Consider the following 233,218-nt stretch of genomic DNA (forward strand, 5'->3'; position numbering starts at 1 on the left):
GCGAGGGGCCCCGGGGCGGTGGGGGCAGCGGCTCTCCCCTGCCCTCTCCTTCCTCGATTAAAGCACACACGTCTGGGGTGGGTCCTGACACCAGAGCAAACCAGATAGTTGCTTAAAATGCAGCTTTTCCAGAGTCGGGGCCAGTGCCGTGGGAGAGTAGGCTTGGGGCCCCATCGCATCCTCGAGCCCTCCAAAGAGGTGGTCACACCACCCTCAGGAGGGGCTGCCTGGGCGGGACCCACAGCCTTGATGTTGGTGCAGAGAAGTGTTTACTGTGCACTCGGGTCAGAGAAAAGACCAGCACTGAGTAATTTGTGCAACTGTTCCAAATGACATCTTTTAAAGAAATTGTAATAAGAAACCATAACCCTAACCCTATTTAATAGGAAACCCTAACCCTAACCCTAACCGGATGTCCTGAACATTTAAACGTCAGGTTTTATGCTTAAAATGGCTGTAAGGAATTTGTGATCAAGAATTTGGAGAGAGAACACCTTAAGTCCACAAGAAAGCTTTGCACAAGTAGATGATAAATTTTAGGCCGTTTATTTACAAACATTCAAAAATCTGTAATAATGGAAATTTAATGAAGTTTGCCTAACTTCCTTGAGAAATGGAATGTTGACATTTTGGGTAAACATGAGTGGATCTCATGTCCCATCTGAGTTTTTCACGTTAAGGTTTCAAACAACGGTGAAGCTCTGCCGTGGGGGCAAACCTGCTGTTAGCGCGGAGGCCCTGCTGTGGTGCCCATGTGCACGGCCAGCCAGGTCCTACCCAGTCTGCACCGATCCACCATGGGAACCTGGAGTCGGGGCCAGAGGGCTGCTGAGGGGTCCGGCGGGGACCCCAACACGCCCAATCCCCTGTGCTCTCTGGACGACCCGAAAAGCCAGGGTAGGCTCTGGCCTGGAGAGCCTAGGGGACATTTTCACTGAATGCACCAAAAATCACCCAGTTGTATGCCAGAAGGGCCAGCGTCACGGTATGTGAATTGTATCTCAATAAAGCTGTTTTTTTTTTTTTTTTTCCCCAAAGCCCCAGCAGATAGTTGCATGCCACAGCTGCACATCCTTCTAGCTGCTGCATGTGGGATGCGGCCCCAGCATGGCTGGAGAAGCAGCGCATCGGTGCGCGCCCAGGACCCGAACCCGGGCCGCCAGCAGCGGAGCGCGCGCACTCAACCGCTAAGCCACGGGGCGGCCCCAAAAGCTGTTATTTTTTAAATGAGATTTAATCCAGCAGTCCAGCGCTTGACTGCTGTGTGCCGCCCTGTGCGTGCGTGTGGGCACACGTGCACGCTCATGTTCAGGGGTACAGCCTGGGTTTTAAATAAAGCTTTTCCACTTTGAAAGGGCCACCCGGGTAGAAACCTTCCAAGTTCAGAAAAGGAGACAGAAGAAGACAGCTCGTCCCCACCCAGAGCTGACCATCACGTCCGGCATCCGCTGTACTGTCCTGCAATCATTTGTCATTTAAAAATTGATCTAGGGGGCCGGCCCCATGGCATAGCGGTTAAGTGCGCACTCTCCACTGCTGGCAGTCTGGGTTCGGATCCCGGGCGCACATCGATGCACCGCTTGTCAGGCCATGCTATGGCGGCGTCCCACATAAAGTGGAGGAAGTCTGGCGCGAATGTTAACTCCGGGCCAATGTTCCTCAGCAAAAAGAGGAGGATTGGCATGGATGTTAGCTCAGGGCTGATCTTCCTCACAAAAAAAAAAAAAAAAAAATTAACGACATTTTGACATGTCAAATGTCAAAGACGAAGGAGAAAAGTGCTGTAATCCTGCCACCAAATGGAACCATGGTAACGTCTCAGTGTGTCGTTTGGGTCTTTTATGTGTATTGTGTTTGTAGACTATTTTCTAGAGCAGTCTTAGGTTCACAGCCAAACTAAGTGGAAGGTACAGAGAGTTCCCACTTACTCCCTGCCCCCCACACACAGCCTCCCTGTTGTCAACATCCCTACCAGATGGGGCATCTGGTGGACCAGCGCGGACACAGCATCATCACCCACAGTCCGTGGTTCACAGCAGGGCTCTGGGGGCCGTACATCCTGGGTTTGGACAGATGTGTAAGGACACGTCTCCATCATTCTAGTGTCACACGGAGTCTTTCCAACACCCTGGAGATCCTCTGTGCTCCCCCAGCCTCCCTCCCTCCCCACCCCCGGCCACCGCCAGTCTTTTCACTGTCTCTGTAGTTTTGCCTTTCCAGAACGTAACAGAGCTGGGATCACACACGTGTGGCCCATTCAGTATGTGGCTTCTTGCATTTAGTAACGTGCATTTAAGGTTCCTCCGTGTCTTTTCATCATCAATATCCAACATGCAAAATCCAGACTGTTGGAAACTCCTACAGGTGAACAACCTAGTTTCTTCAAAAGATGATTTGCAAGAAGAAGAAAAGATGGGGAGAACCTATTGACTAAAGAAGCTTGTTAGCCAATCCTGGCGCGTGGTCTTGTTTGAATCCTGACTCAAACAAACTGGAAGTACACAGACACAGCATGACACCATTGGAATTTTAAATGGACAGTAGATATTTGACATTAATGGATTATTCTTCACTTAGGTGAAGTTGTGCTTTTTTAAGATTCCCAATTTTTTAGAGAACGTACTGAAATATTTGTGGACAAGATGATATGGTGTCTGGGATTTGCATCAAAATAATTCAAGGTGAGTGGAGTGGGTTGAGGTGTTGGTGAGAACAGTCAGCCGCGATTTTTCACTAATCAAGCTGGAGTTCTGCCTACTTGTGTGTGTTTGAAATTTTCCATAATAAAAGATGAGGACAATGAATACAGTCGCTCAGTGTGCGTTGTGAAGATGCACAGAACAGCCTGGTTCTTTGTAATAAAAGGACGGTCATGTTGGTCCCTGCGACCCCGCAGGAGGTGAGAGGGACACCCTCAGGCACGAGGCATGGCGTCACAGCCTCTCTTTTGAAAGTATCTGGGATCCTTTGTAGCAAACATGAGAGAGAAATAACACCAGTTTTAGGAGGTTATTTGGAAAGAAAAAGCTCTACACAAATTTGGGGGAGAATCCCTTTCCCACTCGGGAACAGACGGGAGTGAGCATGGTGGCCGCCCCACCTGGTAGAATTCACCCCGGTTGGCACCAGACTAAGACCCTCTGGTATTTTAACCACAGCTTCACGATTCCTGAGATGCCAGTCTGGTTTGACTATTGCTTGTCTTAGGAAGGTAAGTTGATATGGCTTCTGAGCCCCTGGTGGTCTTGTCCCACGAAGGACCACTTAGGTGGAGTACTTCCCCGTCCGTCCCGGAGACCATGCCCCACCGTCTGGCAGCACAAATGCCACAAGAAGAGTGGAGCCCTGCTGCTTTTGTGTTCCAGCTCTTCCCTCCAGAACACTTTCAGGATTTTATCTTCATAATTTTGTTTCATTTCAGGATTTCCTTGGATAGTGTGTCTTTTTGGAGATTTTTGTTTAGGAACTGGTCTGCATGCATGAATATTTTTACCTTAAATTATCTTTGATTGTTGCTTTCGTCCTAGTTATTCTGGGTTTTCTGGGAGAAACTCTTTGTTCTCCATTATCTGTCACTTCTCATCACTTATCCCTTTGTCCTCCGTCCTGGATTCTGGCGGAACTTTCCTGGGGTGCCAGCCCCCTCGTCTCCACGCTGGTCCTCTTGCTCCCTTCATGGTGGAACTCGGTCATGGGCTGCAGAGGGGCTTCCCTGCGCATTCCCTCTGGTCGCCTCTCCCCTCCTCGCGTCCACCTGGCAGTCTAGTCCTGGGCTGCAGATGCTTCTGCATGTTCTGTTGCATCCTGTTGGGAGCACGCAACTCTTCTAAAGTTTCCTTCAGGTTCTCGAACTTTATAACTTTAAAGGATGGTTTCTCTTATTCCATGTTTTTTAAAGGCTTCCACATTGAGATTTTTAAAACTTATTCGTCCTGGGCCAGCCCGGTGGTGTAGCGGTTACGTTCGTGTGCTCCACTTTGGCGGCCCGGGGTTCGCAAGTTCGGATCCCTGGCGAAGACTTATGCGCACTGCTTATCAAGCCGTGCTGTGGAGGCGTCCCACATATAAAGTAGAGGAAGACGGGCACGGATGTTAGCCCAGGGCCAGTCTTCCTCAGCAAAAAGAGGAGGATTGGCAACAGATGTTAGCTCAGGGCTCATCTTCCTCACACACACACACACACAAAAAACTTAACTCATCCTCAAAGGAAGAGAGGTCTGCTGGTGCTCAGAGTGGAGTGGACTGGAGCAGTGCAGTCTCCCAATGAGCACCAGGGCCCTTCTCGATTATGCGTCACTACTCACTGCCTCTAAGACAAGACCATGCTCCTGGCCGACCAGCACGCAGGGCCTCTGACCCTCCGCGGCCTCCTGGCCAGCTCCTCTTCTCAGTGCTTGGAGCAGGCCCGCTGCTTCCCTGCTCGGGGGCTTCGCACGTGCCCTGAGGCACCCCCCTGCTCTCCCGTCGGGCTCAGCATAAGCCTCGCCCTGGAGAGGGCTCCCTGGCCACCCTGTCTGCGCAGGATCCCACGTCCTCTCCCACCTTGTCTCGGCCTTGCGAACTCTTGCCTCGTTGTTGGTTGTTTTCGCGGCTGACCCCTCACTACCCTCCGTGTCGCCAGGAGTGCTGTTTGGTTGACTGTCACGGCTTCTACTCCACACAGAACCTGGCTCAGAACACATGTGTCCAAGAGAGATGCTCAACTCCCAGCGTCTTGCAGGCATCGTCCAGCATGGCTCGAATACCCTCCAGGATTACACGTCTTCCTTCAGTTCGCTTCCCACACCACGCGGCCCACTGTTCTCTTTCTCCACCTCCAGGGGCAACTTTTATTCACCAGGATCACACCTGCCCAGACGGGGTTGTCGATGCCAAGGGGAGAGGGCAGGTTTCAGGTGCTGGCAGCAAGGTGGCCTTTGGTCCGGTGTTGCTCTGACCTTCCTCCTGTGCCTGCGTCTCCAGAACCACTGTGGGGATGGGAGACTGGAGAGGCTGCAGTGGGACTGTTAGCCAGAAACCTTTCAAAAAATGCTTACCTTCCTTTTAACTTCTTTTAAGGTAAAATATAATAATACATGCAAAAGAGTGTATATGTGAAGTGTGTGTGCTCTTTAAAGAATAAAATTAAATAAAATAGGGCAGTTAGTCAAGAAAAAGAAATAAAAGGCATCCAGAATGGAAGGAAGAAGAAAAGCCACCTTCACAGATGCCGTGGTCTCGTACATAAAAAATCCTGACAGTCCACTGACGACTATTAGAGCTGATAGACATGTTCAGTAAGGCTACAGGATACAAGATCAATATGCAAAAGCTATTTTGTTTCTATAACTAGCAATGAGCAACCCCAAAATGAAATTAAGAAAGTAATTCCTCCTCCAATGACATCAAAGGAATAGAGCACAGAGGAGGGCAGTGAACTGAAAGCCACGTCGCTGGCAGAAAGGAGACCCGAACAAGCAGGAGGACGGCTGTGGCCCTGGGTCAGAACACCTGGTGGTGTCAGTGGTTAGCATTGCTGTTGCTCCCCAAACTGACCTAAGAGTCAAGGCGACCCCGTCAGAATCCCAGCTGCCTTGTTTGCAGAAATTGACTAGCTGATCCTAAAATTCATATGAAAATGCAAGGGACCCAGATTAGCCACACATTCTTGAAAATTATTTCAATAATCTTGAAAACAAGAACTAATTTGGAGGACTCACACTTCTGATTTTAAAACACATTACCAAGCTGTCGTGACAAGACAGCGTGCTACGGCGTGAGGATAGACAAACAGATGAATGGAGAGGAATCCAGAGCCCAGAAATGAACCCTTACATTATGGCCAACTGATTTTTGGCAAGGGCACCAGGATGGTTCAGAGGAGAAGGGTCTCCACGTAGTGGTGCCAGGACAGCTGGGATCTACAAGCAAGAGGTGAAGCTGACCCTGCCTCACACAATGCTCAAAAATTAACTCAGAATGAATCAGAGAACTAAATGAAGAGGGAAACATCGATGTGAGTCTTGTGCCTCCGATCGTGCAAGGTTTCTTAGCTCTGACAACTGAAGCACAGGGACCAAAGAAAAGCAGTACTTGGACTTCATCAAAATGAAAAGTGTTTGTGTCTCAAAGGACACGACCAAGAAAATGAAAAGACCACCCACAGAATGGGAGAAAACATTTGCAAATTATATATCTGGTCAAGGTCTAGTGTCTGGAATATGTAAAGAACTCTTACAACTTGACAGTAAAAAGACAACTGAGTTTTTAAATAGGCGAGAGGTCTGAATCGACATTTCTCCAAAGTGATACGCACATGTCCAGTAAACACATGAAAAGAGCTCATCATCTTTAGTCGTCGGGGAAATGCAAATTAAAACCACGCCCACTATAATGAAATAGGTTTATTATAACATGATCATGACTATTATAATTGCATTTATTTAAAGTACTTGAATTATGTTTTTAAAAATTATATAATTATATTTATTATAAATATAATAAGATAATAATAAGTGTTGGTGGCATGAGCCAATTCCTCATAGTAAATATATACATATATATTTCCTATTGGTTCCGTTTCTCTGGAGAACCCAGACTAACACAATATCTTAAGTGACGTATTTTTCAGTTTTGCCTGGTTTTGAACTTTAAGAGAGAATCTTTTTTTTCCATTTAATGTTATATTTTTGAAATTCGTCCACGTCAAGGCACATAGCTATAGTTCATTGATGTCCTCTGCTCTCCAATGTTCCATTGTAGGAATATTCCAGATCGTGTTTTTTTATTCTTCTTTTGCTAGATGTTCAGGTTGCCTCCAGCTCTTGCTGTACAAATGGGGCTGCTCAGAACATGGTGTATTTCTCTCCAGGGTTATTAACCACGGGTGGAATCACTGGGGTTTGGGTGTACACCAGTTCGTTTCCAAAACAAAGCTGAGTTACTTTCCTAACTAGTTACACCAGCTCCTGCTCCCTCCAGTACTGCCTGATGGTTCCCACCACCTGCAGCCTCCTAGGGGCGAAGCGGAGCCAGAAGTCCCCACTGCGCCCTCACCTGTCAGCCGGCTCTAAGGAACGCAGAGGGTAACTCATGGTGAGCAGTGGGGGCAGAATTCTCTCTGGTGGAGAGAACATTCTACACACCCTGAAGGTCTGCTACCAAAAAGTCTTTGTTGGGCATGGTCACCAGCCTTCCCTAACGGGCTGGGGACTGATTTCTGCAGTTGATGATGGACATTTCAATTCCTCTCTCCCTGTGAAAGTGCCCGGCTCGCATGGAGCCATCCTCGTGCACAAGGAGACTGGGTCATGTTCACAGACGGGCTCTGATGGCCAGGACGACTCTGGGTGGGTGAGCAATGCCACCTCCCCTCCTCCTGTGGACGGAGCCCATTCGGCTTTGTCACACTCCAGGTCATCACTGTTCCCAGAGCACTGGCGGATGTGTCGGCTGGGCCTTCTGCCTCCCTAGAGAGCTCTTTCACCTGGGGATCATTTGCCTGTTTTCCAAAGACAAACCCTTTTGGCAACATGGATGGTCATCAAGTGACCAGAGACGCCAGCACTTAGAGGTGCCTCATCCCCAGAGGGACACACTGGCAGTGTAGCCCCTAATGTCCACCCCGTTTGAGGGTGTGGTTACTGTCCTGGACCCAAGACGCCCATCCCCACGCACATGTTGGGGAGGAATGGACCCTGGAGTCTCTGAATGGGAGCTGCCCCAATGGCCGCAGACCCTGCTTCTGATGAACCGCAGTCATAAATCAGAGGGCTGAGCGAGCAGAGGACACATCCACCTTCATCCAGAGCATCGGTGGCACTCCCACATCTGGGCTTCTGAAGGTCGGGGACAGGAAAACCAGGCACTGGATTATTTTTGTTGATGTTGTTATAACTAGTTTCTAAAAATTGATTTTTTAAATGTGGCAGTGAAGAAAGCAAGGTTGTCCGTGAACAGTCATCTGGTGACATTTGCAGCATGATAACAAAGACAGCGTCAGAAGCCTTTTGCCTTGAAATGTCACCACAGAGCTCCAAGTCAGAGGCTGGAAGGCTGAGCGCAGAGCAGCAAAGGCTTTTACTGGAGTCAGGGAGGGTTAGGTCTGAAAGTGAGAAAGACACTCAGCCAAGCAGATGTCATGGCTGAAGGATAGACAGCCGTGGGGCTGGGACGTGAATTTGTCAAGGGCATTAACAGGCACTTTCTTTAAAAAGCACACTTCTCCAAAAATATTTGCAAAACATATATCTGACAAGGGGTTAATCTCCATAATATACAAAGAACTCACACAACTGAACAACAAAAAAACAAACAACCCGATCAAAAAATGGACAGAGGAAATGAACAGACACTTCTCCAAAGAAGATATACAGATGGCCAATAGGCACATGAAAAGATGCTCAACATCACTAATCATCAGGGAAATGCAAATCAAAACAACACTAAGATATCACCTCACGCCGATTAGAATGGCTATAATCACCAAGACAAAAAACAACAAATGATGGAGAGGATGTGGAGAAACAGGAACCCTCATACACAGCTGGTGGGAATGCAAATTGGTGCAGCCTCTATGGAAAACGGTATGGCGATTCCTCAAAGAATTAAAAATAGAAATACCCTATAGTCCAGCTATCCCATTACTGGGAATCTATCCAACGAACCTGAAATCAACAATCCAAAGAGGCTTATGCACCCCTATGTTCATTGCAGCATTATTCACTATAGCCAAGAAGTGGAAGCAACCTCAGTGTCCCTTGACTGATGATTGGATTAAGAAAATGTGGTATATATACACAATGGAATACTACTCAGCCATAAAAAAAAACAAAATCATCCCATTTGCAACAACATGGATGGGCCTGGAGGGTATTATGTTAAGCGAAATAAGCCAGAAGGAGAAAGACAAACACTGTATGATCTCACTCATGTGTGGAATATAAACCAACACATGGACAGAGAAAACTGTATTGTGGTTACCAGGGGCAATGGGGGTAGGGAGTGGGCACAAGGGGTAAAGGGAGACATGTATATGGTGATGGACAAACAAAAATGTACAACCAAAATTTCACAATGTTATAAACTATTAAAACATCAATAAAAAATAAAAAAAAAAAAAAGCACACTTCTCCAGAAAACTTCAGATCTTTTGAAAGAGTCAGGAAAGAAGGGAAAGAAAGTGGTAACTCCCACCTTGCGCCCTGAGATGGAAGAAGACATGACAGAGAGAAATGCTCTGAGGTTGCTCGGATGTTGTTTCAAACCTCCCTTCATTCCACGCGCTTCCTGGGAAGGTGCATTTTGATCATCCGAAAGTACCGATCCATGTACAAGACACTTCAACACTCACACACCACCACACGTTGTTCTTTGCTGGTGTGTGCCCAATTAGGCTGAAATGCCGTGCCAACCTGCTCTGCATCTCCTAGACCTAGAACAACACATGCATGCAGTAGGGGCTCAATAGTTGAAGGAGATCGGGTTCAGGAAATGAGCGACATCCTGTCCAGACTCCTGGGTGCCCCTCCCAGGGCCAGGACAAGTGGCTGCCAGAGGGGGCGCATGTTTATCACAAGCCCCGGTGCTCACTCTTTGGGGATAAACGCAGTGCGTGCAGCCTCTGGTTCCGTCTCTAAGTCAGCAGGGAAATAGGATTTGTCTCCTATCCCAGCACAGTGTGGGGCTAAAAACAGCTTCCTCACCCTCATCCCTCTCAATGCTGTTACTATTTGTCCCTTGCCGTCAGGGCAGATTCAGCTTAGAGAGGACACGTCCTTCAACTTCTCTTCTCTTTTCTGCTTCCATCGTGCCCCATGCCCAGAAAGAGCTCACACAAGCCTTTCTTCTCCCTCAGTGCCTCCTTCTATGCACACCTCCTTCCACAAAGCCCCTTCCTCTGGTTGAGTCACCTTCTCACCCCAGCTGGAAAGCTCTGCTCGTGACACAGGACCGATGCCTGGAACACTTCTCCCAAAGTCCCTAACTTTCAACCTGAATTCCATCTCACTTTTTCCATTTGTTTAAAAAATGCTGATGGACATCGGAATGGCTTACTAGACACTCCCAGGCACCCTCTGGCATAAAACAGCCAGCCTCATGGAATAATACTTTTAACTGAAGGGTTTGCTCCCAGGGTGCCTGTCCAGGCCCTGGCTACCTGGGGCTTTCATTCTGACAGATTTGTGGGGCAAGAGATAAGCCTAGGAAACCCACATAGATTTGGAACCCCAGAGGGCTCCACTCAGTGCAAGACAATGAGAAATGTGTTCTCCGTGCTGAGGACAAAAATGAGGAAAATCACCTGATTTGACCTCAGCTTGAATGAAGGGAGGAAAAATAACTCCCCTGAGAATTAGTAAGCACCGGCTGGTCCTTAAGCAAGTCGCAGCCAGAATGTATGCTCCTTGTGGAACCTGACGAACCTCAGGTGGACAGCACAAAGTACAGTGGTCCCAGATTGACAGGTCCCCAGACAGCTTGCAGAAATGAGCACAGATCCTTGCAGGAGAACACCACTTCAACTTAGATCTCAAACAATCCCCACGGACAAAATTATAGACAGCATGGAACAATAATCATAAATCATCTGGCACACCAACAACTGGACAGCCAGCAAAGCAGCAGACAGCAGTCAGACTTCCAATACTGAATCCTCGTAGAGCCTGAAATGAGCATGTTAACATCTCTAACAAAATAAAGGAAAGCTGTGTGTGTGTAAAAAAGACTATCAAAATATCAAGCAGATAGATTTTAAAAGATAATTTTTTACTTTAAAAATCATATTTAGGGTTTCATTGAAATGTAAACTTAGTGGACAGATTGAACACCACATTAGACACAGCTGAAGAGAAAACTAGTGAAGTGGAAGGCAAACCCAAAGAAATTATTCAGTAATCAATGCAAGAGGAGATGAAAATATTAAAGAGAAGTTGAGACACATGGCAGTCAGAATGAGAAGGTGCAGGGTGCATCTAATCCAGATTTCAAGAGGAAAGTCTACAGAAAATGATGGAGAGGCAATTTTTGCAGAGATAAAGGCTTAGAATTTTCCAGAATTGTTTAAAGACTTCAAGGCTTATATTCTAGAATCTCAAGAATTCAAAGAAACATAATTAAAATGAAATCCACACCTAACTTTCTATAGTGAAATACAGAACAAAATCTAAGAGAAATCCTAAAAGCAGCCAGAGATAAAATAGATATTACCTAAAATTAGCCTGACAGCTAAATTTTCAACTGAAACAATGAAACACAGAGGCCAGTGGAATAATATCTTCAAAGTACTCAGAGAAAATAACTATCAAACTAGAACTGCGTAATCATCTTTCAAGATCAAAGGTAAAGTAAAAATACTTTCAGACAAAACCAGTGCGTTTGCCGCCAACAGCCCCTCACTGAAGGAGATTCTAAAGGAGGTTGCATTAGCCAGCCTCCCTGTCTTCCACAACCCTCACCTCCTAGTACTCATGGCCGTTCATAGTCCCCTCTCCAGGTGTTGGTGATACACACATACACATATATTTAACAAAAGTAAGATCTAATAACATAGCTCTAAAAATAAAAAATATACATGTTTTAGAGCTAGGCTATTATAAGCAAAATCTGACAAAATTATAAGGTGAAATTGACAAATTCAGCATCATTTTTGGATATTTCAACACCTCTTTCAATAATTGGTATGACACACATAAATCAATAAGAATACAGAAAAATGAACAGGATGATTAGCAAGTTTGATGTAAGGAACATATACAGAGTGTTGCAACCGTTCTCCAACTACAACACAATAATTTAGAAATCAACAACAAAATGATAACTAGAAAAACCTCAGGTATTTGGAAATTTTAAAACACAGTATTAAACAACTCATGGGCCAACAATGAATGATAATGAAAATTAAAACATATTTAGATCTGAATGAACCACATATCAAACCTTGTGCAATACAGCATAAATGATAGTAAACTATTTATTTTTCTATTTGATAAAATTTAACATCCATTCCTGATTTTAAAAGAAGTCTCTGAACTTACCGGGAATAGAAACTTCTTTAACCTAATAAAGGGCAGCCTCATAAAAATCTACTCCAAACTTTGTAATTAACCCTAAAATATTACAATGTCTCCTGTTATGTTCAAGAAAATTTAACTTTGTTTTAGATTATATGATTGCCTCTTTAGAAAATTCCAAAAAAATTATAAGTTATCAGAATTAAAAAGAGGGTTTATTTGGTAGCTGGATATAAAATCAGTTTACATATGTCAGTTCCATTTCTAGTAACTAACTAAAACAAAGTATAATTTTTTAAAATATTATTTATAATAGCAACAAAAAATAGAAAGTTCTTTTTTTGAGAGAATTATTCAACTTTATTGAAAATATTAAACAAAATCTTAATAATTGGTGAGTTATACCATGGTTATGGATAGAAAGACTCCATATCTGAAAGATGTCAGTTCTCTTTAATCTATAGTGTCAATACAAACATCAACAGAGTGTTTAATGAAAATTGACCAAATAACTCCAAAATTTGCATGGGACAGCAAAGAGCCTAGGAGAGCTGAGATACTCATGAGGAAGATGAGGTGGGGGGATGTTCCCATCAGTCAGAGTAATATTGGCACAGGGATGTACAAATGGAGTGATGAGACAGAATGCGGAGTCCAGGGAAGACCAGGCACATGTGGGAATGATGCATGAAGGAGCTGGCATGCAGACCTGCAGGAAAGTGAGGGACTACTCAGTAAGTGGTGTGGGGACAATTAGCTCTCTATAGCAGAAAATATAAAATTGGATTCTAAGTGAACTCTAGTTAATGATATGCAAATAGAAGTATTTGGGAAGAAGTATATCGATATCTGCAACTTCCTCTGAAATGCATAAAAAATAAGATGAATGGATAGACAGGTGGAGGGAGAGACGGATGGAGGGAGGGAGGGACAGATATGTGATAAAGAAAGTGTAGTAAAATCTTAATTATAAAGTGTAGGTTGTGGGTATATGTTGTTTACTATAAAATTCACTCAGTTTTCCTGTGTGCTTGAAAATTGCCATCATAAGATGTTGGGAAAACTGAATCTCTACCTCGCCTTGTATGAGTCAGCTTTTGCTAAGCTAAGCTGCAGTAACAAATGACCCCAAAGTCTCAATGGCTTAAACAAAGTTTCTTTTCCTGCTAAAGACACATCGTTTGAAGGCCAGCTACAACTTTGCTCCCTCTTCTCTGTCCTAAACAAACAGCCCCCACTTGGGGAGTGTTGGCTCCCATGCACAGCAGAACCCTGGTTGATCTCAAAGCTCCTACCAGAAGGTGACAGGTCACGTTCACTCACATTTGCTCAAAGCAAGTCACTGACCCAACCTGACATCAGTCAGTGGGCAAGTACCCCGCACCCCAGGGAGGCACTCCTGGCCCAGGAAAACCGGCAGGAACCCTCTAACCAAGACGGTGGCTGAAATGCTGGGAATAACAACACAGTGTACTGATCCTTTGTTCAGATTTCTGCCTGCTCAGTCTGAAGCGTGTGAGGAAACTGAGTACTACAGGGAGGAACTTCCCACAGAACTTTGGGAATCATAGCGGCACCGTTTCCTGAGAATCCCTGAGAATTGGGCGCTCTCCCGCTATTCCAACCACCGACGAAGGGCTCTTTCCATTTCACGGGTGAGGAAGTGAGGTTCTGTGAGGTGACTGACTTGCCCAACCACACACGGGGGACAGAGCCAGGATCACAGCTGGCGCCACGCCTGGGTCCCCCCACGCCAGCTCGGTGGATGCGCAGAGCTGGGGCAGAGGGCGCATCCTCTGGAGAGGAGAGCGAGGAGGATCCAGGGTCCATGGCGAGAAGCCTGCAGTTATGGGTCGGAGGAGGAAGAAGGTACAGCTGGGGATGGGCGACTGGGAAGAATCAAGCTAGAGTGCAGGATGGAGGGGTGCCAGAGCCGCCCCCAATCCGGAGGGTCCTCAGGCAGGCCTGTGGGTGTAGAGCCGCCCCCCAATATAGAGGGTCCCCAGGCAGGCCTGTGGGTTTGGTCCTGGGACACAGGCCCTGTGGGAGGGGAGAGAGTGAGGGGCGTGCTGGGAGGAGCCTCGAGGAGGTGGAGAAGAGTGGGGAGCGTGTTGTGGGGTGACACCAGGGCAGGTCACCATCCTTCCAGCCTGTGTCCCTGCCCACTGCCCAGCATGTCTCTGCGCACCCTCGACTGTGAGGTTTTCTCCTTGGCCGGCACTTCTCCCTCAGTGACCTGCAGGATGCTGTCAGTCCCTCAAGGGCTTCCTCCTGTGTGTCATGAGCCCCAGGGCGGACGCTCCCCCCTTGGGGCCTCCCTTGGGGCCTCTCCACAGCCGGTGCCCTGTCAGTATTTACCAGATGGATGAACAACAAATGAGCCGCTCGGGGCTGAGCAAATGCACACAAAGCTAGCAACCCAAGAACACCTCTTATCTCCGCCGTTTCTCCATTAGGAGACATCAACTCTTCACTGGCAGGGATCTTGAGTAAAGGAACGGGAATCCTTTCCCAGGAGAGAGGAGTGGGTGTCGCCTCCGCATGCTTTCCCGTGGTGGCATCCATACCCACGGAGCACGGCCCCTGGCCGTCATCCCAGCCCTCCTGGGGACCGGCCACCCCGCCGGCCTTGCACCCTACAGGATGCCTGCCACTTTCAAACAGAGGAGACGACCTGGTTCCCCCAGGGCCGTTTGTGCCACAAACATCCCCCAAGAACACTGAGGTGCGCTCACGTTTAATCAGCGCATCGCAGAGCTGACAGGCACTGTCTGTGAGGTCGTCAGCAGCCGTGTGACAGGGCAAGGCAACCGGTAGGTGTGGGGTCCCAGAGATGCATGCAGAATAATTACCAAGAGTCGCACTTCTGATGTAAAAGCCCTGGGGGGCCCCTTCCTGGGAACGGGTGTGGGCCTCTCTCCTTCCCCAGCTGCATTTGTCTCTACACGGCTGCTCCATGGCACCCGGAGACTAAGGAGGAGGAGAGCATCTCCTTTTGATCATTGAGACCATAAAGGCTTCCAGAACGTTGTGTTAAGACGAATTCCTCTGACCTTGGCACAATAGTCATTTCTTCCCTTAAACGCAGGGGAGGGAGCGGTGGCTACCCTCGTGGTGACTTTGAACACATCTCTGTATGAGAGTTCCTGCACCTTCCCGCGGGGCTGCAAGCTCCAGGTCCTCGTGGACCTCAAAGTGTGGGTCTCATTGTGACACAGTTTCCAGGCACCTTGTCCCAGCCCCTTCTGGGGGGTTTCCGGAGAAGGCCCCCTTCCTAAGAGGGGCTCAGGCAAACCCACCGGCATGCGAGAGTGGTCCACAATGAACACAGTGTGGTCACTTTGAGATGCTTTTAAGAAATGTTCTGTGTTTAATTAAACCAACTCCCTTTAGAGCCTCAAATAGGAGTGGGAATCTGCAGCAGGCCTCGTGGAAGTTCATGCTCTTCTGAGAGTAATTTCTAATATGCACATTTTGCATTACTGATGCCTCTCCCCAACCTGCTGGGAAGGCTGTTTCATTTTTAGTTTGTGTTTGGGAAGGTAAACCCCAAGGTCACCAGTGAGGTGACGGCAGAGTCCCGCATCCCGGACTGAGTGACACTCATGGTGTGGATGCCTGTGCCCGAGTGAGGGGGGCTGCTGGGCCCGTCTTCCCTCGTCTGCTGTTCTGTCGCTCACCACAGGCTGCGAGGATTGCTCTGTGGGGTAGAGTTTTCAGTCACTGGAGGAGAGGGCACAGGTGTGGGCGCTCTGCGTGGAGGGCGTTGGCCCACGTGAGCACGAGCAGAGGTGAAGCCGTGGAGAGGACGAAGGTGGAAGTCCCCACAGACACACAGGCCCCTGAGACCTAGCCCACCAGCCCCTCAACCCTCGGTTTCCCGAGCTCCCATCCAATCTCACATTTTCACGCTGTTGCCTGTGCTGCTGCCCGTGTTTGAAACGCGCTGACCTCCTTCTCTGCTTGGGAAAGTCGTCGCCCTTCTTTTAAGATCCGACTTAACCGCACCTCCTCTCTGAAGCCCTGTGCTGAGGATGCTGTGCCAATTCACTTACTTGTCATCTCATAATTATGTGCCTTTCTTCCCCAGATTATGAAGTCGTCGATGTGCTCAGCACAGTGCCTTAGAGGGTTTCGTTTTGATGAAGGAAGGAAGGAGGCCTCAAATGGTTTCCCTCAAACACAGGGAACGCAGTGTTAAGCACAGACCAGGTGTGAAAAGTGCCTGGCATGCGAGCTGCCGCCCCCTACCCCATGCTCCTGACAGGCATCACTAATCAATCAGGCACTGATCATGCTGCCGGGAGCAAGCTCAGGCAGGCACTGTCATCTGGAGGAGAGCCGTGAAGTCAGCCTGCCCCCATGGAGGGTAGACAGCCCAGGGCGCCCACCTGTCTGTGAGTGCTCGCAGCCACAGAGCGGGGAGGGTCAGAGGCCCAGGAGAGAGTCAAGCCTGCGTGGCCTGGTGGACACAGCTGGCTCACTTCCTGGTGTTGGCTGGACATTCTCTCTGCACCAGGCTCCTGCTGGTGAATGTGCTGCTATCCCCACAGCATGTACCACTTGGCTTCAGCCTGGGCAGGGCGGCTGAGAGACAGGCTGAGTGAGATGGGCTGGCAGGACTGGGGGCTCCACAGACAGCCCCCCGTTTGGTGGGGGTGTGGGCCCAGCTGTGGTGTTACAGCAGCGTCCCCAGGCCCTGCGAGGACCCGATGTGTCACAGCAGCACAGAGTCAACGTCGAGCTCCTCCGCAAGGTCACCTTCCCCTTCAGTCTGCCGAGTCTCACAATGCGAAGGAATGGATCCCACAGCTCGCCTCTCCAGCTTCAGTGTCCACACACCTCAGGGGACTGGCTCAGTGGGCCTGGGGTGGGCCCTGGAGTGGCATTTCCCTCAAGCTCCCAGGTGACCAGCTCAAGCTCCTGGCCACGGATGTGCACAGAGGAGCAAGGAAGGAAACCCGGAGGAGCAGAGCAGTTCTCAAGGCACTCCAGGATGGGCGCATCCAGTCCTTCCCTGAACGTCTGCTCTTGTTTTCAGTCGTGGTGACCAGTTCACGTGAGCAGGCCGAGCTGTTCTTCCACTCCCTGCGCAGGACGCTGTCTCTGCTGGCCGAGCTGCCTCAGCAGAAGAGACACGAACACCCCCCTGGACTGCGTGCCAGGCCCCCTGGGACACAGGCCTCGGAGAGGAGGTGGGAGGGAGCCTTTCCCGTTGCACACACACGCACACACACGTACGCACGTGCACCTGCACACATTCATTATACAACACACACATGCATGCACATGCCCAGGTCCACACACACAAATGCACAAACACGCACACATGCGCACCTGCACACATGCATTACACAATGCACACATACATGCACGTATGTGCACGTGCCCAGGTCCACCCACACACATGCACCCACACATACACACATGCACCTGCACACATGCATTACACAACGCACACATGCATGCACATGTATGCACATGCCCAGGTCCACACACACGCAAATGCACAAAAACGCACACATGCGCACCTGCACACATGCACTACACAATGCACACATACATGCACATGTGTGCACGTGCCCAGGTCCACCCACACATACACGCATGCACCTGCACACATGCATTACACAGTGCACACACACATGCACATGTGTGCACATGTGCAGGTCCACACACACGCGCACCCACGCATGCACCCACAGGGCAGCATGAGGTGCAGGCCATTTCTGCAGCTACCCTGCCCGTGAGCCTCCACGGGAACCTGGAAACTCCACTAGCCATCACAGGCAAGCAGGAAATGCTTGTCCGAGGGGAGCCATGCTCTCTACGGGTAAGTGCTGCTCTGGTACTTCCAGCAGACAGAGAGCTAAGGCCACGGGATGGCACACGGCATGGGTGGGAGGCAGACGATGGCTCACGCTGGGAAGTCCAGCAGGCGTGGTGACCAGGACCAGAAGACACCAGGCCCGCCGTCGCCTCACCCAAGCTGCATCGTCCTGGCATGTTGGGTGACAACATGCCATCTTTAGGTTGCCCCTGGCTGCTTCCCAAATCCTCGTCCCCAAGGTTGCTCTTCAGATACAAATGTCTCTATGCTGGTTGGTTGGAAGACGTCCAAGAGGACACTTTCCTAGAATCCAGCAGCACGTAACTCGTACTTTTCATGTCGTCTTCCCCGTCTTAGAGCAAGACTCCAAGGAGTAGCTGTCGAAATACATAAAATAAAGTAAAAGGTAGGTGTACTCAGAACAAAGTAATCGAGCTCCGTGTCTCATCTCTGTCGGGGAGACCAGTTTACCTTCTCTTATTTCGCAGTCTGCTGCCAGCACGTGGCCCTCTGGCACGTGGCCCTCTGGCACGTGGCGGATTCGAGCCTGCATCATCTGCTGCTCGCCAGGCGAGTCTGTCAGCGCCCGCCGCCCACACCTGCCCAGCACGGCCCCAGCCGTGTGCTGGGAAGCTGCTGCAAACCTGCCTAAGTGTTTTCTCCAAACGCCTGCTCCTCCATCGTGGGGCCGTGACGAAGGCCTGCAGACCACTCGTGGGGCCGCCTTGGCTCAGCCAAACTGGGCCCCTCCGCTCTCTGCACCCAGGCTGTGGTGCTAGCCACCGTCACACGTTCAGTTCACCCATTGTCTCCTGCCCTTGCTCTGCCTTCCCACTGTGCCTGCACTGCTGAGTGCAGAAACGTCTGTGACCCGTGCTGCACAGGATGCAGATACTTGCTTGTAGGAATAACCCCCTGGACACACACACTCGCACACACACACAGGCACGTGCACACACATGCACACCCGCGTCCATCCACACACGTGTGAGCATGAACACAGCACACACGCTGCTACCCTGGAGCTGACTGGTTTTTATTCACACGAGAGCTGGTTCCCGCGTGCACTGACCTCCAACCCTGAGCTCCCGTGGTGCCCTGGGGCCAAGCCAGCAGAGCAACCCGTGGGAACCACAGCCCTCTCAGGACCAGCCTCTGGGTCTCAGCGACACCCGGCAGTGTGGGTTGACAAGGCTCATTCTCCCAAGTCGGACAAGGTTACAGTGAGACATACCACTTTAGAGGTTGAACGTGTTCCAGAACATTTTCGGGACAGCTGCTTCCTGACTCTCCTGTCTCCCCAGAGATGACGGTGTTCCAGAAAAGTCATTCTGGATGAGACTGAGGGCTCGGAAGGGAACGTCCTGGCTTCCTGTTTGCGCTGCGCGGAAGGTAGCACAGGGCTCAAGGTCAGGACTGCCCGAGGCTCAGGACTCACCCCGCCAAGCCACATGGGACAGAGGGCCTTGCGAAGCCCGTCCTGGGGGTCACCCCAATGGGCCCAGTCAGCTCTGCAGAGAGGGCTTGCTGCCACGGAAGTCTGAGCGCCCACCGGGTGCAGACCCTGCGCGAGGTGGGTGGGGGCGTCTGCAACTCCGAGCCCATGAGGACTCTCTTTGGCCTCTTCCTTTCTTCTCTGCAGGTGGTCTTGAGTCCAGACAAGGCGGCCCGCCTGGTAGGACGAATCCACCATGGTTCAATTCACCGCATGTTCACCAAGCACTAGGCCAGGCGTGGGGTCACCAGGGGTGGGGGTGGGGTGGGGTGGTGGGACACACTCCTACACAGCCTGGGGGGAGACACAGCCCCACCCAGGTACACAGCCAGGGGGCAGACTCTGGCAGGCAGGTCCCCTCCCCTTGCATTTCTGTGGGGGGAGCGGAGCAGAGGCCTGCGACAGCTGCTGCCCGGCTCCCTGCCCACGAGCATCATCTTTGCTGAGAAGGCAAATGGAGAATCGAGGTCAACCGGTGCCGTCCTCCTGGGCAGGGGGGGCAGTAAGTGGCCTCCTGGTGGCAGATGACGTGCAGCTGGCCTGAGACCAGGAGGCTGTGCTGCCTGAGCTGCCCACCGACCAGCTTCCCAGGGCTCTGCACAGCTGGGCCTGGCCCTGCGGAAAGTCACGGGATGGGGAGTGTCCCCAGCAGGTCCCATGGGAAGCAAGGCAGTGGGGTTGGGGGGGCAGGAAGCCCTGCTGCCACAGGTTTGCAGAGCTGGAGAGGTCGTCACAGCCTCTGCACATGAGAAGCAATGCTTCCTTCTGTGCTTCTCCAAAGCCGTCCGTCCCAGGCGACTCCACCAGGGCAGCTCAGCCTTATTGTTGTGACGGTGACCACAACCTCTGACCCTCTGGAGGGTCCCCCAGGTAAAAAGCTGCGGGCTGCGCTGCCGGGAAGTCCCTCCTCCAAACTCACAAGGGTTTCCCCCGTGGAGTCCACTCGGTGCTGAGTGAGACTGGTGGCTGCAAAGTCAGGGGCAGTCATTATCTTGGGGTCAGGCTGGTTCCCTCACCCAGGGCTGAGGATTACTGAGTGTCCTTGTTACTCACTCTGTCCCCACCACCACGACAATGGGAGCAACCCAGCCGCTGCCTCGAGGTATCGTAACAAAGCTGCGTTGTCGAACTGCAGCCTAAACAAAGGAAACGCGGAATGAGACAGCCATAAACTGCACGGTTTCTGCTGCCAGTGTTGTTTTTCCTACTCCAAACGATCCTAAATGCACTTCCAAAACCCTCTTGTTTCCTTACCGGGGGTTAGAACCGTGGACAGTAACCCCAGAACACACGCTGGAACCTGAGACCTCCTCCCTGTTGCTCCTGCCCACACGGCACCAACACAACTCAGCCAAAACACCTCGAAGCAAAGCCACCCTGCGTGGCCATTCAGCATCACAAAAACCAAATACACGTAAACAATGGCTTAACTGCATTTTTCACAAATTTCTGTTTTCTCCCCCGGGGTCACCATGAAGCAACTGCCTAACTTCTTTAAGTCATATTTTTCTTAGGCATTTGTGACAATGCAAATGAGCGTGCCGAGGGAGTGGTTTTAATCGGCTCATCCTGGTGTCGTGATGACCGAATTCCACCACGTGCCGATTCTGCTCAGAGAGTGAGAGTCATGACTCGTGGTCCTTTCGGTGGACTGCAAAAACAGGCAGGGCACCAGCCCAGAAGCTGTCTTATTTGTTATAAATCATTCTCCCCAGTGGAGAGAGGTGATGGTTCTCATGTGTCAGTGTACATAGCCCAGAAACTCGTATCTCCTGGAACAAACAGAGCGTGACCCCGTCTGTGTGCAGGTCACTCACCACACTGTCTCCTGTTTAGAAATTGGGACCCTGATTGTTTCGACCAGTTCTGATCTGCTGCTTTCGACTGTGTCAGGAGGGGGAAGAGCCATGAACCATGTGCTCCAGCCACAAGCATCTGCCAGTGCCACTCAGAGAAGGGACCTCAGCCCGAGTTTGCCACTTCCATCCTGCTTCCCAGTCCTGATGACAACAACCCTCCACTGAAGCCCATGGCGCCCCATCTATCCTCATTTATTCCTAACAAAACCTGAGTGTAGAATCCTACTGCTACATGTTAGAAAGCAGGGGCACAGAGAAAGCAACCTTTACCCCAAGGCTGCACAGCCCGGCGGCCAAGCAGAGTTCATGCTCCCCCCAGCCCCGCCCGCCTGCGTGCCCTACAGGGCTACCTCAGCGGCTGTCACGCTGGAGACATCAGGGGAACCCATGACTGTAATGGAGAGACGCTTGGGACTTGGTCGGGTCCTCCTCCAAAATTGGTGATAATTGTGTCTAATCTTGGGGAACAGGTGGGGAAAACATCCACACCCCACAAAATGGAGCCCAGCCGAAGTAAGCATTGCAAGCCGTGGGACCTCAGGGATAAAATGGACCCTTCAGCTTTTGGAAGCAACTCCATCGCATGCTCCCTCGATGGAGACGTAACGTGGGAGCCTCTGTTCCGAGCCCTGCAGTGTGTGTGGTGCCAGCTGTGCAGGCAGGCACCTGGCCCCGGCGCCCCCAGGGAGAGCTCAGCGACTGCTCCTGCTCCAGATCCAGTGGGTCTACTGGAAGGAAAGTTTTGTCTCTTTTGCAGCCACTGTCCTAAAACAGCGTCGGTTGTTCCCCCTTGGAAGTTCCCACGCCCACCTCCTCCAGCTCCTCAGGAGCTGTCCCGACCACCTTCCTCGAGCTCCAGTCCGGCCAGCACTTTGTCCGATCCCTGCACCTCCATCGCACAGGACCCGGCGTAAGGAGGCACTCAGTATGTAGTTGTTGGATGTGTGAACAACAGCAATGACAACAAGAATGGATGCGTCTGGCTTCAGGAGAGAACGGTGGGATTATCAGATGAAGATGTCGCCGGATTGATGCTGTTGGAGCTGCAGTCCTGGGTCCTGGAGATCCTGGTGGGGGTGAGGAGGAGTCAGGGCCGGTGGTGGCCCCATTGGTGCCCGTCCTCAAGCTCCACTGCCCCTTCCCAGAAGGACGCACTCCACTTCTGTCTGTCACAGCTGGATCTCCACACAGGACCCAGTTTGAAGAAGTGGTTTCCTGCTAAATAAACTAAGCAATACCAGCAATAATAGTAATAATAATGTCTGAAACATCACTGGCCGAGGTAACCTTGTCAGATCCTTCAGGCCCCACACCCCCACTCGAAAAAAAAACGTGATGACATCTTTTCCTTTGCTGAAAAAGTTACTTGATCTGAAAATGCGAGCCCGGGCAGCCCAGGGCTCCCACAACAGGTGCTCGCCCTGATGCGATGCCTTGGCAACGTTTGGAAGTGTTCCTGGTAAACAGTGTTGCTAAGTTAACTCATCCATTCAGGATGTCACAACAGGCACTTAATGAATGGGAAAGAAAACAGCCCCTCAGCACAGTCAGCACCCACGTCCCAGCGGCTTCTAAAAGGAGCGTCTCGGGAAGCAGACAAAACCTCCCACCTGGGCCAGTACGGAGCCGCTCTGGCCCGAGCAATCCCAGAGTTTAAACCAGGAGCTGGGTTTGTGCTTGATGAGCCTCCCAGGAGCCACCCTGAAGAGCCAGGCTCTCGGGGCCTTCATCTCCCAGGCAGCGGGGCCCATGGGCTGGGTCCCCCTTGCTGGCGTCCTGCCCCAGATGATGACCGCCTGCTCCCGTGTCTCTGCTCTGGAGCAGGGCCCATGTTTCCACGCTCCACACTGACCCGTGAGCGTTTGTCACCAGGAAGCAGTAAGAGGAGGAGCCTGTGCCAGGACAGGAGCCACTGCTTCTCCTCGGGAAGGCCTGGCTGAAATAAAAAGGCCACCGACGGGCACCGTGAGCTTGGAGACCTGTCCTTGTTAGTCGTCCCAGTGATGTCCCTTCCTGCTCCAGAATCCCGCCAGGCCCTTGTGTTGCATTCGGTTGTCATGACTCCCCCAGCTCCTAAATCTGCGACGGTTCCTCAGTCTTTCTTGTCATGACCGGGACTAAAACTAAAATGGACAGAAGATATTTAGGGAGATAAGATGAGATTAAAATTGGGGCCTTAGAGACCAGGGCATGTGAGAGACTGAAAACCAGTAGGCCATGGTGGAGGCCCGTCATTGGGGATGAAGCCCCGTGGTGGAGGCCGTCATGGGGGATGAAATCCCGTGGTGGAGGCCCGTCATGGGGGATGAAATCCCGTGGTGGAGGCCCGTCATGGGGGATGAAGCCCCGTGGTGGAGGCCCGTCATGGGGGATGAAGCCCCGTGGTGGAGGCCCGTCATGGGGGATGAAACCCCGTGGTGGAGGCCCGTCATGGGGGATGAAATCCCGTGGTGGAGGCCCGTCATGGGGGATGAAGATGGCTGTGGTGAGGCCCGTCATGGTGGATGAAGATGGCTGTGGTGGAGGCCCGTCATGGGGGATGAAGCCCCGTGGTGGAGGCCCGTCATGGGGGATGAAGCCCCGTGGTGGAGGCCCGTCATGGGGGATGAAGATGGCTGTGGTGAGGCCCGTCATGGGGGATGAAGATGGCTGTGGTGGAGGCCCGTCATGGGGGATGAAGCCCCGTGGTGGAGGCCCGTCATGGGGGATGAAGCCCCGTGGTGGAGGCCCGTCATGGGGGATGAAGATGGCTGTGGTGGAGGCCCATCATGGGGGATGAAATCCCGTGGTGGAGGCCTGTCATGGGGGATGAAGATGGCTGTGGTGAGGCCCGTCATGGGGGATGAAATCCCGTGGTGAGGCCCATCATGGGGGATGAAATTCCGTGGTGAGGCCCGTCATGGGGGATGAAGCCCTGTGGTGGAGGCCCGTCATGGGGAAGGAATACAACAACCTTAATGTCTGGCCCCTACACAGCAGACAGTAGGCACAGGAAATAAGATCATCACAGGAGATACAACAGGGACCCAGAAACTTCCAGAAGGAGAGGAGCGTAGATGAGTGTCAGGGTTGGAATCAGTGCCCTGTGTTGAGCACCAAACTACGTAACACTTTATACTTGAGCTCAAATGCGTTTAGGGCTGTGTGGCCTGAGGAAACAAAAATGTTTAGTATTAAGACCAGAAAAAGACAAGCAAGCCCGCACCCCAGAGGTCAGCTCTCACCTGACTGCGCCTCTGTCCTGACCCTTCCTGCCAGTTCCTGCTCCTCCTCCTACCTGGGTCCCACCCCCGGCCTGACCTCTACTCTGACTGCCTTTTCATCTCCTCCCTCCTCCACGGCCTCCACTAACCTCCCTGATTTATGGCTCCCGCCGCCCAGCCTCCGTCAGGGTTGCGGTCCAGGCGGCGTTTCCCAGAGGGACGCAGGAGGCACGACGTGTGGAGCCCGCTGGGCCCAGACGGGCCGGTGGACAGTGAGCCCGACTTCTTCAGAAGGACGTGGAGGCTGTGCAGCCACTGGGACCACGGGGGCCTGCGCCCAGAGCCTGGCGCGCTCTGGACGGAGCTGTTTGGAATCACCTCTCCTCCGCCACCCTGGGCCCTCCTCTGCGCACCCTCCCTCTGAGCTCGCTGAGAAGTGACCATCCCAGGCTTCTAGGACGCCCTGTTTCATTGATTTCATGAACCTGAAATTAATTTCATTATTTTCCCCTGACAATTGCCCTGCTGCCCTGTGGGCCCAGTGAACTTGCTCCTCATCACCTTGACGCGGAGTCTGAGTTTTCCTATTTAAGAGGCTTTTGTAGGGACAGTGGCTTTTATTAATCTCAGCCTTCTCCGCGGCTTCAGTCGGACAGACGCCTCCGCTCTGTGCCCTGCAGACTGGGGAGGAGCAGCCCCGAGGCCCCCGTGGGGACTCTGCCCAGCCCGGAGCAGCCTGGTGTCTGGAAGCAGGGACCGGCCGGCGGCGATGCTTAGGAGCCGTCTTTCTTTACACAGAGCATACGGGAGAAAAGAAACTCTGACGACTGTTGCTGGAAGAGCGTGCACCAAGAAGAGCAGGAAGGGACTCTTGTCCAGTTTGTCACGTTTTAAAATCATTGTTACTTGAAGTATATTAAAGAGATAAACCATAAATAAATACATGAAAGACAATAGAAATCAAATATACGATTTATATATGTGTATGTCTAACTATTTAGCAGTGGTTTTCCATTTCAGCAACAGAAAAAAGTATAAATACAAAACCCCACACATATGAACTTAAGTTCTGTTTGCACATATTGCACTATAAACACGTCTGTGCACCTGAAGAGACGCGGTGCCTGGACACAACCACGTAGGGCAGAGGCGAGTGGGCTCCCGCTAACTGATGCTGTTTGTTAGTCCCCACCGCGGGCTTGAAGGAGATCTCAATCAGACGTTCTCAGCTGCTCTCGCCAGTCCATGGGCCGCCTGAGCCGGGGAGAGGGAGGGCCTGAAACCGGGCCTGAGGCACTATGTTCTCCCCTGAAATTCCCCCAATGCTGCAGGTTGAGCTAGCCCACGGAGCCCTCCGGGAACGCAGAGCAGCTCACGTCGCAGTAAGCTCTCTACCAAGACCGCGTTAGAAAGTCCCGAGTGAGCAAGTGGTGCTGAGCCATGGTGATGTGACAGGACACCCCCTCCCGCCAGACAGAAGGGCCCTCGCCCTGTCTGAACGTCTCCCCTCCCTCTGGCAGGCAGTGATCTTGCTGCAGCTAACAGGCCCCTGAGGAACACAGGCACTAACCTCCGGGCCAGGACACCCCACTTCCAGGACACAGTCAGGACACACGGGGCGCGTGTCCTCCGGGCCGAGGCTCACTCTGTCCACGAGGCAGGAACACCGTGAACGTCGGAGAACACATGGGTTACAGAGGGAGGTTCTAGAGGATCAGAACCGGGCTGGCAGGGACCAGCCTAAGCACACGTGGGGCCCGACGGGCCAGTTTGTCCTGAAGAGTGTAGCAGATAGGGGTCTTTTCCGTGCGTTGGACTTGAACTCCAGCTGCCTGGGTGTCTGTAACCCGAAGCTGACACCCCGCAAAGACGCGGCTTCCTGGGGCTTTAATACCCCGATGCCTCCACCCTCTCCAGGAAAGGCCCCAGGACCTCACCCAGCCAAACTGACCCCTAGGCCCCCTGGAGAGGGGGGAGCCCCGTTGATTGGGCTTCAGCGGAGAGAGCCAGAGTGGGAGACGCCAAGAGACAGGCCCACCGCTCAGGTGCCCTCCTCCCTGGCCCAGGGTGCTGGTGCTAGAGGAGCCTACTGTGGGAAAGTGGGCCGTGAGCCCTGGGGCAGCACGGCAGCACCAGCGATTTGGAACCAAGGCAGCAAAAATGGAGAGGCAGCTGCCTTGGGAAGAGGGGATGGGTTGGCTCTTCTACTATTTAAGTGGGGCAGAAACTGAGGGCCCCATGGTGACTCAGCAGTCACACTCCTCTTCCCATTTGGGACGTGGATCCACGGTCTATTTATAGGGAGATGTGTGTCTACACGAAGCTCACTCAGGCAGGAATCGCCTGCCAAGAATTTTATACATTCAGCTCCCCTCAGCAAATATTTATCAAATATCTTTTCTCAATCAGTCTCTACTAGGAGCTACAGAAACAAAGACAAGTCAGCCCCTGCCTTTAAAGATATTACCCAGATACAGGAAGGGATTGTTTGAATACAACGTATTAAATGCTAATACTACAAATGTGCTCAGGGGGCTGTCAGGCCCAGAGGAAGGATGCCAAACTATTCACTGAAACCCAATTTTAACTAGTTTAGGCAAAGGGGGTTTAGTTAGCTCATAGCATCAAGGAAGTGCTGGAAGTCCAAACTACAGAGATTGAAGGTGAGGGTGAGCTTCATGAACAGCTGAATCCAGGTGCCCAAGTGCTGCCAGTGTTCTGTATGCCTCTACACAGGACCTGCTTCTCTCCTCGCTATCCCAGCTCCCTCCAGTCGTGGAATCAGAGCCCTAAGCCCACATGTCACACTCCCACCTGCCGGAGAAACCAGTCTGCTTCCTGGGCCGTGGTTAAAGAGCCTGTTGTCTGGGCTTTTGCCTGAAGCCCACTCATCCCTGAACTGATCTGAGTTCTCTGCCAGGTAGGACGTGGCGGCAGCTCCCACCGAACACGTGGAGTCTAATGGGAGGAGAAGCGATTCCCAAAGGCAGGTGCCAGCCCGACAAGAAGGGGTGTTTGAGGAAGAAAGACAATTGATGTCTCCTCTAGGATGCAGGGGCCCAGATTTGGAGGTCAGAGGCACCCCAGGGGAGAAGAGACCTAAAGTTCTAGGTCTTTACCCAAGAACAGGAGTCACATGGAGAAGATGCAGCCTCATCACCTGCTCTGGGCACCCCATCCTGAACTCCGTGGTCACCTGGATGCCCAGGCACAGACACTGCTGCAGCATGGGTGGGGGCAGTCTGCAGCTCAGGTCGAAGTTGGAGGGCTGGAAGGGGGTGACTGCGTCCAGCCCAGGATGACAAATATGCAGCAACACTGCGTGCTACAAACAACCACTATTACAAGCTTCTAGCTTCGACTTTCAATTAGTTACTAAATTGAACACCACTGTGGACAACCTTGAGCCCTCTAGCCAGGTGTGGCTGGGGAGCTGTCCACTCTGGTCTGGCCACGACTTTGCTTCCTGCGGCATTGGGTTCTGCTGACCCTCTCCTGCGAGCTCCTGCCATTTAACTCAGGCGGGGGGTGCTTCCTGTATCAGGACCCTCATTAGTCACTTAAAAATTCTAAGTCTCAGGGGTCAGCCCGGTGGTGCAAGCGGTTAAGTGTTTGAGATCCGCTGTGGAGGCCTGGGGTTCACTGGTTTGGATCCCAGGTGTGCACTGACGCACTGCTTGTCGAGCCATGCTGTGGCGGCATCCCATATAAAGTGGAGGAAGTTGGGCATGGATGTTAGCTCAGGGCCAATCTTCCTCAGCAAAAAGAGGAGGATTGGCATCAGATGTTAGCTCCTGGCTGATCTTCCTCACAAAAAAAAAAAAAAAATTCTAAGTCTCTGAAACTTCTGTAAATTCAGACTTTATATGGTGTGCTTTCAGCAATTAAAGGAGGTTCCTGTCTTATTCATTCATACATTTAACAAATACGTATTTGGTGCTGGTCCGTGTGCTCAGCACTGGACATACAGTCACGAGCCAGGCAGACCCGTCTCTCAAAAGTTGGTTCCACGGGAGAAACAGGCAGATAATTGGATGCGGAGGTGAGGAACAGCCGCTGGCGGAGGCAGCCAGCCTCACCACGCATGTTCTGTCTGCGTGGTGCCCTGGAGTGACCCTGCCTCGTGGCCCGTCTCCCTGCGCCTGTGGCCAGGGTCCTGCACCTGCTGCGGGGCAGGTCTAACCCTCTCTGGCTCCTCCAATCGCATCCAGTGAAGAGGCACCCCACGCACACAGAGCCGCTGGCTTCCTCCCGAGTAATGTTGATAAACGCCGTCTTTGGCTGTGACTCTGCCAGGGGTCACAGGCAGGCTGGGAGCCGGACGGGCAGTGACATTCGAGGATGGACCCGCATCATGGGCTTCATTTTGAGTCTGGTTTTTTTTTTTTTTAAAGATTTTATTTATTTATTTTTTCCCCCAAAGCCCCAGTAGATAGTTGTATGTCATAGCTGCACATCCTTCTAGTTGCTGTATGTGGGACTCGGCCTCAGGATGGACGGAGAAGTGGTGCCTCGGTGCGCGCCCGGGATCCGAACCCGGGCCACCAGCATCGGAGCGCGCGCACTTAACCACCAAGCCACGGGGCCGGCCCTTGAGTCTGGTTTTAAATTGAGTGCCAGGTGGAAGTGCTCGGAACAGAGACAGAAGCCCACAGGAGGGGCGTGGGGCGGGGCTGTCGTGGGCGGGGCTGTCGTGGGGCGGGGCTGTCGTGGGCGGGGCTGTCGTGGGGCGGGGCTGTCGTGGGCGGGGCTGTCGTGGGCGGGGCTGTCCACTGTCTGCTGGACTCGGTACCGGAGGGCGCCCTCCCTCGAGCATCAGGTGTGGAGACAGAGGAACGCGCACCAGCACGTCCAGCGCACAGCGCGTGAGGAAAGGCCTGTTCAGGGCGTGGGGAGCACACGGCCCAGGACCAGACGCCTTCTCATCGGGGGCCCCATTAGGCCTGCGGGAGGAGGGCCCCACCCACTCTGTGGCAGCCCAGGGGCCGCGCTGTCACCTGGGACCTTGGCGGGGCCAGCTGGCGTGGAGCTCTGGCCAGGCCCTCTCCGTGGCCTGGGAGCTGCCCTGGTTTCCGCCCCTGCTGCACCTCCCGGTGAACCTGTGAACTCTGGACGTCTTTCCAGAAAGTTCCATCTCGTCTAAAGTTTCCAACTTTCCAACCTGGAGACGAGGTGGCGCTCGAGGGAGCTGGGAAAGGCTGTGCTGCGTGCTGCCTGGCGAGGCAGCTGAGCCCGCGGCACCCAGGCCGGCTCAGCTTCTTCCAGCCACCGCTCACCACACTCGCTCGAAGCAGGAACCTCTTCCACAGCCCATTCTCCAGCGAGACGTGTTTACAGGAGAGATTTGTGCTGGAAAATGTTTAACAGTCCCCAGGGGGGCTGGTTTGTAGCATCTGCTGATTTCTGTGGTGTAAATACTCCCGCCTGGGGGTGGTTCCAGATACGAAGTGAATAACAGAAAATGCATGACAACAATCCGGAATTGACGAGGTTGTTCCTTCATGCATTTATTTCACGGTAAGTTTATGAAGTTCACTGTTAATAAGAGCTGCCCTGCACTCGCCGCTGGTACAGCAGCCCCGGGACACGGCCCCATCCACCTGTGCATGCCCTGGACAGACATTCAATAAGCGAGGTTCTCCGTCAGCGAGGTGCTCTGTTGCCTGTTTCGAGAGACTGGATTGCTCTGCTGGTCCCTTTACAGCCTCTGCAGAGCCTCCTTCTTTTCACAGAATCCAATAAATGTGGAGCTGGACAGGCTTCAGGCACGGGGGAGGCAAAGCTTCTGGAGCTTCGACTGCACACAAATGAATCTCCTGGGGACCTGGTAAAATGGAGATTTGGCATTCCACAGGCTCCGGGTGCCAGCACTGCCCACGCGCAGACCACACCGTGGGCAGCAGCAGTCCCGTCCAACTCCCATCATTTGGTATAAGGGACTGGGGTCCCAGGACTTCCCCCAAATCATGCTGCTAGTTAGTTAGACTAGACTAACTAACCGTCCCTCCTCTTTTCTCATCTGCTTCTATCAGTCTGCCTTTCCTGCCTTTCTTCTTACTAAACTTATTACAGATTTTCAGCTATTTTCAGTACCCACACCTACTCACAGACACATTAAGCAAACCACAGGGACAATAAGGAACCCCTCTGTAAACAGAATCCCCCAGGAATATTCAGCCCTGTAATCACATGGTACGAAATATGAAAAACCAGTCATGACGGGGCAGCCTCGGAGCTCTGAGCTTGCAGGTTCTGTTGTTTCTCCAGGTTTCATCTTCGGTGCAAGGATCCTAGGACACACGTAAGTGCCACTGTGCTGCTGGGCACAGTTCAGCACGGCTGTAATGTGGCCTGAATCTGCTGGCCTGTCTGGAATGGTTTCTCATGACCACCACAGGGCAGGCACCCGGCCTGCAGTTTGTCAATTAGCAAATGTCCCTGGCTCCAGAACTGAGCTAACAACCGCCTTGGTGAACACAACATATCACAACGCTGCAAAGTTGAGCTGCTTCAAGGCTCCATTTGCAAACGAAGCGCTGTCCTCCATGTCCCGGACCCCGAGCATGGGCCGTGCAGGCACGTCACCTGGTGAATCTTCTCCTCGATGGGTTTCCCCAGCATGCGGTCCTCCTGGGTCCAAGCAAACCACCCTTCCTGGGCACTGCTGTAGCTCATGACTGGTGGCCTTTCGGCCGAGGGGAGACCAGAGCAGGTCTCCGTCAGCTGAGACCCCGCATCTTCCCTCCTTCTCCTGTGGGGAGACCAGAGCAAACTGGCCAGTGCAATCTCTGCTTCGGAAACTTTATCTCAGGATAAGTGAACGTCTTATCCTCGAGGAGAAACCTGCAGAACTCTCTGGGCGCACCGAGGCCGACCCCTACCAAGTTCTGTGTCTCTTTGGAGGTGTGGACTCCTAGGCATGTCTGCTGTTGTAATGAAGATAAAACACTGGGAGGTCTTAAAATTATGCTCTGGCTCTGTCTGGAGAGAGTGCAGGGTCCCAGTTCTTACTGAGAATTCTCCTCCCTCTGTGTGTGTTTCACAACATCCATCTTCTGTAGGGCCCAGTATTACTCTTGAACCAGTGGGCTGTTGCGTTTCCTTCTAAAATCCAAATTTTCTATTCTATAACTTGGCCAGAGTCTAATTTGACAAAAAAGAAAAATTTAAAGCTAGCAGCATTTGGTATTTCTTTCTCTCAACAGCAATGGTTTCTCTAATTGCCTGGCCGTCTCGGAGTTCCTGTGAGTGGCACTGAGAAAGTCTCGTAGGGCGCCTTCAATCATGTACTGTACCTGTTTGAAAAGCTGTGGGGTATCTTTTTATTTTTGATTCTGGTAATCTCTGGTTCATAGGTGTTGAGGGACGGGGAATTTTCCAGTCATTCTATAGCAAATATAGAAAAATAAGTGAGCAGGTTAACCACTGACATACCAGGCCTCTGCCTTTCCAGCCTCTGCAACGCCATGATTGTTCCCTAAACAATGTTTCAAGAACTGCGTTTAACCAAGGGATGGAATGGCCCGGGACCTGTTCCCCGGAAGCCGTGAGGTGTCTGGCACCCTTGACCCCTGACGTCCTTGAAAACTGCTGGGGAATCAACGAGCAGGCAGTGACAAGTTCACTGTCAATCTGAACAAAACGACACTTTCCTAGACGTCTCCCTTTTCAAAGGACTGTCGGATGTTGGATGACTTGGTTTCAGGGTCACCCTGGGGGAGTGCTGGCTGCTGGTGATGGGGAGGCCCGCCCGTCTTAGCTCGCCTCTGCTCGCCTCAAGCCTCAGTCTCTGTCCTGTGACGTTGACCTGAGTTCCCACCCCAGAGGTCGCCGTGGGAACAGGCGCCGTCGGGTGTGAAGTGCCCTGCACAGCGCTGGGGACGGCGGGGGCAGTTTTTACACGTGGTGGCTGGAGCCGGCGAGGCTCACGGCTCCGTCTGATGGCACCTGGGAGCTGGGCGCAGGAGCTAGGAAGCTCACGGCTCAGAGCCGATGGAGACACTTGGAAAGCTTAGTTTTCTTCCAACCAGGGTGGTCTTTTCAAGAAGCTGCTCCTGTCGACACTTGTTATCTTAGTACCAAACAAGGAAAACTTTATACCCGAAGCAAACTGGGAACCAGCGTTCCTGTTAGTTACCAAGGAAGATTTTTACTTATGATTCCTCACCTGGTAATTATATTTCCCACTTCTGATAATGAGTGGAAAAATGCAGCCCACTGGGGGAGGGAGGGGGAAGAGAGATTTCAGGTGCCGTGGAAACAGCCTGCGATCAGTCTGATGGATGATCTGACCCCTCTCAGGCAGGATCGCCCGTCCGTGGGCAGCCACGTTCCATATGGATGCCACGTTGGTGATGTCACACCGATAACATCACACGATGATGGCACACAGGATGGGGCCCAGCATCCTCAGTGAGCTGCAGGAGGAGATGTGACCTCGGCATCTGAGTCACCAGGTCCATCCTTTCCACGAGGGTCCCAGAGCATTCCTAGAAAGACCACCACCCCACTGCTCTGTCCTGCAAACACAGCCTCCCACTGTGGACATGGCACTCCAGACGCCCAGGGCCCATCAGGATCTGTCCTGTCATGTCGTGAAATGACCCTTCTCATGCTCCATCTGAATATAGAGCCCACCCTGGGTGTGCCCTACAGGTGTCCCCATGGAAGGACCGGGGCAAGATGAACAGAGAAGACAAAATATGCAGGGACCAGCGGCCAGCAGACCAGCGCAGCAGTACCTGTCTGGTCCCCGACAGACTCCACGGCTCTCTGTGTCCCCGCTGAGAACTTGGAGGGCACCGTCCATCTAAGACCAGCCTCACTTCTGACACCACTCCCAAGGCCACCCTCAAACTGGACGTGAGCCCACAGAGAGCCATCCGCTCAGGGCTCCGCCTTCTCCTAGGGAAAGGATGGGGACTGACAGCAGCAGGAGAGAGCACATGCGCAGAACCTGGAGAGACCCAGCTCCGGCCTCCGTGGTCCTCTCCCACGGTTTTGCGTGTGGCTCCGTTGCGGAGGCGTGGTTGGTTGACTGGTTGAGGACTGACTGACTGGCTGGTTGGGGTCCCGAGCCGTGTGTCTGGGTTCCTCCCTGTGGTTGCACCACCTGCTCGCCACGAGGAAGCCCAGCTCAGAGAGGGGAAGGGACCTGCTCACTGCACCCCAGCGCGTGACCCGTGAGCATCTTGCCTCCCGTCTGCAGCCCAGCACCGTGGGTATGGGGCTGAGTCTGTGTCTGCTCCTGGCCAAGAACTTTCTAGCAGCTCTGCTTTCTGGAGCTGGCGTAATGAAGACAATAGTTTTTGGTGTGTTTTCTGTGGACTGTGCTTTTTCAGACCACGTGCTCCCCCACACACATGCCCTGGAGGCCAGGCTGGGAGGGCCCCGAGGCCCCAGAAGGCCCCTGAGTTTCTGTGCAGGCCAGCAGGGACTCTGAGCCGGGGAAGACAAGACCAGAGGTGTCCTAAACAGCCATGGTAGTAAATGCTGTCTTCACACTGTCAACTGTGTGTGAACAGTTGACGGTGCAGAGCAGGTCGCATTTGCGAAGGGCCTCTCCCCACAGCTGTCTGTCAGTATTTGAGAAAGACGAGCTGGCAGCATGTGGAGGAGGCCCCAGGGCCCTCAGGGAAAAGGGTGTTTCAGTTCTGGGCCCACATCAACCCCTGAGGGACCTAGGGGGACCCTCCGTCAGGGCGGCCATGGGGACTCGATGGGTGGCCACTAGGCATGAGGTGGCTGGTACCTAGAGGTCTCATGTTCTCTCGAGGCCTGTGCAAATGCACCGGTGCAGGGGAGCAAGGCCAGGTCACCAGCCCCTGCGTCGGCAGGAGAACAGCACCGCCTTGGTCTAGGCACAGCGTCTTCAGGATGTTAAGACCGTGAACCATCTGACGCCGAGTCGTCTGTCCTCCTTCCAGTTGCTATGACACCAGGAGGGAAAGGAGGCAGAAAGGGCTTCCTACTCACAGAGTGTACTTGCCCAGTGAGTTGTCGCCTTGTAAATCGGGGCATAGAATGGGAGAAGGGACACATGCTCGATGTCACGCTGTACTTCCTGAGCGTGTGAAGCAAAGGGCAACAGGGCCATTAGAAATCATCAGGGATGTCAGAAGGATGTGGAGGCGGAGAGCAAGGTTCGTCCGGAAAATAGGCCAGAGCAGAGTCAGCAAAGGGGGCAGAGCAGGCTAGTGCTGGAGATGGCGGGTGGGACAGAAAGGCGGGGGCCTGGCCTGTCCACAGGAGAACAGTGACCTTCTTGATAGAACAATGAAGGAGAGACGGCCATGTTTCCAGCTAATTTTCCTCCCTTCCGTCCCATTGCTTCACCAAATAAAAGAATTCAGAAATGAAGCCATCGCTGCATGACGACTTACGGAATTCAAATGCCACCCGTTTATTCCTTTAAAGAACTCTGTGCCCTCGTCATGTGCCAGCTCTCGGCAGGATTGGGGGTGACAGATGCAGTCCCCACTGTACAGGAGAGAGACACTGAACCAATATCTGCATGTGACAAAGGGGATTGCACCACGATGGCCTGAACGGTCACACCTGTCTACCTGCACTGTCACACCTGTCTGCCTGCAAGATTACACCTGTCTACCTGCACCATCACAGACACCTGTCTACAGAGCTGTCTACAGGTCTGTCTCCCCCATAAGAGTAGAAGCTGCTCCACGACAGGAACACTTGGCATTACAAGCATCTGGCACAGACCCATCCCTGAGAGGGTAATTAAGGAAAGTTCTTGAATGCATGAGGAGAAATTATTTTACAATAATGGGAAATTTAATTGACGACACTGTGTCCATGTGTACCAATGGGTGATTCTATTGTGGATCTGACTGGTTGATTCCACATGAAATGCAAACGTCCCTGGTAAGCTGGTGAATATATTCTGAGTGAAACGATTCAGCTGTTGATAAAAGGCATGTGGATTTGGGATGCACGAGGACAAGCAAAAACAAGCAGACAGGGCCAAATTCTCTCCTGTCCTCAGGTTTCCTCTGAGATACTGTGGCTGGAATCTATTCCAATGTGTGCACATTCCTTATGAGAGATGCCTGCTTCCTCCCAGGGTCTCTGTGCTAATTCTATACTAATTTTAAAAGCTGGCTCAGCCCTGGACCCCACAACCTGAGAGCGAGAGGGAGGAACGGGGAGGACAGCATGCAGATGAGTCAAGTGCTGGCAGATGTGTTTATGTCAAAGTGCTAGTGGGGCTGGAATTATTCAACTCGGAGAAGGGAGAAAGGCTGCATTCATTACCGACAACGTCTCTATTTTTAGCTCCTGCAACTCCCGTTTTGGAGGTTTAGGGCTTCAGAGCACTATTAGGGGCTGTCCTTTGCCCGGAGCGGGGGACTGCCTTGTCGGTGGGGGAGTTCCCGACTCGGGCGCATGTTCTGTCATTATTTTCTCCTGTGTTCACCGCCAGGATCACGTTTTCTTTCACGACAATGAAGAGTCAGCACTGAAAAGATGAAAATAGACCAGAGTTATGCCTTTTCCATTCCTCTAAATTGTATTTGAGACACTATTAAACTTTCCTCACCTGTGAGATGAGAGCAGGACCAGATGACCTCTAAGATTAAAACCTCATTTCAGCTCTGAACCACAGCGGCCATCTCGACTTCTTCTAGCAGAGAATTCGGGGTGCGGGCATTGTATTGTGCAATGATTCTCAGCTGGGGTGGCTTTGCCCCCACCCCGGGACATTTGGCGATGTCTGGAGAGTTCTGGTTACACAATGCGGGGAGGGGCACTGGCGTCTCATGGGTGGGGGACTGGGATGCTGCTGAACATCCTACCAGGTGCATGACCCCCAGTAACGATCCACCCAAACGCTGAGGGAGCCGAGGCTGAGACTCTGGTGCACGCGCTGTGCTGGGGTGACTGAGACGCAGGCGTCTGCGCACCACGTCCCCTGCCCCAGGCTCCTATCAGAGCCGCCCTTCCTGGGGCCCTCGGCCCTGTTCCCCAGCAGCCCCACCACCCCAGCCTGATCTGTCCGGAGTTCACGCCTCCAGACACAGGGCCAGAGCTAAACCAGTCGCATCCCTCTTGGGAGTGTTGCCAGCACTTTCTCTCCACTGGAAGCTCTCAGGTGAAGCCTCGAGCCGCCAGGGCCTCTGCCTCGTGTGCAGCGCCTGCTGAGAACAGACAGAGAGGACAGAGCGCCAAGACATGTGGGCGAACAAAAATGGGCCCAATGACACCGTTTGAACTCTCAATTCCACCTGAAGCCGGGCTCTTTGCCTTGAGCGAGTGGGCCACGGGGCTAGAGTCCCCTGAGAGCCGAGCCAGCTCGAGAAGCATTCTCATGTCCAAGCAAGAGTGCTGGCCATACACTGGCTTATGGAATCAGTGTTTTCAGTAAAGAGCAATCTGCACAAACAAAGTATGAAACCATTCACCATCTAAGAGCACAGGAGGGGAACGGGAGTGTTTTGCAAAGCCTGTATTCTTTCGTCTGATTTGAAGCTGGAAATACTATTTGCCTCCAGAATTAGTCTTCTCTTCTTCTTTTTTAATGTGAGGCAGTCTGACAAACTACAATTTTTTCCCAGTTTAACTTTTATTCACTCAATTGTTCCATGGTTAGGAATAGCACTTTAAATTCTCAGTATTTTACCAAATTGTAAAAGAACCTGGGGGGCCGGCCTCGTGGCTTAGTGGTTAAGTGCGGGCGCCGGGTTCGGATCCCGGGTGCGCACCGACGCACCACTTGTCCGGCCATGCTGAGGCCACGTCCCACACACAGTAACTAGAGGGATGTGCAGCTATGACATACAACTATCCACTGGGGCTTTGGGGAGAAAAAGGGAAGAAAAGGGGAGGATTGGCAACAGATGTTGGCTCAGGGCCGGTCTTCCTCAGCAAAAAGAGGAGGATTGGCACGGATGTTAGCTCAGGGCTGATCTTCCTCACAAGGAAAAAAAATAAAAGAACCTGTTTGCACGCCAATGCCAGCATTACACTGTCCTCGGTAAATTGGTCGGTTTTCTGGGTTAAAGCATCAAAGTCAGACGTGCCGTGACTCCCTCCTGCTGGGTCTCCAGCGGCCGTGGCCTCCGAGACACAGAGAAGACCAGCCAACGGGAAGGGCCCCTCAGTACTGGGCATGTCCCACCTTTCACGGCTATGAACGTCACATGGGTCCTGTGCAGAAAATACAGCAAAGTCACAATCACTCAAATCTGCACATGAGAGACTGCTGCTGGCACTGGCGCCTGGCCTGTACTCTCTTCTGCGAGCAGGTTGCAGCCACTGGACAGACGGACGGAACATCTGCTCCAGCCTGACTGCCGAGTCCGGTCCGCATGCGTTCGTGCCAGATTCTAAGTCGACACCACATGATCTGCATGGTTTACGGCCTGCCCGTCACCTGAACCACAGCACAACAGTGTCCAGTGTTATGAAATGTTTGTGATGGCTGCATACTATTCCACGGGCCGTGTCAATGTGGCCCGTGAAGCCAGTCTAAAGCTGGACATTTAGGCCATTTCCCATGTTTCAATATTAGGAATGCAGCGCCTGTAAACATCCTCAGGGGGAGTTTTTCCATCTCCAATTTATTTCCTTCAGAGGGACTTTCAGAACAGGAGGATGGAGACACTCTGGTTTTGTAGGGAAAGTGGCATCATTTTAATTTGCCTTCTAATTATAAGCGAGCTTGAACAGGTTTTTCAAATGTTTGTTGATATTTGTACTTTTCATCACTTTCATTTTAGTCCCTTGGGAAGGAGCTTCCCTTCACTAGTCACAGACAAACAAAATTAAAACATCTCCAGAGCCGACAGGCGGCCCCAGTAGGGGAGGGACAGCTGAGACGCCCTGAAGCTCAAAGTGGGGCAGCGGGTGAGGCCACCGTGGCCTCGGTTACGGTCTCTGTGGGATGAGACTGAAGGCTGCACTCCGGTAGCCGAGGTGAGGACGGGAGACAGGTAAAAGCCTCCTGCTGCTAAGTGGTCGCTCTTCCCTGAACCACACGTGACTCGTGGTCACCATCACGGCAGTCACGGGACATTAGGGTCAGGACGTGCTACCGAGGGGACAGTCAGGGAAACTTCTAGAAATTTGCACTAAAGAACTGTTTGCTTTGAGAGGTAAACAATGCAGCCATTCTGATGAACAGACGGTTTACTAATTTTCAGTGGAAAACGATGGTAAAGAGAGCCCACCTCCACTCCCAGAGAAGCCTGTGACCCTGGGGCTGTGTTCCCACACAGCCTCGGCCATGGCGCTCAGAGCCCAGGTCAACAGAGAGACCGGCGTGGTCACGGCAATTCCTTCCAAGGACGGCAGTGGAACTTGTTATTGAGATGGGGCCCTCCTGGCTCACAGCCCCATGGCTGTCCCTGTGGCGCAGCTGTCCTCAACGGGGCTCGGGGACATCCTCGTCACACGAGGGAAACACTGTTCTTCCTCAGAATGAATTCGCCCCTAAAGGCTGTACCTTGGCCGAGCAGTTTCCACAGCCAGAAGCCCACAGTCGTCCCACCTGACGCTTCTCCACCAGCAAACCCGCCGAGGCCCTGGGCCCCTCCCGGATAGCCAGCATCTTCACCGCCACCCCACCCCACCCCGGTCCTTCATGTGAAGCTCTTTCTCCTCGACAAGTGGAAACCTCCGGGAGCCGGTCCTGTGCTCCCCCTGGGTGTCTGAAGCCACCTCATCGTGGTTTTAAATTTTCATCAGTCCCATGGCTGCCACCAAAGACCACGCTTAGGCCGCACGCCACTGGAAAAACATGACAGCGCAGAGACTCCGGGCACCGTCGGGGGAAGAGGGAGAATTCCTGTTTTTCCATCCACCAGACCCGTACACACACACACCCCTCACACATGCTGTTTTGTCCAAGGGCCTTATCTTGTCCTTGACATTCCAAATAGGGCGTGACCAGACTCCTTCTAGTCCCACAGGAAGTATGAAGAAGCCTAAATTACTCAGATGTGTTTTGTATACGGAAAGGAGCTCCCCCTGCTCCAAGTCACATTCAGCCTGACTTGCAGGGAAGCCAGTGTGGGGAGTTAGGTTCTCTTCGTGGCAGATGCTAGCAGGATGGCCACAGACCAAAGCATTGTCAGAACTATGGGAACTCCTTGTAATTAATGTCAGGCCTTGGGGGATGGTTAACGTTATCCCTCAGCAAAGAAAAACTACCCCAAAAGCCAGCATGCAGAGCACGAAGCTCACACCCACGCCAGGGCCTTCGTGAAAGCCCTGGGCTAATGCAATAATGGAAGACCAGGCAGAGCTAAGGTGCACCACCCCCAGACACTGTGGGGATGAGTTTGTGCCAGAGAACTGTTACCAAGGGTGTGAGGCTGAAAGTTTATCCAGGGAAACAGTCTAACCAAAGGGCAGTATTCCAACTGAAATACTACACATTCTTATGAGCGATGGCCCTGCCATTTACCTGGGGAGACAGAGCACACTTTTTAAAAGAGAAGTACAGGAAGCACTGTGTACCGTGCAGAACGAATGGCTCAGCCAGACCACAGTCCATCGTCTGCAGGAGGGAGCGAGCCCTGAGAGCAAGGACCCCAGGCGGGAGTCTGTGGGAGGAGACCCAGCAGGTCTGACCTGAGCCAAGAGGGCGTCTGGGCACCCGGGCTGGACTTGAGGAGACCAGACATGCACTACAGCGGCATTTATCAGGAGGCAAGAGTAAGTCTGGATTTTACTTATTTTTCAGTTGGGAAGCACTAACAGCGATCCCAGGGAGAAGAGGTGGCCGGGACCAGGAGTGGCGGATGCAACTCTGCTGCCTGCACGGGCACCAACAGTCCCTTCGCCCCATCCCTCCAAAGGACTCAGGAAAGCCACGGTCAAGGGCCACTGGGGCTGTCACTGCTCTGGCCGTCGATTTATTTTTGCCTTATCTCTTCCTGAACCATTCTTCTTATTACTTGCATGAATTCTTGGTCCTTCCATACAATTACTCGGATCCATTCACTGTTTTGAGGGGAAGGCGGCTACCTCCAATACAGGCTAAGAAGTGCCTGCTGTTTGTTACTTATTAATCTGCGAATGCCTCTTTGTTCTATTTGGGTTTGTTGTGTGTGTGGGAGAAGACTGCAGCTTTCTCTGTGTCTCTCTTTCTCACAACCATCTCCAGCCTCTAGGATCTGAGCCACCAGTTTTCTGTGGAGATTGAAGATGGGGGCAGGTGGGGGGCGTGGGGTGGTTCATGTTTGGGAGGAAGAATTCAAAGCTCCTTTACAGGCTGAGCCGAGAAGGAGAAGCCACCAGCCTTCCTGTGCACAGCATCCAGCCTCCTCCATCTCAGGTTTGCCATTTAATCATCCTCAAGTTTGACCATCAGTGTAGCCAACCGCACAGGGTGTCGTCTCCTCAACGTGGTTTCCAGCCTCCCGAGGGTGGCAGCTGGGGTTGCCGCATCTTTTAGGCTGCCATGCCCAGCACATCCGGCACCAGGTAGGTGCTTGATGGACGTGTGAACAAACATTTCCTGAACTGAGGAGAGGTAAGTGATCTGTCCCCCGACACTTGAATGGCCCAGGACTCCGCTGCATTCACAAAGAGAAGAGAAAATCCTCTCCTCAGAATGTTGCTGATGCCACATAATTCAGGAAGAACAGCAAGTCCCAGTCACCCAGAACCTTTTTCCAGTACACTACACAGGACTAGGCAATTCAAATAGTTTAACACGTTATTACATCAAATTTGAGACTGTTTCCGAGAAGCATGACACAAGCAACACTGAATGTTAAATTCATAAGCACAAAATTGATAGAGGTAGCAAAAGATTCCTGTGTGCCACTGTAGATTCAAATTAAATGAGAGACACTCCTGAAGAAATGCCGTGGCTCTTACGGATCGGGAACATCTCAGAATAACAAAAGGAACGTTGAGGAGTGTGATGTAAATCGCTGTTGAGACACGGATTCTGCAAGTTACAGACACAAAGCAACGCAGCCACGCCCGCTGGCCCCAACCACACAGCCCGCCAGGGAAGAGAGAAGGACCCGGTCTCAGGACGTGCACCTCACTCTTCAGACGCCCCTGTGGCCAAGAAAATTCAGCACATGAGCCCCTCCCTTGCCAAACAGTGGAGGAAAAAGCCGACTGCTTACAGCACTCAGGAATCCACCAGAGTGCCTTTAGTCAGAGCTCCCCTTAAAGTATTTACATTGGAACCAATTCACAAAATTATACTGTGCACAGAATTCAGGAGCACGTCTGTTTCGGAGTGAAACACCATCCTATTCTTTTTTTTTTTTTTTTGTGAGGAAGGTCAGCCCTGAGCTAACATCCGTGCTAATCCTCCTCTTTTTGCTGAGGAAGACCAGCTCTGAGCTAACATCTATTGCCAATCCTCCTCCTTTTTTTCTTCCCCAAAGCCCCAGTAGATAGTTGTATGTCATAGCTGCACATCCTGCTAGTTGCTGCACGTGGGACGCGGCCTCAGCATGGCCGGAGAAGCAGTGCATCGGTGCGCGCCCGGGATCCGAACCTGGGCCTCCAGTAGCCAAGCACGCACACTTAACCGCTAAGCCACAGGGCCGGCCCAACACCATCCTATTCTTGAACCACAAAGGTCTGAGGTAAAAGACCAGAGGGTCTCTGCTGTCAAGGACACACTCACGGCCTGGAAGACACACTGAATAAATGGACCCACATTCCAGTAGACTGCTTCCGTCTTTGGAGCTCAAATTAAGAAGAGGAAATAGAGTAACAGAAGTGTGGAGCTGGGGGGTTTAGCTAGAGGATGAAAAGTAAGGGACAAAGGAGGAAATCTGAGAAAGCTCAAAGGGAGACTGATCTCCCTGTGATGGGAAGCCTTAGATCCATCAAAGCAGGCATGACAGAGCAGACACGAAGCGTGGGGCCGCCGAACAGCCCCCGAGGGAGAGATACCGATCTCTGGGCATTTGGGGAAACCGCAAAATGACCTGAAGACGTGAAAGGCTGCAAACACTCAAGAGAAAGAAAACTCAGAGAATAGAAATTCGGAAAGAAATATTTTCAAGCAGCAGCAGAGAGGCCAGGGAAAGGAGGCCTGGAGAAGGCCGTGGGGGTCAAAGTCGGAAGAGCCCACCAAGGAGGGGGAGGGCTCGTTTCCCTCAAGGTTCAGAGAGGGAGGGTGATGGATGCCAGAAACGGAAAGAAAGAAAAAAACCCTAAGAACCAGGCAGATAAACAAACAAAAGAGAGTCTGCAAGACCGACAGAGCCAGGAGCAGACAAGACGACATGGGAACTCAGAGAGCGTCACCTGCCTGGAGATGAAGCGCCAGCCACTCCTTCAAGCTCTGACGTGAGCACCTGTGAACCAAGAAGGGAACCCACAGACAGAAAGCGGCCATGTAGCCAGGGGCTGGGGGAGCTGGGGAGTGATAAAATGTGCAGGTTTCTTATAGGGTGGCAAGCGTGCTCTGTAGTCGATTGTGGTGATGTTTGCACAACTCTGGGACTGTCCTAAAACCGATGAACTGTACATCAGTGGGTGGATTGTGTGCTGTCTGAATTCTATCTCAGTAAAGCTCTGACAAAAAAAAAAAGAAGGAAACAGAGAAAACTGTATTGTGGTTACCAGGGGCAATGGGGGTGGGGGTGGGCACAAGGGGTGAAGGGAGTCATATATATGGTGATGGACAAACAAAAATCTACAACCCAAAATTTCACAATGTTAAAAACTATTAAAACATCAATAAAAAAAAAAAGAAGGGAATGTATCATCTTGTTGTGAAAAGCTGCCAAGAAATGAAAACTCATGAGAATTACAGTTAAATATCCAGAAGAAAATGACTAATTTGGAAAATATTGGTAAAGGAAGTCATTAGACATCTGCGTTGTTAATGGTATTCGTTCCCTTCCTCACTCTCACATTCACAGTAAACACGACACACACCTAGGGGCCAGGCCCAATGCTACAGACAAAGGAGCAAACATAAAACATGCCCCCCGCACAAGGGGCTTCCGTCTGCTGAGACAGGGATAAGTCAATGCACACACAAACTCTCTATCTCTTCAAGGAAATGAAGTTTCAATTACATTCACACAAGGATTTTCCACTAACAACACAAGTCGGTATTCACTAATATGTTACTATAGTCAAGAAATTAGGTCAAGATAGGCCTATAAAGATGTTTATGGCAGAGTATTTCATAATAGCAAAAAACTGGAGAAAACATGAACGTCAAACAGTAGCGTTTCAGTGGAAGTATGGACTAGTCACAGGATGGAATCTATGCCAGCATTTAAAATGGTATTGGAGCCTGGAAACGTTGAAAATGTTCATTCCTGTTAAGGGGTGAAAATCCAGTATATATTATAATGCTATTTCTGCATATAAACAAACAAAAACATATTTTTACATTAAAAAAGACCAAAATGTCTTGGTACCAAAATGGTAACAGTGATGAAATTTGAATGATGGAGATGGGAGTTGTAGGGGATTTCTTATTTTCTCCTTTGTACTTTTCACTGAAAGTTTACTAATTTTCTACAATGGCTATGCATTACATACAAAAACTTTTTGTAAATGTTTGCTCCTTTCCTAAAACAGAAGCTACACAAAAGTACCCATGCATCAATGAGGATGTGAATTCAGTATTATTTAGAAAAAGCAATGAAGAGTCTACTGGGAATGATGAGCACCATCTTCTGCAATCCTGTCCCCGATTCTCTGTCCCCGTGAACCACCAGCAATGCATCCATAAAATACCAGTAGTGCTGGGTCCCAGGATGTGTGGCTGCCAGAGCGGCTGACACCCTCAGCATTAACCCCTCACGGACGCTGCCTCCCTGCGACTTCAGCAGTGATCAGAAGTACAGAGTGAAGCGTTTGGAAGTCCAGAGACAAAGCAATAAAACTAATAAAAGGGAATGAGATGCACATAATGAGGGAAACTAAGGGGCTTAGAGAGATGAGAAATACAACCAGATATGAGGATTAATTAAAAAGGAAGTGCATCCTGGCCTGTCCTCAGCGAGACACTGAAGGTGTCTACTTGGCGATGGGGAGAGAGCGGCCTTCTGTGAAAGACGCCATCAACAGCACACTCTGCAGGGACCAGCGTCCTCAGGCGGAAGTGGGGCAGCCTGACCTCTCCCAGGGACCCCAGGCCCCCGGTTCAGAGCTCCTCAGTTTGCAGACATGTTCAGTGTTTTGTTTCAACATTCCTAAAACACTCTAGATCATTACTGTGTTGTGAGTGCCTAAAACCATGGTGATAATCGGTTTGTTTACTATGGGCCAGATGAGTCCTAGGATTAACTCATTTAATTATCAGAACAAACACTGAGGTGGGTTCTATGATTATTTCCATTTTATAGCTGAGGAAACTGAGGCACAGGGGGTGAGGACTTGGTCAAAGACACACAAGATGTCTAAGTGATGGACCAGGATTCGCACCCTCTGGGGCCAGGGGGCTTACATTGCACTGTTTCCGAAAGAAAGTGGCGAAAGTCAGGCCAACACTACAAAAGTCCTATTAGACCACATCTGTTGGCCTTTTTTTTTTGCTAACATTGGTAGACTTACCAGTTCAGATGCCTGATTGGTTATATTTTGATTTCAGAAAGGCTTTGGATGAAGTCTCCATTGACATCTCCCAAACTACGTGGCAAATGTGAGTTGCTAGAACAGTCTGGGTGGGAGGTAGATTGTGGCTGGCACAAAGGTCGGGCTCAAGGCAAATTGATTGTTAGCACCAGATGGAGGCAGAGCTCAGAGGAGTGCCTGGGCCCCTCAGATGCTCCCTTCTTTAGGAAACAGTGACTGTATCGATGACTTGGACTCACTGATTTTCCAGTGGATAGAGGTGAGGAAGAAGCTAATATTGCCACCTGATAGGACTGAGATTCTGAAACATGTGACAGACTCACCAAAAAGGTTAGTAAAAACTAATGAAATAAAATTTAATAGGAACAAATTCTAATACACTGCACCAGATTTTAAAGAACCAAATCACTGGAAATCATGATCAGGAAAAAATCAGAAAGAACTGCACAAGCAGACTGGAGAGATCTAGAGATTTCTGTTGACTAAAAATTTGACGTGGTGGCAGAAAAGGCTGGCGGGCTCTTGGGCTGGATAAACAGAGGTATAGGGTCTGGAAAAGGGAGGTGATGAGCTAGTTCCATTCTACACATCACAGCAACCCAGGGACTTGATACAAGGTGCAGGGTCCACAAGAGGCAGCCAGGATGGAGCTGGGTCTGGAAATTGCCTCCCATGAAGAACAATAAGAGACCAGGAAATCGCACCTCCCCCCGCCCCCACATTCATACCTACGTAAATAAAGCCACTTGTGCGCCAGGCAGGCTGAGATGTGTCCGTGAGGTGTCTTGTTTGTTTATTGACGTTTTAGCGAGCGTTTCTCAGGGTCGAAGGGCTTCTATGTTAAAGGGATTTTCCCTGACTTCTGCCCCAACAGCTACAATGTCCATTCCACTGGGCGTCATATGCCCAGAAAGGCAGGCTCTGCTCAGCCTAAGGAAGACTCTGCTGGCAAACGGAGCCGCCCCAGAAGCCCTCATTTCCTGCGGGAGAGGTGGCCTTTCAGGAACAGGGTGGCCAGGCTTTTGCTGCTCGAAAATTCAATCAGTGTTTCTATGGAGAAAAATCCTTCCTTCCAAGGTCCGGGTGTTCAGGCTCAAGCTGGAGAGGAACATTTCCTTCTTGTAATGCAAATGATGAAACATCCCTCACCAGAGATGGAGTGTCGTAATCCAAGATCCATTACACAGACGCGTCTGCCCGGGCTGGCCCCACACAGCAGGCTCTCCTGGTGACTGGCCAAGAGTCTCCAGACCCCACGAGCGGCTTTCCCCAGGGCTCTCACGGCCGCGCCCACGTGGAAAGCCTCTGCTTCTGCCCCCTTACTGCAAGAGTTGCTCTGGGGTGTGGTTACTGGGGTGCGGAGGGGTCTATGCCTCCACAGAGTGTGTGTGTGTTTGTGAGCGTGTGAGCTCGCGTGTCTGCCGCGTTGGTGGGCGCGGCGCGCAGAGCGCAGTCCGGGCCCCGTGCGCCCCCGGGAGTTCGCTCCCAGTGGACACGGTCCCGGGCTCCGGGCTCCGGGTCTGACAGCAGCGCCCGGGGGTCCGCTCGCCCTCGGGACCTGCGGCCGGCGCGAGGGGGCGCCGCGTCAGCGCCGCCGGGCGGATCGCCAGGCCGGGCCGGGGGCGGCGCGCGGGGCGGTGCCGGACTGTGCGGGCTGCGGGCTCCTGAGACGCCGCGCTCCGCCCGGAGGAGGCCGCCGGCCGGGCGAGAGGAGCAGCAGCCCGCGGAGTCCAGCCCCAAGGTAAAGTTGCGCGCAGTGGGGCCGGGGGTCTACACCAAGGGGTTCTGGGGCCGGAGCGGGGACAGGGGCGGGGAGGGTCTACACGGGAGAGTTCCGGGCAGGAGTGGGGCAAGGGGGACGCAGGAGAATCTACACCGGAGTCTCTCCGGGCCGGGGCGAGGGCAAGGGTCTACACCGTAGGGAACCGATGCAGGGGCAGGAGCGGGGTGTGAGGGGGTGGTCGCAGGGGTCTGCGCTGGAGATTCGAGGGTCGGAGCAGGGCAAGAGGGGCACAGCCACCTGTCCCGAAGCGGCGATGTTCCGGCGCGCGCAGTTTCTACTCGGTTGCGCGGTGGGGTGGGCTGGGATCAAAGGAGATTCTGGGAGGGACGTTTGAAGCGCCCTGCCCCCCGCCGCCCCTGGGCACCGAGCCGGGGGCGGGGCTGTACTGGGCGCCGCCCCCAGCCCCCCGCAGGGCTCCGAATGCCGAGTCCTGCTGGCGCCGGGCCGGAGGAGCGCGAGTTGGCCGCTCCGTGCGCTTTCATGGGGGTCCGAGCGGCCGCGGCTAGCGCGGGGTTCCGGTCGCCGCCCGGCCTGTTCGCGTCGGATCTGCCTGAGCCCAGGTGAGAGGAAGGACAGGAGGGGCGAAACGGCGTGCGCGCCCCAGCGGGGTGATCAAGGTGGGGGACCCCAGTGGGTGGCCAGGGCTTTCCCCACGCTCGCCCTGGGTTGGTTGGTGGACACCTCGGGTTCCCGCGAAGAGGGAGCGGGACGTGGGCGAGTCCTCGGCGCGCTGATGCCCTTTCCTCACCCCTTCCTGCCGCCCCCATACATGCACCAGCGCGCACACACACGCACACCCCGACACACGCACACACTCCCGGACACACCCTCACGGCCGCCCTCCCAGCCCTGCCTTCCCCAAGCTGGGGCGCGGACGGGAATCGAGGAGACCGAGTCCCGCTCGGGCAGCCGCGCATTCTGCGAACTCGGAGCCCAGGCGCGCCTTGTGCCCTCCCGGCCCGAGCCGGCCGAGGGGCTGCCACACTCGCCCGCCGACCCCACACCGGGGGCTGGGGCTGGGGGCGCAGGGAACTGTCCCGGGTCCGGACAGTGCCCCGGGGGGAGAAGGGCGGGCGCTAAGGAGGTCCTGGGCCTCGGCGCGGATGGCGGGGGCGTCGGGCAGGGCGAGCTGGGCTCTCTCTGCGCCCCTAACCCTCCCCCAAGCCCGCGAGTCTCCGGGGACCCCGGGGTGTCCGTGCGTCCGCGCGTGTTTGCGCTCCCGCGGTTTCGGGGTGACAGTGGAGTCCCTTCCCAGCCCGCCTGGTTCCAAAGGTGCTAGTTTATGGTTTCTGGCTCTTCGAGCGGTCGTGGGCTGTGACTCCCTTTGTCATTCTTTGTCACCTGGTCCAAAACCCCAGCCCAGAGCTCGGTTTGGGCTCCATTGGATTCTACTTGGCCTTTAGAATTCCAGAACGTCCTTCTTTTCCCTGCCTGGAGCCTCCCCTTCTCCTCCCTCTTCCTCAGACTGCAAAGCCCGAGGTTTCCTGAAGTGTGTGCTCCAGGCCGGTGTTTGGAGCAAGTGGCAATTGAAAGATGGATTTTGACTCTTGGTAAATCTCGAAGTGCCTCCGCTGGGAGGTGGCCTCCGAGGACCTGCAGGTGGAGAGGCTGATTCACTGTTCGGCCGGCTCGGCAGCTGCTGAGAGGGAGGGTCAGTTGGGTGAACCCCCCAAGGTCATCCTGTCTTCAAGGTGAGGAGAGCACAGGGACCAAGTCCTGAGGAGTTTTCGTTTCTGGTGAGAAATCCAGGACGGGTCCCACAGACCCCAGACAGGTTTAAGCAGAAGAGAGTGCCCTCCTTCCCCTCCTCTCCTCTCCAGGACCAGCAGTGTATACAGCTGGCCTCATTAATAATTCCCACTGAGTCAATGGGTTGGAATTGCTCTGGGTTCTTTTAAACTGTGAATTTGAGGGGCATTGTGGTACATTTAGGGGATGAAATCCACTTGGCTGTGGGTCTCTGGGTGGACCAGCCACATGAGTACTAAAGATTACACAGTGTTGCCAAGAAGAGACTTATATCTGTATCTTAACTGGGGGCAGGCTATGAAAACCACTTTGAGATTCTCTCCAAGGCCCGTGCCAAATAGTGTTCTGAACCCTTTCTTCTTACAATTTATATATTCCACTTCGCAAAAGTTTTTTTTATAACTTGAGATTTCCATAATTTAAGAAAAAATTGGGTGTTTTTGTAGACATGGAAAGAAAAGGAGGGAAGCGAGTTCTTAGCCGGCGCAGAAGCGGGAGGCTGTGCAGTTTTTCTTTTCAACGCCTGGCACAGAGTCCTGCGCATGCCAGATGCTCAGAAAATATGTGCTGGTTGATTAATTGTTTGAGTTATAATTAAGAGTTTCTACCCAGTGTATGGCTGGGAGCTGCATTAATAATTAGAGGTGTATGTGCCATAATTAACAGGTCTTGTAGAACACACAGGCTGGCAGGAAATGATAAAATGTTGGGGTTTGCCCTGACAAAGGCATGTGAGGTCGGAGTGTCCCGGGAGGGTTTGGCAGCCGAGGGCTCTGTGCAGCCTCTTCCTCCTCCCGCCTCGAAGTTCTGGCTGCTTTTCCGGAAGAAGCTCCTCTTACTCAGGTGCCAGGAGGGCTGGATGGGCTAAGGGGTATCTGGAGTGGGAAGGAGTTCTCGGCTTCTGCAGCGAGTGCGGATGTGTGGGGGTGGGAGTGAAGGGGAGCAGATGGGGCAGCGCCAGGAAGTGTGGGTGCTGGGGGTTCAAGACGAGCCAGGAGAGGGGCACCGCGGGACTGGAAAGATGAGGATGATGAGCTTTTACAGATGAGACAGGTCCAGGGGGTCCGAGAAGAATGGCCTTGTGTGTCTAAGTGCCTGAGCACCTGTGTATTGATGGGCAATTTCATGAGGAATAGGGACGTTTTAGGGCTGAAGCATGGAGCCCCCCACTGCCTGCAAGGTCACTCATAGTCGGACTGAATAGGGGTGTTGTCAGGCAGCCCCAGGCCTGTGGCTGAGGAGGTCAGCAGCACAGCGAGGGGAGCCAGGTGAGGCTGCCTCCCCTGCTGCACCAAGGGTGGCCCTGATGCCATCAGCGTCAGCCTCCAGGGCTGGTCAGGGATGCAGGCTCTCGGGCCCACCCAGCCGGAAGCTGCCTTTTAACAGGTGATGGTCTGCTCCTCACAGTTTGAGAGGCACTCGGGGTCCGCTTGGGCATTGAAGAAACACAGCGGGTCTCTTTCATTGTCCAGCGCTTTTTTGGGACAGCTCCCCTTTCTTGGGAGCAGTTCCCCTTCAAGCTGTACTGAAGTGGACGAGAGAGAGGGCAGCCCTTGGCTTGGAAGCCAGCTCCTTGCTCTCGTCCCACCTGTGGGCACCTGTGGGCAGCGGCAGCCTTGCCTGGGAGCCGTCTGCCCAGCAGGTTTGTTTGTAAGAACACACTAGATCAGAGACCACTTTACGAAGCACTGGACCCAAACGTCAGGTGGAAATAGGTCACCAGGGAAGGCCGGAGGGTCCGCTCAGAGTCACAGAGTTTCTAAAAGGAACCTTCTGGACAGTCTACTTGAGTCTCTTGGTGTGACAGGTGAAGGCAGACTGACCAGCAGTACAGACTGGCTACTGGGCGCTTCGTGCCGTTAACTCACCCTGAGAACCAGTGGGTGCGCAGTCCTGTGAGGACGCATCCTGGCCCCCTCAGCCATGAGACGTTGGGCAGATCTCTTAATGGCTTATATCTTCTGATCTCTCCCATGTCAGAGGAGAAGGCTGGCCTGAACTGTGTCTCAGTCCTGACGTTCGGAGGAGAAACTTGTATCGTGAAAGGGAAATCAGTAATACATTCACTCAAAACAGAAATGTCCAACATTATAATTTGATTGTGTGTTTGGAAAAAGGCTAATTGAACTGTAATGTGTGAATAGTATGGAAGACCTTTACGTAGCTGTGTTAAATTAATGAAACTGAAACAGTGAGAGAGAATTCACAAAGCAAAACCTGACGCACCTGTGAAGGCGAACGGTCCCTGCGGCCCCAACTCCCAGGCTGCTCCTGAGGGGCCCAGGCTAGGGCCAGGGCTCTGCATCCTCAGCTCTCCGGGTCCTGGATGGGCGGCTAGAAATCACGCACCTCTTGGTTTAGCAGCCCTGCCTCCTGCCTCCCCCAGCACACCTGCCCTCCGGGCCTCCCCTGCTCTGTACCCCACAGCTCCCCCTCCCCTTGGAGGAGCCGACTTGGTGACGACAGTAGACAAGTGCCGGCAGTAGCAGGAGCCCTGAGTGGCAGTTCCCAGAACTTAATGACCTTCCCAGATATTTTTAACCTTCTCAGATATTTAAACGATGGAGTTTCAATCTTAGATTAGACTTGGGAAGTGTTGGGCTCGTGCAAGTCAAAGGCTAGAATTATGGGGCCCTGCAGATCCCAGAAACCCTCAGGCTAATCTGAATGTTGTAGCAGTTTTTACTAAATTCTGGCTTGAAGAGGCAAATTTATTTTTGTAAAGGATTAGTGCTGGTGGGAGAGGCTGTGTGATTGTGGTGTTCCTGACTCTGTTCGCACTGGCCTACGGCCTGCCCGCCCCCGGCAGGGCTGGGGGAGGGGTATGGGTGGACAGAGGGTCTGCTTCCAGCTGGGGCGGCTTCCAGGGGCCCCCGCGACCCTGCCGGGCGTCTCCACAGTGCTCCCCACCCCTTGGGCTGGGTAGGGTCAGAGCCTTGAACTTGTCCCGACTGCCCCACTAACACTCGCCGGGTGCTGCCATCCTGCTTCCCGGCCGCACGCTGGGGCTCCGTTTGGTGGGTTGAGCTGGGGCCTGGGGATTCGGATGCTCAACACGAGTCCTGGGTGATTCTCATCGGGGGGAGGTTGGAAGTACGGGTCTGTGGGTTGTGACTGGCGTCTTTGTAGCAAGACAGAGTAGAGGAGAAGGATCAGCATTTCTTACGTCTTGGGTAGTTTTGTGTTCTGGCTCACAATATAAAACGTATTTCTCACTGTGGGTTCAGAATAATGGGAAGACCCTGCCCAGCTATGTGTGTGTGGAGGCACCAGGTCTCCTCTTCGCTGGGTTAGGCTTAGTTAGGTTCAGAAATCTCCAGGAGCACTAAGCTGGGAAGCCGAGGTCAGGGCCAGGCTGTGCGTGGTGGGCTCAGGCCCCCTGCCCCTGGCTAAGCGGGCACCTGGCAGGCTCCCCCTTCCTGGAGTCTTCCTCCTCCATCCTGGGATCGAGATCAAAGATGCCTCCACTGTCCCCTCTGGGCAGAGTCACGTGTGCACTGCCTGAGCCGCCATCCTCCTGCCAGCCGATTTTTGATCATCTCCTTGAGCAAGCTGCACCTGGCCCGTGTCTGGTGCTGCGGGGAAGAGGGCTCCCTCCCTGTTTTCTGTCTTTCTTTTGGATGGAGGGAGACATCTTTGTGTGTAGATTAACAAGAAAAAAAGTGCATGACAAGTTTTATATCCATATATTTTATTTAACATCATAGCAAATAGTGCAATGAAGTGAAATGCTTCAGTGAAATAAAAGTCAAAACCTGGAAACAGCCTGATGTCCTTCTGTGGGTGAATGGTTAAACTGTGGTACATCTATTCCATGGAATAATACTCTGCAGCAAACAGGAGAGAACTGTTGATACACCTGACAATTTGAATCTTTGGGGAATTGTGCTGAGTGAAATAAGCCAATCTCTAATCATCTTCTGTGTGATTCAATTTATATAATATTCTTGAAATGACAAAATTTTAAGATAGAGAACAGATGAGTGGTGACCAGGGGTTAAGGAGGGTGGGAGGGGCGCGGGGGTCTGGAGGCCCTGGGGGTGGTGGATGCCTGGTGTCTGGACTGTGTCAGGTCGCCGTCCTGGCTGTGAGACGGGGCTGCAGGCTTGTGACGGTTTACAAGATGGGGGAGCTGGGCAAAGGGCACACGGGATCTCTCTGTGTTATTTCTTCAATTGCCTGTGAGTCTACAATTGTCTCAAAATAAGTTTAATTTTAAAAATGTATATGTGCAGATTTCATATAAAGGTTTAGTAGAAGTTCAGGATAAATAAGTCCACCTTAAGGGTGGTTACCTGTGAGGAAGGGATTTGACTTGCAGGGAACGGTGGAGGTGGACACGTGCTTGTTACTCTACGTGCCTCTGTATCTTGTTATTTTCTACAATGAAAATGTATTTGTGTGTTAGTAATATAATTCACAATATATTCATCTTGGGAGTGAGGAAGGCTTCTCAGAGAAAGTGACTTTAATATCCAAAAGCACATTTTTGCAGCATTCATGAAACAGTATGTGACTGTAAATTGATACTGAAATAAGGGCCTGTGACAGGGAGATGAAGTAAGTCAGGGCCCATCCTCAAGATGAGACGTGATGCGCAGTGACCACCCACCTGCTCGTAGACAGTGTAAACAAGTGTGGGGGATGTTAGGTGATGACTTCCAGTGGAATCCAAGAAGACCCAGCATTGTGTTTCTACTGGATCCCAGTATGAATGAAAGAACCTCAACTCAGCGAAAGCGTGGGCGTTGACTCAGCACCCTCGGTCTCACCACCCTCCACGCCCACCGTCCCTGTACAACCAGGTGGCACAAAATCCAAACCCTCCTCCTTGTAAGTCTTGCTAAACCTTTCTGTTTCCCTGTCGAATCCCCACGAGGAGGGAAAAAAGAGCAGAACCTTGGAAGTGGAGTCTGGACACTGGAACTTAAGCGCTGCCCCCACCCCTGCTGTGGCCATCCTTCCTCCACGCACAGCACCCTGCCCGTCGCCCCTCGGCCCGCTGCCCTGGAGCTCAGTGGCACCTGCTGCAGCCGCTGTCCAACCAGTGTGTGAAGTTTGCCAACCAGGTAAAAATCAACAAAGAAAGAAGACGAAAATTTTCAGTGGTTGTCTGTGGTGATGGGATTAAAGGTATTTTTTCCTTCTATTTTATTGAACTGCCCAATTTTCCATTCTTCCCATGGGTTAGTTTTATAATAGGAACATTATTTTTTATAAGATGAATGTCTAAGACTCATTTAGGCAAATTAGTGTAGAGAAGAATAGGAAACATCAAAACATATCCTTCTTATGGCTAAAAAGAACAGAGCAGGCGTGTTGCGTCCATCGTGGGGCGCCTTCTCCCCGTAGCACTGGCCAGCTGACCAGCAACATGTATTTTTGCAGAAAGGACAAGGCACGGGTGCTTCTTTCGTTGACGGGAGGCTGAATGTTAGTAGGATAATATCATGATCCACTTTGGCCAAATTAACCCACTAGTCCAGTCGAAGAGGCTGACTCCGTGGGGCGGGCTGTGCAGGGTGATCGGGGCCTGGAGGACAAGTGACCAGCTTCTAGTGGGAAGAACTGAGGTGCCGAAGGGGGAGTCAAACCAGAGCCCCCCCAGGCTTGTAGTCTGTGCCCAGGATGCTGGAAGTCACTTGCTTTTATATCCTTCCATGAAAAGCTCTAAACTCATTAGACTGTGCTGCTCAGAGCCAGCTCAGGGACCTCGACCTTCGGGATGTCACTTCCCTGAGCCCATATTTGGCAGCCCCATGTGTGTCCTCCTCAGAGGTGGCAGAGGGGAGACAATGCAGAGCTGTGGCAGTGGGACCTAGGAGTCCCGGGCGCCCATGGAGCCAGGAGCTGTCCACCATTGGTGGCTCCTCTCTGCTCTCTGGGGCCTCGTCTCTGGGGGCTCCCCAGGTCACCACCTCTGCTTTGCTCTGCCTCCCTGTAGCCTGCTGATTGTTAATCAGGATGTCGATGGCGTGGGAATGAGACCTTGACTTATTCCAGTTGACTGTTTTCCTTCCAGAAGTAGATAAAGGGCCCATTTGAAATTGAATTAAAAGGCTATTAACACACGTGCAAATGGTATGAATAATGTGTCATTTGCTCTTTCTCATGAATGTGAAACCACCTGCCCCCATAGAGGGGTTCTCACGGGCCTGACCAAGTGTGACGTTGGGAAGTATTTGTTGACCTGGAGTGGGGCCATGGCAGGTGTGGCAGGGCAGACCTGTGACCAGCGGAGAGGTGCCTAGGCCTCAGTGGGGAAAGAAAGCCAGCAGCCCAGGAACTCGCCAGCTCACTCGTGCAGAACCTGTTGATCTTTTTCCCGAGCAAAGCCAACGCCTGGGTGCAGGCAGGTGAACAACAACCAAGCTGCAGAGTTTACGTGGCCTTAAAGCCACAGTTGTCACAGGTGACCATCACGCAGGTTGTCACACATGGTTGTCACACACAGTTGTCACACGTGATTGTCACACAGGTTGTCATATGCAGTTATCACACATGGTTGTCACACAGAGCTGTCACACAGTTGTGACCCATGGCTGTCACACAGGTTGTCACACACTTTTCTTATGTGGTTGTCACACATGGCTGTCACACGTAGTCACACAAGTTGTCACATGGCTGTCGCTGTGGCACAGTCAGTGGGTATTTGGAGGTGTCACATCGCTGGTCACGCCAGGCTTTCTGGGATGCTCTGCTCTCTCTTTCCCACTGGACGGCGTGGAGGGCTGCCCGCAGCCTCCCCTCCCACATCCTGGGTCACGTTCCTTTTCCCCACTGCACCTTCTCCACTCCCTTGCACGCCTCATTCTTGGCCCGAACACCCCTTCCTTCACTGCACGGTTTTGAACCCGTTGAAAGGCCTGGTCCCCGGGAGGGCTGCCGTGAAGCCTTTAGGTGGCGGGATGTGGGTTTTTTCCAAGGGACGGGGTGTGGGGTGGGAGCGGGCACCACAGCCGCGTGTCGCCTCCCCCGTCCCTGTGCCTGCCCGCGTGACCTGCTCGAGGCCCCCCACAGGACGTACTTGACCTGCCACAGATGCTTCAGTGAGTGACTGTTAGCGGGCCAACGAGAGGGGCTGCTGGGCCGAGGACAGAGGCTGACGGGACGTTGTCCCGGACGGGAAGCGTGGGTGGTGTAGACCACCCAGATCCACGTCCGGCCACCCTGAAGGAGGACTTGAGGTCAGATGAGAGGAGACTGTACAGGCAGGAACGGCCCTGTCGTCCCACGGGAGGTGCAGACGGAAACCGCTGGGTGAGCCCCACAGGGTGAGGTCGCCATGGCGGGGAGCGAAGTGTGTGGGGGTGCAGCCGTCCTCCGCCAGGGGATGCTCCTGGATTCCGGAGTCTCAGAGAAGCGCCGACAGCCTTGGCGAGCCTCCCCGAGGCTGCTGTGCCTTCCTCCTCCTCCTGAGCCAGGTCTCCCGCACTTTCCATAACAAATATGCATTAGTAAGTTAGGAAACTATTTGAACTGAGGAGAATATGTTCCTGAAACAAGTGATACAGCGATTTATTTTTGGAACGCTGACTGTTAAAGTCAAATCATATAAAAATCAGATGACAGCAGTTCCTTCCACCTAGACTGTCGTGTGTGGCAGCCCTCTGTCCGGTGAACCGACTTGCGCACTGTGCTTTCACACAAGCGCCATCGCGTCTGATAGTGCTCTGTCAAGACGGCCTGTATTTCTGCCTGAAGAGGCAGGATTGACGAAGAATGGTTTGCGCACTCCTGGGCCCCTTCATCTCACAGCCTGTGTTTCCACCCCCTGGCCTTCAGTGACAGCGTAATCTCCCTCTGCAGAACAGGCAGACGCGTGTTCACCAGGACGTGAAAGTCATCTTCTGTTGTCGTGGTAGAAATAGTTAACGTCTGGTTTGTACTAAAATGCTAGGACTGTCTGAAATGGACAACAGCGCCTCACATGCACGGTCTCCCCACTTTCTTACACGGTGACACGGGGGGCTGTTCTTACCCCCGACGCTACAGACGCAGGACCGGGACTCAGAGTAGGTGGTTGACTGGTAACCTTGATCTTCAGCCCCCGGGATGGGGCGGAAGCCCTGAAGTCCTCTTGGCCGGGGTTTCTGGAGCTGAGGGGCAGAATCTAACCTTGATGCAGAGGGGCCCGGGTGTGGTGGCTGCTGAGCCGTGAAAGGCCAGTGTTAGGAGCAGGCAGGACAGGTTCTGACTCGGGGATTGGTCCCACGCAATGGTCTCATTTTTGTAGCTTTATTGTCTTGGGCACCCGTATGAATTATCCTGCATAATCACAGAGGACTATGGTTCTTATGGTCTCGACACTGATTAGTGAGATTGTAGGGGTTGTGGAGAAGTTGTTTACATGCTCATTGGTGGATTGTCTTTCCAACATGTTAAAACTTGAGTACCTGGTCAGGTGTCCAGCCCTGGGTGATTGCCCGTGGAGCTCTGAGTGCGGCTTCACCAAGAGCAGGAATGCGACCCAGTGGGGATGGAATTGGGACAGGGAAGGAGGGAAGCCCCGGATGCTGATGAGGGGAGCCCGGAGGACCTGGAGCTGGAGTCCTCCGCAGACTGATTCATCCGGGAGACGGTCTGGGCTGGAAGGGTGAGCGATGAGCCTCTCAGAACCTTCTCCCTTCCTTGTGACTCTGGTCCCATCTCCAGCCTCAGAGAGGGACCTCAGTTCCCGCTTCCTCCTGGAGAAGCAGTGTGGCTGCTCCCGCATGACCCCCAGCTGTGGGTTCAGCCGATGCCCGCGTGCCCCTCCGATGCTGCGCGTCTGTGAGTGTGCCAAGGAGCAGGCCTCCTTGCTGGGGAGGTGGCTGTCCAGCTGGCAGGAGGGCACAGGCGAGCTGCTGCTCCTGAGTGCACCACGTAAAGCCAGCGGTGTTCCCAGGGCGTCAAGTGTACATCACCGTGAACGTGAACCGTGTGTCATCCGCTCTGGAGATTCTGAATGAGTCTTCTAAGAGGGAGGACATCTGAGTTGAGAAAAACATGGGAATTAGGAATCGAGGGATTGCCACCTGTGAGCTGGTAGCCAAGACCTGGGAGGTAATGAGCTGCAGCCAGAATCCCTTAAGGGATCTGCGTGTGACGTTTGCATCTGTAACGATGCTTTCCTCATGGTCTCTGTAATGTGAAGAACCAATCGCTGATGAGATCGTAAGCAACTACACGGCTTTAGAGGTTTTCTTATTGTGGTAAAATATGCATGACGTAAAATTGACCATTTTAACCATTTTAAGTGTACAGTTCAGTGGCATTTAACACATTCATAATGTTGTGCAGCCATCACCATCTATCCCCGTAACTCTTTTCATCTCATAAAACTGAAATTCTGTCCCCATTAAACAATAACTCCCATTTCCCCTCCCCCACCCTCCTGCCTTCTGTCTCTACAATTTTGACAATTCTAAGTACCTTGTATAAGTGGAGTCATACACTACTTGTCTTTTTGTGACCGGCTCATTTCACTCAGGATAACGTCCTCCAAGTTCATCCATGTTGTAGGATATTGCAGAATTTCCTTCCTTTTTATGCCTGAGTAATATTCCATTGTATCAATATACCACATTTTGTTTATCCATTCATCTCTTGTTGGAAGGTCCCACCTTTTGGCTATTGTGAATAATGCTACTATGGTGTACAAATATCTGTTCGAGTCCCTGCTTTCAATTCTTTTGGGTATATACCCAGAAGTGGGATTGCTGGGTCATATGGTGATTCCATTTTAATTTTTTGAAGAACTACAATACTGTTTTCCACAGCAGCTGCACCATTTTGTATTCCTGCCACCAGTGCCCAAGGCTTTCAATTTCTCCACGTCCTGGCGAATACTTTTTATTTTCTGGGTGTCTTTGTTTTTTTAAATAATAGCTGTCCTAATGGGTATGAGGTAGTATCTCAGTGTGGTTTTAATTTGCATTTCCCTGATGACTGGTGATGTTAGAACATCTTTTCATGTGCTTATTGGCCATTTGTATATCTTTGAAAAACTGTCTATTCAAATCCTTTGCCCATTTTTAAAATAGGATTTTTTGTTGTTGTTGAGTTGTAGGAATTCTCTATATACTCTGGATATTAATCCTTTATCAAATGTATGGTTTGAAAATATTTTCTCCTTATAATCTGATCTGTGGGTTGTCTTTTCACTCTGTTGGTTGTGTTCTTTGGTGCACAAAATTATTTAATGTTGATGAAGTCCCATTTGTCTATGTTTGCTTTTGTTGCGTGTGCTTTTGGTGTCATATCAAAAAAATCATTACCAAATTCAATGTCATGAATCTTTTCCTCTATGTTTTCTTCCAAAAGTTTTATGGTTTCATATCTTTGATCTATTTTGAGTTAATAATTGTGCATGGTGTGAGCTAAGGGTCCAACTTCATTCTTTTGCATGTGGATATCCAGTTTTCCAAAACCATTTCTTGAAAAGACTGTCCTTCCCCATTGAATGGTCTTCGCTTCCTTGTCAAAAATCCTTTGACCATATATGCAAGACTTTATTTCTGGGCTCTATTCTGTTCCATTGGTCTGAATGTCTGTCTCCATGTCGTACCACACTGTACCACACTGTAGTTTTGTAGTGGTTTTGAAATCAGGAAGTGTGAGATCAACTTTGTTCTTTTTCAAGATTGCTTTAGCTGTTCAAGGGCCCTTAAGATCCCATATGAACCTGAGGATGGATTTTTCTATTTCTGCAAAAAACATCATTGGGATTTTGATAGGGATTGCATGAATCTGCAGATCGCTTTAGGTGGTAGAGACACCTTAAAAATATTAAGTCTTCCCATCCATGAATATGGGACATATTTCCAATTGTTTGTGTCTTCTTTAATTTCTTCCAGCCACCTTCTGTAGTTTTCAGGGAACAGTCTTTCACTCCCTGGTCAGGTGTATTCCTAAGTATTTTATTCCTTTTGATGCTATTCTAAATGGAATTGTTTTCCATTTACAATGACTGGGGCCTTGACTGCAGTCCAGCTTGTAAAGCAGGGGTGACACAAGCAGCCTTTTAGGCACCGTCCCCCCTCCCCACACCTCCCCTTCCTTGGGCGCCTGCTGCAGAGCCTCCCTTCTGCTGCCTCTGCCATGAGGTCCTCTGGACTTTGTAACCGTGGATGGAGCCCCCTCCACCTCTGGTCCAGCTGTGACGCCCATGGACCCCATCTGGTGAGGCAGGGATGGCGACACTTTTTGCCAGGCTTCTTACTGCTAGAGTCCCTGTGCCTCTGTAGGATTCACTTCCCAGAGAAGAAAATGCACCCGACACAGATGTGTCCCCGGGAGGGGTATCCTCCATGTCTAGAGGGGCGACACTCACGACACCCCACCCCTCCTGCGTCCCATCGCCGCCCCCCTGAAGAGTGGCTGGGGCACTCCAGTGATTCCACCTGCAGGACCCGATGACCCTGTAGGGGCAGGATGGGCCTTACTGTCTTGGCCTGTTTGTGCCTTCGCAGCTGTAGAGAAAGGAGAAGGGGAAGACTTCCCATGGCTGCCAGGAAACAGCATTTCTTCTAAAAATTTTGTTTTCAGAAACCTGAAGGTCACAGCAGCCACACACAAACTCCTCAGAGGCGGGGTGAGGAGTCTCGTCAGGGTCCCGTCACCGCTGGGACGCGGAGGGGGCTTTCAGCCGTTAGTGGCGTTGCCTCCAGGAGACGGTGATGCGGAATCAGCTCAGACCTGCAGGAACCTGTTGAGCCCGAGACAGAGACACTCCTCCTGGAGGAAGTGTCCGGAAGGCGCCCTCCTTCCAGGCACTGGGCTCGGGGGATGCTTTGCATGTCCTTTAAGGGTAGCCAGAGGTGGGCGTCTGGCAGCCCCTGCTGTTAAAAACAGCCCCCAGATGGCTGTGAAGAGCCGTGGCCCCAAGGCTTGGCCAGGCTGCTGGGCTCACCGATGGCACGTGGTCCAGCCTCTGGGGGCCCAGGGCCCAGCCTGGTGCCTGGCCAGGGGAGATGCTCAGCGGACATTTGTGTGTTGAATGAGAAACGGAGGCACCCGTGAACAGTCAAGAGATGAAAGAAAGAAAATGAAGAAGAGAGGAGCAGAGAGCCGCACAGAACGGCGGAGGAGCGGCCTCGCAGCAGCAGCTGGGGAATGAGACTCCCCCTTGATCCTCCAAGGCCAGCGAGGAGCCATGGCTGGACAGGGAGGCCAGGGGCCAAGACCACATGCCCACAGGATGCGGGACGAGGAAGAAGCCCCCAGAGGGACACTGGGCAAGCTGATGCCCGGGAGGGGCCCGGGACACCACACCGACGGCAGCGTGGGGCAGCACATCTTGACCTGGCGCTCACAGAGCACCTGCCCCGTGACTGGGCACATGGCCTCCCTGATCCTTGCAACCTTCCAGGTGGCCACACAGGTTCGGCTAGGGCTCAGGTTGCAGGGTTGGAAGCTGAGAGGGAGGGCCGCTGCTCCAAGACTGGGCTCTGTCTCACACCCCCTGCACGTCCCCATCACATCAGGGACTTGGTGCCTGTCCACACGGGGGCGCCACGCTGGGCACTTGGTCTGCACGGTGTCTGCTCTGACTGGGCTGCCTCAGCTCTGACAGTTTGAGCTTCGCGCCGGTCACAACTCATGAATCATCTTGGTGACCACTCTGCTCCGCTTTACACAGGGGCTTATCCGTCACCTCAGCACTCAGTCAGGCGCACACAGCTGGCTAACCAGAGCTGGAGGCTGTCCACCATATAAAACATAGAATTTGCCATTTTAACCATTTTTAATTTATAATTCAGTGGCGTTAACTACAGTCACCATGTTGTGCAACCATCACCACTACTTCCAAAATTTTCTCATCACCCCAAACAGAAACCCTGTGCCCACTAAGCTGTAACTCCCATTTCTTCTTCCCTCCAGCCCCTGGTAACTTCTAATCTACTTTCTGTCTTACAAATTTGCCTGTTCTAGATACTTCATACAGTGTTGGTCCTTTTGTGTCTGCCTTTTGCCACTTAGCATAATGTTTTCAAGGTTCATCCATGTTGTAGCAGGTGTCAGTACTGCATTTCTTTCTGTGGCTGAAAAATATCCCATTGCATGCATAGAGCACGTTTTGTTTATCCATTCATCTGCTGATGGACACTCCCACCTTTTGGCTATTGTGAATAATACTGCTGTGAACACTGGCTTAATATGTCTGTTGGAGTCCCTGCTTTCAATTATTTAGGGTATATACTTAGGAGTGGAGTTGCTGGGTCATGTGGTAACTCTATGTTTAATTTTTGAGGAACTGTCAAACTGTTTTCCACAGCGGCTGCATTGTTTTACGTTCCCACCAGCAATGTACCAGGATTCCAATTTCTCCACATCCTTGTCAACACTTGTTATTGTCTGTATTTTTGATTATAGTCATCCCAGTAGATGTGAAGTGGAAACTCACTGAGGTTTGATTTGCGTTTCCACAGTGGCTAATGATGTTGGGCATCTTGTCATGTGCTTGTTGGCCGTTTGTGGACCTTCTTTGGACAAATGTCTATTCAAGTCCTTTGCTCATTTTTAAACTGGGTTGTTTCTCTTTCTGTTGTTGAGTTGTAGGAGCTCTTTATATATTCTCAATATTAAACCCTTATCAGATATGTGATTTGCAAATATTTTCTCCCGTTCTGTGGGTTGTCTTTTCACTCTGTTAAGAGTGTCCTTCAATGCACAAAAGTCTAATTTTAATGAAGTACAACTGATCTGTTTTTTTTTGTTGTTGTGTATGCTTTTGGTGTCATATTTAAGAATTGCCAAGGTCATGAAAATTTGACCTTGTTTTTTCCTGAGAGTTTTATACTTTTAGCTCTTAAACTTAGTTCGTTCATCCATTGGAGTTAAATTTTGTGTATGGTGTGAGGTAGGGGTTCAAGTTCATCCTTTTGCATGTGGATATCCAGTTTTGCCAACTCCATTTGTTGACAAGACTGTCCTTTCCACATGGTATGGTCTTGACTCCCTTGTCGAAAATCAACTGACCATCAATGTGAGAGTTTATTTCTTGGCCTCTATTCCATTCCACTGATCAGTATATCCATCCACATGCCAGGACCACATTCACTGTAGTTTTCTAGCATGTTTTAAAATTGGGAAGTTTGAGATTGCCAACTTTGTTCTTCTTTTTTCAAAATTGTTTTGGCTATTTAGAGTCTCTGATATTCCGTACGAATTTTAGGATGAGGTTTTCTGTCTCTGCAAAACACTCTGTCAGGATTTTGATAGGCTATTCTAGAAGTGGGCTGAACGTTCTGGTACGTTTTGCTGTGAAGACATCCCAGCATTAATATTTTGGGGAGGGGGTGTGAGGGCTTCAGTAAAACTGGTCAAATTCAGGCTCAAGGTGCTTTTCATTCCAGTGTTCCGGGGTTTAAGCAGAAAAAATTAAGGTTTTTAAAAAACTTTTTATTTGAACTATTTTAGACTTACAGAAAAGCTGCAAAATTAGCACAGAGTTTCCCTATGCCCCTCACCCAGCTTCCCCTCCTGTTAACAATGATAACACAATGATCCAAACCAGGAAATTAATATCAGTCCTGTACAGTAGCTAGGTCACAGCCCTTCCCACTAATCTATGGTCCAGGACCCCATTCAGGATCCCACACCATATTCAGTTTGTATTTCTCCTCAGTCTCCTGCAGTCTGTAACTTCTCCAGTTTTTCTTTACCTCTTGAGATGTTGACACTTCAGAAGAATGTTGTTCTCAGCCTGTGAGAATTTGCTAACTTGACACAGCCTTTTATGCACAGCTCTTTCTGTCTGCTGCCTCACAGCATGCCGTCAAATATTGTTTCCTTCAGCTGCTTAGGCTAGTTCTTGTCTTCCCACCCTTCAGTGAGGTTATTTATATGCCGTATGTGTTACTGTTTTTCATTCCATTTGGGTTTTGGTTTATTTTGTGGCATGGGCAGAGAATGTGGAACACCACCATGACTGTAAGAGTCAGAGCCACACAAAAAGGTACCGAAAGGTGGTTGTCCCATCCTCGTTCCTGCCACCCTGTTCCGACCTCCCTTCCTTCCAGCCCTGTAGGGGACCAATCTCTTTAGTTTCTGGGTGGTCCTTCCTAAGTGTCTTCTGTGCAATCGGGTGGACACCTGTGTATTTTTTATAGCTTCTCTTTTCCCCAAAGTGTGGCATACTCTAACTATTCCTTTGCACCTTGCATTTTCATTAACAACGTATCCTGGAACCACTCCTATCAGGTCATAGAGATCTTCTTCATTCTCTTTGCAGCTGCAGCATATCTCACTGTGCGGACCCACCATATGTATTGAGCCACTCTCCTCTGCATGGGCATTTGGGTTGTTTCCAATTACAAACAGTGCTGCACTGAGTAACCTGTGAGTGTGTATTTTTGTGTTTCTTCAGGATCGACCCTAGAAGTGGGATGCACATGCTCATTTGGTTGGGTGTTGACCATTCCCTCCAGGGGCAGTGCACACCCCCACCCTGGGTGGAGTGCTGTGTCCTCACAGCCAGGCCAACACAGTGCGTGGTTGGGTTTTTAAATTTTTGCCAGTCCCATGGATGAGAAATGATGTCTCGGTCTTAATTTGCACTTCTCCAATTATGAGTGTGCTTAAACGTTTTTTTCCATGCATTTGAGGGCCATTTTTATCTCTCTTTTTGTGACTTGCCTGTTCATGTTTTTTCTCTTATTTATCTACGGGCCTTTTGGTCCTTTGTCCCTCAGTTTTTAAGAGTTCTTTATATATTAGTTTCCTCCTCATAGTTTCTTTTTCAGGGTGTTCCTGGCTATTCTTACACATTTGAACTTTAGTATTAATGTGTCTAACTCTATCAAATAGCTTGCTGTGTTTTTACTGGGATTGAACTGAATTTATAAACTAACTTGGGGAGAAAAACATCTTTATGACATTGAGTCGCCCTCTCCAAGAACAGGGGACCGCTTCCCCTTCATCCAGTTCTACTTTTGCGTTTCCAGAGTGTTTTAAAATTTTCCTTGTAAACTTGTACGTATTCCTTGTGAAATTTATCCCTGCATATTTAATCTTTTTTGTTGCCAATAAATCAACTTTTCAATCATCACATCCTCTATTTATTGTTTGTATATAGGAAAGGCTATTGATTTTGTAGCCTCCTACTTTACTGAATTCTTTTATTTAATAAATAAAAGTTTTATCATTGATTCTCTGGGATTTTCCAAGTGCACTGTCATCTCATCTGCAAATAGAGATCATTTTACTTCTTCTTTTCCCACTCTCTGCTCTAATGGATTTTTCTTGCCTAATTGCATTAGTTAATACCTCTAGTATAATGTTGAATAATATCAGAGATAGTGGGTGTCCTTCCCTTGTTCCTGATCTGAGTGGAAATGCTTCTAGTTTTTTCTCCATTAAATGAGAGACTGGCTTTTGTACTTAACATGATAGTTTATTGTGTTAATAAAATATCTCTCAATTCCTTGAGTGTTTGTCAAAGGCTTTCTTGGTATCTGTGGAGATAATCATATCGTTTTTTCCCTCTTTGATTTGTTTTTATGGTGTATGATGTTAATAGATTTCCTACTATTGAACCTACCTTGCATTTCTGGAATAAATTCCACTTTGTCATAGTACTTTTTCTTCTTAAAGAGACATTGGATTCTGTTTAATAATATTTTGTTTAAAGTTTTTGCATTGATATTCATGAATGATATTGGACTGTAGTTTTATTTCTTTGTACTGATTGTATTTTGTTTAAATATCAGTGTTTACTTATTTCATAAAAGGGATTTGGAAGCTTTCTCTTCTTTTCAATGCTGTGGAGTAATTTGTAAAGCATCGGGACTATCTGGTCTTTATGAAGTTTGGTAGAATTCAATCTGAGTCTACCTGGGTTTGGTACTTTTTGTACTTTTTGTGGGGTAGTTCCTTTGTGACTTTCTCTGTTTGTTCAAAGGAAATTGGCCTAAGTTTCTAACTCTAATTGGATCAATTTTGGTAGACTGTGTTTCCCAAGGAAATTATCCATTTCATCTAGGTTTTCAGATGTATTTGTATAGAAAACTTCAAAGTGTCTCTTATGATTTTTAAAATTCTTTCTGTTTCAAAAGTTAAATTTCTTGAATATAATCATGTAGTTAAAAAAAGGGAAAGAAAGAAATTTGAGTGACTGGAAAATGTCATCATCCTAGAATTTTAAGGATTGTTATTTTCAAAGCAACATGTTAAAGTATTGTTTATCTGCAGTTTTCAAAGAATAAGCTGGTGTGTGGATATACAAAAATATCTCTTCTGCCCTGTCACTGTTGGTTAGAGAATAGCCCACCATGAAAAGTCATTTTACTGCCTGAGAATTACAGGAGCAGGCTTAGTGCCCTCGGAGTTTTGACCAACTCCCTGACTGCCCGTTGACATCAACTTTAATACTCAGGCTATTAAATGCCAACAAGGATCCAACACAAAGGTCGATCTGTCATGCTGTAATTAATGGGACTTCAGTTGCATCATATAAAAAACTAAAAGATGTGATATCCCCCCTAAAATTAGAATAGTTTTATTCCTTTTTCTAGTTACTAAAATTACTTGTATCTTTTGTTTAAAAAAAAAAGCAAGAAAGAAAAACTTGAAGAAAATAGGAAGCTATCTCCTAAAATTCCGCTGCCCATACCTGTGTACTGTCAACCTGTTGATGACTTTCCTTCCAGAAGTTTCTTTATGCATCTACCCACAGAGAGAGCAATGCTGTGTACAAATACACAGTCATGTGATCTGTGCTGTTCTGTAACCTGCTTTTTCTTTCAAAGGCCACGTCACCCCCCACCCCACCCCAGGCTTGAAGAGGACGCCTGCAGAAAAAGATGCTGGCCGTGAAGGGCAAGTTGTAGGTTTGCGAGTAAATCCTCAGGAAGATCAAGACTTTTGTCCCACGGGTCTGCGCCAAGCCTGGTGGAGAGGTAGGAGGTGAGCTGGCAAGGAAGTGGCCGTGGTGTCAGGGGCAGGAGTGTTAGGAGTTCTCTTGCTCTGGGCAGGCCCAAGAACGCTGTAGTCAAACTGAAAGAGAGAATTTCTGGAGCGTGATGTCTTCACGTGGACGTAGTTGCTTCAGGCTTCAGCTAAAGACTTATTTTGCAGAAAGTTGGCAGCACCAGATCTCCTGGAGGCGCACTGCTCCCTGTATGAGGAAGTTACAGCTATGTAGAAGAAATCAGGCTGAGATCAGGGTCTCCTTGGAGAAACTGAGCCCCGCGGGCTGTAAAGATCTGCCCATTCCGCGTCTTATCCCACATCTGTGTGGTTGACAGCACGGTGTGATAACTTCACAATTATGCATGCAGTTCATCGTAGAAAGGTAAATTATGTGCATTACATTCTGTTTCAGAAGGTATGGGAATGATTAATCACTTGTTTAATAAAATTGATTTGAAAAAGAAATTACCAATTAAGAAATGTCGTGATTAAAAAGTAAAAATTCAATTATCTGGGAAATCTGCTTTGGCTCATGCTCACTTTCTGTTCAGGTAACAGATTTGCTTTTTGGTGCCTGCTCTTACTGGGGCCAGCGGGGGCCCAAGTTGGCCTCTGCTGGTCTTTTAGGTGGACACAGTGGAAGTCTCAGGCCTCCTTCTGGGGACCAGCCTGGGGACCCCTCACTTAAGGCTCAGCAGAGATCCCCCGGGGGTCATGAGGCTAGAGTGTGGAAGAGCCTGGTATCTGGTCTGCCCCTGTGTCCTCTGACTGCAGCTCACCCACCTCTGGTTCATGAGAGATGCACTCCTTCACTGGCTGTGTGATGGGCAAAGCGTGGAAAGGGAAAACTACTGGAATCCACGAGAATTTCAAACCAAGTCTCCTGCAATTTCAGCAGCTCTGTCCTGTGGAAACGTCTGCTCAGTGTGGGCGTCCAGGGCCAGGCTGGACCAGAGCCACAGCATCTCGGGTGGGGAAGTCGTCCCGGACCACAGAGGGCTCAGGTCCCCACAAGCGGGGCAGGGCTGGGGACTCGGTAGCTTAGCATGGCAGCTTTCAAACTTCTAGGTCTTAAGAATTACTTAGGCCAGCAAGGAGCTTTTTTTTTAATGTGGGTTGTATGTACCACTATCACCGTGTTAGAAATTGATGAAGGCAGGGACAAGCCCACTGAGGCCCCTGCCCTGGTGTCCCTTGACAAACTGAGGGTCCATCTATTATCTCCAAGAGATCATCAGAGGAGAGATGCTCAGGATGGATTTGGAAAAAGCTGGAAGGAGAGATAGAACTCCCAGGAGTGTTAACCCCACCCTCCCAGTTTATGTTTCCTCCCTCCAAACTGCAGGCTCCAAAACCACAGTAAGCAGAGGGGGCAACTCCATTATCCACCAGCCGCTGCCGCAGCCTGAGCACTTAAATAGAGTGTGGTGGGTTGGACGGAAATCTCTCTTCTCTGAGCTCCAGAAGCAAAAATACTTATGTAAATAGCTACTTCAGAGAAAAAATGGATTTAACAGTACATTTGCATACAAATGTACTAATTATAATCCTCTTACCTATACATTGAAACAGATTTAGCAGTTACAATTGTACTGGAACATAATATTCTTCTTAAAAATCTTAGGCAGACAGCCATAGAGAGATGTACTTAAATACGTGAGGATGTGCATATTGAGATTCTGCAGACTCTTGCCCGATTGGAGGTGAGACACCCAGGCTGCCTCAGAGAGGATTGTAGGTGAGAGAGCCAGGCCCATCTGACGGGATTGTACTTGTGAGAGACCCAGGCCCTTCTGACAGGATTGTAGGTGTGGAAACCCAGGCTCCTCTGACAGGATTGTAGTTGTGGAGACACAGGCCCCTCTGACAGGATTGTGGGTGAGACACCCAAGCACCTCTGACAGGATTGTAGGTGTGGAGACCCAGGCCCCTCTGACAGGATTGTAGATGAGAGACCCAGGCCCCTCTGACAGGATTATAGGTGTTGAGACCCAGGCTCCTCTAGCAGGATTGTAGTTGTGGAGACCCAGGCCCCTCTGACAGGATTGTGGGTGAGACACCCAGGCCCCTTGACAGGATTGTAGGAGAGAGACCCAGGCCCTCTGACAGGCTTGTACTTGTGGAGACCCAGGCACCTCTGACAGGATTGTACTCGTGGAGACCCAAGCCCCTCTGACAGGGTTGTAAGTGAGAGACCCAGGCCCCTCTGACAGGATTGTAGGTGTAGAGAACCAGGCCATCGAACAGGATTGTAGCTGAGACACCCAGGCCCCTCTGACAGGATTGTAGGTGAGAGACCCAGGCCCCTCTGACAGGACTGTAGGTGAGATATCCTGGCCCCTCTGACAGGTTTGTAGGTGTTGAGACCCAGGATCCTCTGACAAGATTGTAGTTGTGGAGACCCAAGCCCCTCTGACAGGATTATAGGTGAGATATCCTGGCCCCGCCGACAGGTTTGTAGGTGAGAGATCCTGGCCCCTCTGACAAGATTGTAGGTGTGGAGACTCAGGCCATCTGACAGGATTATAAGTGAGAGATCCAGGCCCTTCTGACAGGATTGTACTTGTGGAGACCCAGGCCCCTGTGACAGGATTGTACTTGTGGAAACCCAAGCCCCTCTGACAGGATTGTAGGTGAGAGACCCAGGCCCCTCTGACAGGATTGTAGATGAGAAACCCAGGCCCCTCTGACAGGATTGTAGGTGTTGAGACCCAGGCTCCTCTGACAAGACTGTAGTTGTGGAGACCCAAGCCCCTCTGACAGGATTATAGGTGAGATATCCTGGCCCCTCTGACAGGTTTATAGGTGAGCGATCCTGGCACCTCTGACAGGTTTGTAGGTGAGAGATCCTGGCCCAACTGACAAGATTGTAGGTCTGGAGACTCAGGCCATCTGACAGGGTTGTAAGTGAGAGATCCAGGCCCTTCTGACAGGATTGTAGGTGAGAGACTCAGGCCCTTCTGACAGGATTGTACTTGTGGAGACCCAGGCCCCTGTGACAGGATTGTACTTGTGGAAACCCAAGCCCCTCTGACAGGATTGTAGGTGAGAGACCCAGGCCCCTCTGACAGGATTGTAGATGAGAAACCCAGGCCCCTCTGACAGGATTATAGGTGTTGAGACCCAGGCTCCTCTGACAGGATTGTAGTTGTGGAGACCCAGGCCCCTCTGACAGGATTGTGGATGAGACACCCAGGCCACTGTGACAGGATTGTACTTTTGGAGACCCAGGCGCCTCTGACAGGATTGTAGATGAGAGACCCAGGCCCCTCTGACAGGATTATAGGTGTTGAGACCCAGGCTCCTCTGACAGGATTGTAGTTGTGGAGACCCAGGCCCCTCTGACAGGAATGTAAGTGAGAGATCCAGGCCCTTCTGACAGGATTGTAGGAGAGAGACCCAGGCCCTTCTGACAGGCTTATACTTGTAGAGACCCAAGCACCTCTGACAGGATTGTACTCGTGGAGACCCAAGCCCCTCTGACAGGGTTGTAAGTGAGAGACCCAGGCCCCTCTGACAGGATTAGGTGTGGAGACCCAGGCCATCTGACAGGGTTGTAGCTGAGATACCCAGGCCCCTCTGACAGGATTGTAGGTGTGGAGACCCAGGCCCCTCTGACAGGATTGTAGGTGTGGAGACCCAGGCCATCTGACAGGTTTGTAGGTGTTGAGACCCAGGCCCCTCTGACAGGATTATAGGTGAGAGACGCAGGCCCCTCTGACAGGATTGTAGGTGTGGAGACTCAAGCCTCTCTGACCGGGTTGTAGGTGAGAGACCCAGGCCCCTCTGACAGGATTGTAGGTGAGAGACCCAGGCCCCTCTGACAGGATTGTAAGTGAGAGATCCAGGCCTTTCTGACAGGATTGTAGGAGAGAGACCCAGGCCCTTCTGACAGGCTTGTACTTGTGGAGACCCAGGCACCTCTGACAGGATTGTACTCGTGGAGACCCAAGCCCCTCTGACAGGGTTGTAAGTGAGAGACCCAGGCCCCTCTGACAGGATTGTAGGTGTAGAGACCCAGGCCATCGAACAGGATTGTAGCTGAGACACCCAGGCCCCTCTGACAGGATTGTAGGTGAGAGACCCAGGCCCCTCTGACAGGACTGTAGGTGAGATATCCTGGCCCCTCTGACAGGTTTGTAGGTGTTGAGACCCAGGATCCTCTGACAAGATTGTAGTTGTGGAGACCCAAGCCCCTCTGACAGGATTATAGGTGAGATATCCTGGCCCCTCCGACAGGTTTATAGGTGAGAGATCCTGGCCCCTCTGACAAGATTGTAGGTGTGGAGACTCAGGCCATCTGACAGGATTATAAGTGAGAGATCCAGGCCCTTCTGACAGGATTGTACTTGTGGAGACCCAGGCCCCTGTGACAGGATTGTACTTGTGGAAACCCAAGCCCCTCTGACAGGATTGTAGGTGAGAGACCCAGGCCCCTCTGACAGGATTGTAGATGAGAAACCCAGGCCCCTCTGACAGGATTGTAGGTGTTGAGACCCAGGCTCCTCTGACAAGACTGTAGTTGTGGAGACCCAAGCCCCTCTGACAGGATTATAGGTGAGATATCCTGGCCCCTCTGACAGGTTTATAGGTGAGCGATCCTGGCACCTCTGACAGGTTTGTAGGTGAGAGATCCTGGCCCAACTGACAAGATTGTAGGTCTGGAGACTCAGGCCATCTGACAGGGTTGTAAGTGAGAGATCCAGGCCCTTCTGACAGGATTGTAGGTGAGAGACTCAGGCCCTTCTGACAGGATTGTACTTGTGGAGACCCAGGCCCCTGTGACAGGATTGTACTTGTGGAAACCCAAGCCCCTCTGACAGGATTGTAGGTGAGAGACCCAGGCCCCTCTGACAGGATTGTAGATGAGAAACCCAGGCCCCTCTGACAGGATTATAGGTGTTGAGACCCAGGCTCCTCTGACAGGATTGTAGTTGTGGAGACCCAGGCCCCTCTGACAGGATTGTGGATGAGACACCCAGGCCACTGTGACAGGATTGTACTTTTGGAGACCCAGGCGCCTCTGACAGGATTGTAGATGAGAGACCCAGGCCCCTCTGACAGGATTATAGGTGTTGAGACCCAGGCTCCTCTGACAGGATTGTAGTTGTGGAGACCCAGGCCCCTCTGACAGGAATGTAAGTGAGAGATCCAGGCCCTTCTGACAGGATTGTAGGAGAGAGACCCAGGCCCTTCTGACAGGCTTGTACTTGTAGAGACCCAAGCACCTCTGACAGGATTGTACTCGTGGAGACCCAAGCCCCTCTGACAGGGTTGTAAGTGAGAGACCCAGGCCCCTCTGACAGGATTAGGTGTGGAGACCCAGGCCATCTGACAGGGTTGTAGCTGAGATACCCAGGCCCCTCTGACAGGATTGTAGGTGTGGAGACCCAGGCCCCTCTGACAGGATTGTAGGTGTGGAGACCCAGGCCATCTGACAGGTTTGTAGGTGTTGAGACCCAGGCCCCTCTGACAGGATTATAGGTGAGAGACGCAGGCCCCTCTGACAGGATTGTAGGTGTGGAGACTCAAGCCTCTCTGACCGGGTTGTAGGTGAGAGACCCAGGCCCCTCTGACAGGATTGTAGGTGAGAGACCCAGGCCCCTCTGACAGGATTGTAAGTGAGAGATCCAGGCCTTTCTGACAGGATTGTAGGAGAGAGACCCAGGCCCTTCTGACAGGCTTGTACTTGTGGAGACCCAGGCACCTCTGACAGGATTGTACTTGTGGAGACCCAAGCCCCTCTGACAGGGTTGTAAGTGAGAGACCCAGGCCCCTCAGACAGGATTGTAGGTGTGGAGACCCAGGCCATCTGACAGGATTGTAGCTGAGACACCCAGGCCCCTCTGACAGGATTGTAGGTGTGGAGACCCAGGCCATCTGACAGGACTATAGGTGTGGAGACCCAGGCCCCTCTGACAGGATTGTAGGTGTGGAGACCCAGGCCATCTGACAGGATTGTAGGTGTGGAGACTCAAGCCTCTCTGACAGGATTGTAGGTGTGGAGACCCAGGCCCCTCTGACAGGATTGTAGGTGTGGAGACCCAGGCCATCTGATAGGAATGTAGGTGAGAGACCCAGGCCCCTTCTGGCAGGATTGTAGTTGTGGAGACCCAGGCCCCTCTGACAGGATTGTAGGTGTTGAGACCCAGGCCATCTGACAGGATTGTAGGTGAGAGACCCAGGCCCTTCTGACAGGATTGTAGTTATGGAGACCCAGGCCCTTCTGACAGGATTGTAGGTGAGAGACCCAGGCCATCTGACAGGAGTGTAGGTGTGGAAACTCAGGCCAACTCTACCAGATTGTATGTTCTGTGAATCGGTTAACAAAGCCCAGGGCCATGGTGAGGCCCAGTGGTGTGGGTCACCTAGAGGGGACATGGTGCCCATGTGCAGTCTGGTAGACTCTAGGAGGCCAAGGGAGGGTGAGCAGGTGGCCTAAGTCCCAGCGACTCCTGAGCCTCTCCTCTAGCAGCTCTGTTGTTGCAGTGGGCAGCTCGTTTATTGGAGAGGCTAGGAGACAGCTCTGGGCATGGACAACTTGACTGCCAGGCGTGCATTGCTCAGAGATGCCCAGGAGGAAGTCAGAAGCAATCAGGCCTTAGAGGGAGAAGCAGGGAAAGGAGAAGGAGCCTAGAATGGGACCATGTCAGCTGAGCACAGAGATAAGAGGGCTCCAGAAGGATAGGCTGTCCTATCATGTGGGAAAGGCCAAGTGTGGTTAGGACAGAAGAGCCCAGCGTGGGGGATGGGGCAGATCACAGTGTGAGTACAGGGGGGTGGGGGTGGGTAGGGCATGAAGACTCTCATTTAGGAGACGTGGCTAAGAGGGAGGGTGAGAAATGGGCCGTGCTGGGAGTCAGTTGTAGGGCCAAGAGGGTGTGTCTATGGATGTATTGTTTATATGCTAATTAGAAAGGCAGGAAGAGGGACTAATTAGGGAGGACTTTCCAGAGGACCCCCCAGGTGGATGGGATGAGAACACAGCACACAGATTGGCCTCCAGAAAGAATCCTTTTCCCAAAACAGCAAAGACTGGGTCAGGGCCTTTTGTGTGAGCCTCGAGGTAATAGTTCTCACATTTTATAGGGTGATATCTGGGGCAGGTGTCTAATTTGCTAATTGGAGACAGAGAGGAGATAAGAAAAAGGAACAAATGCTGAAAAGCTATTACGTTTACATTTGTCTTGTCAAAACCCTGCACTTAGAGATTCTGTACATTTTGTAGACAGGAGTCAGAATGTTGGTTGGAGGAAAGGTACGATAACCATCATGTAATTAAATTGGTAGTTGGAGTAAATATAAATGTTTCTCCTGAAATAGAAGCTCTTAACCTGGGATCTCTGGGTCCATGCAGCCATCGTAGATTCCAGAGGGTCCATGAAAACCCCAGACTGACCCAAGATTTTGTATGTGTGATCATGTATATTTTATAAGGCGATGAATGTGTTTACTGGATTCTCTAAGAAGTTCATGACCCAACCAAGGTCAAGAAGCCAGGCCCTAACAGAGGAATTTAACATGTCATTTCAGGGGTTGAGGAGTACTGGCAGAGGCCTTATGAGACGGCTCCATTTGAAAAGGGACACCCAGGATGAGACCCACACAGGGAAATCGGCCAAGGGTAAGAAACGTGCCTGCACATACGCTCCTCACCACCACTAAGAGAAAACTGGAGCATGTCCTTTTAAATTAAACCATCGCATTTAAAGAATCTTAACATATGATTACCCCCCAAAATACTGATTTCCTCAGAGGTTAGATAAATGGGAAGGAAGGTAGAACTTTGGGGAAAGGCCTGGAAGGATGAACTGGCCTTCATGAGTGTGGGCACTCCCCTGAGGAGTTTCAAGTTAGGTGGAGTGGAGGTACCTACAAAATAATGAATTTGGGGTCCCCTGGAGAATCTTGTCTGCTGTCCCCCAGCACTCCCATCCTTGTCCTGTGGGTTCCCGAGGCTCCAGTCAACCTCATCCTCCGCGGGGCTGTCTCCCCCAGTGTTGTCTCACTTTAGCAGCATAGCAGCTGAGGAACAAACGTGGGGCGGTGTTTATCCTTAGAGGCTTCCTCCCAGGATGCCTGACTGAAGGCTGGGCAGATGACCTAGGGTGCTTACGACCTGGGTGGAGGGTGTCCACCAGCTCCTATCTAGCTCCCCTGTGTCCCTCATCTGTCCCTCACCTGTCCCTCATCTGCCCAGGCCTCTCTCCTCTTCAGCCCTCACTGCTACTTTTTTCCTCCATCTTCTTCCCACTCTTCTTCTGCTGTTTTCCACAATATTGCGCCTCTCTTGTTTCCCACTCTTCTCTAGTACTTGTGGACTTAAATTTAGACCTTAAATCTGTAAGGGGCCTGGCGATCCTCTCATTCAGCCCCATGATTCACTGACTGGACCCCAAGACACAGCGCTGAGGCCAAGATCCTAATCTTCTGACTCCGTCCTTGGGCTTTTCCTACCTAGGTGGCAAGAATCCTGTTGTGCATGGCACCTAGCAGTCTTAGAAGAGTTTAACACAGTTAGATGTGTTGTTTTCAAAGAAATATCCCTTCTCAGCATTGCTCCTCTCATCTGAAGGCAGATCAACAGTGTGCTGGAATGTAGAGGTGGGATGTTCCTCCCTCGTCTGCTTTCCTGCTGTGAGCCAGGACCTACCCAATCTGTGGGGAAAACATGAGCCTAATTTCCCTTAAAAATTGGCAGTGAAGGATGTTGTACAGTAGTCCCCCCTTATCCAAGGGGAATACATTCCAAGACCCTGTTGGGGAAGAGGGAAAATCTCCCTCTGCCTTTTCCCCCAAGGTTCTTATGGCTGGCCAAATAATTAGAAAACTGGTTAGCAGGAGAAAATAATACCAAGTTTAGTAACATGTATACATGAGAGAAACCAGGGAAACTGAGTTTCTCAACAAAATGGCAGAGATTCTCATCTTAAATACTATCTTCAGCTAAAGACAAAGGAGGATGTTGGGGGTGGGGGAGTCAGTCATGGGAGATTACCAGAAAAGCACAGTAAACAAGAGTAAGGTTATTATGCAGATTTAAGGCCTCACCTTCCACATTGATAAGTTTCTAGAGATGAGGTCATCCCCCCCGCTTCCCAGTACAGATAGGGAGATACCTTTACAAATGGAGATTTCCCTTATAAATGTATATGTTTGTCTGGCAACTCTTTTCAGGGCCACCTAGAGAATATGGCCGGGGAATGACAATTTTTGATAAGGGGGCTTAGTGCCTTTCCTATTGTGACATCTATTTTACATTATATTACAGCCATCACATGGTATTGGCTCCTTCCTGAAATAGGTCTTCTATGTTAAATTCTTTAGGCAGTTTGGGGGAGGTCAAATGTACGACAGAGAAAATAATCAAGGTAAAGAGACATATTTCAGGGTGGCCAATTTTGATCTCCCACCACCCCCAGTGGATACCTGAAATCACAGATAGTACTGAACCCTATATATACTGTGTTTTTTCCTATACATACAGACCTATGATAAAGTTTAATTTATAAATTAGGCACACTAAGAGGTTAACAACAATAACTAATAATAAAATAGAACAATTATAACAATATACTGTAATAAAAGTTACCATACATCTTAGCAACCTCAGCATATGATTTTTTTCTTTCCTTATTAAATTGAGAACTTTCACCTTTTCACTTAAAAGAAGCACTTTACGGCTTCTCTTTGGCATATCCAAATTGCCAGCACCACTACTGTTGCACTTTGGGGCCATTATTAAGTAAAACAAGGGTTACTTGAACACACGCACTGAGATACTGCAACAGTCTGATAACCAAGATGGCTCCTCAGTGACTAATAGGCGGCACTTTATATAGTGTGGATCCGCTGGACTAAGGGATGAATCACGTCCAGGTGGGGCGCAGCGGGACAGTAGGAGATTTCATCACACTACTCAGACAGTGTGCAAATTAAAACATATGAATTGTTTATTTCTGGAATTTTCCATTTAATATATTTGGACTGCAGTTGACCGAGGGTAACTGAAACCATGGAAAGCGAAACCGCAGATAAGGGAGACCACTATGTAACTTTTTTCAATGTTTCTCAAGCTTACAATTAGTTAAGGATTTCTTACCGTCTAACCTAAATCTCTCTTGCTGCAGTTTGATGTGACTGCTATGGTTGTTGGGAATTTCAGTTGTGATTCTAATTGTCATTTTTCTCTCCACACCACATTGTTAGTGGTGCTTGGGAAGTGAGAAATCAAGAACCATGAGTTTATGGAACAAAACCAAAATCTGCTTGGCCACAATAGTTTAAAAGAAGCAAACTTTCACTAGAATGTCCCACAGACGGACAAAGAGCTGAGTAGGTCAAAGTGTGTTGTATTAATGCATGAATAATGGACAAGTCATCTAAATATGTAAAAAAGAATAATTGGGCCCATTTGGTGAAGACCAGTGTGGTCCGACTGCATGATTGGAAGTACGACACTGGCAGATCCGCACACGTTAAAGCTGAGCCCTTGGACCGGGACCCCGAATCCACAGGTGTGCCAGGTCTGTCCAAAGGAAGTTGGCAGAGGCCAGTTATACCGAGGGGCCAGGAAGAGAAAGGAAAGCGGGAGTGACCCAGCAGATGGTCAAGAACGTGAATGTCCAGCACAGAGGCCCCACGAGCAGCACACCTCCCTAGGCTGGCAGAACCAGGGGGCTGGCGTCAGCAGACATTTGCCTTCTGGGCCAAGGGGTGGTGGGCTGAGCAGGTGGCTTGGCTTGGTTTCATAGTGAGGTTTTCATGTTATTTATCATAAAAAACCTTCATGGTAAGCATAAAATGTAAGATTTCCACATTAGGGAGGGCAGTCTGCTTTACTCTGCAGGTTAGATGTTACCTTGTCCAAAGCATCCTGACAGAAACACCCAAAATCGTGTTTGACCAAATATCTGGGCACCCCATGGCCTGGTCAAGTTGACACATAAAATTAACCATCACACAAGCATAATAACCATTATTAATATTTTGATAAAAATGGAGGTTATATATTGTTTTGCATCCCACTTTGTAAGAAGAAAAGTAATATCATAAGAATTACGTTTTGTTAGTTTGGGCTTTTTGTTTTTGGCTGTTTTTCTCTAGTTTTTTTTAAGTGAAAAATTTCAAACACGCAGAAAAGTCGAAAGAATAGTACAGTGAAAACCTAGCCATCTGTCTGTGCCTCTGTGTGTGTGTGTGTGTGTATGAAATGTGTGTATTCTTATATGTATGAAATATACGAACCATTTGGAAGTAGTTTACAGAAATCAAGATACTTTATCCCTGAATAGTTAAGCATGCATCTCCTAAAAATAAGGTCATTCTCTTTTCATAATCACAATACCATTATAACACCTAAGAAAATTAACAATACTGAATATATCAGGTCCAAATTCAGATTTCCCAATTGTCCCCGAACTGTCTTTTGTAGGTTTTTTGGATAAAAATCTTATCAAGGTTTACACACTTCATTTGGTTGTTATGCCTCTTAATCGCTTTTACTCCAGATTCTAGAACATTCCTCCCACCTTTTATTTTCCTGTGTCATTTACTCTTTGAAGAATCCAGGCCAGTTGTTCTGCAGGATGACCGTGTTCAGGTTTCTCAGTGGTGTTTCTCTATCCCCCATGTTCTCTGGACACTGGGACTTGGGTCTAGGCATCTGATTAGAGCCTGTACTCACCTAAGGCAGAACCAGACGACTGTTGGTGATGCTGGCCACTGCACATGCATCACATCCAAGGCCCATAATGTCAGGACGGCCATGCCAAGTTGGCTACTGGATTGAGGAGTGAGTACTAGACCTGCCCATTGTAAAGCCTCACTCCCCCGCAGTGACCTGGTTGCTGGCACTGGGTGGATGTCTTGTCCTCCAATGATGGCAAATGTTTTTTCTTTATTTATTTATTTATTTCTCTCTTTTATAACTGTATCACTGTAGACTCATGGGCTTTTCTTTACTCACGTTTTCAATAAGTTGAGTCATTCTGTGTCTAGACTCTCAAAGTCTGCCGAGAGGAACCCTTTCAGGCTGGCCCCGTGTCCTTTGATGCACAGCCATCCAACGTGCTCCATGCACGCTGGAGCGCTCCTTTGCTTTCTGGTACAAGATGTCTGGTCTCACCTTGGACTTTGCCTGCCTTCCATCAGGAATCAGCGCTTCAAGTGAGAAACAGTTCTTAAGTGGGAAGAAATGGTTCCGGATGGCTAGGTGCATTTTCTGTAGAAAGAGAAGGTATTTAGCTGTATGAACTTATAACCTATGGTGGATGTGTTCATGTCACTCTTCTGAGCAGGTTGAATATTTCCTTCTTATTTATTCAATAGAACTGTCTGTGCTTCATTAAACTTAGAGGTAAATTAACGCTAGTCTAGGCTCATTGATTTCAAATCCCCAAAAGGCAGAGGTCAAACAGAGGACTTTGCAGTGAGAACTTGCCCATTGTTACCAGCCAGGGTACCAAGCACAGGTGGGCGGTGGGCTTCACAGCTGTGACTGCAGTCCACACACTGCTGGGATGGGGGCCCAGATGCTCCCTCAGAATTGTGCAGAATGTAAGTGAAGACTGCTCTTAAATCCTGAGTCATCTCAGGATTTTATTGGAGCCACTTTAAGTGACTATTATGCTAAGAATAATTTTAGAAAAAATATTTGTTTAGAAATCAGAGTGAATGGACACCCAAAACATCTGATTGCTTACATATGTATCTTTAGACACAATCTCCAAAAATTTAAGAGATACTGAGTAGCTAGAATAAGAAGACACATGGGCCGGCCCTGTGGCTTAGCGGTTAAGTGCGTGCGCTCCGCTGCTGGTGGCCCGGGTTCAGATCCCGGGCGTGCCCCGACGCACCGCTTCTCCGGCCATGCTGAGGCCAAGTCCCACATGCAGCAACTAGAAGGATGTACAACTATGACATACAACTATCTACTGGGGCTCTGGGGGAAAAAATAAATAAATAAAATTAAAAAAAAAAAAAAAGGAATTCCTGGAGAAAAAAAAAAAGAAGACACACTAGATGCTCAACACTCAAATATCATTTAAGTAAATTGGGTAATTTTTTTAGAGGAAAAAAATCATTCTACATCAGTTTTATTTCATTGTAACTTGTTTCCAGAGCAAGTGGAATCTCTTTAAACTGACTTTATTATAAATCACAAGATTAGCAAACATTTTATAGCTTGTTTTCAAAATCTTTGGGGGTCTTCCACTTCTGAGAAGATGGTGTAGACATACTTTTCTCTGTTTCTCCCACTGAAGACAACTAACACCCCTGGGAATTATATGTAAAACAAACAAGAGAAGACTCTGAAAGGTGGAGAGAAGAAGGCAGACCAGCAGCGACCTCAGGACCCAAGAAGCAACACCGTGATGAGTTCCTGGAGGATTTTTTGTCTCAAACATCCCAGAATGGGAGCTGGAGAAGCTGGCAACCCAGAAATGCCAATGGGAGCAGACAACAGAAGCCTGCTCTCTCCCACCAAAGGACCAGGAAAGGGGCAGCCTAGCAGGACAGAACACTTTTAGATAATAATCACTCTACCCGAAACAGTGTGGCCCCACCCCCCAGCCAAGGCTGAGTGGGACGCTAGGTCTCCACCCTCCAATGCTGTAATGAGGCACCCCAACCTCCCACTGGGCTGGTTTCAGCAGACACCTGCTGGGGAGCAGGAATTCCCACCTCTACCCACCAATAGTGAAGAGCCCCCCGTGTCAACAGAGTCCAAGTGGGGAACCTGGTCTTCTACCCCCGCCTGCCAATGTGAGATGACACTCCTCCCTCACCTGCTAGATCAGTGTCAGAGGAAGCCAGCTACAACAGAAGGTTTAAATAAGATCTAGGGTCCCATAACATAATACCCAAAATGTCCAGGCTTCATTAGAAAATCAGTCATTATACCAAGAACTAGGAAGATTTCAAACCAAATGAAAAAGGACAATCAATAGATACCAACACCAAGATGACAGAGATATTAGAATTATTGGGCAAAGATTTTTAAAGCAGTCATTGTAAAAATACTTCAATAAGCAATTACAAATACTCTTGAAACAGATGAAAAAATAGTCTTAGCAAAGTGAAGGAATAGAAGATATAAAGAAGACAGACTGAAAATTTTAGAATTGAAAAATACAATAAATGAAATGAAAAACTCAATGGATGGATTCAAAAGCAGATGGAGGGGACAGATAAAAGAATCAGTGAACTGGAAGATTGAATATGGAAATTACCCAATCTGAATAACAGAGAGAAAATAGACCGGAAAAAAAAAATGAAGAGAGCTTCAGGGACCTATGGGACTATAACAAGATCTAACATTCTAAGAGTCCTGGAAGGAGAGGAGAAAGATGGCAGGACTGAAAAGTTCTTGGAGAAATAATGACTTAAAACTTCCCAAATTTGGCAAAAGACACAAGTCCACAGATTCAAGAAGCGGAATGAATTCCAAACAGGATAAACCCAAAAATCTACACCAAGACACGTCAGAGTCAAACTTCTGAAAACTAAAGAGAAATTAAAAGTCTTGACAGCAGTTAGTGAGAAAAGACCTCTTACCTACAGCAGAAACAATTCAGATGACAGTGATTTCTCATCAGAAACCATGGAGGCCAGAAGGAAGGGAAACAACACTTTTCAAGTGCTAAAAGAAAAGAACTATCAGCTCACACTCTTAAAGCCAGCAAAAATATCCTTGAGGAATGAAGGTGAAATCGAGACATTCTCCGATGAAGGAAAACTAAGAAAATTTCTCACCAGCAGATCTACCCTTAAATATTGACTAATTGAAATTTCTCTAAAGAGAAAGGAAATAATAAAAGAAGGAACCTTGGGACATCAAGAAGGAGGAACATGGGAAGTAAAAATAGGAGTAAATGTAATAGACTTACCTTCTCCTCCTGAGTTTTCTAAATTATGTTTGATGGTGGGAACCAAAACTGTAACACTTTCTGATGTGATTCTAAAGGTATGTGGAGGAATTATTTAATACAATTGTATTACAAATGGGGTATGGTATACATATATAAAGAAAAGTTAGGTGTCTACACTGCACTCAAATTAGTAAAATAACACCACCAGTAGACTGTGATAAGTTATGTAGATATAATGCAATACCTGAAGCAACCGCTAAAAACACTATAGATAACTCAAGGTAGAATTCTAAAATATGTTCAAGTAATCCACAGGGAGGCAGGAAAAATAAAACAGAAATGAAGAACAGAAAATAAAATGGAAGATTTTATCAATAATTACATTATTACATTATCAATAATTACACTATATATCAATAATTACATTAGGTATAAATGGTGTAAACAAAACAAATACCAATTAAAAGGCAGAGATTGACACAATGGGTGAAAAAACAAGACCCAATTATATGTTGTCTACAAGAAAGTTACTTCAATTATAACAATATAAGCAAAGTAAAAGGATAGAAAGTAAAAGGATAGAAAAAGATATATCATGCAAACATCAACCAAAAGAAAGCTGGAGTGGCTGCATTAGTATTTGATACAGTGGATAAGGGGCAAATAACACTAGCAGAGACAAGGAGGGACATTACATCTGATGAAGGATCACTCCACTGAGAAGATGTAGCAATCCTGAATGTGTGCACACCAAACAGCAGAGCTGCCAAATGGGTGAAGAATGAGAGAGCTGAAAGTAGGCTTGAGGTTTAGCACAATTCCTGTCAAAACTCCTGTGAAATTTCTTTTGTAAGTATAGACAAAATTATTCCAAAATTTGTATGGAAAGGCAAAGGAACAAGAATAGGTAAAACTACTTTGAAAAGAAGAATAAAGTGGGAGGAATCAGTCCACCCAATTTTGAGACTAGCCATATAACTACAGTTATCAAGCTGTGTGTATTGGTAAAGAGACATTTACATGGATCAACCAAACAGAAGAGAAAACCCAGAAACAGATCTGCAAAAACACGCCCAACTGACTTTTTACAAAGGTACAAAAGTGATTCAATGGAGGAAAGATAGTCTTCAAAATGGTGCTGGGACAGTTAGACCTCCATGGGCCAAAACAGTGAACCGTGACTCACATCCCACTCCTGATACAAAGATTAACTCAAAATGGATCACGGCCTTAAAATGTAAAACTATCAACTCTAGAAAAAGAATGGTAGAAAATCTTTGGGATGTTGGACTAGGAAAATTATTCTTGACACCAAAAGCACAGTCAATAAAAGAAGAAATGATAAATTGGACTTTATCAAAAGTAAAAACTTTTGCTTCACTGGGCATTTATCCCAGAGGGAAAAAAAAACCTTTATGGAAATATTTATAGCAGCTATGTTCATAATAGTCAAATCCTGGAAATAACCCAGATGTCCTTCAACTTGTGATGGTTAAACAAACTGTGGCACATCCATAGACGAGAGATCTCTAGGAGCGAACTGTTGATACAGCAACAACCTGGAGGAAGCTCTGAGAGCAATGCTGAGTGAAAAAAGCCAATCCTGAAGGTTACGTAACAGTGTGAGTCCATTTATATCCCATGCTTGCAATGACAGCAGTATAGAGATGGAGAACAGATTCATGGTTTTAGTGGTTTCAGGGGTGGTTGTGGGGGGGGGGATGGGAGGGAGGGAAGTGGGTGTGACTATAAAAGGGAGGTCCTGGGGGTGATCGATGCCCTGTGTCTGGACTGTGTCAGAGTCAGCATCCTGGTTGTAAGATTGGGCCGCAGTTCTGCAAGATGCTACCACTGGGCAAACTGGGTAAAGGGCACATGGAATCTCTACAATCTCAAAATTAAAAATTTGATTTAAAAAATCTTGGGGGCAGTTATATACAGCTCTGCTGTATATACACCTTGCTTTGTGGATAATAGTTATTAGTTACCAAATTTCTATGTGTCTTATAGATTTGGAGGCTATATGTGGTTCTCATAAATCATAACTGAAAAATAACTGTCAATTTTTCTTTCAACAGCATGGCTAAAAATAGATCTAATTAGCAAGTTTTCAGTTCTGTTCATATACTCACTTTAGAAGCCTTTTGTAATTTGTGTAACTTTGACATATAGAAAATAAATCCATTTCAAAACAAAGTAATTAAACATCCATGAGTTTAACAGTCAGAAAGAAATCGTGGAATGATCCTAATACTACTTGTCTTTATTTTAGGACTATGAAAATCTCCTGAGTCCTGTTTTATGTAAACTTAGTTATTTACCTTTGGCTTTTTATTTTTAACCCTTAGGTGTTTTTTATCTTAATTCATATAGTGTTTGTCATGGTAGGACAGTAAGAATTGAAAAACAAAACATACAGTGTCTCACTGAATAGTAGGCTGTGAGGTCTTCACTGTCATGAAGTTACATGCGTTTTTGTTCTAAACTGTCTCAGCCACAGTCATGTGCCGGTTGGTTGGTTGAAGAAAAGCATTTCTATTTAGATCACTTTTTCCTTGTCACATGGCCTGTCTCATGTGTCTGTTCTTGTGAATTTACGTCATCTCAGAGGTTAAGCATTTCGACTGCAAAGCAAAGTGTGTATCTGGAAGAAGACAAGACAGGGGAGAAGGTTGGGACAGTCTTTGAGGAAGGTCCGGGTCATGGCTTCCCTTCCCCATGAACCAACACTTTTGGCCCTGGGGTGGCTGATGTTGAGAAGCGGTGAGGGGAAAGGTCAACAGGTGTGAACGCAATTTATGAAGACACGGAACCAAAGTGGGGGCAGGGGATGACTTACCTAAGCCTGTAATTGCTGGAGTGATTGTCTGCAGCATCTCTAGTGCACAACATGTTATAGATTCTAGAGCAGTCAGCTTTTACGCTGAGGTCAAACCACTCTTTGAGCTTCCTCCTGGCTGTGACGCCCTGCTTTGTGGCAGTCCACTAGCCTCCTGTGTCCCCTCAACAGCCTGGGGATGTCTTCCAGCATCTAAGTTGATACCTAGCCTCTGTCGTCCCTTTCCTCGCACAGCTGCTTCAGTGAGTTCTTTACTCAGTAGGACTGAGGAGTCTGAGGAGGGTCTCACCGCCCGCACCCCGGATGTTGCTGAGTAACTCTTGGTGGTGGCCCTCTGGGGCCTGCAGGGCGCTGAGCAGCAGCCCTGACCTCCACCCCCTTGATGCCAGTGGCCCCCTAGTCGTGACAACCAGAGATGTCTGCAGACCGTGCCTCGTGTCCCCTGGGGGGCGCAGTGGACCCCGGTTGAGAGCCCTGGTCTGGAAACCCCTCCAAGCTATCTGTACTTAAGGATTATGACTCGTCTCCTGGAGCAGCTTGTGTGGATCCTGGCAGCGCTCACATAAACTAGAGACCCCCCAGATGTACAGGGCACCCACCTGGAGTGAGGCATCCTTTGTGTGAGGAAGCCCCCAGTGGGCACTCATAGAAATTCTGAACAATTTTAATTCAGAACTGTAAATGTCATCATATCCCAGCAACTTCTCTTTATTACGTTTACTGGAAAGTCTTTGTGGCACTCATTCTGTTGTCATCCTCTCTCACGGTTACACATTCATGTGTAGGAACACCCGCACTTGCTCTGCTTCCTAGAACCAGGTCCTGCACAGTCTGCCTGCAGCTCTGCTGTTTTCGGGAGGCGTGGTGAGGACGCGCATCTCTGCAGCCAGCTCCTGGACAACAGTGCTGCCGCCCAGTACAGATGGACTTACACCCAGGATTTCCTTTAAGCCACAATTTATTTTAAATTGCTCAAGAGGTCCTAGAGACCTTTAATTTATTTACGAGTATTCAGCCAGATTTATACAAAACAGGCATTGTTTTCCTAGGAGGGGAGTGAGACTGGATGGGAAGAATGCTGGGCAATCAGTTACAAACGGAATGTTGACATGAAAACATAACCTGGGACCTTCGCCAAACCAGACTTCACTTCTCTCTTGGTGAAAAAGATGTAGTGTGTGTTGCAGCGACAGTCTGAGAGGCCGCAATGAACGTGGTAAACGGCTTCTCCCCGTTTCCTTTGGTGCCATGGTATAGCGTACTCGTGTGTTCATAGTTCGCCTTCTGCCTGGAAGAAAATACAACCGCTTTTCACCATTACCCTCTGTATTGGTTCTCGGGGCTGCGGTAACAAAGCACCACCAACGGGGGGCTTAAAACAGCAGAAATGTGTTCTCTCACAGTCTGGAGGCCGGAAGTGCAGAATCAGGGTGTCCACAGGGCTGCGCGCCCTCTGGAACCTCTACGGGATGAATCCTTCCTGCCTCCTCTGGCTCCTGGGGGCTCCAGGCACCCCTTGGCTGGTGGCCACATCCCCCCCGCCTCTGCCTCCAGCGTCACACGGCCTCTGCTCTGTGTGTCTGTCTCCTCTTCCTGCGAGGACAGTCATGGGGGTAGGGCCTCCCATCTTAATTTGATGACCTCTGCAAAGGCCCTATTTCCAAATAAGGTCATGTTCACAGGTACGGGGATTAGGTCTTTGTCGGGGTCACAATTCAGCCTGCTGCACCCATGCTCCGCCTTCAGGGCAGCCGTGTGGAGAGAAGAAAGGAGGTGGGCACTGTGGCCTGTGGGCTGGGAGCTACACCTGGACAGGCCTCTGCTGCCTCCTGTTTATGTTCTGTGCCTGCGTCTGGAAGCTTCCATACCGAAGGCTGCCCAGTCCAGGAGTGAAGAGCAGACTCAGAAGCAGGGCTGCTCCACCTCCTCCACTGGGTGACCCTGGGCTGGTTACCTCACTTCTCTGGGCTGGTTACCTCACTTCTCTGTGTCTCAGTGTCCTTCAGCATAGAACGTGGGTAATAATCCTGCCTACCTGTAGGGTGTCAGCTGGTGTGTAAGGACTTAGAGCTTTGCTTGGGTCTGCTGAGGTCTCCATGAGTGTTTGTTGAATAAATACAGTGAACAGCTGTGAGTGACACGTATTTCACCAATTAGGGGTTTGTGCAGGAGGGTCTGTGTTCTCCTTCCCCCTCCCCACCTTCCCTTGCCTGCCCCTGCACATCCGACTCTGGGTTCAGATTCCTCCCGAGCAGATCCTGACAGGGCTTGGGTGGCTTACTCGGGAAGTGATCCCAGGAAAGCCATCGGGGCAGTCGGGAGCCAGGCAGGGAGGGGAAGGCAGAGGCAGTCAACAGCGAGGCCCCTTGGGGGACTGGAGACTCTGAGGGCCATCCCACCTGCCTCCTCCAGCCACGGGGAGGCTGTTCCTGGGGAGCGCTAAGGCTCAGCCTCTCTGACCTGTGCTGGGAGGCAGGATGGACGGTGGTGGCCAGAGGAAGCCCTGGGCAAAGAGCCCAGCAGCTGGGGGTTCACCTGGTGTGTGCACAGCCCAGGGGCACCGGAGGGCCCCAGGGACGTGGGGGCTACAAGGACATGGGGTTCCAACAATGTTGCTCCATCTGCCCGGGTATATCAGGGATCTCATTTTAAATGTCACCTTCTCCAAGAAGAAAGCCCTGTCTCTTCTTGCACAAGGAGAGAAATTTCCCCTGGAAAAGAATACTTCCCTTCTTTGGGTGAAATCCACAACTTCGTGGAGGTTTTGGTCTGTTCCCGTTAATGTTTGTAAGCCTAAAAACAAAATGGTAAATTCGGTTACAGAATAAATATTTCCGTCCGATACCTGAGATCTCATTTCCACGTCTTCATGTTTTTTCTCTCCTTCCTGCTGGATGAGGAAGCCCGGTGCGCACGCTCACACACCTCTGCCAGCGCGTCCCCGCAGCCTCCCCAGGAGGGGCCATCTCTAATTGGCGCTTCCACGCCCCGGCCAGCGTTCTCTGTTTTCTCTCCAGCCTGCTGGCTCTGCCTGGCGCTGTTCCCCGCAGCGGCGGGTGTGAGCCGTGGGCCGGCAGCTCCCGGCCAGGGTGGGCGCTGCCAGGAGCAGGCCTCCGGAGAAACAGCAGAGCGGGGCAGGAGCCTCTGGTGCGTTTGCCTCAGAAGAGCGGACCCAGGCCTCCCGGCCCTTTCTGTCTGTGGTCGCCTGAGTGTCCCAGACCCAGTTACCACGTGTTACAGGGAATCAGGCAGAAAACACAGACGATGGAGAGCAGGGAGTTGTGCCGGCCTCAGTGGCGTTCAGCCCTCAAGTGCGTCTTCCCCAGAAGCAGGAAGACGAAAGCTTTCCTTACTTCCCAAGTTAAAAACCATCAAGTTCCACAGGATACATTTATTTGACGATTAAAGCCCCCAGATTTCCCCATAAGGCACCAGGCGTGGAATTCTCCTGTCCCGTTTGGCACTCTGAGAGTCTTCCATCTTGAACACTGGTCAGTTCCCAACCCTGATGCATTTTCTTCCCTTGGTTTATTTTTGCCTCCTCTTCTGGGATTCCTGGTGAACAGACATCGGGAATTTTGCTTCCTCCTCTGCGTGTGTGGCTTTTTCTATAGTGTTTGTCTTCTTTTGACTCCTGTGGGAGGCCTCCTGGGGGAGAGTGCCTCCATCTGACCCCATCTTCTCTGCTTCCGCCTCATCTATGGCTGTGTGTATTCATTTCTGGAGGCTTTTTTTTTTATTCACATGCTCCCAGTCTTTGATAGTGTCTTTTCTCCTCTGGTGTTTTTAATTCCTTCTTCATGTCTTTATTTATTTTTGATAATCCTATTATCTGAAAGTCCTAGGAGCCTAAACCTATTGTTCACATGTCTGCTGGTGTTTGCTCATGTCAGTGTTGCCTTGTGTGTTTTATAATTTTGGTTTGTAAATTCATCTTAGTTGGGGCTTCACCTGTGGGAATCCATGAGGCTTTAATTGAGAGTCTGTCCCTACAGACCAATGGCCCTACTGACATTTTGGGGGGTGTCCTGTGCACTGTAGGATTTAGCAGCATCCCTGGTTTCTATTACATGCCAGTCACACCCAGTCATGACAATCAAAAGTGTCCCCAGGCCTGGCCAAATGCCCGCTGGGGGCAGAGTCACCCCCAGTTGAGAAGCACAGCTCTAGACTGCTTATGTGTATTGTTCTAACACCAACCTGAGACTACTTTTATGGGGCATAATTCCTTAGCTTTGAGTTTCACAGACCAAAATTCCATCCTCCAACCCATTGTGCGTTTAGACACACAATCTCAGTTTTTACCTAGATCCAGCCGGAGAAGTCTTACAATCTTCCTGTCCCTGTAGGTAGATTTTTCCTAGTTTTCCCTTTCGCTGAGGGTGTAGCCCTACAAAGGTCCCTGCTTCCTGTAGGATTAGGTCAGACTCTCCACCTCCTCTCGTGATGGTGGTACCAATCTACTATCCATCAAAAACAAACGAGTCTGCTAGACCCCACATCCTTGACAACGGAGTGTGTCATCAAACTTTTTCATCTATTCTCATATAATACCTTGTGGTAATTTGAGATGTTTATTTTGCTACTATGAATGAAGATGGACATCTTTTCATATGTTTCAAGGCTATTTTTCACCTTTACTGTCAACTTTGTGACAGTTTGCCCATTTTTTCTATCGAGTGGTCAGTCTTTTTCTTAAAATCAACAGTACTTCAGAGACTATGTTCCACGCTGGGGATGGGGAATGCGCTTCAGGGCTTCCAGAAGTAACTTTGAAGCCTCTTAAGTCAACAAGAAGTTGACTTAAAAACACTTAAAGTGACATATAACTTATGTTTATATTTGTAAATGTATATTCTGGGAGAAGAAATCCCTTTCTAGCAAGAATTCCAGGTTCTAGCAGATTATCCAGTTCTTTAATGATCATTCATCCCTACGTACAAAGAATTTGGAACGCACATTTGATTCGGCTTCAAAAGGAGTCAATCAACCTGTTCTACGTATTTAGTACGTGACTCCAAGGGGCTGTGAGAGGGTGAGGAATCAGGGCCTTGTGCAGCATGGCGGCTTTCCAGCACGATGTCTGTCAGTAAGCAGGTGATCTCTCTGTCCCTTATGGTGAAACCTGACGTTTGTATTCCAGGCAGAAACCACTGGTCTCAGCTCAGATTTGGAGCTGAGACGTGGGCCTGCCCAGTTTAGACCACGACCTCGCAGGGTGGCACCTTCTCTCTGTGAGCCCCTCCTGGAACCTCAGACCCCCATCCTTCCTGGTCGGCCTCGCATCCCTTGGAGAGTATGTAGGGTGTGAGTGCCCCGCACAGGCCCCTGCAAGGCATCCTTGACAAAGCGCTGCTGCTGCTGGCTTCCTGCCATCTAGCGCGGAGTGTCCGGATGTCTTGCTGCCTCATTAGGAGGTTCAGTCTGTGAGCCCGGGGGGCCCAGGAGTTGGAACGCTCGGAGCCTGGAATCCCCCAGAGTCCTCGATATGAGGAGGCAGCTCAGGAAACCTCTGCAGCAAGTTCCTGTGACCTAAACAACTGCTTTTGAGTAAAATAAGCTCTCGCTCCTTCAGCACAGCTCTGCCTGCCCAGCTGCCTCTGAGAAGCCCCTCCTGGCTGACCTTTCAGACCACCCTCTTCTTTCCCCGCACAGACCGGACTGCAGTGTTGGAGGCGCTGGGTGCCTGTGCCCCCAGACTGTGAGCTCCATGACCTTGTCCTCAGCCTCACCAGGTGACCGGGTGACAGCAGATATTGATTAAACGTTTACTGGATGATGCACAGCCTGTGGGGCAGAGGCACACACAGCACTGAATCTTGGTCACTTTCTCCTCAGGTCTGCAATGAGCTTGGCTTTCGAAGGTCAGGGCACACGCTGTCCCGGTGATTACTGAAAACTCCTCCCTCACTCCATTCATGCAGTTACACCACCTAAGGCAACTTTTCTCATGTCCAGAAGAAATTCTTAAGTTGTTTACTGGCAGGTGGGATCCCGCTGGCGAGTCCGTGCTACCTGATTAGTCTTGTCGAGGCTCTCCCTCCTCCACCCCTGCTCAAGTCTCAGATGAGTCCCACTCCTGGGGCAGGTGGGCATCTGTGGGCTGTGCTGAACACACCCACTCCGATGCCTATCTGTTTTATAATTCCCGTGCAGCCCTGGCAGCAGGTTTCAGCTTCACTTGGTAGCAGTTGGAGTATAAAATCGTCAACATAACGACAAAAGGTCTTGATGTTGACAGTTGAAGCAACGGGTCTCAAACTTCCGTGCACTAGACATGCTCTTTCACATGCGTAGTTCTGGACTGCACCCCAGCCTACTCACTCAGACTTTTTTATTTTTTAAAAATTAGGATAAAATTCAGATAACATAATATTTACCATTAACCATTTTAACACGTACAATTAAGTGTTTTTAGTATATTAACAATGTTATGCAACCATCACCACTATCTAATTCCAGAGCATTTTCTTTACCCTGAAAGAAACCCCATACCCGTTCATCAGTCACTCCCATCACGCCCTCCCCCACCCCCTGACAACAACTAACCTACTTCCTGTCTACAGATTTGCCTATTCTGGACATTTCTTATAAATGGATTCATACAACATGTGACCTTTTCCGCCTGGCTTCTTTCAGTCATGAGATTTTCAAGATTCATCAGTACTTCATTCCCTTTTACGGCTTAATTATGGCCCAACATTTGGATAGCCCACGTTTTGTTTCTCCATCATCAGTTGACAATCGGGTGTTCCACCTTTCAGGGCTTGTGAATAATGCTGCTGTGAACATTCACGTACAAGTTCTTATGTGGATGTGCATTTTCATTTCTCTTGGGCATATACCTAGGAGTGGAATTGCTGGGTCACATGGTAACTGTGTGTTTACCTTTTTGAAGAACTGCCTGACGGTTTCCACAGCAGCTGCACTGTCTCATGTTCCCCCAGTGGCGAGTGTGGTTCCAGCTTCTCCGCATCGTTTCCAACACTGTTTTTCCTTTTGTCTGATTATAGCCGTGCTAATGGATGTGAAGTGGTATCTCGTAGTTTTGATTTGCATTTCCCTAATGACTAATGACGCTGAGCATCTTTTCATGTATTTATTGGCCATTTTCATATCTTCCTTGGAGAAATGTCTATTCAAGTCCTTTGCCCATGTTTTAATTGGGTTGTTTGTTTTTGTTGTTGAGTTCTCTGTATATCCTGGACACTAGACCCTTATCAGATATATGATTTACAATTTTTTTCCATTCTGTGAATTGTCATTTCATTTTCTTGAAATGTCTTTGATTTTTTTTTTCCTGAGGAAGATCAGCCCTGAGCTAACATCCATGCCAATCCTCTTCTTTTTTTTTTTTTTTGGCTGAGGAAGACTGGCCCTGAGCTAACATCCGTGCCGATCTTCCTCCACTTTATGTGGGACACCGCCACAGCATGGCCTGACAAGCGGTGTGTCCGAGCGCGCCCGGGATCCGAACCCTGGCCGCCAGCAGTGGAGCACGCACACTTAACTGCTACGCCACGGGGCCGGCCCCGAAATATCCTTAATTTTGATGAAGTCTGGCGTATCTTTTTTCCTTTCTTTGCTCGTGCTGTGTCGTATTGCAGGAACCACTGCCCAATCAAGGTCCTGAGGATTCACCCCTGCGTTTCTTCTGGCAGACTCTCCCCTCCCCAGGGTGTGTGCAGGAGCTTGTTTGTTTTCGTGACTATTCTGAACTAATTATGCAAAGTCTGTAGTTTTTGTCTTGTGTGGCCACTGATATCTCTGTTCCATTAGCTTAATGGTCAGCAAGTGATTGGGACACTTGCTGTGTCCACTTAAGAGACACTTAAGTGCCTGGAACCAAAACAAAAGCAAACCAGCCTTGCAGACGGGCTGGAGGGGTGGCGCATTCAACACTCAGCGGACAGTTCACACCCTGCCTTCCCCTTCCCCGCCTGCTGCGCAGAGTCTGAAGGTCTGCCAGAGGAGAAAGGGCAGGGCCTCCATTCTCCGGTCTTTCCTGAGCACATGCACGGCCCCAGGCACATGCGTGGAGTCCTAGAGTTCCCCAAGCCCTCATTCCGCAAACACCTCACTCCCCAGCCTCTCCTCCAGAGCTTCCTGGTTAACCTGTCATTTGCCCAACAGTTATCCGTTGCCTCAGGTAGAAATAGGTAAAATGTTTTCCTGTAAATGATTTTTGACAAATTGCCCAGGTGGCAACGTTAGGCCTGGAGAGTTCCAAGTTAGGGAAGAGAGAGGCAAGCTTTCTGAGCCACTCTTTCAGGTCAGAATAAATGATCCTAGTTCCTTGTGAATTAGGTCCACCTCCTCCTTCCACTGCAGCCCTGGCACCGGGATGCCAGACTGTCATCTTCAGGTTGCCGACGCTGAACTGGGAGCTGGAGTTAAAACGCTGCAGAGCTCGCTGCTGCTACCGTGTCAGCTGTGTTTTCTTCAGTGTTCCCTTGGCTGCTGCAAGCCTTTGGTTAGTTTCCAGAGTTCCAAAAGACTCGATTCTGATGGTTTTTACCAGCTTTTTTGTTGCTTTGGTGGAGGGATGTGTTTTTGGAGCTCCTCACTATGCGATTTTCCAGTCACACAGAATTTGAAGTGTTGGGCAGGAGGGTACCATTTTGCAGGATCCCTTGATGTTTCTGAGGCTGTTGGCCACGGTGCACGCTTGAGAACCTGAGCTGGAACTGTGTCTTCTCTCCAGGTTACCGCCTCTTCTGACTTCCGAGATTTCCTCCCGGGAGACGGGCCTGTCGTCGGCACTGTCTGGGGTCTTCCGAGTTCCCGCCCCTGGCTTGGGACCTGCCTGTTTTCTTTGCTGATGTCCCTGTTGCCCAAGCACACAGAAGCGCCTAGAGCTGGAATGCTTGGCCTCACCGTGTCACCCAGCACACAGACATCTTGAGCAGCAAATCTGGGGGAGGAACGGAATCGCCCCTCCGCAGCATGGAGGAGAAACCACAGTCGTCTCCCTGAAGGTCAAAGTCATTGGTGTTACTTATGGACCCTCTTTGAGATGGTTCCTGAGTCAGTGACCCTATTTCCAAATAGATACACAGATTTAAATGAGGTGACCCAGCACTGAGCAGAAGAATGAAAGCAAAATGCAAATGTAGCTAAATTTGCCATGAAAGTTAAAATGTCCATATTTGGGACAAAAGTGATTTGGCCTCATTAACATATTTTGTGAAGTGTCCCTTTAATGAGTGCTGAGTAAGCTGCACATTTAGGAATTTTGGTTGCTGGTCTATGCACATGCTAGGACAGACACTCATTAGGAATAGGAATAGTATTTCTTCTGTGAGCTTCTTGAACCTGGTCATGGAGTAAAAACGTGAGTCATCACCCACGTAAGAGACCTGTCTGAACTCTCACCCTGGCCTGTGCCTTCCGGAGCAGGCGTCCAACAGACAATGCCCTACGTATTCTTCCAGTTAGGGTGGGGGACACAGATTCGACATCTTTTAAATGGGATCTGGGCTAGCAATTCCTGTGCTCCAAAGATCTTTTCCCTTCTTTAACTGTTTAGAGCAGTGGACTTAAGCTTCAGGGGCCGCAGATCCCTCAGAGAATCTGAGGACCCTCTGTTAGAAGACTGTGCGCATACACAAGTGTTTGCGTAGTTGTAGAAGGCTCATGGACCCCCTGAAGAATCTCCATGGACAACAGATAAGAACCTCTGCTTTAGTGACATCGAGGCAGATGGGAGAAGCAGGCACTGAGTGTCTGTCTCCAGACAGTGCCTCTCAGCCCCAGCTGTGTGCAGAATTATCTGGAAGCTTTTTAAAAAGCAAAACAGAACCTTTTTTATTACGGAAATTTTTTAACATGGCTAAAAATGGAGAGAAAGTATAATGAACCCTAGTGTCCCCATTACCCAACTCCCCTTCTGTGAAAAGCAGGAAGAGGGTGTGTCTGCAGAGCACCTCCAGAAAGACTGGCTTAATGCAGGCCCCAGACACCCTTGCACAGTGAGTACCTCCCTGTGGACACTAAGAGACAGAAACTCCGGGTCTCACAACCGCAGTACCATTCTCATACCTCTAAAAGTTCTTTACAACCTACATAGTGCTGGGGGTTCTCATTTACTCTGTCTTTTTATGGTCAATTCCCTCTAACCTGAACCCCAACAATGTCCACACGCTGCACCTGGCTGTTGGCTGATGTTTCTCACATCTCTTTTTTTTTTTTTTTAAGATTTTTATTTATTTATTTTTCCCCCCAAAACCCCAATAGATAGTAGTATGTCATAGCTGCACGTCCTTCTAGTTGCTGTATATGGGATGTGGCCTCAGCATAGCTGGAGAAGTGGTGCTTGGGTCCGGGCCGGGATCCGAACCCCGGCTGCCAGCAGCAGAGCCTGCGCATTTAACCGCTAAGCCACGGGCCCGCCCCTCTCACATCCTTAAATGTAGAGCAGCCCCCCTTTATTTGTCGATGGGCAGGTAGGAAGCTGATGCCTACACCCAGCCCAGACCTCCCCAGGCTGAGACTCCAGGGCGCGCTTCCTTCTATGCGGTGTTCCCCGGCCCATCTGTTGGCCACTTCCCTCGTCTCCGGGAGATAGACGAGGCAGGGCGTCGCTTAACCAGGGTCCGCTCTTTGGATCATCCGTAGACCGCAGGTTTACAGGAGAGAAGAACCAAGGGCATGGGCCGGGAGAGTGCTCGGTTCGGTTCCGTCCCCAGGCCGGGTTGTGCGCGCGGTCTGGGCATTCCCTGGGCTCCTGGTCGCGGCCTTACACGTGCTCCGTTCCTTTTTGCAGGCCCAGCCTCCTGACCCGGCGCGTGCGCCCCGGCCCGGCACATGGGGCCATGGCCCTGCTCCCCGGGCACGTGGAGCCCCCGAGCCCCGAGCCCCCGGACGGCGGCGGCGGCGGCGGCGGCGGGGCCCGCGCCCGGCACGTCATCATCAACGTGGGCGGCTGCAGGGTGCGCCTGGCCTGGGCCGCGCTGGCCCGCTGTCCCCTCTCGCGCCTGGCGCGCCTGCGGGCCTGCCGCGGCCACGACGAGCTGCTGCGCGTGTGCGACGACTACGACGTGAGCCGCGACGAGTTCTTCTTCGACCGCAGCCCGTGCGCCTTCCGCGCCATCGTGGCGCTGCTGCGCGCCGGCAAGCTGCGCCTGCTGCGGGGCCCGTGCGCGCTGGCCTTCCGCGACGAGCTGGCCTACTGGGGCATCGACGAGGCGCGGCTGGAGCGCTGCTGCCTGCGCCGCCTGCGCCGCCGCGAGGAGGAGGCGGCCGAGGCGCAGGGCGCGGGGCCGGCGGGGCGCGCGGCGCCGGGGAGCCCGGAGTGCGCCCTGGGACCCGGCGGGCGGCTGGCGCGGGGCCGGCGCCGCCTGCGCGAGGTGGTGGACAACCCGCACTCGGGGCCGGCCGGCAAGCTCTTCGCCTGCGTGTCCGTCGCCTTCGTGGCCGTCACAGCCGTCGGCCTCTGCCTGAGCACCATGCCGGACATCCGCGCCGAGGAGGAGCGGGTGAGCGCGGGCCGGGGCCGGGGTGGGACTGGGACAGCGCCCCGGGGTGGCCAGGACAGGGGTTGAGGACAGTGGGGTCAAGGCTTAGGACTAGGGCTGGGACCGGGACCTGGAGGCAGCTGGGCAGAGGCAGCGCACGCTGAGTGGTGGTCTTAGACATCCCTCCCTAAGTGGTGGCCGGAGCCACCTTCGCCTGCGCTGTTGACGTGCCCCTAGTGAGCCCCCGAGGGAGGCGGACGCATAGGCCGGCGGCTGTGCACTGACAGCAGAGGCCCCAAATTACAGCCCATTTGAAGAACTCAGCGAGGCCGTGTGGTCAGCAGGCCTTCTCCGCTGATTCTCTCCAACAGTCAGCTGGACGCTCGGCCAACCTGGAGCTGAAACCTCAGCATCCTAAAGGTCTAGAGAGTCATGTGCTTTAACCTCCAGTTCCCTCGTCCCGGACCACAGGGACGTGTCCTCGGACCTCCGCATTCTTCGAGGGCGCAGGGCCAGGCTTCTGGCTCCGGCAAACCCAGAGCTGGCTTTGTCCAGGAGCTGGGGCTCATTCCTGCCCCCTTCTGTGTGTCCTGTGAGGATGCCGGAACATGGAACGTGGGCAGAAATACCATTCTAGGGTTAGGATGTTCCCCAAAGCGTGTCAGCGTTTGTGCGCTGAGCGCTTCATGGAAAGTTCAGGAAACATTCAGGGAAGCCTGGGTTTGTGTTGTTCCAGTAGGTGGGTTAGAGAAGAGGGTGCTACTGTATTTGAAGGACAATGCTGAGTGTTGCCCTGAAAGTGTGGCCTTGCATTGCCTGATGGGGTGGCAGGGGGCATCCTGCCTGCCCCTCCCTTGGTGGTGCCCTTGGTGGAAGGTGGTGCCTTCCACGGTCTGGGCACAGGCTCCCTCGGGCCTCCCTCCCTTGGGCAGGGCAGCTCATCGTCACAGCCTCAGAGCCTCTCAGACGTCGGGAGGTTATGCCCGGAGCGCGCCGGTGGGTCAACTCATTATGAGAAATGTCTTGCCTCCTCCTGGAACATTCACTGTTGCTGGCTGAACCAAGAGCGTGGTGACCCTGACTGCAGATTAAATTTAAATGTAAATTTTAGGAAATTGGTTTAGCTTCCTTCATTGTTTGGGTGCCTGATTCCTGACTGTCATTTCCAGTGGTCTTCAACAGGCCCACGTTTCGGATTCTGCTTCTAAAAAGACGCTGGAGGTGTCTGGATTTTCTGAGTAGCAATAACTCCACGCAGTATGCAGGAGGGAAGTTGTTTACACAAGGACCAGGGAACAGGAGGAGCGTTAGGGCTGCCTCGACTGGTGACATCATCCAGAAGTCAGGCCGGCCCTCGCAGAATCCTGCTGGGCGCCCACTGTTCTCCACATCACCACCGTTCATAGCCCACATCCACCCCTTCCCCATTTCCCGAAACATCCCTTCACATCACCCAGGTGTCTCACCAAATCAGTCATCAGTTTAGAAAGGAATAATCCCTATGTTGATGACTCGTGGAGAAATACGTCCGTGTGCTGGCCGTTCCCGTGTGCAGGGACATCTTCGAGATGCTGGGCCCACATGTGGTGCTGAGTAAACTACGGCAGGAAGGAAGAAGCTCTGTGTTTCATCACTTTGTGTGTGTGTGTGTGTGTGTGTGTGTGTGTGTGAAATATACGTAAAATTCACCACCTTAACCATTAAGTGTACAGTTCAGGGTATTAGGTACATTCACATTGTTGTGCAGCCATCACCACATCATCTCCAGAACTTTCTTACCTACCCAAACTGAAACTTTGTCCCCATTAAACACCAACTCCCCATCCCCCTCCCCAGCCCCTGGCACCCACTGTCTACGCTCTGTCTCTATGATTTTGACGACTCTAAGAACCTCATATAAGTGGAATCATACACTATTTCTTCTTCTGTGACTGGCTTATTTCACTCAGGATAACGTCCTCCAGGTTTGTCCATGTTGTAGCAGGTGTCAGAATCTCCTTCCTTTTAAAGGCTGAATAACACTCCAGTGTCTGTGTGCACCACATTGTATCTGTTCATCCATCAGTGGACGCTTGGGTTGCCTCCTCCTCTCAGCTGTAGTGAATGATGCTGCTGTGAACGTGTGTGTACAATTATCTGCTTGAGTCCCTGCTCTCAGTTCTTGTGGGTCTACACCCAGGAGGGGAATTGCGGGGTCATATGGTAACTGTTTACTTTTCGAGGAAGCTCCACTCCGTCTTCTGCAGCAGCTGCACCACGACTCTGTCACTCGGAACAGTGCCAGGCACGAGGCACAGGGAACAGAGGGCAGAGGAGAAGAGAGAAGACTGGGAGCGTTTTGTTTTCTTATTTGTTGGGGTTTTTCCTATAGACCTTAACTTGAAAGTCACAAGGCTAAAATATTTTTTATATGTGATCTCTGATTTTAAATAAGTGGCTAAATGGTTTAGTTTTAAAATTTAAAGTATTCTTTTGAAGGCCCCCAGATGAGTCCTCTGAGAGGCGTGGTGTTGATGGGTCCCTGCACCTGAGGGTCTCGGGCTTCTCTAGTGCTCCCGACATTCTCGTTAAATGCTCCCAATTTTCTTCTGGAAAATGATCTTGAGGGGAGCAAAGAGCGTCCTGAAGAACTAGAAGGTGGTTAACGGCTCCCCTTTATCAGTGTCTCTGATACGGTCTCTTCACCTCTGGCAGTGTTAGTATTGATGGTTATTATTGTGTGTTGGTGCAGAAAAGCACAGAAGGAGAAAAGATCATTACCCTCTGTTATTACGGGAATTAGTGGAAAGTGGCCCTGTGGCTCCTGCTGCTGATCCGTGAACTCCTCCCTGAGGAAGCGAGCGCCCTTGCCCGGGGTTCCCAGCCCTTTGCCGAGCTGGAAGGGAGCCCATGGCTGCAGCTTCTTCCTTGAGGAGTCTGCCTGAGGCAGCGCCCGCTCCGGGCTGCCCCAGCCCCGCTCACTGCACAGAGAACTCCGGCCCTCGGCTCTGGGATGGATCTCCCCACGTTCCGTCTCCGCCCCTCCATGTCACGGGATCTCTGATTGTCGCACCGAGACCCCTCCCCTGATCCAGGACGGGGCTCTGCAGCCAGATGGCCCAGGTCACATCCCTCCGGGCCACTTAACCCTGGTCATGGGGCTGCTGTGAAACTGGGTCAGGTAAGGTCCACGAGTGTGCAGACAGCGCCTGCAGTGACGGCTGCGCAGGTGCCCGTGCGGCTGCTCCCTCGTGGCACCCTCCTTTGTCAGACGACTTCCTCACAGCCTGTCTTCCCCTAGAATCTGGGCTCTCACTGTCTGCCCAGGGTCGTCACCACCCGGGGCACTCGCTGTCCACCCTCACTGTCCACCCAGGGTCGTCACGGCCCATGGTTCTCGATTTCCATCAGGGTTGTCACCACCCGGGGCACTCACTTTCCGCCCACGGTTGTCACCGCTCAGGGTCCTTACTGTCCACCCTCACTGTCCACCCTGGGTCGTTACCGCTCGGGGCCCTCGCTGTCCACCCCGGGTCATCACCGCCAGGGGCCCTTGCTGTCCACCCCGGGTCATCACCGCCAGGGGCCCTCGCTGTCCACCGGGTCGTCACGGCCCGTAGTTCTTGCTGTCCACGCAGGGTCGTCACCACCTGGGTCCCTCGCTGTCCACCCAGAGTGGTCACGTTGGTGCCCAGTGATTCCCTTTGCCCAGGGCTGGGGTGGCAGCTCCATCCAGAATGAGCTGCTCACACTTTCTAACTGAACAAACACTAGTTCTTTGCTTCTGTGTCCTGAAGTTTAAACGTCATTTGTAGGAAGAATTGATTCCAAAATCATACTTGTAGGAGGAACTGTGATGTTGTGCTGAGTGGGACAAACCAGTGACAGGACGGTAGGACCGTGACAGAAGGACAAACCCTGTCTGATTCCACTCACACGAGGCGCTCAGAGGAACCACAACCATAGAGACGGAAGCGGGCAGGGTGGGCACAGGGGAGGGGGTGGGCTTGCTGTCTAATGGGGGCAGAGCTTCAGTTTGGGAAGATGAGGGCACTCCGTGGGTGGAGGGTGTGATGGCTGCACAACAATGTGCGTGAGCTGCACGCTTAACAATGGTGAAGATGGAAAATGCTGTGTCTGTTTTCCACACACAGACAAGTCGCTGCTCAGGTGTTTGGATGGAAGAACGTAGCAGAGACCCCGGGGTGGCCTGGACAGGGAATCGCCCTTTGCCCCCAGACTCTGTTTGCAGTTGTCCGTCCATGCACCCCTCTGCTTGCCTGTGTTTGTCGGCCATGGTGAGGCTGAGCGTGTGGAGTTCTGCTGGTGACTCTAGGGTGAAAGCCCAGATCGTAGAGATCCAGCTGTGCTCTTGCCAAGCTTAACCCACCTGACACGGCCCGATGTAGGCGAGTGACCGCCGGACTGGCTGGGCCTCCAGTCCTTCCCCCGCGTGGCCTGGACTAGGGCCCTCCTGTGTCCCTTCACTTGCCTGGGAGCAGCCTGGGGTGCGGTCCTTGGGATGGCAACTCGTCCGTTACTCTGCCTCGAGTGACCTCTGTGTGAGTGTTTGGGGAGGTGGCGCCCAGCCAAAAATGGCATAAGGCGCTCTGGGAGGCACTGCTGGGGCAGCACCACAGCCGACGCCCGCGGTAGAGACTATTCCAGAGTCCAGCGAGCTGACAAGAGCAACTCTGACGCCCGTCCCATCCAGGCACTGCTTCACAAGGTGCCGAGGACCCTGGGCCAGAAGGGGCTTCGGGCCAGCCTGAGGGGGCGTTCTAGAAAGAGCCCCCCACCCCGTCCTGAGGAGGGCCCGGGCCGGCATCACAGGGACCCTGCAGGCGTTGTCACCGGGGCTGTCAGGCCCGCCGGGCAGCTGTGACAGCTCCTGACACCATGCTGCGCCCAGACCTGGTGGTCAGGACCCTCCTAACACTCAGCTCCCCCTGCAGTGAGAGAATGGTCTTGGTGCCCTGGGGGAGCTGCAGGGGGCACAGGGCTTTGAGGAGACCTCAGGGGCGCCTTTTCAGCAGGCAGCCATGCGTGGCCACAGAAAGACTGTGGGGGGCACACAGCTGACCCTTGGCCCTTGGCCCCCTTCTTACTCACTTCTGCCTCCTGCTCTGTCCTCTACGATGAGTGCCAGGCAGAGCCGCCTCCCCAACTCGGTGGCCCCTCAGCGTCCAGGCGGCAGTGCCCAGGCGGGGAGCCGTGACCTGGGCTGGCATGGGGAGGACCCCAGGCCAGTCTAAGGGGCAGGTGAGGGCTGGGCTGGGCCACAGTGGTGCCCTGCACGACCCCCAGGGCTGTGTGTGCGGCCAGTGACTCAGAGACCCCAGACCCCTCCTCTGGCTCCTTCGCCCCGGCAGTGGCTGGAGCAGCTACGGGGCTTAGCCCTGGCCACCAAGACATGCTGTTCCAAGGGCAACACTGTGGCGCTCAGGCCTAGTTGGAGGGACACTTAGTTACAGGGAGCTGCTCACGGTGGGCACCTCAGTAACTCTGCTGGAGCTCCCTCGTGCATCACTCTGTTCCCTGTGCCGCTGAAACAAACCGCCACAAACCACCTGGCCAAGACAATGCATGTTTCTCCCTCTCAGTCCCAGAGTTGGGAGTCTGACCTCGGCCTCACTGGGCCAAGATCCAGGAGTGGGCGGGCTGGTTCCTGTGGAGGCTCCGGGGAGAATCTCTTCCCGGCCCTTCCAGCTGGTAGGGCCAGTGTGTGCCTGGCCGTGGCCCGTTCTCCATCCTCACAGCACGTCACTCTGGTCTCTTCCATCGTCATCTCCTTCTGCCTCCGACCCTCCGGCCTCCCTCTTAGGAGGACCCTGGGATTGCACGGGTCCGGTGATCAGGACTCTCCCAGCTCAGGGTCCTCACCTTCGTCCCACCTGCACAGCCCCTTCTGCCGCGGGAGGTCACACAGCTGTGGGTCCGGAACCAGGACTTGGGCGTCTTCCGGGCATTATCCGGCCAACCAGCCGTGAAAATACTTGGGGCTGGGTTTCTCTGCTCGTCCTCCAGGCCCCGTCAGGGTCGGCAGCCACAGCTGCCTGGCCAGCGCCGTTGGCTCGGGGCCTGCTGCCCCCACCAACACCTGCCGCCCAACAACTCCCGGGACCCGGATGGTGAGAAGCAGCGTCTCCGTGGCCCAGCGGTGACCTGGAGCGGGGGGTTGTCTGCGATGGGAAGACCGGCGTGCAAGGGGTGTTCCCTCCCTGCTTCCAAGTCACAGCGTCACTCTGCCAGCTTTCAGCCCCCACAGCTCCGCGGACGGCGCTGGCCTCATACTTCCCGTGTGTGTTCGTGGCCTCAGACTCAGTAAGATGTTTCTTTTTTTGGTAAAGAATCCACCTGCTGTTTGAGGGCCTCGAGGGTATGAGATCTGAAAGGGATACAACTCAGTGCTGTGACCTCAGAGTTGGCCGTTGCAGAGCCACAGGAAAGAGCTGTGCTTCCATTTGGAGATAAGGATAAAACTTGTGAGGAGGGAAGACCTTGTTGTCGAGCACATATGCCCAGCTGCAACAGGGAGATGGGGAAACAGAGCCACCCAGAAGCTTGTGGAACACGCTCCAATCCTAAATTATCTTTGAGCAAAACATTGGCCACGTGTTGCCAACAGCTCTTCAGAACCTGCGAATGAAGCATCTTCCACACAAGTCAACTGCTTCCTTGCTGTGGGGCATCTCGGAGTGCGCCCCGCCTGGAGAAGGGGCTGCTTACTGAGTCGAGGGCACAGAGAGGGGAGCAAGGCCACCCAGCCCTCTCTCCACCACACCTGGTTCCCCCCAGTGGAATCACCCCCCAGGGCCGTGGTGGCTGCTGGTTGGCCGCTACCTGCGGGACCCGGAGGGCGCCCTGCCCTATCCCAGAAGGTCTGCCCCTCAAAGGGCTGCCTCCCCCAGCATTCCTGCCACGAGCCAGGCTCACTCTTCAGCACCGGGTCCACTGCGGGATGTTCACGCAGCGGCTGTGGCTTCCCAGGAAGGAAAGGCTTGGTGGCACCCCAAACCCAGGCCTTAGGGTGATCTGCTCAACAGTTCCATGTTGTCTGCAGGGACAAAGGTTAGTAATACCAAAACCATACACATCCGTGGCCACAGAAAGTTATCCTCAATTCTCTGACCCCCAAAAAGTACATTCTAAACCAAAACACCCTCGGTGCACACTGTGGTACCTGGGAGAAATAGTCACGGTGATAATCATCATTTCCTCTGCTTAATTACCGGGTTGGACAGACCCCCTGGCAGATGAGTAGATGTTTTCGTGCAGGTGCTGGGGGAGCGTGGAGTGGTCCATGGCCCCCCACGGGCTGCGGTGGGTCAGAGCTGGAAGTGGCACTGTTGCCCTGTTTACCGAGGAGAGCCCAGGGGCTTCTCCGGGCTCTCGGCACAGTGAGGCAGCCCCAGGGCTGACCCACACCTCCCACTCCAAGTGGCCGCAGGGGGAGGCGAGAGCCTCCCATTTCCTGCAGCCTTTGTGGAGTCGCCGGTGGGTCTCTGGCCTTCACTCTCCACTCCGCTGCCACCATGCTCGTGGCCGGCACCCCGACAGAGGCACCAAGTGAGCACACGGTATGACCAGAGACCCTGATTACTGCGGCATCGTTGGCAGGCGGGTGCTGATTCTCCTGAGAAACGTGCATCTGGAGTGAATTAAGTGACCGGGCAACAAGGTGGTGCATCGTTGGGGTCGAGCGCACTCTCAATGGCCAGGCAAGGCCAAGGCCACGCCCAGGTGTTGAAGTGTCAGACCTGGCAGGGTGACATCTGTTTTAGCGACTCGATACCTCCAGGACAGGCCTTCAGAACTGTCTGGAGGATGGTGGACAGAAGTATTTATTCCGGCAAATAGCTCCTAGATCCCTTTTGTGCGGTGGCGGCTGGAGTGTTGCCTGGAGACCGTGCTGGGCGCCTGCCTGGGCCCTGGCTGGCAGAGGGGACAGGCTGTGTGTGCCAGCCTGTCGGGGAACAGCGTGTCTTCACAGAAGGTTTGCAAGTGGAGGTTGTGTTTCTCCAAAGTCATCACTTCCTTTTACACTGAGGCTGATATTTGGATCTGCGGGTTGATTTTTTTCCTTTGAGCTCACACGATTAAATCAAGACCCGCGTAATTAGTTATAGATTTCATGACTGAGATTTCAACTATTGAATTCGCTAAGAACATTTTGGAAACAGCGTCAAAAGCTGGTGACAAAGTTTCTGCTGCTTGTGGGCACACGACACACATCGCGTTTTGCCGGCTTCTTGCTGGAGTGAGATTCTGAGTCAAGGTTCTCCGGAGAAACAGAACCAACAGGAGGTAGACAGATGGATGGATGGATAGATAGATAAAATGCAAATACATAAAATGTATGTATTTTATGAGGAATTGGCTCCTGCAATGCTGGGGGTTGAAAAGTTCCATGGTCTGCAGCAGACAAGCTGGAGACCCGGGAGAACTGATGGTGTTCTAGTCTGAGAGCCAGCAGGCTTGAGGCCCAAGAAGAGCTCATGTTTCAGTTTGACTACAAAGGACAAGGTGGTCCAGCCCAAGCAGCCAGGCAGGAGGAGCTCCCTACTCCCGGAAGGTCAGCCTTTCTCTTCTAGTCAGGCCTTCGATTGATTGGGTGAGGCCCACTCACACTGGGCAGGGCCATCCGCTTTACTCAGAGTCCACTGGTTCAAACGTTAATCTCACCCAGAAACAACCTCACAGACACACCTACAGTCATGTTTGGCCAAATGTGTGGGCACCCGTGGCCCAGTCAGGTTGACACATAAACTTAACCATCCTGGGAGCGCTGGCTCTGGCTTCACTGTTTCACATACCGTGTGTCCGGCTGGGTGGGATGTTCTGTTCTTGTGCACATCCCACAGGGTTGGGCCCTGAGAGATGACAAATAGCACTTGCCAGCATCAGCAAAAAATGTGTTTTACATTTGCTGTAACCTGTCCTCTGGGATCTATGGGGACCCCCCCCCCCGACCGGGCCCCACAGAGGAGCCCTGGCATGAAGCACAGTGTGGGACCGTCATCTCCCATCCCTAAATGCAAGCCCGTAAAGCAGAGAGATGTGGCTCTGAGCCCTGGGGGGCAGGGGGCTTCTGCACTGAGAACTGATTTCTTTGGAAAGAGCAGGTACGGTGGACTGAATCTTGTGTCCCCTCAGATTCACACATTGAAACCTAACCCCCAAGGTGATGCATTAGGAGGCGGGGCCTTGGTGAGGTGATAGGGTCATGAGGTTGGAGCCCCCAAGAATGAGATTAGTACCCTTATAACAGAGGCTTCAGAGAGCTCCCTCACCCCTTCTACCGTGTGAGAACCCAGCGAGAAGACGCTGTGTGTGAACAGGAGCCGGGCCCTCACCAGACACGGAATCCGCGAGCACTTGGATCCTGGACGTCTGGCCTCCAGAACTGTGAGGAGGAAGTGTCAGTTATTCCAGTATCCGGGGTGCAGTGTTTATCATGGCAGCCTCAGGGACAGAGCCAGCAGCACAGGGACCTCCTGGGGCCTGAGGACTTGGTCTTTCCTCCTGAGCTCCTCGTGGAGCTTCTCCCATCCATGACGGCATAAGAATGCCGTGTTAGCTGCAAAGGAGCCAGACTATGGGGGTCCCCCACCAGCGTCGGGGGGTGGGCAGCAGGGGCCTGCAGCTGTGCATGCTCAGCACACGCCGCCCCCCCCAAGTCCTAAGAGGCTCCGGTGGCTTCCACGTGGAAACGTGGCTGAGCAGTCGGCAGCTTGTGTCCCTCTGTGTCCCGTCGGCACACGCATGCAAAGGGGCTGGAAATGTCATCTTGATCAGGTGCCACAGGCCAGGAGAGGCTTAGGTTGCTCTTTGCTGAAAAGAAGGACAGACGGACACTGGTCAGCAGCCTCCGCCCTGCAGCCAGTCCTGACAGCAGACTGCTGCCCTGTGCCCCCGGGGCTGCAGGAACGCGAAGGCAGAGAACAGGGCTCAGGGAGTGCCCCCTCGTGACCCAAGGACGGCTGCCAGGAACAGAGGCTCCCAGACCCCTGAAAATGAGTAATGAGTTTGGTTGGCTTATTTTCCTGTTCACAAAGGTCTGATCCGGGAATCAGCAAAATCCAGCGGGAATATGACGCGGTGGGCCCAGCCTCGTCGGGAGCCAGCATGCCTGGTTCATCTTTCTCTTCTGTAAAACGAGGATGGTGACCCCTCCAGGCTGCTGAGAAAGGTGGGATGATGCTCCGTTTCCTAACAGGGCATGAGGCCCCTTCCTGCCCCCACCGCACTGCCCGGAAGTGCAGTCCAAGACCCCAGACGGTCATGGCGCCCACGTCCAAGGGCCCACTGCCTGTTCTTGTGGGACACCCTCCTGCGAGACTCTCAGAGGCGCTGGAAACAGAGCCGGATGTGCCAATGGATAAACATGAAGCTCAGAACATTTTTTTCCCTCTACTTTCTGCACCAATTTGGCAGGGAAAAAATAGGAGATTTGTGTTTTGGATTTGTGCTTTAGTCTGAAAAAAAGAGCTGTGGTCAAATGCCTGGAATAGAAGCTACAAGATTCTTTTTTCAAGACTATTCTTTAGAGAAATTTTAGGTTCACAGCAAAATTGAGGGGAAGGTACAGAATTTTCCCCTATATTCCCTCCCCCATTATCAAGATCCCCACCAGAGGGGACATTTGTCACAATTGATGAACCTACACTGATGCATCATCATCGCCCAGAGTCCGTGGTTTACCGCAGGGTTCACTCTTGGTGTTGTACATTCTATGGGTTTGGACAGATGTAAAATGACATGTATCTGTCATTATAGTATCACACAGAGTAGTTTCACTGCCCTAAAAATCCTGTGCTCCTCCTATTCATTCCCTCCCTCCCCCTAAACCCTGGCAACCGTGATCTCTCATCACTGTCTCCATAGTTTTGCCTTTTCCGGAATGTCATACGGTTGGAATCACATAGTATGGAGCCTTTTCAGATTGGCTTCCTTCACTGAGTAATATTTATTTAAGGTTCCTCCATGTCTTTTCATGACTTGACAGCTCATTTCTTTTTAGTGCCGAATAATATTCCATTGTCTGCATGAACCCCAGTTTATCCATCCATTCACCTTATGAAGGACATCTTAGTTGCTTCTACCATTTGGCAGTTATGAATAAAGCTGCTGTAAACATCCGTGTGCAGTTTTGTGTGTGGACATAAATTTTCACTTCATTTGGATAAATGTCAAGGAGCGTGATTGCTGAAAATTATGGTAAAAGTATGTTTAGTTTTGTAAGAAACTGCCAAACTGCCTTCCCAAGTGGCTTCACCATTTTGCATTCCCACCAGCAATGGATGAGAGTTCCCATGGCTCCTCGTCTCCGCCAGCATTTGGTGTTGTCCATATTCTGAGTTTTGGCTGTTCTAATAGGTGTGCAGTGGTATCTCATTGTTTTAACTTGCGTTTCCCTGATGACATAGGATGTGGGGCATCTTCTTTTCATGTGCTTGTTTGCAGCTGTATGTCTTCTTTTCTTTGATGTTTACTGTGAGAACTTGGTCCAGCTCCTGGAAGTAAAAAAGTGTGGGGTCCCCCCGTGACCAGGTCCCCCTAGTGCCCTAACCCTTGAGTTGTCCACACTGAGCCTCCAGCACTCTGTCGGGCACTGGGGAGGTTGTCCTACCAAGCCCTGGTTCCTGCAGCCATCGCAGTCTCTGCTCTGGGAAGCCGCGACTCCCGTGTTCACCTGACTGTCTCTCCCATCTTGGGGGCAGAGATTGGCCCTGTGTCCTCTCTCACAGGGCCGAGAAGTGATGTTGATTTTTCTGTTGTTGTTAGGATGGAGTGGTGACTTCAGGCTCCCTATGTGCAGAACAGGAAACCAGTCCCAAGATTCTTTTTGCCATAATCTATCCAAGGTCTTTGGTTTGTCTTCTCTGTCACCCTAAGAGGCAAAATTGGGTATTGGCTAAGTTCTCAGACTAATGCAGAGCAGGACTCCTTCCCAGCTCTTGCTCTGACTGCTGCAAGACCCAACACACTTAGTCTCCTTTCTGAGCCTGGTTACCTCACCTATAAATGTAGATTCTTCAAAGCTGTTGAGATTAAGCAGGCCTGAGTCCTGCTTTCCCTAAATAGCTACCTCAAGCGACCCCTCGCCCATGGGCCCTCGAATGGTCACTGACCCTGGGACAGGGGAGGAAAGGCCGGGGTGGAAGGTGGACAGAGAAGAAGAAAGAAGAGAGTATGTGGAACCCAGCATGGTGCCCTGTGGCTTCCTGGGGCTGAGGGCTTCTGCTGCTCATGTCCCCACCAAATCCCCTCTCCTGGGTCCCCCAAGATGAAATGCTCTTGCAGTTAAAGCCGTTCTAACAAGGGGCACTGTGCCTAAACCAGGCCCCCATCAGGCTGCGGTCGGGGGACGGACTCTGCTGTCTTGTTACCCTCGGTGCATACTGCGGGAGTCATTCTGTCCTCACTTTTTCTCTGCAGCTGCCAGCATGGGAGTAGCTATGGGAGTATTAAATGCTTAGTGGAAATAAGTGGAAAAGAAAGATCTCTCCACGTGTGTATAATTCCATTGCATCCCAGCATTTCCCTCATAGGATTGAATTATTTTGACTTATAAGCTGCATTTTTAAGGAAGCTAAATTCATCCAAGCATAAATTCATCAGGCATCACCCAGTTGGGGGAACAGACCTGAGAAATTGGAATTCAGACGATTTTAGGCTCCACTTAAGCCTGAAATATTAAGTATAACATGAAAGGGTGTTTTTAAAAGAGGACATTAACTATTATAATTCAGCAAATTGGCTAGTCCCAGAGGAGGAGCTTGTGCTGTTTATTTTACCAAAAATGTTAATTTCTCAACACCCATAAGAAATTGGGTAAGTGTTTGGAGTTAGGACATGGGCAGGAAATACGTTCATGAAATCCCTAAATTGATACTCTTGGGTCCTTGGGGGGAGCAGGTGACGGTCCAAGCCAGCTGTGCTCTGGAGGAGCATGGATATCAGTGAAGACTGTGGGGATTGGGAGAATTGCTATTTTCTGATAACGACCTGGAAGTGAACATCTTGAGAAATAAACCCAGCGCTTCTACGAGGATGGTTATATGAGCTCAGTTTGGTGCAGAGCTGGGACCTCAGATCCTGTCCAGGGACGCGGGCAGCCAGGCCCCTCCCTGCCGCTGCCCAGCTCTGCAGGTCCTGGGGGTGCATGCCCATCCCTCTGCTCCCCACCCAGCCAGAGAACATGCAGTTCTTCAGAGAGTTTTCCTGATAGTGAACGTGACGCTTGTTCTTTATAGAAAGCATGGAGGAGACAGAGCAGTACAGAGAGCAAAATGGAAATCACCTGGGAGGTAATACTGTCGCCTGAATGTCTCACTTTGTGTCCTTTCTTCTCGATGCCCTTTGTGAAACTGTGAAAGTAGTTTACGCACGGTCGTGTAGCCACTTGGTTCCTGCAACACTGTGACCCTAAGCCCTAAGCATCCTCCAGAAACTGTAACAGCGAGCAGTCCTGCTGTTTTGTAATTGTAACTGTTCCCTCCTTGCTGCTTTCGTTTCCAGTTCTTTGCTGTTGTAAACCCACTGGGGTGAACATTCTTGTCCACAGATCTTCATCCACTCTGCTGATTATTTCCTTGGGTGTATGCATCCCGTGCACCGCCACTGGGCCCCTGCCCCCAAGGAGGCTGTGCAATTCTGCACAATTCTGCATGAGTACCATGCCGGTGCTGGGTGTCCTTATGACAACTTGCCTGTCTCTTAGAAAGAGCCGTCTCCTGGCTTTTTAAATTTGCATTCGACCGACCACTGGGAGGCTAACATCTCTTCACACCTTCACCTGCCGTTTACACTTCTGAGGATTTCCTTTTCTTCATCACCTTCATTAGGTTGTTGCTTTGTTCTTCTTAATTCTGTGCATGGAGATATTTTCCCAGTGTGCTGACACACGTGATCCCCTCCTGGGGAAGAACAACTGCCAGCCTCCAGCCGATTCTCTGTCCTGGCTGGGGTCTCCCTCAACCCCCCACCCGCCCACATCAGCCCCCACTCAGCCTGCCCTCCAACCTCTGCACCTTTGCTCGCAGGCCCTTGCAGTGCCCAAGGCGGCCTCCCTGTGGGACTCCCGCTGCTCAACCCTTCAATGCCACCTCTTTACAAGCCTTCCCAGACCACATGGTCCTCGGCCTGCCTTCTGTGCACCTATTTCATCTAAAATAGGCATCTGGACCAGCCTGGACTGTGGAGTCTGGCTGTATCTCCCTCGTGATCGGAGCTCCTGGTGAAGAGGCCTTTTGTCTTATTTGTCTTAGAATCATGCATTGAGCCCAGCACAGAGCTCATCTTCATGGGCGGTGTTGAATTTTGGCTCTCAGTGTGGGAAGATGTGAGTGATGACTGTAAAATAAGGAGTGGCTAGAACAGGTAGAGGTGCTGTGCGAGAACGTTGGCACATTTCTCCCAGGAAATACCCTTGGAATCCAGAAGGAGTGATTTAGCACTAAGACAGGCACTGCTTCTGCACACAGCGCGTGAATGTGAGGCTTCAGTGCAGATGGACACACAAACAGCCCCAGGCCGTGAAGACACACAAACAGCCCCAGACCGTCAGGACACACAAATGGCCCCAGGCCGTGAGGGCACACAAATTGCCCCAGGCCGTGATGGACACGCCGTGGCCCCAGACCGTGATGGACACGCCGTGGCCCCAGACTGTGATGGACACACAAATGGCCCCAGGATGTGATGGACACACAAATGGCCCCAGGACATGATGGACATGCAAAGTCTCCAGACCGTGATGGACAACAAATGGCCCCAGACCGTGATGGACACACAAAGTCCCCAGACCGTGGTGGACACACAAATGGCCCCAGGACGTGATGGACACTCAATGGCCCCAGACTGTGATGGACACACAGTGTCCCCAGACCGTGATGGACACTCAACGGCCCCAGACTGTGATGGACACTCAATGGCCCCAGACCGTGATGGACACACAATGGCCCCAGACCGTGATGGACACACAAATGGCCCCAGACGATGATGGACACTCAATGGCCCCAGACCGTGATGGACACACAGTGTCCCCAGACCGTGATGGACACTCAACGGCCCCAGACCGTGATGGACACTCAATGGCCCCAGACCGTGATGGACACACAATGGCCCCAGACCGTGATGGACACTCAATGGCCCCAGACCGTGATGGACACTCAATGGCCCCAGACCGTGATGGACACGCAGTGGCCCCAGACCGTGTTCACAGGTCACAGCCCTGCAAAGAAACTGGAGTCAAACGTGTCGGGGAGGCTGCAGGACATTGATGGGCTGTGTCCGAGGGCAACCACCTCAGCAAGAATAATTCTGAGCCGAGTGGGCTATGGCTCTGACCCGGGTACAAACTTAGGTGACGAGCCCAGGCGCTGTGGCCCGCCTCTCCTGACCGCCCCAGGGCCTGTGAGTGTCACCAGATCCATTTCAAAACCCTCTTTCCTGAGCTCCAGTTCTCATACCACACGTCGGCCCGGAGTTCACAGTTCAGTGATGTCTGCGTGTCCCCAAATCAGGCAGCCTTCGCCACGTCACCAAGTGGGAGACTTTCGTATGTTCTCTACTGATTATCTAATTGGCCTCCCTCTTTGCAGATCACATGAAAACCCAAGAGAATTAGCTGAAACATTATTATAAATAAATGAATGTGTTAAGGTGGCTTGCTGCAAAATAAATATACAAAAATCAGCCTCTATACTATCAGTAATAGAAAATTTAATGGAAAAACTATTCTGGTCACAGTAATAAGAAAAACATGAAATGCCTAGGAATAATCTTAGCAAGAAAGGTTCAATATCTGTGCAAGAAAAAACAACATAACTCTACTGAGAGAAGTGAAAACAGGTGAATAAAGAGAGGCACATCATGTTTTTGAATGGGAAAATTACTCCCCAAATTAATATTTAAATTTATTATACTCTCAGCAAAATCCCAGTGGGTGTTTTTGGAACCTCACAAAATAATCTTAAAAATCTAGAGAAATACGTATGGGAGACTAGCCTGTAAATTCTGGAGAATAAGGAAAAGAAAGTGTAAAAGAGGAGACCCACCCCAATATCAATTACCCCAATGTCAATTTTACTGTGTAATAATACTGCCCCAAAACCTGTTGGATCAGAGCGTCAGCTACTTATTTGCTGGTGATTCTGTGGTTTGACGTTTGGGTGGGAACAGCTTGCCCCGTCCGTGAGGCATCACAGGGCTCACTGTGCATCTGGGTCTTGCCTGGATGGCTGGTGGTCTCTGCTCTCTTCCCCCAGGAGGCCAGCCCAGGCATTTCACATGGTGGTGGGAGAACTTCCTCCCAGTCTCTTTTCAAGGCTGTGCTTGGGTCCCATCTGCCCATGTCCTGTTGGCCCAAGCAGATCTCGTGGCCAAGCTCATGGGGAGATCTTTCTGGGTTTGGTAAGAAAGCCAGAAACCATAAAGGAAAATAAATATTTGACAACATAAAAATTCAAAACTTGGGGCCGGCCCCGTGGTGTAGCGGTTAAGTGCGTGCGCTCCACTGCTGGCGGCCCAGGTTCGGATCCTGGGTGCGCACTGAGGCACCGCTTGTCAGGCCATGCTGTGGTGGCATCCCATATAAAGTGGAGGAAGATGGGCACAGATGTTAGCCCAGGGCCAATCTTCCTCAGCAAAAAGAGGAGGATTGGCATGGATGTTAACTCAGGGCTGACCTTCCTCACAAAAAAAAAAAATTCAAAACTAAGGAAAGCCTTCCCCTCCCCAATTTAAACAGTGAAAGAACCAAAATCTAAGAATAAAATTGCAACATATGTGACCGGGTTAATATCCTTGATATATAGGAAATTCAAACATCAGTAAGAAAATAACAGCATCTCAGTAGGAAGGAGGGCTAAGAATGTAAACCAGAAATTAAGATAAGTAATGGTCAGAAAACATAGGAAAAGATGTTTCCTTTACGATCAAAGAGATGCACATTTAAACGAGACAGCATTTTACTTATCCCATTCACAAAGACTAAAATAAGTGACCATACCTGGTGTTTTCGAGGATGTTCAGACTTGAGCCCTTCCATATACTGTTGAAGGGTGTTTGAAGAGGGAGGGCAATATGGAAATATCTATCCAGATGTTAAATGTGCTTCTGTTTAACTTAGGAAACCCACTTCGGGGAATTTACCCCAGAGATCACTGGAACCGCATGTCTAGGACGGTCTCTGAAGTGTTGCTTATAACAACGGTAAAAACTTGAAAACATATATGTCTTACTATAGAGAGTCAAATAAGACTAGAATTTTTTGCAGCTCTTAAATATTTATTTATATATGTATTTGTTTGTTTATTTTATTTTTTCTCAAAAGCAGTTTTCAGCACTCAGTCAAAGACAAGTGCAGGGGAGGCATGCCCCTGCGAACGCCCGTCCAGAGAGAGAACAGAAGGTGAGGCAGATCCACAGGACTTCGAATACTGGAAATCTCAGACATGGACTGCAGAATAGCTGTGTGCACGAAGATAGAAGCGAGCTTGCGGCTCCTCCATTGGGCAGGACCTGGGAAGCTCCTTGGCTGCTGGCTGAGGGTCTGTCCCCACCCTGGGCCCTGCCAGGGGGTCCACGGGGAGGAGAACAGTGTGGGCAAGAACGTGAGAATTGGGTCTCTAATAAGATGGCTCTGAACGTGAGCTTTGAGCCAGCTCACACCTGCACGAGACCCGTGCAGAGAAGGTGCCGACCACTGTTGATGGGAGTTGAATGCATTTAGTGAAATTACCTATAAAGGGATTGAAAATAATTTTTAAAAGCCTGTTGACTGGAAATCACTCGTAACCACAGCGTCGAGGGGAAGTGGTTTTGTGCTGCAGGAGGTTCCTGCCTCTCTGCCTTCTCCGGGGTCTGCGTCTTGTAAACGTTCTTTTCCTCTCACCGTCTCTCATAAGCCCAGGTCACAGGCACTTTGGGCAACTGCCGTTAGGCCCCAGGAAAACAGAACGAGGAGGCACAGGCAGGCTCCGGGCGTCCTGAGACCACAGCCTCCTTGCTCAGATGGCCCCATGCTTCGTTAGCGCTCCCAGTCACCGCCTTGAAATTCTTAATCCTGTGAACAAGGACGTGCCACGTCTCCGGGTCCTGTGGACAGGCCCTGCCCACAGAGCTCTTCGTAGACCTGAGCCCAGGGAGGCAAGGCAGGTCCTCACCAGGCAGCAGTGGGAGCTCTGCCAGCCCCACCTCAGGGACCATTCCTGAGCAGGCCCTGAAAACGGAGCAGAAATTGGGGACGGACATGGTTCGAGGTTGGAGGCAGGCTTGTGGTTGCCGGAGGAGCATTTTGCCCCAGACATAGGCAGAGGGGAGGACAGACAGTGTCGAGACTGGACCCAGGGTAGATGCTGACGGCAAAAACGTGAAAAGCTCTAAATGCATCCAGGCTGCAGAAGGTGTTCGCCCTGAGAAAGGAGAGATTGACAGCAGGTGACTTTGGTGCACAGCTGGTTTGTTTCCTGAGTGCACGTCGCAGGAGCTGGTGTGGCCTGGCGTGGGGCTTCCCAGGCAGTGGGCTGAGGTCATGAGAAGGGACTGGAAAATCTTCATTTTTCATTTAAATGTGACCTTTCAAATGCTTTCCTTCACTTTTGTAGATGCCTGTGTCACGAAGAGATGAAAATTACTTCATGTGGAATTTCTCTACTCTAGTGTGGAACACGAGAGCAAACAGGATTCGAGGGAGTGGGCAGGGACTTCCTGAGCCCCCGGGGGCTGGTGACATTGGCAGTGTCAGAGCTGGTATGACGGGTACATATACGTGCAGTACGTGGACCTGCCAAGGCAGAACTCGTCAAGGGGAATTTTGTAGTTAACATAAGAACTTGACATTATGTTAATGATACTTCCACCATAATTGTGACACGCACACACGTTGGAGCACCCCAGGTGAGCACGGGGTGGGCCAGCCCGCAGGGCCGCCGTTGGTGACAGGGCCCCGCCCGCCTGGGTTTTGAAGGACTGGATCTTTGCTCATGAACTTGCCCCAAGATGTCAGTTCAGTGTCGTCTACGGCCGTGGGTCCCACAGGAAACCTTGTCTCGAGCCTGCGTGCTCGAGAGGTGCTGTGATGTGTGGAGCCCCCAGGGGCCGTGCTTCCAGGCCCTCCGGCTGCCGCCTGCCCCGCTGCAGTTGAGGGGGAGGTGCTCCTTGCCTGCAAAAAATCACTTCCTGCTGAACCCGATCAGACAGCAGACCCCCAGCCCCCAGCACAGAAGCCGAGGTGTAGGGCCCTTCCTGGTCAGCACCACCGGCACTTCCTGCCCAGGGTCGTGGGGGCTCGAAAGCAGCCAGCCTGGCTATGCTGAGAGGCACGGAGCTCCAGGTTTATGGACTTCATCACTCGACGGGTAGCACGGTGCTCGGCCCCATGAGGAGGACTCGCCCTGCCCTTGGTGTCCCCACTCTCGTGGAGAAGCCACGACTGAAACCCAGAAAGACTCTCTGACCCGCCAGAAGGTCAGAAGGCTCCCAGGGACGTTCTTGTGGCTGGTGTCGCCAGGGGACGCTGCAGGGACAAAGTGGGCTTGAGCTGGCACAGAACAACGAGTGAGGAGAGAGCGTGCCCGCAGCTGTGGGATGGCACCCCTGGGGAACGTCGGCTAAAAGAATGAACTAAACGAAGAACAGTGGCTGCGGGCTTTGTGCTGCTGTCCGTCTCTCCCATGGAATTCAGATTCGTGATCTGGAACGTTCTCTCCTGAGATGGACACCCTCCTTATTCACTCATGGGAGGGGTTGCCGTCTGTAACTGTGTTGTTCATCGGTGTCTGTACACGGCTCGTGTCGGTCACTCCTGCGAGGATGGCAGGGACCCCAGCGGCCCCAGCCAGTTCCTGGCCCAGCGCATGCACTCGGCGAAGCTGGCTGACTGAATGAACACCAGGTGGTGCGCGTGTTCACGGCTATGAGTACTACGCAGTCTCACTTGCCTCTCAGTGCTCTGACTTGTAAGATGCTCGCGGTCGTTGCTGCCTTCTCGTTCTGAAGACAGATACCCTCTCGGCATCCGGCCAGGACGTTGCTCTAGGAGAACCAGCTGGGCTGGTGCCGTGGGGAGGACCAGGCGCGGTCCAGCCAGGGAGGCAGAGCAGGGCACTTGATGATGAAGTTGTCTCCATTTCCCTATGGATGACAGCCCAGAACCAGCTCACAGAGTGTAGACAGCGAAGTGAACTGACAGCTCTGCCTCAGGGCAGATAATCTGAAGTGAGTACATTGGTTATTTCTGTGCAAATGACTGTTGGCTATTTTTAAACAATTTGTTCCCTTAAGTGGATTTAATATTCCTTCTCCTGCTTTTCCATTGGCCCTACAAGAGGCTTTTTCCATAGATAATTGGAAAAAAATAAACCTTGATTCAATTCAAAGTCAAATTATTATAAATTCGTAGTTAGTGAGTGAGTTAGTATTTTCTTTCAGGTACTTGTGGGAAGCTAAGGATAAAACCTGCACACAGGCTGTAGTGAATGAGTAAATAAGTCAACAAGGCCAAGTCCTTTCTATAGGATTATCCTTCACGTGCCCAGTCTGGGAACCAGGTAGAACTGGTGACTTTGCTGGCATACCCGCTGGGGACACCTCACGCCGGTGATGGGGTTCGGCTGGGAGCTCAGCGGGTGCCCTGGCCGTGTGGCTTGCAGAGGTGAATTCGCCCATGGCCTTTGCATCATCTCCTCAGGCGTACACTTTGCTCTAATCTCCCGAGAGTGATGGTGCACAGTTCGACAGCGTCAGCGGTGCTCCCAGGCAGGGCTAACACCCCTGAATTTTCGATGCTCTGAAATGAGAACGGAGCCGGGGACGGAAGCACGCCCCATGTGGGGACTGTCCAGAGCGTCGTGCCGCTGACCGCTCACAGCCTCATCACTGAAGATGCTCGGCCTGGTGCTCCTTTTATTTCCCTGGAAAATCAGAAAAGGGTCCGCGCCCACTGGACACCACACGGTGGAGGCCGTGCCTCCTGAGAATGGTTTCCAAGACCGCTTAGTTTCCAGAAGTTGGCGTGGACCAGCTGTCACTGTCCCTGGTGTTGGGGCCAGCCTGACCCACCCCTGTGCTCCCCTCTGCCTGGGTTGACGGCACCTGGCTGTGGCTGGGCCGTGCCCTGAGCACCCTCCGGGGTCTCCTGTCCCCGCCCCAGCTTGCCTGCTCTGCCTTCGGCCTGGGTCCCCAAACCTGGGCCCCTCTGAGGCTTCAGGGTGCACACAGCTGCGGGGAGACCGAGGCTGAGAACGGGCAGTGAGCCACGTGGGAGGTGAGCCCAGCTCCTGCCGCCCCAACGGTACAGCTTCTGGCCACTTGCCCCCCGGGAAGCCCGAGGCCTGTGACAGGATTTGGGCGTGCAGGCCCACAGAGGGCTGCGGGTACGAGGGCTGCGACAAGCATTACAGGAGAAGCTGCTGCACACTTCCCCCAGCAGGAGCCTGGGGGCCCTTCTCTGGGGGCCCTGAGCTCCTCAGAGGGAGAATCCACCTGCGGGCATCAGTGCCCTGACGAAAGGCACAGGAGCCCCCCTCACAGGAAAGGAGATGAGTAGGGAAAGATGAGAAGGATAATGTGAAAGGAAGACCACGGTGGAGACGGGTGAGATGGGGCTTGGAGGAAAGAAACTGAGGAGGAAACAGAAACACTGGAGAATCGTCATGGGTACCCTCAGAGGGCAGGAGGGACCGTCGTGTCCACAAAATGAACAAGTTGCTGTGGAAGTGAACCAGGAATGGAGGGGAGCACTTAGAAATTTAGAGCGGGGTGGCTGGATTAGAAAGGAATCAGTGCACATGTGGAGGGTAAGGTACAAAGAGGACAGAGGGGAAGAGATGGGGTGAGCACATGGAGGCCGGTCCAGGAAGGAATCCCTCACGAGAGGCATTCCAGCAGAGACGGCCGAGGGAGGCTGCTGGGGGCTCAGCTCTCAGGTTCCAGGACATGGGTCTCACACAGGACGGGTCCCTGCACAGTGGATGAAACGCACCCACGCCCCGTGAAACTTCAGGGGCAAGAGCGTTCTTGGAAGTTTCGGGGAGAGAGTGAGACACAGAGTCACGTAGGAAGGGCGAATGGTCACCGCCACGTTGGACCTTAGGATGGTGGGCCCCAGGGCCGCCGGGCTGGCAGCATTATGGTTCTGATCTTTGTGCTGGTCCCGTGGGTCCATTCAGTTTGGAAATGCACTGACGTGATCTATGCACTTTCCTGTGAATTTAAACTTCAGCAGCAAAGCTCGGATATAACGGGGCAACCCCCTTGAATCATGAGTGGAAATGAATTTCTGCCATCACTGCATTACACCATCATGCAGGCAAGCTTGGAGGCAGAACAAAAACTTTCCAGGCATGCAGAGGCGTCTTTCCTCAGGAAGCTACTGGAGGATGTGCTTCAGCAGAACGAGTGAACCAAAGAGGGGATACACGGACCCAAATCGAGAGGAGCAGAGGGACGCTGCCCCACAGCTTGCACACGACCTTGGGGGTCCCCGCAGGCAGGCAGGTCTCGGAGAGGAAACACACCTACCAACTGTCTGTTGTGTTTGAGCATTTGGAAAAAATGTACCATATTCATAGCAAGCTGAACAATTTTAAAACGTGGCCATAAAATTTCAGGAAAAACAAAACATTTTATGAGAAAAAAAGTAATTGTAGAGTAGGACCTGGCTCAGCAGTGACCAGTATTCACATTGTCTTAATAATTACTGATTTTACCCCAAAACGTGAGTAACTATGTTTGGAGGAAAGTGGTCGTGGACGAGTGGGGATGGTGTGGTGGGGTGTGTGAGAGCCAGGCCATGACTACACAGTGGATAGAAATGTATAAAGTTAATGTGTCAATAAATACACAAGCATGTTATTTAAAAGTATGGAAGTAACTATCAGAAGAAACAATTAAAAATTGAAAAATTTGCCTCTGGGAGATAAGAGTTGGGGGTAGGAATACTGTTTTTTCCTATAAGCCTTTTATTATTAATTGAACTGTAAAAAAATTATGTGTATGTGTTACTTTTGTAAAACAAAAATTAAATTAAAAACATGTTCCATCACCAAAACTCACTCAAGAAGAAGTGGATAACCTGAATAATCCTGAGCTTATTACAGAAATTTAATTCATAGTTTAAAACCTTACAAAAAGGGGGACCGGCCCAGTGGTGCAAGCAGTTAAGTGAGCGCGCTCCGCTGTGGCGGCCCGGGGTTCGCCGGTTCGGATCCTGGGCGCGCACTGACACACTACTTGTCAGGCCATGCTGTGGCGGCATCCCATATAAAGTGGAGGAAGATGGGCATGGATGTTAGCCCAGGGCCAGTCTTCCTCAGCAAAAAAAGAGGAGGATTGGCAGATCTTAGCTCAGGGCTGATTTGCCTCAAACAAACAAACAAAAAAACCTTCCAAAAAGAAAACTCCAGTCCCAGATGGTTTCACTGGTGAATTCTACCAAAAATTTAAGGAAGAAATAAGACCTTTTCTACACAATCTCTTCCAGAAAATAGAAGAGGAAGGAACACTTCCCAACTCGTTCTATGAGACCAATATTATCCTGGTACCAAACCAGATAAAGACATTAGGGGAAAAGAAAAAATATAGATCAGTGTCTCTCATGAACATAGATGAAAACTCCTCCAAAGAATATTTGTAAATCGAACACGGCAATATGTAAAAAGGATAATGCGTGGTGACCTAGGGGAGTTTTCCAGAAGAGTAAGCCTGGTTCAGCATCTGAAATCAGTCGGTGTCATTCGTAATGTTAACACAGCAAAGAAGAAAAGCCATCTGATCGTCTCAATGAATGTAGAAAAAGCATTTGGCAAATTCAGTATCCATTCATGATTAAAACAAAAGCCTTCAACAATCTAGAAACAGAAGGGAATTTCCTTAACCTGATAGAGAACATCTATTTACAAAACCTACAGTGGATGACATAATGATGGAACATGACAGACTGGATGCCCCCAGAGACGGGGGTGAAGCCTGTTCAGCATTGAACTAGAAGTCCCCACAGTGCAGTGAAGCAAGAGAAGGAAATAAAGGTACACGATTGGGAAGAAAGAAAGAAAACCGTGTTCATAAAACGTCCCAAGAAATCCACGAATAAGCTTGAAGAATGAATAAGTGAACACACTTACATAAGATCAGCAGTCCACCCTGGGCGTTTACCCAAGAGAAATGGAAGCGTGCGTCCATACGTAGGTTTGTACGTGAATTTGCACACCAGCTAATCTGAAATAGCCCAAACTGGACACCACGCAGTGCTACACCATGTACACCAACGGATGGAGGGAGAGCTGGCGGGTACGTTGTGCCCTGAGCCCGTCAGCGTAAAGAACTGCACCACTGACTCCCCTAACAGCCCGAGTGAGTCTCGGATTACACCAGTGGGAAGAGGCTGCCTGCAGCATGCTTCCCTTTATGGGACGTCCTGGAAAAGGCAAAGGGAGCAGGGCTCCCAGGGTTGGGGCCGGGACAGTCTGGCTGTAAGAGGCAGCACAGGGAGCTGGGGGTTGTTGTGGCCATGAGGCTTGAGCGTTCGTCTGGGAAGAGAGCACATCCTTCGACATAGTCTGCCAGCATTTCCGATATCCCCTGAGAACTCCCTCGCCAAACTGGGATTTCCAGGTCAACGTGTACACACCCTTTGAAGGCTTTTAATATACATTTGTGAGAAGTTTATATGAATCTTGGAACCACCCTGGGCCTCCAGATCCTTGGCCTGAGGCCCAGGCGACCCTCGCCTGGTGGAGAGAGGGTTCAGTTTGTGTACCTATCTAGGGGAACAGCTCAGCAATTTCTGATAAACAGATGTTCCTGTCTGACAGACCAATAGTTCCATCCCCAGGAAGCCCTAGAGAAACTTGAGCACGTGTCCACGGAGAATATTCCTAGCAGTTTGCTTGGTTGGTTGGTTTTTTCGTGGTTATGGAGGATGGTACCATTGACGTAGGTCTAAAGACATGCACCGAATCTGGCATTGGGCTCAGTGATGCCCAGATGTGCAGGGTCGAGGCAGGAGTGGGCCGTCTAGCCACCCCCATGTCCTCACAGGTGTGTCTGTAATTAGCTCAAGCTGAACTCGCTGACTGAGCTGCTTCTGTGGGGGCAGCCGACCCTTGGTTCTTGGGCCACAGTAATTGGAGGGTGCCCAGTTCCCATCCTAGAAAGAAACCAAATTAGAAGAGAGGAGCTCAGACCCACAGCCCAAGGGCTCGGGCGCCTGCAGGGTCACTTGCGCAGACTTTGTGGGTACCTGGATCCCGGGTGGTCACTCAGGAAGGGCACACAGTGTCTTGTGGACTTTGGCCAAGAAGGGAAGTTTTCCTGTGGGACCGGACATTCACAACGCCGAGGACCAGTGCCCCTGGGGATGTGGTTGGCCTCGTGGAAGCCCCCAGAGGAGCCCGGTGAGGGCGTTGGAGCAGGTCTGGAGCGGGGGGTCGGGAGAATGGGGGCGGCCTGCCCCCAGCGTGTGGAGCTCCAGCCTGCAGAGAAGGCTCTGCCTCCAGCGCACGGGGCGGGAGTGAGGGGCTTGACTTCAGAGGCCCGGAGCCCTCCCGTGTGCCGTCTCAGGCTCCCGCTCTCCTCTCCCCGGGAGCCCCCACAACTGCAGCTTCTGGCCTCCTGTCCCCAAGATGACCAGGTCGTCCCCAGGGGCTCTTGCCTCCCCTCCCTGGGCCTCTCCCCCTTCAGCGGACCCCCTTCTGTTTCTAGAGTCTCAGCTCACCTCTGCTATGGGTTTTACAGACACTCAGGCCTTGCCAGCTTATGGAAGCCTTTGCTGGAAACGTCTGTGTTGTCCTGAGGGGAAAGGAGCCCCAGGCTGCCCCAGCACCCTGGCCCTCCGGATGTTCTCCCAGGCTTCCTGGTGGGGGCCAGCAGTCCTTCCAGCCCTCCCTTGCCCCCTCACGTGTCTCTGGGCCCTACAGTCCGGACTCCTCCTGTCTGCTCTGCCCCCTCGGCTCTCCACCCACAGCCTCAGTGCCACTCTTCTCCTCCAGGCCGTCCAGGCTTTTGCCCTCCACCAGCCTTGACCCTTCTGCAGAGCGGCACGAGTGTGCAGGTGCCCCGGGCGTTTCTGCGGGAACTTCCACTCTGCACGTCATTAACCCCCTTGTCTGCCTGGGTTGAGATGGTCATGCGTCCTTCCTCCAGCCCCACCTCCCCCCCCCCCCGCTCCGTCTGGTCGGTCCCCACTTCATAAAGTTTCCATTTCCAAGACCCCCTCCTCCTGGCCCTTGGTTTTCTCCCCCTGCAAGGCTTGGCCCTCGCCGCCATCGGCCTCCCTGCCTCTTCTTGACCTCCTCTCAGCCTCGCCATCGGCCTCCCTGCCTCTTCTTGACCTCCTCTCGGCCTCGCCATCGGCCTCTGGGGCTCCAATCTCCCCTGCACAGGCTGACCTCTCTGTGCCTCCTTCACCACAGACCGGCTCCTGAACGCCCTGGGGCACCAGGACCCCCTGCCTTTTTTCCCCACCTCTCAGGACCCCCACTTGCCTGTGGGCGGCCCTCCTTCCAGAGGCCTCCCTCCCAATGCACCCAGCCTGGCACTCGTACCCTGGTGAGAACCCGGTGCCCGGCTCCGGGTGAGCAGAGGGTCTGTCACTGCCCCTCGGTGTCCACGGGCCCCAGGGGCGCCCGGTCCAGTGTGTGGAGCTGCAGGCATCTTGCAGGGGAGCTCCCTACGTTGATACTTCCGTCCTCGGCTCCCCGAACCCACCCGGGCAGCTAGAGGTGGAGGGGCCAGGGCGGGGCAGGTCAGGGTTTCAGGGCCCCAGCGGGTGGACCTGGGTGGAGAACGGGACTTTGGGTCCTGGGCTCCCTTTAGTATTATTTCACATTTCCCATGCAGAGCTGGAGAGTGCTGTGGTTTCTGAGGAGGAGCACGTGCAAGTTCTGGAGCTGGGACCTGGCGCCGCCTGCCTGGGCTCTGGGCTCGTGTGCACACTTGCACGGCTTTCTGGCGCATTCGGGGCCGTCATCCTGGGATGGGAGGGTGATGGGTCCCACGCGTTCCTGCAGTCAGCACACTCACTCCTGTTCCCACAGGAGCTCCACAGAGAGGGGTGTGGGGGGTGGGGGTAGGGGATGGGGACAGCCCCGCCTACAGGAAGGAGGGAAGTGGGGTTCTGTTACTGCCGGCCGGCGAGGCCAGACCCGTCGCAGTCTGGGCTCCACTTTCTCTCTCTCCAGGGGTGTCTGCCCCAGGGTCTCTGTGTCCTCCCAAGCCCCCTGGGACCCTGGACCCTGGACCAGAGCCCGCCCCTCTCACCCTGACAGCAGATGGGCAGAAGCCATCGGCAGTTCGCTCTGTCCAGCCTGCAGGGTCAGTCCTGGATGGGGGGCACAGAGTTACCTCGAGGAGCCTCAGCCCAGAGCTAAGCAGGCAGAGTTTAAAAGGCGTTTGCTCGCTCTGGCAGAGGGGTCATGACCCTGGATGCCAGCCCCAGCCCTGTGCCCACCAGGCACACCTCGTGGCTCACCCAGGCTGCACACAGACAGCCCACGTTGAATGCATCAGGGCGTCTGCAGCTCGTGGCCTGATGTAACAACCCGAATGTCAGTGAAATGCCAGAGAAAGCCAGGTGAGACCAAAGTGTGGGGGGGTATCAAAATGGGGTGAGCCAGGCTGAACATAGATTTATTTCTGACCCGATTTTGGCCAAATAGGCCAGATGTGTCAAATTATGATAAATCAGGGTCTGTTTTCTGGGTTGAAAGTTCCAGAAATAGCTTCCTCCCATTAACCTGCAGGCTGGTCCTTAAGGAGACGGCAGGGGGCATCGTGGCCCCGACAGGCCCGTCTCCTCCCAGACCCACCTGGCTCCAGGTGGGCACCTTGGGGTCACTCCTCAGGCACAGGACAAGGGAGCCACTCCCCAGACGTCGCTCCTCTACCCCCATGCAGCCCACCCAAATGGGGCTCGAAGCTGCACTCGGCCGAGTGCCGCCTGCGATGCTGGGATGATGGGGAGCCGGGGCCTGCAGTCAGCCCTGGAGGGGACGTTATATGGGTGTTGCTGGGGCTGTGGGTCCCAGGACCACCAACGCCCCCTGGGCTGAGGTCATTAGACTCTTCTGAGCAGGGGGGAGGGCCCAGGCCCCAGACCCCGCCAAAGGCCCCTCTGCCTCAGGTCTGGGCCACTGTCAGCCCGGAAGCTTCGGGTGGTGCTGGGTCTGCACACCGGGATTCCTGGGACATGAGTCCTAAGAAAAGGAACCTTCCAGAAAGGAGAGAGGCAGGCGCCCTTGCTGTGCCTCTGCCCCTAACCACAGCCCTCCGCTGGCTGTGGGCTCTCCTCCCGCTGGCCTCGCCCCCAGGTGCCCTCCCGCTAGGATCTGTCACTGTCACCAGATATGGCGGGGTGAGCAGGGCCGAGCAGCCAGGACCCTCCTGGGTTCTCTCAGCACCTTCCAGAGGGAGGAAGAGGCACCTGCGCCCCTCCCGCCCCTGCCTCTGCCCCTCCAGAAGCTGTGTGGTGATGTTCAGCAGACGCTCGCTGTCCCCATCCTGGCCTGTGTGCCCCAGGGACCTGGACCTGGCAGGTGGGAGCAGTGGAGAGGTCGGCGTGGAGGCCAGTGCACGTCCTGGGGGCATCTCCACGCACAGCAGCTCCTAATCTCGGGGGACAAGACTGAGACGCCTCTGCCCTCTCCACATGACAGAGAGGGACACAGGCGTGGGGGACGCCACAGAACCACAGACCAGAGCTGAGGTGGACACTCTCGGACCCTGGGCCACGCTGCCGACCTGTCCCAAAGAATCCAGGCCCCTCCAGTCAGCCTGCAGCCCTGCTACTCTTTCAATCAGGGCACCAGAGAGGCTGCGGGAGTTCCTGGAAGCGACACACAGCCCCCACCTGGAGTGAGCTGTCCACTCTGAGCCAGGATGGGCCAGGCGACATGTGGGTTGGAGGGCCCACAGGGTCCCTCAGGAGGACAGGCTGTTGAAGACCCTCCACCTGTGAGCCACGTGCCCTGGGAGAGGGTCTGAAAACCGGGGAATTCCTCCCACGGCATCAGTGACCCCTTCATCTGGGCCCGAGCCGCCATCACCTTTTCTGAGAACAGACCTGCCAGATTGTGTTCAGAGGATTCACACCCGAGCTGTGCGCCTGCCCGGGGCCCACGCCACCAAGGAAGTGAGCACCTGGCCAGTATTTCCAGGCACACAACAGGGATGATGGTTAATGTAGAAGCCCAGGTACTGGGCTCGAGCAGCCACTAATGGGAAGGCTAGGCTCTGCTCCATACAGAAAGCGCCGCAAGCAGAGAGTGGCTGGCTTGGGAAAGTGCCAGTGGGAGAGAGGTTTGTGGGAGCCGAGTTGGCCCGGCTTCCTTACAGACCAGGTGATAGATCAGTGTCTGCCCCGAACATACAAGACAGGCCTCGGGAGCAGCCTGTGGGTCCACTCACCTCTGTGCCCTCAGGACCAACGCTGCATGGCAGATTTTCATGGGGTTTAAACATCAGTTGCTGAACCACGACCTGTTCTCCATCTGAAGCTTCGGGTGGGTCCTCGAGGGCTGTCCGCTGGTTATGGAAGGTCACCACTGCCGGCCCCAGGCTTTATCACCTGGTGAGAGGGCTGAGGCAGCTGGACGGGCGTGAAGTTCTGTCCTTGATGCTCAGAGGGACATGATCCCAGTGGGGGACAAGGCACCCGGCAGGCTGAGCCCAGACTCAGAGCGGAGAGCACAACGGGCATCTGCTGCTGCCTCTGGTGTGTTCTGATGTTTTCTCCAGTTCCTCAACACGATAGAGGTCACCCCGGGAGGGATTTGGGCTGGGCGGGGGCTCAGGCTCAAAGGTGAGACGTGGCCAGACCAGGACCGTCAGCAGCCAGGCAGCTCGGAGAGGTCTGCATGTTCTCTGTCTGCTGTTCTGTCAACAGAGGCCTCTCCACACCCCCACACCTGGAACCCCTGCACTGGGATCCCCCTGCGCCTCGGGCCTCGGCAGGCCTGCTGTCCCCACTCGTTTTCCACAAACAGCCACATGCTCTGGGATTTACCTAGAGTTGAGTCTTTTAAAAATAGCTTTGCTGATATATAATTCATACACCATACGACTCACCCTTTTAGAGTGTATAAGTCAATGGCTTTCAGTACATTCACAGGGCTGTGCAGCCATCACCACAATCTAATTCTAGAACACGTCCATCACCCCAAAGAGACCCTGTGCCCCTCAGCAGCCACACCCTCCAGCCCCGAGCAACCACTTCCACTTCGTCTTCATACATTTCCTTACTCTGGACTTGTCTGAGGACACTCAGCATGTGTCTCTCGGGGCTGGCCCCTTTCACTTCGCGTCGTCTTTGAGGTTCGCCCGTGTTGTAGCTGGCGTCAGAGCCTCACTCCTTTCTGTGGCCCAGTAACATCCCAGTGCGTGGACCTGCCACATTCTGTTTATCCATCATCAAGGGATGGACACGTGGGTTGTCTCCACCGTTTGGCTCTTACGCATAATGCTGCTGTGAACATCCTTGCACATGTTTCCATGTGGACACATGCTCGCTTCTCTCAGGCACTGAGTGGAATGGCTGGGTCACATGGTAACTATGTTTAGTCATTTGAGGACCTGCCAGACTGTTTTCCAAAATGACTGGACTGTTTTACGTTCCCATCAGCAGCGTGTGAGGGTTCCGTTCTCTCCACATCCTCCTCACCCTTGTCGTCCTGTGACTTTTCATTCTAGCCATCCTCCTGGGTGTGAAGTTTATCTCATGGTGGTTTTGATTTGCATTTCCTTGATGACTAATGAAGTTGAGCATCTTTTCATGTACTTGTTATCCATTTATATACCTCTTTAGAGAAACGTCTGTTCAGATCTCTTGCCCATTTTTAAATTGGGCTGTTTGTCTTTTTATTGTTGAGATGCAGGAATTCTTTATATATTCTAGATACAAGTCCCACATCAGAGATATGATTTGCAAATATTTTCTCCCATTCTGTGGATTGTCTTACTTTCCAGATGGTGTCTGTATCAGTCTGCTAGGGCTGCCATAAGAAAGTACCACTGACTGTGTGGCTTAAACAACAGAAGTTCATGTTCTCACAGTTCTGGATGCTGGAAGTCCGAGATCAAGGTGTTAGCAGGGTTGGTTTCCTCTGAGGCCTCTCTTCTTGCTGTTCAGACGGCTGTCTTCTCCTGTGTCCTCACATGGTCATCCTTCTGTGAGAGTCTATGTCCTAATCCCCTCGTCTTATAAGGACACCAGTCAGATTGGGTTAGGGACCCATCCATATGACCTCATTTTACCTTAATTATCTCTTCAAAGACCCATCTCCTAATACAGCCACATTCTAGGTGCTGGGGGTTAGGACTCAACATGTGGATTTTGAAGAGAAACAATTCAGGCCATTCTGTGCTTTGAGGCACAGAAGTTTTTAATTTTAATTGTTTATTCTATCTTGGTTGCTTGTGCTTTTGGTGTCATATCTAGAATCCTTTGCCAGATCCAAGGTCGTGACCTTCTGGGATCACCTGCTTTCAGCCTGAAGAGCTTCCTTTAGTATCTTCTGTAAGGCTGGTGTACTAGAAATGAATTCTCTCAGTTTTGTTTATCTGGAAAGGTCTTTATTTCACCTTTATTTTTGAATGAGAGCTTTGCTGGCTGTGGGATTCTTGATGAACAGTTTTTTCTGAGCACTTTGAGTATGTTATCCCACTGCCTTCTGGCCTGCACTGTTTCTGCTGAGAAGTCAGTATGCTATCTTATTGGAGTTGCCTCGAAAGTGACGTGTTGTTCTCTCTGCTGCTTTCGAGACTTTCTCCTTATCTTTGGCTTTCCGCATTTTTACTGTGATGCGTGTGTCTGTGGGTCTCTTTGTGTTTATCCCACCTGGAGTTCATTGAGCTTCCTGATGCATAGGTTATGGTTTTTCAATAGATTTGAAAGTTTTCAGCCATTATTTCTCAGAACATTTTTCTTCTCCGTTTCTCTCCCTTCTCCTCTGTACTTGCATTTCCCCATGTTGGTAGACTAGTGGTGTCCCACGTTTTTCTGAGACTTGTCATTTTTCTCCCTGTCTCTTCTTTGGCTTGTGTAATCTCTATCAATTGATCTTCAAGTTCACTAATTCTTTCTTCTGCCTGTTCAAATCTACTGTGGAGCTCCTCTAGTGAATTTTTTATTTGTAATTATACTTTTCCACGCCTAAATTTGCATTTGGTTCTTTTTCGAATTTTCTCTTTATTGATCTTCTCATTCAATGCAATGGATTGTCCCCATGCCTTGCACTACCTCTTTCGTCAGGCTTCCCCCTAGCCTGTAAACACCTTTATCATGGCTATTGTGAAATCTTTTTCTGTGAAATCTGACACTGCATCACTCTCACAGACAGTTTCTGCTGCCTGGTTTTTCTGACATGTGGGCATGCTTTCCTGGTTCTTTGCCTGCGCTATGATTTTTTTATTGGAAACTGAACATTTTAGATAATATATTGTAGCAACCCTGATACTGACCCCACTCAGGGCTTGTTACTGTTATTTGCTTATTTGTTTAGTAATTGGCTGGATTATTTTGGTGAAGTCTATTCTTACCCCCTCCTGCCACACACACACTGCTTGCACACATACACACACATACACACATATACACACACACATACATACACACACTGACACATTCATACACATACACACATACACATACACAGTGTTTAGTCCTTGACGTTGCTCCTCGGGGAGGCCCAGCTTGGGGACACCCAGGGTCACGCTGGGATGACAGTGGTTTGGGTAGGACTCTCTTTCCCTGACCACACCCACCTGTGACACTCCTTTAATTGCTGGCTGATTGCTCTGTAGTTTTCAACAATGCCCTGGAGGATAAATTGCTCTGCAAACTGATCCAATCACATTGTGGCTCTTTGGAGGGATAGTCTCTGAGGCCAGTGTCTGGTGTTTGCTCTGACCCCAGGAGGGCTCCTTCTGATGTCCTACACCCCAGTTCTTCCTGCAAACCAGCCGGCCTGCGGCCTGGGCTGTGTCTTCATTAGATCCACGAATCTCCTCCTGTTATTCTTCTACAACCGCCACTGTTCTTGAGAGCGCCCTTGGGTTTGAAGTGACCACTTTCTGCTGCAAATGAAGTTAGTTCCTTTGGGAAGAAACCAGGAGCTGTTTTACTCTCCCCCTAAGGCTAAACCTCTGTGCCAGGGGTCTGGAATGGGGGTGGGGACAGCGGCAAGCCTCTTTCTCGGTGATTCCCATTCTCAGAGCTGCATGCTCTGTGGAGGGAGGGGGAGGCAGCAGGCTGAGGTCCTCTGGCTTGCCTCTCCTGGCGAAACCACCCTCCCAAGCCCCGGCAAGGGCAATGGGGGGGGGGGGGTCCCAGTATTCTCCATGCACCACAAGGTAGAGCCTCCATTCCACCCCACTAGTGGGAGCTGGGCGGGAGAAGTTGCCCCTCTTCTCAACTGCACTGCCTGGGACTCAGCCTCAGCCACAGGCAGTGGGAGGCAGGACGAGAAATGCTGAGGTCCTGCTCCTCCTGGGAAGAAAGCCCTTGGCTGGGGGCTGTGGGGCAGGGGGCCCTGTGTTCCTGGCTGCAGCCTCTGGAGTGGAGTCTCCTGGGAGGGGGTGGGGGGGTGGTCTTGGTTCAAATAGTAAAGACTCTTGCCTTTCATAATGAATTTTCATAGATTTTCTGGAATAGATGTTTCATTTGTTGTTTGCCCTTAGGACCGTTTCCAGAGGCTTTAAATGGTTTGGGTTTTTTTTTTTTTTTTTTTAATGATTTTTCACCAGTTTTGCTGGGGAGGCTGTCATCTGAGCTTCTCATGCTCTCAAGCCAGAAGCCGGTCTCCGAGTAAATCTTTTTTTTTTTTTTTTTTTTTTTTTTTTTTACAGGAACTAGGCTTTCTTGCGGATACCCCTCGCCCCTGCAGCGGCACACTTGCATGGGCTGGGGTCGGGAGGGAGGGCAGCGGGGAGTGACATCCACCGTCCCGGGGAACCAAGGGCGCCAGCCTCCCTGCCCCCAACACGTGTCCCCCTCTCCTCCCCAGGGCGAGTGCTCCACCAAGTGCCGCAACCTCTTCGTGCTGGAGACGGTGTGCGTGGCCTGGTTCTCCTTCGAGTTCCTGCTGCGCTCGCTGCAGGCCGAGAGCAAGTGCGCCTTCCTGCGGACGCCGCTCAACATCATCGACATCCTGGCCATCCTGCCCTTCTACGTGTCGCTGCTCGTGGGCCTGGCGGCGGGCGGCGCAGCGCGGGCGGGCGCGGGCGCGGGCGGCAACAAGCTGCTGGAGCGCGCGGGGCTGGTGCTGCGGCTGCTGCGCGCGCTGCGCGTGCTCTACGTGATGCGCCTGGCTCGCCACTCGCTGGGGCTACGCTCGCTCGGCCTGACGGTGCGCCGCTGCGCGCGCGAGTTCGGGCTGCTGCTGCTCTTCCTCTGCGTGGCCATGGCGCTCTTCGCGCCGCTCGTGCACCTGGCCGAGCGCGAGCTGGGCGCGCGCCGCGACTTCTCCAGCGTGCCGGCCAGCTACTGGTGGGCCGTCATCTCCATGACCACCGTGGGCTACGGCGACATGGTCCCGCGCAGCCTGCCCGGGCAGGTGGTGGCGCTGAGCAGCATCCTCAGCGGCATCCTGCTCATGGCCTTCCCGGTCACCTCCATCTTTCACACCTTCTCGCGCTCCTACTCCGAGCTCAAGGAGCAGCAGCAGCGCGCCGCCAGCCCCGAGCCGGCCCTGCGCGAGGACAGCACGCGCTCCGCCACCGCCACAGAGGACAGCTCGCAGGATCCCGACGGCGCCAGCCCGGCCGGGGACTCCGCGGACAGGCCGTGGGCGCGGGCAGGGCCGGCCTGACCGCGCGGGGACCCTGCACGCAGAGGTGGCGGCGACCGGGAGGCGGCTCCTCTCCAGCTTTAGAAATAGAACCACAGTCCTCGCCTCCCGCAGAGCAGAGGGGACAGGGACCCACTTTGGGGGACAGCAGCTCCTGTTCGTGCATGTTGCTCCGACCAGTACCCCCAAAACTGGCCCAGGGCTGACCCCAGCCTGACTTGGGTGGGGGTCAGAGGCCATCCAGCGCTTGGAGCGAAGAGTCCCTCCCAGAAGCGTCGCGGCCGTTCTCTTCCTGCCTCCCTGGACTCCGTGGCTAGCAGAAAACCAACCAACAAGGCCCGGAAATTCTGAGCCTGTAGCAAATGGCGGAGGGCCTCACTAGTCCCCAGGCCTCAGCCTGACCCTTCCCTGCTCTTCAGCCAGGGAAGCCTGGGGGAGCTGGGGGGCCGCAATGGAGGGCAGCCTTGGGGAGTAGTGGGGGGCGCATACCCTGGGGGAGGAGTCGGAGGAAGCAGAGGGGGCAGACCCTCCCTCCTGCTGCCACGTCGCCCACAGTGGGCTGTGCCCATCGGGAGGGAGGCTTCCCTACACAATGCAGCTCTGCTGAGGCCCACATCTCTGCCAAGGGACAGGGACAGAGGTGTGACATTGCCGCTTACAGCCCCTCAGTTCCTTTGGGGGAGGGGCCCAGCCGTGACCTCTGACCTCCCTTCCCTGGCACTAGCTCGGTGGGATCTTCCAGGATCGTCTTCTCACAACTTCTCCCCTGAAAATGCCTCTGCAAAGCTCCAGGTGCAGGTCCCCTGCCCTTCAGCTGGCCTGTGTACCACAGCCCTATCCCGGATGCCTCCCCTCCCCTGTGAGAACATTGCCCTCCTCTCCAGGACTGGCAGGAGGATGAGGTCGGGGAGGAGATGGGAGAAGGGACCTTGGGTGGCAGGAGAAGGCTGTCCTTACCAAGGAGGGAGCCTTTTCTGCTCCGGAGATCAGGAATAGGGGAGCTTTCCAAGTCGTGCTGCTCTGTCCATTTTCAGTTTAATGAGCTGAGCCACAACTCCTGAAACACCGCTGCCACAGCCCCTGCAGGGGGGGACCTGCATCACCACAGAGGGCCCACTGATGCGGACACCCCCCCACCCACCCATGCGACTTTTGGCGGGGCCCCTCCTGCAGGGCCAGCGCCAGGAGAGGAAGGGGCTGGCTGGGGCGGGGCCGGGGTGGGGCCCTGGCTCTGCAGACATTTCCCAAGATGCTACTGCAACCCAATAAAAAGTGCGCCTCCTGCACAGCTTGGGCTGAGTTCCTCTCAGCAGTGCCAGCTTCCACCCCAGAGCACAGGGGCTCCCGGGGCCAGGATGGGGCTTCCTGTGATCACAGGGGAGTCGGTACATGCATTGGGACACTGCTGCCTGGACAGCACCCTGCACGCAAAGCCCGGCTGCGTCCCTCCAAGTCCCGCAGTGGAGCCCCATCTGCAATTGCGACTGCAGCACCCCCAGCCTCCTGCTGGCCCTACCCCACGCCCCGCCCCCCGGGCAGGGCTGGGTGTTCTCAGAGAGCCCAGCTGGGAACAGAACTCAGGGCTGGACCGGAGGGATTTCCATGAGCCCAGGTTCTGCAGAGTGGGGTAGGCTGGGCACCTGACGCAGCCTCAGTTCCCCCTCCTGTCTTCCCTGAGTACCCGGGCTCCACCTACTGAGTCTGTCGGTCAGGGTCAGGTGGACAAGGGCCTGGGGAGCAGGGAAACTGAAGTCACCTGGTTTTACGAGCGACCCGGAAATGTCCCGGGGTCCGAGTGAGCCGAGGGTCCATAAACCACGTGGAGGCGAGGCCTGTCTCCAGTATCTGCTCCCTCACCTCTCTCTCGGAGGCAGAAAGGGTCCCCTTGGATCAGATGGGGAAACAGAGCTGTCCACTAGGCCAGATTCGGCACCTGGCCCGACACCTGCCGCCAGCCTGATCGCACAGCCAGGACCGCCAGAGCTGCACCTGCAGCTTCGCCCTGAGGCTGGCCCCCTGCAAGTGGGAGGCTGGGTGCCGGCCCTGGTTCCTGCTCTCCCTGGGGCAGGGTCCCCTTCTCCTTCCCTCCTGGGCCCAATGCCACAGGCCAAGGCCAGCAGAGGTCTGCCTGGGGACCAGGGGAGCCCACCTGAGTGCAGGCTCCGGCCAGACTGCACCGTAGGGCTCAGCCCTGCTTCCTCCTGGTGGCCAGGTCAGTGGAAGTCCCCACATGCTCTGGACACGGGGCGGGTCCTGGGGCCCAAAGCTGGCAGCCTTCTCACAGTGACAGCGTTGGGTCCTGCTCAGGAGCGAGTAGCGAGCTCGGTACCCGCCAACACAGACATCTGCTGGTGCCTGTGAGACACCCACACGTTGATGCCACGCCCAAGGTGCTGCCACCCTCTGCTTCTCATCCGACATGGCTGGTGACCTCCAGGGGCAAACTGCTTCCCCTGTGCAGTGGGCTCGCTGACCTTCACCACGAAGACCCCCAGAAATAACCCAGGTTATCCAAGGGCCAGGTCAGCGGTGGGGGAGGACCAGAGGGATCTGTCCCGTCCCCCTCCCCAGTCCGGCTGCAGTGGTTCTGCGGGAGCCCAGGAGCCCTCCAAGACTAGGAGAGCCATTGGAGCACCAGAGGCCACCGTGGGTCACAGGGTTGAGGGGTGCCCACTGGCCGTTCTGCTGAGAACAACAGGGTTGTGGTGGAGGGAAGCACACGCGATTCCCACCAGAAGCAGACCACCCAGCCCTGGGTTTCCTTTCCCTTCTCCTAAAGTGCCAGGGGCCACCCCACCCACCCTGACCCTCCGTAGCCATCTCTCCCACACAGGCCATGTGGGTAGGCCTCCTGCTGGCTGCGGCCTGTTTCCCCGTCTGGGTAAGGACACCAGGAGCTTGCCAGGTCCCCACCAGCCTGCTACCTCATACGTGCCGGTGACACCCACACTGAAGACCCCTCCTGTGGGACAGACATGAGATTCCCGCCGGAGGTGCATTTACAGTGCTACTTCCTTGGGACTCTGTTTACTGTGCTCGCCGGTGCTGCAGGAGGGAGGGCAGGAGACAGTCTGGAAATGCAGCCGTTGTAAGCACCCTGCGTGCTGTGCAGAGAGCACCGTGGCACGGGGTCATGATCGCTCTGGTCAGTGAACTGCCCCCGAAACCTGTGGGTCGGGTCAGTCCAGGCAGGAAGCCATATCTCTGCATCTCAGTTTCCTCAGTGGTAAAGCCAGAGTGATCCTGAAGACCCACATCCCAAAGACGCAAAATCCCAGTCCCTGCCAGAGATCTCTGGTTCCCTGAAACCGTCTGCAAGCATTTCAGGGGACGATTTGTGTCTGTGACACTCCAGGAACCACCAAACACTCCCCCTGCCCTGAGGGCTGCTTTCTGCCTGTGCTGCGCATCCTCCCTTGTACCCTGACCAGCTGGCCGGCCACCTGCACCGGCCTGCTCCCTCCACCCCCACCTGCTCCCTCCACACACCCTGCTCCCTCCACACCCCCACCTCACCTGCCTGCTCCCTCCAACCCCCCACCTGTACCTGCCTGCTCCCTCCACCCCCACCTGCTCCCTCCACCCCCCCCCACTTCACCTGCCTGCTCCTTTCACCCACCTCTCTTCACCCACCATGTGTGTGCTTCTGGGGGACCTGGGGGACCCCTCAGACTGAACAGGGAGCCCCTGGGCTGAACATGTTCCACTGTCAACGTTGGGGGCCTGAAACCCCCCACATTTGCTGCCAAAATAGGCCTAATTCCTACACCCCTTATTTTAAGGGAAAATGCACCCTGCCCTTCCCCTCTACACATACACAGGTTCTTCTCGGCAGCTGGAACCTGGTCACGGACAGCAGCTCCAGAGCTGTGGGCAGGTTAAGCACCACCACAGCTCTGTGGGCTCTAAGCTTCAGAGGCTCAGCTGAATGAGATGGACCTTGTCGCCCACCCCAGGAGCTAGAGCAGCATCACCATTTTGTTCCCATTTTCAAAACGCTCTCCTGTTGAAAGGAACAGCTATAAAAACAAATAGGAGATTTAGAGTTAGGGGGAAAGTGAGCCTCATATGTTTTTTAGTAGAATCCCCACTTCTCGTGGAGCTATTGAACACTTCTGCCCGCTCCCCGATGGACGGCCGTGTCCTGAGCTCAGGGCGCAGCGCTCTCTCGGCCGGGCAACAGCTGAGCCCATGAAATAGCTCCTTCCATTCCATCTCCGATGGCAGTTCCAGGACTCCTCAGAGGAACACAGGCGCCTTCTCTGTGTCACTTCTCTGCTCATTCGTGGAGCCACAGAACTGGGCTACGGGTAAGTTTACAGGAACAGAGACGGGCTCCTAAAAAAACACCTTCATATATTTGTCTTTTTTTACTATTTGAATTTTTACTGCATGCTTTAATTTTTAAATTAAAGTAGTTAATTTTAATTAACTTTATCACAAGGAAAAATCCACCCCAAAGCAGGACCCTGCGTCAGTAAGTAGACTCCAGGCTCCACACTGAGGGCCGTGCGAGAAGCCACACTGAGCATCCACCACTCTCATCAGCTCGTTCTCAGGCTCTCCGGGCTGGTGCCTGAGGCTGGGCGACTCGTCAAAACAATTAAAAATATATCACTTTCATGTATTTTGACTTCATATTTTTTTTAAAATCTTGCCCACAACCTAAATACTCTCCATGAAGAAAAGAAAATTGCTGGGGACAAACGGCTCCATCCCTACTCACCATGTGGAATTGTCCCGCAAGCATCCCGTGTGCTCCCAGTTTTCCTTGAAACACTTCTCTTGGCCTTTAAACAAGATACTTCCCATCCTTTTGAGGCATTCCGTGGTGGGGGGAATGGTGTGACCCGGCAGAGACCAAGGCGCCGAGATGGAGCCCCGGCTCCGGGGGTAGGCGCCGGCCCCCACTGGCCTGGCCCTGCTGGTCACTGTCCTGGGGACTGGTCTGTTCCGGGGGAGCCTGAGCGAACAGCCCAGGTCTCACAGGGGCCAGAGCTGTACCCGGGGAGGTGGCGCCAGCCCAGCCAAGGGGACGTGGCCGTGTCTGGGCGCAGGCCAGTGCCTGGAGCCAGCTTCCCTGGGGACCCCCGAGGTGACGTGAGGACAGGGGACCAATTCCTCACTCTGATCTGGGCCCCGCTCTGACTCCATTCACCAAGCCACATGGGATCCGTGAGCGGTTTATTGATTTAAAGTCACCACACCAACAGAACCTCGAGTTCTCCCACACGTGGGCACATTCAGTCACCACGGCAATCGGTGACATTTTAATTTGGAGGCAATTACTGCTACAGACATCTCCTTTCGTTTTTTAAAAATAAACATTTTCAAAGCATCTTACAGGCCAAAGAACTAGCAGGATCCTCACTCAAATGTTCAGGAGCTTTTGAGGAAACCTCAGGAGGAGGAAACGGCTTTGAACATTTCCACCAGCCACAGCAGACGCCACGAGAGCTTTGGCACTGGCCGCAGACAGCGTGGACACTGCAGAGAGCCACCCCTCCACCCAGCAGGAGGGAAAACGCTGCCTGTGGGAGCCACACGGAAGCATCTAGAACACTCAGCCTTTGGGATCTGGGGGCTGGCACAGGGCTGCTGAGCACGGCTGAGATGCTAAGATGCTCGTGTAAAACTGAGAGGGAGGGACAAACACGGAGACCACTGTCAGGCCAGCGGCCCCCCACAGCCAGAGGCAGGACATGGAGAACCGCACAGACGGGAGGACGGCAGGCAGGGACGCCCGTGCCAGGCCATGGCCCACCACCCTGGAAGGTCATGCCAGGCCAAGCTCAGAGGGTGGGGACACCCTGCCCGCCATAGGGACGCCTGCCTCAGGTGTCCTCCGTGACCTGCGGGCCGTCCTCGTCCTGGAAGATGGACATCCAGGGCTGTGTGCTGCTGCTGTGTGCAATTCCCAAAGGCAGGGCAGCCTCTTCGGGTGGCCAGGTGCATCTGCCCAGCCCCGCCCTGGGCCTCGGCCTTCCCAGGAGCCCACACACACACACCCCACACCACACTCCCCACACACACCCCTAGGACTCATGGAGAGCTCCAGGCTCTGGTTCCAACACCCCTGAGCTTGCTCTGGCCAGTCCCCAGCTGTGGACACAGGCTTGCCCCCTCCCCACAGAGTGGTCCACACCAGCCCCTCCCAGGAGGAGGCAAGCCCAGCAACCAGGTCCCTGGGCCGCACTGCCACGCTGAGGGCTGAGTCCCAGGCCCCGAAAGGCCAACTCTGGCCAGATAAATGAGAGTACACGTAATGTGCGTCCCTACAGCTTCCCCTCCATGTGTACCAGGCGCATATAAAACCCCAGCCATGCTCTCTGTGCCCAGGCCCAACCCTGCCCTGAGGCCCCCCCACCACACGCTATCACTAAGGCGTCCATTCGCAGGCCGTTCTGAGACTGCAGGCTCTGCATGCCGGGACCCCGGTTCTCCTGCTGCCGTTTCTCATCCTTCCTCCCCAGTCCCACCCGTCTGGAGGCTCAGCCGGGCCCCGGCTGCTGTAGGCCCCTCAGCCCCCTAGCCCATGTCCGGGCCCACTGTGGGCTGAGCTGATCCGCAGGGCTGAGAAGGTTCCCCGACGCCCTCTGTCCTGCAGCGGCCCTAAGCCCGCCTTTTCCTGGGTCTTTGAGCATCCACCAGGTGTGTTCTGAGAGACTTGCCTTCCATCACCTTGAAAACAGCCGAATTGCAGCCCTCGGGTGTAAAACCGGCTCACACTCTTCCTCGGGGTGAGTGAGCACAAACATTGGCACCTGGGCCCCCACCCGCCACCCTGAGAGCCCATGGAGGCTGATTGAGACCCTGACGGCCCGGATGCCATCTCAGGGGGCCACGGTGCCCACCTGCCCCACGCAGGAGGACAGGTGGCTGGGGCGGTGCCTGTGGCCAGTGGTCACACGTCCTCATCCTCCCCAGCCGCCTCAGAGGGCCTTGGCACTGGCGGGGTGCGCTGCGTGGGGGGCCGGCTTTGCCGGGTGGCGGGCGAAGGCGTAGGCCTGCGCCAGGATGGCCAGGTCCACAAGCACCTGCAGCAGGCCGCACACGGAGAACTGCAGGGGCGCGCCGTTCAGCAGGAAGTACGCCGTCTTGAAGGTGTCGCCACTCGTCCACATGAGCACCATCTTGATGCTGCAGAGACACAAACCAGGGGTCAGCGTGCAGACCAGCGGTGGGGGCACAATGTGGGGGGAGGGGGACAAGCACAGAGGTCGGGGGACATGCACAGAGGTCGGGGGACACGCACAGGGGGAGGGGGACACACAGGGGTCAGGGGACACACACGGGTCAGGGGACACACACGGGTCAGGGGACACAGGCGGTAGGGGACACACCAGGGAGTCAGGGGACACCGGGGCCCTTGTCTGTCCTCCCATCCCTCCTGTCCTGCGCGGCCACAGGAGCCTCGGCTGTGCAGGGCAGGAAGGGGCCGGCTCGGGGTCAGGGCCCACACGGCCTCACAAATGTTCCCACCTTCCTGGCTGCCGGCGCCTCCGGTGTGTGCCCCTCGGGAGACTCGTGGTGGCCTCAGAGCCACCTCCTCACACCGTGCCCCAGGGGGCCCCACCCAGCAGGGTAGCAGCCGCCCCAGAACTTCAGGAGAGCAGCCCTGGGCCACAGGGAGCTGCAGGGCCATCATCCCAGATCGTGACACCCTGGCCTGGCTGTGTCCCATGTGCTGCTGGACAAGCCGGCCCCTCTCACCCCGAGCTCCCTAACCCCAGACCCGGGGAGCCCCCAGCCCACACGCAGGGGTGCTGAGAACAAAACCGGAGGCCGCCGGGCAAAGCAGAGAGAGGCGGGCTGCTCCCGGGAGTTCCTGCCGGGTCCCTCACTCAGATGACCTGTGGGCGACTCCATTTCTGGTAATCGGCTCAAACCCTCCCCACAGACGTCTCAGGTTAGTCCCTGTGGTCACAGGGAACCTCGGAGAATAAACGGAACAAGGCACACCCTTATCTGCAGGCGGCGTCTACCACCCTGGAGCATAAGCACTGCTCTGTTCTCCTGCATAAAACGTTCCAGTCAGACAGTTTCCCTCCACAGGCTGAACCTCTGACGGCTAATTGAACCAGACCACGAGTCTGTGGGAGGGTGAGGACTCCCGAGTGGACAGGACGCAGATAAGAACTGCAAACATCGGGCCGAGGAGCCATCTGTAGGCCGAGGGCACGGCGGGGCACCCTGAGCTCCCGCGGGGAGCTCCACCCCAGAGGCAGGGCTCCGACCACCTCTGAGCCCCAGGTCGGCCGCCCCGTCTCCTGGACCCCCAGCATGAGGACGTGGCAGGTGCCCAGACATTGTTCAACGTCCCCTCCTCTGCCCAATGAAGCATCACACTGACCACGCAGAACCCGGACGGGAAGCGGAGAGCTCTCCTGACCTTCACCCAGATGGAGGTTTCTCCGGGATCACTGCCTGGGAAAACAATGGGAGGCTGGAAGAGCTGTATATCTGCGGACAGGCTCCCCACAACCAGACCAGCCCAGAGGGGCATCTTTGTTGGCTTGTGGTGTCAGGTCACACAGTGTTTCAAAATTTTTGTTTTGAATTAGCTGATGACTAATTCTGTGTAAAAAAAAAAAAAAAAATCCAGATTTCTGGCTTCCCTTGAAAAAGATCTTTCTTGGAAGATTTTAAAGTATGAATTCAATTTCTTTAATAGATATGATGATCTATTTAATAGATATTCAGGCTATCTATTTCTTCTTGGGTCAGTCCTGGTAGTTTGTGGCTTTCAAGAAACTGTCGTGGTTATGGGCAGAGTCGTTCACAGCATTTCCTTCTAATGTCTGTGGGGTCTACAGAATATCTTCTCTTCCACTCCTGATAGTGGTAATTCGTGTTCTCTTTCTCTTTGTCAGTCTGAATACAGGCTTACCAATTTTAATGATTTTTTTCGAAGAACCAGCTTTGGGTTTAGTTGACTTTTTCTACTTTTTTTTGTTAATGTTGTTTGTCTTGTTTTCAATTTCATTTCTTTCTTCCATCTTTATTATTTCCTTCCTTCTGCTTGCTTTGGGTTTACTTTGCATTTCATTTTCTAGTTTCTTAAGATGAAAACTTAGATTTGAGACCTTTCTTCTTTTCTAACATAAACATTTAATACTATAACTTACCTCTAAGCACAGCTTTAATGATCCCACAAATTTTGATATAGTGTTTTATTTTTGTTCAGTTCAGAATATTTTCTATTCTCTTTGACCCACAGATTATTTAGAAGTGTGTTGTTTAGCTTCCAAGTCTTTGGGGATTTTCAAGATATCTTTCTGTTATTAATTTCTGGCTTAATTATACTACAGTCACAGATGATTTCAGTTCTCTTAAGTTTGTTAAGGTTTTATGACCCAGGGCATGGTTTGTTTTGGTGACTGTTCATGAGCACTTGAGAAGAGCGTGTGTTCTGGGTGGTGGTCTGTGAAGGTTAGTAGGACCCAGTTGGGGGGTGGGGGGTCAGTTTTTCTATATCTTTGTTGATTTTCAGTCTACTTTTTCTATCAATTACTGAGAAGAGCTGAAGTCCCTCAACTCTGCCGGCCATGGATCCTCTTGGTTTCCCTTCATCTGAGAAGGTCTCTATTTCACCTTTATTTCTGAAGGATATTTTTGCTGAATACAGAATTCTGGAGTGACAGTTCTCTTCCTGCTGCACCTGAAAAGTGTGCCCCTTCCTTCTGATCTCCCTGGCTTCTGACCAGAGATCCACGGTAACTTGAGCTTTCTTCCCCAAGTCCTTTCTCTCTGACTGCTTTCCACACTTATTTGACTTTAGTTTCCAGCAGTTTGACTGTGATGTGACACACGTTTGGGATTTGCTGAACTTCTTAAATCTGTAAGTTTATCTTGTATCAAATTTGAGAAGTTTTCAGCCATTATTTCTTTGACTATTTTTTTCTGCTCCACATTCTCTTCTGAACTCAGATGACACAAATGTTAGACTTTTTGGTACTATCCCGAGTCTATTCTTTTGTCCCCTCCCCCCTCGCCAATGTTTTCTCTGTTGTTCAGAGTGGAGAATTTTTATTGATCTATCTTCAAGTTCACTGACTCCTCTGTCATATCCACTCTCCTACTGAACTCATGAAGTGTGTTTTTTATTTAGCTAACTGTATTTTTAAATTTAAGATTTTCTAAAATTTTTCTCTTTTTTATAGCTTCTATTTCTCTGCTGAAATGTTCTGTCCTTCCATTCATTTCAAGAGTGTTTGCTCCTGCTCTTCAGAGCATAGTTATACCAGTGACTTTAAAATCTTTGATAATTCCCATATCTGTGTCACCTTGGTTGATTGTCTTTTGGTTGTCTTTGTTGTCTGTTGGTTGTGTTTTCCCTTGAGAGTTGTTGAGATTTTCCTGACTCTTCACACACTGAGTGATTCTGGTTTACATCCTGGACATTGTCTAATTCTGGGCAGCGCCATCCAGATCTTCCCTACACGGGCAGCACCCAGTGGCCAGTCTTGGACTTGGTTGGTGGTCTGCCGCAAGTTCAGTCCTCAAAGCCTTGGGGATGTAGTTTAGGCCAGTTCCATGCACACATAGCTTGGGGGGAGCCCAGGAGTTCGTATACAGCTTTATGGGATATCTTTCCCAAGACTCACCCTCTCTTCAATCCCCCTGACCCTCTGTTCTCAGGGACCCTCCTTCCCTTGTCCTCTGGTTGCAGAGCCAGGGCTTTAGTCTCCCTGGTGTCCTGTGCACATCCCATGGCTGGATCTGCCTCCAGCAGAGCCCTGTGCTGAGCACACGGAGATGCCCACAGAGCCTTCCTACAAGACGCCTCCCCACTGTCACCTCCCAGTGTCCCTGTCTTGCTCCCCCACTCCCAGACCCTCTGTCACCTCCTTTCTTCCATGCACAAAGCCCAGGCAAAAAAGCAAGAAATGGTCTTTCTGGACTGATCCCAAAGTTACAGTGTCAGACCCCCCAGGAGGAGCATGGATAGCACGCCCTCCACATCTTCTGCTTCTTCCACACTGAAATGAGAGTGAGAGATGAGAGCACAACACCCGCACTGGGACCAGTTATTACAGAAGTTTCCTCTATGGAATGCACTTGCCCTTAACGACCCAGACGCTCAGCTACACTCACTCCACAGTCTGCAGCTGTGTGCACCTCTGCACATACAGGTATTAACAGGACTGCTCAATTTATGGGAGGTCCCAATTGCCAGGGAGAAGACTGATGTTCTAGAAACTGTCAACACAAAGACACACCTGCGTTTATTTCTTTTTAGATCTCCATACGATGTCTGGCTCATAACTCCTTTCCCAAAGTTGGGTTCACACACTGGGTGACACACGTGCAGGCTCTGGGAGAGCCGGGCAGCTCTGCTCCTGCCCAGTGGAGGGTGGGGGCTACTCCAGCCACAGGGCAGACCCAGGCCCCTCAGAGCCCACCTCAGAGGCCACGTGGGAGGGGGCAGGTGGGAGTTTGCTCTTCTATCCGAGTGGGTGGACCCAGAAGCATGTAGAACAGTCACCCTGATGGGAATTCCACAGCCACTGAGCTCACGGCTGCACATACCAACAAAAATAGAACCATGCGCTGGGCTCTCAGCTCCCCTCAGAGCCAAGCGGCTGCAGCCGGGGTCAGATGGCGGGCCAGGCAGCTGCAGAGAGGACAGCCAGGGGCCATAAATGTGACATGCTGTGACCTGAGCCAGGTCTGAACAGGTGCGGCTCTGGACCTGGCTTGCTCAGGCTCTGCTGCAAAGCTTGACAAGGAGAACGGAATGTGATGGTCCCCAGGTGAAAAGCAGCCTGCCCTGCACCATCATACATGCACGCGTCAGGAAAGGCAACATGCATGCTGAGCATTGCCGATGCCGGTCCCCCGCCCTTGAACACCCATGAGGTGGCCGTGTGGCTCCTCTGTTATGGGGGAGGAAACTGAGGCACAGAGAGGTTGACTCGCCCAAGGGCACCCACTAAGTGCCTCACATGGGAAGGGGTGGGGTGGGGACGGCAGAAGCACAGATGGATCCCTGACCCAGGACCTCTGTCACCTGTTCCAGGGCCGCCTGCCTGGTGCCCAGTCAGTGCCCCTCTGGGCCCTGAACGCACAGGTGCACCCTTCACCCTGGCAAGCGGAGATGTGAGGTCATCGCTCAGAGCTGGGCTCTGCCTGACACACAGGAACATTTTTAGCAGCCCAGACGCCTCACCTGGCCTCGGCCCTTCAGTCGGCTATCGCACAGGGACAGGAATCTGACAGCCTCGCCGAGGCCCCACGACCAGGCGCGTGTGTAGAGGGCTCTGGGCAGGGCAGGGGCACAGCAGCCAGTCAAATATTAATCAAGCTGTTCCCGGGGCGCGCAGGAAATGAATACCACCGACACCACTAAGTGCTGTGTTCATCAGGGAATGCCCTCTGCAGGGAGCAGGGACGCGCTGGAGGTGCAAGCTCCGGCCTACCGGGAGTCTCCAGCCTCCCTTGTCCACACCTTCTGGTCACCTGAGAGCCCGTGGTGCCCTGCAGATGTCTGCCCAAGCCCAGGCTTTCACTCTGCATGCTGCCCAGGATGCTCAACAGCTGTGAATTCCTGTTGTTCCCCAACACGGGCTGCTGTGTCATCCTTCACCCTCAACAACTATCAGAGGGAGGGAGGGAGGAAAAGAGGGAGGGAAGGAGAGGGAGGGAAGGGGGGGAGGGAGGAGGAGGAAGGCAGGGAGAGAGGGAGGGAGAGAGGGAGGGAGGGAAGGAGGAAGAAGGGGGAAGGAAGAGGTGAGAAGGGAAGAAGAAGGAGGGAGAGAAGGAGAGAGGGACGGAGGCAGGGAGGGAAGACAGGGAGGGAGGGAGAGGAGGGAGGGAGGCAGGGAGGGAGAGAAGGAGGGAGAGAAGGAGGAGAGGAGAGGAGGGGAGGGAGGGAGGAATGGAGGGAGGAGGGAGGGGAGGGAGGAATGGAGGGAGGGAGGGAGGAATGGAGGGAGGAGGGAGGGGAGGGAGGAATGGAGGGAGGAGGAGGGAGGGAGGAATGGAGGGAGGGGGAGGGAGGGGGAGGGAGGGGGAAGGAGGAAGAGGGAGGGAGGGAGGAGTCCCAGAGGCACACCTATCACTGTGGAACATGCCCGGGGTGTCCTAACTAACACTACGACCCGAATGGCTGGGTCTGGCCTGGTTCTGGGGGTGGGCGTCCCACCCCAAAGAAGGCCCGGCCTCCTTGGGCAGAGGAAATTCAACCAGCCCAGGTTGAGACAGAGCAGGAAGCCCACCCCCAGAGCCCAGAGCACAGACACCTTGCAGAAGCCAGTTTGGGTGGGAGGGGAGACTGTCACCTCCCAGGCCTCAGGCTGCGTTCTCCTGGCTCAGGCTGGTGGTCTGGGAGCTGGATTCCTTTTTCTAGGTCCCTCCACATGCCCGCCTGTGGGTCCATCTATCAGTCCGTCCCCAACTCCAGCTGCTGCCTCTTGTCTGCCCCCCCCCCACTATTTTAATCTGGGCTCCCATTACCTCCACACCTTTCCTCCCTGACTGGGCTGCCAGATCACTATTCCTAAAACACCCCTCGCCTCACCTTTGCCCTGTCCAGCAGTCCAGAAAGCCTCTCCCTGGCCAATGCCCAAGAGATGAGAGACAAACTCCTATGCCTGCACCCACTTCCCCCGGAGCCCACAGCTCAGGCACGTCAACCTCCTTGGCCTACCCAACCCACTCCCCATTTGCACCTCCCAGCCAGGGCCATAGCTCCCCCTCCTTTCCACCCATCTAAAGCTCTCCCAGGGCCCAGCCCCGTGGCAGAGTGATTAAAGGTCCACGTGCTCTGTTTCGGCAGCTGGGTTCAGATCCTGGGCGCAGACGTACTCTATTCACCAGCCATGCTGTGGGGGTGTCCCACATGCAAAAATAGAGGAAGACCGGCACAGATGTTAGCTCAGGGCTAATCTTCCTCAAGCAAAAAAAAAGAGAGGGATTGGCAACGGATCTTAGCTCAGGGCAAGTCTTCCTCAGCAAAAAAAAAAAAAAGGTCTCCCATAATTCAAAATCCACCCAAGACACATCCCAAAGGAGCAGGTGACCTTGGGTGTGACACCAAAAACATAAGCAGTAAAAAAAAAGATACATTGGATTTCATCAAAATTAAAATCTTTTGTGCTGCAAAGGAAAACATCAAGAAAGTGAAAAGACAACCCAAAGAATAGGAGAAAATATTTGCAAATCATACACCCACTAAGGTTCTAGTGTTCAGAATATGTAAAGAACTCTACAACTCAATAATAAAAAGACAAACAACCAAATTTAAAAATGGGCAAAGGATCTGAATAGACCTTTCTCCAAAGAATGTCCAATATCACATAAAAAGATGCTCAACATCATTATCATCAGGAAAACGCAAATCAAATCCACAATGAGATCCCACTAAGGATAGCCTTAATCAAAAGTGAGACGATGACCAGTGTTAGTGAGGGTGTGGAACGGTCAGAACCCCCATCTGCTGCTGGTGGGAACAGAGAATGCGCAGCCACTGTGGGAAACATTCGGCAGGTCCTCAAGCGATTAAACACATGACCCATGTGACCCAGCAACTCCACGCCTAGGCACATCCCAAGAGAAAGGAAAACACAGGCCCACAGACACTTGTACACGAATGTCCACAGCAGTGTTATCCACAACAGCCAAACAGATGCTGAATAACCCAAGCGCCCATCAGCTGAAGAAGGGAGGCACAAAACGTGCCGTGTTCACAGAATGATCCATCAATGAAACTGATACAATGAACACTGGACGAACCTTGGGAACATTATGAAAAGTGAAAGAAGCCCAACACAAAAGGCCATATATTGTATAATTCCATTTATATGACGTGTCCAGAACAGACAAACTCATAGAGACAGAAAGTAGATCAGTAGTTGCCTAGGGCTGTGTGGGGAGGCTGGGAGAACCGGGAGCGATTACAGGCACCTCGCTTTATTGGACTTAGCAGATACTGCGTTTTCTATAAGACCCTACACCAGTAGAAAGAGTATGACTTGCTGAAGGCTCAGATGATGGTTCACATTTTTTAGCAATAAAGTATTTTTTAATTAAGGTATGCACATTGTCTTTTGAGACATAATGCTGTTGTACACTTAATAGACTAAAGATGGTGTAAACATAACTTTTACATGAGCTGGGGAACCAGAAACCTCGTGTGACTCACGTTATGGTGATCTTCCCTTTATCGTAGCACTGGCTTTACTGTGGAGGTCTGGAACCGCACCCGCAGGATCCCCCAGGCAAGCCTGCACTCAAGGGCACGAGATTTCTCTTTGCAGTGATGGAAACGTTCTAAAATTAGACTGTGGTGGTGGCTGTACAACTCCGAGAATGTACTAAAATCCACAGAATTGTACACTTTCAATGAGTGAGTTATATCTCAATCAAGTTATTTTTTAAAGACAGCAGGGCTTTTTCCTCTTTTTAAGGGGGTTTTGTTAAACTCTAATTATTCCAGTTCTCCTCTTATGTTGGGCTGGCCGGCTAGACTGTGTGTGTGTGTGCATGTAGTGTGTACACATGCATGTGTGTGGTGTGTACACATGTGGTTTGTGTGTAGTGTGTGTACGTGTGTATGTAGTGTGTACACGTGCATGTGTGTGGTGCATACACGTGTGGTTTGTGTGTAGTTTGTGCGTGTGTGTAGTGTGTACATGTGTGTACGCCTGTAGTGTGTACATGCGCATGTGTGGTGTGTACATGCATGGTTTGTGTGTAGTGTGTGCACGTGTGGTGTGCGTGTGTGTGTGCTGTAGTGGGTGCATGTGCACGTGTGTGGTGTGTACACGTGCATGTGTGTGGTGCATACACACATTGTGTGTAGTGTGTGCACGTGTGTGTGGTGTGTACGTGTACATGTGTGTGTTGTGTGTACGTGTACATGTGTGTGTTGTGTACACATGAATGCATGTGGTGTATACACGTGTTGTGTGTAGTGTGTGCGTGTGTGTGGTATGTATGTGTGTGGTGTGTACCCATGCATGAGTGTGTGCACACACATACACTCAACCACAGACGCCATGTATGGCATCCTCCACTCGCACAATTACGGGGCCTAGTGTGTGTTGAGAAGGGCATCAAGAAGACATGTGGGGGCTGATGCAAAGGAGGCCCCTGGGAGACGCTGCTCCACTTCCATAGCTGAGACGCCCAGCTGCTTGTCTGGGTTCAAGGCAAGGCCAGAGCTAGACCAGGCGAGATGCCTCCCAGACGCGGCTGTCAAGGCATGAAAACTCCAAGTGTCCCGGCTGGGACTGGCTGCGTGGCCTGGGCGGCCCCGAGCTGCTGCCCCAAGGGGTGGTCCAGCTTCTGCCCACCACTTCCCAGTGGGTGGCCTGCATCTCAGCTTCCCCGCTGCACGACAGCTGTGACGTGTGCCACATAGGCTGGGCGCTCTTCTGAATGTCTGTGCCTCGATGCTCCAGCATTTCCAGAGGCTTCCCCGTAGGTCCCTCCCCACCTGTGGTAACGATTCCCACCGCGGTTCTCACACGTCGGCCTCCTCTCGTCTCTCTCACCCACCCCCGGGCCCCCGCTAATTACCTGTTAGGGAACAGTCTTCAAATCCAGGAAAACATGGAGGAAGGAGGCAGCAGGTATTCTCGCAGAATCCGTCTTTCAGAGCTTGCTGCGTTAATTGGTGAAGTCATTGCAAACGCCTCGTCACTTTTTATTACTGGTTCAGAAGCAACAATCACTGCATATTCTTTTAAAGGGAAATCATTCAAAAATATGTCTGACAGTTGCTCCAAAGCATAAAATGTGTGCGTGTGTACGCACGTGTGTGCATGTGTGCACGAGTGTGTGCATGTATGCGTGTGTACATGTGGGTGTGTACATACATGTGTGTACACTCGCCCTTTAAACAAGTCTGGTGAGGCAGGACTCTCCAGCGGAGCCCTGTGAGAAGGTGGATGAGGCGTTGAGCAAAACAGGAATTCAGAGTCCCCGCCCATCTTGAACATCCTAACGGTAGTCTTTCTGACGCGGAGTTGGGGCCAAGTGTCCCAGAGCAGATCTGAGGTGGCATTTCATCTCCCATGGCGCCGGTCGCCGGCACTAGTTGGTCCTCAGAGAAAAACGTCATGCTTTCATTTTTCAGGCTTCTGTTACTTCCCATCAATCTCCTGCTTTTTCTGCGTCTGTAAATGCTGGCCTGTGTGCACGCATCTTAAATATGTGATTTTACACTGGAGACTATACACCAGGAAGCACACACGCCCCATCAAACTCATTCATCAACCTGCACAGGGACACTCAGATTCTCATTTTCAGGATCACTGAGTCAGATTCACCGACCTGACTGCCAAGCTGTTCTGGGTGCTGGGGATGTGGCACAGAGCAGGAGAAGGAAGGTCACTGCCCTGGGGCAGGAAGATAAAGTGACAACCAAAGAGAGAATGACTTTGGACAGTGGCAGGCCTGGCTTTAGATCAAGAAGGCGGGATGGAGCAGAGACCTGGGTGATCCAGGGGAAGAGTAGCCAGAGTGCTCCAGGCAGAAGAACATGCCAAAGGCCCTGGGGTGTACGTGAGTTACGTGAGCTCAGTTAAGAGAAGCAAATGGCAAAACCGCTGTCTCCTGCCCATAAGAGAAACAGGATTGTTTTGTTTATGCACATTTAAAATTTAATCCATTACTAGATGAAAACCCTTTTCAAGTTTCCTTACACAAGCTTCTTTGAAGATGAATAAATTTTTATAGGAAATAAAACTGTAATCCACTCCCCCTGCACTTACCCTCCCTCCAACACATATTCAGTCTGTGCTCGCCCCTGAGAAAAAGGGACGCTGATCTGTTAAACATACACAGAGCGAGAACAGAGTCACCTTCCCACACTGACTCAGGCACGCTCAACTTCCAGGAGTAGGTAATGGACAGCCTGCTCTGAATGGAAAACCTGTGACCCTCCTCGACCCAGAAAATGGCTCCCTTCACCTCCACGGCCCCGACATCGCCTCCCTTCACCTCCACGACCCTGATGACACCTCCCTTCACCTCCACGACCCTGATGACACCTCCCTTCACCTCCACGGCCCCGACATCGCCTCCCTTCACCTCCACGACCCCAACATCACCTCCCTTCACCTCCACGACCCCGACATCGCCTCCCTTCACCTCCATGACCCCGATGACACCTCCCATCACCTCCACAACCCTGACATCACCTCCCTTCACCTCCAGGACCCCGACATCACCTCCCTTCACCTCCACGACCCTGACACCTCCCTTCACCTCCTCGACCCCGACATCGCCTCCCTTCACCTCCGTGACCCCGATGACACCTCCCTTCACCTCCACGATCCCGACATCGCCTCCTTTCACCTCCACGACCCTGATGACACCTCCCTTCACCTACACGACCCCGACATCGCCTCCCTTCACCTCCACGACCCTGATGACACCTCCCTTCACCTCCACGACCCCGACATCGCCTCCCTTCACCTCCACGACCCCAACATCGCCTCCCTTCACCTCCACGACCCCGACATCACCTCCCTTCACCTCCACGACCCTGACATCACCTCCCTTCACCTCCATGACCCCGATGACACCTCCCTTCACCTCCACGACCTCAATATCGGCCCCCTTCACCTCAGGCAGCTGCAGGGCAGGATGGCATCCCCAGGCCCCATGCATGCAGATGGCACGACCACAGGGCACAGGCCCAGGTGACCTCCACCAGCCTGGCCCTGCAGACTCGCCCACGTAAGCCATGGCTGAGTCTCCATGTAAAGATTCTCTACCTGGTATCCCATGGCTCATTAACATGACGGCACCTCTGAGAACGCAGCTAACCTAATTACATCTCCACCCAGACCCGGTTCTCTGTGATGGCAGGGACCTCACACTAAGTTAGTCTTCCTGCACTCGGAGCTGACTGAATTAGCGACACATCCATGACAGAGATGGGCTTCCCCTCCATTGGCACGGGACCCTGCTCTTGACATGATGATCTGTGTGGGTTCTCAGTCCTCGCATGGGCTCAGGGCCTCCCCCCAAATACACGCCGGGCCTTCTAGCCAAACTTTCTCACAGTTTCAACTGGAATCTCCTTCTTCACCTCAGTCTTCTCCAGAGGACAACTCCCTCCTTTTGCTTTCTGCCTTCTCGCACCCAGACCCACCAAGAAGATGGTGGAGGAGCCACTGGGGGGAGAGGGCCTGGGGTCACCGAGGGCTGATGACTGCGCACATCCTTTATACCCTAACATCAAGATTCCAGTTGATGTGTGCCATTCCTCTTCTCAAAGTCAAATACTCCAAATGCCATATTCTCTGTCAATCACATGATCATCTTCTGAGACAAGAATCTGAACGTCAAGTGGGAAATGGACGTGTGGCCTCGCCCACAGCTGCACTCCGCAGAGCAACACAGACCTCCAGCGGTCTGGACAGCGGTCTCTCTCCAGCACTCCTTTGCAAGATGAGTTACTACAGCTCTGCCAGGAACCCATTACCCCAGAGGGCCTCTTCTGCATGTTTTGCCATTATACACAAATTCTCCAAAATTAGGACAATCATCTAGGTGCCTAAACTGGTTGATTTTCCACATTCATAAATGTTTCCCCAGGTATTCTCCTATTTTCCAAAGGTGGCTTAGAGAGTCAACTATTTCATTCCTTCACATGTTCATTCAATAAATATTTACTGAACTGCTGAAATTTTCCAAACACTTCATCAGATGCTGGGGGAGAAATGTATGGGATACAGACCCTGCCTTCAAGGCCTTTGGTCACGTAGGTGAGACCCCAAATTAAAACATCAGTGCATCTGGGCTTCGTATCACTGTCAGAGGGCAAGGATGCTCTGGAGGTGTGTGAAGGCAGTGGTCAAACAGTTAATAACAGGAAGATTAAAAGACCAGCCTAAAAGACAGCTGCAGATATGTTTCCTGTACCAAAGAGAAGAGCATTGCACAGAAAAGCAAAGGTCAGTTAAAACCAGGTGAGACATGAAGTTTGGCTTCCCAGAAGATGAACTCATCTCCCTATTCCTCCTACAAAGTACAACGGATGTGCCTGGACGTTACGTATAAACACACACAAGAAGACTCTCAAAGGTGGAGAGAAGGCGGCGGCCTGGCTGGGGACCTCTGCACTTAGGGACAACACAGTGGCCAACCCTTGTGGAAAACCCTGGGTTTTCTTTTTGCCTCATGAACCCCAGACTTGGAGCTGAAGAAGCTGGCAACCTGGAATGCCAGCAGACGCAGACCAAAAGCCCCCAAGAACAGGCTGCTCTTCCCATCCAAGAGAGCAAGAAGGGGGCTGCCTGGCAAAATAGGCAACTTTCAGACAACTGCTCTACTCTAGACAAACAACACACAAAAAAACTACAGCTCCACCACCACCCATGACAGCAAAGAGTGGGAATCCTAGGCTTCCACTGCTGCCATGCACTCAAGACCCTCTGCCAGGAAGTGTCAGAGAAAGCCCACAAAAACAGAAGGTTTAAATAAGACCCAGAGTCTTATAACATGGAAATGTCTAGGTTCCAAAGGAAAATCACTCATCATACCAAGAACCAGGAAGATCCCAAACAGAATAAAAAAAGACAATCTTTAGATGCCAAAACTGAGATGGCAGAAATGTTAGAAAAACCAAAGATTTTAAAGCAGCCACTGTAAAATTGCTTCAATGAGCAATTATGAAAACGCTTGAAACAAATAAAAAAATAGAACACCTCAGCACAGAGAAAGTTTCACCAAAGAAATAAAAGATATAAAGAAGAACCAACGAAAATTTAATGTATTCAAAAATACAATAACCAACAGGAAAAAGTCAGTGAACGGGCTCAAGAACAGAATGGATGGGACAGAGGAAAGAATCAGTGAACTGGAAGACAGAACAACAGAAATCAGCCAGTCTGAACAAGGAGAACAGAGGGAGGAAAGCAGCGCTTCGAGGACGTGTGTTTGATCATAACAAACGATCTAATGTTCGTATCATCAGTCAGAGAAGAAGAGGGGAAAAGGGCAGGACCGAAAAAGTATTCAAAGAAATACTGGCTGAAAAATTCCCCCAAATTAGCAAGAAACATAACCCTAGAGATTCAAGAAGCTGAATGAATTCCAAACAGGATAAATCCACACCAAGACACAGATCACAATCAAAATTCTAAAGACTAAAGACAAAGAAAAAATCTCAAAAGCAGCTAGAGAGGAATAACACCTTACTTATAGGGGAAAAACAATTAAAATGACAGTGGGTTTCTCATCAGAAACCATGGAGGTCAGAAGGAAGTGGCACAACATTTTTCAAGTGCTAAAAAAGAACTGTCAACCCAGAATCCTGTGTCCAGAGAAAGTATCCTTAAGGGATGAAAGGGATATCAAGACATTCTCAGATGAAGGAAAAGTAAGAGAATCTGCCACCACCAGATACGCCCTGAAAGACTGGTTACAGAGGCTTCTCTAAACAGAAAGAAAACAATAAAAGAAGGAATCCTGGAACAGCAAGAATGAAGAAGGAACATGATAAGCAAAACTAAGGGTCAATACAATAGATATTCCTGTTCATTTTCAGTTTTCTGCATTATGTTGATTGAAGCAAAAATTATAACACTGTCTAATACGGTTCAAAATATGAGTAGAGGAAATATTTAAGAAAATTACATTATAAATGGAGGAGGGTAAAGGGAAATAAATGGAGGTAAAGTTTCTATGCTTCACTCAAACTGGTACAATAGTGACACAAGTAGACTGTGATAAGTTATGTATATTAATACAATACTTAGACAAATCACTAAAAAATCTATACAAAGAGATACACACTCAAAAACACTAAACAAAAATGAATTCTAAAAAAAGTTCAAGTACCCCATAGAAAGTCAGAAAAAGAAAACAGAGAAACAAGAAACAGTATAGAAAACAAAAAATAATATAGCAGATTTAGGCCCTAACATATCAATAATTATAATCAATGCAAACGGTATAAAGATGTCAATTAAAAGACCAAGATTGGTAAAGTGAATTAAAAAAACATGACCCAACTATATGCTGTCTACAAGAAACTCACTTCTAGTATAACAATATAGGCAGGTTGAAAGTAAAAGAATGGAAAAAGATATATTATGCAAACATTAATCAAAGAAAGAAGCAGTGGCTATATTATTATTAGATAAAGCATATTTCAGACCAAAGAAAATTACTAGAGACAGAGAGAGACGAATATAACGATAAAAGGGTCAACCCACCAAGAAGACATAGTCATTCTAAATGTGTATTCACCAAATAGCCAAGCTGCCAAATATGGGAACCAAAAACTACCAGAACTAAAACTAGAAATAGAGAAATTCACAATTATAGTTGGAGACTTCAACATCCCTCTCTCAAAAACTGATAGAAAAACTAGCCAGAAAGTCAGCAATACAGAAGAACTCAACAACACCATTCAACCCAAAGGAACTAATCTTAGAACCCAAAGTTCTCTAATCTTAGAGAACATTCCACGCAACAACAGCATAATACACATTCTTTTCAAGTGCCCACAGCACACATACCAAGACAGAAGATATTCTGAGCCACAAGACAAACTTCAACAAACTTAAGAGAATTGTAGTCATACAGAGTGTGTTCTCTAACCATAATGGAACACAATTAGAAATAAATAATGGAAAAACAAAAGGAACATCTCTAAACACATGGAAACTATACAACACATTTCTAAATAATCTATAGGTCAAAGAGAAAGTCTTAAAGGAAATAGACATTCATAGTTACGAACAAAAATGAAAATAAAACATCAAAATTTGTGTACAGCTAAAGCAGTGTTGAGAGGGTATTTATAGTACTAAATGCTTACATTAGAAAAAAGAAAATGTCTTATATCAACAACTTATATAAAGATAAGAGCAAACAGTGAGATTTAAAACAGAAAAATCAACAAAACAAAGAGCTGATTCTTTGAAAAGATCAATAAAATTGAAAAACTTCTAGCAAGAGAGAATACACAAATTACCAGGAACGGAACAGAGGATATCAATACAGACCCTGCGAACATCAAAAAGACAAGAGGGGAATACGATGGCTAACTCTACACTCTTGAATTTGACAAGACAGATTAAATGTACCAATTCCTCAAAAATCCCAAACTACCACAGCTCACTCGATATGAAATATATAATTTGAATAACTCTGTAACTATTAAGGAAATTGAATCCATAATTTAAAACCTCCCAAAAAAAGAAATATTCAGGCCTAGACAGATCATCAGAGAATTCTAGTAAACGCTTAAAAAAGAGTTAACACCAATTCTGCACTATCTCTTCCAGAAAATAGAAGGAAGACTTCCCAATTAATTTTATGAATCTAGTATTACCTTAATACCAAAGCCAAAGAAATAAAAAAAAAAAACAAAAACTACAGACCAATATCCCTCATGAATACAGACACAAAAATTCTTAAAATAATTAGCAAGGAAAATTCAGCTATATATATATATATATATACACACACACACACACACACACACACACACACATACATAGACATATATACAAATGTATACACTGTGGCTAAGTGAGGTTTATTCCAGGGATGCAAGACTGGTCCAATATTTGAAAGTCATCAATGTAATCACCATTGGCTAAAGAACAAAAACCACATGATCATATCAATCAATACAGAAAAAGCATTTGACAAAATTCAACACTCATTCAACATAAAAACTTTCAGAAAAACTGGAATAGAGAACTTTCTACACCTAACATTATACCTAATGGTGAAACACTGAATGCTTTCTCCTTAAGATCGGGAACAAGCAGAGTCTGCTATCACTGCTCTTATTCAACATAGTGCTGGAAGTTCTAGTTAGTGCAACAAGGCAAGAAAAAGAAATAAAAGGTATACAGATCAGAAAAGAAGATATAAAATTGTCCCTATTTATACATGATTGTTTACATAGAAAATTCAAAGGATCTACAAAAAACTCCTAAAACTAATGAGTTCAGCAAGGTGGCTGGATAAAGGTAAACATACAAAATTAATTGTATTTCTATATACTAGCAATGACATATGGAAAATGAAATTAAAAATGAAATACCAATTGCCATCACTCATAAGCAAATGAAATAATTTGGTGTAAATTTAATAAAACACGTACTAGACTTGTATCCTGAAAACTGGGAAAGGCTGATGAAAGAAGCAAGGAAGATCTAAATAGAGAGATACCCCATATTAATGGGTTGGAACACTTAACATAGTAAAGATGTTGCTTCTCCTTAAACTGATATACATGTTTAATACAATTTCTATCAAAATCTCAGCAAAATTTTTGGCAGGTATAGATTATCCTAAAATGTATAAGAAAAGGCAAAGGAATTAGAATAACAAAAACAATTTTAAAAAAGAAGAAGACAATGGGAGGAATCAGTTTACCCAATTTCAAGATTCATTATATACCTGCAGAACTAAAGACTGTAGGGTATTGGCAGAGGGAGAGACACCCAGGTCAATGAAATAGAAGAGAACTCAGAAAGAGATCCACACAAATATGCCCAACTGATTTTTTACAAAGGGCCAGGGTGGGAGGTGGGGGTGGGGAGAACATCAACCTAAGTCTCATGTCTTGTAAAATAATTAACTCAAATGGATCACAGATTTAAATGTAAAATGCAAACAATAAAACTTTTAGAAAAATACGTAGGAGAAAATGTTCAGGATCTAGGGCTAGGCCATGGGTGCTTAGACTTGACACCAAAATCATGATTCATAAAAGGTAAAACTGAGAAACTGGAGTTCATCAGAATTAAAAGCATTTGCTCCATAAAAAATCCTGTTAAGAATATGAAAAGACAATCTACAGACTAGGAGAAAGTATTGGCAAACCACATATCCAATAAAGAACTAGTATCTAGAAATATATATATATATATTTTAATGTTCTCAAAAATCAACAGAAAAAAAAATCCAATTAGAAAATGGGCAGAAGACATGAAGAGACATTTCACCAAAAAGGATATATAGATAGCAAATAAGCAAATAAAAAATGCTCAACATAATTATCCATTAGGAAAATGAAAATTAAAACCATAATGAGATATCATTCCACTCCTATCAGTGGCTAATGTGAAAAACAGAGGCATCAAATGCTGGCAAGCATGTGGAGAAACTGCTGGTGGGAATGTAAAATGGTACGGCCACCCTGGAAAACAGGTTGGCAATTTCTGTAAAAACTAAATATGAAACTACCACACAATCCAGCAATTGCATTCTGGGCATTTATCCAAGAGAAATAGAAATTTATGTTAATGCAAAAACCTGTACATGAATGTTTATAGAAACATTATTTGTAACAGCTGGAAACTGGAAATAACCCAGATGTCCTTCAACAGGTCAATGGTTAAACAAACTGTGGCACATCCCTACCATGAGACATCACTGGGAATAAACTGTTGATACAGCAACTGATGAATCTCCAGAGAATTATGCTGAGTGGAAAAAGCCAATCTTAAAAGACTGTATATTGTGTGATCTCATTTATACAACATTCTTGAAATGACAAAATTATAAAGATGGAGAACAGATCATTGGTTGCCAGGGCTTAGGTCTGGGGGTAGGGCTGGGACAGATGGAGATGGGTGTGGCTATAAAAGGGTGTCAGGAGGCTCTGGGGGTGATGGATGCCCTGTGTCTGGACTGTCTCAGTGTCAGCATCCTGGTTGTGAGACTGGGCTGCAGATCTGCAAGATGTTACAATTGGCAAATTGGGTAAAGGGTACATGGGATCTCCCTGTATTATTTCCTTCTTTCCTTTTCTTTTGGTAGGGTTTTTTTTTTTTTTTTTTTTTGTGAGGAAGATCAACCCTGAGCTAACATCTATGCCAATCCTCCTCTTTTTGCTGAGGAAGACTGGCCCTGAGCTAACATCTATTACCAATCCTCCTCCTTTTTTTCCCCTTTTTCTCCCCGAGGCCCCAGTAGATAGTTGTATGTCATAGCTGCACATCCTTCTAGTTGCTGTATGTGGGACACAGCCTCAGCATGGCCGGAGAAGCTGTGCGTAGGTGCGCACCCGGGATCCAAACCCAGGCCGCCAGCAGCGGAGCGTGCGCACTTAACTGCTAAGCCACAGGGCCAGCCTTGGTAGGTTACTTTTTATTTTATTTTTTACTGAGGCAAAATACATAACATAAAATTTACCATCTTAACCATTTTTGGCATACAGTTCACTGGTACTAAATACATTCACTTTGCTGTGCAATTATCACCATCATCCATTCCCATAAATCTTTTCACCCTGTAAAACTGAAACTCTGTCCCCATTAAACATTAACTCCCCATTCTCCCTTCCCCCAGCCCCTGGCACCCACCATCTACTTTCTGTCTCTATGATTTTGATTACTCTAAGTACCTCATATAAATGGAATCATACAGTATTTGTCTTTTGTGACTGGCTTATTTCACTTAGCACAATGTCCTCAAGGTTCACCCACGTTGTAGCATATTGCAGAATTTCCTTCCTTTTTAGGCTGAGTAATAATCCATTGTATGTATATCACATTTTGCTTATCCATTCATCCATCAATGGACAGTTGAGCTGCTTCCACATCTGAGATGTGAATAATGCTGCTATGAACATGGGTGTACAAATATCTCAAGACTCTGCTTTCAATTCTTCTGTGTATACCAAAGAAGTGGAATTGCTGGATCATATGGTAATTCTATTTTTAATTTTTTGAGGAAATGCCATACTGTTTTCTACAATGGCTGTACCATTTTGTATTCCCACCAACAGTGATAAGGGTTCCAAATTTCTCCACATTCTCGCCAACACTTGCTCTTTTTTGTTTTGTTGACAGTAGCCATCCTAATGGGTGAGGTGTGTGAGGTGACATCTCATTGTAGTTTGATTTGCATTTCCATAATAATTAGTGATGTTGAGTGTCTTTTCTTGTGCTTATTGGCCATTTATAATCTTCTTTCGAAGACTGTTTAGAATATTCTTTGGAAAAATGTTTATTCAAGTCTTTTGTCCATTAATTGGGTTGTTTGTTTTTTTGTTGTTGAGTTTTAGAAGTTGTCTATATATTCTCGATATTAATCTTTTATCAGATACATGATTTACAAATAGTTTCTCTCATTCTGTGGGTTGCCTTTTTACTCTATGGATAGTGTCTTTTTTTTTTTTTTGGTGAGGAAGATTAGCCCTGAGCTAACATCTGTAGCCAATCCTCCTCTTTGTGCTGAGGAAGATTGGCCCTGGGCTAACATTCATGCCCATCCTTCTCTACTTTATATGTGGGACGCCGCCACAGCGTGGCTTGACAAGCAGTGCGTAGGTCCGTGCCCAGGATCTGAACCTGCAAACCCCAGGCCACTGAAGCAGAGCGTGAGCACTTAACCACGATGCCACTGGACCAGCTGTAGATAGTGTCTTTTAATGCACAAAATTTTTTGATTTTATCAAGTCCAATTTGTCTATTTTTTCTTTTGTTACCTGTGCCTTTGGTATCATACCAAAGAAATCACTGCCAACTCCAATGTCATGAAGCTTTTGTCCTACATTTTCTTCTAAGAGTTTTACTGTTTTAGGTCTTACATTTGGGTCCTTGATCCATTTTGAGTTAATTTCTATAATCGGTGTTAGGTAAGCTTCTAATTTCATTCCTTTGCAAGTGGAGATCCAGTTTCCCCACCACCATTTGTCGAAAAGACTAACCTTTCACCATTGAATGGTCTTGGCTCCCTTGTCGAAAATCATTTGACTATATATGTGAGTGTTTATTTCTGGGCTCTCCATTTTATTCCCACCGGTCTACATGTCTCTCTATGCCAATAACACATTGTCTTTGATTACTGTAGCTTTGTAGTAATTTTTGAATCTCAAAGTGTGAGTCCTCCAGTTTTGTTCTTTTTTGAGATTGTTTTAGCTATTTGGGGTCCCTTGAGATACCATATGAATTTTAGAATGGGTTTTTCTATTTCTGTGAAAATGTCATTGGGATTTTGATAGGGATTGCATTGAATCTGAGATCGCTTTGGTAGTACTGACGTTTTAACAAGATTGTCTTCCAATCCTTGAACACGGGATGTGTTTCCATTTATTTATGTCTTCTTTAATTTCTTTCAGCAATGTTTTGTAGTTTTCATTGTACAAGTTCTTCACCTCCTTGGTTAAGTTAATTCCTAAGTATTTTATACTTTTTTGGTGTTATTATAAATGGAATTATTTTTCTAATTTCCTGAGGTCAGGGCAGCCCCATAAGGGAGTGTCCTGAGACCGGCTCTTGGTGGTGTTGAAGGGAGGAAGCTGTTGTGTCATTTCCTACATTAAGACACTTGAACCTTCAGCCTTCTGGAGACACTGGTGGATCTCATCCTCCCATCCCTGGATCGTGGCCTCCTGCCACTTGTACAGGTAGCCTCCTCTCTGGCCTATCTCTGACCAATGGTTGGCCCTGTCCCATCATAAAAGCTTGGACGTGGAAAGTCAAGACAGTGTTGGATTCATATTCCCAGGGAGTCCCCTGCATGACAGGATACAAGAGCCGCGTGCAGACACATCACAGGATTTAACTGGTAAACGGTGACAGCTCAGGTGCAGCCAAGCACACACGTACACAGGTATGGGCAGACGGGCTCAGAAGCAGCAGATGTGGGAGCAACGTGAGCCTGGTGTGAGCATGCTGTGGCCACAAAGCAGGTGGTCAGCCTCAGTGAGTCAGTGGGTGCCAAGGGCCCATGGGGAGGGGATACTACTCCCCAGCCACTGGACCGGCCTCCATGACACATGGCTCCCACCACCAACGACAGCGCATCTCATGACGCACGGCCCCCACCACCAACAAGAGCGCATCTCATGACGCACCGCCCCCACGGCCCCCACCACCAACATGAGCGCATCTCATGATGCACGGCCCCCACCACCAACGAGAGCACATCTCATGACACATGGCCCCCATCACTGAGAGCACATCTCATGACGCACGGCCCCCACCACCAATGAGAGCACATCTCATGACACACGGCCCCCATCACTGAGAGCACATCTCGTTAACACAGCCCCACCAACGTAAGCCAGGGCTGCCTCTGCACACTTCTGCACTCTGTGGGCAGAGCCTACTCCCCTCACCCCCACTCTTCTATGCTCGGCACCTCCCTCCACTCCAACGCTTCAGGCTCAACAGCCTGAAGGAGCAGCTCTCAGATCCTGTGACCAGTTATCTGCTTCACAAGAAGATCTCAGCTTCCCATCACCCGTGGCGCACTAACATAATGGTCATGCATCAAGAGGTCAATGGACCAATGTGTTTAAATCTAAACTGCTCTTTAACTGGCAGTTTTACAAATATAATTGAAAATAAAGCAACTATGTTTGTACACGTTTGATTTTTACCAGATGAGTGGGCACCCTGGTGCCAACAGGCACAGCAAGAGCATTGTGTGCCCACCTACCTCATGCCCTCTGTGGACTGGTGGCGGTGGTTGCGGTAGAGCTGCGGCACGCCCAGCATGGCCTCTGTCAGCACAGCCAGGAAGCCCAGGGTCTCCACAAACAGGGCCGAGTCGATGGACAGGTATGTGATGTAGCCCGCCACACCTGTGAAGGCCAGGACACACTGCACATAGTCTGCAAAGCTGCTCCAGTGCCAGAAGTGGTGAGGGTCGAAGTCTAGGGCAAAAAGAGAGAGATGTGAGCTAGGCTTGCAGGTCCGGCTCAGTGTGAGGAGAGGGACGCGAACCACGTGAGGGGGTCGAGGTCAGCGTGAGGACAGGGACGCGAACCGCGTGAGGGGGTCGAGGTCAGCGTGAGGACAGGGACGAGAACCGCGTGAGGGGGTCGAGGTCAGCGTGAGGAGAGGGACGCGAACCGCGTGAGGGGGTCGAGGTCAGCGTGAGGACAGGGACGAGAACCGCGTGAGGGGGTCGAGGTCAGCGTGAGGAGAGGGACGAGAACCGCGTGAGGTGGTCGAGGTCAGCGTGAGGACAGGGACGAGAACCGCGTGAGGAGGTCGAGGTCAGCGTGAGGAGAGGGACGTGAACCGCGTGAGGGGGTCGAGGTCAGCGTGAGGAAGACGGATGTGAGCCATGGGGCTCCAACTGCTCTCCACCAAGGCACTTCTGAGGGAGACTTAACACAGATATTAACTCAGCAGATATTAACTCATACAAGATGCTAGAACCCTTAAATTCCTCCTAGAATAGTACTGATAGCATAGTGCAGGATTATACCAGTGCCTGTGGGATCTCTTTCCGGGGTTAGAACCCCCATGCCCCCTCCACAACTCTGGATTAGTTAACCATGCATCTCCATTTCTTCAGATGTAAACAAGGAATAGAGTACCTACCTCCTGGGCTTGTTTTAATGGTTAAATGAGTTAATCTTATGAATCTTAGAAAGTACTCAGTCCACAATAAGGGCCCAATAAAGGTATATAATTATTATCACCACACACTGAGTTGACAGAATATTATCATTTGCTCGATAGATGTGTCCTGCAGAAAACAAATTCATAAGCACTCACACAAATTAGCAAATTACGTGAAGTTCACAGGCTTTGGCAGATGAACATGGGAGGAGGTGGGGACAGAGGAGACTGAAGGAAGGTCAGGGAAATGGGGACAAACACAGAGGGAGCACGGGAGGGGCATGATGTGCCCGAGCCCAACTGGCACTTAGACCAGCAGGGTCCAGAGCCAGGGCACCCACCAGGAAAAGGCCGAGCAGGGCTGCAGGTGTAGGTGAGGATGCCAGGTGTCAGGGCTGGCTGTCTGCGGGTCTGGGAAGTGCCGTGAGGGGGGTGTCCAAGCATACACATATGCCCTGTCCTCCTAGCTCCCCAGACCTGGGTCTCCCCTACCACTCCACTCCCTCACCCCACATTAGAACACCACCGGGCCTCTAAGCTAGAAAGGTGGGTGTGGGTGGGAGGGCTGGAGATGGATGGACATGGTCCGCAGGCTGAGGTCACACCAGAGGGGGCATCACCTTTCCAGAGCAGGGAGGGGTGTAAGCCAGGTATACTTCATGAAGAAGCTCCAGCGGCAGCAGGGGGCTGGAGTGTGCTGGGGGCAGCTGGGACACAGAGCTGGGGGCAAACGCAGAGGTATTCCAGACAGAGGGCACCAGAGGATGCAGCAAAGGGAGGACTCTCAGACCTGCTGCAGTTCCCACCCTCTGTGCCAGAGGAGTGGAGAGAACGTGCTCAGAGCTGAGAACTCAGACCAGGACAGGGATGGGCTCTGCACAGGTGAGCTGAGGACACCAGGAGAGGGTCCAGGGACTTTAAAAACCTGAGTCTGAGTTCAGTCTGTTGGAAGCCTTTCTATTTTAGGTTCTCAATGAGCAAGTCAATTGGCAAACGACTAACAGAAAATTCTTATTAAAAAGTTTCTGAGAAGAGACTAAGGTTGGACCTTTACCTGACTATATACAAAAATTAACTCAAGATGGATCAAAGATCTAAACATAAGAGATACAACTATAAAACTCTTAGAAGAAAATACAGGGGGAAAGCTTCATGACATTGGCTTTGTCAATGATTTCCTAGATACGACACCAAAAATACAGGCAACAAAGGAAAAAATAGATAAATTGGACTACATAAAAACTTTAAACTTCTGTGTTTCTAGGGAACAAGCTCTTTGACATTGGTCTTGGCAAAGATTTTTTTGGATATGACACCAAAAGCACAAGCAACAAAAGCAAAAACAAACAAGTGGGACTACATCAAACTAAAAAGCTTCTGCACAGCAATGAAAACAATCAGCAAAATGAACAGGCAACCTACGAATGGGAGGCTGGCCAACAGGTACATGAAAAGGTGCTCAACATCACTAATCATCAGGGAAATGCAAATCAAAACCACAATGAGCTATCACCTCACACCTGTTTGAATGGCTATTATCAAAAAGACAAGAAATAACGTGTTGGTGAGGACGTGGAGAAAAGGGAACACTTGTGCCCTGTTGGTGGGAATATAAATTGGTGCAGCCACTACGGGAAACAGTATGGAGAGTCCTCAAAAAATTAAAAATAGAACTAGCACATGGTCCAGCAATTCCACTTCTGAGTATTTATCCAAATAAAATGAAATCACTAATTGGGAGAGACATCTGCACCTCCATGTTCATTGCAACATTAGTTATAATAGCCAAGACACAGGAACAACCTAGGGGTCCAGTGATGGATGAACAGATAAAGAAGATGTGAATATAGGACATACCTCATTCTACTGTGCTTCACTTTATTGTGCTTCGCAGATATTGTATTTTTTACAAGACTCTCCACCAGCAAAAGGTTATGACTTGCTGAAGGCTCAGATGACGGTTAGCATTTTTCAGCAATAAAGTATTTTTTAATTAAGATATGTACATTGTTTTTTTAGACAGAATGCTAGTGCACACTTAAAAGACTACAGAATAGTATAAATATAACTTTCATATGCATTGGGTAACCAAAAAATTCATGTGACTCACTTTATTGTGATCTTCCCTTTATTGCAATGGTAAGGAACGGAACCTGCAATGTCTCTGAGGTGTGCTTACACACACACACACACACACACACACACACACACCAGAATATTACTCAGCCACAAAAAGAAGGAAATCTTGCCTTTTGTGACAACATGGATGGACCTTGAGTACATTACGCTAAGTAAAATCAGCCAGACAGAGAAACACAAGTACTGTATGTTCTCACTTATATGTGGAACCTAAAAAAGCCAAACTCATAGAAATAGAGAGTAGAATGGTGGTTCCCAGAGACTGAGGAGTAGGGGAAATGAGGAGATGCTGGTCAAAGGTACAAAATTCCAGTTATAAGATGAATAAGTTCTGGGATCTAATGTATAGCATGGTGACTACAGTTCACAATAATGTACTGTATACTTGAAAGTTGTTAAGACTAGATCTTAGGGGCTGACCCCGCGGTGTAGCGGTTAAGTTCAGTGCACTCCACTTCAGCGGTCCAGGTTCACAGGTTCGGATCCCAGGCGTGGACCTACACCACTCATCAGCCATGCTATGGCGGCAACCCACATACAAAATAGAAGAAGCTTGGCACAGATGTTAGCTCAGGACTAATCTTCCTCAGGGGAAAAAAAAAGAATAGATCTTAAATGTTACCACCACCAAAAAAAATGGCAATTATGTAAGGCGATGGAGGTGTTAAATAACCTTATTGTGGTAATCATTTCACAATATATAAGTATATCAAGTCTAACACTGTATACTTTAAACTTACATGTCAATAATAATAAAACTGAAAAAATTAAATAAAAAAACAAAAGTTGTGTTTCAAATGACACAATCAACAGAGTGAAAAGGAAACCCACAAAATAGGAGAAAATATTTGTAAATCATATATCAGATAAGGGACTTGTATCCAGAATACATAAAGAATGCCTACAATTCAAAAACAAAAAAGCAAACAACCCAAGTCAAAAACGGGGCAAAGAACTTGAATAGACATTCCTCCATAGAAGATATACAGACGGCCAAGAAGCACATGAAAAGATGCTTAGCATCACTAATCATCAGGGAAATGCAAATCAAAACTACAATGAGATACCACCTCATACCCATTAGAATGGCTACTATCAAGAAACAGAAAATAACAAGTGTTGGTGAGGACGCAGAGAAGAGGGAACCCTTGTGCACTGTTGGTGGGAATGTAAAATGGTGCAGCTGCTGTGGAAAAAAAGCAGTGGTTTTTGGGGAACCACCAAACAGTATGGTGTTTCCCCAAAAAATTAAAAATAGAATTACTATATGATCCAGTAATTCCACTGCTGGGTATACACCTAAAAGAATTGAAAGCAGGGACTCAAACAGATATTTGTACACTCATCTTCAAAGCAGCATTATTCACAATAGCCAAAATGTGGAAGCAACCAAGTACCCACCAGCAGATGAATGGATAAGCAAAATGTGGTCTATCCATACAATGGAGTATTATTCAGCCTTTAAAAGGAAGGAAATTCTGGCACATGAATGGACCTCGAGGACATTATGCTGAGTGAAATGAACCAGTCACAAAAGGACAAATTCTGTATGATTCCACTTACATGGGGTAACTAACTCAGAGTCGTCAAAACCATAGAGACAGAAAGTAGGAGGGTAGGTGCCTGAGGTGGCCAACACGACTGGCGCCCATGTGGGTGGGGGACCCGTGTCCCCCCAGCCACGGGGTTATGAGGGGTGGACCACTGGGGGCAGCTTTCCGACAGGACCACTCAGGTCCTCTCTGCTGGTACTAATGAAGCCAAGGCTGCTGGTCTGTTACCCAGAGAAAGATTTGTTCCGCACCAGACCGTGCCAGTCACTCCAGAGGCCAGTTCACACCCTCGTAGATGACAGCAGGAGCCCACTGCTACTGGAGGAAAGTCGTGGGTTACACCTCAGAGCAGGGCCAGAGAGCACGCACAGATGTCCTGAGGTCACAGGAACTGCAGGCGTCCACCATGTGCTTGGACAGGAGAATGGTGCCCAGCAGGAGACGTGCTGGGGTCACAGGCCCAAGGCTTCACCCTGACACCGGGGGAGGCTGCCAGGAGCCCACATGGCCACCTCTGACCTCTTGCTAGTGGGCGCCCTCCTGTCTCCTTTGGGCAGCCTCAGGCCTCTGGTCTGCTGGTCCACACCCTGATGCAGTGTCATAGGCAGGTCTGCAGAGCTGCTTCAGCCAAGCAAACCATGCACACAACGGCCAGAACCGGCACATGTTGAGGCTAAAAAATAATCCTGGGAGAGCACTGAAGTCAACACTCACCAAGCTTCTCCACAGACACCTGACACCCAGAACAGGGCCCTCCTGACAGAGACGCTGCACACACTGCCGCAGGCTCAGGAGAAAATGAAACCCAGACAACCTAAAAGGGGGCCAGCAGGGTTAGAAACTAGAGCAATCCCCAGTTTATCTCACCTTCCCACAAAACGCAGCCCCACACTGTCTCACCGGAGAAAGACAGGGTGAAGTGCCGCCCCAGGGCATCCGTGGAGCGTCAAGGTTCTTCCAGAGCCAAGCCACACGCTCCAGAGATCCGGCTCATGTGGTCGCTGTTCGCCAAAAACCTGACTATATTAAGTCCATAAAAGGATCACCAGTGAGCAATAGAAACCAAACTGATCTATGTTTACACAAAAAAACTCACAAAATTGGATTTCATGTAATTAAACTAATTTGTGGCAGAAAGTACAGCCTCACAGATACATTTCTAAAGAATTCCTTTTGAAAGCAAGGACTACATAGAAACAGATACATCTTGGCCCACTTTTTCCCACCCACAGCACAGTCCACATCTCGGCCTCTCTTCTATCAGCTGACACGAATGCAGGAGCCTCTCGGTAGGGCGGGCCAGAGCCCCCAAGTGTGAGAAACCAGGACAGTGTGTCACGGCACACAGCAGCTTCCTAGGATGTAACATTCAAGAAACTGGCCCCTCTTGAGGATTATATGCAAATAATTCAGTGTAAGGAACTAAGAGAGAAATCTTTTTACCATTACCCACTGAAATGACCTTCAGCAATAACCGTAACTCCTAGTGGTCAAGTTTATAAAACTTCAACCCCCTGAGTCAGAGTCCAAACCCTAAATAGAGCTCCAGCATCAGAGTTCTCAAATCACATCCAAGGACCCAACAGCCTGAAGACATGTCAACGTGATGATGGTGATGAAAATGTGCGCCACCCACCACAGCCACTGCCATTGTCTAGAATGCAAGGCAAGGGCACTAACGTCCTCCCTTCAGTGAGCCTTCCTGAAAGCGCTCACACCTGGATTCTTAAGGAAACACAACTCTAGCATGAAACAAAACCCCCAACTGCACCAACGTGTTGTCACAGTGTGTGAAGACACCGCACGCTACAGAGTCGGCAGTCCAGGAAAAGTGGGGCGAGTGAAGCCACCTGCGGGAGCAGAGGCGCGGATGGTGCAAACATGAGCACGGCCCGAGCAACACAACCAGGCCACCCACATCTGAGCAGGGGAACTTAGAAACAAAGTTACACAACGTGGTCTCCATCAGACAGTTAGGAAAAGGCGGAATCAAATATACATCTTGAATGAATAAACCAATGAAGGGTGTTTTCTCAAAAGGTCCTAATAATGGCACTGTCATCCATAAGCATGAGTACATCATGAGTAAATTCTAGTACAGGCAACAAAATGGCCCAGTTCAACACTCGTGTGGCAAACAGCACTTTCCTGCATCAGAGAACAAGGTCCAAGGGCTCAAGGCCTCGCACGGACACCACCGCGTGGCGGCCTGCAGCACATCCTCCAGGAGGGAGAGACAAAGCTCCCTGCAGGAATGGGAGCGGGAGAGGAATGTGACTTGGAGGACGTGGGATCGGAGCTGGTCAGCAGGAGAGAAAGGATGAATCACAATCAATACTCTCTTTCCAGAGGTCTGTTCCTGCCTGTGAGACAGGCAGGAAAATAGTCTCTCTTTCAGGAGTTGGGTTTACCATTGTTTCTGAAATCCCAGAAAAATGTCCCAGCACCAAGGACAGCATCTGGCTTTCCAAGATGATATGTCAGTGAACAAACAGAGGAGAAAGAGCCCTCGTCTGCATTTGAAGAACAGTTGTTACGTTTCTGAAAGGAAGGAGGAAGACGAAGTGTGTGTTGAGGTCAAGAGGAACAAGAAGCCCGCTGATAGCTTGTGCTTCCACGGCAACGGCTTGTCAATGGTGTGGCCTAACGCCCTTGGTCTCCAAATGCAGTCATCTGTCCCTATCTATGGCCTCTCACGACTGAATGAGAATGTCCAGTTCCATCTCAGCCTGTCACTCCTTCAGGATACACTGTCATTTGTTACCACTGAAAATCAAGACATAGAGTCTCCCTAAAAAAATGGGCACTGGTGGGCCGGCCCCGTGGCTTAGTGGATAAGTGCGCGCGCTCCGCTGCTGGTGGCCCGGGTTCGGATCCCGGGCGCGCACCGAGGCACCTCTTCTGCGGCCATGCTGAGGCCACGTCCCACATACAGCAACTAGAAGGATGTGCAGCTATGACATACAACTATCTACTGGGGCTTTGGGGGAAAAAATAAATAAATAAATAAAATTATAAAAAAAAATGGGCACTGGTGAGCTTAACACATGCTAGGCAACCTCGATTCATGCATTTACCACTGAGAGAGCCATCTAAGGAGAGCTCCCAGCAGCAGAAGCAGGGCGGCGGTGTCCGCTTGGGGAGGGAGTAAGATGAGGGAGAAAGGGGAGTCAGTTTCCTCTCTCCCTGAGTGGCAACTCTAATCCAAAGCAAAGGAGGCAAAAGGAATAGTCCATCACAGCCACCACCGCTTCTGAGAAGAAAGGTTAATCATCCTTCCACTCTGGCAAATTCCGGGCTGCAGGAGAAGGACAGAAACCCACATTAGATGGATATTTTCACCTAAGCAGCTAGGAGAGGTCAGAGGAATATAAAGGCCAGAAAAATTAAAACTGAGCTGCCACTTCTCTTTACAGCCAAGGTGGAGCAACAGAGACCAGATTTACTCTCCCAAACAACCAAAAATGGTCAAAATACATGAAGTTTTGGACAAAAAAAATGGGCAAAATGTATGTTTGCAGCAAGACACTGGACATCAGGCAATGAAGAATGTGATCTCTGAGGTAAGCCCAAAATTGTCCCAGGTCATGCCTTGAGAGGGTTGCCAGGACGTGGAACAGGAAGTGGAAACCCAGGCCAGCCCAGCAGGAACCCCCAGTGAAGAAGACGGAGCTGAGTCTGGGAAACAAGGCAGCTAGAGTCTGCAGGACAGAGCACCAGAAGGGGGAGCTGCAGAGAGAGAAGGCTGAAGATCTGCAGAAGGTCCTCTCACATATTCACTCTGCTTAACAATGATCAGCATGTGTGTGTGAGAAAACCACACAAGACCAGGGAAAGAACCACTCAAAAGGATTAGCATTAACAGTACTCAGCATTCACAAAGGGCTGGGAGCAGTGCCCTTCCATCAGCCAGATTGGGAAGCCTCAAAATTCACAGGGCACTGGCTACAGCATGCAGAGTGCCTGAGCAGTGGGGAATACTCAGCCCAGACTAAGCACTGCTCTGGTCCCACCTAACTATAAAAGCAAGATCTAAAAAGATCAAACTATTTCCTAGTAACTTAACTGCATCCCAGAACAAAGCTCAAGAATATTAATAGGAACAAAACATCCAGCACCCAATAAGGTGAAATTCACAACGTCTGACATCCAGTCAAAAATTACCAGGCATGCAAAGAAACAAAAAAATATGACCCATAATGAGCAGACAAATTAAGACAACTGAAAATAACCCAGAACTTATGTGAATGTTAGAATTAGCCAACAAAAATATTAAAACAGTTATTATAACTGTATTCTATGTGTTCAAAAAGTTAAGTAAGGACATGGAAAATTACATATATATATTAAAGATATATATTCATATATATATTAAATTTAATATATTTATATATTTTTTAAAGCACCTCCCCCCAAAAAAACACATAGGGATGAAACTCACAACATCTGAGATGAAAAATATACTGAATGGGATTAACATCAGATTAGACAAAGCGGAAGGAAAGATCAGTGAACTTGAAGATATAGGCAGAGAAACTATGCAAAATATGATAGAAAAGAGAATTTTAAAAATTAACAGAGCATCACTGACATGCAAGACAACTTCAGGGCCATAATATATGCATGACTGGAGTCCCTGAAGTGTGGGAGAGGAGGACAGAAAAAAACTGTTGAAGGAAAAATGGCTGGGGCTGGCCCAGTGGCATAGTGGTTAAGTTCATGTGTTCTGCTTCCACGGCCTGGGGTATGTGGGTTCAGATCCTGGGCTCACACTCACACACTGCTCATCAAGCCATGCTGTGGCTGCATCCCACATATAAAATACAGGAAGACTGGCACAGATGTGAGCTCAGGGACAATCTTCCTCAGGAAAAAAAAGGGCCAAAATTTTCCCAAACTTTATGAAAACTATAAATCACAAATCTAAGAAGCACAACAGATCCCAAGCACAAGAAACATGAAGAAAACTACACCATGGCACATCCTACCAAACTTCTCAAAACTAGTAATAAAGAGAAAATTGTAAAGGCAGCAAGAAAAGTCATTACGTGTAGAGCAACAAAGACAAGAGAGCAGATTTCTCATCAGAAACGATCAAGCTGACAGTGGAGCAACATCCTTAAAGTGGTGGGAAAACTGTCAACCTAGAATTCTACACATAGTGGAAATATATTTCAAAATGAAGGTAGGTAATAAAGACTTTTTTTACATTTAAAAGCTTAAAGAATTCACCACCAGAGACTCACAACCAGAAATGTTAAAGGAAGTCCTTCAGGCAGAAGGCAAATGGAAACACAGATCTACACAAAGGAATGAAGAACACTGGAAATGGTAACTAAATGGGTAAATATGTACAATGTTTTCCTTATAATTTAAATCTCTACTAGATAGGTGACTATTTAAACAAAAATAAGAACAATGTAGGGGCCGGCCCGGTGGCACAAGCAGTTAACTGCACATGCTCCGCTGCAGCGGCCCGGGGTTTGCCAGTTTGGATCCTGGGCGTGCACCAACGCACTGCTTGGCAAGCCATGCTGTGGCGGCGTCCCATATAAAGTGGAGGAAGATGAGCACAGATGTTAGCCCAGGGCCAGTCTTCCTCAGCAAAAAAAAAAAAAAAAAAAAGAGGAGGATTGGCAGATGTTAGCATAGGGCTGATCTCCTTACAAAAAAAATAAATAAGAACAATGTAGTACAAGACTTTAGCATATATAAACTTAAACATATGACAACAATTGTACACAGGCTGGCAGGGGAAATAGAAGTATGCTACTGCAAGGTTCTGGACAGCATACATACAGTGGTATAACATCACATGAAGGTAGACTAAGATAGTCAAAGACAAATACTATAAACCCTAAGGCAGACATCCATCAACAGATGAATGGATAAAGAAAATGTGGTATATACACACAATGGAATACTGTTCAGCCTTTAAAAAGGAAATTCTGAAAAATGTGACAACACAGATGAACCTTGAGGACATTATGCTAAGTGAAATGAGCCAGTCACACAAAGTACAATTATTGCATAATTCCACTTCTCTCAGTTATCTAAAATAGTCAAATTCACAGAATCAAAGAGTGGAATGGTAGTTCCAGGGGCTGGGGAGGGAGGAAATGGCGAGTTACTAATTAACAAGCATAAAGTTTCAGTTAGCAAGATGAATAAACTCTAAGATATCTGCTATCTAGATATCTGCTATGTACCTATAGTTAACAATAATGTATTATACACTTAAAAATGTGTTAAGAGGGTAGATCTCATGTTAAGTGTTCTTGCCACAATAAAATGAAACTAAAAAATAAATTAACAAAACCCTAAAGCAACCACTAAAATAACAAAACAAAGAGTCACAGCTACTAAACCAACAGCAGGAGGTAAAATGGAATCACAAAAAGTACTCAATTCATCAAAAAGAAGCCAGAATAAGAGGGAAAAGGAACAAAGAACAGATAGTACAAATAGAAAACAAATAACAAGATGATAGATTTTAAACCTAACCTTATCAATAATCACATTAAATATAAATGGTCTAAATAACCCAATTAAAAGGCAGAGATTGTCAGCAAGACTCAACTGTATAGTGCCTACAAAATACACACTTGAACTACAATGATACAAATAGTTTGTCAAAAATAAAAAGATATACCACATCAACACCAATCAAAACAAAGCTGGAGGCCGGCCCCGTGGCTTAGTGGTTAAGTGCGCGTGCTCTGCTACTGGCGGCCCGGGTTCGGATCCCGGGTGCACACCGATGCACCACTTCTCCGGCCATGCTGAGGCCGCGTCCCACATACAGCAACTAGAAGGATGTGCAACTATGACATACAACTATCTACTGGGGCTTTGGGGAAAAAAAAAAAAAAAGGAGGAGGATTGGCAATAGATGTTAGCTCAGAGCCGGTCTTCCTCAGCAAAAAGAGGAGGATTAGCATGGATGTTAGTTCAGGGCTGATCTTCCTCACAAAAAAAAAAAAAAAAAGCTGGAGTGGCTATACAAATATCAAAGTATATTTCAGAGGAAAGAAGATTATCAGGGATAAAGATGGTAATTTAATAATGATAAATGAGTCAGTTAATCAAGAAGACATCACAATCCTAAACATTTATGTACCTAATAACAGAGCTTTGAAATGTAGGAAGGAAAAACTGAGAGAACTGCAAGGAGAAACAGATAGACCCATAATGAACACCAGAGATTTCAATACCCTCTCTCAATAACTGATAGAACAAATGGACAGAAAATCAGTAAGAATATAGATTTGAACAACGCTGCCAATGAACTTGACCTAATAGACATTTATAGAACACTCAACAACAGACTACACATTCTGGCAAGTGCAGGCATAACATTCACAAGCACAGACCCTACTGTAGGCCATAAAATCATCTCAATACATGATTCCAACACGGGCTTCCAGTGATACAAGTAAATAAACTATATAACACACTTTTAAATAACACTTGGGTAAAAGAAAAATTAAAAGAGAAATTAGAAAGTATTTTGCACTGAATGAAAATTAAAATGCAACACATAAAAATTTATGGGATGCTGTTAAAGAAGTACTTAGGGCAAAATGTATAGCAGTAAATGCCCTAAATATCAGAAAACAAGAAAGATCTCAAACCAGTGACCTCGAGTTCTACCTCTTAAACCAGGGGGAAGAAAAGAACAAATTAAACTCAAAATAATTAGATAAAAGGAAATAATAAGGATCAGAACAGAAACCAATATATAGAAAACAGAAAAATAGAGAAAAATCAATGAAACCAAAAGCTGGTTCTTTGAAAAGATCAATAAAATGGATCAACCTCTAGACAGAATGATCTGCAAAAAAAGAAAAGATGCAAATTCATTCAAGATGAAATAGGTCATATGAATAAGCCTGTGTCTATTAAGAATTTAAATTTGAATTAAAAATCTTGCCACAAAGATAACTCCAGGCACATATGGCTTCACTGGTGAATTCTATCAAATATTTGAAGAAGAAATAATAACAATTCTATGCAAACCTCTCTAGAAAATTGAAAAGTAGGGAGTAATTCCCAACTCATTCCATGAGGCCAGCATTATTCTGATATCAAAACCAAACAAAGGCATTACAATGAGAGACCAATATGTCTCATGAACATAGATGCAAAAACTCCAAACAAAATTTCAGCAAATAAAATCCAACAATATATAAAATTTTAATACATCATGACCAAGGAGGGTTTACCCCAGGAATGCAAGGTTGTTTTAATATTTGTAAATCAATCAATGTAATTCACCACATCATATTAAACTAAAAAAGAAAAACATATGATCATGTCAATAGATGTAGAAAAAGCATTTGACAAAATTCAACACGCATTCCTGATAAAAGTCCTCAACAATTGAAGAATAAAAGGGAACTTCTCCAACCTGATAAAGAGCATACAAAAAACCAACAGCTAACATCACACTCAGTGTGAAACACTGAAAGCTTTTCCCCTAAGATCAGGAAGAACGCAAGGATGCTCACTGGCACCACTGCTATTCGACATTGCACTGGAGGGTCTCATCATGGCAATCAAGCAAGGAAAAGAAAGAAGTAAAATGACCTCTGCTTCCAAGTGACATGATAATGACCTTGATCATGACCTTATTCATAAAATATCCAAGGAATCTGCTAAAGCCCATTAGAATTAATAAATGAGATCAGCAAGATTATAGGCTATAATCAATACACAAAAATTCATTGCATTTCTACATACTAGCAATGAACAATCAGAAATTGGAAATTTTAAAAACAATACCATATATGATACCATCAAAAAGCACAAAATACTTAGGGATAAATCTGATGATGTGCAAGACCCATACACTGAAAACTACGAAACACTGTGGAGAGAAATTAAAGACCTAAATAAATGGAGAGAAACATACTGCTCACGTGTTGGAAGTCTTGTTATTATTGCGTGGGGGTCCCCAGACCACCCCAGGTCCGACGATTCTCCTGGGAGGACTCACACAGCATGCCTTCAACGTCACAGCTATGATTTATAATAGCACAGAGTATAAGGCAAAGTCAAACGGGAAAGACAAAGCATCCAGAGGAAAGCAGGGAAGAGCTCCAGGCGCCCGCCCCCAACAGACTCCCAGAGGATGAGCTAATTCCTCCAGCAAGGACTGGTGACAACACAGGTGAAACGTGTCCACCAGAGCAGCTCAGCAGAGACTCAGCGCCCAGGGTCTTCCCCGGGGGCTGGTCACACAGACACCCCCTGCCTGGCACACACCAGACTTCCAGACGGAGAGCAGGTGCTCAGCATCTCCCCACACTGTGCAAACAGTTCAGGCACAGAGACCCACTCTTACCAGCCCTGGGAATGATGAGAAGTTCCCAGACATCAGCCTGCGGCCAACTTGACAAGTGGGCCTTTCTAAGGACAGCAGACCCAGGCCTTCGGTGTGAATACTTTCTGCACAATCATCAAGATGTCAATTCTCCCAAATTAAACTGTGGATTCAAAACAATCCCAATCAAAATCCCAGCATGCTTTTTTGGAGAAACTGACAAATTGATTCGAAATTCATATAGAAATGCAAAGGATCTAGAACAGGGAACAAAGTTGGGGGACTGAGACCACCTGATTCTAAGACTCATCACCGAGCTATAGTTCTCACAACAGAGCAGCACCGGCAGGGGCTGGAGGAACAAATCACACACAGGACAGAGTCCAGAAGTGCACCATGCACATAGCTGATTTTCGACAAAGTTACAAAGGCAATTTAATGGAGAAAAGACATTTATATGCAAAAACAGTGAAGTTGGATCCATACCTCACATCATAAACAAAAATTAACTCAAAATGGATCACAGATCTAAATGTGAAACCTAAAACTACAAAATTACCAGGAGTAAAACAGGAAAAAACCTTTGTGACTTTGGGTTAGATAGAGATTTCTTAGACATGACATCAAAAGCACAATTCATGAAAGAACAAATTGACAAACTAGACTTCATAAAAATTAAAAAATTCTGCTTGTCAAAAGATAATATTAAGAGGATGGAAAGACAAACCACAGACAGGGAGGAAATATTGTAAATCATATATCTGATAAAAGACCTGTATCCAAAATACAAAACTCTCAAAACTCAAGAACAACTTTTGAATTGGCAGAAGATTTGGACACTTCACCAATGAAGATATAAAGATGACAAATAAGCACATGAAAAGATGCTCAACATCATTAGTGAAATGCAAATTAAAACTACAATGAGATGCCACCACATACCTATTTGAATGGCTAAAAATAAAAAAGGGTCCACACAAAGTATGGGCAAGGATGCAGAGCAGCAGACGCACACAGAGAGGGTGGGAACGCACAATGTACAGCACTTGGGAAGACAGCTCGACAGTTTCTTAAAAAATTAAACATACACTTACCACATGGTCCAGCCAGTCCACTCCTAGGTACACACCCAAGAGAAAAGAAAGCACATGTTCATATAAAGACCTGTACACAAAGGTTCATAGCAGCTTAATTTGCAACAGCCCAAAACTGGAAAATGACCCAAATGTCCATCAACCAGTGAATAAACAGAAAAACCGCAGAACAACCACGTCACAGACTCTCCTCAACAATAAAAAGGAATGAACTATTGATACATGCTACAACTAGGACAAATTTCAAAATAATTATGCTGAAAGAAAGATGCCAGACAAAACAGAGTACATACTGTAAGATTCCACTCACATCAAATTCTAGTCAATGCAAGTGAAGGGGTAGTGACGGAAAGCAGATTAGTGGGTGCCTGGAGGGAGGGAGGGATTACAAAGAGGAGACTTTTGGGGGTGATGGGCACGTTCATTGTCTTAATTGGGGTAAAGGTTTATGGTCGTATACATGTCAAAACTCACCAAATTTGCACTTTAAATAAATACGTGTTCACTGTGTGCTGATTATACCTCAACAAAGCTGCTAAAAGAAAACTGGGCTGGGGATTCAGACGGGACTGAGGAGCTCCTGAACCACACAACTGGGAGAACATGGCGCTCCTGTCCTCAGGAAGCCACCTCCGTGGTGCCCGGTCCACGCCATTAGACCTAAGTTCTCTGAGCTGGGTCTGGGGTCGATTAAAAATGGCAGCAGTCTCATCTGATGCTTCACTTGCAAGAGGAAGGGAGCTTACTTCCCAGTCAAGACCAAGGCTCCTTCCCAGTTCCCAGGACTGACCTCTCCATCGTTACATGTGCTTCCCTTAGACACGTGGAGGGACACGCTCCAGTCCAGGGGCTGTGTCAAGGATGCACTCTTCCCAAGCACCCCACACACGCGAGCTCACCCCTCGCCCTCTCTCCCGGGGAAATGCCTCCAAGTGCAGACGTGCTCCATCCAGACCCCACCTAGACTGGCCATCAGCCCCTGCTCCGTCCACCGAGTCACACATCCCTTCCCTCCTTCAGCAGGTATCTGCTCGGCATCCAGTAGGGGCTGAGCCCATCTTTCAGGCACTGCTATGTGCTTATTCCAAGTGTATCATGAGTGCTGGCTCATTTAACTCCCACCGAGAGGTTGACAGCTCGCCCCATCACACAGCCCACTGAGGGCACGGGGTTGACCAGAGCTCAGTGTGGCACCGCCTGCTCCACCTCCAGGTCCCGGTGTTTCGCGTTTGCTGCCTTCCTGCCACCACGGGGCTCTCGGACACCCGCAGTTCCCAGACGACAGGACAAGCATCTGTCTCTAGGAGGAACGACCCTCGGAAGACCCTCAAGGCTCTCGTTCCCCCCCGCACACTGGGGACCCCACTTTTCTGTGGGGAGGCGCTCCTCTTCTGTTTCTTGAGTCTTTGGAGCCTGGGAAACAGGCAGCTATGGGGGAAAGTGCCACGTCCCAACCACGTCTCCCCTGGGGTAGGGGGGAGTCCCCCCAGGGGACACGGGCCCCTTTCCAGCGGAGAAAGCAACCAGACCTGAATAGCCAAAGGAATCCTGAGGAAAAAGAACAAACCTGGAGGTATGACAATCCCTGACTTAAAAATATACTACAAAGCTATAGTAATCAAAACAGCATGGTACTGGTACAAAAACAGACACACAGATCAACGGAACAGAATTGAAAGCCCAGAAATAAAACCACACATATATGGACAGCTAATTTTCAACAAAGGAGCTAAGAACATACAATGGAGAAAGGAAAGTCTCTTTAATAAATGGTGTTGGGAAAACTGGACAGCCACATGCAAAAGAATGAAAGTGGACCATCTGCTATCACCACTCACAAAAATTAACTCAAAATGGATCAAAGACCTGAAGGTGAGACCTGAAACTATAAAACTCATACAAGAAAATATAAGCAACACACTATTTGACATTGGTCATAAAGGAATCTTTTCAGATGCCATGCCTACTCAGACTAGGGAAACTAAAGAAAAAATAAGCAAGTGGGACTTTATCAGATTAAAGAGCTTCTACAAGACAAATGAAATCAGGATCAAAATGAATAGAAAACCCACCAGCTGGGAGAGAATATTTGCACAACATATATCGACAAGGGGTTAATCTCCATAATATACAAAGAACTCACACAACTGAACATCAAAAAAACAAACAACCCAATCAAAAAATGGGCAGAGGAAATGAACAGACATTTCTCCAAAGAAGATATACAGATGGCCAATAGGCACATGAAAGATGTTCAACATCACTAATCATCAGGGAAATGCAAATCAAAACAACACTAAGATATCACCTCACGCCCATTAGAATGGCTATAATCACCAAGACAAAAAACAACAAATGTTGGAGAGGATGTGGAGAAACAGGAACCCTCATACACAGCTGGTGGGAATGCAAACTGGTACAGTCTCTATGGAAAACGGTATGGAGATTCCTCAAAAAATTAAAAATAGAAATACCCTGTGATCCAGCTATGCCACTACTGGGAATCTATCCAACAAACCTGAAGTCAACAATCCAAAGAGGCTTATGCACCCCTATGTTCATTGCAGCATTATTCACTATAGCCAAGAAGCGGAAGCAACCTGACTGTCCCTCGACTGACGACTGGATCAAGAAGATGTGGTATATATATACAATGGAATACTACTCAGCCATAAAAAAAGACAAAATCGTCCCATTTGCAACGATTGTTGCAACGGATGGATCTGGAGGGTATTATGTTAAGTGAAATAAGCCAGAAAGAGAAAGATAAACACCATACGATCTAACTCATATGTGGAATATAAACCAACACATGGACAGAGAAAACTGTATTGTGGTTACCAGGGACAATGGGGGTAGGGGGTGGGCACAAGGGGTGAAAGGAGACATGTATATGGTGATTGACAAACAAAAATGTACAACCAAAATTTCACAATGTTATAAACTATTAAGACATCAATAAAAAATAAAAATAAATAAAAATAAATTAAAAAACTGGGCAAGGGATCTGAACACACATTTCTCCAAAGACATACAGACGGCCGACAAGTGATGAGAAGGTGCTCAGCATCACCAGGGAAATGCAAATGAAAACCACAAGGAAATGCCAGCTCACAGCTACTATGCTGGAAACAAAAAAGACGAGAAAAAGTTTTGACGAGAATGTGGAGAAATTGGCAACTTCTCGCACAGCTGGTGGGAAGGTAAAATGGTGCAGCCACCATGGAAAACAGCCTGGCACGTCCTCAGATGATTAAACGTGGAGTCCCACATGGCCCAGCAATTCCACTGCTAGGTACGTGCCCAGAAGAATTGAAAACATATAATTTAAAATTTTTTAAGGGTAAATTTTATGGTATGTGAATTATATCTCAAAAAACAAATTTTAATGTATAATAAAAAGTTTTTAACGGGTATGATTTGTTTTACATAGAAAGATATAAATATCCAGTTTAGTGAGTATATTTTCTTTTTTAATTTATTTTTCCCCCCAAAGCCCCAGTAGATAGTTGTATGTCATAGTTGCACATCCTTCTAGTTGCTGTATGTGGGACGCGGCCTCAGCATGGCCGGAGAAGCGGTGCGTTGGTGCACGCCCGGGATCCGAACCCGGGCCGCCAGCAGCGGAGCGCACGCACTTAACCACTAAGCCACTGGGCCGGCCCAAGTGAGTATATTTTCTAATGCTAAAATTAAAAATAATCCTTTTAAACTTCAAATTTAAGGTGCTGTCATTTGTGTCCTGGACAATTTAACATCAATTTAGCAACCCATCCACCCATCAGCTGTAACTGATACGTTGCACTGAATTAAATCAAGTGGTACAGAGAGAAAAGTAGGAATTATATAAGTAAAAACATCAGCTGAGGATAATACTGGGTAGTTATAGAAAGCACAAAATGAGATTTGCAGAGTTTAGTCAGAAACAGTTACAGGAACACACAAGATGCTTAAAAAAGTACAGATTCCTGATCTGTGTCAGATGGGACCAAACATTTTCTATACTTCTGAGGGATTCCGATGTCAGAAGACTTTTCATTAATAATTAAAAAAATAAGCTAAGTGGGCTGGCCCAGTGGCTTAGCGGTAAAGTGCGTGCGCTCCACTACTGGCGGCCCGGGTTCGGATCCCGGGCGCGCACCGACGCACCGCTTCTCCGGCCACGCTGAGGCCGCGTCCCACATACAGCAACTAGAAGGATGTGCAACTATGACATACAACTATCTACTGGGGCTTGGGGGAAGAAAAAAAGGAGGAGGATTGGCAACAGATGTTAGCTCAGAGCTGGTCTTCCTCAGCAAAAAGAGGAGGATTAGCATGGATGTTAGCTCAGGGCTGATCTTCCTCACAAAAAAATAAATAAATAAAAAATAAATAAGCCAAGAAAGAAGAGTTCCGACTTCCCCCCAGGAAAACTGGTATCCCCAGGCACAGGGAAGGGGAGGGCACCCCCCCTTCTCAAGAGGAGCCACCTGGGCCCCCAGCCATGCCGGGCCCCAGGGAGGGTCCCAGGAGAGGTGCGGGGAGAGCGGGGAGGGGACGCCCATGCATGGGAGCAAAGGGAAGAACACAGCTGAGAGGGACACCTGACCCGCTAAGACGCTAACAGAAATGGCATCTCCTCAGCGTCCTCACAACCCACACACCTCCCGCAGATGTGATGTGTTTTCTCGACAATGGCACCAAAGGCGAGACTTGAAAACAGGGCATTTAGTGCTGAATGAATGTTTCCAGGACTGGGGGGCTGAGGGAGCTCCGTCTCAGATGCATCCAGCTCTTCCTGCTCCTCAGTCTGCTCAGAGGACTGCCAATTAACCATGAGCACATCCCTTAAGCCGCCTGATTATTTAAATGTGGAGAAACCCCTGTGCGTCTGTCTGAAGGACGCTTGGCCCTGGATTCACAGGGATTCCATCCTCACCACCAGCCCTCCAAGTGTCACGTTCAGTCCAATCACTGCTGGACTAAGAAGCAATTTTACCTTCTGGGAATGTGCACAGGGAGCCTGCCCGAGGAGACTGTGTCCTTGTGGGCAGGAAGATTGTATTTTTATGCTCAAAATGAGCATGCAAGAGCTTTGGTCTCTTACGTATCTGGGGGGAGTCAGCTCGTGAAGGGGCAAACTATGAATCCAGCCTGACCGTCTCTACACCGCCCCTCTCACTGAACACACCTGCTCCACCGGGCCCCCCACAAGGCGTCTGTCTTTCCTTGGGGGCGGGACAACCTCAGAGCCCCAGGTCTGAGGGCACCTGCTGGCCTCCCCTCCCTGAGGCAGGAGGAGGGGGCGGGTTGGAGAAGCCTTCTCAGGGACAGATTCTCATCGACACCCATCAAGCGTGGTCCCGGAAGGCAAAGAGGCTATTTTCCTCTGGAATTCAAGTCAGTTCTCCTCCGACTGAAGGAGTGGGTCCCCTCAGCTCAGATGGTCATCCTGACAGTGGGAGCACAGCTGGCAGAGCTGACCACTGCTGGCCCTGGGTCACCGCAGGAACCTGCCCTGTGGGTGAAATACAACGTAGAAGGAACACTCGGGCTCCTTGTTCCTTCTGCTGACCCCCAAACTCGTGACTTTTCCCAAGGAGCAAACGCTAGTCCCTCCTCCTAACCTCACTCTTTCCTCCCTCACCAGGGAGTCCTCTACCACCAGGGCCCTCTCTCCACCCACAGCCCGGCAGACCTGGCCACAGGCAGGTGGGTGTCTACCCAAAGGGACAGCCAGGGTCCCCTGCCTTGGCCACCCACAGTTAACAAGTGGTCTGGGCATGAGACACTCTGGTGCTGGGGGCCTGGCCGGCCCCCACCAGTCACTGACCCTGTGCCAGCAACCAGCACTCAGCTCACACCCGGCCTCTTGTCCCCCCATGCCATGAGGTCACCCCCATTAACCGCAGGAGAACGGGGCCCACAAGCTCAGGCCACAGAGCCCCCACACCCCACGGCATCCTCTGGGGTCATCACTGATCACCTTCATCTAAACGGACGCAGAGGCCACGCAGCAGGGCTGGCCACGCCTGACACTCCTTGGGGTGCCGAGACCCAGGACAGTCCAGGCCCACGAAGGTTCGCGATAATCGGTTGGCTGACAGGCTGGTGCCGCATCTGGGGACCGTTCGTTCCTGCACCCCACCCCCACCCCCCGCCTCTCCCAGCTGTAGCTGTCGAGGTCTCTCCTGTATCCAGCAGGCACGTCTGCAGGTGCTCGGCCCGCCCCCCAGAGGGCTCCTTACATCAGCGCCTTGAACCCCACACAACTCAAATATGGGGGATACTGAGGCAGAGCCACTCGGCTGAAGGGATGCACAAGATCTGAACCCAGATCCTCGTGCAACGCTGCCTCCCCCATCCAAAGACGAGAGAACAGGGCGTGGAGGCCAATGGACGGCACCCCGCCAGACATGTGACCTTCAGATGTGCCTGTGACTTTGAGACAGGCTGTGTGACACTGAGACAAGGGCTACCGTCCCTGAGCCTCAGGATGGCAGTGCCCGCCCTGCCACCAGCAGGCCCTGTGCAGGCTACACTGTCAGATCATTGAGACAACTACATGAAAACTAGGATCATGTGACTAGATGGGGACACGAGCCCCAATGGTGGCACAGGGTACGTGCAGGGAACATGCACCACCCACCCCCCGAAAACCAAAGCTCCTCCAGGGCCCCCAGTGACTGTCCTAAAAGAGCATTCCCACCTAAAATGGAGCATTTATTGTATGTGAAGTACACCTCCACAGAGCTGATTCAAAAACATACAACCGCTCACCAATCGCAACGTAACAACTTCTTCCTTCTCTCAAATGTGAGGTCATGTTTCAAAGAGAAAAGGAGGCTGTTGGCAACTGAGTTCCCACTGACCAGCCTGAGGGGACGCGGGCAGCCGCTTCTCTGACCGTCACCTCAGGCAGGAACGTGATGGACGGCCGAGGGGGTCTGTCTTCTGTTACAAGATCCTATTGTCTTGTTATGAGATCTTGTCATCTCTGTTGGATGCTGTGGAAAGCCAGCACGCTGCCAACACCGCCCGAGGGTCGGGTGCCACGGTGGCCGGGGCACCTCCCAACACCCCTCGGGCCTCATGGTGCCAGAGGGCCTGGGCCGGGTGGAAAGAGAGGCCCAGGTCCAGCCCCAGCTCAGCCCCAGCCGCCCTGGGGGGAACAACATGCCCCAGCTCTGCGGGCCTGTCCGCTAGAAGAGGAACAAGTCCGTGCTGGTAAACCGAGGACTGCATCAAGGGGCAGGAATGACAGAGACCCCGGCCCACCTGCCTGCCCGACGGTCTGGGAGCAGGAGATCCTGGCCACACAGGTCGTTTCCTGGCCGGCTCATCCTGAGACCCCCACTAAGGACAGAACAGTTATGTAAACGCTCGGGCAGCTCTGCAGATTACACTCAACTCCAGACCGCGGAAGCCCACAAGCGCCCCCGTGTGGCCTGTCCCCATCAGTTCAGGCGTGGTCCCTCCTGCTCCCCGAGAAGCAGGAGGGTGACAAATGATGGCCCCACTCTGAGGTCCAGGCCCTGGGGACCCTGCTGGCGGAGGACGGGGTGGGCTCCCTCCCCAGTGGCAGCTTCGCAGTGGCCACGACGATGACCAAAAGCCTCAGAGAAAGTGGCATGAGCCCCACAGCCCACGACACACAAGGCCGTGGGGCTTCTCCACACCCCACTTCCAGGGACAGCCGTTCCCAGAAGATCCCCACGCACCCCAAGAGGCACAGAGAGTGCTGAGGGCTCTCCCGGAAGCTGCCAGTGCTGGACCCCGGGCTCCTGCCCTGACCCGCCCACGCTGCCCCCTGCCCCCAGGGGAAGCTGTGAATGCTGAGGGGCCGTCCTGACAAGGCCACTACTCCAGGGAAAGGGGTGGGGCCACAGACCAGGTCCATGATGAGGCAGGGCCAGCGAGGGGCCAAGTTCTTGGATGAGCTGAGGCTGGTCTCGGGACTGGGACCAGTAACTAGGACAGGACACCCTGATGACCGCGTGGCAGCAGCTCCCTCTCAAGTAGGGTCACTCCTGAGGGAGGAGAAGGACAGGTTCCAAGGGCCTCCTAGGGCTGCTGCAGCGACCGCGTGCCTTCTGTGACATGAGACAACGGTGCAGGAGGGGCCCTGTTCCAGAGCGTGAGCCCAGCCTGCCTCCCCGACCCCACATCTCGTCTGTCAGCCTGCGGATGTGGAGGGCAATTCACCACAAAATGCTACAGTCGATCTTGATGGCCTGGACCCACTGACCCGAGAACCACAGAGGCAGGACCATCTCCCTGTACGCCCTGGGGTAGCCCACACCCACCCTGACCCTACGCGCACTCAGCATGCAAGGCCCCTAAGGGAGCTAACTCCAGACCACGAGGAATCCAGGGCATTCCAGGTGGGGAGGCGCCAGCAGCAGGGAAAAGCCAAGACCACTCCTCCACGGAAAGGGCAGGGTGCCGGGGCAGGGAGGGAGGTTGCGTCTGCAGTGATTCGAAGAGATGTCACATCAGACCCTCCAGGGAGGGCGGCCCCCTCCCCCACACGGCGACACAGACCCCAGCACTCAGCCCTCCCAGGCGACAGCAACAGTGCAGCGCTTCATGCTCCCATCTCTGCATTTGTGAACCAACAGGGAGACGGGAGCCTGCAAACCTCCCAGTCAGGCAATCCGGCCACAGCATCAAAAGACCCGCCCGGCGGAGAGAGGACATCAGAGCAGATGGCTCCTCACGCTGGGCCTGTTAGCCCAGAAACCGTCAGTCACCACAGCAACAGCCAGGAAAGTGTCAGCTGTCAGAACCAAAGGAAAAACTACGTTTCCAACCCCGAGACCCGGTTCAGACGCACGCTGACACAGCAGTGCCCCTCCTTGAGGAGCAGCTCGTCCCACAGGGGCCGCAGGCCGACTGACCAGCGTCGGCCCTGAGCCTCCAGCAAGGCGAGGGGGCGCACATGCCGAGTGTGGGACACACACCTGATTCCAAAGGCTTCATGCGAAAAAGACAACAGAAAATATCCCTTTAATAATCACTATAGAGGTTACGTGCTGAGATGATAATATTTTGGTAAAGAGTACACCGTTATTAATTTTGCTAGTTTCTTTTCACTTTTCTAATCTGCTACTCAGAAACTTTAAATTACACAGCGGCTCCCTTTCTGGTTGGCACTGCGTTTCACTGGGCAGCGCTGTCCGGCATTTTACTCGGCCCAGGCCAGCCCAGCCGGGGGTTGTCTGCCCAGGTCACCTGGGATTCGGAGGCCACCACACTCTGTCACCCTGAGGGCCCTGGGCTGGACCAGATTCAGAGCAGAGTCAACGGCCCCCAGGCTTATAGGCTATGCGCACCATTGAGGCCTGGGGGCAGCTGTCGTGTGGAGAGCAGGAACAAGGTGGGAGCAGAGGGGCTTTGCTCCTGTGTGTGAAGCCCAGCGTCGCCTCCGCCACAGCAGGGCCCCACCGCCCCACCTGCAGGAACACGGGCTCCACACGGTGCCAGGTTCTGCCCTGGGTTCTACCCAGGTGTGAGGGGCGGGTGGGGGTGGGGGACACAGCAGTCAGCCCCAGGCCCTGTGGCCAACAAGTGGACGGGAGGCTCAGACGTCTCCCTTGGACTCCTATGGAGAGGAGGGCACAGCAAGGGGCGGCAGTGATGTCCAGGCAGAGTGGGGACACAGCCTGCGCCTGTGGTGAGAGCCAACCCCACCAGAGGGGGCGGGGCTCCCAAGGGTGACGGGAACAGACACGCAGAGGGCTCATGGGTGGAGATGGGGCATTAACGCAGGCTCCGGGGCCCCAGCCTGCCACCTACTGCTGCGTGGCCTCCTGCCTAGTGACCCAACCTCTCTGTGTCTCAGTTTCCATATCTGTAAAATGGAGTTAATCATAGCACCCTCTGCATAGGCCGACGTGAGAATTAAATTAGTAATTTCACATAAAAGACTTAAAACAGGGCCTGGCACATATTGATGCTCAACGTCAGCTATGTTTAAAAACAAAGTCCACATGGCTGGGGGCCACGTTGCCTCTTCCCCACCCCCCATGGCTGACTCCACCTGCCACAGCTCCATCGATGACAGTGACGCTGCACCACTTCTCTGGGGCCTACCAAAGTTCACGTGGCTGGGGGACATGTCGCCTCTTTCCCCCACCATGGCTGACTCCGCCTGCCACAGCTCCATCAACGATAGTGACGCTGCACCACTTCTCTGGGGCCTAGCGAGCCGGCAGGGTACCCACGTCATCACTGGTTTCTGGTGAAGAGAACCAAACCCAAGGAGGCCGGGACCAAGCCAGGCCCCTTCCCGCCACTCGGGCTCCACCCTCCCACCTGGTGGCCCCCCCGGGCCCCAGCGCTGTTCACCATGCTCGCCTCACAACCTGCAAAAGCACCCCCTTCCCACTAGTAGGGTCCAGGCTGCTGGGTGGGGCTGCTTCCTGGGCCAGGCAGAGGCTGCACTGACACACCTGGACCACCTCGAAGTGGCGGAAGGTAGGGAGGCGCCCCAGGAATGAAGGCACCTCTGCAGGATGCGGGGACCCACCTGCAGGCTCAGCAGACATGGGTTTATTCGGAGTCAAGAGCAGGAAGCCACACATCCCTGCTGCCGTCATTAAACACAGGAACACAATGAAAGCCTGCGGAGGAACGGGATCTGGTTCAAGGTGCCTCCCCAGAGGCAGGTGTTTGTCAGCAGTGGAGATGGGCAGCACCGGAATGGCCCCACGCCGCCCCCACAGGAGGCGCTGGGAACACAAATGCAGCCCGGGGAACCTCAGACTAGCTGCCTGGGGCCTCCAGAACCACTGGTCTGGAATTGATCCCCGGGATCCACGGACCAGACCCTCCACGCTGGAGGAGCCTGAAGACCACCAAACACGAGGGTGACTCCGACAGGATCCTGTCTCACGTCACTGAGAAACCGGGCGGGACGTGGGGTCGATGGCAGGGACGTGTCAGGGCTAATCGGACGGGGCAGTCGATCGGGGCCAGTGCAGCGTGGTCACAGACCTGCAGGTCCCTGTTTTTAGGACCCAGACACTAGAGCATCAGGGTGCCATCAAGGGTCCACTCAGCGGCTTATTCTCAAATAGTTCAAGAACAAAACTGGACTGCAGTCCCGCCTTAACTGTGTGATGGTTCCCACAATTTTTTTAAAGATGTAAAAATCAACTCTCCATGAAAACAAAACAAATATCCCATTCCCTCAAAAGCCTGGTTCAAACTAAAGCACAGCTTTTATCACATGGCTTCTGTTGGGCAGCCCCACACGCCTCCAGGCAGGTTGACTTATTTATTTGACTCCGCTAAGAGCCCACTGACCCCGTCCTGGGACATGGCCCTGACCTCCAGCCCCACATCCAAAAAGGAAGCAGGGATGCCAGTCCTACAGGTGTGGGCGCTGTGGGGTCCATCTGAGAAAGCCCAGGGTAGGGGCTCGGTGGCGTCCAGGGGCAAGAGGGGCTGACCTGCAGGAAGCTGTGGCCTGGGAGCCAGCAGACACCCACTAGGGGAGGGGGCCCAAGGCCTACACAGCCCTCCCGCTTCACGTGATCCTGACGATCTGGATGCAGAATGAGTATGAGTGCCCTTCTCAGCCTCCACAGCCTGGGCTCACTTTACTGACCCACCTTCAGTCCCGTCCACCCCCAACATCACCCTTGCCCAAGGCAGGCAGGCACAGCATAACAAGAGGCCACTGCTACAGCCAGAGGAGCAGAGACCCAGACAATGGTCCCCACCCCAGCCCAGCCCAGCACACTGTGCAGGACTGACCAGTGAGAAGGGACATGACCCTTCACTCAAAAATGCTGCCAGAGGGTGAGTCCACTATGTCCCTGTGGCTGCCAGAGGGTGAGTCCATCGTGTCCCCACGGCTGCCCAACTCAGAGAGGTGAGTCCCTCATGTCCTGTAGCTGCCCCAGGCAGGGAGGTGAGCTCCATTATGGGTTTTGTGGTTGGTGAGTCTTTCTGGCTCCTCTGAATTGCAGGAGCCTTTTTCTCTCCCTATCACATCTCAGGCCCTTGCTGCTAGTTTCTGCTGAGTGGGGCACCCCAATGGACCATGAGAGAGGCCAGCGGCTGGGGCACTGTGTTCCTTGCTCTGCTGTTCTGCCCAGCAAGCTGGGTGACTCTGGCTGACAGAACCACAGACAAGCTTGAACAGCTTCTGTGTGGCTCGTGACAACCACACAGGGTTGGACTCGGCAGAAAGTGCACCAGAACGGCCTCGGCGCAGGGGGTCTGAGGGAAATAGTTTTTCCCCAAATCAAAATAGCACTTTCACTAAAATTAAAGTTTTAAGCTACTTCTAAAAACTTAACGGAGGACGTAGCCGTCTGTTCCGGTGAACACCCTACGGTATCAGCCACCTGACACCAAACCAATAGGAAAACATGAGGCCCGAGTCCCTCTGTCACTGCAGCTGCAAACAGAAACAGAAAAGCCCGTTGCTCTCCTGGCCTGAAAATCCTCCATCACTCTGGCCGCCAGGGTCTCTCAGAGGGGTTAACTACAGAGGGGGACAGGCGCTTCCAGAATGGGGGCATGAGGGTCTCTGCAGACCTCTCCCCAGCAAAACAACCACCAACGGCTGTGCGTCATCAAAAACAGCCATTTAAAGCTTCTGGGAAGTGTGCGAAGGGCATACAGCAATGGAGAAACATCTGTTTAAGAAAAGAGCACTTGAGACATGACCTGCTGCCCCCTACCCTAAGTGAAGCGCCACTCCAGGGGGGGTGGCCGGGAAGATGGGCCCCGCCCCAGCTCCCAGTCCAGGCAATGGCTTCTCCCAGGAGGTGCAGGCCCCCAGCACGTCTCATCCCCCTGCTCAGCTCCTGCTCTATTCCAGGCAAGAGAGGCCAAGAAGTAGGGGCTCCCTCCCCCCACCCGGCCCCCACCCGCAGGACAAATCTCACCCCAGGTGCACAACACCGCTTCTGCCTTAGCTTGTTCTTAGGGTGGAGGCTCCACACCAGGAGGGGAAGCCAAGAACACCAGGGGCTGCAACCCCCAGTGCCTGCCTTAAGGCAGTGGTCTCACTCCAAGAAAGGCCACTGCTGCCCCTGCCACCAGCTCCGGAGCAAGGGTTCAGAGGTTCTGCCCTGGAAGTGGGGGCACAAAAACAGAGAGCTCTGTAGTGCTCCCCAAAGGGGGAACTGTCCTGGAACAGAGCACGGCACTGACTAAAACAATGGAGAATTTGGTGATCGAGCAATTAAGAGGAAGCTGGCAGCTCTGTGATGAAGAGGAAGCTGGCAGCTCTGTGATGAAGAGGAAGCTGGCAGCTCCATGATACCAACAAGCTAAACGGCAGAACTGCTCAGAGTTTATCAGAGAGACACAGCTAAGAAGAGACCTCCCAGGGACACAGCAATTGTCAGACTAGCCTGAGACACCCTTGCCTGACTTTAACTGGATCACACCTTGGAGCAGCCCTTGCCCCAGGGTGCTGTCAAAACCAACAGAGCAATCAGCTAGCAATTAGTGGAGGCCCACAGGTGAGTATGATGCCATTGGTGACAGACCACCCAGAAGCTTGACAGGGGAATCAAGAAGAGTGAAAGACAGCTGGAACCACAGCCCTGCCTGGGAGGACAGGCTCAGAGACTGCACAGTCTAGCCAAGTCACTAAACATATAAACAAGTAAACAGGCCCCCCAACCAGGGTGGGGGATCAGTATCCAGGGCTGCTACAATATTTTAGCTAAAAAGATCCAGTTTTCAACAAAATATTTGGGAAAATGCAAAGAAACAGGAAAGTGGCCCATATACAGAAGAAAAGAAAAAAGAAACAAATTGCTTTTGAAGGAGCACAGCCATTTGACTTGGCAGAAAAGACTTCAAAGAGCTATTATAAATATGTTTAAAGAACTAAAGGAAATGATACATAAAGAATTAAAGGAAGATATGGTGACACCTCATCAAATAGAGAACATCAATAAAGGACAGAAATTATTTAAAAAAAAGAAAAAGAGAGAGAAAACCAAATGAAAATTCTGGAATTGCCAAGTACAATTACTGAAATAAAAATTCACTATAGGGGCCCAACAATACATTTTCGCAAGCAGAAGAATCAGTGAACTTGCAGATAGATTAATAAAGATTATGCAATCTGAGGAATGAGAAAATAGAATTAAGAAAAATGAACAGAGGGCCGGCCCTGTGGCTTGGTGGTTAAGTGCGCGCGCTGCGATGCTGGCGGCCCGGGTTCGGATCCCGGGTGCGCATCGAGGCACCACTTCTCCGTTCATCCTGAGGCCGAGTCCCACATGCAGCAACTAGAAGGATGTGCAGCTACGACACACAACTATCCACTGGGGCTTTGGGGGGAAAAAATAAAATAAATAAAATCTTAAAAAAAAAAAAAAAAAAAAATGAACAGAGCCTCAGAGAAATGTGGAACAATATTAAGTGCACCAATATATGCATGATGGGTGTACTGAAGGAGACGAGAGAGAGAAAGGAAGAGGAAAAACAGCCAAAGAAGTAATTAATGAAAACTTCCCAAATTTGATGAAAATATTGATCTGCACACCCAAGAAGCTCAACAAACTCCAAAAAGGATAAAAACAAAGAGATCCCTACTCTCACACATTACCATCTAAATGTTGAAGGCTGAAGAAAAAGACAAAATCTTGAAATTGGCAAGAGAAAAATGACATACTCGAAATGCTGAAAAGAAAATAAACTGTCAACCAAGATTCTTACATCCAGAAAAACTTTTTTTTAAAACAAGGGCACAATAAAGACATTCCCAGATAAACAAGAACTAGGAGAATTCATTGTCAGCAGTCCCACCTTATGGGAAACACTAAAAATAAGTTCTTCATGCTGAAAGCAGGGGACATCACGCAGTAATTCTAACCCACGTGAGAAAAACAAAGAGTGTAGGTAAAGGTAATTAGGTAGGTAATTGCAAAAGACAATATAAGTGCTTATTTCTTCTCCTTTCCTCTCAACTGATTAAAAAATTAAGTTAGTATAAATCTGAAGTCGATTCTGGTAAGATGCATATTACAAGCCTTAGAGCAACTACTAAGAAAATAATAAATATACATAGTTAAAAAGATGTTAGCGCCAGCGCTGATGGTGTAGTGGTTGAAGTTCAGCACCCTCTGCTCTAGTGGCCCAGATTCAGCTCCTGGTTGCGGAACCACACCACCTGTCTGTCAGTTGCCATGTTGTGGTGGCGGCTCACACAGAAGAACAAGAAGGACTTATAAATAGAATATACAACTAGAAACTGGGGCTTTGAGCAGGGGAAAAAAAAGAAAAGAAAAGAAAGGAAGATTGGCAACAAATGTTAGCTCAGGCTGAATCTTTAAAAAAAAAAAGATCATTAAAAGAATTAAAATATTATGCTAGAAAAGATTTGCTTAATACAAAAGAAAGCAGTAAAGGAGGAACAGTTGGGGGAAAGAAGACATGAGGACGTATAGAAAACAAAACATCAAATGGCAGATGTAAACCAAGCATCCTAATTACATTAAATATGAATGAATTCAACAATCCAAATGGCAGAATTGGCAGAACGAATTTTTTTTTAAAAGACTCTCTATATGCTATCTACAAAAAACACAGTTTAGATTCAAAAATACAAATAAGTTAAAAGTAAAAGAATGGAGGGGCTGGCCCAGTGGCACAGCGGTTAAGTTTGCACACTCCGTTTTGGTGGCCCAGGGTTCACCAGTTCAGATCCCGGGCGAGGACCTACACACCACTCATCAAGCCATGCTGTGGTAGGTGTACCGCATACAAAATAGAGGAAGACTGGCACAGATGTTAGCTCAGAGCCAATCTTCCTCACTCAAAAAAAAGGTAAAAGAATGTAAAAATATATACCATACAAACAGCAACCACAATGGATCTGCAGTAGCTATACTAATATCAGAAAAAATAGACTTTAAAGCAAACAAATATTACTAGAAATACGGGAAATTTTAAACAGTAAAAGGCTCAATCTATCGGTAAGATAAAACTATAAATATATACGCATCTAACAACAGTGCCCCAAAATACAGGAAGCAAAAACTCACAGACATGAAAAGAGAAACAAATAATTCAAAAATAGTTGGAGATTTCAAAACACACTCTTAGTAACGGACATAATAATTAGAGGGATCAGGAACAGGAAGACTCGAACAAGGCTGTAAAACCTAAGAGACACCCATCCCCTCTACTTGACAAAAGCACATACACACCTTCCTCAACAGCACACGGAACACTCTCGCGGAGAGACCATCTGCTAGGCCTCAATTTAAAATGACTGGAATAATAAAAAATATGTTCCCAAAACTACAATGGAATTAAATTAGAAATCAATAACAGACGGAAATTTGGAGAATTCACAAATATGTGGAAATTAAACAAAACACTCGTAAATAACAAGTGAGTCAAAGAAGAAATCTTGAAGGAAATTAGAAAATATTTTAAGATCAACAGAAATAAAAACACATACCAAAACTTATAGGATGCAGCTAAAGCATTCTTTAGAAAGAAGTTATGGCTGTAAATGTCATATGAAAAAAGAAGAAAGAAAAAAATCTCAAATCAATAACCTAAACTTCCACCTTAAGAAACTAGAAAAAGAGCAAACTAAACCCAAAGGGAGCAGAAGGAAAGAAACAGTAAATACTACAGTGGAAAAAACTAGAAAATAGAAAGAAAATCAATGAAACCAAAAGTTGATTCTTTGAAAAAATTCAATAAAATTGACAAACTTTTAGCTAGAATGACCAAAAGATAAAGGAGAGAGAGAGGAGACTCAAAAAGAGAAAGAGGGACTATTTCTACCAACCTTACAGAAATAAAAAGGATTACAAGAGAATACTGAGAACAACTGTATGCCAACAAATCAGATAACAGAGTAAATGGACAAATTCCAAGAAAGAAACTATGAAAACTAACTCAGGAAAAAATAGAAAATCTGAGTAGACTTATAACAAGAGATTGAATTCATAATTTTAAAACCCCACAAAGAAAAGCCCCGCCTAGATGGCTTCACTCGATAATGCTACTAAACGTTTAAAGAACTGATAAACTTGCAATGAGTAGTTGGTCAGGCCTAGAGATCTAATGCACAATACAGTGAATATAGACAACAAATATTGTATCATAACCAGCAAACCTGCTAAAAGACTACAACTATTCCAACCACTACAAAGAAATGGTAATTACGTAACATGATAGTGGTGCTAATTATTGCTACAATGGCAATCATATGATAATACATAAATGTACCAAATTAACATGCTGTACATCTTAAATTTATACAATGTCGTATGTCAAATATATTTTAGGTAATTTTTTTTAATTAATAAAGAATTTATACCAATCCTACACAAACTCTTCAAAAAAAAATAGAGGAGGAGGGTATAAGGCCGGTACTATCCTGATACTAAAACCAAAGTCATCACAAGAAAAAAAAAAGACCAATATCTCTTACAAACATAGACACAAAAATCCTCAACATAATACCAGCAAACAGAACCTAGCAACTTATAAAAAGTATTATACATCAAGGGGCCGGCCCCGTGGCTTAGCGGTTAAGTGCGCACGCTCTGCTACTGGCGGCCCGGGGTTCGGATCCTGGGCGCACACCGATGCACCCCTTCTTCGGCCTCACCATGGCTGCGTCCCACATACAGCAACTAGAAGGATGTGCAACTATGACATACAAGTATCTACTGGGGCTTTGGGGAAAAAAGAAAAAAGGAGGAGGATTGGCAATAGATGTTAGCTCAGAGCCGGTCTTCCTCAGCAAAAAGAGGAGGATTAGCACGGATGTTAGCTCAGGGCTGATCTTCCTCACACAAAAAAAATAAAAATAAAAATAAATAAAAACAAAGTATTATACATCATGATCAAATGGGATTTATCCCAAGAATGCAAGGTTGGTTCAACATACAAAATCAATCCATGTAATACACCGTGATAATAAAGGATAAAAATCACACAATCAGAGAAGCTTTGACAAACGTTAACATCCTCTCACAATGAAAACACTCCACAAACTCAGAAGAGGAGGACGCTTGCCTAACCTAATAAAGGGCATCATGTAAAACCCCGCTGACACCATACTAACGGTGAAGACGAAATGCCTTCTCGCTGATCAGGAACGGGACAAGCACGTCCTCTCTCCACTTCTAGCCAAGAAAGAGAAATAAAGGATTGGAAAGGAAGAAGTAAAACCATCTCTATTTGCAGACGACATCATCTTGCACATAGAAAACCCTCAAGTACCCACTGAGCAGCTACTAGACCTAATAAATGAGTCAGCAAAGTTGAAGGATACAAGATCAGTGTGCAAAAATCAATTTTATTTCTATAAAGTAGCAATGAACAATCCAAAATGAAATTAAGAAAACAATCTCATTTACCATAGCATCAAAAAGAACAGAATACTTTGGGATAAATTTAACAAAAGAATCACAAAACTTGTACAATGATAATTTCTCTTTCTTTCCTTCCTTCTTTCTTTCTGCCTCTCTCTCTCTCTCTCTCTCACACACACACACACACACACACACACACACACACAGAAAATGGGCAGGCTTCTAGGAACTACTTCATGCTTGAAAAGAGCAGGCTGTGGGTTGGTTAGTTTGCTGGAGACGGGGCCACGCTTGGTAAAACGACTCACATGCATGCTCAAGAAGCGCACAGATGGAAGTGATGACAGCGGGAACGAAGCTGCAGAGAACAAAATGGAGCGAGTGTTCTGGGGGCGCCTCGTGCAGCGTGTACATACCCAGACAGGACCGCCTGGGCGGGGCTCTGAGCTCTTCATTCTTATTATCTGCAGCTACATTTAAGAGAGAGAAACAGAAAGAAGGAGAGAAAAGACAAAAACAGACGGGTTTTAACTCTGGTAAGCAGCTGTGTCTCCCAGCCCTTTTTGCATTCTTTTAAAAAAACCATTGGAACACAAAGACCACAAGATTTTGGTTTCTGTGCATTAGGAAATCCACTTCTGAACTATTTTTCTCCAAACCAACCCTCTTCCAAAGTAAGTGCTTGAGGTAGGAGGAGAAAATTTGGGACCAAAAATGAAAAGTCACCACATTTCATTTAATTTCTAAGGTCCGAAGCAGCATCAAGCCCCCCAAGCATCTGCTCCACCGACAGAAGAGATCAGAGATGCTAGTTCTCCTTCCCCTGGAAATGCATCCGTGTGCAAGCTTTGGGGACAGTAATGTTGTCCCAGGGTCAGAACTCTTCAGAAGGCTGCCTGATCAACTCAGAGCACGCTGGAAGAAACTCCGGCTGTAGGAAAACTAGGTCAACACGCGCACTGGACCAGCACGTGGCCCTCGGGCAACACCGCGTCACAGTGAGCCAGTGAGCACGCCTGGGCAGCTGACCCTCCGTGACACAGCCAGGAGCACCCGACACAGCATGTGACGACTCTGTTCCGAGGTCCCTTGCTCCTCCCGCCAGCAGCCCACGCCACCTGAGACCTCCCTACTCTGCACTGCCCGGGACAGCAGCCCGGGGCCCTCAGAGACATGGCCAGAGCACCTCCAGGTGGGGTCTGGGAGTAAGGCAGTTAAACGAACAGTGCGGCAAGCAGAGGAGGGATCAAAGGGTGTGGGTCATCCGACCCAGGCAACGCAGACTCTACCCAACAATGGAAATGACGCAAGTAAACGGATTTGCTAAAAGCAAATGCCAGACCTGCTGCCTGGACTGGGGACAGCAGACGTTCACGGACGCCGCTTAGAGAGGAGGCCAGGGTTTTACAAACAACAGTGTGGTACCACAGACTCCCCTCCTCACCCAGCCCCCGCAGTACCACCTCCTGGGTCTTCTGGGTTCTGACTACCCAGTGGGCCAGATTTTCTCAGCTTTTTGCTTCTATTTCTTAGATTTAGACTAATTTCAACATTCATTGGCACCTCCTCTAAAGATCAAGGTCCCCAAAGAGGGAGGGAACGAGGGGGGGGGGATTCAGGAGAGATAGCTCGATTTAGCTCCTTGTGCAGTTCACATGCAAACATGCTCTGTTTCCCTTCTCATCTCCAGGCTTGATGATGCCAAAGCTGACGATCAGAACTTTACATGTGCTGAAGAGCAGGGCCCAGCCAGGACAGAAGCACAGGCGTGAGGGCGTGTGGTTGTGGCGTTACCTGGACATGAGCGAGCAGCAGGCTGGGACAGCAGGCATGTTCAGGGTGGGAAGAGTTATATCCCACATCAGTCAAACTACCCAAGGTTTCCTGGCTGGAAAGCAATATGATCAGATCTGTTTTAGAAAAACACCTTCGTGTAGGACAGACTGGAGGAGAGTGAGCTCTGAAGCTGAGAGACATTACAAATGTCTTCAACATCACATACTTCCACAAATCTGTACTGAACACTCCAGGCCAAGCACAAAGGTTCAAAAATGGCCCCGGCAACGTCTCCAGTCCCACGTCCTCCTCAGACCCTCACCACTCCCCATCAGGAGGTGGCAGCTATGTTCTCTCCCCTTGATTATGGGGAGCCTGTGCCCACTCCAGTCTACAAGAGTGATCCTGTGTGATTTCCAAGACTAGGTCTTTAAAAAGATACAGCTTCCACCCAGTTCTCTCTCAGACGCTCCCCTTGAAGCCCAGGCCACATGAGGAGGCCACGTGTGGATGTTCCAGCAGAGAGCCTGCTGAGGTCACAGCCAGCACCAACCACAAGACATGTGAGCGAGGAGGGAGCCAATGAGCGAGGACAAGTGAGTGAACGAGAGTGCGAGAGTGATCAAGCAGACGGCTGTCAGGCTGTCCCTACCAGGCTCTGCTCCAAGAGTGGATTCGTGAGCAAAAGTGTTGTCCTTTCAAGTCAACAAGTTTTGAGGTAACTTGCTGAGCAGCCAGAGACTGGAAAAACAGAGGATGAGGCAGAAGTCTCAGCACAAGCTACAACAGAGGAGCAGTAGCCGTTCTGGACGGCCAGGGCACAGGGCAGGGCCCGCAGGAGGGAAGGTGGTCAGATGGCAAGAGGCCAGACCATCAACTGTTTCCCCGGGCTTTTGGTCCTCATCACAACTTGAAACCCACGGCTGGAAGCACATGAAGAAAGGCTTGCACTAGAGAGACCATGTGGAGCAGCACGGGAGGGTAGGGAGGCGATGACGGTTGCAGGTGGGATGCAGGACGACCTGGGGACCAGGAGGAGGTATGATTACAGTGGTCCAGGCAAAACTGAGCAGACAACGAGGAGCGGAACCTGCGTCAGTGTCGGGGCAGGGGCAAGAGAATTACAGGGCTCATGTGACCTGACGTCCGAGGATCGACAGTCCCTTCAAAAATGCAGAATGGTTTGTGCATAATCATTTTCCCCTGGGGGCGGCGGGGTCCTCAGCTTTCATTCTCAGAATAGTATGTGACCCTCCCCACCCAACATGTTTTTACAGCTTTATTGAGATATAATTACATACTGTAAAAAACTCACCTTTTAAAGTGTACGATTCAGTAATTTTTAGTATATTCAGAGTTGTGCAACCACCACCACTATCTAATTTTAGAACACTTTCATCACCCCACAAAGAAACCCTGTACCCAGTGGCAGTCACTCCCCCTCCCCCACCTACCTCCCCAGCCAATTCTGTTCTGGAATGCTGAGAGTTGAGATTTGGGGCAAATGTCAGACGAATTCAACCACCTGACTTGGAGCCACAAACAATTTTCCTTCTCAAATAAAATGGAACAGCTGTGAGTCTGTTGGTGGCACACCCATAGAGGCACTATTCCTAACAACTGAAACGCAGTAATCTGACGGTCAGAACGTGTGATCCTGAGAACCCCCAACAAGAGAACTTCTCCGTTGCTGTCGGCGTCAGGCTCGTTCCCGAGGCTGCTGTGAGTAATGAGAGGCAGGTGCATATCCTGTTATTCTTAGGTCCTTGAGCAGCACGTGGAAGGAGATCAGAGCCACGACGAAGGGCTCTGCAAAGAGTCAAACTGGAAGTACCAGCATGCATGCCTGAAGTATTTCAACTACCAAAAATCTCCCTAGCTCCATCCCCCGAAAAAGCCAAAAGACAATCGCACTCCAACAGGCGTCCCAGTGTCCAGACTGTGGTCTCCAAACGCCATGTCCAGACACCAGAGCTCCTTGGAGAAATGGCTGATTAGAGGCTCAGGGCAGGAACCATAGATGGCGAGCACGGGGCACCCTGTCACACCAAGACCAGGGTTCTGAGAGACCACTCGTGTGTGTCAGGTCAGAAGCCAAATGAAGAGGCTCCTGCTGGCCAGAGAGGGGCAACGGGGGCTTCAACAAGGACAATAACGGCAATGAAGAGCAAGTCATCAAACACGTTGAATCCATCCTTCAGAGCAATGTGAACACAAACGTGGTCACCACTGCAAGATGCCAGGGAGCCAATTCTGAAAACCGGCAAAAAGAGAAAGAGGCCGCAGCTGCCTGCCCTCCCTCTATAATGGCACCCCGGATGACCAAATCGAGTTTGTGGGGAATCCTCTCTTCAGAGAAGCACTCCAGCTAACAGAGGGGCTAAGTCTGACCGTGCGAAGACACACCCACGCCCCGCAGCCCCAGTGATTCATGGGTCCAGGCACCGAGCACCCACTGCTGCCGGCATCCAAGCATTGGCAAGCTGACAATGCGTTCTCCTGGTGGACCACACCACAGTCCTGCAGAAAACACAAGAACCACACCTGGATCTGGTCAGACCTCTGAATCCCATTTTCTTTGTAAAGTGTTCTTTCACAGGCAAACCAGAGACAGAGAGATGTGAGCGACCACCACGGGTGCCATCAGCAGAAGGCAGATCGGGGCCACCTCCGCAGGGCTCCTCAAAGTGCAACCTGCAGGAGAGCCACTCAGCAGTCTTGTCAAAACGCAGGTCTGGTTCAGCGGTCTGCCTGAGGTGGAGACTCTGCATTTCTAACACGCTCTGGGGGCGCTGCTGCGGGTCCACCAACCACCAACCATTGACTAAGCACTGAGTGCACAGAGCAAACTATCTCGTTGCAGCAACAGACGAGTTTCAAGGAGGAAGGGGAGTCAGGGGGAACCTGTAGATTAAAAGACAAATCATCAACAACAACAACAAAAAGATGACCGACAACCACAGAGTGCGGCCTGATTCAAGGAAACAAACCTGCCAAAAGATCAGGAAATGGATGAGACGGCTGGAAACTCACATACAAATTGAGTATTTGATAATAAGGGATTATTAATTTTTCATGGGTGGTAATAGCATGGGCGTTCTGTTTTTTTAAAGTCTTTATCTTGTAAGATACACTAAAAACTATTTACAAATGGAATATGTCTAGGATTTGCTTCAAAATCCTGCAGGAAGAGGATGTGAACAGGGTCTGAGAAAACAGCTGGAGGTGGATGTGATCATATGCTGCTCTCCCTACTCTTGTGTATGTTTGAAATTCCCCACCATAAAAAGCGAAAAGGAAAAATACAGCACATATGAGACAGACCAAATTCACTCCTAATGCACAGTTACCCGGTGGGCACACATTAGCTTCTTTAGGCAATCTCTCCCCACAACACGCGGCCTCGGTGGGAAGAGGCATCATCCTCACTGGGGACACCATCCCACCGGGGCCCAGACCACCTGGGAGGTTGGGTCTCCTGCCCCGTGGAGGCCAGGAGCAGAAGGGGCACCCCACACCCAGCCTTACCCCCTAGAGCAGGGGCAGGGAGAAAACCTCCAGCGGAAAGAGACATTTTAAAAAGTTTGATCCTAATTTTGAAAATCATCCCTATTTTGTGACAGGAAACTGACATGAAAGAAAGAAAGAAAAACTGGGAAAGTGTGCCCAAATGTTCAAAGTGGTCACCTCTGGACAGTGGGATGGAAAATATTTTATTTTTACTTTGTATTCCTCCATCGTCCCCAAAATGGCTACAATGAGCGTGTGCTGCTCTTTATGACAAATTACATATTTGATTTTTTAAGTAACCGCTTTTTCTCCTTAATACTATTCATGTTTCTTTAACCTTAACTTTCAAGTTGAATTGGTGACCTTCAAAATTAAAAGCCTCCATAGAAGACAGCTGGAAAACATTTAAGCTTTTATCTTTTTAGACTGTCCATCCTATGAGAACACTGCAACATGGCTATTCAGAACTTTCTTCGTGCGTTACTGTACTGTGCACGGTCAGTTCGCAGGACCTCTGCCTCCTGAGGCCGGGCGTCCTCCCCAGAGCCTCAGCCGAGAACCCCCAGAAAGCAGAGGACAGCCTGCTTTCCACTCAGCTTACGGGATCGCATAGCTTTCCAGCCTCAACTGTTTGGTTTTTTCATACCCCCCACGAACTTCTGGCAGATGAGAGGAAACGAACCCACACATTTCACTAAAAGCTTCCCTTAGGGGTATGCTGGGACCTGTGTGTCCCATACGTAGTAGACATGAAAACATGTAAATCTGATCTGGATTCAAGTATTTAAAGTGCTGACTATGAAAATCTCAAGAATTCTCAAACACGTCAGAAGTGGATTCCCCACCTGAGGCCGTCTGGGGCCCAGCAGGGAGCCCAGGGGTCATGAGGCTCTGTCCTGCATCCTGCGTCTTCCACCAGAGCTGACTGCACAGGGAGTGCAGGCTGGGCGGGGACGGGCAGCGACACCTGCAGTCCAGCCACCACCTGTGAGCTGCCAGAGCCATGCAGCCCCTGCCCACATGCACGCCTGTGAAGTCCCGCCCTTAGGTCAATGGCCGACACGTGTCGGCGCATACCCACAGGTGCGTATCTAGCCCAGGTGCTGCAGCCCTTAGGGAGGAGTGTGTTAGCTGCCAAAACAAGTTCCTACAACACGGATTTATCATCTCACAGTTCGGGAGGCCAGAAGTCCAACACAGGTCTCACTGGGCTAAAATCAGGACACATTCCTTCTGGAGTCTCCAGGCAAGAATGCAGTTTCTGCTCATTCAGCTTGTTTGCAAAATTCAATTCCTTGTGGCTGGAGGACCAAGGTCCCCTGTCCTTGCCGGCTGTAAGATGAGGGCTGTTCCAGTTTCAAGAGCCCGCCGGAGCCCACTGCACCTCTGGCTCAGGACCCTGCCCCGTCCTTCAAAGCCAGCTGTCCCCTCCGCCCCGCTCTTCCTCCTCCTCCACTCTAAGGGCCCGTGACAACATCAGGCCCACCCAGAGAATCCAGGACAACCTCCCCACTTGAGGCCCAGCCTTAAGCACATCTGCAAAGCCCCTTGGCCACATGAGGTGACACACCACAGGTTCCCAGGCATGGACACGTATGGGGGCCATTAACCTGCTCACCAGAGAGGGTTGCTTGTCAAAATCCAGATTCCAGCCCTAGCCCTGGAAACTGGGATTCACCATTTTAACTCAACCCTCGTTAACCCGAATAGAAACACTCATTTTGGAAGAATTTACACAGAACTCTAGAAGTCAAGAGAGAATGATGAGACATCCACCACCTCGCTCCTTTTCATATCAAGAATCTTCCTGACGAGAGGCCGCCAGAGGAGGCACAACTGCCCACTCACAAAATCTCCCACTGCCCTCGCCTCACCTGTGCTGACCTAAAGCCCTGCTGGTGGGATCTGCAGACGGGGAGCGTGTAGACGTGCTATTGAAGGCTTTCTGTATTTCAACGAGGTCACATAAATGTCACACTCTAAGTCTGCTCCATGGCCCGGAGGCTCACACACCTGCTGTATCTGGCATCTATATCATCAGAGCCCACACACTATTTCAAACAAGGTCGTGAAACCCAGTCTCATGTTTCAGTGCCCAAGGCATGGGAGCACTAAGCAACTGGGGCACCACACACCGTCTCCTGGCCTTTCATCCCTCCCTGGGTGACGAAAAGGTTACTATAACTCTCCACTGCCCCTTCTGTGCTCGGCTATGAGACCCCATGCCGAATTAAAGGTGAGGCTCAAAGGGGCACAGATCACAGAGTGAAGGGGTGGTGGGCCTGTTATCTAAGAGAAACTGCAGAGACCAGCTCCTCACCTCGTATGGGATTGGGTTAGAGAAGCCTGCTTTCCAGGCAGGACCCACGGTAATTCCCAGATCCCAGCAGGGAGGGATGAGAACAGATCCCAGGGGAGGAGGGAATATGGGGAGAAAGAACAGAAACACACAGGTCATCTCTACATTGTAAGAGATACTAACTGGTCCAGGCCACTCCCCAGAGCTGGAGGCTGACCTATTTGCTGCAACACTGAAATTAGCACACGTGATCTCACATAAAGACAGAAGCTACACAAGGGAAAGGATCACTCAAAGGGGAGAAAAGAGACAGCAGGGAAAAATAGAGGGCAAGACCTCAAGTCCGCAGGAGTCCCGGAACCAAACAGACTCTGGAGAAAACGCCGCTCTGAGCAACCGCTGAGATTGTACACACAACTGCTGGCAAAATCAAAGAGCTGCCCTAGATTCAGTCACTGGAGAAAAAGCGGAAGTGAGGCATCCCCTCCCGCACACGAGGCCCACCAGCCGCACATCCAAACACAGGGCGTCAGCTCGGAGAGAGCTTTTTCAAAGGAAAAAGCAAAAATAAGAAGTATTTTCTATTTCCTGAGCCACCAAAAAGCCAAGGAGTGGCGTGGACTGAGCATTCGTCCTGCCCAAGCATGTGGACCCCGCACGCCCACCCCAGGTGGCGATTCACTGGACCCACAAAGGCATGACTCTTGGTGTACGTTTACAAGGTACGTGAGAGAAGACCCAGATCACTCAGCTGCAGGTAAAGGGTAACACTGAAAGGGTATGTTTTATGGACCGATCACAAAGTCAGAGAGAAAACTGCTCCTCGGGCAACGTCTTCCCCTGACAGGATCCAGCCAGAGAAGAAACCAACAGACACGCCCCTCCCGTCCCGATTCAGAATCTGCCGTCAGGACAGTCACAGCGAAGAATGAAACACTAAGATCAGTTAATAACTCGCCCAGATTCCAGTGAAGAAACTATTATCTTGAATTGTCTCACATTACAAATTGTTTAATTCGAGTCACTTAACGTACTGAAAATGCTAACATCAGTTGCGGTAACAGTGCTGTTTGCTGAAAGAGAAGCTGCTCAGACAACAACGCCGGAGGAGAGTGGCTCCTGCTTCACCCTGAGCACAGGCGAGGTTTGCCTGCTGATTTAAGGCTTTGTCCCAAAGCGGCCGATCACCAACCTGCGAAGAAACGGCGCTTCACGTTCAGCTCGTTCGCCACGCGGACCTCGGTGCAGAGCTTCAACATCAGCAGCATAGTCAGGATCATGACGATGCTCTGCCAGAGAAGCGGAGACTCGAAATGCCTTCCGAACCTGGGGGATCAAGAAAGCACGGGATCAAAGGAGCCTGGACACAGGTGTCACGTCCGTCTTCCCACGAGGTCCCGCAGGGCCCCCCATGGCCACGTCCGGAGCAGCCCCCGGGAGAGCCCCTCACACCGTGGTGGCCCCATGGCACTGAAGCCCAGAACTCCAGGCTCCACAGTGGGACGGAGCTGGGGTGGGGAGGGCCTGGGGCCCCACAACACCCCTCAGCAGGGCAGACCCCTCAGAGTCACATGCAGGGCTTCTCCAAGCACCACACTCCCCTCCCCAGGGATCACGGGGCCCCACCCAGGGCCCCCTGAAGAGGGTGAGCATGTCCTCTGAGTTCCCGCCACCACGGCCAGGTGTCCCACACCTTTCTGCAGAGGGCTCTGCTGCCACCAGCAAGACAGTTTCCAGACCACCTGCTTCCCCGCTAAGACTCGTTCCAGAGTCCAGAGAAGGACAGGCAGCTCTGCACAAGGAGTCAGCAGCCCTGCCTCCTGCCTGGGGGAGAGGGTCCTGGCCAGAGCAGCCCAAGGTGTGAGCAGAGCAGCAGGGGGCCAGGGCACCAAGTTCCGCCCACCTCCCACCAGAGAGGAGGAGAAGTGGCCAGAGGCATAGCCCCCTAGCCCAACCTAAGACCCTGATGTCCAATGCAGGCCTCCCTGACCCCCTGACCCAGACCTCACTGATCCCCGACCCAGACCTCACTGACCCCCGACCCAGACCTCAATGACCCCCGACCCAGACCTCACTGACTCCCGACCCAGACCTCACTGACCCCCGACCCAGGACTCCTACCCACTCTCTTCTCCAAACCCCCCACTCCATCTAGCTCACCCAGCCACAAGCCCCAGGCTTCCTGCTGACCTTTTTCCAGTGTGTTGACTGTCTCACCAACTCAGCCACAAGCTCCTGGAGGCCAGAACCACAGTCCAACGACAGGCACCAGCTGGGCCCATCGGAAGACCCCAAACCTCAGGGGCTGAGAACAGCACAGCCCTTCATACACCAGCTGGGGGTCTCCACCATAGCCACCAGAATCCCTGGAGCTATGACGGTCCATTCAGGCCCACTGCAAACCTGCAGAACCACCATCTCCAAGGTGAAGCCTGGGCACGGCACCCTGCAAAGTCCCAGCCTCAAATCCAGCCTGGCTATCCTGAAGCACGACTCCACTAGGACCGGCCTGCAGTGTGGCCTGAAGGGTGTTTCCAAAACTTGAGCTAGTGGTCAAGACAACAAAGTCTGGAGGTCCTGGGTCACAGTCTGATTTCCCAGCTTCCCCTGAAAACAAGGAGACCCAGAGACAACTGCCAGCTTCCCCACTCGCCTCTCACTCCCATGGGCCTGAGCCCACACCCAGCCACCTCCGAAGAGGGAGGGTCACTGAGAGCTGGCTACTGAAGCCCTAATTGTCCACTCGGCAGGGACTTGCCCACCCACACCGAGCAGGGGCAGCAGAGCGCCCCGTGGGGCCCGGGCGCAGGTGCCCCGAGGAGACTCCATCCCAGCATCTGTGAGGCCGGCTGCTGTGAGAAGGAACTACGCCAAATCACTTGAGAAATCAACACAAAAACAGCATTCCACAGAACTCAGGCAAGGCTTCTTGTAAAGGACAAGATTAGCTGCAGCCTGGTCCCCTACCGGAAGAGCGAGTCTCTGAAAGGTTTGCCTACACAATAAGAAAACCTCACCTACACAGTAAGGAAGAAATGGCATCCCACGATGCAGAGAAACAGGCCCTTGCATTCGCTCCAACGCCACAGATCAACTTCCTCAGGCCCACGTCTGTGAACACAGCTCACTGCCAGACTGATTTTAATCGACCTGAGTGCCTCGCAGGAGAGCTCAGCACAGTCACTGGACAGTAGCAACTGCACCTCTGCTGAGGATTCGCCCTGGCCACGAGCGCCCACCCAGGTGAGCTGGCCCAGCAGGTGAGAAGGTGCTGTGCGGAGGGGAGCTGTGTCCAGGTGAGGCTCCCACGGCAGGTCAAGCAATCAGGAAAAGTCAGATATTCTCGGGGAGAGCAGTGGTGCCAAGATGGAATCTTCACAGGGCGGCCACACGAGTTCCAGGACTGAGGTTACAGAGGCCAAGGCCCACCCCATGTCCTCTGAGCAAAGGACAGAGAAGGCCTGCAGTCCTGGATGCTCAGGGAGCTGGCAGGAAGGCAGAGAAGAGAGCAGCCCACGCAACCTGGGCCCAGGGAGGGCGGAGGGGCCAGGGCACAGACAGCAGACAGCTCCATGACCACCGGATTCTTCCTGTGTCCCCAGGAAACATCACCTGGGCTCACCTGGGATCCAGCTGCTTCATGTGAGCCCCTCCAGTGACACCTCAGGAAGCACACAGGAAAGGAGCCCAAATGCTAAGTGGTCAGAGCAAGAAACAGTGGATAAGCCAGGCCTGGGTGAAGAGAAGGTCCTGCTGGAAAGAGGCTTTGGGAGAGAGGCAGCGGTCCCCGGGGCTTTCCAGGCCAGAGGCCTAGGCTGAGGGTACAAACTGCTCTGGCACAGGCTGGCTCCATCTCCGAGCTGCCCCCAAGTCCCTGTACCCGTGACCTACCGCCTCCAAGCCTCGTCTCTTCTGTCAAGTGTAGATATAACCCTTAAGGCTGTTTGAGGACATTTCCAGTCATTTCTGGGAACTGGTCCCACTGTCTACCTAGTTGAGCCCAGGGGTCAACTGACTCATAAGTGAAGGTCAGAGGAGGGGACAGTGAAGGTTCTAGATCAGGCTGAGGAGGCCAGAGATGCTTCCTGGCAGCAGGCCGGCACCACAGTAAAATAAGTTACCCTAGGGACTCCTCACACCCAGCTCACATCTGGCTAGAAGGCTGAAGACATGCAGTCTGGGCCGTAAGGCGAGAAAGGCCACTTCCATTTTTTTTTTTAAGATTTTATTTATTTATTTTCCCCCCAAAGCCCCAGTAGACAGTTGTATGTTATAGTTGCACATCCTTCTAGTTGCTGTCTGTGGGACGCGGCCTCAGCATGGCCGGAGAAGCGGTGCGTCGGTGCGCACCCGGAATCCGAACCCGGGCCGCCAGCAGCGGAGCGCGCGCACTTAACCGCTAAGCCACGGGGCCGGCCCCACTTCCATTTTTAAAATGTTCAACAGAAACAATGAGTGACTAGAAAAACTGTGAGAAAAAATATCAAGGTTTGGGCTTCCCTTTATACCACACACCATAAGTCAAATCTAAGTGAACTCAATATTTACAGTAAGAAATGAGACATTTGAAGTGAAGTGAGAGAGAGTGAAGTGAATATTAACTGATTTTATTGTGAAGACAGGCTAAGCAAGACACAAAATTTCAAAAAGCACAGCTTTTCACAAAAGATATCTAAGGGAAAAAACAAAGTTCAACGTCATTAGTAATTTTTAAAAGCTAATTAAGATAGAAAGATACCACTTTTTACTCGTCAAATTGGTTAAACTTCTTCTTCCTTTAATGCTAATAGTCTGTGCTGGCAGGGATATCACGAGAGCACTTTTTCCTCTCCAGCCCCTGAGAATATGGGCTGGCACAGCCTCTTCTATCAGCAAATGATGGGACAGCCCACCAGTCAAGTATGGGGCCTGCTGCTCAGAGAAGCCAGTCTAAGTAGGTTCTCCCTGGGTTGCAACATACATGTGTCTCACCCCCAGGGAGATACAAATTGCAGAGGATGTGCAATGTTTGACCAAGTCCAAGCAAAATTTCTACAAGGTACACCTTCTCCTCCTCTTCAAAGTAACAGAGAAAAGCTCAAGGGGAAGAAAGTTATGTATCTACTTCCCTGTGCTGCACTGACTGTTATCACACTTAGTAGCAGACTGTTACTAGATCTTTGATACAATGTTACCACATCTCTGATACATGTCACCACATCTCTGCTACAATGTTACTATATCTCTGATACAGTGTGTCTGCATCTCTGATACAGTGTTACCACATTTCTGATACAATGTTACTACATCTCTGATATAGTATTTTTATCCCATAGGGCTAGAGCTTGAGAACCATCTCCAGGAAAGCATGAGGCTCTAGGTCACAAGGCCCTGCAGCACTGTCCACACACCCTGGCCCCCTCCCTTCCCTTCTCTACAAAATCACAAGCCTGCCAATCTTAGCTATGAGGCATCACTTAGCTCTTCTCCTGGCTTCTGACACCACAAAGGCCAAATCCTATACATCAGCATTTTATGGAGTATGATCTGCTGAATGCTAGTTTTGCAAAAGGATGATAAGGACTATAAGAAATAAGGTCATTAGAGTTCCATAAGTTTCAGAAACCCTGGGTTTACACAGTTTGGTTGGCCCCTCCTGCAGGACTACAGAGCCACTCACATGCCTTGCACCAAAAATCTCCAAGGGGACTTCCCAGAGAGACTGGAGCTCTGAGGACTGCACCTGGCCAGCTTTGGGAAAGGCACTCTTCAGTTATTGTAATGCCACCACTGTTCTAGCATAGACCCAGCTCCCAGCTCACCTGGAGCCTGCCACAGCTGCTTACCCGTGCTGTCCCTCCCCCAATCATCCATAATTCTCATATGTGTGCATGATACATTCCATACACTGCTTCTGTGGAAGTGTAGACCCTGCAGCATCTGGCCCAGTGTCTGGCACATGGGAAACCCTCAAAAACCTATTAAATCAAATGGAGGAAGGACTAAGAGTAGGGACTTAAGAGGCTCCAGAAAGGGGAATAAAAAGAAGCGTCTGCACCACCTTCAGAAAGTGAGATCCTGGGACCAGGTGGGCAGAGAGGTGCACATCAGTTACAAGTCAGACAGAACCCAGCCTGTCTGCTGGGCTTCACCACGTGAACTGAAAGTACTGCTCTGTGTGAAATGCAGGGAAAGTGTGACCCCAGGCCAGAGAGACCCTCAAGCAGCCTTCCCTTTATCCCACACATTTCCACAGCTTTGGAATGCTGGCTAAAGGCAGTCCTATGTGTTCACAAGGCAGCCACAGAACCCCTGAAGTGACCCAGAACAGCTCAGGAGACTGACTCTATAGGAAAGGACGGATTGGATGTGCAGAAACACTCACTGGTGGACCAAGTTTAGAATCCCACAGGAGGCCACCCTATGCAGCATTAGGAAAGAGCTCAAGACTCTTTCTCAAAGGCTCAGGCCCTGCAGCAAGGAAAGAACTCCTAGATCCAAATGCCAGTCAAATTCAGGGGCACTGACATTCAAGAAACTGGTTTAATTTCTGACTTCTCCAAACCAGATAGTTAAATGTAGATTAGATATTCTATTTTCTTTTTGCAATATTGAATGATAAGCGTAATGGGGGAAAAAGACCTCTATGCGGAACTTTTTTCCCATAAGGTCATCCAACCTCAGGCAGCTGTCCTCCACGGTTTGGAGGAAACTTATTTCACAACCTAAAGGAAATGCTGCTTCCCAACCTAACTCCGTGAGCCTGGGCAGTTGCCTGGCCTGGGCACTCCCTGGGCACCGAACCCCCCCACCCCCACACACAGTGTGTGCAAAGTTAACAATGGCGTCACACACAATTATAGTTTGGGACCTACTTCTGTTCAACCTTAAACTTAATTAAGGCCATTTTAGAAAAGGGAAGCCACATGTCACACTGCTGTGGACGATCTCTGGCCTCAGTCAAATGGAAAAGAGGAACCTTCAAAATGCAGTTTTTCAACTCGTGCTAAACAAAAATAAGCACCCACTGACCCCTCCCTCAGAAGTAGCCTGGCCCAGAGACGAACCTCTTGAGGTGACAAAATCTCCAGAGGAGGAGTGGACTCACCAGCTCATCTTTTAAAAACCCCAGACAGGGGCAAAACTAACACACAGGAAGTGAATCAAGGGGTTTGCCGGACAGAATGCAAAGGAGAGAGAAGTCTGGGCTCAGGAAATTCACATCTTCATAGTGATGGAGATTACAAAGGGGACATCGAAATGTACGCTTAAAACAGGGGATTTTACTTAATACAAATCATACCTCGATAAGGTTGACTTAAAAACCAGTTTGCCAAAAAGCATGATTACTCCAACAGTGACCAAAAAGTCAAAAGAAGAGTCCAGAAGCGGAGCTCCAGACACCAGCTGCCCGGAGCCCCTGTCCCTACCTCTTCACCAGGCTGTCCTCCTGAGCAACTTCCTCCCTCTCTGTGCTGACAGAGTGGCCTGGGACCGTCCAGAAGGAAGGAAAGTTCCAGACTTTTTTGGCCTTAGAATGAAGCTATAAGACCTCTTTTCATTCCTCTGAAAACTCACCCTCCTAATTATGTCTGGCTTCAGCAACTGTCAAAATTAATTTCAATTTCCTACCACAATGTAAATAATGATAAGAGAAAGTTGGGCTGGGAGGAGCAAAAAAAAAAAAAAAACAGTCTCAAGTATTATCCAGAAAGTAGACTTCCTATCTAAAAAAAAACAAAACTACACACACCACAGAGAAGATTGAAGTGGACAGCCGCGAGCATGCCTCCCTCCAGACTCCCCTGCCCCTTCTTGAGGGGTTCCACTGGCGGGTGCTCACCACTTTCAGTTACTCTGACACTTGTTCAGTCCGGTCTCTCTCCCCTCCCCCCTGGCCAATTCCCAGAGGGCAGTGACCGAGAAGGCCCGGGAAGTATCTGAGGAGGTAAGAGCCATGGGAAACCAAGACGCAGACCTTAGATTACATGTAATCCCACCCCCTCCAAAGCAATCCCACCATTTCCCTGGGAAATAACCTCATCCATTTCACCAGCAACTTCTTAGGAAGTACAGACACTTCCACCCCCCTGGCCTCACTAAGAAACCCAGAAGGAGAAAGCCATCTCATCTCTCTGGAAGCACCCCACAGTAAGAAAGGTGCCAACTTACCAGAAAAGAATCCGTAAAATATTGGCCACCAGGAGCACCAGACACACGTAGGTGGAGAAGCCCTCGGCGTTCTGAGTCCTCCGGATGTCCCTGTACTGCGGGATGTACGGCACCACCCCTCCAAACACCATGGCCCCGGCGGCCCCCCAGGACACCAGCCGGTGCAGCGGGACCAAAAGCCAATCCAAGCCTTCCGCTTCCATCCCGAACACCTGTGTCGCCCGCCAGCGGCCGACGTCCACCGGGCCAAGTCCCCTCCGCTCTCACGCGCTCCGGGAACGCGCGCTGACCGTCATCCCCACGGGGCCGCGGCTACGCCGTGCAGTCGCCGCGCCGGAGCCTGGCGAGGGAGGAGACGGGAGAGCTCGGGCCGGGCTCGCGGCAGGCTGGGCCGCGCTCCGCGGGGCAGCCGGAGGCCGAGGCCGCGCCCTGGGCGCAGCGCGGGCTTCACGGCTGGGCACGACTGCCCCGGCCCGGGCGGCTCCGGAGCCTCGGCGCGCGCACCAGCCTCCGCGGGGGACTCGGTCCGGGGAGGGGTAGCTCGGTGCTGGGGGCTCCGGGGGAAGGGTTGGGGGCTGGGAGGACTCGGTCCTGGGGAAGGGGCGCACGGCCGCGGGGGGCGGGAGTGCAGGGAGCGCTCGGTCCGGGGGGCTCGGTCCCGGGGGCTCAGTCCGGGGTACTCGGTCCTGGGGAGGGCGCGCACGGCCCTGGGGGCCCCGGGGGTGGAGGGTGGGGGGATCGCTCGGTCTGGGGGTGGGGGGCGGCTCTGTCCTGGCGCTCCGCGCGCACCGACGCCGGCCCCGACCCTTACCCGCCGCGCCCGCGCCGGCTCCGCCCGCTCCGTCGGCCGCGACCCGTCCTCCGTCCGTCTGTCCGTCCGCGCGCCGGGGCCCCGCCTCGGCGTGACGTAACAGTGCCGGGGCCCAGCCCACAGGAGCGGCGGGGCGGGCGCCCCGGGGTCCTAGAGCGCGCCGGCAGAGCATGGGGAGGTGGGGCGCCCGGGACCAGGTCCGGGGTCGGGGGTCGCGGCGGCGGCGCTCGGGCCGCCCAGTGGACGCTGCTCTGCCGGCCCTCCCGGCCTGGGTTAGGAAATTCCTTTAGGGCCAGGCGCGCCCACGTGGACGCGTCTCCACCTGTCTACAGGCGAGGGACGGTGTAGACGCGGCGCGACACCACCGAGAGCGGAGGATAGGGTCTTGTCGCGACCCGCGATCAGCGCAGGCCTGGGGATGTCCCCTCGTGGGGACAGGGGAGGGCCCGGTTGGGGGCGTCACCCTTTGTGGGGACAGGGATGGGGATGGAGGGGAGGGTCGGAGGCCCACGGGTCGTCAGGTGGTTCCAGGGGTCCCTCCACGCATGTGTCCATTTATGATGAATACTCTGAATAGAATGGCTATGGAAGGAAAGTACCTCAACATAATAAAGGCCATGTATAACAAACCCACAGCTAACATCAGACTCAATGGGGAAAAACTAAGTGCTGTCCCTCTAAGAACAGGAACCAGACAAGGATGCCCACGTTCACCACTCTTATTTAACATAGTGTTGGAAGTCCTAGCCAGAGCAATCAGGCAAGAAAAAGAAATAAATGGGATCCAAATTGGAAAGGAAGAAGTGAAACTGTCACTATTTGCAGATGACATGATTTTATATATAGAAAACCCTAGAAAATCCACCAAAAAACTTTTAGAACTAATAAATGAATATGGTAAAGTTGAGGATACAAAATCAACATACAAAAATCATTTGCATTTCTATACACTAACAACGAACTAAGTCCAGAAAGAGAAATTACAAATACAATCCCATTTACAATTGCAACAAAAAGAATAAAATGCCTAGGAATAAATTTAACCAAAGAGGTGAAAGACCTGTACCTGAAAACTATAAAACATTGTTGAAAGAAATTGAGGAAGACACAAAGAAATGGAAAGATATTCCATGCTCTTGGATTGGAAGAATTAACATAGTTAAAATTTCCCTACTTCCTAAAGCAATCTACAGATTCAATGCAGTCCCTATCAAAGTCCCAACAACATTTTTCATAGAAATAGAACAAAGTATCCTAAAATTTATATGGAACAACAAAAGACCCTGAATAGCCAAAGGAATCCTGAGAAAAAAGAACCAAGCTGGAGGTATCACACTCCCTGATTTCAAAATATACTAAAAGCTATAGTAATCAAAACAGCATGGTACTGGCACAAAAACAGATACAGATCAATGGAACAAAATTGAGAGCCCAGAAACAAACTCACAGATCTATGGACAGCTAATTTTCAATAAGGGAGCCAAGACCATACAATAAAGAAAGGAAAGTCTCTTCAATAAATGGTGTTGGGAAAACTGGACAGCCACATGCAAAAGAATGAAAGTAGACCATTATCTTACACCATACACAAAAATTAACTCAAAATGGATTAAAGACTTGAATGTAAGACCTGAAACCATAAAACTCCTAGAAGAAAACATAGGCAGTATGCTCTTTGACATCAGTCTTAGCAATCCAAAACATATAAAGAACTCAAACATGTCAACAGCAAAAAAACTAACAACCCAATTAAAAAATGGGCAAAAGATCTGAACAGACATTTTTCCAAAGAAGATAGACAGATGGCCAACAGGCACACGAAAACATGTTCAATATCACTAATTATTAGGGAAATGCAAATCAAAACTACAAGAAGATATCACTACACCCATCTAAATGGCTATAATTAATAAGACAAGAAATAACAAGTATTAGAGAGGATGTGGAGAAAAGGGAACTCTCATAAACTGCTGGTGGGAGTGCAAACTGGTGCAGCCACTATGGAAAACAGTATGGAGATTCCTCAAAAAATTAAGAATAGAACTACCATACGATCCAGCTAGTCCACTGCTGGGTATTTATCCAAAGAGCATGAAAACACCAATGCATAAAGATACATGCACCCCTATGTTCATTGCAGCATTATTCACAATAGCCAAGACTTGGATGCAACCTAAATACTCATCAAGGGACGAATGGATAAAGAAGATGTGGTATATATACACAATGGAATACTACTCAGCCATAAGAAACGATGAAATCTGGCCATTTGTGACAACATGGAAGGACCTTGAGGCTATTATGCTAAGCAAAATACATCAGAGACAGAAAGTCAAATACCGTATGATCTCACTCATAAATAGAAGATAAAAACAACAACAAACAAACACATAGAGACAGAGATTGGATTGGTGGTTACCAGAAGGGAAGGGGGGAGGGAGGAGGGAGAAAGGAGTGATTCGCGCATGTGTGGGGTGATGGATGGTAATTAGTCTTTGGGTGATGAACATGATGTAATCTACAGAGAAATTGAAACATGATGTACACCTGAAATTTATGTAATGTTATAAACCAATGTTACCTCAATAAAAAATAAATAAATAAATTAGCCTCTAGAAGTGCCCCTGTCCCTGGGGAATTTGGTGTCTGGAGCAACAAGAACAGGGGAAGAGGGCTGTGGAGGTTAGTGAGCAGATGGGTGGCAGGACAGCTGTCCCAGGTAGTAGTGCTGGCCCCTTCACCCTCCCCAGGGAGCTGCTTCTGTGCTGCCAAAAAGAGCATGAGCAAGGCATCCTTCCTCTGCTTGGGTTTTAATGTATCTGGATATATAGTAATTGATATACATATGCATCTAAATAGGAATAAGTAGACAGTCTGGGCGGATAAAGTCTAAACTCTTAATAGTAGATGTCTCTGATGTGACTCTGTATTTTATATGCTTCTGTCTGGTTTAAATGTTTTACAGTGAGCAGATATGACTGGGTCTCCCCACTCTCCTTGCTTACTCACCACCTGCTGGCCAGGTGCAGACAAGGCAGTGGAGAACTCCTTGTGGCCTAGATCCCGGCTGGACGGCACGCGACCCTTGATTGACAACAGGGGGCAGAGCCCCACCCCCGCCTGCCAGCATCAGTGTCACATCATTGGAACTTGGCGTTGTTCGTTACAAACGAGCATTACCTCCCCTAACACACAATCAAATTCCAAAATGTCCACAACCTTAACACTTCCCAAACGGCCTTTAACAACACTCAACCATGCTGCATGAATCCCCAGATTGCTGGCCCTAGAACCCACACCAGCCCGTTTCTAGCCCTGCACATTGACACTATGTTACCAAGTAAAGGAGCCCCTGTGAGCCCACCCGTGTTTCCACCAGCCCTATGTGGACCAGACACGGCGTGAACACAAGCGGAACCTCTCACTAAGACTCCACGTGTTCACTGAAAGTGCAGCAGCTCTGCAGTTGCTTCAAGTGTCATCAACGAGGAACCATGCTCTCGCGCCACGGACCCCTCACACGTCCCATCTCCCCAGGCCTTGGAACAGGTGACCCATCCTTCCAGGCCCTTCTCTGGCCTCTACTGGACTCAGGTCAGGCCCTGGTATGTCTTCAAAGGTGGAGGATATCACACCCTTCTCAGCTCTGCTCAGCCTCTGGGGAGGGAGTGTCCATGTGGCCAGGGGATTGCTGAGACCTCACACAAGACGTTGTTACCACTTTAGATTTTGAATGACAAAATCACAAAAATAAGATAAAAGGACAAGAAAATGGAGGAAATATTGAAAAACACAGGAAAGAAAAGAGGTGCAACCCGAGAGATTTCCTGTCTGGCTCCTGCTTCTGAAGCTGCTTGGTTTTTCCCTGGTGAGAAGGAGCTGCCAGGGCCGTAAGCCAGTCCAGACAGAGCCACCAGCCCATGACAAGTATATGCCCCTCCCAAAAGCAGTGAGAGAACAATAAACAGAAATGCAAACTCCATCTGTAGTGAAATAGGAGAAAGCAGAAACTCCAAAGTACCAGACAGGAGGGAAGGCTGCCAGAGCTCAGAGATGGGCCCCTGCACCACCCAAGCCAAAGGAGGAAGGTGAGGACGCAGGTCTCAGGGAGCCGGAGGTGACCTGCACAGGGGGCACCCAGATTGCAAACAACCCTCTCCCCCAGCTCGAGTTCACAGTAGGGGAGCAAGGTGGACAGGCCAGTGGTAGGAACATTCTGGAACTAGTTAGAGCTCCATGCATCCGCCAAGAGAAGAATAGAAAACAACAGCACAAGCCGATGCAGGAGATCTTCATGAATCCGATTTCAGAAGAATCTCCGAGTCTTACAGCAGAGAGCAAAGATGCCACCCAAGGGACTCAGGCTGGGGCCTGGTTTTTGTGAAGTGCCTGGGAGCTTGGAACTGAAGGGGAGGAAGACTGTCCTCTACCCACTCTGGGTCCTTTCCAGCTGGGCTACAAATTAAATTTTAAGACATGAGACCGACTAGCAGGAGAAAATCAAACAAAGCTTTATAACATGTATACATGGGAGAAACCAGGGAAAATGAGTTTCTCGACAAATGGTGGAGGTTCTCACCTTAAATAGCATATTCAGGTAGACAAAGGAGGATGTTGGGGGTGGGGGGGTCAGCTATGGGAGATTACCAGAAAGCACAGTAATCAAGAGTATGCAGATTTAAGTCCTCACCTTCTGCACTGATAAGAGTTTCTAAAGATAAGGCCATCCCCCCTTCTTCCTGGTACAGAGAGGGAGATACCTTTACAAATGGAGATTTCCCTTGGAAATGTAAATGTGTGGTTTTAGCAAGGACCCCTCCCAGTCTATCGATAAAATAACCAAAGTAAAAAAAAAAAGACATATTTTGAGGTGGCCAATTCTGATCTCCCACCATGGCAACCTCCCCGAAGGCATTCTCTTTCTTCTGCAAAACAAAGTCACAAATCCTCTAGACCCCTGAGTCACCCCTCAAGTTAAACAGGAAAAACAGCAAGTTGGTTTAATATCTACAGTACCCCTCAGGTACCTGGCTTCAATAGTATTGCAACTGCAGGCCCTCCAGGACCAGTTCAACTGAACACATCTCTTAACAGCTGAGTGATTAAGAATTGCCCTTCAGAAAATCTGCAAAGTCAAGTAGCCAGGGCAAGTGCAAAAGAAGAAATCATGACCTGAAATGACCTTGGGACCAAAGATCCCCCTCCCCATGGAACCCAAGGACCAGGACACGGAACTTGAAAGTCGGACTCTTACCAGAAATGAGGGGTCCCTCATTCAGGAAGATCCAGTGTTAAAATTCCTTCCCCACCTTATCAAAACTGTTTAGAACACTATCATAAATGTTTAGAACCCTATCATAAATGTTTAGAACCCTGTCATAAATGTTTAGAACTCTGTCATAAATGTTTAAAACCTTACCATAAATGCTTGAAGCCCAACAATCAAAACCTGTCCCACCAGTGTTTCCGAGTGCCAGCCTGTTCTCCATAACCTCTTAAATTTTGCCCCAAGTCCTGAATCGGGGAGACAGATCTGAGGGCATGTGCCCCCTGTCCCCCTGCAGATCAATCTCGCAGAATAAAGCTGCTCTCTCCCCCAAAGGCTGATGCCATAATTAATTGGCTTGTTTATGCACATTGGGCAGAGAACCCCGATTTTGTGTGGTAACAGTATCGTGCACCAAAAATATGCCTGTGAAAACTGGTGGAATCTCAATAAAGTCTGTGTCTAGCTCTAGTGTTGTACCCATGTCTGTTTCTGGATCGATAAGACCCTCTGGTTATGTAAGATGTGATTGGGGAGGCTGACGAAGGGCACGGGACCTGTCTGCAAAACAAGACACTGAAAAAGAGGCTAGGCTCAAGGATAAAACTGCAGTTTGAAGGCACTAAATGAATGCTGGTGGAAAACGTGGTTATAAGTTGAGGATGAGAGGAAAGCTGCAGGGCTGTGCAACTATCACAAGTTTCTTCAAGGAATCATTTTATAGAACGTTCGGAGAGAAAGATTGCCCATAATGAAACCAAAGAGAGTAAAGAGAAGACGAAGTCTGAATTTTATCAAATCTAAAAAGAAACCCCAGAAGGACCATGTACAGTTACTAGAGGAAGCAGCGTCGAGAAGTGTGCAGCGCACAGAGCCCAGAGAACTGACCAGTCACATCAGAAGTCTCAACAGACCTAGAAAAAGGTTTTGCTTATTTTAAAAAGTGAAATGGAAGTTCTGCATAATTGGTTTGTCCAGCTGAACGGCTGGCAGACCATCAGCAGGGAAGGTGGGAGGTAAGAGAAGGCACACGAGGCTATCTCATGCTCAAAATTCTTTGTTAATGATTGGAAGGAGAGCATTTCAAATCCATGCCAAGTAACGAGGTGTCAGCTACACGAGATGAGGAGCACCACGAAGAAGCTGGAGCATGACTCTTGTTCACTGTCTTTGGCTAAAAATCCACTGAAAAATGAATGCAAGATCTTTAGCGAAAAAAAGGTAGAGATTCGTGACAAGCTCTCTTAGCAGAAATATATGACTCTGCGAAGGGGACTGATTCAGGAAGACTGGGAGGAACAGAAGGAGCCAAAGGGTCAGCAACAAGGGACATGAGAACTTAAAAGCAGAGAATTCGAGAAAAGGAGGAAGAGCTGCAGAAGCAGAGTGATCTGTGTAGGTTCCAGATTGCTCTTCACGAGACGAAAGCTCACGACGGCTGGGTCACTGCTGGTCATTCAGCAAAACGAGCTCTTGCTGGAGAGAAGGTGCAGGCTGCATACTCTAGGTGTAAATCAACACAGGCAGCCCGGGGAGGCAGGCTCACCGCCAGCCAAGCGGTACACACACACATGCACGTGCACAGACACACACATGGACACACACATGCATGTGCACAGACACACACATGGACACACACACGGACGTGCATGCACACGCACTCAGACACACAGACACGCATGCACGTGCACACACGCAGACACACACAAACACGCACATGCACATGCACACAGACACAGACAGACATGGACATGCACAGACACACACATGAATGTGCATGCACATGCACACACACAGACACACATGGACACGCACATGCACACAGAGACACACAGACACACACGGACATGCACGCACACACAGACACGCATGCACATGCACACAAGGACACACGCAAGTGCACACAGAAACACACACAGGTGCACACGCAGGGCTCCTTTTCTCCAGAGGTGCACCTCTTTTTTTTTTTTTGAGGCAAAATTCATATAACATAAAATTAGCTCACTAAAGTGCACAGCTTGGTAGCATCTGGCACATTCAATGTTGTGCCAGCACCATTTCCATCTAGTTCTGGGACATTTTCATCCCTCGAAATAAACCTCATGCCTGTTAGGCAGTTTCTCCCCGATTCCCTCCCTCTAGACCCTGGAAACGACCACTCTGCTGTGTTTCCATGGATTTACCTGTTCCAGGTATTTCATATAAATGGAGTCACCAACATAGGACGTTTTGTGTCTGGCTTCTTTGTTAGCATCAGTTAACACTAAAACCTTAGGAAGCAGAGGGGAGGACATTCCTGCCAGCCCAGCAGGAGGTCAGCACTCAGGTCCCCCCAGATCCACCTTCCCACCCACCTTCCTGGGTGGGCTACCCTTTATGTGATAACTAACGCTCCAGAAATGCTTCTGGCAACTTAAGTTTTCTGTTTTTATTCGCATTTCTTCAAGTATTTTAAACCTTATGACAGTGACCTGGCAGTGGCAACAAGTAGCACAATTACTATATTTGAAAAACCATGCAAGAAAAGGAAAATAAATTATACTAAAGAGAATTTTTAAATACAAAGTGTACATTAACTTGCTACCAAGTTACCTTAGAGACTCTTTTTCATTCTTGCATGTTTCTTTCTTCCTCCTTCCCTCCCTCCTCCCGCATCCCCCTCTCTCCTCCTTGTCTCTCCCCCTCCTCTCTCCCTTCTGCCCATCCTGCTGGAGCCTTTCCTAGGGTCCCCACACCGTGACAGGAACAAGCAGCCTCCCCAGAGAGCTGAATACTTTTTTCCTCAGTTCCCTAAAGCCCATACAACTGTTTCCTTGGCTTCCCTCATTAAGATTGTGACTCAATAAATTGTTCACCTGGAAAAGAAGCAACTTTATTTTTTCCTCACACTTTGGGTCTTATTCCCACGGCAATTGTAGGACACAGATACGCCCCTGAAGGCTCAGAGACATAGCCCGTGATGGCAGGAAGAGGGACTGGGTGGTCGAGAGCCAGCCCGCAGCTGCTCGGAGTCTGTGCCCCAAGAGTTTGACAGCGAGGCCCTGATATTTCTTAAGCATGTGTTAGAGATCAGTGCAAAGAGCAGAGCTGATTTCATTTGTGCTCTGCATGGAATGCTACTTTTTATCGTCTATTTTTCTTGGGGTGGCTTGTGAGGGGAGTTGGTAGAGTGGTGGGAATACCATGTTCCCACCTAGCCAACCCTGGAACTGCCCAGTACAGAGTAAAAACCAGATAGCAGGCTGGTCAGAGCCAGAGGCAGGGAACCTTCAGGGGCCATTTGGAAGCATGTACTAAAGCTTTTCAAGAAGTTTAGGGGCCAGCCCGGTGGCGCAAGCGGTTAAGTGCGCGCGCTCCGCTGTGGCGGCCCGGGGTTCGCCGGTTCAGATCCCGGGCGCGTACCGACACACTGCTTGCTTGGCAAGCCATGCTGTGGCGGCGTCCCATATAAAGTGGAGGAAGATGGGCACAGATGTTAGCCCAGGGCCAGCCTTCCTCAGCAAAAAAAAAAAAAAAAGAGGAGGATTGGCAGATGTTAGCACAGGGCTGATCTCCTCACACACACAAAAAAAATCTACAGCCTTGGGGAGGATTCTGGGAGCACCTGGACGACAGCTGCAGGGGCAGAATCTGTCTGACGGAACTACTGGAGCTCTGGAGCCTGTTGAAGGCTTGTCACTTCCAGGGAAGAACTGGACAGTAATTGCAGTCAACTTTGGCCAATTTCTGCTCTTAGCACAGTAACAGCTACCTGTCCTCATCCCCAGCCCCCTGGCAGGCAGCTGCGCACCTGTTCCTGGAGCAGCCTGCACACAGCATGTGGGAGCCAGGGTGGGCAAAAGGGATTCTGTCCTCCAAATATTGAGAGTCTGTGCTCTGACTGCTGCTTGCGGCTTCTGATCACAGAGGTGCAGACACAGAGGCGGGTGGCCACTGCTGTTGCACCTCTCCCACTGTAGCAAGCCCCTCCCCCTCAGGCTCAAGTCACTTCCAGCAGAGTTAAATGGTGAGTGTACTTTCCCCTCTTAATTTTTCTCTTTTCCCCTTTTGGGAGCCAGTCATTAAAGACTAGACATTCAAAAGCAACTGTATACCCAGAGAAAATTAGAAAGTGACTGTGCATGCCCAAGAAAAGGCTCAGAAAAAAATCTAAGAAGATATTAAGCTTGCACCTCAGGCTGAGCCTTGGCACAGACAGAGCCTACAACAATCAAAAAAACAATAAACAAAAACGATGATGAAAAACCACCAAACCTTAAGGAAGGGGGAAAATCTGACTTCTAGATTTACCACATTATTACATCAAACACCCAGTGTTCAACAAGAAATCACATGGCATAAAAAGAATGGTGCATTTAAAGGAAAAATGTAAATCAACAGAAACTGTCCCTGAAAAAGACCTGCTGGCAGATCTACAAAGACTTTAGAACAGCAGTGTGGAAGATGCTCAAAGAACTAAAGGAAGACACAGAGAAAGTCAAGAAAATAATTTTTGAATGAAATGGAAATATCATTAAAGAGATGGAAAACCTAAAAAGAAAGCAAAAAGAAATTCTGGGGCTGAAAAGTACAATAACTGAAATGAAGAACTCACTAGAGAAATTCAAAGGCAGATTTGAGCAGGCAGAAGAAAGAATTTTTCCAAAATCTGTCTTGTTTCAAATTCTAAACAACTCGCAGTAGTTCACTTGTCTGTATCCAGATGTGAGACAATGAAGGAAGGCCCTTCCTGCTTGTTGGGGTTAAACACTCCCCTTTCCTATCTTCCCAAGTCTTCCTTCATCAGCAGCTTTGACAACCTGGTCACACGCTAAAACCCCTGGGGGCTTTAAAACCACTCAGTGCTGACAAACGTGACAGTGCTGAGTCTGGGCTGCCTTTGCAGTCTCCCAGGGTGACTCTAACATGGACCAGGGCTGAGAGCCACTGTTGTAAAATCCACACCCAGTACAGGAAATCCTCCTGACTCAGGATAATTGCTTCCAGGAAAGGTCACTTACTATAAATGGGGCCAGAATTGCATAGTATATTGTTAGTGGATTATAAAATAGTTGATAATGTTGCATTAAGAAATGTAAGCTAAAATTATGAAAATAATGTAACTATTTTAGAATAAAAAGAGGCAAAAAATTCTATACTCAAATCTATAAACCCTAATCTATACCCCAAAAGAACCCTTCTTTTCTTACAGAATGTTTAAATGAGAATTTGAAACATACACAAAAGTAGAGACTGTAGCACAGTGAACCCAGGTATCCACCACCTGGTATCAATAACTATAAAAGAGCTCTTCTAGGGGCCAGCCCGGTGGCATACTGGTTAAGTTCACGCGCTCCGCTTCAGTGGCCCGGGATTCCCGGGTTCGGATCCTGGGCACAGACCTACGCACCGCTCATCAAGCCGTGTTGTGGCGGTGTTCCACATACAAAATAGAGGAAGATGGGCACAGGTGTCTAGCTCAAGGCTAATCTTCCTTAACAAAAAAAAAAAAAAAGAGCTCTTTTAATGAATGTAACATAAACACTGAGCAGGACAGTCGAATTGGCAGCGTTCACCCCTTTCTGGTGATAACGGTGCACTCACAATCAGCAGCATCTCAGACCTGCGGCCTTAGGGATGCAGCCGTTCCTGTGGGATCAGGGGCATCTGCCACTTCCACCGGCAAGTGCGCTTCACGGGAAGACCATCCTTTCACATTTGGCAGTGCTATGATGTTCTCATCTGTCAAAATTAAAATGCTAGTTTTCTAATTTAGTTAAAGTTTCGTTTCGTATTTAGCTCTGCTCTTGTGGTCTGTGTCTTGATTCCATAAATATGTATTTCTTACTCAGACTCTACTTTCTTTTCCGATTGATCTATCCTCACACCAGTGAAGCACCAACTGATTCCTGCAGCTTCACAGCACACTTTAATTTTCTCATACTGCAGATTTCCAAGGTAGTACATTAGAGGATTTTTCTCCCTGAACCTAGTTCCTGAGATTTAATACTTTTAACAAAATGGGTTTGTGTTGAGTGATTCTTGCTTCCACATTAATGAATTTGTCCCCACGGATGCAGCACTAAGAATCTGATTCCTAACTAGGCAGTGTGGGTGAAAAACCATCCAGGTGGTAGGTGCAGAGTGACGATCCTATTTCTCCAGTAGAGATTGGGTTCTCGGGGTTATCAGAGTTTCTGAGTAGGTTCCTGTTGGACCAGAGAGAATACAGTTGAGAAGATAAAACATACAATAAAAAGTATAAAGGGGAGGGAAAGAGAATCACAGGTGTCCTAGGTCCTGGAATTCTTAGCCTAGGGTCTGAGGCTGGGAAGACGCACTTTAAAAAAAAAAAAATATTGTGGTAAAATATACATAAAGTCAAATTTACCATTTTAACCATTTTTAAGTGTAAGTTTTGTGGCATTAAGTACATTCACATTGTTGTGCAACCATCACAACCATCTGTCTCCAGAATTCTTTCATCTTGCCAAACTGAAACTTTGCACCCATTAAACACTAACTCCTCATTTCTCCCGCCCCCAGGCCCTGGCACCCACCATTCTGCTTTCTGTCTCTATGAATTTGACTCCTCTAGGGACCTCATATAGGTGGGATCGCACAATATTGTTCCCTTTTGTGACTGGCTTATTTCACTCAGCCTAATGTCTTCAAGATTCCACCGTGTTGTAGCATGTGTCAGAATTTCTTTCCCTTTTAAGGCTGAATAATATTCTGTTGTATATATTACCACATTTTATTTATCCATTCATCCATTGATGGACACTTTTGGCTATTATGAATAGTGCTGCTATGAACGTGGGTGCAAATATCTGTTCAAGTCCCTGTTTTCACTTCTTTTGTGTGTATACCTAGAAGTGGAGTTGCTGATTCATATGGTAATTCTATGTTTAATTTTTTGAGGAATTGCTGTACCATCCTCCACAGTGGCTGTACCATTTTACATTCCCACCAGCAATACACAGAGTTCTAATTTCTCCAGATCCTCACCAACACTTGTTGTTTCTGTTTTTTGATAATAGCCATCCTACTGGCTGTAAGGTGGTATCTCATTGTGGTTTTGATTTGCATTTCCCTAATGAGCATCTTTTCATGTGCTTATTGGCCGTTTGTGTATCTTCTTTGGAGAGATGTTAATTCCAGGCCTTCACCCATTTTTAATCAGGTTGTTCGTTTATTTGTTGTTGAGTATTAGGAGTTCTCTACATATTCTGGATATCAATCCCTTATCAGATACATGATTTGCAAATATTTTCTCCCATCCTGTAGGTTGCCTTTTCTTCTGTTGATAGTGTCCTTTGATACACAAAAGTTTTTAATTTTGATGAAGTACAACTTATCTATGTTTTTCTTTTGTTGCCTGTGCCTTTGGTATCATAGCCCAGAAATTATTGCTAAATCCATCATCATGAAGTTTTTCTCCTATGTTTTCTTGTAAGAGTTTTACAGTACTAATCTTCCATTAGGTCTATGATCCATTTTGAGTTAATTGTTGTATATGGTGTGAGGTAAGGGCCCAACTTCTTTTTTTTGCACGTGGATATCCACTTTTGGGAAGATGTACTTAGATGCCAAAGAAAACAAGTCACGCTTTGCAAGACAAATCCTCCACTCAGGGCTGCATGCCTCAGTTACATCACCCCACTCAAGGCCCAGATTCCTGACCTCGCACAGATAGGTCTGGATCGGGCTCTGTCCTGCTCTAATCCTGAAGGATCCTAGTTAGCTGCATATGTAACGGACAGCACAGGGAAGGAAGGTGACCGGCAGAGTGGAGACCGGTGGGCAGCGGGTTCTGAGCAGCCTCCCTGCTCTGCTGGTTCATGGACAGGCTGGGACAGGGGAGGCGTGAGGCTCCCTCAGTGCCGCACCCTGCTCCTGGCCCTGTCCTATGATCTCAGACAGCTTAGCGAAGTCCGAGGCCCCAGGTGTAAAACGGGGAACAATATTTGTCTCGCATGGGTTATTGTGCAGATGAATGAGAAAATGGAAATAGTATTAGTCCCTCTTCCAGCAGCTGCTGGAAGTTTCCATGAAACTTTTCCTATCTCCCTAGGTAAACTGAGCACACCTTTGTCTGTCTCCCAGTTGTGTCCTGGTGACATCCCCAGAGCACCTGGGAACTTTGTAGGGCTTGGGACCCCCGCCCCACGAGGCTGAGCCTTCCTTTCTCTCCGGGAAAGTCTCGCCAGCATTAAGTCCACATCCACCCTGGCGCAGCACTGTCACAGCGCAGTGGGTGTCGGGGTGTCACTTCATGTGCTCGTGAGAATGCAGATTCCCAGCTCAGGAAGGACCAGGTGACTGGAACGCTGCACTGCTTTAACTACACAGACCTTGACCGCTCCACCTCTGGTGACTGCTGCTTCTGTTCCAGGCCAACCACCTAATTCCACGGCCATATCAAGGACTTGGCTACTGCCCCCAACAGCTCCACTTCTGGAATCCTCCTTTCAAACATCTCGTGCCTGGTACCACAACCTCCTACCCTGCCGGTTCTCTCCCTTGGTGACTGCATGAGCCCCACCTCACAGTACCTCTGCTTTCCCTCCATTCCCAGCTCAGTGAGGTGACCGGTCCTGAGCCCGCTCCTTTCTTGGGGAGCCCACCAGGCCTCAGAGTGGTGGCAGTCCTGAGGCTCTGCCTCCCGAAGGGTGGTCCTGGGCCATCTCCATCGGATCCACCTGCAGAGAGCTCGCTCTGCGCTGGGGCCTGGGCTTTGTTCCCACAGACAACTCTTACTTCCCCAGCGGCCTGGGTGTACATCAGATGCTAATTGCCTTGGTCAGGCTGTTCTGGAAGCTAGAACTGAAAGACCACCTAAGGCCAGGCTGGGCCCCCACAAGAGGCCCCTTTGGAGAAGACAGAAGCACGCGCAGGTAAGAAGCCAGGGGCCTTGGAGAGACGGTGGCCTCCTCCCGTCTCTGCATTTCTAGTTCCAGGCTCCTATCCCAGGCTGAGCTCCCTGCCTGTTAAATACTGTCTGTAATGAAAACAAGGAAGGCACAGCCGGGTGGGGCACATGTGTGCACTGGCGTGAACCTGCACCCAGGGCTGGGCTGTTCACAACCAGAGTCCTCTACCAAATCCAGCTTCCTGGATGCGTACAAGCTCTGTCGTGTCGACCTGAGTGGGCCTCCGCTGACATGGGGTGTCTGGGTGTCCGGAACCACGCGGCCCAGCCCTGCATGAAGGGGTGAGACCCCAGCACAGTGGCGTCTAGAAAGCTCCTGAGCTCAGCAGGCGGAGGGGGTCCCGCCAGGAGATAATGCTGGGCTGGCCCTGGAGGGAAACTCTGAGGCCCATGCTGGAGGAAGGGCAGAGGCTCCAGAAGCCATGGTTTCCCGCCTGCGGGATGTGGGCGCCCTGCCCAGCACCTCCCACATCCAGAGACTAGAAGATTCTCCCAAGAACCTGGCAGGGGTGCTTCAGCCAGAACGGCTCTCTGAGAAGACCTTTGAATAATTTCCCTGCTTCCTCCTTAAATTAGCTTGAGTGAGTTCTGGTCCTTGAAACTCACGTGTGTTTCTGCTGGAAAACACCACCGGCTGTGACTCATGGCCCTGCTTGCCAAGCAGGTTTTCCCTGTGTCCTCAGCAGCCACCTTCTTGGGCACAGGCCCCGCCGGGGAGAGAACACCGTGACCATCCTGCAGTGAGGCCTCCTCCCTCCTCCTCTGGGCAGAAGGCCTCCCCGCCCCCTTCACGGAGCAACCAGAAGCCGTTGGACAGGATTCCTCATAGGGAACCATCCTTAGGGAGGAGCTGGGAGCCCCAATGCTTAGCCAGTGACCCTCCCTGCCCAACCCCCTCTTCCCCTAAATAGTCCAGAGCTAAAGTCCCCCTCCCACACTCACCACCCTAGAGGTCACACAGCTCTCCCTTCTTTCTCAGCTCTGCTCAGAGGAAAAAAGAGACAGATGCTAAAAAGACATGAAAAGCGGCAAAATAGACATGGTTTTAAAAAGTTATTTTAAGAGTTTTATTGAGATATAATTCACATACCATAAAATCCACCCATTTAAAGTGTACAATTCAATGATTTTCAGTATATTCACAGGGTTGTGCAACCATCACACAATCTAATTTTAGAATACTTTTGTCCCCCAAGAAAGGAAACCCCTTAACTATTGAGCTTCTCCCCCTTCCCCCTCCTCCCCACAACACTCAGCAACTTCCCATCTCCTGTCTGTCTCCGTGGATTCACCAATTCTGGGAATTTCATATACACGGATCTCTACAGCATGTGGCCTTTTGTGACTGGCTTCTCTCACTGAGCACAATGTCCCCAAGGCTCATCTTTGTCCTAGCAGGTGTCAGTGTCACTCCTTCTTATGGCTGGGTAGTATTCCACCATACAGATGGACCACCTTTTGTTTACCCATTCATCTGTTGATGGACATTTGGGTTGCTTCCACCTTTTGGCTACTGTTAACAATGCTGCTATGAACATACATGTATACGTTTTTGTGTGGACACATGTTGTCATTTCTCTTGGGTGTATACGAGGTAGAACCGAGGTTATATGTTAACTTTATGTCTAACTTTCTACGGAACTGCAGACTGTTTTCCACGCTGGCTACCAATCCTACATCCCCCAGCAGTGGCTGCAGGCTCCAGCTCTGCACATCCTTGCCAACACTTGTTACTGTCTGCTTTGATTCTGGCCATCGCAGTGGGTGTGAAGTGGGAGCTCGCTGTGGTTTTGAGTTGCATTCTCCAGGTGACTAACCACGCAGGGCGTCTTGCATACATGGCCATGTTTCATGAAAAAATTCAGCAACTTGGACGTCCACATGTTGTTGCTCCCCAGGCCCCTGGGACTTTAGGGCCATCATAGACAGACACAGCCCTGCCCCACAGAGCTTCCTGTCCAGAGGGGTACAGACACATACACAAAACAGGTACTTGCTAAAACAAGGTCTTGGGGGATGACCCATGAGGTGACCCAGGAGCCACAGTCCACTTGGCAGAAGGGAAGGGTTGTGAGGTCCTTCTTCCAGATCTCCAATAAAAGCGGAATCCAGGTGTGAATGTTGGCTGTGTTGGAAATTGGTCCCAGAACACAGCCACTCTTAATTTTAAAGTTGACCGTAGAAATGGCAGATTCCGAGAGAGAGGACAACGTCTCCCGACGGGTGATCACAGGGCCGGGTCCGAGGTATGCATTTGGGCTGTGTGGGCAGCAGCCAGATCACCCCATGATCCCCCATTAGAGAAGTGACAACATCGTATAAAAACTGGTGGAACATAAGACAGAAAGGGGCAGGGTGGGCACAGGGGCTGGGGGAGGGCGTGGGGTTGCTGTTTAATGGGGCGGAGCTTCAGTTTGGGAAGATGAAGGAGCTCTGCGGGTGGAAGGTGTGATGGCTGCACCATGTGAACCTACTTAACGCTGCTGCACTGCACACTTCAAGACCGTTAAGATGGTAAATTTTACATTGTCTATGTTTTACCATAATAATAATAATTAATAATAATAAAGAGATCGTAGTCCCTCTCTGCCTACCTTTCATCTCTGATGCAATGGAAGCAAAGCAAACCAGCGCTGTGCAGGGCAACCTGCGAAAGCCAGCGGGTGGCCTTATCCCCGCAGAGGGTCCCAGCTGCCGCCCCAGGGACAATGACCATGGGGGACGGAGCGGCCGCCCTCACCTGGCACCTCCCCTTGTCTCCTCCCAGGACCTGCTGGGTAGCGTTCTGCGTCCCGAGCAGACAGCCGCGCCGGCGCAGGAATTCCCTTCTGGGCGCTGAGCTGTCCGGCCGCGGTCCAGCGCCCCGCGTCAGGCGCATCGAGGTTCGCGTCCTCCCCTCTGCGGACCCGGCGCTGAAGCAGCCCCGCCGCGCCCATCGCTGCCGGGACCAGGCGGAGCGAGGCGGCGCTGACCACCAGAGCCGCCGGGCCCCCTGGGCCCACCTGGACTCACCTGGCCCACCCGACGCCCTGGGGTACATGGACGCGCGGGGACCGGAAGCCCCCAGCGGGGGCGCGCTGCGGGACGCGGTGAGTGGGGACCCCCGCGCCCCCTCCCGGATCGTGCGTCCTCCCAGGTCCGGGGACTGAGGGTCTGGACGTGGGGGCTGGGCCGCTCCCGCCGAGGGAACAGAGGACATCCCACCCCGCTCCCCACCCCCGCAGCAAACCTGGCCTGCTTCCCTTTCCCCAAGGGGTTCCAGCGCCGACAGGACGACTGGTGACCGGGAAGCAGCGCTTAAAGGGTGATCAGTTTGTCTTGTCGAAAAGAATTTATTACATGAGAACCCTGACCGCGAAGGGGGAGCTGTGATGGAGGCCGTGCTTCCCGGAGGATCGCAGGCTCTAGACGGAGCCCGCTCTCCCGAGGGAGGCGGACGGCCCGGCTGCAGGAGGGCACCACACGTAGTGGTCTGAGATCTCAGTCGTAGACTACATGTGCCCGCTGTCGGTCACAACAGGGATATTTCCATACGGTACACAGTTTCCGCAGTCCCAGTCCCCGCTAATAAAGACCCAGAGTGTCAGGGAGGCGGTGCCCACGCGCGTGTGCTCTGCATGGCTGCTTTAGCTCTACTGAGGAACTCCTTGAGGAACCCCAGGTCACCAAGACTTTCTCCTGCTTTATCTTCCGGACATCTGACAGTTTTGGCGCTTCCATTTAGGTGCACTTCTGTGTATGGGATGAGGTAGGGTTAGGCCTGCTTGTTTATTTAGCTATGCCTTTGGTGATCTCACTGTTCCAGCACTGTTTGTAGAAAAGATTTGCCTTACCCTTTGAATGGAAAGGCCTCAGCACCTGGTCAGAAATCACCCAACTACACGTGTGGATAGTTCTATCCCACCATGCTCAACATGCCCTCCGTCAAGAGTAAGTGTTATGTTCAGTTGTCTTATGGTTCACTTTTTCAGGCAGAAAATCTATTTCAGGAACTTCAAGAACATATTCAAGCTCTGATTGCAACACTAAACCTCAGAAATATCCTTTCCCGTCTTATAACAAACAGTGTAACGCTTCTGGGCTGTTACCTCATCGTGGAATACCATTTTGTTGTCTGACCTGGGATTTCCTGGTGTCTGCATCTGTACCTTTACATGGCACCTGATGTGCTCACTTCCACTCCTGGGTGATAACTACCTGCCTGACCAGCAGGACAGGGCGTTTGGTATGGCAAGGATAAAACCGAGGGACAAAATGTACAACACTACCCCACAGGGCTTTTCCATCAAGCCCTGAAGGAGTCTGGATAGTCTGCTCAACAACCTTTATCCTCTGCCAAGCGATCAGAAACCTGCAGAGTCACAGGGAAGGTCTCCAACACGGGGTGCCACTGTGGCTCTCTCTGCCTTTGTTTTCTTGGTAACTCCAGCAGCTCACTGTTCTGTTAAGACATGAATTCAAGCCGACTTGGAACAGAATGTGTTTGCAGGTTGAGCAAATCTTCAGAGAAGGGTAACCTCTGCCTGAAGACTTACCCAACCTGAGCTCTCTTTACACAACTAAATTCATTCCCTAAAAACTGTGTGCAAAGTATTTGCATATGGAACCATTTACTAGCAACTTTGGATTCTGTGGATGGGTTCCCACAGGGAAAAAAAGATTCTTAAACATGGTAAAATTAAACTGCAGAAAAGTTGGTTTTAAACCAAGTTAATTTCCATTTATTTACATACTCATTAGAGTTTGGTGAAAACATAGTTAAACATACCAGACAAACTCATATCCCCGAACCCGTGTCCCTGCAGGGGAGCCAGGTTTTCAGAACCGAGCTCACAGTTTTAACCTTTTAAGGTTAAAGACACACTACAAAAACCTTGGAAAAGCGGCTAACGTGCACTGACCTTAAGGTATTAGGACATGCCCTCATTTTGAAAGTTGCACTGCTGGGGCGTCTTTATACGTCCCTGTGACAAGTACGTGCAACTTGAAGCCGGGTCTTCGAGGGTTTTCTGTCTAGGCGCCCTGACCTCATGTGCAATTCTCCTTAACATCACACTGGAAGAAATGGGAAATCGCCTTGAGGACTTACAGAAGAATGTAAATGACTTAATGGTGCAAGCCGGGATTGAAAATTCTATTAAAGGACAAATGGTAAGGACATTATTCGGAAACTAAATATGTTCGCCTTTTGCATATCTTTTGATTGCTTTCATCTAAAAAATACAATCCTATACTGTTCACTATGGGAATTACTGTCTCTGTACTACAGGAAAAACCTTCAGGAATAAGAAAACACATTTATAAATGCTCTTTTCTAAATAGAACTGAATCACTGTTTTTCATAATTCCTTAAAAAGTGCACATTTTAAATGAAAAATTCTATTATTTAATAATTGGATTTCACCCCCACCCCTCAAATTAGTCTTCAATCAAAACACAAGTCACGATGAATTAGGGAGTAGGGGTTATAGCCAGTAGTTTCTGTTGAGACAATATATTCGTGTAACCATTTAAAGAAGACACATGCACATTAAGCCTTCAACCCGTTTCATGAGTGGTGGCTGAGGACCCCACCCAGACCCCACAATGCAAACACTTCTTTTCCAGGGGAATTTTGCACTTAATCTTGAAGATGCAAATAAATACTTAGCTTCAGGTCTCAGGCTGGATTTCTGTCCATGGGACATAGACGGAGACACACAACTTTATTTTATTAAGATGCTTATGTGTATTTTCCTGATATAATATTCTGATTATGAGCATATTTTAACGGAACAATTAGATGCCTCTTTCTTCTTTCCTTTCCCATTTCTCTGACAGTTGTTATCCTGGGTCAGCTGGCAGATTACCCACACTTATCTTGCTAGGTCAGAGCTAGTTCACCTATCAGGGACATAAATATCTATGTCTGGTATTCTGGTAAAAGAGATAATGGGAACCTGTGTCCTGTTACCCACGGGCTGCAGAGCACTGAGGTGGCACGCTAAAACTCTGTCCAGAGGGTGAAAAATACAGCTTCCCCTGCCTGGAGCCTCAGTCCTCCCGAGGCGTCCATGCTCTGAGGGCTGATCTGGTGATAAGCCAGGGCCTGAGGGCAGGGGCCACGTGGCAGTTCCTGCCCATCCCCCAAGCGTGGCACACTGCCAGGCGTGGGGTGGGGGCCAGTGACTTGGTCCCTTCCTGTCATCACCCAGACTCCAGCTGGCTGTTTTAAATTTGGTCAAAACCCACTAAATATTAGGCATCAAGTTAAATGGCTAGGTGGGTGTCAAAATTTCACTTTTTTGATGCACATGTAGCCGTTACTTAAAGCAGCATGAGAGAAGGGCAGATTATCTCGTTTGTTCAAAAGCTGTTAATGACTTTTAAATTAAAAGAAAGACCTAACTAAGTTTAAATCTGGATAAATCTGTGCTTGTTGGCTGCGCTAGGTCAGGGGTCTTAACATGGGGCTCATGCCATGGATTTCAAGGGATTCTGCAACCCCCCTAAACTTGTGTTCCTGTTGTGGAGAGGGGTGAGCAGGAGAGTCCCAGACCCCACATGCTAAAGAGTACTGCTCTCTGATGGATCTGGCCCTCTATCAGGCCCCCCACGTGTTGAAGGAGTCGGGTCTCCCGCACACTAGCGAGGGTCAGTCCCGGGACTGGGACGATGACCAGGAGCCAGTCATCCGGCTGTCTGAAGAGCAGCTGCTGTTCCTTCACCTTGACTTGTGAATCCATGTTGACTCCATCTGACTAAAATGAAAATCACTCATGTTTTTCTACATACTGAATTTTTCCTACATAAAAATGTTTTAGCAATTACAGGAAATTAAGGTACTTTTATTGAAAAGTTTTTGGATTCCAGTTTATTTCACTGTACATTAACTGGTACATAAATCAACCATTACCTCTTTCAAATTTTTTTCTTACAGACCTGAAGACAGCAGACCAGAAAATGTGATAAAATGAAAACTATACTTTTTTTTTTTTGGTGAGGAAGATTGGCCCTAAGCTAACATCTGTTGCCAATCTTCCTCTTTTTTCTATGTGGGACGCAGCCACAGCATGGCTTGATGAGCAGCGCATAGGTCCATGCCCGGGATCCGAACCTGCGAACCCCGGGCTGCTGAAGTGGAGGGCACAAAATTAACCACTACGCCACCAGGCCAGCCCCAAAACTGTACTTTTTGAGTAAAAATCTGCATAACATGAGTTCTAATTTTTTGTATTTAATTTAAAAATTCATTTTAGTAAAATAAAAGATTAAAAGAACAAAGGCAATGCAATCAGAATGTAATTCGGAAGGTGATTAACCACTTAACAAAGATGGTTGTAAACTGGCAGAACGTTTTTCAATGCACACCTAATACTTGTAAATCATGGAAGAAAAGCATAAACTATATTAGGTCAAATTAATTTTTCCTGAATTAAGTTCTACATAGATCTTTTAAACAAAATCATAAGCAGTTTTCTGACAGCAGTTGCTTTGTAAATAACTGCATTCCAACTCAACATTTCCAGTCACATCGTTCCGGAAAGACTCATTTTAATCTGTCCAATCCAAACAGATGCTGATAGCAATGTTCTCCAAACCAGATCAAACCAAATGAAAACCAGGAAAACGGGTGATCCAGGGGCTCAGGGTTTACTTCCTAGGTCACCGCACACTCCACCCAGAGAGGTCGTTACAAGAGGGGCCCAGACAGCACACGAAGGCTTAAATATAGAGACGTTTTTAAATAACTGTCCAATTCACCTCTCTCCAGGCCAAAGTAAAGTAGAGCAAGGACCTCGTAAAAGGGGTCAGTTATAGGCTCTCATTGTAAAAAATAACATTATTCCTGCATATAAAGTAAATCATATTCTTCATACAAAAGTCAAAATCACCCATAATCCTACAATCTAGAATTAACCAGTCAACATTTGTTTCTATGTATACAATTTTGTATATAGTTGATTGTATTGTTTATAATCTGGTATCCTGTTCTCTTTCATATCATAAACTTTTTTTCCCATGTGAAAATTTCATGTACTTTTTTATGGCTGACTAATATTCTACCATATGGCTGTAATAATTTAACCATTCCCTTGGACATTGAGATTATTTCCCACTTTCTTGCTATTATACATAATGCCATAATGAGCACTGTTATCCATGAATTCTCTGCAGTTTCATTAGGGTGAGAAGTCTGACCAAAGGCCAAATGCTTCCAAGAAAGGAACAGTGAGAACCCAACAGTGGTGTGTATCTTTTTTAATCCAAAGTTTTAAAATTGTATCATTTAAATTCAGTATTCTTGGTCGTTTAAAATCATGATATCTCCATTTGATTATGTGAAAAATCTCAAAGCATCTTAGCTCTAATTAAAATTTCAGCAGAAACTAAAGTGGATATTTGAATTGAAGTAAAACCAGATTTGAGTCTTCAGTAACACAGAACACTGTTTAAAATCCAAGATTTTTAAGAAATTAGAAATCGGGCCGGCCCCGTGGCTTAGCGGTTAAGTGCGTGCGCTCCGCTGCCAGCGGCCCGGGTTCGGATCCCGGGTGCGCACTGAGGCACCACTCCTCCAGCCATGCTGAGGCCGCGTCCCACATACAGCAACTAGAAGGATGTGCAGCTATGACAGACAACTATGTACTGGGGCTTTGGGGGAAAAATAAATAAATAAAATCTTTAAAAAAAAAAAAAAAAAAAGAAATTAGAAATTAAAGTATAGGGCCGGCCCCATGGCTTAGCGGTTAAGTGCATGCGCTCCGCTGCTGGCGGCCCGGGTTCGGATCCCAGGTGCGCACTGATGCACCGCTTCTCCGGCCATGCTGAGGCCGCGTCCCACATACAGCAACTAGAAGGATGGGCAGCTATGACATACAACTATCTACTGGGGCTTTGGGGGAAAAATAAATAAGTAAAATTAAAAAAAAAAAAAAGAGTCGATCTCCATTAAAAAAAAAAAAGAAATTAAAGTATAGGGGGCTGGCCCTGTGGCGTAGTGGTTAAGTGTGCATGCTCCACTGCTGGCGGCCTGGGTTCAGATCCCAGGCGTGCACCAATGCACCACTTGTCAGGCCATGCTGTGGTGGCATCCCATATAAAGTGGAGGAAGATTGGCACAGATGTTAGCCCAGGGCCAGTCTTCCTCAGCAAAAAGAGGAGGATTGGCATGGATGTTGGTTCAGGGCTAATCTTCCTCAAAAAAAAAAAATAAATAAAGTATAAAAGAAAGCTTCTATTAGTTCTTAACTAAAATAAAAACATTGATACTGTCAAAAATATATTAACTTCTTTCTAAAGAAAGTTCCAAGCTGATCCCCTTTTATAGGCTGACATTTAAGATCTCAGTTATTCACTCAAACCACAGACATCTACCTTTAAAGAGATTATTTGGCATTTTATAATATCATACCTATTCCAATATCTTTCTAACATTTTTACAAATGATTGCTATTTTCCAGAACTCTGTTACATACATTTAAAAGAAATCAGAATGTTTCCATAGGGAAAAGAGGAAA

The 233,218-nt window shown here is 50.2% G+C and overlaps 3 protein-coding genes across 6 annotated transcripts; 2 read left to right on the top strand and 1 right to left on the bottom strand.

The window, feature by feature from the left end:
• The first annotated feature begins 66,519 nt into the window (after nt 1-66,519).
• On the top strand, nt 66,520-130,303 carry KCNG2 (potassium voltage-gated channel modifier subfamily G member 2). The gene is made up of 5 exons (XM_014781303.2): nt 66,520-66,727; nt 73,879-73,969; nt 92,762-93,035; nt 94,823-95,534; nt 129,500-130,303. The coding sequence occupies exons 4-5, from the start codon at nt 94,872-94,874 to the stop codon at nt 130,301-130,303; spliced, it is 1,467 nt and encodes a 488-aa protein (XP_014636789.2). The 5' UTR covers nt 66,520-66,727; nt 73,879-73,969; nt 92,762-93,035; nt 94,823-94,871.
• A 5,146-nt stretch (nt 130,304-135,449) lies between these two features.
• On the bottom strand, nt 135,450-209,572 carry SLC66A2 (solute carrier family 66 member 2). 4 transcript variants are annotated; one of them, XM_087439383.1, is made up of 6 exons: nt 209,539-209,572; nt 208,728-209,067; nt 201,769-201,902; nt 193,300-193,461; nt 159,662-159,878; nt 135,450-137,422 (listed from the first exon to the last, which is right to left on the bottom strand). In XM_087439383.1, the coding sequence occupies exons 2-6, from the start codon at nt 208,928-208,930 to the stop codon at nt 137,215-137,217; spliced, it is 924 nt and encodes a 307-aa protein (XP_087295509.1). In that variant the 5' UTR covers nt 208,931-209,067; nt 209,539-209,572; the 3' UTR covers nt 135,450-137,214. The 4 variants fall into 4 exon arrangements, with proteins under 4 accessions (XP_087295509.1, XP_087295508.1, XP_087295510.1 ...); XM_087439382.1 differs by lacking the exon at nt 209,539-209,572 and having other exon boundaries at nt 208,728-209,475; XM_087439384.1 differs by lacking the exon at nt 209,539-209,572 and having other exon boundaries at nt 193,408-193,461; nt 208,728-209,474.
• Nucleotides 209,573-226,671: 17,099 nt separating this feature from the next.
• Nucleotides 226,672-232,154, top strand: HSBP1L1 (heat shock factor binding protein 1 like 1). The gene is made up of 4 exons (XM_004422684.3): nt 226,672-226,807; nt 227,690-227,756; nt 228,775-228,869; nt 230,638-232,154. The coding sequence occupies exons 1-4, from the start codon at nt 226,757-226,759 to the stop codon at nt 230,641-230,643; spliced, it is 219 nt and encodes a 72-aa protein (XP_004422741.2). The 5' UTR covers nt 226,672-226,756; the 3' UTR covers nt 230,644-232,154.
• Nucleotides 232,155-233,218: the final 1,064 nt, after the last annotated feature.

This window comes from Ceratotherium simum, chromosome 14 (assembly GCF_057802395.1).
Source record: "Ceratotherium simum simum isolate JZ-2026a chromosome 14, ASM5780239v1, whole genome shotgun sequence".
NCBI classification, from domain to species: domain Eukaryota; kingdom Metazoa; phylum Chordata; class Mammalia; order Perissodactyla; family Rhinocerotidae; genus Ceratotherium; species Ceratotherium simum.

What these genes read in the sequence shown, in the direction of transcription:
- KCNG2 (XM_014781303.2), top strand. Translation starts at nt 94,872, where the DNA reads ATGGCCCTGCTCCCCGGGCACGTGGAGCCCCCGAGCCCCGAGCCCCCG. An exon ending in TCCGCGCCGAGGAGGAGCGG is followed by an intron (nt 95,535 to 129,499) that starts GTGAGCGCGGGC and finishes TCTCCTCCCCAG; the next exon opens with GGCGAGTGCTCCACCAAGTG.
- SLC66A2 (XM_087439383.1), bottom strand. Translation starts at nt 208,930, where the DNA reads ATGGAAGCGGAAGGCTTGGATTGGCTTTTGGTCCCGCTGCACCGGCTG. An exon ending in ATTTTACGGATTCTTTTCTG is followed by an intron (nt 201,903 to 208,727) that starts GTAAGTTGGCAC and finishes TTGATCCCCCAG; the next exon opens with GTTCGGAAGGCATTTCGAGT. An exon ending in TGCGCTTCTTGAGCATGCAT is followed by an intron (nt 159,879 to 193,299) that starts GTGAGTCGTTTT and finishes TTTTTGCCCTAG; the next exon opens with ACTTCGACCCTCACCACTTC.
- HSBP1L1 (XM_004422684.3), top strand. Translation starts at nt 226,757, where the DNA reads ATGGACGCGCGGGGACCGGAAGCCCCCAGCGGGGGCGCGCTGCGGGAC. An exon ending in GGGGCGCGCTGCGGGACGCG is followed by an intron (nt 226,808 to 227,689) that starts GTGAGTGGGGAC and finishes TCACTTTTTCAG; the next exon opens with GCAGAAAATCTATTTCAGGA. An exon ending in TGCAACACTAAACCTCAGAA is followed by an intron (nt 227,757 to 228,774) that starts ATATCCTTTCCC and finishes TTAACATCACAC; the next exon opens with TGGAAGAAATGGGAAATCGC.